The sequence below is a fragment of the Thamnophis sirtalis genome, unplaced genomic scaffold, assembly GCF_051295495.1.
Source record: "Thamnophis sirtalis isolate CommonGarterSnake01/CBP01778 unplaced genomic scaffold, rThaSir2_p1.2 scaffold_1, whole genome shotgun sequence".
Lineage (NCBI taxonomy): Eukaryota > Metazoa > Chordata > Lepidosauria > Squamata > Natricidae > Thamnophis > Thamnophis sirtalis.
Genome location: NW_028261381.1, coordinates 17,583,576 through 17,830,020, shown reverse-complemented (window position 1 = coordinate 17,830,020; position 246,445 = coordinate 17,583,576). Strand labels below are relative to the sequence as shown.

At 39.8% G+C, this 246,445-nt stretch overlaps 4 protein-coding genes and 1 pseudogene across 16 annotated transcripts; 2 read left to right on the top strand and 3 right to left on the bottom strand.

The window, feature by feature from the left end:
• Nucleotides 1-29,074: 29,074 nt before the first annotated feature.
• Nucleotides 29,075-71,575, bottom strand: FRZB (frizzled related protein). 2 transcript variants are annotated; one of them, XM_087708210.1, is made up of 6 exons: nt 70,672-71,570; nt 54,033-54,080; nt 46,489-46,554; nt 45,314-45,518; nt 42,694-42,757; nt 29,075-29,372 (listed from the first exon to the last, which is right to left on the bottom strand). In XM_087708210.1, exons 1-6 carry the CDS (start codon nt 71,171-71,173, stop codon nt 29,262-29,264), a joined length of 996 nt encoding a protein of 331 aa, XP_087564336.1. In that variant the 5' UTR covers nt 71,174-71,570; the 3' UTR covers nt 29,075-29,261. The 2 variants fall into 2 exon arrangements, with proteins under 2 accessions (XP_087564336.1, XP_087564342.1); XM_087708216.1 differs by lacking the exon at nt 54,033-54,080 and having other exon boundaries at nt 70,672-71,575.
• A 7,624-nt stretch (nt 71,576-79,199) lies between these two features.
• On the bottom strand, nt 79,200-150,427 carry NCKAP1 (NCK associated protein 1). Of its 8 annotated transcripts, none has more exons than XM_087708161.1 (32): nt 150,138-150,427; nt 140,725-140,742; nt 138,963-139,073; nt 122,902-122,994; nt 122,661-122,717; nt 120,954-121,096; nt 120,782-120,872; nt 116,641-116,778; nt 113,939-113,987; nt 111,204-111,360; nt 110,107-110,163; nt 109,394-109,490; nt 109,142-109,248; nt 106,076-106,208; nt 104,154-104,235; nt 103,536-103,594; nt 100,872-101,017; nt 99,244-99,376; nt 97,920-98,039; nt 96,287-96,426; nt 94,092-94,223; nt 92,825-93,043; nt 91,360-91,490; nt 89,807-89,904; nt 87,945-88,038; nt 85,369-85,451; nt 85,026-85,106; nt 83,713-83,830; nt 82,697-82,813; nt 82,077-82,186; nt 81,404-81,493; nt 79,200-80,140 (listed from the first exon to the last, which is right to left on the bottom strand). In XM_087708161.1, the coding sequence occupies exons 1-32, from the start codon at nt 150,243-150,245 to the stop codon at nt 80,024-80,026; spliced, it is 3,429 nt and encodes a 1,142-aa protein (XP_087564287.1). In that variant the 5' UTR covers nt 150,246-150,427; the 3' UTR covers nt 79,200-80,023. The 8 variants fall into 8 exon arrangements, with proteins under 8 accessions (XP_087564287.1, XP_087564291.1, XP_087564305.1 ...); XM_087708165.1 differs by having other exon boundaries at nt 122,902-122,988; XM_087708179.1 differs by having other exon boundaries at nt 83,737-83,830; nt 150,138-150,426.
• Nucleotides 150,428-188,119: 37,692 nt separating this feature from the next.
• DUSP19 (dual specificity phosphatase 19) lies at nt 188,120-193,164 on the top strand. The gene is made up of 4 exons (XM_014067379.2): nt 188,120-188,555; nt 189,477-189,523; nt 190,575-190,727; nt 192,668-193,164. Exons 1-4 carry the CDS (start codon nt 188,330-188,332, stop codon nt 192,857-192,859), a joined length of 618 nt encoding a protein of 205 aa, XP_013922854.2. The 5' UTR covers nt 188,120-188,329; the 3' UTR covers nt 192,860-193,164.
• Nucleotides 193,165-194,228: 1,064 nt separating this feature from the next.
• On the top strand, nt 194,229-205,326 carry NUP35 (nucleoporin 35). 5 transcript variants are annotated; one of them, XM_087708114.1, is made up of 10 exons: nt 194,229-194,347; nt 196,587-196,757; nt 197,479-197,606; nt 199,608-199,668; nt 200,189-200,330; nt 201,185-201,254; nt 201,350-201,478; nt 202,814-202,978; nt 203,094-203,163; nt 204,565-205,326. In XM_087708114.1, the coding sequence occupies exons 1-10, from the start codon at nt 194,302-194,304 to the stop codon at nt 204,687-204,689; spliced, it is 1,107 nt and encodes a 368-aa protein (XP_087564240.1). In that variant the 5' UTR covers nt 194,229-194,301; the 3' UTR covers nt 204,690-205,326. The 5 variants fall into 5 exon arrangements, with proteins under 5 accessions (XP_087564240.1, XP_013922851.2, XP_087564260.1 ...); XM_087708122.1 differs by lacking the exon at nt 194,229-194,347 and adding an exon at nt 194,643-194,794; XM_014067376.2 differs by having other exon boundaries at nt 203,094-205,326.
• Nucleotides 205,327-220,138: 14,812 nt separating this feature from the next.
• Nucleotides 220,139-220,308, bottom strand: LOC148049347 (U2 spliceosomal RNA; annotated as a pseudogene).
• Between the last annotated feature and the right edge of the window lie 26,137 nt (nt 220,309-246,445).

The following is a 246,445-nucleotide window of genomic DNA, read 5'->3' as shown; positions in this document are numbered from 1 at the left end:
GGCTGCAGTGGAGAAGTCTTTATTATGTAAAAGGGACTAGCTTGGCCTTAATGGCCCATTAACAGTGGGGATGAGCAGGAAGCTACAGGCAACTATTCTGTCTTTTAAAACATGTTTCTTTCTTTTCATATCCAGAGAAATATTCTGCCTTTTCAATATTTCCTAGGATATTTCATTTTTCTGGGAGAGGGCTGAGTGATAACTTCCTACAGTCCCTCAGCCATCACACATCAGGAGTTGTTTTTTTTTTTTTAGAATATCCACGGAATGATCTCAGAATTAGAAATGGGCTCTTTGGCCTAAACCTAATGCTATAGAAACATTACCTGGATATAATGAATTTAAAATTTCCCGAGGAAGGTTTGATCCTTTTCCTAGAAATCAAAGAACTAACCAAAATGCTACCATAGTTGTTCCAAGGAGCTTTTATACTTCCAGTCAAAGATCATCAGTCACGAAATCCAGGAAGGAAGACTTGTCGCTTCAGCCAAATAAATAAAATACTTATTTGGTGCAGGAAGGCACGCTATTAGAAGCCAAATTCCCAAAGCAGACGGTTTCAGCAGATGCAAGCTTCAGATCAAGCATCTGGGACATCTCCAGAAAAAATAAAGATACTGAACAGAAGAAGAATGTATTACACTTGCCCAACATGTTTTGTAATACTCTGCAAGGCAATGTATGAAATAGCCAGCCTGATGGCGGCAATTAGCAGCATTTGATTCCTTATTGAAACTCCTAACTATATTTGCAAACTTGGACACAAATCTGCTTGTCCTGCAGAGAATACTTAGGCATTGATGTGGCCGGGGCGGGAGGGGGGGGGGACAGAAACAGACCTCTGTCTATTAAAAAGGAAGCAGCCATCTTGGCTGAGATCTCAGACCCTTAAAAAGTTTGGGAGAGAGGGAGGGAGTGTGCTGCCAGTGGCTCAAGTGGAGTTAGAGACACTGGATATGGTGATGGTAGGCTTAGCCATCTCCAGTCCCTTTCCGTTTCACCTTCCCCCTGCGTAGGAGTGAAAAGCAAAGCCAGATGCCCTCCACCCACCCACCCACCCCCACCTTATTTCAAATTTTATGCCCTTGTCCCTAGAAGGAGACTGAATCTTGCATTACCTCTTTTTTTCCAGGTTCACGTGACACAGCTGAGCAGGGGGAAACAGTTTAAACTAAAACAAGCCTGAGGCTATTTGGGGAGAAAACTAATCCTCTCTTATCCTCCTGCTGACTCAGTTTTTGTGTTCTGTTGAAGTGTATTGTGCAAACCTATTAGCCTTGTCACATTCAGTGAAAGCACAATATCCCTTGTAAGGGCAATAAAAGAGGTTTCTGGTAATGTTTAAGGGGGACCAGATTTTTGGGAACAGAGGAAGGAGGCAGATACATAGACACAAGTATAAAGGGGTGAGGCATTGCATATTTGCAATTACACCCTCCGGACCCATTTATTTATTTGGCTGAACACTCTTGCATAGTAGTAAGCCATAATGAGTTTGCTCATCATGCTAAGTCAAAAACAAACTGCAGAATCATAGAATTAAAAGAGACTTTAAAGGCCATCTAGCTCAGGGCAGGGGCTCCTGGCAGCTCTCTGACAGATGACCCATAAGATGTAGAATTCCGACAGACTCTGCCACTTTGCAGTCTAGAAACTCTTGCCTCAAACTTTTTTACATTTTCTTCTGCAGTAATCAAGACCTAAGCCTGGGCTTGTAGCAGACCAGGGGTGGGTTTCAACCGGTTCGCGGCGGTCCCCGCGAACCGGTTGGTCGGCGAATCCAGAAGTAAGTAACTATCGGGAACGGCGAAAGCTCACCCACCCGCCCACGCTCCCTACTGGTCTTTGAAGGCTTCTGCACTTCCACGCAGGCGCATGGCACATACAGCGCCTGCGCGATTCTCCACGAGCAGCTGGAGCATCGCGCAGGCGCTAAGACATATGTGTGAACTGCGCGCGTGCACAAGGACGCCGCCAGCCCCGTTCCAACCATACCGGTTGGAACGGGATGAGCAACCCACCACTGTAGCAGACGTAGTTTTGAATTCTTTTCGGGTAAGAAGGCAGCACTGGGCTCATTCCAGATCACAAGACTGTAATTCCCTTGCAGCACTCATGAGATTATCATCATTAGTTCACTGTCAATAAGCATCAGTAAACTGCAGCTTTTGTCCCTCTTTGGCACTTCCTCTTTGTTCTGCCTCTTCCAACATCCTTGCCAAAAAAAAAAAGCCAATGCAGTCCTAGGCTGCCTCAGCAGAGGAACAGTATCAAGATCATGTGAAGTGTTAGTACCATTATATATTGCTTTGAGAAGACCACACTTGGAATACTGCATCCAGTTCTGGTCCGTGGCACGACAAAACCACGCTCCACTAAAGCGCGCCCGATTAAACCGCGTTGCTGACGTCATCAGCAGGACGACAACAGCCACCGCGGAAAAAAAAGGCCGCTTTAAATAGCGCTTTGAAAGCAAGCCGATTCAAGTTAAGGTAAGGGTTAGGGTTAGGGTTAGGTTTAGGGTTAGGTTTAGGGTTAGGTTAAGGGTTAGGGTTAGGGTTAGGGTTAGGGTTAGGGTTAGGGTTAGGGTTAGGGTTAGGGTTAGGGTTAGGGTTAGGGTTAGGGTTAGGGTTAGGGTTAGGTTAAGGGTTAGGGTTAGGTTTAGGGTTAGGTTAAGGGTTATGATTAGGTTTAGCGTTAGGTTAAGGGTTAGGTTTAGGGTTAGGTTTAGGGTTAGGTTAAGGGTTAGGATTAGGGTTAGGTTTAGGATTAGGTTTAGGGGGGTTAGGTTTAGGGGTTAATTTTAGCTTTAGCGTTTACAGCGTGCTTTTTTCGTCGCGCTGTGATGACGTCAGCTACGCGGTTTCCTCGAGCGCGCTTTAGTCGAACGTGGTTTTGTGGTGGAACCTTCTGGTCGCCATGATACAAAAAAGATGTTGAGACTCTGGGAAAAGTGCAGAGAAGAGCAACAGTGATGATTAGGGGGCTGGCGGCTGAATCATGTGATGAATGATTGTGTATAGTCTAATGAAGAAAAGGACAAGGGATGACATCATAGCAGTCTTCCAATATTTGAGAGGCTGTCACACAGGAGACAGGGACAACCTATTTTCCATATCACCTGAGGGCAAGACAAGAAATAACGAATGGAAACTTAAAGAGAGATCCAACCTAGAATTAAGGAGAAATTTCCTGACAATGAGAAAAATTAGTTATTGAAACACCTTAAGGTCAGGGTTAGAGTAGAAGATTTCCAAAGTCCCTTCCAACTCTGTTATTCTGTATTCTGCCAAGATCTTCTTTGGTTTCCATGTTCACAAATTCAAGCTTGGTCCTGTGGGAAGTTATCATCCAACCCTCTCCCAGAAAAATGAAATATCCTAGGAAATATTGAAAAGGCAGAATATTTTTCTGGATGTGAAAAGAAAGAAACATGTTTTAAAAGACAGAATAGTTGCCTGTAGCTTCCTGCCCATCCCTACTGTTAATGGCCCATCGAGAAGGCCAAGCAAGTCCCTTTTACATAATAAAGACTTCTCCACTGCAGCCCCAGGGGGGATGGGAGTAAAGGCATGATAATATTGCCCCTTTACTCAACTGACCACATGGCATCTGAGAACTCAACTAAACCTGGATTCAAAACACAGCCTAGAGAGTAGCCCCTGCATGGCCCCATGGGAGTCTGACAACCAATCAGAATACATTTCTTACACAGGAACAGGAAACAGAGAGGTGGGACTGAACAAGTTATATAAAGCCTAGCAAGCCCCTCCTTCAGCCCTTCTCTTCTTCTCCACCAACATTGAAGCATGTGATCACCTTTTCTGTTCAGAGCTCAAGCCATGTGGCCCTGTCCACCAATAAACCATCTTTCCAAGCAGCCTCCATGTCTCCACTGTCTTTTTCCCCACTTGGAGCCGAACACAGAAGGACATTTCTTTCATCAGTCCTTCATTTTGATATAAGTATCTATAGTCTAAGAACACTGATGGTAAAACCAAGGGTGGGTTACTGCCAGCATTACTGCCTGTTTGCCACGCAAAATTTTTTGATTCCTGGTGTATATAATTGTTTGTGTTGTGCCCTTCTCATTTTAGTTTTTAACTATTATGTATTTGTTTTCATCCAAATTACAAATTGGAGAAGTCGTATGCCACTCAAAATTGGTTGATTGGAATGACCCATAGGCCTCCAAATAAATAAGAAATCAATCTAAACCAGCAGTGTTCACAGTGTAACACAAAAATGTTCAGAGTGATCCAAGCTTTATCCCAGTGTTGCAATGCAGGTCCTACCTTTTCTATGTCATTATTTTTGCCAAAGCGTGGAAGTTGCTGGAATGAACAGAAAAATCCTATCGTGTCTGAGAGAGATTAAATAGGTATGGTAACTGGTTGACAATGAGTAAAACCAGGGGTGGGTTTCTCACCCCGTTCCAACCGGTTCGGTTGGAACGGGGCTGGCGGCGTCCTCGTGCACGCGTGCGGCATGCGCGTGCACGTGTGCGGTGCACGCATGCGTACTAGCGTCTGTGCGATGCTCCAGCTGCTCCTGGAGGATCGCGCAGGCGCTGTATACGTCCTGCGCATGTGTGGAAGCGCAGAACTCATCAAAACCGGGTAAGGAGTGCGGGCGCGCGGGTGGGCCCTTCGCCGTTCCCGGAAGTTACTTACTTCCGGGTTCGCTGACCAACCGGTTCTCAGGGACCGCCGCGAACCGGTTGAAACCCACCCCTGAGTAAAACCCAATTGACTGTCCCAGTTACATATTATTTTATACGCTGTAAAGCTTTTTCAAACCCCAATGAAAATAAGGCACAAAGTGAAAATTTCATGAAGCCAGTATAGATTTTAAACTGCCAGATGAACTAATAATCGTTGGCAAGGAGAGAAGTTCAGATTATATTTATTTAGTATGATAAGTAAACTGAATCATTGTTAGAAATTTTAAAGCCCAAATATACGCAAGGCAGCCACTTTGGTATAATGGTTAAGGGACTAGGCTAGAATTAGGGAGGCTGTGAATTCTAACCCTGCTTTAGGTATTGATGAAAGAAATGTCCTTCTGGGTTCGGCTCCAAGTTTGGGCTTTTAACAGTCATCTTCCTCAGTTAGCATGCCCAGTGGCAAATGTCATAGGAGCTACAGTTCAAAATGTCAGGAGATCCAAGGTTGCCTATTGCTGGTCCAGAGCCTAAATCCGGGAATGGATTACTAAACTGCCTTTGTGTCCTGTAGCCGGGCCAGGCAGAGGGTTTCCTCTAAAGATGTGTAGTAAGTTATCATCCAACCCTCTCCCAGAAAAATGAAATATCCTAGGAAATATTGAAAAGGCAGAATATTTCTCTGGATATGAAAAGAAAGAAACATGTTTTAAAAGACAGAATAGTTGCCTGTAGCTTCTTGCCCATCCCCACTGTTAATGGGCCATTAAGAAGGCCAAGCTAGTCCACTTTACATAATAAAGACTTCTCCACCAGCTACAGGAAAGCATGATAATATTGGCCCCAACTGACCACATGGCATCTGAGAACTCAACCAAACCTGGATTCAAAACACAAGCCCAGAGAGTTGCCCCTGCATGGGCCCATGGGAGTCTGACAACCAATCAGAATACATTTCTTACACAGGAACAGGAAACAGAGAGGTGAGACTGAACAGGTTATAAAAAAGCCTAGCATGCCCCTCCTTCGACCCTTCTCTTCTTCTCCACCAACATTGAAGCATGTGATCACCTTTTCTGTTCAGGGCTCAAGCCATGTGGTCCTGTCCACCAATAAACCAACTTTCCAAGCAGCCTCCATGTCTCCAGTGTCTTTTTCCCCACTTGGAGCCAAACCCAGAAGGACATTTCTTTCATCAGATGTGCAAAATGCTAAGGTATTTTCTCTTAAAAGGCTGCCTCCCACCCAACCCCCTGGTTCTCTTGCATCTCTTGAACCCACTCCAAAAGACTGTACCACAAACATTGTACCACCATTTGGCTGACACTGTCACAGCGGGAGCTCCAAACTGACAACTGGGATTATTAGTGGCAAGCTGGTTTTGACACCCAGTTTTGAGAGCATAGTAATATCTCAGCATCTGGTGTTTTGATGTCTGGTTTGGTTTCCAGTCAGTCTGTGCAAAAGAAAACAAACTCACAGCTGAACAACTACTTGACATTATTTCAAAGGACTGTAACTTGTTACTGAATAGAACATTAGTCATTCTGGTTAGAACTAAACAATTGAGACCTAATTTCCCTCTCGGGGACAAATAACACCATTTTGGGGAATGGGAAGCGATTTTGTTGAACAAAAATGGCAGGGGAGAATCTGTTTAAATCTTCTTTGCCATCCTAAGCTCATATTGCAGTCCTAGTTCTAATCACCTGGTCTTATGGCTTCTATTTTAATTTACAAAACATTATCAAAATGTGCATGTTTTGCATTTGTTTTAGGATACCTTGCTTAATTTCAACTTCTAAAAAAAGTTTGTTTTCAGGATTCATTGTCCTTCAATTTATTTTCTCCTTTTCATCTCTATTAGAAGGAGCTTTCATATTTTTATAGCCATTTTGTTCTTTCAGCAAACATTTTTATTAGGATTAAGGACAAAAAATGTTGTTAAATCCATGTAGTTGGTAATTGTATTTTTCACTAGTAGTCTTGTCAAGCAGACTATCAAACATTTATTAGAAAATAACATTATACAGAGTCTCATAAAACTTCTCTGGAGGGAGCATTTTTATAGATGTTGAGAATATTTGAGGGTGAAAAGAGATTGTATAGCAGTTTAACTGTTTTCTAAAATCTTGCTAAAATACAACCAAAATAGGGAGAGGCACCTACTGGAGGACAGACTTGGAAACACGTTTAAAATTTACAGAAAAACCTTCTTTATTATGGGCTCTTAGCAAAGATTAAAACTGTTCCAGTATGTTTCGAACATAACCTAAAGCAATGAACTGCTTAATCAGGATGTCCCATTATGTTGCAAGTTGATATCTTAAATGCTCTTGAAGCCAGTAAATCCTACTCATGCCATGTTAGATACATTTTACTGCAATTAATGTGATTTCTGTATGGTTTTAAGTTACCTTTGGGATGGGAATAATTAGAGTCAGCTTGTAGCATTTCACCCCTCTCCCCCCAAGCCTGGCAGCTGTTTGGCTGTTTAGCTTTAAACAAGTTTTTCCTTAGTAGAAAGGTTGGAGGTGATGTCCAGATTATTTTCACTTCCTCCTATCTCCTCTTAGGCTTGGCTTCTTTCAAACAAAGCCTGTAATAACTGGGATGGATGTATTAAAGGAGGGATGGGGTCCAAAGCTAAAGTAAGAAAATATTCCCATCCTTTTGTCCAGTAGATGAATAGATTACAGATCCACAAGAAGACTTAAGTGAGGATCTGTGTTACATGGGAGCCCAAATATTCTCCCAGAGAGTGGTGGAGATAGGAGCAATAACAGAGAGGCCCAGCACATTAGCTCACAATGAAGCATATTTTCTTTCTTGATTTACAACTCTATAATTCTTCAAGTGAACCCTTGATGTCTTAAATCTCCCCACAAGGAACACAACAGGCCAACTTGCCATCTGGATATCTCCACCAAAAATTACGGACAAGACTGTTTCCTATGAAATAGTCCAGACAAGGCAGTTAAAATGGATGTTAATTTTACAACATCTGCAGTGATTTATGTGATTTGTTTAATGACATCATTACAAAAATAAGGCAAATTGGGTAATTCATGGCTATGCATCACTGGCATGATTACGGTAAGTTATTCCACAGATGATGCCGATTGACACAAATGATGTCAATTATCATGATGACATCCTTTCAAATTGAATAGACCTTCTGGAATAGTGGATTACCTCCAAAATGATCCATGAATGAGGTTTCATTGTGGTTTGATTGGGGATAAGCAATTTGTCACTTACAAGGTTATAGATGCTCATATTATTTCCGCTGGGGGGGGAATCATCTTTCCTTATAATAAAATGTTTATCTGTAAGACAACACTAATAAATTCAGTATTACTCCTTTGTCTGCAATAACGCTGTGATTCAATTAGCTTGAACTGTAAATGTTCATGCATTCATATGTTGCCACTTCTCTCTCTTATTTTATAGAATAGAATAGAATAGAATAGAATAGAATTCTTTATTGGCCAAGTGTGATTGGACACACAAGGGATTTGTCTTTGGTGCACATGGTCTCAGTGTACATAAAAAGACAAGATACATTAATCAAGAATCATAAGGTAGATTACTTAATGATAATCCTAGGGTACAAACAAGCAATCAGGAAACAATCAGTATCAATATAAATCGTAAGGATACAAGCAACAAAGTTACAGTTCTGCAGTCATAAGTGGGAGGAGATGGGTGATAGGAACGATGAGAAGACTAATAGTAATAGTAATGCAGCCTTAGTGAATAGTTTGACAATGGTGAGTGTTGCATATTCATGAGTCCTGTTGCATATGTAATGTTAGTTCAGATCCTTGCTCAAGGCTGGCAACAGCCTGCTGCTTCCTGATTGGCCAGGACCCAGCAGGAGCTGTTGCTAGCCGACAAGACCTGTTGATTGGCTGAGGGACTTGTCAGAGAGTTACTGCCAAGTCCCGGCTTCCTATTGGTTAGTTACTTTGTTACTTTGGAATATAAATACCTTGGCGCGGACAGCGCCCTTTTGAATCGCTGTCACCGTTGTTCTAAGTCTGTTAATAAAGAAGTTCTTGTTCGGAGACCCTGGCTGTCGCGTCCCTCATTCGAGTCTTCAATAGTGAGGGAATTATTTGTTTAGCAGAGCGATGGCGTTCTGGAAAAAACTGTTCTTGTGGTGTAATAAAATAATATAAAGTGTTTATATTTTACTAAAATAGTCCACTAGGGGGAGCTATACCACGTGGTAATGGCGGAGGGAAGAATATGTTAATGCTTGAGAGGGGAACAAAGAACTGTAAGAGGAGTGGCTATGAACTGAGCGGGAAAAATGTGATTGTTTGATTGGCCAGAAGGATGCCAAGGGCTAATTGGCTAAAGATTGTATTTCCAAATAAGGTAAAAGATAGGGTAATTATTGTCTCTGATTGGTCTGTAACCACCCTCGTCAGGCTAGCTGACCAGGAGTAGGAGGAGTTAGGGAGGGTATAACTACTGTTTCATTTTCGATTTTGGTGTGGCTCTCCTTTGTGACTCAGGTGAAGTCAGGGTGAGACCCACCAGCACTTTGCAAACTGCTTTCAAATTAACTCTGATTTATTTTTGGAAAATAAAAAGGAACTTTATTTTTCTACTCCGAACCTCGTCTTTGGAATTCTTTAGAAATTCTACAAACAAATTGGGGGCTCGTCCGGGATTCAATCTCTTGCTGGGCTCTAGGGGGGTCTCCCTTGGGTGCACCCTTCTCTGAATTTGAGAAGAGGGGGAACTACCTAGAGAACTGCGGAGCTCTTGGAAGCCCGTAAAAATTGTGCGATAGACGAGTAGTAGGGGGAGTTGAATAAAGGAAAAGAGGTTGAATAAAGAGGAAAAGACGGCTTGGAGATCGACCGGGAAACATCTGTGCACAGAACCCTGAGTGAGTACCTGGTAAAAAGACACCAGAAACACGGCCCAGGGCGGTCACGGTTAGAGTTGTGTGGTGAGAATCAACAACGGGGGGCTGGGAAAAAGTCCTTTTGAGGGGTCCTGGGGGACCTGCAGGACTGAGTGAGTGAAGGGGATATTGTTGAATGTCCGGAGACGGTGACGTGTGAGTTTGGAAGGGTTGTTGAGAGGGACATAGGAACACATACTCGGGAGAAAAGTTAGCCACCAATCGGGAAGATGGGTGGTGGAAGTTCAATTAAACCAAAAATGAAGTGTGTAAAGAAAATGAGAAGGAATCCCAAACTTAAAATCAATCCAAATGGCCCGTTAGGCCAGATATTGGCTGGGTGGGGGTCCCCACCCTATAATCGAGAGGTTTTAAGGCTGGGATTGACTAAAGAGAATATGGTAAATCTGTGCTGTTTTATTTGGTGGGAAGATAATAATATTGAGTGGCCACGAGATGGCGCTGTAAATTATTTTCAATGCCGTAATCTGTATGATTACGTGAAACAAAAACAATGTAAGAACTTAGAGAATGAGTTAGATTATGCTTTATTGTGGAACCCAGATCTTTGGCCTTCGGAAAGAATTTTGATAGCCAAGTCTAAAAATATTGAAGAGATAGAAGAAGATGAGAAGGAGGAGACAAGGAGAGATTTGTTAAAAATTACATCTCCTCCTCAAGTTGCTGCTCCTCCCCCATATAATATGATACATATTCAAAATCCCCCGCATCCAGCCAATGTGTTAAACCCCCCCTTATACCCTGAAATGCCTGGAGGAATAAGCCAGCTGACTCCCAGCCAATGGCTCAGTCCTTCTATGCCAATTTTAAGCCCCCAAATGGTGGAGAGGAACACAAGTAATCCCTTTGAAACATCCAATTTTGTGACCCCACCTATGCCGGTTTTGACCAACTCAGGACCGTGGATTCCAGACAAAAGGGAGGTTTGTAGGGGAAATGAGCTAGCAAACGTGAGGAAAGATTTAACAAGGCAGATGGAGGAAGAGGAACTAATTAGACAGCCTCCTTTGGATTCCACACAAGAAGGAGAACAAATTAAACAATTCCCTTTAAGGGAAACCCCGAACGGAAATGATCCCAATGGGGTTCCGATCATAACATATGTACATGAACCCTTGCGATCATCCGAAGTACGGGCATTTAAGAAAGAAATGAAAAGTTTTGTTGAAGACCCCCTGACCGTAAGCGACCAGTTGGACGCCCTATTAGGACCTAACGTTTACACCTGGGATGAAATGCAAAATATAATGAGAACTTTGTTTAGCCCAGAGGAAAGAAATTTAATTAGGACAGCTGCAATGGCAATTTGGGAAAGGGAGAATCCGGGAGTACAAGGAAATCAAGTCAGAGGGGACATTAAATACCCATTAGCAAGGCCAAATTGGAATAATAATGATGCAGAGGGAAGACAGAATATGATGGATTTGAGATCAATAATCATAAAAGGAATGAAAGAAGCTATTCCACAAGCACAAAACATGACCAAAGCAGTAAATATAAATCAAGGGAAGGATGAGGACCCGGCAACATATTTGCAGCGTCTTAAGGACGGAATGCGTAAATATGCTGGGGTGGATCCGGACAATGCTCTAAATATCCAAGTGGTGAAAATCCAGTTTGTTACCAAAGCCTGGCCGGATATTGCTAAGAAATTACAGAAGAGGGAAAATTGGACCACGGAAGCTATGGAGGTTCTGTTAAGAGAAGCACAAAAGGTTTATGTAAACAGAGAGGAAGAGAAAGTGAAGAGAGATGGACAAAGGGCCAGTAAGATGATGGCAGTTGCAGTAAGGGAAGTGATGCAAGCGGAGAAAAGGGAAGGAGAAAGGAGTTGGGCGCCACGTGGGCGAGGAGGAGGGACTGTTGGATGTAGAGGTAGGTTTGGAATGAGGAATAGGGGTGGAGCCACCAGAGGGATGATGAGAGGAGGGGCAATGGGTGAAAGAGGAACTTGCTTTCATTGCGGCAGGATGGGGCATTTTAAGAGAGAGTGCCCCGCCCTGATCAGAGGGGAACAAATTAATAGGCTGATGGAAGAGGACGAAGATATATACTAGGGAAGTCAGGGGCCCCTCATTAGGAGTTCCCGCCGGGAGCCCTTGATAAATTTGGAGGTGGGAACCCAGGAATATACCTTCTTAGTGGACACTGGAGCATCTCGCACCTCTATGTGTGTGATGCCAAAAGAAGGGAAAATTGATGGTCAAGCAAAAATAAAAGTTAGTGGGGTAAAGGGGGAAGCTTTTAATGTAAAGCAGTTAGAACCAGTGAAAATAAGATATGGGAAAAATGAGATCCGGACTCTAAAATTATTGTATGTGCCTGAAGCAGGAATTAACATCATGGGAAGAGATCTGATGTCTGCCTTGGGAATTACAATAAGCTTTGACAAAAGTGAAACAGTTTATGTTCTAACAGAAGAGAAAGAGCAAAAGATCGACCCTTTAGTTTGGGTGCAACCGGGAAATAGGGGTGGGTTAGAGATAGAGCCTCTAAAGATAAAATTGAAACCCAATAGTGAGATAGTAAGCCAAAAACAGTATAATATTCCGATGGAAGGAAGAAAAGGTCTTCAACCAGTGATAGACCAACTAATAAACGACGGATTATTAGAAGGGACTATGTCACCTTACAATACCCCTATATTGCCTGTGAGAAAACCAGATGGTACTTATAGGATGGTGCAGGACCTGAGACTTTTAAATAAAATAGTAGAAACCAGACATCCGGTAGTCCCAAATCCCTATACTATCTTGAGCAAAATACCTGTAGAACACCGCTGGTTTAGTGTAATAGATTTAAAAGACGCTTTCTGGTCCTGTCCTTTAGACAAAGACAGTAGGGCTCTATTTGCATTCGAATGGGAGAACCCTTTCACTGGGAGGAAACAGCAGTATCAATGGACAGTGTTGCCTCAAGGGTTTACAGAATCTCCAAATTTGTTTGGACAAGTATTAGAACAGACCTTAGAAAAGTTTAAGTTACCAAAAGGAATAAACATGATCCAATATGTAGATGATCTTTTAGTGTCAGGCAAGAAGAAAATAGATACCGAGGAAGGAACAGTGGCTTTATTGAATTTTTTGGCCCAACAGGGTCTGAGAGTAAGTAGAGGGAAACTTCAGTTTGTAGAACCAGAAGTGAAATATTTGGGACATTTAATTAGTCAGGGCTCAAGAAAGATCAGTGCTGAAAGAATTCAAGGGATTATAGAACAACCAAGGCCTAAAACGCAAAAAGAGTTGAGAAAGTTTTTAGGATTAATTGGATATTGTAGGCTATGGATAGAAGATTATGCCAAATGGACCAAAGGATTATATGAACAGTTAACTCAAACAAAACCATTTAAAATTGGGTGGACCAAGGGGTTGGATGAAGACTTTCAGAGACTTAAGCACTTGTTAGTCAGTGCCCCAGTCCTAAGTCTTCCCAATTTAGAGAAACCATTTCACCTTTTTGCGTCAGTGGAAGGAGGGACAGCCCTGGGGATTTTGACACAAAGTTGGGCGGGGCAAAAGAAACCAGTAGCATATCTGTCCGAAAACCTTGACCCTGTAGCTCAAGGATGGCCCACATGTATTCAAGCCATAGCAGCAGTAGCGTTATTAGTAAAGAAGAGTGAGAAAATCACAATGGGAGGGGCGCTAATTGTGAGCAGCCCACACCAAGTGAGAACATTGTTGAGACAGAAAGCTGGGAGGTGGTTGACTGATTCAAGGTTGTTGAAATATGAGGGTATGTTGCTGGATCATGCTGACCTAGTTCTAACAACGGACTCGGCATTGAATCCAGCACAGTTCCTCAATAAAATTAATTCATCAGGAGGGGAAGAAATTGAACATTGGTGTAGTGAAATAGTGGATTTAGAAACAAAAATTAGGCCGGATTTACAGGATACCCCTTTGGAAAAGGGAGAAAGATGGTACATTGATGGTTCTTCACGAGTGGTGGAAGGGAAAAGGCAAAATGGGTACGCTATAATTCAGGAGGGCACGTGGGCTCTTTTGGAAGGGGGGAGGTTGCCAAACCATTGGTCTGCACAGGCAGCTGAATTATATGCCTTGAAGAGAGCTCTCATATTGGGGGAAAAATCAAATTTGACGATTTACACCGACTCTAAGTACGCCTTTGGAGTGGTGCAAACCTTTGGGAAAATCTGGAAGGAGAGGGGGTATGTGACAAGCCAAGGGAAAAACCTGATACATCAACAGTTAATAGAAGAAGTATTATCAGCCCTTGTATTGCCACATAGAGTTGCAGTGGTGCATTTAAGGGCACATCAAAGAGGGGATGAAATAGAGAAACAGGGAAATAGGCTGGCGGACCAGGAGGCTAAAGAAGCAGGCATGAATGAAGTCATTGAACAGATCAAAGTTATGATTCCCCATGTGTATGAAGTGAAAGAAATACCAATTTTTAATGAGAAGGAGGAGAATAAAATTAAACAAATGGGGGGAAAGAAGAATGAAGAGGGGAAATGGTGGTTACCAGATGGGAGACAAATCCTCAATTACCCCCTAATGAGACAAATCTTTGAGAGATTACATGAGGGGAGCCATTGGGGAACTCAAGCTTTGATTGATGAAGTACTAAAGAAATATGCAGGAGTAAAAGTTTATACTGCCGCGCAACAAGTGACCCAAAAATGTATAATTTGTCAGAGGGTAAACCAAAACCAATTAAGGGAAAAACAAAGAGGAGGGAGGCCTTTAGCGCTTTATCCTTTTCAAAATATACAAATAGACTTTACTGAAATGCCACAAGTGGGGAGATATAAATATTTGTTGGTTATTATAGATCATTTAACAGGGTGGGTGGAAGCCTACCCATGTTTTGATGAAACTGCGAGAACTGTTGTCAGATTAATCTTAGAGCATATTATACCAAGATATGGAGTGGTTCAGAGAATCGATAGTGATCAGGGAAGACATTTCACGGGGAAGATTACTCAAGGAATTGCTAATGTATTGGGAATTAAGTGGGACCTGCATAGCCCGTGGCATCCGCCCTCTAGTGGAAAGGTGGAGAATATGAATGGAAAAATTAAAGTGATGCTGACAAAGTTGTATTTGGAGACAGGAATGAATTGGATAAAAGCCTTGCCAATAGCTTTATTTAGAATAAGAACACAACCCAGGAGGGATGTGGGAATCTCACCTTACGAGATGTTATTTGGGATGCCATTAAGAGATGTTGGGATACGAATGGGAGATTTACCTAGTAAAGACAAAGGGTTGATTCAATACTTGCAAACACTGTCCCAGACTTTTGAATTTTTCAGAAAAGCTGGATATTTGATACAGACTCCTCCATTGAGCTTCAAAGTACACTCCATTGAAGTGGGAGACCAGGTGTGGATAAAAACTTGGAAGGACGATTCCCTAAGGCCAAAGTGGGATGGACCATTCCTGGTGCTGCTGACCACGGACACTGCAATCCGGACTGGGGAAAAAGGCTGGACCCACTACACCAGAGTGAAGAGAGCCAATTTGGAAGAACCAGGAACTTGGAGGGCGTTTCAAAAGGAGCCACTGAAGCTGGTGTTAAAAAGGCAACAACTTTCCTAAAAGAAAAGGAAATGAAGATCCGACCTGCGCAAGTTACTGGCCGCCCTTACGTTCAAAGGGTAAAGCAACCACGATGCCCTTTCATCAGAGGACAAGTAGAAGGGTTCTGGGATTATTGGGTTCCATCTATGTCTTGCAAGTATTTTCTATGGCATTTTATAGGGATGATAACAGTGATGGGAATTTTACCTTTAATCATATGGGGGGTATTCATGCATGAAAATAGAGGCAGGAGAGGGATGGTAGAGGAAGTCTATGGAATCCCTTTCCCGCACAATCGCTCAAAAAGATCAATTGTTCCACATTCTGATGGACCAAGGTGCAATCCCGAAGGGATATGTATTTACCCTCACCATATACATGGGGAAGCTAGTACTTGGATAACTTTGACATGTTGGTTACAGAGTATAGAGGCACCATGTTTCATGACATGGAAAGTCTGGCCTGCAAATAAGAAAGCTCCCCGGTATGTGAGAGGTATGTCATATTCTGGAAAGAATAGGTGTCGGTCACGAATAACCATCAAGGTGACTGAACAAACGATAGGATGGTATCAGTGCACCCAGTATCAATCAGAAAGGACTAAAAAATTTATAATGGCAGAAGTAACCTCCAGAGCGAGTATAGGATATCCTCCTTTTAGTGAATGGTTCCTGTCCTTTTTGGAACAGCAGCTAGAGGAAGGAGGCGACGGTTTTAGCCATCTCGAGCAAAGAGCATTAAGATTAGTTAGGACAGGAAGAGAATTGAAGGATGACACCTGTAGGGCCTGTCTACAAAAAACTAAACAAGGTATAAGGGTTTCTATGACCTTAATATACTATACTATGAAGCCAGAATGTAATGAGACCATATTACCAACATGTGTATATAATAATACTCAATACAACCAGTGCCACACTCCCAATGGAATACAGTGCTATGAGCCTAAAGCTGTAGGACCTATCAAGAGTACTGTTACTATTGTAGGATATAAGGGAGGTGGATCTGCAGATAAGGTAACACAGTACAAAAAGGGGGGAAATTCCCTGGTGGGATCCAATACCACTACAGGAACCACAATTGATATTTGCTTTGATGTTTGTGCAGCTATTGAGAAAGGACAAGGGCAGAAGTCCTGGGGAGGGGTTACTTGTGGGTCACATTCTTGGGAACAACAATATATTGTCAACCGCAGATACCTGTGGCAGGAGCCATCTTCAGGATCCACATATGGTGGTTACGAGGGAACTACCTATTGGTATGCCCCTATAAATCATCAAACTGCTAAGGGACCCCCTGGTATAACCTTATTCCAGCCCTCGGTAACTACAGACTGTCTGTCAGGTTCTTGCACACCTCTGTGTCTTCAATTTAATTTAACAGAAATCAATCGCTATTATACTAAAGATGATAAACATCCTACCATTAAATATTTCACTTTGGGACTCGGGGTGGATGGAACAGGAAAAGACCCTTACGGTTGGATTGTCATAAAAACCGAGTTGACTAGGCTAACAAATCAGCCTGTAAAGTTCTTCTGGAGTTATGAAGAAGAGATTGGAAAACTTAACGACCTACCCACGCCTCCGAGGGCAAAGAACATGTTTGTAAATTTGGCTCAGGAAGTAGCTAAAGAACTTATGCTAAAGAATTGCTTTGTATGTGGAGGGACTACGATGGGAGATAGGTGGCCATGGCATGTGCAAGAGGTAAATTATACTGAAATAGCACTATACCAAAGAAACTTCACTTTTAAAAATAATTTCAATGAAACCTGGCAGGTTACATCCCATATAGTAGGTCATATATGTTATACTAGAAATAAGAATAACCAAACCAATCGGAATAAACCCATGGGCTTTTTGAAATGTACTAATGAATGGGAAAATAATATTTGGAGTTCACAAATTAATATGAGTAAACCTGAGAACTCGTTACTGAATGTAACTCAATTACAAGGAATCTGGGACCCAGAGAACGATACCATTGCATGGAATTCACCTGATGGATTGTATTGGATATGCGGTAATTTTGCATATAATATGTTACCTGCGGGTTGGTATGGGTCATGTGTTCTGGGGGCCATTCAACCTTCATTTTTCCTAATTCCTATTGAAAAGAGACAAAGATTGGGAGTCCCTGTATATGATGTTCTCGCACGACGTAGACGCTCAGTGGATCTCTCTAAAGGGATAAAAATAGGTAACTGGAGGGATGATGAGTGGCCCCCTGAGAGAATTATTGCATATTATGATCCTGCAACGTGGGCACAAGATGGATCGTGGGGATATAGAACGCCAATTTACATGATTAACAGAATTATTAGGTTACAAGCAGTATTAGAAGTAATTACAAATGAAACTGCGAAGGCGTTAACAAAACTTGCAAAGGAAAGTGTATTATCAAGAACATATATTATGCAGAATCGCTTAGCCTTAGACTATTTGCTCGCTGCAGAAGGAGGGGTTTGCGGAAAGTTTAACCTTAGCAATTGTTGCATACAAATTGATGATTCCGGAATAGTAATAGAGAAAATCACCCATAAAATGATACAGACAGCTCATGTTCCTGTACAGACCTGGACCGGCCTGCTAGATGAAGGAGGGTTCCTAGGGGACCTTTTCAGAAACTGGAAGCAAGCCTTATTTATGGTTGGTGTAGTTTTAATTGGATTAATGTTGTTGCCATGTCTAATCCCGGTAATAAGAAACTTAGTAATCACAACTGTGAAAAGTATTATGCAGGCCCAACAAACAGAGAAAACAATGATGGTCCTAAAGGAAATTAGTAACCAAATACACTTGTTGGAAAGTATGGACACTCTACACCCTATGAAAAATACTGAAACTGAGAAAGAAAGATTGAAAGAAATAAAAGAAAATATTAAACAAATCACCAAATAAGAAATGGGGGAATTGGTGTAATAAAATAATATAAAGTGTTTATATTTTACTAAAATAGTCCACTAGGGGGAGCTATACCACGTGGTAATGGCGGAGGGAAGAATATGTTAATGCTTGAGAGGGGAACAAAGAACTGTAAGAGGAGTGGCTATGAACTGAGCGGGAAAAATGTGATTGTTTGATTGGCCAGAAGGATGCCAAGGGCTAATTGGCTAAAGATTGTATTTCCAAATAAGGTAAAAGATAGGGTAATTATTGTCTCTGATTGGTCTGTAACCACCCTCGTCAGGCTAGCTGACCAGGAGTAGGAGGAGTTAGGGAGGGTATAACTACTGTTTCATTTTCGATTTTGGTGTGGCTCTCCTTTGTGACTCAGGTGAAGTCAGGGTGAGACCCACCAGCACTTTGCAAACTGCTTTCAAATTAACTCTGATTTATTTTTGGAAAATAAAAAGGAACTTTATTTTTCTACTCCGAACCTCGTCTTTGGAATTCTTTAGAAATTCTACAAACACTTGTGTCTAGTTGTCTTGGTGTGCAGTGCTTTATAGCATCGTTTTGAGGGTAGGGGTTGAAACAATTTATGTCCAGGATATGCAATTTATCTGCATGTGTGTTTTGCTTGTAAAGATGTCAGAAAACTAGAGTTGGGGAAATGGGGTTTCAAATGGTGTTATAGAGAAGCCTCTGTATCATTATTACGTCCTGAATTTGAGGGAAGTCTATTTCCCCAAGGGATGACTTAGAGATGACTTCAACAATTTTAGCAGGGAAAAGTGACTACATAATTTCTCAGCTCATTCGTTCAATATATTTCACACAGCTCGGCAAACACTCACAATATGAAACAGGAATAAGGAGAACCAATACTAATTGATTTTCTTCTTCTGTGGGATATTGAAATGACGGCCATTCTCTACCCACCCCTCTTCCAGCCCATGGCCTTTGACATCTGAAGCCTAAAGGTGATTGTTTGACTTTCTTCCCTATTCATCCTTAGGAGTTCAGCTTGGTGAGAGCGAAGGACTTTTTGGGGAGGATTCTTGGGATTGAAAGCAGTGCCAATGTGGAAAAGATCTTAATTCTGTTTACTGCATGGCCTGGGGAAACCAGCCATTTCAACTGAGGTGAGATATAAACGTGAATAATACATTTCCTTAATCCTTTGTATAATATGCTTACATTAACATGGTTTACCTTGACAAGGATTTTTCTCAGTTAGACTAATGGTGTACCCAACGTGCTAAATTCAAATGAAGTTTGCTACTCTGTGGCTCACTGTTTTGTCTAAATCCAGTCTTTGAATTGCTCTTCATGCTCCATTATTCTTTTGAATGACCTTCATTGTCCTTTGACTGAAGAGAAGAAAGTGAGGCTGAGAACGAATCATACTGCTGAAGCTTCCAACTGAGATCATTCTGGGAAGAAAATCAGCTCATTCAAACTCATAATCCTGATCGGTATATAACTGTTAGATTGTTGAACAACATTTCCCCCCACCCCACCCTAGTATTGGGAGAATACAGAGGTTTCATCAGAGGTGGTATTCAGCAGGTTCTGGAGAACACGTAGTGGAAATCTTGAGTACTTCAGAGAACCGGTAAATACCACCTCTGACTGGCCCCACCCCATCTATTCTCTGCCTCCCAAGTCCCAGCTGATGGGGAGGAAATGGGGATTTTGCAGTAACTTTCCCCTGTCACCCCCACCAAGTAAATTTTTTTGAAATTCACCACTGGGTTTCATGTTTGGTTCACCGACAAATGTGTGCTCGACAAAAGCGCACCAATGAAGCCATGGCGAGAAAACCGTGAGTTTGAAATTGCGCTGACGAATAAGCGCAGAAGCGTGCCGACAATAGCAAGCCGACAGAAGTGCGCTCTAAACCTAACCCTAAACCTAACCCTTAACCTAACCCTGAACCTAACCCTAACCCTAACCCTAACCCTGAACCTAACCCTAACCCTGAACCTAACCCTAACCCTAACCCTAACCCTAACCCTAACCCTAACCCTAAGCCTAAGCCTAAGCCTAAGCCTAAGCCTAAGCCTAAGCCTAACCCTTACCCTTACCCTTACCCTTACCCTTACCCTAACTCTTACCTTAACCGTAATTGCACTTCTGTTGGTCTCTTTTGTCGGCCCGCCTTTGTGGGCGCGCTGTCAACATCGTGGTTTTATCGCCGCGATTTTATCGGCACGCTGTCAGGCGTGCATTTGTCGGGTCACGTCATGTTTCTGTAGGTATCCCTGTTCTGACAACTCATCCAAGCACCTGATCCTATGTAACTGATGGAGCAAAAAGGATCGCCATCTGTAAAATTGACAGCAGGGGAATTGGAGTTGTATGTCTGGCACATAAAAGCCCAAAATCCACCTTTTGAGTGGCTGAAGTAGAAATGGAGTGGATACTGTGTACTATTCCAGAGTTCAGGCAATCTGGAGCAAGAACTGAAGCTCTGAAAATAGTTGCTTGAGTACAAAACCATGAAAGGAAATGATAGTCCAATACTTCTGCCAGAATGGTGGGGGGGGGGTGTCTCTTCTTTTGGCCGGTCTCAGGGGCATTGCTTCACAATTTCAGTTTTTCCTCTTAATGGATTTTTCTCTGGCAAGAGAAAAGATGGAAGAAGAGGTAGAAATGAGGGGAGGACGGACATGAAGGCAGGGTTACCAAAGGCAGCCAGCGTAACAATCTGTAAATAAAGCAGAGGTGTTGCACAATAGCTTTGTGCAGGAATTGCTTTATGGTCCAGCCTGCAGATTCAGGATAATCATGAAAGGGGAACAAATTCTGATCTAGCAAAGCTCATCACCTAATCTGTGTAGCTTTGTGAAATGCAGTTCCATTCAACACCACACATTCTTTGAGGAAGTGGCAAACTCCTATCAATGAAGTCTATTTTATTTTGCTAAAATGGTATTGCCATCAGAATCCAGATGTTAGCAACTGGGCATTGTAACCATTTGGTCCTCTTGTTGTCTTGTAACTGCACTCACTTAGGACATAGTACATATCTTCTACTACATAGGTAGTAGAAGATAATTCTAGCCGTGTCAAGGCTTAAAAGGCTTGCAGAAATGTAGAGTCCTCACATTCAGTGCCTATTCAAAACAACAATAGGTCAGTGTTTTTAGAACAAATGTGCTTGAAAGGAGTAGAACATGCTCCAAATATATGTAACATCCAGATGCTGTGGCTTATGAGATAATATGTATGAGAACTTCCAAGCTTGTGGTTAATCTTTTGTTATTGGAATTTATTTTCTGCACCAAAGCCTGAGGTTTTTCAGCAGATTCTGAAAACATTTGGGACTAATTGGCTATTTTATGATAAAGAGAAACAGATTGTATCAGGGGAAAGTCAAGGACATACCTCCAAAATTATTTTTTTTTAAAAAAACAGGAGAAGGAAAAGCTTCAAGTCTTACAGTGTTTGGGGTTTTCCATTTGCTGGAACAAAGAAAGATCATATCTTACAATGAATATATTGCAATTAGATGATGAGAGAGTGGGAGGACAAGGAGGGGAGAGGTGGGAGAGAGGCAGAGAGGTAACTTTCTATAAAGCAAGTCAGCTATTCTGTGCTTAAATTCTGTGCCTTTTTTTTTTTAACACACCACCTGAAATATAACGCAAAGATGGAAACAACAAATCCTGTTACTTTCTGTGGGAAGCCATGGGAATCACCTTGGAGAAGGCATCTAAAGCTATTAGGACAGCAGTAAATGCAGAAGAAGCCTATGCTAACCTCAAGAAGGCCAGAAAGCCTAAGAAAGAGACTCTGACTTAATGGATAAACATTGGTCATATAATAACTAAAATACGCAAATTGTTATTAAGGTTTGATAAAGAGGATGAACAAGTTACAGCCTATATGGTGAAATGGGATGCAATCTTTGGTTATACATACTGTAAATACGGATATATGGGAGAAATGTGGGAAGGGTGTCAAACTTACCTTGTGTTGTACTTTAAGAGAGAACTTGGATACAATGGTGTACTAATGGTATATGACACCAGCCAAACCATCAGAAATGTAAAAAGGGATATCAAACCAGTGTTGAAAGTATGAAAAGAAAGAAGGATTTCTATCACGTGAGACGGATTTATGAGAAAGCAAAGAAATTCGGTGCAAAGCCATACAATGAAGCAAAAGATGTTGGAAATCAGAATCATGAAACCAGAATTATTCCTAGTCGGTTTTGTGAACATGCAATTAGAAAAGGCTAATTTGGAGGCTTCATACCAACTATGAATGAGCATCGTGAGAAATGTGCACACCAAAATGGCCAAGCTACCCCACACAAATAATACTTACCGTTACCTACTTATCCATATTTCCTCTCATGCTTAGCATGTATTTCTTTCTTCTCTCTTACTTTCTGGTTCTCCTTTGTGAGATGCATTTCTTTATGGCAGTGTTTCTCAACCTTGGCAACTTGAAGATGTCCGGACTTCAACTCCCAGAATTCCCCAGCCAGCATTCGCTGGCTGGGGAATTCTGGGAGTTGGAGTCCAGACATCTTCAAGTTGCCAAGGTTGAGAAACACTGCTTTATGGCATCTGCTTCCTGGTGGTCCTTGGCTACTTTTTAGTATTGGGACTGAACCTCATGAAGTGGGTGGGGAAGTTCTGCATGGAGAAATTGCTGAGACCAAGGTAGTTGTTGAAAACCAAAACATGTTTCCAGGGCACATGAAACAATCATGGATATAAGATACAAATAATGCAGATTCTGATTCCTAGCAGCAATAGCAATTTGACAGTGGAGTCACTTACCAGAGATATGGGGTCATTCATTTTGTTGGTTGTCTTCAAGCAGAGGTTAATCAAACAAATGTTTGCAATGCTTTAATCTGGATTTCTGCACTAAACAGGGAGTGTGAATTAATAGACTTAATATTGCATTCTAGCAGTAGGATTTGAGTTCATTTGAGTTCATTACCTCCACGCGACCAATTAGATCCCATAGATTAGGCCTCCTCCGAGTTCCATCTGCCGGTCAATGCCGACTGGCAACTACGTGGAGGAGAGCCTTCTCGGTGGCAGCTCCGACCCTATGGAACGATCTCCCCGTGGAGATTCGTATCCTCTCCACCCTCCAGACTTTCCGCACAGCCCTTAAAATCTGGCTATCCCGTCAGGCCTGGGGCTAAAGACTGTAACCCACCCGAATGGTATGAATGTTGTGCTTTTAACTATGTATTGTTTTTACGTGTTAAATGTTTGTTTCCCCCCTCCCTTTGAGTTGTAAGCCGCCCTGAGTCCCCCCAGGGAAAAGGGCGGCATATAAATAAACTTTCATAACTCAAATAAACTTTCATTTGCCCATGTCTCCAGTGCATGCATGTCTTAAAAATAAAATTAAAATGTTTTTTGTTCCAAAAAATAAAAAATTACAGGGGAATTGTGATAAGTCAAGCATAATGGCATGCTTTGGGATGAGAACCGCAAAGAAGTTTGGCCTCGTGACAATTTATCCCCAAGGGTACATAGTTATAGGAAACGATCATTCACGACGTAATAGCATCCTGCTAATTAGCCAGAGAAGATGTAATTATGCATTTGCTCCCTGAAATAATAATACCCAGATGCGGAAAGGTATTGATATAATCAGCTGCCTCGATAACCCAATTCATCCCACCGCATGCACATTTTAATGAATTTGCTATATGATAAAACAATTTGCACATTTGCCAGATCGCTTGTCAAAGCATTATTGTCAGACCTATCTGTATTTCTTTGTCATTTCGCAGTATGAGCCGATTTTATTTTTAGCCACACTAGAAATAATCTTTTTGGCTCAAGGCTTGCTGCACTGCTTCATCATGGTGGGGAATGGGTGGGGTGGGGGGTTCTTGGGAGGGATGAATGAAGAATTCTGGGAATGTAGTCCAGGAGAATATATTTCCAGCAGGGCTACCCAAGGCCTGAAGTTCATCCCAGCTGCCCAGCAAAAGCAAGCAGGCATCTACCGTATTTTCACGACCATAAGCCGCACCGGGTTAAAAGCCGCAGTATCAGTTAACGTTAATTTTTCAAACTTTTTTCATACATAAAGCGCACCGGGTTATAAGCCGCACCAACGGAGGGGCGCCCTAAAAAAAAAAAGAAAGGAGCCAAGCCGTTCCAGAGATGTGAAGGGAAGCTCCGGGCGAGAAAGCGGCTTTCAAAGCTCCGTCGAGCCCCGCATGTGGATTTATTTATTATTTGCTCGGGGATCCGGGCCACCTGTTCCTCCGGGGGCAGCCCAAGCCTTTGAGCGGGGAGCGGAGCTTTCTCCCGAAACGGCGCTTCTGCTCCCCTTTGGCACTTAGCTCTGGGAGAAAAATGGAGCGTGACGGACTTTCCAGCGCGTATCAGAAGCTGATCCGGGAGAGCTGGCAGAAAGTGAGCAACAGCCCCCTGGAGCAGAGCGTCGTCCGCGCGGAAGGCTATCCAGTCTTTATAAAGGAGCTGATCTCTTCTCTTCTCTCTCTCTCTTTCTTTCTCTCCCCCCCATCCTCTCTCTCCGGCTCTCCTTTCGTTCTGCTCCCCCCCCACACCGTTTTGCTTACAAAGCAAGAACGATCAAGCGGCGGGGCGTAGAAGCTTGAGGGGGGGAGGGAGAGAGAGACCACGGCCAATGTCGGCTGGCACAGCAACCGGATTTCTGGCTCTGAAGATGCTCTTACGGGCTGCCTCGTTCGCCGCTCCACCCTGAGAGCTTGGTAAAAAAATAATAAGGGGGGGACACCGTTCGTCCCTTCTGCAATACAGAGGCGGGGGGGCGCGGCAGGGGGGGGAATCCTGCCGCTCCTAATCAACTAAGGTCTGGTGGCTTCCAAGCTTGCGTCCCCCCCTTCTATCTCTTTTCAGGCAGGTACTGGATCCATCAGCCCCTCCCAGCCCTCCCCCCCCCCCGCCAGCAGACCCGGTCCGGGAAAGACGGCAGAGAGGAAAAGAGAGAAAGAGAAAGAGGGAGGGAGAAAGAATAGAGAAAGCAGGAGGCTTCCCGCATCCGCGCGATGCTTTGAACCCGAATTGGAGGGGGGGGCGTCCCGAGAGACGCGTTCGCACGACACCTCTAACCCGGATTGGGTGGGGTGGGGGGAGAAAACGGGGCAAGGGTCTGTCTGGTGGGTGGGCTCCGCTGGCAAATAAAACCCTGGGGGAAAATGGGTCGGTTGAACGATGCGTCAATGCAGGGGTGGAGGGAAAGCCTGGGCTGGGGCTAATGGGGGTTGTATTCCTCTACCCCAACTGGCCGGGGGCTGCTGCTGGGGCTGGTAGTCCGGCCAGCCAGCCAGCCAGCCAGCTGCAGGCTTGGCTTTCGATCTGGACTTCCTACCAAGCGGGGGGGGGGGGGGGGGCTCGGAAACGGGCGCTCAGCCCAGCCGTCCTCGTGCTTCAAGTTTGAGCGTCAAATCGGGAGGGAGAGATTTTCGATCTTTTTCCATACATAAAGCGCACCGTGTTATAAGCCGCACTGCTGGTTTTTTATCAAATTTTAGGATTTTCAGTGCGGCTTATAGTCGTGAAAATACGGTATATTGTCCAGTAGCAATATAGGAAGATGCTGGAAGTAAATGAGAACATCAGTGTCAGTGACAAAGGCTCACATTTATATTATGCAGGGGAAGGCTTTTTTTTTTAACCAAGAAAATCAGAAAATATAAACAAAAAAACCCCGGTAAATTATCTGGTTTATCTTAAAATTATCTTTTTAAATGCTGTCTAGAAAAGCCCTGTGGTAAGATGGGTGGCAAATAAATTTAATTTAACAATAGTAAGAAACTTGCGGAGAGCATCCTTAGAGACTACAATGGGTTGTGGGCAGGAACTATATCAATTTGTCTTGTAGTAAAAAGGTATTTGGCCATACCCAATATGTTAATAATTTATGAAAATGCTTGCCACATGCTGCCAAAACTTAAAATGCCAGCAGCGGCCCAAAGGGCTGGCAAATTCTATAGTGAAAAAGAAAGAGAGAGCAAGATTAATGGTGTTATTCATTATTTGAGCTAGGTAGCTGTGTTGCCCCTTTAAAAATCCACCTGAGAAATGGCAAGAGGAAAACATCCAATTCTCTGCCTCTGTACCTGTTCTCCGTCCCATCTGGCAAGAAGGACATTCTAAGGAGAAATATAGGAGGTGACATGGCTAGAATGAATGGCCAGCATTGCTTACTACATCTTTAAGAATGATTATCAGCATCCCTGAAAGAGGTGGCCAATCCTGAGCAAATTACTCTGGTTCAGAAGAGCTCCATCCTAGTTCATCATCTTCATTTAACAACCCCATGATCCCTTACGGGGCGGAGTCTGGGCAACTGAAGGAAACTAGCAGAGTGTTTTAATGGCCAGATGCCCTTCCTGTCGCCAGTGCAGTTTTGTTCAGCAGATATATTCTCAGTGTGCCCAGAGACAGAAATATCTGCCTCTATCTCGATGTAAAAAAGAATGTGGAGACTCTAGAAAGAGTGCAGAGAAGAGCAACAAAGATGATTAGGGGACTGAAGATTAAAACATATGAAGAACGGTTGCAGGAACTGGGTATGTCTAGTTTAATGAAAAGAAGGACAAGGGGAGACATGATAGCAGTCTTCCAATATTTCAGGGGTTGCCACAAAGAAGAGGGAGTCAAGCTATTCTCCAAGGCACCTGAGGGCAGGACAAGAAGCAATGGTTGGAAACTAATCAAAGAGAGAAGCAACATAGAACTGAGGAGAAATTTCCTGACAGTTAGAACAATTAATCAGTGGAACAACTTGCCTCCAGAAGTTGTGGATGCTCCAACACTGAAGGTTTTTAAGAAGATGTTGGATAACCATTTGTCTGAAATGGTGTAAGGTTTTCTGCCTAGGCAGGGGGTTGGACTAAAAGACTAGAAGACCTCCAAGGTCCTTTCCAAACTCTGCTATTGTATTGTATTGTATTGTATTGTATTGTATTGTATTCTATTCTATTCTATTGTATTCTATCTAGGATCGAACTCACAGCCCTCTGATTGTGAGGCAATAGCTCCATCTTTAGGCCATTGCACCACTCCACAGCTCCATCCTCATTGCCCCATGTTAAATGGCTAACATGGAGATGACAAAGTAGGGGAGACACCCATCCTATTAGGAAACAGTGGAGCTAGCAACTTCGTTGTGCGTTGCAAGGTTGCACATAGACCACAGCATTGCCGTCAGTAAAGTTTTATCTTGGCATAATATATTGTTCCACAAGTACAGCACATTTATGCCCTTTAAAAAAAAAGTAACTGGCAACTATGCACTTATAGAAAGTACATTCAGAGCTGTACCCAAGAAAAATAATGTCCATCATTATTGAAAATAAAATCTGCAACTATCTGTATCTGATTCATTTTTAGTCATGCAGAACCATGATGCAATGAGTATGGGGAGCCTTTTCATTATAAAAAAATGTGTTGCTTCTTGACCTTGAGTCATATTTTATAGCCAAAAGGCTATAAAGCTAAAAATGACTAGACAAGTAAAAATTTGGAGGAATGATGTAAACGAAAAAGAAAAGAAAAAAAAATAGAAAAAAGAAGGGAGAATGTTGATCGAAATTAAATATTACATGTCACTTCCTCCTCAGAAAAGATTCCCCCCCCCTCGGGGTTCTTTTTGGGGGTCATATTGAAATATGATGAAAATTATATCTAACCATTACGATTTTGAAGCCTTACATATGCACTCAGTTTAAATTAAATTTCTGAATGAAACCACCACACTATTACATGCCCAAGAAAGACATGCAATTTCTTCTTTTTTTCTAAAATAATTGTTTTATTTCAATTCAGAGAGGGAGAAAGATCGGAATTACAACTTCAAGGTATTGGAAATGCTACAAAAGACTTAAAAGATCTGATCATTAGGATGATCGGTTGGCACTTGAATGGAAATATGCATTGTAAGGTGTTTAAAATGTCCTCTGATTGCAAAGAAGTTGATGCTTTTATTTGTGACTGATAAGGGGGAAGACTCTATGGTTCTCCAGCAGTGTTAGACTCAGACTCCCATTGTCCACAGCCAACATGGTAGGAAGTTTTAGTCCAATAATAGGACCACCCTTTCAGCTTTCTCAGAAGCATTCATCCAGATCCCCAACATTGACCATTAAACATTCCAGTTGCATATAGATAGTGAAATACAATCAAAAGTACAGCCTGAAATGATAAAATACAGATCTACGCTGAGATGCAGCCCTGTATTCCTATTACTCAGCATAGCAACAATGAAAATGAGGGAGAAGTGTTAACAGAGGACAAGTCCGGGATATCTTTGGGATTTAACAATTCTATACAACTTTTCCCAGAAGGATTAAGACTTTCAAAAGTAAATCCTTTGTGCGGTCTTTGTCATGGCTAATGTTTTAAAACAAAGCTTCATATAAGTGGTTTATTGAAGCGGAATTGACATTTATTAGCAAACCTACTCTAAAAGGCTGAATTCTCTTGATATAATTTCTTTGCATAATCTAGGCCACCATAGAGAGTATCAATATGAGTAAGGAGAAGGGGGGAAATTCTTTAAAATTGATCAATTTTTTCACTTGCCAATTGTAAAAAATAGCTTGTGTTTCCCAGATAACAACTTTTAGAACTCATTTGCCTTTTGGAGTTTTATTTCTATTAGAAAATGTCCATTAAAATCTTAATTTTTCTTAATATGTGGGGTCCTGATATTCTTCACATTCACCTCATTCTCCTTTATGACTACAGGGGAATTTGAATTATTCTTAATTATTTTTTAACACAACCTAAGAATTGTGGGATTTGGTGTGTTTGTTTTTTTTTTAATGTCCTTTCAGGCAACTTGTTTATGCATATAAAGAAAAGTATTTGTGGCTTTCTAGACTGAAAGAACAGTATACAAAGAATTATCATGAGCATCCAATGAAATCAACTTGGCCATTCAAGGAAAGAAAAATGTTTGTCAATGTAATTCACAGATAGATGTTTGTGAATATAATATACCTTTCTTTTCCAAGTGTTTGTACTCCTGCACAATGCAAGAGGCAAAAACAAAAACAAAAAACAAGGGAAGGGAAGGGTAAAAAACACTAACATTGGCTACAGAATGAACTCATAGTAAACAATAAAAGGCAACGTGCAATAGTGCAATTTCTCTTTTGCTGCTTCAAGAAGGCAAGTCTTTTAATTTATACAAGTCCATGGATTGGTTTTGGCCTCAACGTATTCTTCATCTCAGTTGCGCCTTTGCCGTGGATTGGTGCTTCTCCCAGATTTGGGAGCAGAATCACTTTGCCCAGGTTCATTTCTGCCTTTGGCAGGATGACGGAGCTTCTGGTCCCAGCGCTGTAAGATTAAAAAGAAAAGGTGAGACTGCCACAAGGGCAGTTCAATTTTCTTCCTAAAGACGTGATTCGGTCATCTTTTAATAAAAAGTGATTAGCCATTTATACCAGAATTATATTTCTATAATATACAATTATGTGCAACGATAGATAAGCCATCATTGGATCTTTCACTTTATTTGTAGTTTAAGGGATTGATATAAAAAATTCAATTTAAGCCACATTCTGGTTTACATAATTCTGTTCTAAGAATCTGTTGTGATGCATATCTATCTATCTATCTATCTATCTATCTATCTATCTATCTATCTATCTATCTATCTATCTATCTATCTATCTATCTATCTATCTATCTATCTATCTATCAAGAGCCAAGGTGGCACAGTGGTTAAATGCAGCACTGCAGGCTACTGCTAGATCAGCAGGTTAGCGGTTCAAATCTCACCGGCTCAGGGTTGACTCAGCCTTCCATCCTTCCGAGGTGGGTAAAATGAGGACCCAGATTGTTGGGGGCAATATGCTGACTCTCTGTAAACCGCTTAGAGAGGCCTGAAAGGCCTATGAAGCGGTATATAAGTCTACTGCTATTGCTATTGCTATTGCTATTGCTATCTATCTATCTATCTATCTATCTATCTATCTATCTATCTATCTATCTATCTACCTACCTACCTACCTACCTACCTACCTACCTACCTACCTACCTACCTACCTATCATCTATCTATCATCTATCTATCATCAATCTATCTATCATCTATCTATCTATCTATCTACCTACCTACCTATCATGTATCTATCTATCTATCTATCTATCTATCTATCTATCTATCTATCTATCTATCTATCTATCTATCTATCTATCTACCTACCTACCTACCTACCTACCTACCTACCTACCTACCTACCTACCTATCATCTATATATCATCAATCTATCTATCATCTATCTATCTATCATCTATCTATCTATCTATCTATCTATCTATCTATCTATCTATCTATCTATCTATCTATCTATCTATCTATCTACCTACCTACCTACCTACCTACCTATCATCTACCTATCATCTACCTATCATCTACCTATCATCTACCTATCTATCTATCTATCTATCTATCTATCTATCTACCTACCTACCTACCTACCTACCTACCTATCATCTACCTATCATCTACCTACCTACCTACCTACCTACCTACCTACCTACCTACCTACCTACCTATCTATCTATCTACCTACCTACCTACCTACCTACCTACCTACCTACCTATCATCTACCTACCTACTTACCTATCATCTATCAGTCTGTCTGTCTGTCTGTCTGTCTGTCTGTCTGTCTGTCTGTCTGTCTATCTATCTATCTATCTATCTATCTACCTACCTACCTACCTACCTACCTACCTACCTACCTACCTACTTACCTATCATCTATCAGTCAGTCAGTCAGTCAGTCAGTCAGTCAGTCTGTCTGTCTGTCTGTCTATCTATCTATCTATCTATCTATCTATCTATCTATCTATCTATCTATCTACCTACCTACCTACCTACCTACCTACCTACTTACCTATCATCTATCAGTCAGTCAGTCAGTCAGTCAGTCAGTCAGTCAGTCTGTCTGTCTGTCTGTCTGTCTATCTATCTATCTATCTATCTATCTATCTATCTATCTATCTATCTATCTATCTATCTATCTATCTATCTATCTATCTATACCTTCCCTACCTACCTACACACACACAAACACACATCCCTATAAATGTTGGTGGGATTGTTGTTTTTTCCTTGGTAGTTTCTTATTTGTTGTTCACTTCTTGATTGATAATCTGAGTTGGAAGTTCCTTGATTAGGGCATTGTTTACTGCTTGTTTGTGTGGTGTTGCTCCTGGTGTTAATCCCTGCTTATCTGGATGTTGATTGCTGGAGAGGAGATCTTCTTAGCTTTTTGTTTCCTTTTTAGGTTTTTTTATTGTCTCTTTTAAATGAAGCGTAAATGTGGTTTATCTTTAATAAACTTCTTTTTTTTTTTTTAAAGATTTTATTGGTAAAAAGAAAATACAACATCCATAACTTGTAACAAACAATACAACTACATTTCGAGATATTCCCATACTATCAAATCATTATAAACATCAAAGGTTAGGTATCTTTCCCTCCCTCTTTTCTTCCCTCCCCCCCTTACTTCCTTCTCCCCTGCCTTCCCTCCTTTCTTTTCTCCTTTCCTCCTTTCCTTCCCCGTCCTTTCTCTCCCTCGGTCCCCCCCTCCTTCTCACATACCTTTCCTCCTTCCCTGCCTCTTTCCCTCCTCCTTCCTTTTCTCTTAATCTCCCTCCTTTCCTCCCTCCTTCCCTCCAACTCTCCTTCTCTCTTTCTTTCCCTCCCTCTTTCCCTCTTTACTACCCTCTTCTCTTCCCTCCCTCCTTCCTTCCCCAGTTTTTCCTCTTTCTCCTCTCCTTCTTTCTTCCCACCTTCTTTCCCTTCTCTTCTTTCTCTTCCTCCTCTTTATCCTTCCCCCCTTCTTCTGCCTTTCCTATTCCTCTCCTTTCTCCTCTCCATCCTGACTTCCCTACTGTCCTCCCTCCCTCCCTTCTAACCTTTATTACATTTGCATGTTTTCCTCTGCTGAGGACAACCTGGTTTTCTTTCCCTTTCCTTGCTTGAAGAGGCAAGGATTATAAGTCCTCTCGCTTCATCTAAAATGAAGTTTGATCGCTAATTTCATGCAGGTAATTATAGCGGATTTCCTATCAGCTTTTTAAAGTTTTCCCAACATTGTAGCGTAACAAAATTGCTACATTTCTCCTTTCGTTTATCTCTCAGTTATTGTATATTGTTCATTTGAGTTATTGGTTTAATCGTATTAGGTTAGTCAGCTATCTCTTTTTATGTCTAGGTCTTCACTGACTCATCAAGCCATTTGTATAGCTTCTCCCAGACTGTATAAAAGTCTGTGTCTTCTTTGTCATTAATTCGCATCGTCAGTCTGTTCATTTCTGCTAGTTCTAAAATTTTATTCATCACCATAGTGTTGGTGGGGGCATTTTCACTCTTCCAGCACTGTGCGTAAACAATCCTTGACGCTGTCAGAATATGGACTAGGAGGTATTGGTCAGATTTGCAAATTTTTTGATCTATTATTCCTAATAAGAAAGTTTCCGGCTTAAGGCATAGTTTAATTGACAGGATTCCATTCAGCCATCCTAGTATTTGCTTCCAATATGCTTTGGCTACCGGACACGTCCACCACATATGGTAGTACGTGCCCAGCACCGTTTTACATTTCCAGCATATGGCCGAAACTTTTGAAGACATTTTCGCCAGTCTTGTCGGTGGAAGATGCCAGCGGTAGAACATTTTATATATATTTTCTTTATAGGCCGTCGACTTTGTCAATTTTAGGTTCCATTCCCAGACTCTTTCCCAGTCGTCTAGGTCTATTGTGTGGCCGATGTTTTGGGCCCAGGTTACCATGACTTCTTTTACTCTTTCTGCTTCCGTTTTTCGAATCAGTAAGCAGTTGTATATTTTTGAAATTAATTTCTCATCTGATCCAATTAAAATTTTATCTAATTCCTGGTTCTTGTTCTGGAAGCCAGGTTGTGCTAGATCGAATTTGTGTTTGTTTTGAATTTGAAGATATGGCCACCAATCGATGTTTATTCCCTTATCAGCCAAATTTTCCCTGGGGTTTAGTTTGTTTTGGTCGTCTAGCAACTGTTGGTAGGTAACAATTTTATCCAAGTTTATCAAATTCGGGTATATCAGGGCTTCCGTCGGAGATATCCATTTAGGTAGTTGCGTGTAATATCTCCTTCTAATTTCGAACCAGTCCTTAATCAGTACCCCCCTTAAATGGTGACTACTAAAATAATTGTGGATTTTATTTCCCTCGCACCATAAGTAGTTATGCCACCCGTATTGCAGGTCGTGGCCCTCTATTGTTAGGATTCTTTTATTAGCTAACATTACCCATTCTTTTATCCACATAGTTGTTGCTGCTTGATGATATGTTTTCCATTCCGGTAATCCCATTCCCCCTTGAGTTCTTTTATCCTGCAGGTGCATATATTTTATTCTGGGCTTTTTACCATTCCATATAAAGTTTCGAATCATTTTGTCCAAATCATTATAGAATTTTTCCCCTAGCTTGACCGGTGCCGTTTGGAATAGGTAGAGGATTTTTGGCAGAACATTCATTTTAATTACTGCGACTCTTCCCATCAGTGATAGTTGTAGTTTTGACCAGGTTTTTAAGTCCTTTTGGGTATTCTGTAACAACTTATCATAGTTGTCTTCTTTTATGGAAGAGCATTTCGCAGACAGCCAGATCCCTAAATACTTAATTTTTTTAGTTACCTTTAATTCCATTGTTTCCTCTAGTTCTCCAATCTGGTTTTTGGGGAAGTTTTTTATAATCATTTTTGTTTTTTCCTTGTTTATTTTTAAACCGGCCACACACCCAAAGTTCTCAATGTCCTTCATCAAATTCGGTCCTGAAAGTAAGGGGTCTTCCACGATAAAGACCATGTCATCCGCGAAGGCCTGTACTTTATATTGTTCTTTTTTTATGGTCAAGCCCCTAATTTCCTGATTTGATCTTATCCGATTTAAAAGGACCTCTAGTGACGTAATAAATAGTAGTGGGGAGAGCGGGCACCCTTGTCTAACACCCTTTCCAATTTGTATCCTCTCCGTTAGTTCCCCATTGACTATAATATTTGCAGATTGCCGTGAATATATAGATTCTATAATCTTAATAAATTTATCGCCAAATTTCATCATTTTTAGTTGAGTGGTTAGAAAGTTCCAATCTAGGTTATCAAAGGCTTTCTGAGCGTCGACAAAGATTAATGCGAGTTGTTTCTCGGATCTTGTTTGATAGAATTCCAGGGTATCAATTATTATTCTTGTATTGTTTCTAATATGTCTTTTTGGGAGAAAGCCGTTTTGATCCGAATGTATACTTTGATTTAATATTATTTTTAGTCTTTCCGCCAATATTGATACAAAGATTTTGTAATCTGCATTTAACAGGGATATGGGTCTATAATTTTGGACCTTGCTACTGTCCGCCTCTTCCTTTGGTATTAGGGTGATGTAAGCTTCCCCCCATGATTTTGGGACCCTACCATTTTGTAATGCCTCATTACATAGTTCTAATAATTTGTCTTCTATGGTATTTTGAAGTTTTTTATATATTTCCGACGGAAGCCCATCCGGCCCAGGTGTTTTATTGTTTTTTTGTTTTTGAATGGCCTTTTTCAGTTCTTCTTGTGTGATTTCTTTATCGAGCATCTCTCTCATCTCCTCCGACAAGACTGGAAGCTTCTGCTTTATAAGGTATTTTCTAATGTCTTGTTCATTAATTTCGTCTTGTTTATATAGTTTCCTATAATAGTTCTGTACTATCTTTTTCTTTTCTCCTATTTCTTGTTTCAAATTCCCCTCCTCGTCATACAGTTGTTTAATAGTTCTTTTGACCTTCTCCTTTCTTATTTTGTGGGCCAACCATCTCCCAGTTTTATTTGCATGTTCAAAATAATTCTGCTTCATTCTCTTAATGTTTTGTGCTATTTCCTCTTGAGAGATCAAATTTATTTGGTGTTTAATTAACTCTCCTTTTTTCCTGTGTCTGCTATTTTCTGGCTCTTTCTGGGTCAGCAGTTCCGTCTCTCTTAATTCTTTGTTCAGTGTATTAAGTTTTTCCCTGTGTATTTTGTTTCTTCTTATTATATAGGCTATGGATATTCCCCTCACAACTGCCTTCATCGTGTCCCAAACATTTTGTATTGAGGTCTGCTCTTTACCGTTTTCTTTAAAGAAGTAGCCCAATTCCTTTTCTATTTGTTGTACAAATTGTTTCTCTTGTAGTATGTTCTGGTTTAATGTCCACCTAGCTTTTATCCTTGCCTTCCCTTTCCATTGCCATAAGACTGGGTGATGATCGGCCCACTTGTTGGTTATTATTTCAATATTTACAGTATCCATGAGTAGCTCCGAGTTTGACCAAACCATGTCGATACGGGACCATGAATTATGTGGATGGGAGTAAAACGTGTACTGTTGCATCTTGTCATTCATTGCTCGCCAGACATCATAAAGATCTAAATCCTTCACCATATTTACATAGGCAGACGGTAGTTTCCTTCTTGTGCTTTTCTTGTGTGTACCCTTATAGTCCATCTTACCGTCTGCTATAGCGTTGAAATCCCCTAGAATACATATATTTTGCCACTCTATTTCATTTATCCTCTTATATAGATTAATATAAAATCTCTCTTGTTTTTGATTTGGGGCATAGATTCCAACTAGTAAAATTTTTTTCCCACCATTAATTATCTCCACCATTAATACCCTACCGTCTTTGTCTGCATATATTAATTTGGGGTTCAACCATTCTTTTATATACATCACAATTCCTCTTTTTCTGGTTTGTGCTGACGAGCAGAATGTTTTACCTAGTTTTGGACAGACCAACAGGTTATTGTATTTTTCTTTAATGTGGGTTTCCTGAAGACAGATTACATCTAACTTTTGTTTCACTAGATCCAACAGTACACGTTTTCTTTTGGAAGTTATGTTAAGACCATTTACATTTGCTGATAGTACATTTGTTTCCCATTCTTCAATTCCCTTACACGTTATTCGCTTTGAGGGCGCCTTTGGATCGTGTCTCGATGGGTGACCTTGCTCTCGAATCTTCTCTGCCATATCTCTCTCGTTCTCTGGCCTCTCCTGGCCCCCGTCCCTCTGGTTGAGTTTCAATTATAGTGTCCTCCTGTCTTAAAAGTCCTTCTTTATTAAATCTCTCATCGTCTGCTAGTAAAAGTTCCTGGAATTCTTGAGCTTTCGCCAAGGTGTCTATTCGGTATTTCTTTTCCCTCCATGTTATCAGCATTCCTTCTGGAAGGAGCCATCTGAACTGGATTCTGTCTCTGTTTAAACGTGTGGAGAGGAAGTTGTATTTCCTTCTCTTCTCTCTGACTCTCCGTGGAGTCTGTTTTAAGATGAGAATTTCTTTACCTTTGTATGTTAGAGAGTCCCCTCTTATTGTACTTAGAATGTCCTCTCTCAGCTGTCTTCTCAACACCCTCACATGGATCTCCCTCGGAAGCCGGTGGCGTCTCGCGAAGCCTGTATTGACTCTATAGGCTTCGTCCAGATCATTAATAACCTCTTTTTTCGGCCTGCCGAGGACTAATCCCAGGATTTCTCCAATCAGCTCCCGGAGGTTTTCATCTTTTGCTTCCTCCACGTTTTGTAGTCTTAAATAATATGCTGATCGCTCTAATTCTAGCTGGAGGATGGCCTCCTCCAGGCTTGAGTTTATAGATTCCAGATTATCCTCTACTTTATCTATCCTTTTTTCCGCTATTTCCGTTCTCCCCTTAACCTTTTGGATTTCCTGCTCATTTTTCAGCAGCGCTGTTTGTATTACTCCTATACGTTCCTCAATTCTTCCCATATTGTTTCTTACTTCATGTATTTCATTCTTTACTCCCTCCAGGCCTTTGGTGAGGCTTTCACCCATCTTCAATATTGTCTCTTGTAGGGAGTCCATTGTTACTACTACCTGGTCTTGTAGGGTTGGGGCTGCCTTATCTCCCGTTTGCCTGCCCTCAGGGGACTTTTCCCTCACCGGGGTAGATAGGGGAGTTTGCTTTTTACTCCCTTTAATTAAAGTTACTGTTTTTGTCGCCATTTGCTTTGATTCAGCTCTTCCCCTATAAGGTGTAAGTCTAGTACCTTCTGAATGCTGTTTGAGTAGTTATACAGAGCCCGGGGTACATACAGGGTAGTTAAGCTGGAGCAGGGCTGTGAAATATAGGCTCAGTTAATTCTATAGTATCTGGGAGAGTCAGGAAGAGAAACGTTTCAGCGTGATACGACAGGGTGCAGGAGAGGCCAGAAAGTATTTAGAACTCACCCATCAATCTCTTCCTGTTGTCAGTGTAGTGTTTTCCTTCTGCTGTCTCTGGCTGTAATATGACACCACGTACTTCAAACCCTTGTGATTAAACTTCTTCTTTCCTTTTTCCCAGGCAGGCAAATCCAGCTGACTGCCTTTCTCTTCTTCGTCTCTTCTTCGTCTCGTCCTCTGTTAATCCTCAAATTTAAATAGTCCAAAGCCTCAATCTTCTTCTGTCTACTACGTCAATCAACTTTCACAAAAGTTTACTGTTTGTATTTGATAGCCGCTGCAGATAAATGCGCCCACACACGTATCTGTATTTATTGCAGTAAAGTTGTTTATCTTTTAGATTTAGGCTTTTAAGTCAGATCTTGTGATTACCGTCATTCGATCCGTTATGTTCCCTGCAACTGTCTTTCCCTTCCTTATTAGTGGCTGGCAGTCACGCCTTCTGGTCGGCCATTAATCAGCCGACCTCCTTTGCACGAACTCTGAGGGAGCCTCTTGCTTCGTGGGGGGAGATCGCCTTTCACCCTCCACTGCACAGAAGTTTCCCCTCTCCAAAGGTCCTCACACCTCGAAGGGACCTTGCCTATTACGGCCACGCTCGTGGAAAGACCGGGCGAACCGAACAGAGAGTCTGTCAGCAGCTCGTTCCAGCGTGACGCCAGACCGGAAGTCTTGATCTTTAATAAACTTCTTGATGGCCGATTCATTTGAGTGCCAACCTTCTGGAAATCCCTTAGCTATTTTGGATTTTGCTTGCTCTAAAAACTAAAGTGAGTTATACAGTTGAAATTAAATCTGTCCATGTGTAATGAGATTAAGGAGTTTAAGAAATTAAGGAGGACACAACGACACGGTCTTTCTTGAACAATATTCTTGATAACTACATTTTCTCTACATTTACATTATACAGTATATTATCCTAATTTTTGCAGCAGACTTTCTCTTAAATTCTCATCCATAACCTCTTTCCTCATTCCACTAAGTTTCCATTTTCATATGTCCCACTAATCCTAACCCTAACCATAATTTTGCACACTTTGGTAGCACACAAAACCATTCCCACACCATCTCCTTAACATATCCATATTTTATTCATTTTATTGGAAGATCTACCTTCTAATAATTTTAGAACAAAATATACTTTCTCCTCATTTATTCCATTCAAGTTTCTTTCAGTTTTCTTCCCCCCCCCCCATGTCCATTTTCCCCAATATCCAATTATGATAATAGCAGATAGCGCTCTCTATGGTATTACTACCTGCATTTTTTTTTTGTGATTTCTACTAGGGAGAGTATATACCTATGTGGCTTCTGTGAAGAGTGGAATCAATTAATTTTATTACTGGAGTGCTTTATTTTATAGGTAATTAATTTTAATAAGTACTTATGAAAAGTTATACATTTAGTTTTTTTAGTCTTGGCCCTCTCCTTTTTTGAAGTATGACTTCTGATAGGAATACAGACGCATACACCCATCTACGCACACATACAAAAGTATGTTGCATGCACAGATATACATATATCTTTCTGAGGGTGGGAGATTAGATTCTTTTTAGGTAAATATTAATATCAATAGCAGGTTTATTAAGCAGAAAAGAAGAGATACACAGAGAGATTTATTATTATTATTATTATTATTAATAATAATAATAATAATTTACTTATTTACTTATTTATTTATTTACTGGATTTGTCAAGGCTGCCCATCTCCAAGAGGTCTCTGAGCTCTTTAGTGTGCAATGCACAGTGAAAACACATCTTTTCAGGTGGCTGTACATTGTACTGGTTTTCCATTCAACCCTATTTGCTTTTATCTTTTTAATGAAAGAATCTCAAAGTTACCTCAGGCCACTTGGGTGCCATCACATACACTTTTGTCTAAAACTGTTAGTAAATGGAAAATCTTGGAGGACTTCATTCATAACCGAGAGCTTTAAGTTGTTAAGCAGTTTTAATGTTGGATGGTTAGATAGTTAGAAGAAGAAAATGCATTTTTTTTTTTGTGGTCACAAAGAAAACCAGATAACGTGAGTAAGATGTTATGGTTCCAGGCCACTTTGACCGAGAAAGTGATCAATACTATTAAACACAGAGTGCAAATGGAAAGTTAGCTCTTATCAAATGATAAATTGAAACAAAGATTTGAACTTTCTGCTGCCTCTTTTTTTAACAAATCATATATAACATGTCAAAATAAGGTTTCGAAACATTTTTTTACTTATGTATGCTATTTTTAGGACAAGATACGTAACTGTCCCTTACATATGACTTCCTTATAAGGCAGAGATGGGGAACAATGACACCTTTATAACTTGTGGACTTCAATCCCCAGAATTCTAGGAGTTAAAGTCTATAAGTTATAATAGGGCCATTTTCCCCCCACCATTTTCTAAGGCATTTCTGTTGCCACGTGTCTCTTGCTACCATACATGAATATGATCGCTAAATATTAAAAAGTGTGTGATTGTTACAAGAATGACAACATTTCATATCAAGGACAATAAGTCCACAGAAGTGGAGTTTTTCAGAAGAATATCAGCCATATTTTATGCTTAGAAAGCATCCTAGTAAGAGATTGGTGCTGTTCACCAGTATATGTGGCTGAAGGCTATATGCTGAAATGAATATGATGGCTACATGTTCAAACACCCATAAATCAGCGTGGGAAAGTGGACTACAACATTTCCTTCTTTCAGCAGTGAGAGTAAGAAATAATCTATGTTGCATAACTGATCAGATTTTAAACCCTGTTATGCAAAGTGAATCTCTGGACATAAGGTTATACACAAAGCTCAAGCAAAACAGCTCGCACCATTGTCCTCCCCACATTGCCAATTTGAAAGGATTTTCCTGGATTCAAAATAACCTTCCATAAACCGAGAAAGAGCAGAAGCATGTTCAAAGCCCAGCATGTTCTCTTCTGGTGTCCCCCTCAGACATGTACTTAAAAGTTCCTGACTTAATACCCTCTTAACCCCCGTTGAGAGGGATTGAGTGGACTATTGTTTTGTGTTTTGGCAGCAGTTTTAAAAAAAAGAAGAAGAGGAGGAATAAAGACAAAGGAAGCCTTAGTGGTAGTGCTGACAAGATCTCCACAGCCTGTAGATATGGCCAATTCTCAACAGAAGGATAAGCAAACTGTGTCAGGGGTATTTGCTTCCTTTTCTGACACTTAACTAATTTTGAAAAGCTTGAATTGGGTTGATGTCCTTGCAGAAGGAAGTTTACAATCAGTGGATATTTCTGTTTTAAAACATAGTAACCAGTGCTTTTACCAGGAAAGAGACAATTCTGAGCAAAATGCCTTCTAGGAACAATTATGCTATGCGGGGTTATAAGTCATTTTACTTCTGAAAAAAAAAATTCATGAGCACAACAGAGGATATGTGGTTCCTGCTCCATCTTCAACTTCAAATCTCCTTGTGAAACCAAGAAGCTGGCCATGTTTGGGAATTGTTTCCACTTTTTTACACAACAACAACTATTCTCGATCAAAATATAATTATTTCTCTGAAATCATCAACATTTAATCCCACTGGTACTACTTTGTATCATACAGATCTTAAACTAGCAGCTTTTTAGACATCAACATGACCTACAGTTCTTCAACAATAGCTTCCAATGTGTTGCCAATATTACAAAATGAACGGTCTACACCCGTTACGGTGAACCTATGGCACACGTGCCCTAAGTGGCAGGCGGAGCCATGTTGCCTGCCCCACATGGGGTTGCCCATTCCTCTTCCGGGTTTCTGGCACGCATGCAGCACGACAATCAGCTGGCCTTTTCTGTGTGTGGAAGTGCCAGAAACTGGAAGAGCTGGTCTTCTGTTTCCGATGTGAGCATGCCAGTTGATCATCACGTCAGCATGCACGCCAGTAACTGGAAGACTAGCTGGCCACTGTGCATACATGTGCCTGAAACCGGAAGTTCATTTTCTGGTGCGCGCATGGGTTGCAGCCCAGGCGTGCGTGCGCACATTCCTTTTTCGGCATTTGGTGGTGAAAAGGTTTGCCATCACTGGCCTACACCGTAGATGGCATCAATGGTATTCAGTAACTGGTATCAACTGCAATTATCTTTGGGTTTTTTTACATTCTGCAATTTTTTAAAAGAATCTAGAAAGTATCTTGTTACTGTTGCTTCATTACTCTTCTATTCTGTCACTGACATTCCATTCTAGCAAATATTGCATTCATCGGTCATAATACATACTTCTTCATGTTTTTCCTGTTCATCTTAACATGGGGTATATCACTAAGCACAGACAATTGATATATAGGTAGTCCTTGACTTACGACCATTTGTTTATTAACCTAGGGCCTTCCCCACCTCCTGAGACAGCTCATGCTCCACATAGTATCCACAATGGGAAGAGTCAGGATTGCATGGATGCCTTGCTTTACAACTACTATAACTTATGACCATAACTCTAGTCTCAATTGTGGCCGTATGTTAAAGGACTACCTGTAAAGAGTTGTGTCGAAAAGAATCCTGAAGGAGAGCAAACCAAAGTCCTGTTCCTAAAATTTAATCATGCTACATGATTATCCATGCTTCCTAACTCATTTTCTATAATGTGTTAAATATTTTTACACCATTCTCTATGATGTAATTCTTCCCCTCTAGTTTGGATTGCCTCAGTTTATATATTCATTTACAGATTTTGGAATTTGTTTTGGCATGGGAGATACTTGGTATAATGAAAAGGAGATTCAGTATTGTAAATGGTAGGAAAAAAATATCCCTCTCTAGAGAAAGGAGTTGCCTGAGGCTGTATTCTCACTTATGCGAGCTGGGCAGTGAAGTCTAATAGTTTGTTTTTCAGCAAACAAACAGAATTCGTCAGCTTGTTTAGAAATAAGCCCCCCCAAAATAACCATATTTTTCGGACTATAAGACGCACTGGACTATAAGATGCACCTAAATTTACAGGAGGAAAACAAGAAAAAAATAGTTTTTGGCCTCTGCGCATGGTGTTTTTGCACTCCCAGGCTCCTTGGAGCACTCTGCAGTGCTTCACATGGCCCGTTTTCACCAAAAATAGGGTCATTTTTACAAAAAAACATGCCCATTTTTGGCCTTTATAGTGCTTTTGGGCACCTGGGAGGCCAAAAACGCGATGCACGGAGGGCTTGGGAGTGAGAAAACAACCCTGTTTTTGGCAAAAACGGCCATGTGGAGCACTGCAGAGTGCTTCTGGTGGCCGGGGAGGGCAAAAACATGACGTGTGGAGGGTGCGGGAGGCCAAAAACGTGTGTATTAGTCTATAAGATGCACCAAAATTTTCACCCACTTTTAGGAGAGAAAAGAGTGCGTCTTATACTCCAAAAAATATGGTATATAGCAACATATATAATCAAGGTCAAATGTGATTAAGCAGTTAATTAAATTTGTCTTACCTTCACTTTTTTACCGAGACGATCCTTCCATTTCTCAGCTATGGAGCCTTCCACTAAGAGTAGTCTTTGCATTTTAAAGAAAAAGAATAACAATGGTTATATTGGAAAAGCAAAATAGCTCAGCTTAAGAAGAAAGAGAAAGCTTTATGTTCAAGCAGCAAATGGAGATCTATTAAGGACCACTACATGGGACCACTTAAGTCCCATAGTAACAGCCTACTTTTCCCAGCTGTAGAAATATTTGTTAATAAAATCTATACTCATGGAAAGAAAGCTAGTTATGGATATATATGTACACGAATCCAAATAGTATGTAATACTACAGTAGTTTAGCTGTATCCTGCCTCAACTATTCTGAATTTTAAAAGATGTAAGAAAAAATGCAAATCTTTGGCGTAATAGACTTTGATAGATTTAAGGCATTCTTAGAAATAGAACAATTTTCATGGGCGACTTTAATTTGGGACTCCAACATAACAAATTACAATAAATGTACCAAAATTTAAGGTGTCACAAGATTGTTTTTGCATAAAATTAAGCAGAAACATCTAAAACAGATCTTTGTAATTAGATAGCCCTTGAACTGATGTAATGTGACAATTTGAAGGACTGGCAGAGCCAGTGAGAGGAGTTAAAGGAAGAATCAGTTTAGAGTCATTGTGGCATAGCCACAAGCTAAATCCATCCCCCTCAACCCCAATGCCTTTGACTAATATCTAGTTCCAACTATTAGTTGAGAAGGTTCCTATAAATAGGCTTTTAGCAATGAAACAGTTAATTTGGACCTTCACATGTGGAACTGGTTTTTTGTGCCTGACACAATTTTAGCCTAGGGAAAAGGATATGAAACGTTTTAAATCAGCTAATATCACATTTATCTCTTGCATTTGAAATTAAATTAACCTCACAACAAAATCTGATGTAATTAGCCAGGCATAGAGATTGACTTGACCAGATTCATACAATCTATGATTCTGAAACTTGAGTTCCAACCAAGATTCCATTTCCCCCCAGAATCTGTCACTCAAGATCTGTTGATAGCCTATTGCACTTGCTCCTTCCCCCCAGGTGTGCTAGAAGTGCAACTTCAAGAATTTCCAACCAGAAAAATGTTAGCTGAGAACACTGAAAGTGCAATACCTTACAGTTTAAAAGGTCACAGAGTAGGGAACTATGACCATTGGTTACAGATGAAATGATTGATCAATTAGGTTGGGTAGTCGACCAAGGACCACAACCAAGGAGGCTGAGATCTGTACAATGGGAGATAATGCACCACACAGGGACAGGACTAGTTTGGGGAGAAAGTGAGGTTTGCTTTTGTGGGGGGAGAGTTATGATATACCTATGTTAAAGTTTCTTTATGGTGGTGGGAAACTGCTAACAATCTTCACTATGTATGGTCACAAGGGGCTGCAAACTCCATAAAACATGGGTTCAGGATAGGGTTCAGGAACTGAGGTTCAGGAACTGTCTGAAGCCAGCATCCAACAAGACAGATGGATTACAACAAGCCAATGAGTGAGTCAGAATTATGGTCTAGACTCTGAAAGCTTTGGCAAGCTTGGTTATTGCAAAATACAAGCTGTCTGCATTAGCTGAATAAAAACCATTTGATCAGATCTGAGAGGTTGTTTTTGGTGCCAATTACCTTCTTCAACAATCCAGGGGTTGTTTTCTATTACTAAATCCTGATTACTAATTCTTATTGCATATGCTTCCAAGAAATGTCTCCATGAAGTAAGATGGGCATCCTTAATTTTGGGCCCCATTGAATAGATGAGAATTTTAAAATCTATCACAAAGCATTATTTTTCAGGGCAACTGGGAATGCATTTGTTAGACGTCTGAATAATGATCACCTACCATTTTTATTTTGCAAGAAAGCCAATGAACTCCAAAAATATCTTGGAAATGAAGATGGAGTATTTTTTTTAAAAAAATCAGATAAACTTTAACTTATATAAACTATAAAGACGGCGAGAGAACCAAGAGGCACAAAGTATGTTCATTTGTTTAATAAAGACATATATAAGCAAGGATCCCATCTGCAGGAAAACTCATGAGACAAGCGCATCTGTTGACTAGCTTCCTCAAAACTATTGCAAGTTTATTCATCAGAGGTACATATTTTTCCCCCTCCAGCTATTCTTCTCTTCTTTTTTAAAATCTCTTTTTCAATCAAAATATTAATCAGCCATAAAATAGCTTGTTTTTGTTGTTGTTGTTGAATGTTGTTGATTTTATTTATATGCCGCCCTTTTCCCTCGAAGGGGACTCAGGGCGGCTCACAACTCAACCAGGGAAGGGGGATACAAACAAAAAATTAAAAACAACACAAAAACAATACATAATTAAAAACACACAGCAGTCATACCAATTCGAGACGGGGGCAACAGTTCTTTAGCCCCAGGCCTGTCAGAACAGCCAGGTTTTAAGGGCTTTGCGGAAGGCCTGGAGGGTGGTGAGGGTTTGAATCTCCACGGGGAGTTCGTTCCAGAAATGTTTTTGATAACATTTAGTCCACAATCAAGATTTAAGATTTCTCTCTTGGTTTCCTAATTTTACTCAGTTAACTGTGTTTTGGTGGAACTAATTAAAGGGAGGAGCCCATTGTTACCTGGAACGTTCCTCGTCTTCATAGCCCATGATGATATATTCTTCGTTAGCATTAAGTGGTGGGCAAAGACAGCCAGAGTTTGTATATAAGTTGACCGTGTCCCTAGGAATGTTCACCAATGAAGATTTTAGAATTTCTTTTACTTCGACTACTGCAGTGACGTCGTGACATTTGGTCTTTACCTCCTTAACTTTAGCCCGAATAACTGAAGAAAAAGAAGAACAAAGGTTAAAATGAGGACATCTAATGTATGTATCTTCCAGAATGTTTTGTTCTTTTCGACCCTGTAGAAAAAGCTATTTTTAAAAAGGTGTGAATTAATAAATCAAAACATAGTAAAAGTGTTGTTGAGGTGGCGCAGTGGTTAAATGCAGCACTGCAGGCTACTTCAGCTGACTGCAGTTCTGCAGCTCGGCTGTTCAAATCTCACCAGCTCAGGGTTGACTCAGCCTTCCATCCTTCCGAAGTGGGTAAAATGAGGACCCGGATTGTTGTTGGGGGCAATATGCTGACTCTGTAAACCGCTTAGAGAGGGCTGAAAGCCCTATGAAGCGGTATATAAGTCTAACTGCTATTGCTATTGCTATTGCTATTTCCATAAAACAATAAGCACTGTCATTAGCACCAGAAGGGTAGTTTAAGAAAATGATAGTCTTATCACTTGATTATTAGTGATGAAGAATAACAACACCTGCCTTCTTGAAATCAATACTCTTGTTTTTTTTCTTTTCTAAAGAAGTTCTTGCATTTGTATCTGATGCTTCTGAAATTTCCCAAATGCATTTCGTTGATCTTGTTCCTTCCAGAAATCTACTTATTCTCAAAGGTTTCAGGTGAAAATGTAGGACTGCCAGGTTCAAATTCTATTGTGGCAACATTTTACAAGTTGACATCTAAGCTAAGCTTCATATCTTTTTGACCTTGGGATAGTCAATCTTTTTGGTAGCCTGAACTACCCAAAATGGTTGTTTTGAGCATGAAACAGGTGAGCAAGGAACCTGAGCCTTTAAAAGTCACTTTCAGCAGACAATTTTTGGTTCCCAACAGCTGCCTGCCTTTGGAGATAGCAAATGGCTGAAGTAGCTACCCAAGAACCCCTTTCTGTGAAATCATTTTTGTTTTCATTTAACCTTCTCTTCCTCAAAAGTTATTTCTTGTCCTCGTGCCACACTTACCATAGTTGTAATTGTTCCGAAGGTAGGTCTTCTGGGTAGCTTTTAAAGGCTTACATTTGCAGCGCTCTAGAAAACAGAATTTCCCTTGGCATTAGAACTACGAAAATGAAAGGTATGTGATTTGGCAATAATCATAAATAAACTGTGTTGACAGAGTAGGAATTGTTTTGTGTCTCACTCAGCCCATTTGTTGACGGAGAAAAAAATAAGTCTATTGCTTTTATACAAAGTCTTGCAGATTTATTAGAAATCTCACTGTCAAAAGGAAGATGTTATAATCATTACAGGCATTTTTTTCTGCATACACTTAGACACAGCATAACATTCAAGTTTGCAACAAGTTATTTTCCCAGGAACATAAAACAAGACAGGATTTGTCTTAAGTCACTGATTCAGAGCAGAAGATTTCTATTGGGGAATGCAGACCACGAAGATTCCTTGGTATGTTTAGACATGATCTGTCCCACCAGCCTACCTCTCCGCCGTGATTTTTTCCAACATCTTCCTCTACTACACAATAACAGCTGCTGTCCCAATGCAAATCCAAATCTACATCAATGATTTTTTTTTGTTATCCTTACAGACAACAAAGGACCAAGGTTCTTTGATACAGTGATCGTTGGAATGTAATGTTCCCAAAAGTCATGAATCATTCATCTAGACTTCTAAAAGAGTTGGCCTCCTCAGGGTGCAATTGGAAAGGCAGTGTTGGCTGGCGACCCCCAGGGGGAGAGCCTTCTCTGTGGGAGTGTCTTCTCTTTGGAATGAGCTGCCCCCAGAGCTTCGCATAACCCCTGACTTCCGGGTCCTTCCGGTGCGCCCTAAAAAGTTGGCTTTTTCAGCAAGCCGGTCTGGCTTGAATAGAATAAAATAAAATTGTCAATTTTAATTTAATCCTAAATTTGATGTTAATTGTCAATTGAAGGTTATTGGATTTCCTATTTAATCTTTTTTAACTTTTGTCATATGTGTTTTTATGTTGTACGCCGCCCTGAGTCCTTTGGGAGAAGGACGGCACGTAAGTCCAATAAAACAACAAAACAAACAAACAACAAAAAACCACCTTACTTCCCTTGGGGGGAAATATATATTTGAGATGCTTAAATAACAGAACAATGCAGAAGTCAACTTTCCATGTCCCTAATGCTCTACGTGCTTTGCTTCAGACAGATCTCTCCTCGTGGATCATTTATTAGACAGCAGAGGTGGAACAGTAGATGACAAAAGTGAATAAGGGCACCTGTACTTTTATTCATGTTACACCTATCCTCCGCGAGCTGCACTGGCTCCCCATTGGTCTCCGGATGCGCTTCAAGGTGCTAGTCGTTACTTTTAAAGCCCTACATGGTATAGGACCTGGCTACCTGAGAGACCGCCTCCTGACATTTACCTCCCAACGACCAATAAGATCGCACAGGTTGGGCCTCCTCCGGGTGCCGTCAACCGGACAATGCCGGCAGGCGGCCCCCCGAGGGAGGGCCTTCTCTGTAGCTGCACCAGCCCTGTGGAACGATCTACCCATAGAGATCTGGGCCCTTACCACTCTCCCGGCCTTCCTAAAGCGATCAAGACCTGGCTGTTCCGGCAGGCCTGGAGCTGTTGATTAACATCCAGCCCCATTTAGACTGAATGGATGGTGTATTAATTTTAATAATTGTATCTCTTTTTAATTTTTAATGCTTTTATCTTGCTTGTGAGCCGCCCAGAGTCCCAATGGGAGTGGGCAAGATACAAATTTTATGAAACTGAAACTGAAACTATTCTGGCAAAAAAAATAAAAAAAAATCCAAATGCTCTCCTCTACTGATAAGAAACCCATAGCAAATAGTGGAATGCTTCTAGGTTACAGCCAGCCTGCAGGTCAATGACTGATTTTAATAACACCTTCAAAGTACACATTGTCTACTGTTTTCAACAGGCTGCTACTAAAGCAAATCTTTCCCGCTCCATCCTTCAACATCTTCCAAACAGACTGTAAATTTTAACATTCGGAAGATCAAACATTCCCCTTTCTGGATTAAGGGGAATGGAAAATAAAGTAAAATGAGCTGACAGAAGTACAGGTAGTCTTCAATTTACAACCACAATCGAGCCCAAGATTTATGTTGCTAAGCGAGAAATTTGTTAAGTGAGTTTTGCCCCCTTTCTCGGCTTTTCTTGCCACATTTGTTAAGTGAAGCACCGCAGTTGTTAAATGAGTAATCCAGTCGTTATGTCAACCTGGTTTCCCCACTGACTTTCAGAAGGTCACAAAGAAGGTCCCAAAGGTCACATGACCCAGGGGCATGGCAACCGTCATAAATGTGTGTCTGCTGTTTAAGCATCCGAACAGCAAGTCATGTGACCATGGGAATGCTGCAACGGTCCTCAGTCTGAAAAATGGTCATAGGTCACTTTTTTCCAGTGCTTTTGCAACTTTGAAATGGTCAGTAAAAGAGGTGGTATTCAGCAGGTTCTGACCAGTTATGGAGAACCGGCAGCGGAAATTTTGAGTCGTTTGCAGAACCGGTAAATACCACCTCTGGCTGGCCCCGCCCCATCTATTCTCTACCTCCTGAGTCCCAGCTGATCGGGAAGGAATGGGGATTTTGCAGTATCCTTCCCCTGCCATGCCCACCAAGCCACGCCCACAGAACGGATAGTAAAAAAAATTTAAACCCCACCACTAGTCACTAAGTGAACTGTTGTACGTCAAGGACTATCTGTACTGGCACTCCTCACTTAGCAACCATTTGTTCAGCAGCCATTCAAAGTTAAGCTGGCACTGAACTTGGTTGCACTGAACAAATGGTTCAGTTAAGCCCAATCCTGGAAATGATAGGCGCTGTAGAGTCCCATGGTCAAGTGATCAAAATACGGGGAACTTAGCAGCCTACCTGGACTTACAGAATTATGAATACAAGAATTAACCACAGGGCCTCTTTAACTCCCCGCCTCCTCGCCACTTATCTCCCATCCATCTCTACCCTTTTGGCTTCCCTGCTACCTGCCTCTTTGCACTCCAATGGCCCTGCCACCCCCAGTTTATGTATGCTGTTTTCTTCCTCCTCCTGCTGATGAATTGGGTTCACCGACAAAAGGACGACCGACAAAAGCGCGCCCGACTAAATCGCAGTGACAAAACCGCGAGTTCTAAAACGTGCTGACGAATGAGCGGTGAATCGCGCCGACAACAGCACGCTGACAGAAGTGCGCTGTAAACCTAAATCTAACCTTAACCCTAACCCTAACCCTAATGCTAACCCTAACCCTAAACCTAACCCTAAACCTAACCCTTACCTTAACTTAAATTGCGCTTCTGTCGACGCGCCGTTGTCGGCACGTTGAAGATGTCGTGGTTTTAGCATCGCGGTTTTGTCGGCGCGCTTTTGTCGGGTCACGGATGAATTGCACCTGGTCTGGTCCTTTCCAAGGCTGGGGAGGACCTTCTTCCTGAGACTACATATACCCTTATCCAAATCGCACAAGGCCTTCTTGCAATGGATTGGGGGAGTTGGGAATGGTTTGGATTGGGTGGCCTTTGCCTAACAACAAGGTGGGATTCAATCAACAACAGCCAACAGGAGTGCGCGGACTGCCGTTGTGAGGCAATGCGGCCATGTGACATGACTGCATTTACATAGTAATGGATATTCTGGTCCCAATTACTGTTGTAACTCAAGGACTGCCTGTAAATTCAGGACAGATCCTCACCCACATAGTCAGCGACAGTATATCTTTAGAACCAAATGTTCCTATCAGTCCCAGCCATCTTCTCAATATGATCTGCATTAATGGGTTTTTTTCCCCCTCAAGAAATGCATTTTTCAACAATGATTTCTTCTGTTCTGACAAGGCAAGATATTACATTGCAAGCTTATGCACTCTGTCCACTTGCTTAATTAAATTGTTAGTTTGCTGCCTGATAATGTGTAAACCACTAAACAGAAAATACAGAAAACACTGCAATAAACATGCATACATGCTTCCAAGACAATGTCATATGTTTTTACATGTCTTGCCTGCCTTTTTCCTCTTGACTTTGCCAGTCAAGATAAGAAATATATCAACAGAGATATGAAAGAATATTTAATTTAGCTTTCACCTGAAAATAAGAAAAGCTTATTTGCCTTCTTAATAATAACAGGAATAAAAATCACAACAGGGCTGTTTGTGTCTTCAACCCAGAAACCATAAGTATTCAAGTGCTACAGATTTTCATATCTATCTGTATGATTCAAAATGTTTTAAGCAACATTCCTTGAAGTATTCCAAGCTCAAAAGGCTTGCAGGATAATCAGAACATCAACAGATGCTTGCAATAAGATTGGAATAAGCTGCTTTGAGCTCAGAGGCATTTTAAATTCAGGACATTTTGCACCTCCAGTGGAATTCTACTTTAAATTAGCTACATTTTCTTAAGCTGCAACTGCAGGAGACCCTCCCCTCCCAATTCTTCAGTCATTGCACTAGTTTCCACTAGACTTCCCAGTCCAATTCAAAATGCTGGTTTTGAGAATGCCTGATCTGATACAATATGATGCTGGGTTTTCTAGGAGCCAAACTAGGGATGAAATCCAGCAGGTTCTGACAGGTTCTGGTAGCGGAAATTTTGAGTAGTTTGGAAAACCGACAAATACCACCTCTGGCTGGTCACAGAGTGGTGTGGGAATGGGGGTTTTACAGTATCCTTCCCCTGCCACACCCACCAAGCCACACCCACAGAACTGGTAGTAAAAAAAAATGAATTTCACCACTGAGACCATCTAGAAAACCTATTCTGGATCTTGCACCCACTCCCATGAAATAGGGGTGGCGGAAGGCCACAAGATAGTGGTAATTCCGGGGACCATGCCATCTCCTTGGCACTTCCCCACCTTCTTGGCTGTTAGTAGGAAAAAAAATAGTTGGCATTTGACAATTTGAAGCCTGCTGGGAGAACAGTGTGACCATAAAGAAAAGCAAGTAAAATGAATGGCTATGGGCCAAAGAATTAGACTAATGTGCAAAAAAGAATCCAATATAAGTGTGTAGGAAATTCTTCCAAACTGGCTGTGATATCTCACCAAAAGTGTTTTGTTTTTTTAAAAAATTCATGCCTAAATCTCCCAAAATGAAGTTGTCTAAAGCTTTGATGGAAAAGATGAGTCCTAAACATCCTAGGGGTTGACAGGTGAGAGGGATAAGGAACAGGAAGGGAAAACCAGTTGCCCTATTTAAGATTTAAGGCACTAGAGCTAGAGAAACAACGGACATTGTAATTTTAAGAATATTATTTTTTTATCGGCATAGTTTCTTTCTTTTAGAATGCAATAACCTACAAACTACAGCAAAGCATTATATTTTAACATAAAAAAGCTGGGAGAAGTTTCTTGAAACACAAACACACATTTTGCGAAAAGGATAAAATATGTTATTTCCAGTCCAGAAAGAACGAGTAATTATTTATACAAAAGAACTTGCCAGTTGTCTTTGTCAGGGATTACTTGATTAGATAATGCCTAAAGACATTATTCACCAGCAAAAAATACACTGTGGGACATTTGCAATGTCTGTTAGAATAATTCAGGTCCAAAACTTCTCTTTGAACAACATCCCACAGCGTCCCTTATCATAATAGAGTATTGAAGATACATAAAAAATGATAATGCTGAAGATTTCCATGTTATTTTAGGGAATGTGAATTGTTTCACATGAAATCCAGTTCCTGCTGTAATTCTTACAATAGCCTGATACAACCTGGCTCCTTCCCAATGTGTTGGGATTATAACTCCCAGAATTCCCAACAAGCATGGCCTTTGGTCGCAACCCTTCACAATTCTGTGCTACAGAACTTGCCTCTGGCACTTCCCATTAACAGGGAACCATGGAACTTGGAAAATAAATTACAGGGAGGTCAGATGATGATTGGGAGTAATAATTGCAGAACATGGCACATTCATACGTGCATTCATGTCCATTACAGGGGGAAACCAAGGATTAACTTTAAGGAATTACTGCATAAATATAAGCCATGTTTGTAGATATATACAGGGATGGGCTTCAAAAATTTCAGCAAGGGGTTCTCTGCCCGGTTGCTGGATGGGCGTGGCCATGGTGGCCGTGGCCTGGTCAGCCTCCTGCACCACAGCAGGGGGGGCATTTTTTCCCCTCCCCGGGCTCCGGAGGCTTTCTTCAAGGCTCTGGGAAGGCAAAAACTGCCTCCCCAGGTTCTGGAGATCCTCTGGAGGCCCAAACTTCCAGTAAGCCTATTTTTCGCCCTCCCCGAGCCTCCCTACATGCCTTGCACTTACCTGCATCCAAAGCAAGCTGTTTGGGGACTCCTCTGAGAGGTGGGGCAGGGGGGGGGTAGTGTCAGCCAGGAGTGGAATTTGGGGGGGTTCTCCGAACTGCACAGAATCTTAGCTAGAGGTTCTCCCAAACCCCTGAGAACCCCCAGCAGCTGAGGTGGCACAGTGGTTAGAGTGCAGCACTGCAGGCCACTTCAGCTGACTGCTATCTGCAGTTCGGCGGTTCAAATCTCACCGGCTCAAGGTTGACTCAGCCTTCCATCCTTCCGAGGTGGGTGAAATGAGGACCCAGACTGTGGGGGCGATATGCTGACTCTGTAAACCGCTTAGAGAGGGCTAAAAGCCCTATGAAGCGGTATATAAGTCTAACTGCTATTGCTATCCCTGAGTATATATTTGATGAGCCACGGTGGCGCAGTGATTACAGTGCTGTACTTTAGGCTACTTCTGCTAATGATCAGCTGACAGCAGTTTGGCAGTTCTCACCAGGGGCAAGATTGACTCAGCTTTCCAGCCTTCTGAGGTGTGTAAAATGAAGACCCAGATTGTTGGGGGCAATATGATGACTCTGTAAACGGCTTAGAGAGGGCTGTAAAAGCACTTGTAAAGCGGTATATAAGTCTAAATAGCTTTTGCTATAGATTTAATTTCTATTACCAGTTTCTACTCTGGTGAACACTCCTGGGAGTTAAAAATTATGTTCTTTATGTATATAACAGATTTACCGACTGGATTCAGTGATCGATAATCCAGGAAAGTCTTATTTTAAAGATTTGAATTTCTTAAAACCAACAGAAAACCATTTTTTTCCTCTATGAAACTTCAATAGCTTCTTTAATTCATTTCCATTTTTTTCTTTTGTAAAATAATGGAGAGACCAAGCCATATATAGAATTATATGGATTCAAGACATAAAGCATATAAAAAGCCAGGATCAACCTTTATTTAAAAAAAAATATCAAAGGGAAACAGTATTTGCAAAATTAACAATCTTCTTGGATACAATATCAGTTGAACAGTTACCACAGAACAGAATCTTATCTAAATATATGTTTCTACTCTGCCATTGTTTTATCCAATTTATCACTTTCCTCCATGCTACAGAACTGGGAGTAATAGGTAAGTGAGAAGGAACTTGTTACTATAAGTATATATATACAATATATATATTGTACCATACAAAACATCCTGACACTATTAGGTTGCTTCTATTCAGTTGAGGCCTGAGGTCAATAAAACAACAAGAGTAAAAAGTTTAGATAAAAATGTACTCACCAGCATTGGTGCCTCTACAGTTCCCATTATTAGAATCCATAGGGAAATCTGGCATGAATTGTTAAATATGCAAACAAGTGTTAGTATTTTTTAATACTGGATTATTCAACACAGCCACAACAAAATGCTTAATTTTTCATCCATTAAAAAAAGACTTCCCCAATTTGGTATCTTTGGAAGAGCTGGCTTGAAACTCTCAGGATCCCCAATATAATATAAATACTGTAAATTCTGGGACTTAATATCATGGAATAAGGAAGACTGTATCATTAGTAAGTGGAACTGAGATTACTCTTGCTTTTTTTAAAACAAAAATCAGGTGGGATGGGGAGTTTTCTCTCAGGAACCCAAGTCAAACTTCCTATGATTAAAAAGAATTTGCCCTACTGGTAGTCCTCAATTTATGACCAGTTGTTTAGCAGCTGTTCAGAGTTACAACCAAGCCAAAAAAGGGGACACACAACCTGGATCCAAAGTTTCAAAAGTCACCCTCCTTTGGTGGTCCTGCATTTATAGCCGTTTGCAACATCCTGAAATCACGTAATCACGTTTACAACACTTTTGCCAAAACTGACACTTACTTCTGTTTTTGGCAAAACCATGTCCATTGGTTAATTTAATGACTCTGGCATTCACGTAATGGTCATAAAACATCATAATACAGGTAGTCCTCCACTTACAACAGTTTAGTGACTGTTCAAAGCAGTGGTAAAATTCGAAATTTTTTACTACCAAGTTCTGTGCACGTAGCTTGGTGGATGTGGCAGGGGAAGGATACTGCAAAATCTCCATTCCCACCCCCACTCTGGGGCCAGCCAGAGGTGGCATTTGCCAGTTCTCCAAACTACTCAAAATTTTCGCTACCGGTTCTCCAGAACCTGTCAGAACCTTCTGAATTTCACCCCTGGTTCAAAGTTATACCACCACTGAAAAATGTGACATGACCTCTTTTTATAGTTACAACCTTCATAACATCCCCATGATCATGTGATCAAAGTTCAGATGCTTGGCAACTGGTTCATATCCCGGGATCATTTGATCGCCTTTTGCGACCTTCTGACAAGCAAAGTCAAGGGGGAAGCCAGATTCATTGAACAACCAAGTTACTAACTTATCAACTGCAGTGATTCACTTAACAACTGTAGCAAGAAAGGTCGTAAAACGGGGCAAGACTCATTTAACAAATGTCTCACTTAACAACAGAAATATTGGGCTTCATTGTGGTCGTAAGTCGGGGACTGCCTGTATTTTATGATTGCCATGACATACGTGATAGTGAAAAGCTGGACTAGAGAACCCAAGAACTGCCCACAATGTTAAAATAAAGACATTAATCTAAATTTGTTGTTACTACTGCTATTCAACGTACAATATCCTCTTCTTTAAGGATCATCCCTAAAAATGCTTTAGATCAATATTTTCATACACTGAAAGACCAAGAACAAAGGATACATAATCTTTAAATATCTATTTCATGAATGAGCCTGAAGCCCCATCTACAATCTTTGGGCACTGAATATGCGTACCTCAGCTCCAACTTTAATAGCAATTCATAAAACAGTGACTAGAGCTATTCTTGTTAACTAGGGGGAGGAGCAAAAAAAAAAAACACATGAAAAAAATATATGCAAAATGTTCTTAACTCACTTGTCCATTAATTCAACAATGCCTGCAATGCATCATTAAACTAGCCACAAACTGATTAAGAAAAATTAAATTATCATTAAGTCTTGTGGCTGTATCAAAATATTAAATCAATACTGTATATCTTTCATAAGGAAGGATGCTATGAAAGGACAGAAGAGAAAGTGGAAATTTCCAATTTCTTCCAGAAATCTTTTTGGATGTATCCTGCCGTGGAAACGCGTCTGTCAACTTAATGCATTGCCTTTTTATAAAAGAAACATTGTTTATGGCAATAACCTCCAGCCCGCAGCTCTCCAGATGTGTAAAGTTTATAATTTATCCTAGCATCCTCAGCCAATTGGATCAATGGTTCATCCTGGGCGGCTATTAATTAGGGTTTAATTCATTAGAAATGTAGTCTCCATAATTGCAATGGTATTCTCTGCTAATTCATGGTTTTTCAATGTTCTTTCTCCACCTTGCCTGGACAAATTCATTCAATATGTTTTGAACTAAACTCCCATTCACACCCAAACACCACGCTTGATAGTATGAGAGCTGTAATTGATATATCTGGACACTTTCAGATAAATGAAAGAAGTATTAAAGCAATAAGGCAGACTAACAGCGTTAAAATATAAGAGCCGTGGTGGCTCAGTAATTAGAATGCTGTACTGCAGGCTACTTCTGCTGACTGCCAGCTGCCAGCAGTTCAAATCTCACCGGCCCAAGGTTGATTCAGCTTTCCATCCTTCTGAGGTTGGTAAAATGGGGACCCAGATTGTTGGGAGCATGATGCTGACTCTGTAAACAGCTTAGAGAAGAGCTGTAAAGCACTGTAAAGCAGTATCTAAGTCTAAGTGCTAGTACCTATTGCTAGTCACTGAGCAAATACCAAGAAGGCACTAGTAAGGCTGCATATTTACGCTTGGAGTTTTATTTTATTTATTGATCAAACCTATATGGCACCTGACTTGTAAGACTCTGGCATCTAAAGCGTCTGGCATCAGTATGGAAGATGTAACTGCCTGCAGCTTGAAAATCCATCTGCTATAGAATCAGATTCCCTCTGCCAAAGAAACAGAGGTGGTTTTTTTTTTCAAAAGGGGAAATTGGCTTCAGACAAAACAAACAGAACTTCAGTGGTAATTCATCTCTTAACTCTAGATTCTAGTCATAATCTTTAAACTGCATTTACAGACCACTTCCTAATATAAGAAGCCAATAAGATCAGGAGGTAGAACCATATATCATCCTTACCTTATTGTATTTATTTTTATTTTTTTCAGGAGATGGAGGGGAGAGTAAAAGTTTGAGCCTTAGCACAGCCCTCTATCCCTGTACCAGTGCAGCTAAAAGGGGCCAAGTGGAAGAAGGCTGCGCCAAAGTATGTATCTGTCAGAACACTGCACACAATTTATTCTTAAATGCGGAAGATTTTGTTTTCTCCATTTATTTCTGTTATGTTCAGGTCATCTGCTCTAATTATTTGTCTGCTGTTTAAGTTCACAGGCCTCTGAACATCTGTGAGCCTTATGATTTGGTGATTTTCCACATTATTAAGTTGCTTTTGTTGGATGGTGCTAAGACAGGATTGGACAATGTTGCTTATATTTGCAGCACGTCTAAAATTGTAGCATGGCTCCCTAACTCCCATTAGGAGATAAAAGAAATAGAAACCACAAAACACATGGTATGTTTTTCTTTGACTTTTGCCAAAAGTAGACTGCAGATACCAAGAACGTGACATCCTCTGCCTGGTTTTTCTGCTTACGCAAGACTCCTGCCATTCAAAGCACACTAGAGTATACTCAATCAGCCCCCACAAAGCCCTTTATCTTCCATATCCTCCTTTCTCCCGAAATAATCTTAACTCTCCAAAAGAGAGAACATCCTGAGCTATATGGAGAAGATTGTTGCTAAAAATTGCCTGCTTCCATGTTTCATTCAGAGAAGCCTTCTATTGGCAGTGGGACAATAGGTGGGAGTAATCCCCAATACACTGGGAGTCTTCCTCAGATAACATTTTCTACCTCTTGTGAGTATAAATACACAGTCCTTGACTTACAATAGCAATAGTACTTATACTTACTGGTATATATCGCTTCACAGTGCTCTTCTCTAAGTGGTTTACAGAATCAGCCTATTGCCCTCAACAGTCTGGGTCCTCATTTTACCCACCTTGGAAGGGTGGAAGGCTGAGTCAACCTTGAGCCAGTGAGAATCAAATTCTAGGCTTTGGGCAGAGCCACCACGACTCTTACACAACCACAGTTGGGACCAGAAAAATGGTTATTAAGTGAGTTAACAAAGTTATGATTTTTTTGCCATAGTTGTTAAAGTGAATTATATCATTGTTAAATGCATCGTGTAGTTGTTAATTCAGGTTCCCACCATTGACTTTGAGTGTTGGAAGTTGGCAGGGAAGGTTGCAAATGGCAATCAAATACCCTTGGGATGCTGCAATCATTGTAAATACATGCTGGTTGCCAAGCAACCATTGTAGGGCTGTTGTAACTTCAAGTGATGGCTAAAAAAATGGTATAAGTTTAGGACTACTTGTATTAGGAGGACCCACCTTTTCTGAAATACCACGTAATCTCCCTAGAATGCATCCAATTGGCTACTGTGTAATGCCGGAACACAGGTCTTCATTGGCCCTTCATCTGTCCTTATGTAGAATGCATTCAGCTCTAAGGCCATGATGTGGCTTTTTAGCACGCTATTATGATTTTCTCAGCAAAACACTGCCAAAATAAAACCTGGCTTCCTAGATTTTTTTGATTTTTTTATCTTTCTTATTGACAATTGTTAAATCTGGGATGTTGCGTTGCTGGCGCTTGTCTGTTTGAATTCTAAAGTCCCAGAGCATTTTAGCTTTATTTTATATTTCTTTGTCTATGTTGTGGTCCCATCAGTTCTTGCTTGCAGGCAAGTGGGTTTTCTTGAAGCTTTTCCAATGCACCATTTGTTGATACTTTTATCATGCCACTGTTTGTAATCAATCTGTGCGATCTTCTTGCTATGGCTAACCAGGTGATGCACTTTTCTTTAGCTTCTTTGCATCTGTTGCTGTCTTCTGAATTCTAGCTTTGTATGCATTTGTTCTAAAAGTTTGGTCTTATGCAGCCAGAATTAGCCCCCTCTGTCTCTTTCTTTAATTTTTCTGCTCTTAGCCATTGCCAGGTCTTGTTATTATCTGCTTTGCCTGCTAGTTTTTGTTTTATTTTAATGTAGTGGCCGTATAATATTTTGTCTTCCCATGTCTCTTTTTGGTTCTTCATTTGGTCTTTCTTGTAGGCCAGTTTGGTCTCTCCAGTACACATAAACCTTCCTGGTATAATAGTTTCATTGCATCTTCTTCACTGTCCTTCGGATATTCTTCCAATGCCTTTTTTTCTTCTTCTTCGTCTTGGGTCTTTGCAACCTTCCAAACCCATCTATTTTCCTTCGTAAGTAGAGTCTTATTATTAACGGTTGGTTGGTTGCTCAGCTCAGTTGGCCAGATGTTTAGACTGGATTTGGCATTTTTATCCACCAATGAAGTCCTTCTCAAGGACCTATGCTAGAGATATGTTGTTTGATGGTGTTAAATATATTGACACAGGATGTAAACTATTTCATTACCTTTTGCAATTGACTGATGGTGACTTTGTCAATGCAGATGGCATTTAAGTGGTATTATTATATTTTTAACCTTTTTATACATATAGCTTAAGGCAGTGGTTCCCAAACTTGGCAACTTTAAGACTTGTGGACTTTAACTCCCAGCTCTGCTGGCTGGCGAATTCTGGGAGTTGAAGTCCACAAGTCTTAAAGTTGCCAAGTTTGGGAACCACTGGCTTAAGGCAATGAACATATCTAATACTCTTGTCTCTTATTTTTCCTATAACAACAACTCTGTTGGATTGGACTAAGAGTCACTGGCTTAAATTCACCCACAATTAGCAAACCAGTTTAGTAGATTATTTTTTCTCCCTGGTTTTCAATAAAACAATTACAGTATATTTTTATATTAAGTAAAGTGAATATATTAAATGAAGTTTTTTGGGGGAGGAGGTTGAGCAAGGATGTTGCAGAAAGGCCAATTCTCTGAGTGAGAAATTTTAAAAAAAGTTCTTAGTAAAATAGTTCTACTGTCTCCACAGACAAAAATATTTGGCATCTGCCTTGGTAGCAGACTGAGAAATGCTTGAAAGAAAAACTGTAAATTGAATCTATTCTAAAATAGAATAAACCTTAAATCAATGATATTTGATCAATCATAAAAGGTCTTCAAATTTTCTGGTTCAATCATGAATATCTTTAATATTGAAGCAGTAGTAGTACTAATAGGGATTTGCAAATTGAAGTTGAAAGAATTTGGGGGGAAAAGTCAACTGTAACTAGAGCTTATACTCAAGTGATTCTCCAAATATTTTAAAGTATTAAATTTACAGCACTGACTTTGCAGAAAATCACTTTCAAATATTACAGTGATATCTCCATGAACTTTTGGTTCTTGGTTAAAAGTATAATCTTTATTGTCATTGTACAAAATAAATACAATGAAATTGGTTGTAACCCAAATAATCAGAAAATGCCAGGTAATAAACTCTGATATTCACTGCATGATGATGATGATAAATATGGTACAATTATTTAAGATTTAAAGCCACATATTTTAATAGCAAATCCCTTCAATGTTCTCTTAAAACAGACCTCCTCTAAATTGATTGGTAATTATACTGATCTTACAAGTAAAATGAGATTATAGGTTACCATTTTCTATAGTGGTTGTCCTTCTTAAGCATTTTTTCAGATGTATTGTTTTAGTTACAAATTGGTTACCGAGACCAAGTAATAACCATTCTCCTATGATGATAGCAATTGTATCAAAAGACAAGAAGTCCATGGAGAGCAGGATAGGATTGAAACATACAAATAGTTTTTAAAAAATATTTCTCTTTTCACAAGCAAGACAAAACTGATTGCTTACGTGGAAAACTGTAGTTCGGCCTCTATTTCATTTCTCTTCTTTTTCTAGGAAATAGCACTGTACAGCTTTTATTTGGGTTGTATAATTGATTTACACCCTGCCTTGCTATCAAAGAGGTAAGCAGGGTGGTGAACGAAATTAAATGTTAATGGAATCCAAAGTAGTATGATCCAAAATGTCATCCGATCAGGTACCTTCTCAGGCTGCTTAAAGGTAAAGGTTCCCCTCGCACAATAAGTGCTAGTTGTTCCCGACTCTAGGGGGAGGTGTTCATCTCCGTTTCAAAGCCGAAGAGCCAGTGCTGTCTGAAGATGTCTCTGTGGTGATGTGATCAGCATGACTAAACACTGAAGGTGCACGGAACACTGTTACCTTCCCAAAAGGTTCCTATTTTTCTACTTGCATTTTTACATGCTTTCGAACTGCTAGGTTGGCAGAAGCTGGGACAAGTAACGGGAGCTCACTCCGTTATGCGGCGCTAGGGAGTTGACCTGCCAACCTGCCGACCTTTCTGATCGACAAGCTCAGCATCTTAGCCACTGAGCCACCGCAACCCTATTCTCTTAATAGGTAGCAAAACTGTTTTGGCAAGGCAGTTTCTATTCCAGAGAATGAACAAGAAGCTGTTTTGAGCTGGGGATTTTGCCCATATGAATGCCTGTCAGTCACCTGTTCATGGCTAAGAAAGATTGTTCAGGATTGGTGGTCAAATTGCTCTCCAAGTTCATACCCTGCCATGCTAAGTGTCTTAAGTAAATCTATTTCAAGGAGCTGAAGAGTTCCAGGGATAATCTTTTCATTTGGGAGAAATGTGCTCATGGACCTTGAATCACCAAAGGCTGGACAAGAAGGTTCCACCACAAAACCGCGGACGACAAAATCGCGGTCGACGAAAGCGCACATTTGACATCATCACAGCGTGATGAAAACATCGCGCTGTGATCGAAAAATGTAAAAATAAAGCGAAAACCTTACCCTAACCCCCCAAAACCTAACCCTAAACCTAACCCTAAACCTAACCCTTAACCTAAGCCTAAATCTAACCCTAAACCTAACCCTAAACCTAACCCTTAACCTAAGCCTAAATCTAACCCTAAACCTAACCCTTAACCTAACGCTAAACCTAACGCTAACCTTTAACGTAACGCTAAACGTAACCCTAATGCTCTAAACCTAACCCTAACCCTTAACCTAACCCTAACCCTAACCCTAAACCTAACCCTTACCTTTATGTGAATCGGCTTGCTTTAATTTTATTTTTATTTCAATTTTTAATTTTTTTCGTCGCGCTGTGATGACGTCAAATGCGCGCTTTCGTCGATCGCGCTTTTGTGGACCACGGTTTTGACGGGTCACGGGACAAGAAGGTTATAGGAGGACAGGACAGGAGACCCTATCTTCCATTATAGGCCCAGTCACACATTTAGTTTCAAACGTGGGAACTCTTGGTTCTCCAGATGTTGAGTGTCAACTCCCAGCAGATTAATCACAGTAAATGGGAAAAGCTGTGCATTATATTGTGGGTGTTGGGAAATGAGATTTAACACAGCTGAAAGCTGCTAAGTGGTGAGAGCTGGCCCACAGCTTTATATGTCATTCAGAAACACTGCAACCTGCCATTAAGCCAATGAGTCAAACCAGTAGATAGCCTATTTCTTAGGCCACATAGACCCTCAGCCTAATTTTATGCACTCTCCTGGTGTACTTTCAGAAGCCCCTGTCCCTTGTCAATCAAGACAAGTGACACTAGAATTGAATCTCAACTCACTTTTGGCTTTGCCTTCCACCCCTTCCTGCCTCAGCTATGTCCATCATTGCCCCAATAGATGTCTCCTGAGAGAAAGCAGCATTGTGGGGGAAGGAAAGTTACTCATTCTGATTCTCAATGATTGGAAGTGATTTTAGACCAGAGTCTTGCCAGAACATAGCAAGAACAGGAGTATGTCTGCACAATAAGTATAGTTTTCTCTCTCTCTCCTGTGGCTGTTATCATGAAGCAAGCTCTTTGACAAATGGAGGGCATTTAAGATGATTCCTCCCTGAATCCTTGTGACCATAACTTAGCAGGACATACCTAAAGCACGTTACAGCTCTAGGGGCTACAAACCCCCACTTCTTTCTGACCACATATGCCTACAGCACATATCCACATGGAGGAGACCAGTGGTGGGATTCAAATAATTTAACAACCGGTTCTCTGCCCTAATGATTTCTTCCAACAATCAGTTCACCAAACTGCTCGGAAAGTTAACAACCGGTTCTCCCGATGTGATGTGAGAACTGGCTGAATCCCACCACTGGAGAAGATGCAAACTCAAGTTGTGGAACAGACTGACGGGTTTGCCGGGGAGGTCCCAGGGACCTGGGCTGTTTAAGCACAAACGTCGGGGCCATGCAAACAGGTGTAATTGATCTACAAATTATACCAGTTTGCATGAACCCAAGGCTTGTGCTAAAACCCCTCCTAAAAACCTACCAGTCCCCCCCACCCCCAATTTGAGTTTGTATCTCCATTTCCCAAAGTTTCAAGTCACTGTTTAGTCTACTTTTAGAGGATGAGGAATTTGTGTTCCTGGTTGGGGAGGGGGGAGAGGAGTGGGAAGAGAGGTGGCTTCGGCCTAGTGGCCAGCATGTTTGTTTAGTTTAAAAAACATCTCAGTACCAAGAATGTCATCATGTTCCCCGTCAGTGAAAGGAAGCGTTCATGGATTCCGCATTGGCTTTATTCAATGAAACTATTGTGCGCTTTCTGGTCCTCCGTAATAGGTAATGTTGAGGCAATCTGACAGAAAACGACTTCTCCGTGGCTCTGAATATGACGGTTTCTTAATAGCTGCGAGTTTTGCCAAGCTGGATTTCAGTGCTGATCTGTTTTGAAGGCACTTTGGGAAGCACCTCCGTGCTTAAGGGAGGTGGACATTTGCAGAGGCTTCAATGTGAGACATTCACCCTCCCCGCCCCCCCCCCCACTCCGCCATTCGAAACCACTTGCCCGCAGAGCTTCCCAGCAGGTATCAAACCCAAGGCAGCTGAAACAACAGTCACCACTCTGTCTGCAGACGGATCTGGGGAGTGAAGGGCTGAAGCTTGAAGACCAGTTGTCAAAATATGAGACAATGAAGAAGGGGACTGGGGTGAGCCTGAGGAGGGAGACGGGCTGCCCCAATTGTCTCAGCTGAGCCAGAAGAGACAGGTTCAGCTCTGAGGTGGAATTAAAAAGGTACAGTTAGGAACACACTGTCCAGGTTGTACGATGTACTTTTAGAAAGCCACAAGAGACAGCAAACCTATCTTCATATATATACCTTCCTTTCTTAGAAAGACTCTTCTAACTCTATTTTTTTTATTTATTTAGTTTGTCACTCATGTGCAAGATGACAGGAATAAGAACACAGGAAATGGGTACAAATAAATGGGGACAGTAGGGCAGGGACATTAGGCACACTGGTGTGTGTGTGTGTGTGTGTGTGTGTGTGTGTGTGTGTGTGTACTGTATTTTTCAGAGTATAAGACGCACCGGAGTATAAGACACACCAAAATTTTGAAGAGGCAAATTTAAAAAAAAAAAAGTTTTTGCACTCTGCAGATCTCCCCAAAATGGCCCATTTTTCTCAAAAATGGCCTGTTTTTTCCTCAAAAAAGGGCATGAATAGCCTTTAGGTTGTAGAGTGGTCCTGGGGGATGGGGCCTCCAAAAAACGAGACCCATTTTTTGTCAAAAAGGAGGCATGCATAGCCTTTAGGAGGCTTTCAGAGTGCTCCTGGGGGCTGGGGGGTAATTGAGGGGGTTATTGAGCAAAAATATGGCTCTTTTTTACTCATTTCTGCCCTCCCCAGCCCCCAGGAGAACTCTGAAAGCCTCCTAAAGGCTATGCACATCCATTTTTGTGAAGGGGGCGGTGTTTTGTAAGGCAAAAAATGCTGTATTCAGTGTATAAGATGCACCCAGATTTTCAGCCTCTTTTTTGAGGGAAAAAGGTGCGTCTTATACTCCGAAAAATATGGTATGTATATAGATACGGTGTGTGTGTGTGTGTGTATGTGTATATATATATGTTTGTGTGTGTGTGTGTGTGTGTGTATGTATGTATGCATAAATGTATATGTATAATACACATATTATATGTGTGTGTGTGTGTGTGTGTGTGTGTGTGTGTGTGTGTGTGTGTGTGTGTGTAGTATTTGTGCTGATAAATAAATAAAGGGATGGTCTCTTGTGATGAGCCGATGGACAGAGAATGGAAGCAGTTAGCTTCCTCCCATAATTGGGGCATACCAGGGGTTGTGACTTAGACACACACACACACACACACACACACAGACACACACACAGACACACACATATAATATTATGCTCTACTGTTTCAATTCATAAACTGGCCTAAATTTTCAAATGAATCTCAACTTTCTGGTGCCCAGAGGATGTCCAGAATAGTTCCCAACCATTCCAAAACCTGGCTTCATGGAAAAGCAAACCTCTGCATTTAACCATGAACTCAATCAAAGAGTGAAACTGAGGACATAGTCAACAAAGCCTGAAATCTGGCAAGTACTTAGCAAGCCAAATGTCAAGCCAATACAGACAACTTCCTTAGTCCCTGTAAAATGGTCACTAGAACACTTTTGGGGCATTTATTCTGTGCATTATGCAGTTTTTCCATCTTAATTCAGAATGCTCTAGCCTTACAAGGGTAATGCTTGTGACTTTTCAAATTCAGCAATTTTCCTCCATTCCTGAATTAGAAAATCCTTTTTAAAAAAACACACACACACAATTTTTAGGTTTCACAAAAATGGTACAGAGGCATATTTGAACTGCCCAGGATTGCTTGATCCTGCTCTAGAGCCAAGCATCCCTGGCAAATTACATGGATAAGTCCCTGCAGTTTTCTTATATAAAAAAACATATAAAAAAAAAGTTTGCCATTGCTTTCTTTCTTGGGATGAGAAAGAATGACTGGTCCATGTTTTACCAATTAACTTCTATGTCTAAGACAGGATTAGAACTTGAATTTCCTCACTCTTCATCCAGCATCTTAACCACTAGAGTCTAGACCCATGATGATGAACCTATGGCATTGCCCCTCTCTTCAGGTATGCAATCCATCGCCCCAGCCCAGCTCTACCGCGCATGAACCTTCCTGCTGGCCAGCTGGTCTTCGTGTCTCTGCCGCGCATGCACAGAGTGCGCTCGCATTGCATTTTGGAGGCTCATGCAGTGCCCCCACACCCCGTTTTGGTTTCCAGGTTGGTGCAGGAGGTCTTCCGCGGGAGGAAACACATGCACAGGCGTGTGGCGCAAGCAGGGAGCACAGGGAGCGGGGAGCATATACATTGCATTATGGGTGTTTCGGCATGCGACGACCAAAAGGTTAGCCATCACCGGTCTAGACCAAGCTGGGCTTTGCTATGCTTATAGATATATCTTTATGCTCAGCTGTCTTATTTGAAAAGTATGCATGCTTTTGCCAGAGCCTCTGTCAACTCATGTGGCTTTCAAGCAATTCCTCATCAGGTTAAGGATGTAGATCCTATAAAGCAGTGGTCTCCAACCTTGGCAACTTTAAGACCTGTGGACTTCAACTCCCAGAGTTCCTCAGCCAGCTTTGCTTTGCTGGCTGAGGAACTCTGGGAGTTGAAGTCCACAAGTCTTAAAGTTGCCAAGGTTGGAGACCACTGCTAGAGAGCCCCAGATGTTGTTGAACATCAACTTCCATTGCCTTTCAAGATGAGAGCTTGTAATTCAGTAATACAGGTAGCCCTTGTTCATTTAGTGACCAAAGTTAACGACGTCAGTGAAAAAAGTGATTGATTTATGACCAATTTTTCACACAACTTTTGTAGCATCCGCATGGAGATGTGATCAAAATTCAGGCAGTTGGCAACTGGCTCACATTTACGACAATTGCAGTGTCCCGGGATCATGTGATCACCTTTTGCAACTCCCTGAACAAGCAAAGCCAATGGGTAAACCAGATTCGCTTAGCAAGCGTGTGACTAACTTAACAACTGCAATGATTTACTGTGTCAAGGAAGGTCATAAACTGAGGCAAAACTCACTTAACAAATGTCTCGCCTAGCAACATAAATTTTGGGCTCAATTGTGGCCGTAAGTTGAGGACTACCTGTATATGAGAGATTATGAGTTTCTCCACCTTTTCAGTAGGGGAAGGGTTTCCACTCATTGGAAATTTTGGGAAATGGCAGGATACACCAGAAACTGCATCGCAGAAACCTTAAGCAAAGCAAACATACTACAGTGCCAGCTAATACAAACAATCTTGGTTTTGAGTATACTTTGCAGTTGAAGGCTTCCATTTAATTTCATTGCTCCAAGACGTAAAGGAATTTTAAGGGTCATCTGCCAATACCACCACCTGGTGAGTTCCACAGCCAAAAGACTATCAGCATAAGAAGGATCTCACCAAAGAGAATTTTCCCCCGCTAAGGGACGTTCTGTATTCTGGATTTCATGACTGCTTGTTATAACCTTGCATCATGGAAATTTAAACATCCTGGAGAAATGCAAGGGGAAGAGTTACACCAATGAGTAGCCAATCCTAAATCACTGATCAAGATTTGCCAATGGAATTTCTCAGATCTGTCATTTAATTGTGGTAGGCTCTACCTATAGCAGACACAGGTCAGTACCCTCCTGGTTTTCTTACTAAGTCTATATGGTAAGTTAATAATTGGTCACAAAAAGCTACCTTTGGATTCCAATACACATTTCTCTTGGGAGTCTCAAACACTCTCATAGCCTCTGAGCACAAATCACCAACTGTTTCCTAATCTTTATTCCATTTTCAAAGGGAATAATATTATGTTGACATGGAAATGGACAAGATGGAGATGGTTTATGGGGATTGGCACACAGATCTGAGACACTTCCACAAGATTAGGTTGCAAACCAAGAATTATATGCATAAACATCCTCTCATAAAAAATTAAGTAACCCATAAATTTGTGTAGTGGAAACCTTTAAAACCTGTTCATTTAACTCTACCATGTAAAGGAAGTTTTATTTCCTTTTTAATAAATGCACTCATGTGCAATATTCTACTTTATACCCTTTGAACAATTATCCATTCATCTTTATTTAAAATGCTTATATTTCCTTTACATTGCTCTGTAATTCCAGGTAGGATGTGTTAACATATTTTTCATGCAATTTAAAATATAATCGATGATGATGGTGATGATGATAATGATGATGATGATGTTTTTTGTGTGTATGTGCTTTTGAGTCATCACTGACTTCCAGCAACTGCCAAGGCTAATCTCTATATTTTTCATGGCAAGATTTTCAGAAGTGATTTGTTCTTGCCTTCTTTTTAGGGCTAAGAGATAGTGACTGGCCCAAGATTACCCAGCTGGTTTCATGACCAAGATGGGACTAGAACTGCATCCTAACTAATGCAGGATTTTCCAACTCTGGCAATTTTAAAACACATGGACTTCAACTCCCAGTTGTCCATGCACCCTAAAATTGCCAAGATTGGAAAACCCTATTTTAATGGAACATACATACATACATACATACATACATACATACATACATACATACATACAAGACAATATCTGTGAAATGGCATGTGTAGCTGAGAATTTTGTGCAGCCACCTGATTTACAAAGTGGCCAAGAGGTATGTGTGCCTTTATTCTAATTCCATTGTGCAGTCACCTCTTCACAGGTATGCAGTTTCCCTGGCTTTAACTAGAATCCAAGGAAAAACAGGTAGAACCCATTCCATCTATGGAACTTCTTCAGAAGGAGAAGTGTGAGTAGCAAGGAAAGCCGCAGAAAGATGGAGAATCTTAAAACAGAATCCAGCCATTTCATTTTTCTGGTATCTTTAGCTCTAGCATTTTCCAGAACCACTGCCAAACTAAATTCAAAAGAAAACATACAAGATCCTAATAATAAATTAGAAAGTTGCAAAACTTTTTGCAAAGAATTAACTTTGGGGAAACTGATTTTAGTGATAGCCACACAGCAAAGGAAAACTAGGATCCTTAGTGAGAGTCACAGCTGGTAATCAGGTGCTGATTTAGAGATTTCTTTTCATAGAAAACTTCAATTGGCTTCAATGTTAAGCAAATATTCAGTTTACATATAAGACCTAAGTCCATCCAACAGAAAAGAAACCTGCATGGGAAAGCAACAGTGTCTACAATTGTGGACAAATTATCAAGTGTCCTAGATTTATTTATTTTCCAGGGGACTTAGAGAAGACAACTCCACTAAAGCTAGTACTATCTTCCCTTCCTTTCCCTTCCCTTCCTAAATACATTTTTGTAACATTTTGAATGAACCAAGAAAAAGCTAACAAACATTTTTAGCTGATCACAAAGAAAGTATTGCCTGAGTCCAAAGACTAAGATTTTTCTTGCAAAATTGCTTTTCTTTTCTTGCTATGCAAGTTTTACAATAACTCAGATGGAGAACAGAATATGAGACATTAGAGGAAGTTGCAGGCTTTTTAAGGGGCTGGGGAAGCTATGATTACGGAATGGAAAGGCAATGAGGGAATCAGGTCAGAAGACCTGGTTTGCTGGAATTGGGGTTTACCAACATCAGATAAAGCAAGTTATCATGGTTACACACTGGAAAATGGGGATACATCCAAGAAAATTAAAGGAACTTAATTGCTTTAATTGCTGGTGGAGCCAACCCTCATTAGGCAGCAACATCTGGGGACCATGGGTTCCTCATCTCTGTTGAGATGGATCAGGCATGATCGATAAGGATTTGAAAAGTAGATTAATCATCATTAAGTTCATTTTCCAAACCAGAGATTTACAAAATAAATTGGTTCCACCACAAATGCGCAAACGACAAAAGCGCGCCTGACTAAACCGCGGTGACAAAACCGCACCGACAAAACCACGCCGACGAATGAGCGCTGAAGCGCGCCGACAACAGCATGCCGACAGAAGCGCGCTGTAACCTAACCCTAAAAATAACCCTAAACCTAACCCTAAACCTAACCCTAAACCTAACCCTAAACCTTAACTTAAATCGCGCTTCTGTCAGCGCGCTGTTGTCGGCGCGCTGTTGTCGGCGCGCTTTTGACATCGCGGTTTTAGCGCCGCGCTTTTGTCGGCGCGCTTTTGATGTTCGCGCTTTTGTCAGGTCACGAATAAATCAGCATCATCTTGGCTACACAAAGGTACAAGGATGGTTAGAGGATTATAAACGACTAGGAAGGAATTGGCTTACTTTTTACACAGATCAAAAAGTTTGATAGGCAAGGTTGGAACTCAAGGGATTGCCCCAGCAAGATATTGCTGCTTAAATTGTGGGCAAATCTAGACAATAAGACCTGGACATATGAAAGAAGTGGGAAAGTTTATGTACAATCAAGGAAAAGATGGGTAATTGAGGAAAGAAGACAAGGATCGACTGACAGTGAATGTGTGGGTGTGTGGGCTAAGGCAGGAAAGGCCAGCAGATTTGAGACAATGGTTGTTTAGTGGAGGAGAAATTCTACAGGTTCTTTTAGGAAGAAGAAACCCTGAGCTATTTATTTCCCCCTTCCCCCCTCCTCCTCAGTGGAGTGGTTCACACGCCTCAACACAGTGATTCTGGTTTCTCCACCTCCCCACCCCAATTTCATTTGTCCAAGGGGCCTCTAGGCCAGGGGCCATCAACCTTTCGGACCTCAGGGACCACTAAATAATTTTAAATCCCGTGGTCCACTAACATGAATTTCTTTTAAAAAGATAAATAGTATTTAGTGCAATATAAAAAAAATGCAAATAATTTTTCTGGAGACCCCCAAAAATTTCCTGTGGATCACCAATGGTCCATGCCGGACCACTGGCTGGTGACCACTGCTCTACCCAAGGTGATGGTGGAGGAGTTTTAAGGAAAATGTGCGATTCTGAACTTGGGAGACTCCAGAAAATATCTAGAAAAGGTCCCAGTTCTAGCCAGGCTTAGAGAGATGGAAGGGAAACGTCAGAAAGGAGTAGAAGGAGCAGGGCCAGGGCTCCCAGGATGGTGGCTGGGGAGGGAACCCAAGGCGACTCACCGGATCCTTCGGCTGTGACGATCGCCTCAGGGGAAATGCAGACCCCTCGGTCGTAGACCGGCAGCTCGTCGCAGGCCAGGCTATCCGGCCAGGCGTGGCCGTACTTGACGAGGACCGGTTCACAACCAGCCCGGGCCCTCTCGCAGACTGACTTGCAAGGCTTGATGGGCTCGTGCTGGAAGTCGAGGGTGCAGATGGGCGCGTACATGGCGCAGAGGAAGAAGAGCAGGTCCGAGCTGCAGTGGATGCCCAGCAAGCCTTCGAACTGCTCCATGGCCAGGATGGCGTTGGCTTGCGTGCTGTGGTGCAGGTGGTTGGGCATCTTGGTCATATTCCAGGGCAGAGACTTGCACAGAGGGATGCGCACCGGCTCGCAAGCCGCGCCCCGCGCCAGAGGCGCCCAGGAAGCCAGCAGCCCAGCCAGGGCAAGCAGCAGAGTGGACGGAGGCAGAAGCAGCAGCATCTTCCCGCAGCCCAGAGGCATCATCCTCTGCTCCCCCATCCCGCTTCGAAAGCCCGCTTTCTTCCCGGAGGCGGCTGGATTTCCTTTCTCCGGCCGCCCAACTGCTCGGGGATCCTCTCTGGGCGACTCCTACAAATAGTCTGGCCGCGGCGGGGGCGTGCCGAGAGCCGGCAGGGCAGCCTCTCTCCCAAACTCTTCGCGCACAGCCCGGGCGGGGAGCGAGGTCGCGATCCGCCCCACTCCCCAACCTCTTCCAGGCTTCCTTTGCGTCCGCTGAAGGGATCCCGCTCGGGCAGAAAGAAAGGGAGCAGCAGCGGGCTAAGGGACGCCGAGGGAAAGGAGTTGCACTGCGGGGGCGGGAGAGGCGCGAAGTCGACAAGTTCCTTGAGGGAGAAAGAGAAGCGCAAGCGCCTGCCGCTGAGCGACCTCAGGGTCCGAGCCCAGGCTTCGCTGGTGGGTGACTGTGGATCGCGCCGCTGCTTTTTCACGCTCTCCCCCCCCCCACCTACCTCCTCCCAGGCCGGAGAGCCCCACCTCCCTTCTCCAGCCGCACCCGCACCCACCCAGCCTTTCCCGGCTCCCTCCCTTTTCCCTGGGAGGCTCGGAGGAGAGACGGGCGACCTGACCTGAGGCTGCCTCGGCTTCCCTCCCGCCCCTTTTCTGTTTATCCATCTGGAAAGCGGCTGCCTCTTTCGCTCGCTTTGCGCCGGTGGTTTTTTTTTGGGGGGGGGGGAGCTTCTGATTCTGCCTGTAAATGAGCCGTTGGGGGGGACAGTCCCCTCCCCGCTCCAGACTGAGATTCGTCCCCCCCCCCCCCCGACCCTTAACTGGCAACTTGGTTTAGGAAAAGCAGCACCTTAATCCTCCCGCTCCTCTCTCTGAACCCAGCCTTAAATTCCTCAGGGAGTTAAGCGGGGGGGGGGGAAGATAACGAGGACTCGGCATTCTTTTCCTTTCTAGTTTTTCTTTTTACCACTTTCTGCTTCTTTTCCCTTCTTTTTCCCCAACAGTAGAAGCGGCTCATAAGAGTTTGCCTTAAAAGTCCCCCCCAAACCTGATTGTGGATCGATTAACGTTGAAAGTTAAAGAAGACTCGAAATATTATAGGACATGGAATCAATGGTTAAGAGACAAGAGGTAGAAATGAGAGGGAAGTTGACGAATGTCAATAATTGTTAAGTTTGGAAAACGAAGATATATAAAACTATGGATATAATATGGAAAAATTGTAAATAAGCGAATGTAGGTAGAAATTTAGTTAAAGCTCTCTTTTTCTTTTGGTGGTATTAATTTCTGTTAATATAGTATTGTTATAGTTATTAGCTTGTATGTTAAGATTTACTATTGATTTTTCTTTGGCTTTGCTTTATTTGTAATTGTTATCCTAACATGGCAGTCTTTTTAATTTTTAAAAAAAGTCCCCCAAACCTGCCCTCTTTTGTCTTTTAATAAAGATCATTTTAGTTTGTCCTGGCTCCCCCCCCCCTCCATCCACAACCCCTCCCCCCAAAATCTTTGGGGAAAACTTTCACTTAGTGGCTAAAGGCAGCTCTTTCCACATGGATCCAGATGCTTTTGATCTTCAGGAACAAATAAAAAGCAGACCTTCTCCCCTTGCTGCCACCTCGGCCCTTCTCTCCCACCCTTGGACCCCCCCCTTCATTTCCTACCGATCTGGGGGGGGGCACGGCAGACACAGGCCAAAGCACACCCTCCCACCAAATAGAAGGTGGAAACCAACCAAGGAGGGCAGCAGAACTCTGCAAAAAGCAGCCTAACAGGAAATCACCTTTGCTCCCTATCCCTCAACTATGCTTTTGTTTTCACCCTCTCCTTTAACTCAACCAAGAGAGATGAAAATGGAAAGGAAACTTGCCTTAGCCACCTCTCCCAGGGCATTCCTGCGCCCCCACTTGGTTAGAAGGAACAGTTACAAAGAATTGTGAATGAGGGTCAGCCCTATCTTGGTCCCGGTGTTTAATCATGGCTTAAGGTGGTTTCCTGTATGGCTGTGGTACAAAAACTGTAAGTTGTACTCAGCCCTCTGCTTTTTCCAGTGGCATTTTTATAATTCTACAATGGGAGCAATTAGGCAATCATCCTCCTGATTGCTTTAGATCAGGGGTGTCAAACTTGATTTCATTGAGGGCCACATCAGGTTTGTGTTTGACCCCTGGGCCAGGGGGGGCGTGGCCAGTGTGTGTGTGTGTGGCCAGCTCTATGTCGCTCGTGTTGGGGCCCCCTGTGGTGGCCTGAGTGCTCTGCCAGTGAAAATGGGCTCCCGTGCTCCGTTCTCAGCTGCGAGGGCCTCCCGCAAACCTCTGCCAGTTCAAATGGAACTCAGGAGAGCTGCACTTGGATTTCACAAGCTCCGTTTTGGGCTGCAATGGCCTCCTGCAAACCTTTGCCAGTGAAAACGGAGCTCGGGAGGGCTGTGTGTAGCCCTCCCGAGCTCTGTTTTCACGAGCAGAGGCATTGCAAGCCAGTCCTTCACTGTTCCCAGGGCACCCCTGCTGGCCAGATCTGGCCCCCGGGCCTTGAGATTGACACCCCTGCTTTAGATTATTTTATGGCTTACTCTTGTTGCTGTACAGTTACCGCAGTTCATGGTTAAAGATGTGCAGGCTGATGCTGTATTTGTACCCATGCACACCCCAAAGCACCAGTTTGAATCCAAAGGGCTGCACAGTCCTAAAAGGTTAATCTTCAAGTTGAACTTGACTTCTGATGGACATGTCCAGGTTGTTTTCTTGGCAACAATAAAGTGGGTTCCCATTTGGAGTGTTTTTCAGATTTCAGAGTTTATAGTTTTCTGGTGCCTCCTATCTAAATACAAATCAGGTCAGACACTGGGTTTTTCAAGATCAGACAAGGTTAGCTAATTGCTACCAGGTTGGGAGGGGAGGGGGCTTTAACATGGGGATGTCATTTAAACTACTCATACAGCAGTAGTCAGAAGAGCATTGGGGGAAATTGGGAAGGGGGGGACAGGACAGGATATCTATGTCAGGAATATAGTCTCATTTTCCTTGGAGTTTGTGTGAAATAAGCTTCGGGTGATATTCCTGCTTTCTAGTAAATTTAGGCAGTCTGTGGCTATTCATTATAGGCAGTTATTGGCCAAACATTGTGAGATGCTCATGTTTTATAACAAGCAATAGCTAGGTACTATCTGCTAAGAAGAATGAGTCCTTTCCTTTACTCACTCACTCCATCTTTTAAAAAGAGCTGCCCGCTATGCTATCCCAACTGCATCAACTATCTTTCAGTCTCTGCCACTTCCCCACCCCTGTAGTCAGATGCCTAATTCTGGGTCCAAAAGGTAGATATTAATTAAGCTTCTGCTCCCCCCTTCCCAGTCCCCAGTTAAGTGTCTCCTTTATAGCTATTTCTTTATTAAATTTCAACAAGCATAAAAAAGCCCAACTGGTAAAAATGGGTGACTAGGCACTTATAAATAGGGAAAGAGGGACACATGAACAGGCAACCATTTACCTTATCTAACGTATGTATTACAAGGATACAATAGCAATAGCAATAGCAGTAGACTTATATACCGCTTCATAGGCCTTTCAGGCCTCTCTAAGCGGTTTACAGAGAGTCAGCATATTGCCCCCAACAATCTGGGTCCTCATTTTACCCACCTCGGAAGGATGGAAGGCTGAGTCAACCCTGAGCCGGTGAGATTTGAACCGCTGAACTGCTGATCTAGCAGTAGCCTGCAGTGCTGCATTTAACCACTGCGCCACCTTGGCTCTTACAGTGCTTGTATAAATGGAGGCATAGAATCAAAATCACGTGAAGTGTTAGTACCATTCTATAAAGCGTAAGGTAAGGCCGCACCTGGAATACGATATCCAGTTTTGCTCACCGCATTACAAAAAAGACGCTGAGATTCAAATTGCATTAGGCGTTTAATGAGCAACTTGCAAAAGGAACAAGGACAGGCTTGCAAGTTCATCGGGCATTTGCTTATGGATGTCATTGTAAAAAAACAATGGCAAAACAGATGGGCTTATTCATGGTTTCGTAATATTGGGAAAAAAATATCTGTGATAAGGTTTCTTAAATGATCACTTCGCAGGTTGATTCATTTAGTATGCAGCTTGAAATCATGAGCCACCAATGAAGATGTGGGTGCTGGTTTTTTTTTAAAACGCAGCTTGAGATTCCAGGATGGCTTTGATTTTTGTTTATTTTTATGTCAGTTATTACTGCCAAGAGCCCATCTTGTTCACATTATAAACATTGTGGGATAATTTTCATAGATTTCTAATAGGAGTTAAAAATGGGATAGCCCTTTGGGTGTAGAAGTGGACATTATGAGACATACACTTACAGGACCAATGAAACCAAACAATATATTGGAAAATATAAAACAATACTAGCATATACTATGACACAATAAAACAGACCAGCATTGATAACTGCTTAATAAATCCTGGGGGTGGGGGGAGGAATTCTGTGCAGCTTTCTAAAATTTGCAGAGCTCTCCAAGGACCCCAGAGCAGGTTGGCTTTCAGTTAAACCATAGATACAAATGAAATTACGGACATTTCATATATAAATATTCATGATACTCTGGTAGGGAAATTTAAAATGGCATCATGTGTAATTTGTTACAGGTGCAACCTTTGTGTAATGTAACTTAAGACAGTCGCAAAAAAATCTCCAAGGCCAAAAAGAAGGTCAAGTTGGAAATGATATGCAGCTGTTGTCAGCCTCCTTTTTCAATGGTACTTTTTTTTAAAAAGGTACACCAAAGATCTGCAGAATGTTTTCCTAGTTACTGTTTTCTGTACTGTGTATTGTATTGCAATAGTTGGAGCAAATAATCTATATTTGAATCTAATGGAAGATGTAATAAATGAAGCCTTTTATATGAAGGGCCAAGAACAATATTTATCTGGAAGATTTTTTGTTTCTATTAACCTTTTCCAATTAAAAAAAAAATATTTGGACTTGTGTCTCTGTATGCAGTGGAATAAAAATTCAGAATGAAATAAACTGGCTATCAAAACCCCAAGGGGGTTAACAATGTGAATCAACTGCATTTGATAAAATATTCTATTTCAATTTTAATTTCCTTGGAACTACTTCTGCAAAAGAAATAAGCTGAAGGTTTCCTTGAACATTGCCAAGGGTCAGTAATTGATCAAATAGTTTTTTCATAGTGATACAGTAAGATGGATTGCAACATCTTTGTTACTGTCATTGTATGCTCAATTGCTTAGGAAGAAAATGCATTGAGTTCAGAAACAAGGTTGTTTTCTGAATAGGTTTAAGTTACAGAAAGTTTAAAGTTCCTGAGCATTCGGACAATGGCACCAGTTACCTAGAGGAGCAACGGCCTGGGGCTTTTGACCAGAAGCCATTTGATCAGGACTGCCTCATTCTGAATCTTCGGTGTTAAATAGTCTTACTTTAAATGATTTGTACGATTCCCGTTTAACCTATAAAGTTCACAGGTTACTCTAAGTTACAATTGGTCAACTTCATATACCATTCAACTACACAATGCTTTATTTATAAGCCACAATGGCTGAATTCACATAATATAGTGAATAACCAAATTCTGACTTGCAAGGGGAGACCCTGTAATGGCCAATAGGAATAAACTTGAGGAACTCTGGATTGTCCACCCCATCAGCTATTGCGGAGATAAAATAATATCAATGCATGACGGAAGTCTTTTCTTTTTGCCAAGTCTTTTCCATTCCTATCAGAATGAGGGGAAGAATGTAGTAGGCTTTCTCAGTTTTATAGGCTATATTTGGGGGGAAACCCAAGACTGCATGGATTGTTGAATCATTGCTTTCATAACGAAGGCACAAAGTTCAGGACGTGTCACAGGGTTTACATATGAATTTATTAATGTGGGGACGGCTACCATTACAGTCACTCCATTATACTATAGAATGCAGTGTGAGCAATTGTAGGGATCACATGTCTGCAAGTTATAAGAATCACCTACCATTTACACCTATGTTTCCAAACTCTGCCCATTGCCTACCTTTCATCCTATACTTCACCTTATCAAACTTCCTCTCCAATCAACCTTTGCCTAGCTGGATACGTACTGGCTTAGTTCCTCATCTCAAAGTCCATGTTTCAGCTGGAAATTGTTTAGCAAGGTTAATTCAGTTCTTACATTGTTCATATTTATTATTCAACCCACAGGGGCATCTGCCTTTCTCTAGACTTCAAAGGTGTTTGTGACTGAATTTAAAAACCCTGGACAATATCTGACTTGTCAGTAGGATGGTAGAGAAATAGGAAATAACATGGAAAAGATGAAAGGAGAAGGGTGCAGATTTGGGGGAAGGCAGCTGTTTTGCATATACCAGTCTCCAGATTCATCTTCAGATACCAGGTAGTCCTCAACGTAGGACACAATTGAGCTCAAAAGTTCTGTTGCTGAGTGAGAAATTTGTTAAGACAGCTGGACACAGAAATGGAGGGCAACTGCAAGGGAAGGGATCCTTGCTTGAAAGTAAAACATGAGTTCTAATAGAAATTTCAAAGGGTTAAGAGCCATAAGGCTGTAAATGGGTTTTCAAAACAAAGCTTGAGATTTATGGGAATGTGCAACACTATAAAGTAGGTTAGTAGCAAAGGGGAGCACACAAACATCATGGTGATTGTTTTGTCACTAGCACCTAACTCAAACTATATAGTTTCCAAAAATAAGCCAATTTGTTTTTCTACCTGGGAGGAAAACCACAAATAACAAAATCACCTGCTGTGTTTTCACACTCTGTCTAATGCAGTATTAGTCCTGGTGGAGTGATAAAAATGAGCAGCTTTAATTAAGGACTCTGATCTTTCTTAATAACACAGTCCATTGTTTCATTACTTGAGCTGGATGAGGTTAACTTAAGACAAGGCTCATCCTTCTATATATCTCATCTTTAATATTTACTCTAGTTTGTAATTAACTCAACTGAGTATCTCTAATCTTTTTTTAAAAAGTACACATATTTGCATCTAAATTGTTGTTAAATGGTTGTTTGTTGTTAAATAGTTCTGTTTGCCAGCCTCTAAGGTATACTTAACTCATTGGTTTACTCTAACCCACAGTATGTACTTTCTATTAGTCTTGCAAAGTCAACATGACTTAAGGACTACGCCAGTGTGCTTCAACACCTCACATTTTCTACACAAGCTTTATCTTGCCTTTAATTATCAGCACCTAACACAATTTTGTTAACAAAATTGTTAATTCAACTTGAGCTTCATTTCCTATATCAGCAAAAGCCATTTTTGTAAGTAGCCAAAATGAATCAAATATGGAACTCAAAAGTATATGAGATGGGTGCCTAGATTTAATTCATAAATATATTTATAAATTTGAATTTTATACTTGCTTTATGTACTTTTTTTCATTTGATTGTTGTGCAGCAGCCAGATTTGATTCTGGAGACATAGGAGGCTATATAAACTTCAAAAAGCTAGGGAACCAGTCCAATTTTATGTGTTGAATTTTAGGAAAAATTCAAGAGCATAGGATTTCAGTAATATAATTCTTGGAATCTCTTAGATCCTTTTACCTATGCTCACACTGAATGGTCAAAATACTGTTGCAAATGTATGTCTGGGTTTGTTTTTTGTTTTGCATTTTTAAAGTGTTGGATTGTTCATGTGTGAACTAATGGTAAAGGATTGGCATAAACAACTGTTGGACTATATTATGATTATTATGCCAGGTATTCAAAAGTAACTGAAAAGTATATAAGCAAAAGTTAGGGGAAGTAGGGAATAGACTTTACGCTTCCTTTAGTTACAGTAAGGAAAATGCAGAGCAACCTGCAACGGTAGGTGTTTTTAATAGATTAAAAATATTCAAAAATTAAATTACTGTTCAATCAATAGTACTGTGATCATAGACTTTAGAGATGACAATAAGGGAAATGCAACTTGTATTGCTCTTTCTTCTGTAGATGTTAGAAACTAAAAATATATTCTATACAAAAATAGAGTTAAACATTAAAGAAATTCCTTGATGAAGATACATTAAAATTGTGTCAGTTCAGTCTAGCTTAGTATAAAATAGCAAAGTCACCAGCACATTTCAGTGTAGTGTTTATTGTATGTAATGGAAGATACACTTGAATTTCAAAAATTTAAAACATATAAAAAGTGGTTAAGGGCTAACATTTTATCAACATTTGATAAATGCATAAGAATGTTTATTATACAGGAGGTTACAATGTAGTGTTAATGCCAATGGGGCACCATGGACATTAGTCTTAAAAAATTTCACTATGTAGGCTTTGTACAAACAAAATCACTTTTTCTCATTTCAGATTGTATGGAGAAGATTGTTTAAGGATAAGCAATCCTATAACTTCTTTTTAAAATATTAGATAGCATCTGTCATTAATCTGAGTGAGTGTTTCAAAAAATAAAGTAAAAATGTTGTAGTTCACAGAAATGCACATCCAGATCTTATTTCTGATAAGAACAATAGGTACAGGTTGTAAATTCTCCCTATATGAAATAATTTACACACAGATGAAAACTAGGAACACTAAAATAATCACTAAATAGAGTTCTTCATGGAGATAAACAAGCCATTATGATTTCTGCATGATCAAATATGAAAAAACCCATAACTTCAGCATTTCTCTTTTGAACAGAATTGAGACTCAAAAAAGAAGAAAAAAAAAGAGGAATAATTTCAGCAAATGTGCAACCTAAAATCAGCCAAGCTTATATTGTAATACAACCATATTAAGAAACCACTGGTCAGAAATACAACTGCATTGGGAAAAAGTTTAGAATCCACAAAACTCTGCCAGGCCATAAAGTAAAAACAGCTCCACAGTTTACAAGTAAAACTGAGGCAACAGATAGACGTGCTTAATTGATCTCCAGATAAGTAGATATTCAGGCAGAGGATGTGACACTTTGCTTGTACACAGCATGGTATGCATTCCGTAGCAAGACGTATGGAAAGCAGGACTCCAGAAGATCCATAGTCAGGAAGGGAGACTCCTGCACAATCTAAGATAAAAGAAGAAATCAGTCACAATATCTGGACAAAGAGTAGAATTCAGGATGCTGGAAAAAATTATCTTCCTATATTTATGGACATCCCTACAGGTCTGCACACACCAAACACACACACAGTTCAGCTAAGGCGTCACTAGAAATTGCATTTTTGGAACAATCTCTTGACAATTCAAACTAGCTAGCTCCCAGTCTGTAAAGGCTGTAAACCAAATAGTTAATTAGCCTGCCCCTTCTGAATGCATTATAAATTACTCTCATTCATTGGGCTGAATGCCGAAAATATTCGTGATGATTCTGTGCACTTCTGTGAGATGAACCAAACAAGTTAGATGCAGAAATCACGTCACATTGCTAGCAGACTTTGACCAATAGGAAAGAATCGCAATGGCTAAACCTACTACTTTTCTTCTTATATTTTCCGAGCGACCACGACATCACAATAATAAAGTTACTTTCAGAAATGCACTTGATAATGGTCTATGTACTGCTGAGAAAATTTAAATGGGAAACTGCTGGAGTAAGAGACAACACAGAAGAGAAAGCAAAGACAGTATATAACCGTGTTGGCGAACCTCTGGCACATGTACTGGAAGTGGCATGCAGAGCAATTTAGCCTGGGATGCCTGGCCTCGCTGGCTCCTCTTCCACATTCCTGTGCACACATGCACTCTGGCCAGCTGGTCTTCAGGCGTGTGGGAGTGGTGAAACCTGGAAGAGCAATGTTCCTGCGTGCATGCGTATACCAGCACCCGAACATCTGGGTTTCCGTCATGCACATGCGCAATGGCCAGCTGTTTGTAGGGCCCGCACCTGCGCCGGAAACCAGAAGTTTGGGTGCTGGAATGCTGCTCTTCCAGGATTTGATGCTCTCGCATGCACCAAGATTCGATGCGCAGATGCGTGCTGGAATGCTGTTGTTCCGGGATTTGATGCTCCCACGTGCACAAAGCAAGGCTGTGTGCTCCAGATTTGATGGTTCTGTGTGCCATTTCCAGTACAGAGTGACATAAAAGGTTAGCCATCACTAGTATATAATATTGTGGGCTCCAGCTGTACTGAACTAACATAACACTCACAAAATCTGCAGCCAGTATATGTCCAATTTGAGACAAAAGTAGGAGGAAGAGGGCTGGAGTAGAAATTGTTTTAATAAGTTGAACTTGTTGAGCAATTATTTTTCTGTGCTCCACAACAATATCTCTCTGCCTACTTGCAAAACAGCTTAAAGGAACAATAGTTAGGATTAAAGCCTACCATGTCAAGAAGTAAATAAACAGATTCTCTGTTCCTTGTAGTGGTTTTGTCTGTCTCCTGGCCAATTTTTAGTAGACTGGAGGAGGCAAGCTGTAAGAATGCACAGATTAGAATTAGAATTCTTTATTGGTCAAGTGTGATTGGACACACACAAGGAATTTGTGCATACGCTCTCCGTGTACATATAAGCAACAAGTGATAAATCATGATCATATAATAAGTGATAAATTATAATCACATGTAACTTGATTAAACTTAAAACAAAATGAATTACAGTATTTTTAAGGCACACTATTTCATTCAGCAATGTCTGATACAAATACTATGTAAGGCTAATTATAATTTGCAATGCTAAAGAATGTAGCAAACATGGGGAATATATAGTAATGAGTAATAAAGAAATGAATGGGACTAATTGAAACACTAATTGCATTGTTTCATTTGAGTGCTCGGATCCCCGGAATAGATTAATTCAAATGAAATATAGTAAGCGAAGCAAAACATGAACATTCACTATAGCAACTATTATTATGTGCAACATCCCCCCTCCAATATTATCAGGGTTGATAACAAACATTGTAAATTAATCCCAGTATAGCTGCAAACTTTGCAAAATACAGATTAATTTCTGGAGCAGGTTATTTTGGAAAAAAATAATAATAATTGTACATACAGCCAAAAATTCTTTGAGACGATCTTCAATGCTTCCCTTGTGAATGGTAAATAAGGCTGCAGCAATCTGATTGATTGCTTTTGCCAGGCAATGGATATTGTTACAGTGACCTAGACAAGAAGACATTTGTATTATTTTATTCTTTTTTTTTTCCACACACACACACATTTCAATACTCTTTGAGATAATGCTCATTACTGTTTTTCACCTTAGAAATACTTCCTCTGCTGCAGGGGTCCCCAACACCCCCCCCCCCCCCGGCCATGGACCAGCATGCCAGAAACTGGGTGGCGCAAACAAATGAAACCCCACCCACAGGATGCAGATAGCACACAAAACCACACCCCCTCCAATCTGTGGAAAAATCTTGCTCCAGAGAAATGGTCCCTGGGGCCCAGAGGTTGGGGGACGCTGCACTACAGCTTAATATTTTCTAATCACCAATCTCTAAAAACCAAGTAGATTGAAGTAAGAGATTTACTTTTTGAAAAGTACCATTGTGAGGTTAAAATGACTTGTTATTCCACACCAAAATGTGACCACCAAGACCATAAATTGAAATCAATCGTTTCAACTGAATAGTTTAATGGATTCTCTCCATGAATTCCCACAAATATTACCTTCAATGGCAGGACTGTATTGAGACATCACATTACTAGCCAAAGTTGGTAAGGAGACTGCCACAAAGACCATCAGAAGGCAAGCAATTTTATATTCCTCCTCTGGACTAATATTTTCTGAAAATGAATTCAAATTAAAACAATAATTTATTGGGGGGGGGAGGAGGTTCCAGAAAGAAACACACCCTAGTTTAATCACCAAAAAGAAAGTTCAAGAAAAAAAAACCAAAGAAAAAAGAATTGCCATGACATTAATAATTTTAAAAAAGGATGCTAGAGCGGAGATCAGCGAAGTATATACCATATATAGTTCGTTAAAAGAAGAGATGAAGTTATTGAGAATTTGAAACTTAGGATAAGTTACGTATAAAATGTTTTTAAGGACCCATAATCATTTCAAATTGGTTCAAATGAAACCACATGACATTTTGTATCCTAGATACGTGCCAAGATAAGTAAACTTAAATCAACTTGGAAACAACAGCCAACGACTTTAATAGCCAGCCATCAACACCCCAATCAAAAACTAAAAAGTCACACACAACCAGGCGCCATATAAATTACCACACACAGAATAGTCCAAAGCACACACTCTGCTAGGAAGAAGTTCCCTGAGGATGGGCTCCAGTACGAGTCCAAAAGCTCAGAAGACTAAATCTCTGGTCCCGGTAACTGAACCAGATTGGATCCTGCAACATTATCCTGGGGCACATATACTTGCCTTCATTTGTGAAACTTAAATCAAGACCAAGCATTTAGTCACCTCCTCCAGCTACATGCATTCAGGTGGGAATATCTTTATGTCAGTTTTTCATTACTTCAATTTTTTTTACACAAATAAAGCATACAAATATAATAGCAATAATCTTGAAATATTTTATGCTGTAAATAGAATGTTGATTGAAAAGGAAAAAAACAAAACCTTTGTGTGCTCTAAAATAAAGGGAGATAAAATCAACAACAGTTGATTTCACAACAGTAAATGGCTGAATGCAGAAATGTCACACAACACTCACTATCCATGTGATTTATAATCTTGCCTGATTTTTGAGAAGAAAGAGCTACAACCAGGGCAGGATCTATTTCACATGGGAGTCCTGCAGCTGATGAGAGCTCATATACATTCATTGCAACCTGAAAAACAAAACACCACTGTAGAATGAAATATGTCACTAGACCATATGAAATTTCATTAGATTAAAAGCATAACTATGGAAAAGTGGAAAAACTAAAATAGCAATAGCAATAGCAGTTAGACTTATATACCGCTTCATAGGGCTTTCAGCCCTCTCTAAGCGGTTTACAGAGTCAGCATATCGCCCCCAACAACAATCCAGGTCCTCATTTCACCCACCTCGGAAGGATGGAAGGCTGAGTCAACCTTGAGCTGGTGAGATTAGAACCGCTGAACTGCAGATAACAGCCAGCTGAAGTGGCCTGCAGTACTGCACCCTAACCACTGCACCACCTGATTTGAAAACTGCTCTCGAGATGCACTAACTGAGAATCTAAGTAACTTCAGCATCTTGGGTTGTTAATGCTTCTTGTCTCACATAGAAGAATGTGATTCTACATGTCTCCTGTCAATCAAATCTGATTTTATTTCAAAGCAAAAGGCTATCATTTTAGAGGATGAATGCTCCTTATCTTAAAAAGAACATTTCAAAATTCGCTGCCCGTGTATGAATCATGCAGCAATGTACGTTTATTAAATAAATAAATAAAATGCCTTTCAAATTCTTTCTCTGTTATGCTACTAGTTACATATTTAGAGCCTCCATGATAGAGAACAATTCCACCCCAGTGCTTGTCAGAAAAAACCAGCTACCAGTGACTATTAAGCTAGATTCTTCCCATCCTATACTTGCTTGCATCTGTCTCTTAGAACTCCTCAGACCAAAATTATTTTAAAATATCCATTTGTTTAAGGAATATTTCAACAACTATAAATTAGAAATTCTTGCTAAATGTAAAAGTAACAATAAATGATTATTCTCTTTCCTCTTTTCTAATCAATCTTAGCTTCGTCTTTCACTCTCTTCCCCTTCACTATTCCATTCTCCCCACTGATGACAATTTATCCCCAATCTTTCCCAAGACATCACTTAATATTTTTGATTAATATAAATAGTTCTTCATTACATGTGTGGAAGATGACAAAACCTGGAATTGTAAATGATCACAAAATCACAATACTATGATTCTTTTCATCATGTTAATCAAAACCACACAGACAGTCCACAGCTACCGTGGTGTATTGCTTTTATGATTTGATATATATTCTTTATTGGAATTAAAGCATCCACTACTCTCAGGAGAAAATTCTTACCTTCATATCGGTCTCTCTTGGAATGTGGTCCTTAAAGTCTTCAATTGAACTCACAAGGAAAGGAATGTGATAGGATAAAACCTAGAATAAGGGAACACAGAAAAATAATTTATTTCTTATATAGTCTCTCTTTTTTCAGCATTTTATGATTTCTGCATATAATTATCCCATGCCATCCTCAATTTATGCATGTCAGCTAAGTGAAGGCTACTGAGACCTTATTTACCTCATTTACAGTTATTAGCACTTAATTACATTTACTTTTGTAATATAGTTTGCTCAATTTACGTTAAGGTAATTGAATGTTTTACAGTAGAGTTACAATGCACCACACAGTACTTACATCCCTAAGAGCTTCTTGTGCAAGTGATCGGAATGATAAAATAACACCAATAATAGTCATCCTCTTCAAAACACTATCAACAGCTGGAAAAAAATGTAAAGTGTGAAACAGAATGGCAATATTTCATTAAGTTATGCTCATAAACAGCATTTTTTTGTCCGTGCTAAGTTCTGTAGGACAGCGTTCCCCCAATCTTTTGGGCACCAGGGTTCTGTGGATAAAGGTTTTTCCATGGCCCAAAGAAGGCGTGGTTTTGCATGCTGCCTGCATCACGTGGATGGGGCTTCACTTATTTACGTGGTCCGGTTGCTGGCATGCCACAGCTCGGTGCTGGTCTACGGATCTGGGGTGGTGGTGTTGGGGGACCCCTGCTGTGGGAGGTGGAGCATGAACCAGGAGGAAAATATTTGCATTTTAAAATCTCATGGACACACCCTCCCGGCCCAAAATCTCCCGCCATAACCAGAATTTCTGGAGGAAGACCCCTGCCTTAAGCTATCAATGGAAATCAACTAGAAAAAGGGACAATCAAGATACAGTCCCATACAGGGAGAACTACAACGGAGAACTTCATTCAAGGTACAGTTCCCAAAGGTTGCTTGTAAACTGGCCGCGAGCAAGATTCCCTCTAAATATCTCAAGCACTAGCTTGATCCGACATCAATTTATGCTCAAGGTCATTTGAGCCTTACCTAACATTACTACCTTGAGCAAGTATGAAAATGAAAAAGGAATAGGTGAATTTCGCAGAAAAGATGTAAAGTATAACTAAAGTATATACTTCAGAGTGAAGTATAGCTCTGCCTTTGCATGTCTTTCAGTGACCAAGAAGCACCATTTCTCACAGGTGAAAGCCTCCAAATTGTTTTCAAAAGTGGTCTACAGCACAAATGCAAGAATTATTTATTCATATCCTCATAAAGAAATGGTGATGGCTAGAAAACCATTTTGCGCTGATAGCCAATGCAGGCATTTGGAATTTGGGAGAACAATACTATTTCTATAAATACCTACCTATAAATACCTGCTTCTAGAAGATGGCTATCTTGTTAGTAGTTCCTGTGTACCACTGCTCATAAGTTAATACTGTCTACACATTGGCGAGGCCCTGCATATCACCTGCATACTGATTGTCCCTGGCTTCAAATCTTCACATGGATTTCATCCAGCCTTTCACATGTATGTTACAGAACACAGAGGACAACATAGATCCCTGCAATACCTCACAACTAGACCAAACAAACCAGGCTCAATAGTACAGTTTCATCATTATCAGAGTGACACCAAATTCTACATAACAAGCAGTTCTAGGAAATTAATGTAATAAATGGATTAAAAAAAAAATCAAGACAGAAAATCAACAGGGCTGCATTCTCTTCTAATAAGGATTATCTACCAATGCAGTTTCAGAACTGAAACCAGGCCTGTATCAGGTACAAATCTACCATAGAAAATATATTTCACTTAACCATATCAAAGTGGAAGGCCAACCTCCATTCTACCATCTCATCCAACAGGAAAATAATTGCTACTGAACAGTAGTAATCCAAAACCCTAGGCAAGGAAATTTGAGAAGAAGGCATGCCACTTCCTTTTTCTTCTTCTGGAAAGAAAAAAAGTCTGCAGGCTCTCGAGATGACCATTTCCATTTGCCCCAATCCAGTTGGCTTTTTGAAAAACTTTTAAAAACTTGGTTATAGACCTGGGCCTGGGGCTCTGAATGTGTTAAGAGCTTTGTTACTTGGCTTTACCATTCGTTGATTAATCATCACGGCTGCTGCCTGTATTTTACTGCTTTTGTGGATGCTTTTATTGTTTTAATTTTTAAAAATTATTTTAACTATACAATTTTAGAATTGTAAGCTGCCCAGAGTCATCTGGTTGAGTTGAAGGCTATAGCAACTGATGAATGGATTGATTAATAAATACAGCTGGATTTATCCAGCTGGATTTAATTAGCTAAGATGATCAAGGGTAGAGCACAAACAGTGGAGTAGCCCCTATATTCTGTTTAAAACTCTGGGTTGCAGAAAATAAAAGTAATCCCATATCATTTAGCAAAACAATGGCCTAATTACTTCAGCTCATACTGCAGCTTTCTCAAACCTAGCCCCCACCAGTCTCTGGCTCTGAATTCTGAATGAAAGGTAACAAACTAGGACGATTAAGTTAAGTCTGTGAAATGCAAATTAGATCGAAGACTGAATGAAAGGGAAAGAATGAAAAAAAATGAATGCTCTTTTTCCAGAAGCTTGTTCAGAATCCACTTTGATGTCATCTTAAAATTCTGTTAAGCTTTTAAAATATTTGTCTTTATACAGTTTTATTTGTGAGTTTCATTCATCTCACGAATTAAATAGGTTGCTGTATCAGCCATATATGACTGTTCATAAATTTAAGCAATTCGTTAATGAAAGTCCTATTATTTTTAATGAGTGTAGCTTGTTAATTTTAAGTTTTTATTTGAAAGTGTTGGTCTATTTTGGCTATTTATTTTTTTGTAACTGCGAAACTTTTATTATCCATTACTTTTACAAATGTGAATATTTACATGTTTTATTGATTAGAATACTTACATGACAATCTTTTGAAGAGAGCTGCCATCTGATCTGGTTTATCAAAACTGGTCCTCATTTGTGTTAGGACTTCAACATTCTCAACCACAAGTTTCTAAGACGAAGCAAGATCTCAGGTCAGGCACAGATCTGAGTATAGTAATAAGTGCATGCTTTAGAACATTTCAGTGAGGCAAGCAGGAAACAGCTCATGAAATCCAGATCTTCCTACTATCTGACCAGAAGAACTATGTCATTACACTATTTTAGCCTAAATACACAGCAAACAGAAAGCTTCGAGTGTAATAATAAAAGCTCTGTCTGCTTCATAAAGCATTTATTGTTCTAATCATCTCACAAAATTGGCCAAAGCTGGTTTGGAATAACTGGATTGCATTCCTCAATCTGGGCTAAGGTGGCCTAAAAAGAAAATAGAGCAGAGCGGAGCAGAGCAAAAAGCACAGAAATGCAGAATAGAGAGCAAAGCAAAATAAAGCAAATTATAAATAACATTCTCTGCATAATGTGCAAAGAAAATTGAAAGCATAACCACAGCAGAACACAATATCCAATACAGTACATCATTGATCCACATCAACATCACTTTTTATAGGTTTTCCTCATGGAAAAGCAACTTACATTTTCTGAGTTTGGTCTGGCTAGAGCTTCAAAACATTCCCTTGTATCATTCCTTCTTCTATTTTGGCAGGATTTTTATAGTAAACTTTTTAGACTAATTTATAAGATATATAATTTGCATTCAAAGAATGAAAGCTATAGCTCTAAGGCTACATACCATATCACTCTGCACGATACTACATCTCAAGGATGAAGTTTCCTGAATCATTACTGGATTCCCTTAAATTAGGTATAGACAACTTTAAACCAGTCACATTTCGGATTTTAACTTCCATCAAGCAGCCAAGGCAAGAAGTTGTGCTTCAAAGTATCAAGGGGGGCATTTGTTAATGCAGAGCTGGCCCAGAAAGACGTGGTGCAGACAATTTGGGGCACATTATGTTATGCCCGTGACACTCTTGTTTTATTGCTGCATTGTTGCAGTGGGTTTTTGGATATAATGCAATCTGCTGGTAAATCACTATAAAACCCTCAATGGGTTCAGGATACTTGCAGTTTTTGTGTTCACCCCATCAGAACAAATAGCACTGACATGCACCAGGTCCTGTCCATAAAGAAATGTGATTTTGTAGGGTTTCAAAGTCATGGCTTCTCTGCCATGGTATCTGCCCTGTGGAACAGAATCACCTCAGACCAGCTGGGCCCTGACCTTTCTGGATTTTCATAAGGGCCAGGATGTTCTCCTAGGCACTAAACCAAGAGGTTAAACCAGTTCCGTTGGTGGATTTGTAGTTTGATCTCTATGGATTGATATTCAATTTTGGGGTCTGATCATTACACATTATTTTTTAAGTTTCTATTTGTTGCATTATGCTGTGTTGACTTTATTACTTGCTGTGTGCCCAGAGTCATCACCATGAGGTAAGTGCTAATACAAATTGTTTAAATAGATAAATAGGGCATATGGCATCTAAAAAAGGGAAAGTTATATGTAATCAGATGTAAAAGAGCTGTCCAGCCAATCCCAGGCATTTATGATCTACGGAGATATGCTGTTTGAGTATAACTGATGGTTAAACCAACAAGTTTGTGCCCTTTAAGAAACTACAAAAATTACAAAACTACAAAACATTTTCAAGTGAAACAAGTTTGCCATTCAGATGAAATGCAGGGGAAAATCCTGATGAATAAGGACAAAAGATGGTACTAATTTAAATCATTTGAGGGATACCTTACTTATTTCAACACAAATGTGACTGTTAAATTATAAAAACAGTATCCATGCAAGATTGTTGAAAAGCTACCTTGAGTTCAGCAACCTGTGAGGAAATATGCCACATAAGACTTTCACTTAAGAACTTCATACCATATGGACCAAGGAGTTCTGATAGGGCTCTCATTTCTAAGGAAGAAAAATCACATTCATTTGTTTTAATATTATCTATCATCTATCTATCTATCATCTATCTATCTATCTATCTATCTATCTATCTATCTATCTATCTATCTATCTATCTATCTATCTATCTATCTATCATCTATCTATCTATCTAAAATCACATTCATTTGTTTTAATATAATCTATCTATCTATCTATCTATCTATCTATCTATCTATCTATCTATCTATCTATCTATCTATCTATCTATCTATCTATCTATGCCAAATACCACTCACTCATCATGAAATCTTCAAAACCGTAAAGCCTACAAACTTGAAATTTGACATGTATGTTCCTCTTGGCATCTAGGTGCTCGCTAAGAAAGGATTTTTCGAAATGACCATCAGATCATTAGTATTTTTATACAGTAATTAACACACTCTGATGCTTAGCAGTTCTACTCCCACCTGAAAAGAACTCTGTTCCAACTGCCAGTTGCCTCATATTCCATTACCTCATTTCAAACTTGCAGATGTTCCACTCCTTCATTCAGGAGCAGTCTGTGGTACCTTACAGTACTAAATGTAGGTACCTCACCACAATGTCTACGCCTTCCACCTACGCAACTGCTTCCGGACTCAAGGCGGCGGGAGCGATATCCCCTTATGTATTTCAATATCCCCTTATGTGCTTCAATCACCGACCACCACTGAGCCAACGGATTGAACCGGATTTCTCCTGCACTGCCCGATCATATAGTTTTGTCATGAAGCATGGGTATCCAGATAGTGCCTCAATATAATGCATGCAGTATATATTACTAATCTGTTCTGTAAGCATCTTAGATATGTACACCATTTCAAGCACCCACAATGGAAAATAATTTGCAATCTATTTGCTGCAGTATAAAAACAAAGCAGGTAAATGGATTGTGAAACTAGCCAGTATGATCTAGTGGTTAGGACACCAGGTTAGAAACTGAGAGATCATGAGTTCGTCTCTCCTTAGGCATGAAAGCCAACTAGATGACCCTTAAGACCAGTCCCTCTCTCTCAGCCCAACCCATCTCACAAGGTTCCTCTTGTTGTGGGGGAAAATCGGAGGAGGAAAGTGTGTTGGATGTATTCATTGCCTTGAGTTATTTTAAAAATAATAAGAGTGGGATATAAACAAATAGAAACACTCCTCACTATAAAAACAAACCTACTCTCAACTGTTGCTTCTTACGCCATCTCCACTCCTTAGCTCCCTTTGATCCATCACATCTGTCAAAGGTGCAACTTTTGAAGACCTTAGAGGGAAGCTTCACTGCGTGAGCTGAATTCTCTTTATTCCTCTCTGCGTTCAACAATACAGCTTTGCTATCTGACCTCCCAATGTAGTATTTATATTTAAGAGTGTTACTTGACAGAATTACCTGACGGAAAAACTTCCAATATTTTCAAACAATGTTACAAACATTTACAGAAAACCTACCTGAGATGTCTGAATATTCTTCTGCATTAAATGTCAGCTCATTTTCGGTAGGCAAGTTGACAAATGCCTTCATCGCAGGGAAATAAGCTATATGGCCATTACTGACTTGCCGTAGCAAAGTTTCCAGATACCTTAACAAAAGGAAATGTATGTTCACAGTAGAAGTCACAGCATATCAACTCTGACAAGATCTATATGAAGTTTTGTCCTTGCTAATATACATAAAACAACCGGATGTATTAAATGCCCATCTTCAGAACATGTAATATTCAGTTAAAAACAATTTGCAATTTCCTTAATTGGAAACTAAAAAAACCTTCACTTTGTGAAATTCAGTAAGCTGATATACTAATTAATATCCCTAGTACAGCCTCTGAAGGTTTGAATGAGGCTAAACTGTCAATTTATTACTTTAAAAAAAACTTTGGCCACTATACAAGAGATTTGGAACACATAATTGGGGTAACCTAGGCTGTCAGACTTCAAGGAATATTATCTGTTTCTGTAAAAATATTATCTTTTTGTAAAAAAAGAATTTAGAATCTACTGGATCACTAAGGAAATAATTTTAAAAGATTATCTTAATGCTTTCTACATAGATGTTATGAGTATACACTTGTCATTCTATATCGGTTAGGAGTTATTGCTATTGTGAACTATGTTTTACTTGGAAAGCAGTCAGAGTTAAAAAAATATTAATGTTTTATTATACTGTCTCTAAAAATGTAGAATCTTTTAATTTATGAAGCTCTTAGGATATACTTTTGGAAAGAAAAGGTAATTATGTATTCCTAAAAGAATACTTGAGTCCTTTGGGATATATATTGGTTTGATAATATCTGGCAACTCTGTCTTTGAATTTGCTTTGAACCAAATCAGAAGCAAAACTGGATACTATTTGGGTTTAATTCAGTTAAAAACTGAATCTTAACGTGGACACTGAAGACAAGAAGTTTTCTTCTTTCCACTTTTTAAAAAAGAAATATTAATTTAGGACTAGATGTAATTCAGGTAGGTGAGGTTTTTATAGTTATTTTAAAAGCTTCCCCTTCCTGGTACAATGTGTTTGAGGGATGCTTAATGTTTTTTTTTTCCCTTTTGAGAGCATGTTTTTTCCTTTCCGTTTTTTTTTCTCACTATACAGTTTCTTTTTAATGTATTCTTTCAAATCACATAGTTTTTTTATTCCATGGTAATGTAGTTCATATAGTTATATTGATACTAAAACCCAGGTTATAAAAAGAAGTATTAATTGCAATGTTTTTAAAGTTTCAAAGTTTTAAACTTGGAAGTTTTTTTTTATAAAAAAAATAAGGTCTCTTGAGATATTCAGTTTCAAGCAGCATAATGAAGCAGGGCACACTGTTCTCTTTCACTTGGGCACTCATTCTCAATCATTTTTTTTAGGTCTGAAAGTCCGTCTCTTACAAAACGTAACAGGGAAAACAGTCATTCAAATTCTTACCAATTTGTGTATAGACTGGTGATGGTTGGCTCCCCGTGGCTATCTAAATGCTGGGTTTGCTGAAGAAGGACATTATTAAACACTCTTGTGATGTCAATCTGTACATAATTTTCTATTGACTGGAGCACTGTCATATAAGCTCTGACACTCGTTAACAATTCTGAAGGTTTTGCAATTTCTTGGGTTGCCTGATTATACATTGTCATCCCAACAATTGACCTTTGTAAAAATGAAAGAAGTTATTATCACATTAGTGTCATGCAGGTGCCAAATAATAATGTAAATGAAAAGTCTTCAGAAAAGCAAAACCTGGCTTTAAACGACTATAACACACAGTTTTTCATATCTTCTGATGTTTTCCTGCTTTTCTAGTACCAATAAAGGATTGGTACTCAGCTCAGGGTTGAAATGAGGAGTTCTTGATGCTCTCTGAGCTTGATTGTTTTCCTGCAGAAGTTTTCTTGCAGAAGTTTCATTATCCAAACTAGTAACATCATCAGTGCTATTAAGAAGTGGGCTTTGCCCTCAGTTTATATTTATAAGTTTATAGAATATAAACTGAGCACAAACCACACTCCTTACTAGCACTGATGATGATACTAGTTTGGATAATGAAATGTCTGCAAGAAAACAACCAAACCTCATGGGTTTCTAATGACACTGATTGCTTCGCCCATGATTGGAATTAAAATGTTTAACAGGCTACAAGTTTCCATACAGAGATGTTGACGCATGCTTTGATCTACCTGACATAACTGAACTGGTAAGATTATGGTAATCAAAAGCAACAGACTCTTGTGTTTGTAAAAACAATAGAGGTGCTTATTGCAAAATGTCAACCAACTAGGATCTTTCTAAGATTCAATGATTCTACTTGTTTTGATATTAGGGACAGGCATATCCCACTATCTAAACTTAAGGTGTTTGTCATGAATACCTGATTGCTATGCTCATAACCTTGGTAATACTATAATCCCTATAAAGTGACAAAAGACAAAGCACAATATAGTTCATGACTGAAAGTAAGCAGTCGCACAACTATAAAGGTGTGTGTCAACTTTATAAAGCAGGGGTGTCAAACTCGTGGTGACATATTGTTGTCACATGACTTTTCCCCCCTTCGCTAAACCGGGGGTGAGAGGGGCCAGTGAGTAACACATCCAGTCCATGGGCCGCGAGTTTGATACCCAGGACCTAATGGAACATACACACAGAAGATTTCAAAGTAGTATTGTTCATGACAGCCAAAGGTAAAGATTGGACTTACTTGGTAAAACGAATTTCCAAGTGAGATGTTAAATACTCCCTTGGGGTAAAGGTGTGTTCCCATACGATCATGTTTGGAACGTAATTGATAGAAAAGCAGAGTTCAGAAAGTGCTGTGTGCAATTTGTCCAGGCTTGAGTAGGTGAAAAGAAAAAAAATATACAAGTCACATACCGTAAGATAAAACTACATAAATCTAAATGCAAATCAACATAAATCCCAATCTGAAGAAAAAGATATAAATAAGAGGGAGGACATATATGCTATTAGAATGCAATTATATAATTCTTTCAGAGTGGTTAAGGCATCAGGCTAGAAACAGGGAAACTATGAGCCCCAGTCTTGCCTTAGGCACAAAACCAGCGGAGTGATCTTCAACCAGTCCCTTTCTCTCAGCTTTAGCAAGGAGGCAAAGTATTTCTAAAAAAGCTTGCCAAGAAAACTGCAGGGACTTTTCCAGGCAGTCTGAAAGAATCAGATGTAACTGAACAGAAGGAAATAGATATTTTTATATTAAGACAAATAGCACAGGGATAAAAGAGATACAATTGGTTTGTTCTATCTTGTGTTGAATGGGAAGGAGAAGGTTAAAATACAGAAACAGGTGTTTGTTGTGCAGATCCAGTATTGATTAGAGTAGCCCTCAAACACACATGAATTCACCATAAGCAAATTTGAGTATCCTTGGCAAATGTGGTTTGCATTCCAATTTGCCTTGCATGGCTCCAATATAGTAGAGTTGAGAAGAACAGTGTTATGATTGTTCTTCTCAAAAGAGGTGGAAGGCGATCAACCACATGGGCTGATCTTGTCCTTTCTCAGCCATCATCTGATGAAAGTAGAAGTCTCCACTGCATCCAAGGTAAAAATTTAATACTAAAACAGAAGACACTGCAGACCAAGATATTGTTGCTTGCGTCTCATCAGAATGTGAGGACATGAAGCACAGTGATTCTTACACAGATTGTAGAATGCTATTACTATTTCCTTGATCTGTACTGTATGCCAGGGGCCTCCAACCCATTAGGCCCATTAGAAACCGGGCAGTGGAGGTAGTGGGTGTATGTGCGCGAACATGTGTGAAGCTACATTTTTGAAAGTGGCACACAGGCATGCACACAAAACTGTCCTCTCTTCCCCGCTCGCGCCAGTCCGCTGAACTGGACAGGGTTGGAGGCCACTACTATATGCCAAGGAAGGTTTTAAGCAGGATTCTCATTGATAAGGTCTAAGAGGTGACAAACTAAATTTGGAACATCCTGTTAAGTTTAACTGAGTGGGGAGCACGCAGACCAATTAGTGTTCTGTAGCAGTAATTGAGGTAAATATGAGAAGCATTTCCTTTGTTGATTCAGAGAAAACATTTGATAAAGTGAATAGAACTGAATTCTGGAATATTTTCTGCAAATATGCAATTGAAAATTGGCTAATTAATGTCGTAACACTAGTATATGACAGAAGAACATGCAAGAGAGTGGAATGTTTAGCAAATGATTCAACACAAAACGGGGGAGAAAGACAAAGATGTGAAATGTTCCCTGGTTTTTAAATATATTTGCGAAGGTGTTTATGATGATGTTATAGATTATGTTGGTTGGCATCATGAATGTCCACATGCTTTTGTAAAACAAAATAGAGTCCCGAATGATGCAGAGAATGGCAGGCAGTAAGTATATGGTGTAAATTAAAGCATGGGCCTGAAAATTAAACTATCAAATTAAGTTATTAAACACCAAGGTAAGTGATAAATGATTATAGACTGAATATAAATGTACATGATCAGTGAAAAAAAAAAAGAGCAATGCTGTGATGGTTTGGTCATATATAAAAGGATAGTGCCTGATTCAAGAGAAAGGTGAGATTGATGGAGTTGATTATATTCTCAAAAAGGAAGGAGTGAATAGGGAATAAAATCATATGTGATGTGGTAGAAACAAGGAAGGCTTCAAGGATAGAAAGCTATGGGGGAGGTATAGTGAATGGTACGATTGCAAAATATATTTAGCTGTATTTCCTCTCCTTTCTCTTATCTTGTGCTTTTAAGTAGTTTAACTATTCCTCCCTCCTTTTTTGCCTTTTGCACAGCACTACTTAGCCCGAAAGGGAAGAGCACGATATTTATGTGTGTATATAAAAGACAGAAGAAAAGTAAAGGCAAATATCTACTTAAATATAAATAATCTCAGAATTACTCACTTGGTCACTACCAGCCTATTTTTTCTCATGCTTTCTACGCCTGGTTTTTCTCTTTCTGGTTCTCCTTTCTTACCCGTCTGTTTCTTTGACTTTTTGTTCACTGCTTGGCTAATGGTTTTGGCACAATGTTTTGGCAGTAACTTAAAAAAGGAGAGGGAAAAAAAATTCAAAACAGGTTACAATTAAAAAAAAAACCTAATTCCATTTGCAATACTGCACTTTGGATCTTCAGTATCATTTTGCCTTTGAGGATTTGAGTAAGACTGTCCCATTTCCAGGATTTTACCCACTTGCAATGCGGTAATGACAACATTTAAAATTGAAAAATGATTTTATTCTAATTTCTGTTTATTCCAATTATGAAAGGCTATGCTGGTTTCTGTTTGAAATAGACTGGGTTATTATGAAAAAGACATCATTAGGAATTTAAATATTATATTATGTAACAATACATAAATTGCTGGGATTGTCTGCCCATCTATCCATCCAATTTTATGTCTCCCCCACTTTAGCCAAGTCGACTTTGAGCAGTTAACAAGGGTGAAAATGTTACAATATGGAACATGATAAACTCAAATATCATATAGTAAAACACATTAAACTGGGGAGTAGGCATGCAACCTTTATTATTCCAGGAGGTTTATCATCCTGGCTCACATCAGAACTAAGGTTTCAGATCTTATAGAATGGGCAGTTACCGTATTTTTCGGAGTATAAGATGCTCTAAAATATAAGACACATCTTAGTTTTTGGGGAGGAAAATAAGAGAAAAAAATTCTGCCTCTCCCTACCAGCATCCATGGTATTCAACTGGCTAGCGTCCTGTCAGTGTGTGAGAGAGTTGAGAGCTGTTTGGAAACAAACAGTATTTGCTGTATGAGCAACAAGGAAGGAGACAGCAAGGAGCCAGGACGTAGCTTGTTCTATACAAAACTGCATGCTGTGCTGATATCTGAAACTAAAACTGAAACTTCTCTCCTCTGCTGAACTACCACATTCGAAAATCTGCTTTTGGTATTGAATATTTACTTAATGTGTTATATTATATATAAAGAGAAGTTATTGAATCCTACTGAATCAGTTACTTGTGTGTGCTTTCTGAATGTGATTGCTGCTGCAAACTCTGATACATCCCTGCAGCAAATAGCGAACAGCTAAGTCAGCTTCTGCACATTATTGCAGCCTGATTCAGCATAAGCAGCTGATTGGCGGGTAGATTGGCCTCCTGGAATACCCCCAATCAGCTGTCCCAGGCTGCAGGGATTGCCACAGACCATCACCTCCTCTGTGTGTTGCGTTTTTGCCTACATTCGGTGTATAAGACGCACCCAAATATTCACCCTCTTTTTTTGGGGGTGTGTGCATCTTATACTCCGAAAATTGGAGATGATCTCACAAATATTCAAGTTTTTTTCTTACTTTATATATTTTTCATTTTATATAGGTGACATTTCACATAGAGTGGAGGAAAAAAACAGGTTTGTGCCCAAAGGTCTTTTCAATGTGAGTGGGGGACAAGGTAAACTATGGAAGACAAAGGTTACAGGCAGGGATAAACAAAGAATGTATAATTATTGCATAGTACCGAGTTTCATTTAGTTACAGTACAAAAATAACAAGATTTAATTCTCACCTGGTCACTTAGGGTACATTGCTCTGTACAAATATCTGTGATAAGATTCCGAGCCTGCTTAGCCATTTCATCCAAAAACATGTTACACAAGGAGAGACTGCGATCACCAATGTGGTGTCTCTATCAAGATAGATAAATCAATTCTCAATTTTTCTATTCTTTTAAAATTAGGAGATCATTAATCCTCATTGAAAATAGCTTTTAAAATTTATTTGAACTAACATCACAGCAAATAGTCTTAATCTTTATAGTTTAGTCACTACATTAAAATATTCGGTTATACACACTGAGCAAAAGGATATAAATCTAATGAATAAAAAAATATATTGAGTACACATGGCTAGACCTCCCTTCAAAAGTATTAACATTGAAGAGATGACATGCATTCTTACTATACCTAGCTAATCTCTTTCCACCCCAGAAATATGCAAACCAGAGATGGGATTCTACCGGTTTGGACCGGTTCAGGCGAACTGGTAGCTCCGATGATCAGCTGGGAGCGAACCAGTTCTCCCCAATGATCTGATGGGCCCACCCACCCGCGCTAATTTCCTACCGTTATCTTCTCAGCTGATTCGCGCAGCAGAGCAAATTGCTGCGTGAATCAGCTGTGTTACTTCTTCGAAGAAACCCGGAAGTGAAGATTTCTTCAAACTGCACATGCACACGCAAATCGCGTGATCACCAAACTGGGAGGATCCCACCACTGATGTGAACGAATATGAATTATTTTATACCACACATTTTTAAAAATCCTTAACTTAGAAGGAATGAAACTAATCAGCTAAGAATTATCTGTCTCTTTTGAAATCTTGCTGAGTTGGGGACGAGACAGAAATGCATTCCTTACTTTCTGACATATTACCTCTAAACCAATTTCCCCCCCTTTCTTCAACATTGCCACAAGAAGACTGTCAGGTTGATCTGATAGGAACCACGTCTTTCTACCTGAACCCGTCTTTGTATCATGTATCAGGTTATGTTCCATGTATTTTAAGTTTCCGCTGTCCAAAGGGTCACTTATAGAGATGTAAATGTTTTAATAAACTAGTTGGCACATTTGAACACTGATTTAAATTTTAATGTATTTATCTATATGTGTGTATTAATGAATTCATACCCATCCCTCTCTGTTTTTTTATTTGTCAAGAATGGAGGAATTTCTAATACCACAGACAATTTTTTGAACTGCGTTCAACCAGATTCATTGTGGCTGATGAAGCAGACACCCTAATCTAGTCTTGCCTTTATATACATAAAAACAGTATGATCCTCCAGCTTCTCTTTCTATTTATGCAAGGGATACTTTAAGTCACAGTATTACCTCTTCTGGGCACAGTTCATGGGTACAGCTCATAAAGTGAGTGCAAAGCAGCGGAAATGCAATTGAATATCTGGACTGGGAGGGCAATTCCAAGCACTGCTGAAACATCTTCTCAAAAGCACGACTGTAAAAACTGTTCAGAATTATGATTCATTTTCATTTTACTTGTAAAAAAGTGTTTTATATCAATAAACAGTATAAAACATGCTACAAAGTGCATACATTTAAAATACCAGAAATAATATCCTATATTCTATTTATCTAAAGACTGAAACACGATATAACATGAGAGCTTCACAAATTATTCTAAGCAGGGGGTTGGACTAGAAGACCTTCAAGATCCCTTCCAACTATGTTATTCTATTCTATTCTATTCTATTCTATCCTTTCCTATCCTATTAAAATTAGAGGAATAAGTATATTTAGGGCAATAATAAATTGCAACAGAATCAATCTCCAGTTCAAATAAGTCATCATGGTTGTCTTGAAAGAAGAAAAAGAGCAGAACAACCTTTTAAAAATTCACCCCAGTGTCAACTGCAGAGGAATGTTTCTAAATGGATTTTGATTATGAAACATAAAAGCAAAATAATGAAAAAGGGTGTACCTGTGTCTTGTTGCCTATTTGGTATAGTGGTTATAAGGCACCAGTCTAGAAATGGGGACACTTGAGTGTTATTCCTGGCTTAGGCACAAAGTCAGCTGGAAGACCTTAGGTCTGTCACTCTCATTCAGCCCTATAACACATCCACTTTTAAAAAATGCTGCCAAGAAAACTGCAAAGGGCAGTTTCCAGGAGTCAAAACTGATTGGATGGCACACACACACACTCCTTTTCGTTGCTGCATTCCACCACCAATTGTCAAACAGATGAATGGCATGGCTGGCAGCAATGATCCAACTCTACACCCATTGCTAGCCTACTTGTCTTTGGTAACATCCCCCTTATGGCCTTCACACAAGATATATTTCTTCCCACCTCAGGTATGCTACTATCAACAAGTATATAAGCAATAGCATGGCAGAGAGGCTAGTTCAGTGAGGCGAACCTTTTCAGCACCGAGTGCCCAAACCGGAACATGTGTGCATGCATATGCCGGCCAGCTGGTCTTTGGGTTTCCGGCATGCGCGCTGGCCAGCTAGTCTTTGTGCGTGCTGGGACCAGGTGGCCGGCACGTGGATGCCTGTTGTTTTGGCCCCCCAAACAGTCCTAAAAACAGCCTGGGTTTGGGCTGCTTTTCAGCGCTCTGGTGCTCACACGTGCCATAGGTTCGCCATCACAGGGCTAGGTGAATCAGATTGTATCAGATTAAACTGATACAATTTAATAAAACCAGTAGCTGTATTCCTACTCTTTTGTCAGTATCAAAGGACTAAAATCCAGATTTAAATGGTTTCCAATCTCTGAATCAAAGTAGCTCATAATATGTACTAATACGTGCATTCTGTAACATCTATTCAAAATTGTTCTATTGAATTAAGTGGGTCCTACACAAGAACAAATTGCAATTTAGTAGCAAGAATGCAATCTAACCATGTTAACAGCAGACATTTTACAGTATTTCATAGTTTGTACTTTTTCTTTAGACAAATATTAAAAGTTCAGAAGTAAATGAAATTTGACGTACCAAAATATAGAAAGATCTGATGTTTCAACCAACATTTCAACCAAAGAGTCTACCATTTTTGTGTGGAAAATTATTGTATTCATCATCTTTCCAAGTTCTCTGTGGTCAGCAAGACTAAGTGAAGCCTTGGACACACTAGTATAAGCCTGTAAATATAAAACAACACAAGGAAAATAAACAAAAGAGGAATCCCAGGCTAAGATCTATTCCTCTGAGAGAATCTGTCACCATTTATATGGAAGTATTTATGTAATAAAACTGAATGAAATATAAAGCAAAATATGTTTTTCTTATATTTTCCTTAACTTGGGACAGGTCACCTTAATCAATCACCATTTGGAAAATTTCAAAATGCTCCTTAACAACGTTGTGTGCATAAACAATCTATTTTTTCCAATGGTAATTATAAATAAGTAAATTGATAAGAGTCATTTGAGAACCTAGGAAGACTATTTTTGCTGTTACTTTTATTTATCAGCTCAATCCAGAATTATGGAAGCTACTTATTTTCCTTATAAAGCATTTATTGCTTCAATATTTTTATAAAGCTGAGTGGGATGAAAGACAAATCAGATCAAAATAGTAATGTGCCAATTAGCAATTAAATAAATGTTACTTAAAACAGTACGTTAAAAAATTCTAGGTTTGTTTACAGCCAAAAACTTAAGTCCAAATGCAGAATTCAATTTTTAAGCATATTCTCCTGCAGTATTTGAAAAAGATATCCAACGTTATATAAAAAGACTAGTATGTTCTTCTAAATCTTGTTCTTTGAACAACTGAGGAAAACCAGACTTACACATTATCTCAAAAGCAACTTACAAGAAAAACTGATTTGGGTTTAACAATGGGATCTTTCTACAAGGATACACTTGGAGTACGTGCAATAAATTCATCAAGAACAAGCCACAAAGCCTCTCTAAAGTGATTTGGCTATACAACTGTTATTACAGATCTCTATTTGTAACACTTTATTTTACATTTCTTCAAATAACCTGGTGTTACCCCATCCTTTTGCTTTAAACAAGGGCCACGTCTAAGTGAGTAATTATGTTTATTTTATGAAAAGGATTGTTCTCCAGATTAAGATGACTATGCATTTTAGAGCTTCTAGAAAATATAATGCCAAAAATAGAAATAGCACATAGACTTATATACCACTCCATAGGGCTTTACAGCCCTCTCTAAGAGGTTTACGGAGTCAGCTTATTGCCCCCAACAATCTGGGTCCTCATTTTACCCATCTTGAAGGATGGAAGGCTGACTCAACTTTGAGCCACTCAGAATTGAACTCCTACAGTACTGCATTCTAACCACTGTGCCATCACGGCTCACATATTCAATACTCCAAAGATTGACATATTGATTTGTAGATGGTTAGACAAGTGACACTAGCCTGCCTCTTTACGTGAACATAAATAAATGGTTCATATACTTATCCAAACAAATGCTTCTTCTGCCCAGATACAGCTAGAAGAAGCAATCACAAATTGGAAGCAGTTCTGTCAATTGACCAGTTTCTACAAGGCCTTGCCAGAATAGCTTGTATTTTCACTGAAACGCTCACACAGAATCAGTGTTTGATTTAACAGCATCCTACTTCCTGACACCGAAGCAGCTTTTTCTTTTTCTTTTAAAAAAAAACAACCTAATTTGAACATTGCTTTTAAAGCCCCTGCAGGATATTGGACTGCCATTAGCTCTTTCCAACATGTACAATAAGAATGAATGAAATCATATAGGAAGTTATGCCAGCACAAATCAATGTAATGCCATCTAACAGCTATAAATATAGGAAGACTGCAACAGAGATAGAGAAAAATAACATTTGCTTGCTTGTCAGCAACAAATTATTGCCTAAGATTAACAAAAGGCCTTTTTGTTTTAAAGGCATGAGTTATTGTAATATAAAACATATCCTATGATTATGAGATGGGAGATGATTAATTAATCAAGGACACATTGATTTGTTTCACCATAAAAGACATGGAACAAAGTATACAGATGTCCATTAAAATCTGGGCATATTTCACCTTTAAACCGAGGTATAATTGGTTGAATCAGATCAATGTTGTATGTTGTATTATAGTTTTTTTTTAAAAGGAATATACTTAAAAATTAACAACTCAAAATCAATGGAATCTTTGAGAAACTACTCTTCCTATCACCAGGCAGTGTCCATGTAGGCAATCTTAGATTTTTATATTTTGTTCTCTAACCATATGAATGGTATAGTATGTTTTATCCTCACATTATGAATATTTATGATTATATGAAACAATAAAGTAGACAACTTCTAAAAACATCTCTATTTAGGAATTATCAGTTCTAGTGTAAAAAATCTATATCTAGGCCTGTTAATGTTAATTTGGATATTATTTTGTTCCAAATAACCAAACACAGATGGCCATATGCAAATTATTCCATTTACCATCCATGCACGAGAACATATAGCAAATATACTTTCTGCTAGCAGAGCAAGATGGCAGCTTTAATCATTTAAGTTCATTTATTATTATTCAGTAAATTCACTTATGCTCAGGAAATATAGATCTAAAAATATGAAATCAAATACTTAAAAATTATTAGTTTAGTTGAAAATGATCTAGAATCTAGAGCAGAAAACAAGCAAAATACTTTAGAACACAAGAAGATAATTCTTACCTGTAATCTAAACCAATCAAGCCTCATTCCTCTGAAGTCAAATACCTCTCCATCTTCAACTGCAGCATAGAAGGAAATGAAAAATCAACTCTGTAACACACTATTAATGCACAATCTTAAAATGTTGCATTTAATATCAGAATTTTTGCTGATTATTTTTAATCCTATGCAAAATGTGTTGGGTGGGGGGAGAGAATTGTTCAAATACACTTATTGTTCAAAATTGTTCAAAGACACCTAATTACTTGGTTAAAACAGCTGCATGAAACAGATATTCTCTATATATTTGTATGTACAACACTGTTCAGAATGATAGAAGGCAGGAATCAGCACTTTCAAGCAAGAATACTTTCACTGTTATAGATGCCCCTGAATAAATAAAAAGATTAGATATACTAACGGTTGCAACCTCACAATGTCATTTGTAAATATTAAGATCTTTCGAGATCTGGACATCTCAAAAGATTTCTACTCTTCTGCCACTCCCTACTGTAAGCTTTTAATGAGGAATGAAGATTATGGAACTCACCTAAACCATATTCCTTTTAAATCCTTTAATTTCATTCTCCCTCCCTCCCTCCCTCCCTCCCTCTCTCTCTCTCTCTCACACACATTTACCTTGTTTCACACTCAAGGAGGTCATAGTGTTTACAAAAGAGGACATAATGATGGATTCATCTTCAGGGCACACTGAAAGATTCTAAATGTATAAAGGGAACAAGTTATAGCATTAGTTAATTCTGTAATCAGCCACTAATTGCAAGTGACCACAAAAGGGAATTCTTATATGTACGCAAAAACACTCTCTCACACACACTCTTTCTCTATATATTAATTATAAAAAGATGCTTGGGAACCTATGTAAGTGTGGATTTAATAAGTCTCTGTAATTGTTTAAAGCAACTTTTTTCCCCCTGGAATTGTTTAGTTGCTTGCTGCTTTAAACTGATGTAGGAAGGTGGTTGTTCATATTAACCCCCCCCCCCCCAAGTTTTCCTTCCCCATTACTTGCATTCCTTCCCATATATATATATATGTGCGTGTGTGTGTGTGTGTGTGTGTGTGCGCGCGCGCGCATTCTAAGTGGTGTTGACAGTATATAAAATCTGATGCATGCCATCTATGTATAAAAGAGGGTGAGTAATAAGGAGAGTACATAATTTTATAGACAGTTATTAAGAAAATAAAATCAGACAGTAAAATTTAATCTGAAAACTGTTCTTAATATTCTTTCATGGCTATCAGGCTAAAATAATTACAAACAAAAATTAACTATATGTTAACACTCCCCCACCCCAATATCTACATAATATAAGCCCAAGAGGTTATTGATGAAAGCAGGAAAACTAGATATTTTAATTAAAGATAGTTGAGAACTTTTTTTGCATATAGTTTTTTTAAAATTTTCCAATAAGTTGAGAACTTTTAAAAGTCAAATTCTGGCATTCAGGGATAGCCAACCTAATAGTTACTATCAAATGTTTTAGACAACTTGTCAACCATGCTAGATAGAGCTGAAATACGTGGAAGCTTAATTCATGGAAGAGAATTTCCTTGTGAGTCTCAAAGTGCCACACAAATGACTGATCGATCTTTCTTTCTTTCTTTCTTTTTTCTTTCTTTCATCTATCATCTATCTATCTATCTATCTATCTATCTATCTATCTATCTATCTATCTATCTATCTATCTATCTATCATCTATCTATCTATCTATCTATCTATCTATCTATCTATCTATCTATCTATCTATCTATCTAATCTATCTATCTTCTGTCTATCTGTATCTCCATTGTATAGTTATAACCTGGTTATCTGCAGGACCATCTCTTTTTTTGGAAGCTATTGAAACATGGAGAAAAGGCTTCTAAAAATGCCACTGATGGCCAATGTTGACTTATATAGTTCTCTTAAAGGGTTGGAGGCTTCTTCAGAGTTCCATGAAACATATTTCCTCTGTTTAGATGCGCAGTCAGGATGGATTCTTTTCCCCAGGTTTTTCTTAATTAAAACGAGTGTTCTTTTTCAACACATGCTTTTAACTTTTTGTCTATAGATTGCAGTTCAATTTCTGTTACCCATCTTGAAGCTCAGCTAAATTCATAAATCAAATAACCAAAGCTTACTAAGTACACTAATACAATAGGGAAGAGAGGTACTAGTTGTTTGCTTTTACTGTTTTCACTTCTGCTGTGATGTCCTCATATGTATTTTCCTTGTTACAAGAACCTTCAACTTTATTACATGCATTTATAGTTTTAAAATATAAGCAGATTGGTAACTATTTTTCCTTCTGAACATCTTAATGACTCTTTGATGAAGGACAAACATTGAGCCCCATCTAGTGGACACTGGAAAAAGGTGATCGATTGTAAGTAAAAATACGGAGACCTTAAAAATGTTTTTTATCACTAGTGCATCTTTTTATAGGAAACATAGGCTTTTACACTGACTTGGAATTTCAAAAAAATAAACACAACAGTATTTAATCCAACTCTTGTAAATTTTATCAAATTTCATGGCAAAATCTTCACCACTCACCTGTACAAGTTCATTTAAAACAACTGCATCAAAACCTGATAGATATTGAACATAATATCTTTGCATCACTGGGCCATATTTTCGTACGTGTGCTCTAAGCTCTTCCATGTAGAAAATCAGTTCTGCTATGTGCCTGAAGGAACAGAATAACACAGGTGATTGACAAGTGGGGAAAAAAACCCGGTAATCTGAGTGGGTGGGAAAAGACCAACAAGCTCAGATGACTTTGCTTTTTCGCTATTAACGTAATGTTGTCACTGAGACAGAATTGTAAAGAGAAAAGAATTAAACCCTGTATCTTATGAAAAGATTACATGGAAGTATCTTTTCATGCAAATGTAGGAGATGTGCAGGCAGAGCTGGTAGGGTGGCGTTAAATGCACCATCAACTTAGAGCCCTTGTGTTGGCACAAGAGATCGTCCAGCCCCCCCCCCTCTGAATTCTGTTGATCTTTAGCACCAATTTAGTGTTGACTATTAGTTGATTATGTTCTTGAGTATACATTTCACTGGTTCATTTATGCTGCAAACTTATAAATGGTCTTGATTTTTTTGCCTGGCAGTGAACACTTTATTACTGAAAAAGCTATATGTTTGTCCCAGCTAAGCCTATATAATTAAGAAGAAAACAAGTACATTAAAAAGAAGTGGAGAGGGGACAAATAGAAGGGATGAATTATCTAGCATCATCACTTGTCCTCCAGATGAATGGGAAGGAAGATGTAAGGGAGCCAAGGAGAGGGAGGCCCCCAGTGATGCTATGGTCTCTTGAGATGTAGGCCCTTTTCATGTGGCCTTTGGAAAACCCCTGTCTAGGATTTATTTCCTTCCAGTTTCAGATATAAAACGTGTGAAAACTGTATAATAAACCTCAAAAAGTAAAGGGCCCCACCCACAAAGAAAGGTGTGATGTGGTTCTACCCATTTGGAACCATTCAGCCTCTTAAAATGCTGCTCTTGAAAACTAAAAGGTTGCCCACTTCTGCTATAGAGAAAAGAAGGGAAGGGTTAAAATGTTCCTATTTTAACAACAGGACAAACAGAGATGGATGTCCAAAACAAAACCTCTATGATAAATAAGGCATTTACTGAACTACTGGCAATCAATTAAAAATGATGGCATACATCCAAGAGCATTGCAGGGACTATTCCCATACAAGGAGTCTTCCCTTTTGAGAGAAGCAATTCTACTGGAAAATATCCTGTCATCAGTGGATAGATCCATAAGGTTCTATCAGCCTAGCCTAAGGGACAATTTCTACTTTGGTTAAGAATTCAAGGATTGGCTTATCCATGGATGGGCTTATTTGTACACACTCACACATTAACTTTATGTATAATGGGTCAGTGAAGTTTTTGTTTGTTGCTGATTCATCAAATATCACAACAGAACAAACCGGTTTTGAGATCTACTGTTTAAAAATTGGCTTACAACACAATGATCCATGTATGTGAATTAATTAGCATAAATATTTTAAATTTCTTTAGGATATTGAGAACATTTTTGAGAGCTTTTAGGTTTAGAGATATTGGAACATTCTTCACACTCTCACCCAATGTGCATTAGTATGCACATAATTTATATTTATCTTATTTATATCTCATATTTATTATTTTTAAGACATTAAATTAATGTTAATTATCACATTATTCTGAAAGATTTATCAGCAGCCGTTTCACCAACATTGTAATAATACAGTAAAAATCTGCTGATGGGAACATGTTTCAGATTCCACTTTAGTTATCTACGTGGTGGTAGCGGAGAAAACAACTGCAACAAAAAACCCCTATTCAATACTTTTATTAATATGACCTTTTATGTCATGTTCACATTAATTAATATTAATATGACTTTTCTTGTCTGTTCACTTTCTATAGACAAATTAATGCTTTTGGGGGAAACAAATTAAAGCCCCTGTCCAGTTTCATTTAACTAATACAATGTTGTTTTCAATTTGCATTTTACCTCTTATTTTTATTTTTCAACTTTCTAAACACTGCTAGTAGTTAATATTTTAAATTAAAGAAGCATTTGTATTGTAATCAAGTTTTTATACAATGCGGTAATGCACTTCTCGATGTAATACTGGTTATGGCGCATATCAGTGGTGGGTTTCAATTTTTTTTAGAACCTATTCTATGGGTGTGGCCTATTTTGTGGGCTTGGCTTGGCGGTCATGTGACTGGGCGGGTATGGCCAACTTGACATCACTCATGCACACTCAGTCACATGACCACCACCCCCAAGCCATGTGGCAAAAATTTATGGGACTCTTGGGGGAGGGGGGGGGGAAGAGAGGGGAAAAACTCCCAAAAATAGAAAACTGGAGGATTAAGGGCCGAAATTAGGGAGATCGGAGAAGGCAGGACAGAGAGGAATCCAGTAGAAAGCTATCACACACTGGGGAAAGAACTTTGGGAGATCGGAGGAGGCAGGTCAGAAGGGAATCCAGGCTCTCTGGAGGGGAACAGAAGGTCTCTCCCAAGATCTGCTTCCCTTACCTTGCGGTGCAGTTCTGGGACACGTTTGGGCAATGGGAGAGGGGGCTTTCTCGCATGCCTTTGGAGAAAGAAAGAAGGTCTGCGAGAAAGCCCCCCCCCACACTGCCCGAACGTTTGAATGAAGGAGGCTGCAGTCTCCTTTGCTCTCGGCTATGCGATCTCCTTTCGTTCTCTGCTGCCCAAATGAGCGGGGGGAGCGAGTCAAGTGTTCCAACCGGTTCTAAATGGCATGGTATATTTGTGGAATCTCTTCTACCGAACCGGTTAGAACCGGCAGGAATCCATCCCTGGCGCATATTCAAATCACCATGTCATATAAACCTTGATATACAACTTTCAATCAACATGCATAACCATGCTTTGATATAATTTCATTTTTACAAGGACCCCTCAGGAGCTATGTTATAGAAAACATTTATTTAATCTATCAAGAGATAAAAGCCATCTAGGGATCACAGTATACAAGTAACACCCAGTATCAAAAAACAAACATAATAAAGAAACAAACATATCATAAGCTGCAAGAAATAGGGCCCCACACAGTTATTTCAGCTATTGCCTTACTTATCTATGAAATCATCCGTGCTTTTCTTAGGCATGTTATCGGCATGTCGAAGCAGCCAAATAATTTCATCACGAGCAAAGGATAGTGCCATAAATACAAACAGGGCCTGAAAAGAAAGAGACATATTTATTAATGCAATTCATTTCTAAAGAAGGTATGCATATCAAATGGAATTATCCAGAATGATAAACCCACATAATTTAGTCATTCTGAAGGAAAATATTTATTTTCCTCTAGCATTATTTATTTACCTTGGGACCTAAAAGTCCTGGCTGATCTGATAGGACAGTGGCTAGCTCTTTTAGTGCAGACCGTAAAAACTTGCGCCGTTCTCTGTGCATTGAACCCCTGTTCAAAAAATATAAACTTTATGATTAACATTAACAATATATTACATTTCAGAAATAAATCTCAAGTTGTTTGGGAATCTCTGGTCTAGTGATAATTCATATAGTTCTGCAGTCTAATTATTTTTTATATTAAAGTCTGTTATTTATAAACATTACTTTTAATGTTTTTTATACAGTTTTAAACAATTCAATCCAGAATTGTTTAACATCTATTTTGTAACTCTGCTCTTAAAGCGTTTTAACAAAAATATACAATTCAAGAACAGATCAACTATGGAAGATAGTGAGCTACAAGATAGAAAACACACACTGGGATTTGACAATCCAGCTGAGGAAGCCCGGGGATAATTGTGTTCAGCCACAAAGAGACATGTTAATATTCTCCCCTTGAAACTAATTCCACAAAAGAAGATACACACACACACACCCCAATAACATTTCTGAATTGTGTAGTTCTGCAGCTGCAAGAAAGGGAGAGGGAAAAACTCTGAATGGCCTTCACTTTGTGAAATGGGATCTAAATCTATTTCTTAACTGATAAAGCTATAAAATTTAGATGAGTATGAATACATAATTAGCAGCCTTCTAAAATTGTTACAATGTAGTATACTTACGCATGTGATACAGCAGCTTCCTTGCACTCTCTTATGTCATTTATACGCTTGTTATAGCTGCAAATATAAATAAGATGTGTAACCATAGTGGTGATATACATTTTCTGTGGCTCTAGTTACAAAAGACAAGAAAATCTTCCTTTACTTAATTTCCTCAAAACCTCAAATTACTTAATATATTTAAATCCAACATAAACACAGAGAAAGATAAAAGGGATTATGTATCTTTTTCTTTGCAGAATCAGAAGGCATAGAATAAGCAGCACAGTTTAAAGTAAGATTTAATTTTAGATGTTAAACAGCTCCAAGTAGTGCCTACTGTTTCTATATGCCTTTGCTTTTTGATTCGTATTTTATCCTAGCAGACAATTCTCTTTTGGGTCTTCTAAGGACATTTATCTTTAAATCTCCAGGCATTACTTCAAGATATATCCAGTCCTTCTTACATAATAGAAACCATGCCTGTCTTACTTTTCAATTTAAGAAACAGTTTGCTGCTTAGAATGACAGGGTGATCTTTAAAAATATAGTCAAAAAACCTTCTGGGGGTGGAGAGGACTAGATAAACATTCTTCTAGATATGATCAATGAAACATTTATGTACTTCAATAACGATCAAATGAAATATGTACTAGTGATTCAACAAGCCTTTAAGTTCAATGCTATGAATACTCTAAATTTAATGTAAAATGAAACCTATTAATGAATGTTGAAACATGCACCTAAGACTTCAATAGATGTAATTCTCTCTGGTCCTAAAGGATAGGGTGGACCAATTACTCTGATCTTCTCGTCTAACTTCATGAATGTTGAATCTGTTAATGCTACCAACAGATATTCCTATTATGGACCCTAATTAAATTTACGTTCTCAAATAACTTTAAAGGCAACCTTGGATTCATCTTAACAAGACTTGACGAGGATTAAACATTATGAAAACATCTGGGTATGGTAAAGCTACAAATGAGTGGGGCGAGGTAGAGGATAATGCTGCTGTTTCTACTAATCTGTTAATGAAGAATTATCTGGACTTTCTCCTATTTTATCATACCACAATCATCATATAATATGCATAATTTTTTTAAAAAACCACATACCCTCTTATGTTTACAAATAAATCTTCAGCAGCCTTATGAATATGAAAAACTTCATCCCGAAAGAGTGCCAAGCAAGAGCTGCTTTGAAGAGCGAGTTTCCAAAGAGTCAAAGCTGTTGTGTCATTATTCAGGATTCCGTGGCACAAAATAAATCCAACTTTAAAATGAGGGGAGGAAAATCAGAGTTATAAAAATAGCAATTACTAAGAACTGAAGCAGAATACTAAGATACAAATCAATTACATTCTACCCACACATACAAAAAATAGATCATGCACACTTTTTATTGCATCCTATTATTATTATTATTATTATTATTATTATTATTATTATTATTATTATTATTATTATCATTATTGTTGTTGTTGTTATTATTTCTTTTCATTTATAAAATATTTTTAACAGTTATTATCAGGGCATATCATTTACAAGAAAGCAAAGAAAGAACAAAAAGAAATATTAACACATATATTAATAACAATAATAATGTAACAGAATAATTTTAACTAGATTTCTCTTTATATTAGCTAATATATTGCATCCAATTAATACATTTTCAACCTTCTTGATCTTAAGATAGTCATTTTAACATCCCTGTACAGTTTAAAATAATCACCAAGCAGTCCTTACTTAATGACCACTCATACAGTGATCATTTGAAATTACAACTCCGAATGAGAGAAAGAGCATCCCCATGGTCATGTGATCACAACGAAGATGCTTGGCAACTGGTTCACAATTAAGACATTGCAGTGTTTTTGTTCATGTGATTATTATTTGCAACCTTCATGGCCAGTTGCTGACAAGTGACCAATGGGGTAGCTGGAAGAAGACTACAAATAGCGATCACATGATTGTAGGCAGCAATTGTAAATTGTCATGGTCATATGACATCATGCCACAGGACCACATTGTTTGGCAATGGAGGTCCTGGTCCCAATTACAATATGTAAGCCAGGACTACCTTTTAGTGTTTTTATTCTTTCAAAATGTTTCTAGTATTTTAAATTATATATATGTATATATTTATTGTAAGCTACCCAGAGTCATTGAGTAAGATGGGTGGCCATAGAAATTGAATGAGAAAATAAATAAATATTTATTCAGAATATACAAAATGACTTTTTATGTCCCTAGAGCCATTCTATCCCTGATCTGAATCTCAATAGTACGGAGTGATTCCCATTGTTTAATGGAACAAAAGGGTATGGGAAGCAACCACATTACCTGTGGTTAATTAAAGCTACATTAGCATGTAATTGAATTAATTTTTTATCATGGCCTTATCCACTTTTAGAGTCTAGCCCTAAAGCAATACTAGATGCTTTTTAAAAAAAAAAAACAACCTACACACCCTTGGTTTAGGAGAAAATGTCATATTCTATTTTATGTTGAAACATAATGTGAAAAACTTTCCTATCTTTACATTCATTATTTTCTTCAAAAGAGGCATTCTTGTTTGGTCTCCAGTAGCAATCAAATCCCTATAAATGCAAACAACTTGTATGGTGTTGTGCACTAGTAAGTGTATTTAAAAAGCCATTTCCTTGCTTTTATATCTAGTGCATCAGAAAATTAAATTCTATGAAAAGGACAATGGTTTTTCAATTGGCCATTCCAAAAATGTTACAGGTAAGGATTAAAAACCTCCATCCTCTGGCCAACCTCAAACAGCCGTACTATCTCCCCAGCAAAACATTCTACCTCTTATAATAGCTGGCTAAGAGGTTCAGGTGTTTCCAGACCTTTCAAAGAGAAAATGTAAGAATAATAAGCACCATTGCTCCCTGCTTTCTCTCACATGGATAAATTGATGATGTCAAGTGACAGGTCTTTTGTGACTTTCTGTTTGTAGTTTCCTCCTGTTAGTCCTTGAGCTGAACTCCTTTCTCAGAGAGGTAGCCATAAAATCCCCCTTTGGTTCCTCAATTTTGACATTAAAAAAAGAATCTTGTCATTTTAAGCTCCCATTGATTTTCAGGGAAGGCATTTAAGCATGTTCTTGATTTTCTTCCCACTATTCTCAATGGAACTCTTTGGGTCATGTCTATAAGAAATGTTAAAAATTGGAAAAATTAAGAGTTCATGCAGCTATTAACACTGCTTGACCTGAACAAAAGAGAAAGGAATTGGAACTAAAGCTTCAAGTATATACTACACACTGTGCCAGCCAGTGTAATTAACAGGATTGTTGTGTGTCTCAATTTTAACTCTCTTGGGCAGTTCTTCAGCAATAGTCTGTAGCTTTTTTATGACCAAGTCCAACTTCCAAATCTGACATGACCAGATTTGAAACCAAGAAACTACTAATTCAAGTTTTGCTCTATATGTATTAGAAAAGAAAGATATATAGTTTGGGCCTGGGTTGTAAGATACACATATTTTAATTTACTAGTATAGTCAACTTAAAATGTTGTGGGAATCGAGAGTCAATTTTTTCTTTCTTCAGTTACCCTCTATCATTCATTTTATGTCACAATAAAAATTAACTACTAGTAATGATCAGTTAAAATTGTCACCTACATTTGAAAAGCCTAAAACATCAGCTGAAGATGAAATGTTGTTTAGCATCATTTTATGCCACTGTACTCAAAAAATATGGTTAATGCTATGAATATATTGGGGCAGAGACTAGAACAACTATTCTGTTCTCTCAACAATTTCTTACACATTGATACTATGACATCACAGTAAAGGACATTAATTGTAAGCACATCAGTTAAATTTAAACTTACAAATTATCCATTTTTCCATTGTATCCAGAGAGAGATATTCACATGGCATCTGTTTAAAAAAGGAAATTTTAATCATCAGTGGAAAACAGCAATCTAGTTAATGTAAGATTCATTTTCACCTAACATCTAGTTACATTTTAAAGAAAAGCATTATTTCTGGAAAATATAATGTACAGACATTTCAGGATTATAAAGTTTATTTTAATATAGATTAAGTTTATTTTTTAATATAGATTAAGTTTATTTTTAATATAGATTTATTTTTTAATATAGATTAAGCTAAAATGGCTTAATCTATATTTTGCTTTAAATGTAATGATTGTTACAATTCCTTAGTTTTGGACTGGTATGATCAAAATATAGTATCAGGACAGTTTAGCTATAATTCTACAAGGCAGTGGGAAGGGAGGAAGATAGTTTAATAGAAGCACACGTTATGATCTAACAATTACATATAAATACACTGAAAGTCTCCTGAGGTAGAATTGTGAAGACCTTTAATAGTTTCTATTCATTTTGAGTTCAGAGACATACTTTCTAACCTGTATTTAAGGATGAGCTAACTCTTCTTTGTGATGATTCTCTTGAGTGCCCCTTGGGAGAATATAATGACTTAATCACCACAATTTTGCCAACTGCGATAGCCCCAGACTAATTCTAATGGATTAGTGCTGTGTGCAGCGAAGCATAACTAAATATACTTATTGCATACATAAACACAGCATGTAGGATATGTGGAATGAAAAAAATTAAGCAAGCACTATTTATGGCCTAACAATTTTGTTATTTACTTTGATTCGGTAATTTAATTTTTTAACATCCATAACAAAGGAATTGCAATTCTACGCTTAATGGCCCAAATGTAATTTGACTTGCAATAAATAAAGAGAATTAGAGATAGAAGCATGTATGAGGAAAGTCGTCTTAATACGGTACTTGCCATTATGATAAGGTTGAATAAAATTCATTCATGATGTAAAAATGTAATGGGAATAGACCTCCCCCACTCATAATAATACAACACAGAGATCCTCTATTAAACTTGAACAGAGACATTCAAAAATAATTCTCATTTACCTAATGATTGCTAAAATATGAAAAATTCACTGCCATCTGTCGCAAAGGTGATATTCCAAAAGACAATTGGATGTTCCTCATATTTTTTAAAAAATCACATCTCATCCAAGAAGCTTCTTCAGTTCTTGGATGAGAAGCAACATGTTTTTTTTAAAAAAAAAACACGCACCAAGGAAGTACAGTTGCCTTTTGGAAAAGCACCTTTGGGGCAACCAGGACATGGAAGATTGAGACTCTCCATAAACATTCACTGGCATCTGATTTGGTGATATTCACTAATTTACATGGTTTTAAAAAGGGATTGGTCAAATTATTTGAGGGCAGGGTTATACATGCCAACTAATGTCGATAGCAGAATCTGATAGGTACAGATACATCCTGACAGTAGAAGGAAATTTTCTCTCCAATGGTCCATTTGGAAGCCTTCAGAATGCTTCTGGTTGGCCTCAATATTTGAATAGACAGTCTTTCAGTTGGTCAGTAGATTGCTTTTTAATTTACATATGGGAAAAATCCACTAACGTAGAAAATTAATTCATGTACACAACTTGGCATTAATAATTTGTTTGTTTAGATTTTGTCCCCTTTTACCACTTTATCGCTTTTGGGGCAGCTGAATATTCCTAGACACCAGACCACTATATTAACTGCGTTAATATAAAATACCATATTTTTCAAACTATAAGACGCACCAGTGTATAGACACATCAAGATTTCGAAGAGGTAAGTAAGGAAAAAAGTTTTTGCCTTCCCTCAACCCCCAGCAGCACTCTGCAGGCTTCAGCAGGGCTGGGGTAAGGCCAAAAAAAAAAAGCCACTCTTTTTGCAAAAAACGGGCCATTTTTAGCAAAAAAACAGGGACATTTTTGCCTTGCCCCAGCCCTGCTGAAGCCTGCAGAGTGCTGCTGGGGGTTGAGGGAAGGCAAAAAACCCTGAGTTTTTCGCAAAAATGGGATGCGAGGGTGGGGCTTTGGGAGGCCAAAAATGCCTGTATTCGGTGTATAACACCAACATTTCCACGCTCTTGGGGGGGGGGGAGATGCCTCTTATACTCTGAAAAATAAGATACCCCCATCAAAATTAAAAGAGCAATGCATACTTCATGATTTAGCATGTCATTATCTCAGCCAGTATTTTAAGCTTTTTAATTAATTAATTACTTCTTCACATTTCTGTGCCACTCAATCTCCCTCAAAGAGAGACTCTGTACAATAAAACACCAAAGAGTATATAGAAAAGTTAAAAATGTTAAGAAGAGGCAACAGATTAAAGTTAGTTAAAAGGATAGGGGAGAGCTTTCAGGGGTCTAAACAGCCTCATGGTTGCGGGCTCCCCTGTGGATGAGTCAGCAGAGGCATGTTTTAACTATTTAAATAAATATAGTTATTTGCCTGAAGCAAATGCATCGCTTAATTTATATTAACCTACATTTAGGCATAATAAATAAACTGAGCAAGACAACTGAATTCAAAGGACAATTAAGGTTCCTGGATGAAAGTTCTCCACTCCTCCCCACTCATCATCAGAGCTGCCACTTCTCTATGGCATGAGGAGGAATCAAAGGAGGAACTGATTTTTGGTTTCAAGGCATAAATATAACACAGATCAATCAAAGAGTGACATACTGTGTCTGACTGTGCAGGATTAAGCATTGTGCTGGGGGCACTGATGAGGCTCAAGAGCTGAGCATTTCTCCACTGATCAGCTGAAAGGTTCCGACGAGGATAAACCATCTGAAGTGAGATTAGAGCATCTGAAAGAGCCTAGAGCACAAATTAATAATAAATCAATATATATATATATATTAAAAACTGATAATAAATAACATTTGAATCCAATATCACAATTCAAACCTCCAATGTCACTCATGTTTAAGAAATTCATAGCAGAACTTGAACATTGACTCCAATTTGCATGGTAAAAGTAGTACTTACACAACTACATGTAAAATACACCCAGCTGTTTTTTAAGTGCCGGTATATCCAGAGAACTGGCAAGCTAAGCCTGCGTCAAAACAGCTGTGATGGGATATATAGTAAATTCACATTCTATCTCTGGCTGAAAGAAAACAATATTACTGATTGCTATTTATTGCAAAGGCTTATACATCAGTCCAAATGTATCTGACTCTAAATGGCTTGCATTTCCATATTCTGTAACAAGACAAAAACAAATAAAACACATTCAATGTATCATCATCACGTCATGTACAAAGAGCCAAAATCCAATTAAAACAGATATTCCTCCTGTGGGAAATCGAGAGACTCACAATACACCAGCCTCTGTAGCCCTCTTAAAAAGTCATACATATTAGCTTTCTAAAATACCAAGTAGGTTGGGACTAATCAGATTTCAATGGGGGGGTGGGGACTGAGACAGCTCACCCCCACAGACCTTGCAATAAGAGAATAATCTGTTCACAAGCCTTCCCTCCAAATCTTATTGAACAAGCATACACCACAGGGAAGGTGTGGTTTTCTAAAAATCAGCTGCTGAATCATGAGGAGTTTTAAAGTACTTTGAATTGCACTACCAGCCAACCCAATGCAACTGTGAAAGAAGAGGCATTCCATGGGTAATCAAGTGGCACCCATAACTGTTGCATTTTGGACTGCCTCTACTACCTAGGTATCTTTAAGGGCATGTAAAGTGCATTGGACTACTGTAATCGAAAAGTAGTCAAGGCACATTAACTATGAGGAGGACATCTTGATTCAGAAAGGCCATAACTGGCATACAAGATGAGAAGATCCTACTTAAATACAACTGCCTCTTGTTCTTCAAGTCAAACCAGGGAATCGAGGAGGAACTTGCAGGTCATGAAAACGATTCAGCACAAGAGATGCTGATCCTATCCAGAACTAAAGATGGAATATACAGATGGATTCTGAACCCAAAGTCATTCCAACTTTTTGGAACTGACCCTGCTTTTCGCCATCCAGACGTTGATAATTCCAAGCCCAAGATCAGAACTTCAGCAAATGTTCCAATTGGCAGGGGGCGACATGGCAAAAAAATTGACTGAGAATCTTATGTCATCTCCATAAAGTAGACCAGACTAAGAAATAGATTTAAGTATAAACTTAAAGCTATTTGTTATTAGAACAGGTATAGTAACAGAAGCTTGAAAATCTGAACGTGTTTCCCTTCATTTCTTTTATCTTAATGTGAATTTCTAAGGGGCAGGGGAGGAAGTGTCTGAGTAATTTTCATAAATCACTTTCTTGGTCTGAGTTCAAAATTTTTTAAATTTGATTGATGCCTTGGCAATGAATCTTCCCCTTGTACCTCAACGACATCATCTGTACCCACTAAACCAGCATACCAACAATTCTTAACTTTCTGTTTATGGATGACTTCTCCCAGTAGCTTTATGTAGATTTTAAAAAGATCGTAACAGTTTCACGTCTTGTGGCATTCCACAACAGAATGCCCTAGGCCTTGACTTCTTCCATCATCAATGACTGGAACTGACCCCTTAGGAAAAAAGATCTCAACCCTCTGTAGAAGGACACCATAATCAATGGTACTGAAGACCACTGAGAAATCAAGCAAAATTGTGAGGGTTGCACGTCCCCTATCCCAACCTTGCCACTGCTCGCTGCCAAGGGAGATTAATGTGGTCTTGAAACCATACCCAAGCATGAAACAGTCCAAAAAGCATCGAAACAATCTGCTTCATCCAGGCTCCTCTGCAATGGGAGGCCTATCTTCTCAACGATCTAAGCAGGTGTTTTGAGCTGTACTGCATTCAATTATTTATGAAAAATGTAGTAAGTAGATAAATAGAGCCAACTGGAGACGTAAGAGTTACATTGCACAGCTGAGATGTAGCAGTAATGTAGCAGTAAACCTATCTGCACATTGGCCTTGTCTATCTGTACCTTCCTTGAGGCTTTCATCAACCAGGAAGGGAAATAATCCAAGGTGCTAGATGCTAAAGTTGATGCCACAGAAAATCTAACCCATTTCCTCAGATCCTGGCTCCAAATCATAACACAGAAGATGTAATTCTGGTCACTTCTATAGTGTTTGTATAGCAGATGTTCAAATTCCAACTAATTTCAATGATTTTATTTCCCAATTCTAAGAGTAGCCCAAGAAATCCTCCTCTATCACAGTCTTTGTGGTTTATTTGAACAGGACAGCTAGGTGGTAATTCATACAATCAGAGTGGAGGCATACTACCATTTTGCCACTGTTACTGCCACAGTATAGGCTTGAGCCTATGTTCTTATCTTATTTGATCAGATTCTCATTGGGTTTTTTTTTGTCAGCATTCCTCTATTCATCTCTCCAGCCACTTCATCTGCTGGAGCTCCTCAGTAAACTCAATATTTCCTCTAGATCAATAGACAAACAGAGGTCGCTCAGGTACAATCCTGTCTAAGGCTGCAGTTGTCTCCATAGTAAATAACCAAGGCCTCTCCACAACTGTGTTCCAGGGCTTCAGTAAATTATTTAAGAGTCCTCTGGAAAGCAGATGGATCCATTAAACATCTCAGGCAGACCAAATGAATAGACCCATTCATTCCTACAAAAGATTGGTAGTACTAATGAACTCCATAGCAATCAAAGAGTAGTTTGTCTATGACAAAGGACAGATGATAATATCTTCCATTCTCGATTCATATTGCATCTGCTCTGAGACACAAACTAAATTAGCAGACAGCCCAACTGCTTCCACTGCTTATGACCTATCCACCACTTGGAGCAATCAGAACCAAATGGTTCATCTACTACTCAATCCTCTGCTCTCTCCAGACCATTAACTCCTCCTTCTTGTACTCCACAACATCTTTGGTTACCTGAACCTGTACAGTACTCCTAGCCAGGGCATGGCATCACACACCTCCCAAATGTGTCCCTTAACATCTCTGCTCCATCACAAATACACTTCCATTTACTTTCATTACCTTTTACTGTTCCTTTTTGCAAAACGACTGCTTGTTTAAAAAAATGCAGCGAGCTTTTAAAATATAGACAAATGGTGACAAATATTAGAAGCTTTAAAAGGCATTTGGTTGCTGGCTAACATGATTATATCATGTTGATATAATCATAAAGAATGAAATTGGTTACTATAAATTCAATCCAAACATACAGCAATCGGAGAATCTTTAACAGAGCTTTGCGGAATGCAGGGAAAGTGAGTTTTATTTCCCTTATGTCTTACAATTCCCTCAGGATTCACTCCATTAACTCTTATTAATTTAAACATTCCTCTTCATATGCTTGTGAATGGTTACCATTGCCATGCATACTTCCATTCAGTAAGAAAGTGACAATTATGAATGTCATATTTTTAGCAGTGTAAAATTCTTCTTTGATAGGACTACTGCAAGCACAATCTAGGATGTGAAAACTCCATGTCCCAAAGTATCATATAGAATTATTTTTATATTTTTGCGAATACTGGAAAATGTGGGAAGCATATATGATACCAAAAGGGACAGTGAATGCTAAAATATTGAATTGAATAATGATTATGAAATGTTGGTTATATTCCAAGACTTAATAAGTGACTGAACATTATTTCACTATAAAATATTTACAAATTCAGAAGTCAGGGGAAAAAACAAAGAAATCACAATAACACAGCAATTTACAGATTTTGCTTACAAGAGACAAATAAACTGTTTTATCTATTTATGCAACTGGATCTAATTATTTTAAAATCATTAAAGAAAATAGTTAGAGACATTATAAAACACTTAACTGAATTTAAAAAAATATATTTCAGCAAGCACAAAAATTCACACATACTTTACTATGTGGTACAAATTCTTCCATCATTTTCTTTAATGGATTCTCATAATCCACAATCATCTGGCCAAGACGTGGGTACTCTCTATCACTGAAAGCAAAAGAAGAATTTAGTGTAAAATACTTGTGCAAAGTGAATGAGGCCCCCAAAGGCCCCCAGTGTACCAGATACCTTGCTCCATGTGTCATTTCATGAGCATAGTTGTACAATCCTATGATGGCTTTCCGTTCTTCAATCCGAGACAGCAATATCATTAATGTTGTGTAGGTTATGATTAAGTCTAGATAGTTCTTTGTTAAATCAAAGTTTACAGTCTGAAATTAAAATACAAAGAGGTCTTTTAAAAAAATTATGCAAAATGTATCAATTCACTGATTAAACAATGCACATGTCATGGTTTCAAATAGCATCCAAAATTAAATCAGAGTTACAATTTATTAAAAGATTTATTAAAAGATGTTGGCACATCTGGGAAAATGCAAATCTGAAAGCTTCCAGGTTTTCCCATCCAGTTGAAAGTTCAAGATACTGCCCCCACCCACAAGTCCATCACATGGTCCAATATTCCACTGCTACGCTGGCAGCTTCCACCCATCCAGTTCCGGCCAGGTGCAGAGACAAAGATGACCTTGGCTTTCTAAGACGAATGTTATTATGGATACCACCCAACTCCATATAATTGCCATGGCTTGCATGACATCACACTTTTTACAGCAGATTACTCATATCACTTTCAAGTTCTTATTCTTCATGCATTTTTCCATGCCCTTTGACTGATGTCTATGACTGATTCAGGCCCAACCCTTTGGAGCTCTCGAATTTGGTCTGATTTATTAACTCGTCCCAGCCAAAATCTTCTATGTGAGCTGATCCAATAAATAATTGTCAAATGTCTTGAAAATACATTTCTGGATTCCAGATGTAAAAGTAGATAATGACAAAATTTAAAGTTCTCTCAGAAGCTGAAAACCTAATTCTTCATCCTCTTCCTGACAAATCAGTGCACTGTTGCATGGAACAGTCAGAGAAGTAGGATTTTTTATTTTTGTGGTAGTTTTTGGAAAATTTAAAAGAAAAACTTGTAAAGATAATTAACCCTATTTATTAAGCCTATTCAGCCAACGGCTTTGTTTTGCCAAAATCCATTAGGAAGCACCACAGTTCAGCAGTTTGTCATCAATGATCATTGCCTGAATTTTTAACAGCTCCTAGAGCTTGTATTGCTTAATTTTAAAACATAAAAATTAAATACCGTGCACATTTAAAGACCCCATATTGAACAGATATTCCTGATCTAGCATTATTTAACAGTAATTTAAGCAGGGATGTCCCAGGGGTGAAATGCTCTGAAGTCTGCTACCGATTCTACTACCTTTGCGTGCATGCGCACTGCAGGCACTAAGAAGTCTTTTCTGAGTCTGCATAGGTAAATAGAACCGGGGGGGGGGGGGAAACAGCTGTGCCGCGTGATATGGATTCACTAGAAAGCAGGACTGAAAGCAGCACAGCTGACTGTTGCACAACTGATTGTCAGAACTTTTTAAAAAACTTTTTAAAAGCATTTTTTACTACCTATTCGATTGAACCGGTAGTAAAAAAATGCTATTTTTTTTTAAAAAAAAGTTCCGACAGTCAGCTATGATAATCACCTGTGCCATGCTATCGTCAGAACTTTTTAAAAAACTTTTTGAAAGCATTTTTTACTACCAGTTTAGGTGAACTGGCCCGAAAAGGTAGCATTTCACCCATGTCATGTCCCATTTTCAATCCTTTATAAGAAACAAGCCCAGCTTGATATAACTGCAACAACACAATCCTGATATTCCCTCGTAATGTTTCTATCTTAATAGTTTAAAAGATTCATTTTTTCAGACTTACAATATCAAAGAAGACTTGGCAAACATCAATAGTATTCAATAGTTCACAGACATGATCCTTTGAAATAAAAAGGAAGAGAAAGGTATGATTGTTTGTTAGCATCTTACAGTAACAAATAATTTATGATAGGCTATATATATCATTCTCAAACCAACATCATAGAGAATGATTTAATCTATACTTAATGGGAACTTTTAGCTACAAGCCACTCAAGGAAGTTAATCTATATTTAGATCTTTACCTTAAATTCCATAACATCAACAAAAGTGAAGTAATATAAAGCCAGATTCTTCAGAATTTCTGATTTCTCTTTTTGCAGCTGAGCTAACTGTTGCTGTAAATTAAAGAAAAATATATATTGAAACATATACACATACTTATATGCATAAGCAATAGTTTAGTTTTGGAAAATCAGGAAATCCTATTGCAAGAAGCATGTGTATCCAATTTTCCATAATTTCTTTTTGCTCATGGTTTTACCGTATAGCTCTAATATGAAATTGTATTTTATAGGAATTTTACAAAAATCAATAAATAGCAGAATACAGTCTTTTCTGCTATAAACTCAGTGGAGTTCTCCCCCTTTGAATACAAACATCTACCATAAGGCTGGCTGTTAGGGAAGCAAGAGGTGGACGGAATAAACATTTTTTGTGTGTGTAACATCTAAATCAACCAGATCACTTCAAAGAAATGTTCAGTATACACTTTAATCATTGGGTGTGGCTTTTTGTTTTTAAGAACAAAGCATTTCCTTAATCCAGAAAGGAAATTTCTTCCAAGATAGCATGAATTGGAATTTGAAAAGGTTAAATATTGATATTTTTTTCCTATCTACTTATGCACAGACCATGGTTAAAGAGCAATGCAAGTCAGGAAAAGGGATGGTGCCATGTGCGTATCTGTTAATCAGTCAGATTGGTTAACATGTCATTCTTGAAATCTCTTGCTGAACTGAAGTGTTAAGTATAGACATTGTATATGTATATAAGCAAGCCATCCACCCATTCCAAATAACAAGTAGCTCTCTGTGATACACAGGTGTGCGCACACATTTCATGAGCAAAAGGTATGCACACACACACACAGAAAGAGAACTCCACTGGGCTCTCTGCAATCTTTTCATGAGAGCTGAAAATGATTCAAACCATATTCAACTATTATTTTTCATTAGTCCTGGTTACTAGGTAATTAGTACCCATTAGTACAGAAACTGTGACATAGGCACAGAAGATCTAAATATGAAATTAAAAGTGTTATGTAGGTTGGTTATACAGATAATTAGCCAAAGCAAAACCATTTATCAGCACAAATCAGCATGATGAAAAGAAGGACAGATTTCTTGATGTGGGAAAGATTGGTGACAAGAGAGTTTACAGGTTTACTACAAAAAAACAATACACTTTTAAAATTCAGAACTTACCAAAAAGAATATCCAGGCAAAGCCACGTTAAGCATGCAAAATAAAATATAGATACAAACATAAAATACGGTAACGGTTCTTTAACCAGGCCAATATAACACAATATACATTGAAACACAAGCAACAAAAGAAACAAAGATGAAAAAGAAGCAAGAGGCTAGCATGTTAAGACATTGGTGAAGATATGGAAGAGCAAAATATGAAAACAAGAATATTCAGTGAACATAAGCTTTCACATAGTATTTTTCAGCAATGTTACCTTTTGGGATGCTACATACATTACACTCTGGGTGCTATGATAAAGGCAGTGATTTCCTTAAAGCCTCATACTGAGTTTCATGAACAATGTCATAGATTTGAAATTGTATCTATAACATGCAATGTTAATTCAGGATGGGAAGCAACAGTATTCTGAGAGAAATGATATGTTCTTTTTGAGAGATAGTGTTAGGTCAATATATGAGGGCAATAGAGTTTTTCAATACGTTCACAAAAGTCAAACATAATGATATCGCTTTTCATCTTTTCATAAACATTCAAGCAATTCTCTATTACTTTCTCCTAAAATACCTTAATTAAATGCAGATAAATTGCACTTGAAAATTATTGACAGGAATCATTTTTGGAAGCATAAATAAGAACGGATGTTGATAGTTGTTACTAGTAGGTTGTTCAGCAGGAAAAAGCTGCAGTCCCACATAAAAGAGTATAGAGCAGGGGTGTCAAATCACAGTGTCACTTTGTCATCACAGGATGTACCATGACTTTTTTCCCTTCGCTAAAACAGAGGTGGGCGTGGCCAGTGCATAGTGCATCCGGCCCACAGACCATGAGTTTGACACCCCTGGTATAGAGGATGCATGGGTACTATGAATGGAGAATGGGGAACACCTGCAGGTCAATAATCATGATCACCTGACCACAGGGATTCTATGATGGCCACAACTTTGTGTACCTATTGTAAGTCCCCTTGTATAGCACCAACATAATTTTGAATGGTTGCTCAACAAATGGTTGCAAGTTGAGGACTATCTCTATTATATACCGTGTTTTCCCGAAAATAAGACAGTGTCTTATTTTCTTTTTACACACAAAATATAGCTTGGGCCTTATTATCAGGGAAGGGTTTATTGCTTTGGGGTTGCCTGGCGGCTTACAAACAGGCTCCCAAAGAGCCGGGCACAGCCTCATGGGCGAATCGCAGCAGTGCAGCACAAGAGCCGTGAAGCTACCACACTCATGCACAGCTACCCGGCAAACCCCCTTTCCAGCTGGGCACAGCACCATTCACTGACCTAGGGGTATTGCCAAGTCGCGTGAGCGCCTATTCGCTGCCGCCCAGCTCCCGCAGCTTGGCGCCTTTGAAATGGCAGTAAATGGTGCTCTGCATGACTGGAGGGGGAGTTGCGCGAGCGGCTGTTCCGCTCTCGCTCATGCGCCTGCCAGCCTCACGATGCATGGCCCAGCTTTCTCCGCAGAGCCAGGTCACCTCTGCTGCCGCATGGCTTTTTTTGCAGCTTCCAAACCAAGTCTTTTAGCAGTGGCCGCTCTGAGCGTACACTCTATGGTTGTTGGCCAGCTGCGGGCAGAGTGTACAACCATTTACTGCCATTTTGAAGGTGCCAAGCCGCGGGAGCCGGGCGGCAGCGAACAGGTGCTCACACGGCTTGGCGATACCCCTAGGTCAGTGAATGGCGCTGTGCCCGGCTGGAAAGGGGGTTTGCAGGGTGGCTGCACATGAGTGTTGTCACTTCATGGCTGCTGTGCTGCGCTGCTGCGACAGCACAACACAGTCCTTCGCCCATGAGGCTGTGCCCGGCTCTTTGGGAGACCGCTCGCAAGAGAGCAGCCACCCGACAACCCCCCTCTTCAGCTGGGGACAGAGCCGCTCACTAACCTAGCGGTATCCCAAAGGCGCTAAGCAACGTGATCACCTTTGCCTCCCCCCCCCCGGTTTCCGCGGCTTGGCACCTTTGGGATACCACTAGGTTGGGAAGTGGTGCTCTGTCTGGCCAGAGGTGGGGGGTTGTCCAGGGGGCTTATTTGCGGGGGAGGGCTTATATTTTTACCCACCAGAAAAATGTGGCATGGCCTTATTATCAGGACATGTTGTAATTTCGGGGAAACACGGTATCTACATAGCTAAGCAATAACAGACCAGTGATATCATCTGAATGTGATCATTCTTAATATTTATATTCTTCATCCCTTTCTAACTGACATTAGTAATCAAGTTCATGATATTCTTTTATCCACTTGGAGTATATCTGATGAGTCAATACGTATAAGCAGCTAATGTGAGATGATTAACTAAAATGGCCCAATATTATCAATATAGCGTTATATCCTAAGAATCAATGTATCTCAAGAGCAGGAACAATTGACAAAGTCATTGATTAAATAAAGATGCATTTTAAAATGTTTATTTTGCAATGCTATTATATTGTTCAACATGTATAATTTGGTTTAGAATAAGTTGACATTTTTCTATTTTCCTCTGTATTAAAAATAATCCTATACTAAAGTGGGCTCAAATTTAAGATATTTAAAACATCTTTTCTTAGCCAATGGATGACCATTGTTTTATGACTTAAGTGTTTCACAGAAAGTACTGGAGATGATTCCAGCTAAAAATAATTTAGAAATACATCTTATGTAAAAGATTTTTCTATCTTTTTAGAAAACCTAGTATAGACCATTAACATAAAATTATAAAATATCAATATATTTGATATTGATGGGACCTTGCCGATTTAGTCTAATCTCTCCAAATGCTTAAATCCACCACTTTTAATAAGAATTAATAACATTTTTCATTTAAAAAATGAAGCAACTTGTGACTAATTTGTGCTAACCAATAATGCACAAAAAAACTGAACAGAAAAAGAATCAATAAAGGAGAATGTGTAGTTCAGGATTGAAAGGAGGATTCTTAGTGCTCTCTAAGGTTAGTTGTTTTCTTACAGACACTTCGTTACCCAAACTAGGTAACGTCATCAGTGCTAGAAAAAGGATCAAATATGAAGGGAGTGGAGAAGGGGAAAAGTAGGCAGAAGAAAAATCAAATTAGAAAGTGGAGAAATCAGGCAGGGGGGGGGGGTTTCATAAATAGAAAGTTTCCGCAAAATTCCCCAATGTCTTCCCAGCTTGAAATGTTGCTAACCACTCAATTCAAGAGCCCCTTTCCATTCTGGTCATGTAAAACCAGAATAGAGTTGCTTTCGAGGGGTTGGACAAAAGTCTTTTAAAAGCCATGTTTTTCTTACTTTTTGTCTCTAGTATTTCTCTTTCAACTCAACTTTCTTGTAATTTGTAATATGAATCTAGCTTTTTTGTGAGGAGCGATTTTGATTTGTGTTTTCACATATGCAATAACAGTACCCGTTTGATCCCTCATTCTAGATCTTCCGATTAATGCTCTACAGGATTAAACAAGAACCTTTTTCTTCTGCAAGTGAGCTTGTACAAAGATTAGTTAAATGGAAATATAATGCTGTTGCAAGTAGCTTTGCTATTCTGCAGCCTATCATTTTTTTTATTTACATTGCATGATCCCATAATTTAGCTTCAGCTGTAAGAAGTATAGCAAACATTTTACATGCCACCAATGAATAATATGCAAAATATCCAGATTCCATTTCTAAAGACACATATTACATTTAAAATGTTCATTTGTTTTCTAGAATCTCTTAAGAAGATCTTAAGAAGACCCACACAGAGCAAAAAAATAATAATACAAATGTGATTTTGTTATTTAGCTCATATGTATTTAATAATTTTTCTTTTCTGACAGTTTAAATACTATCTCTAGCCAGTTTCTGAGAAGTTTCAGGGACAGCAACCTGCTCCTAACATATCACAATCAATACTTAACTATGATATATCAGGAAAAAAACTTTGTAAAATGAAAATAAGGAGGAAACTGTTTAAGAAGATCATATTTTTAGGTTTTAAATGAATTATTATCTATTCCATTCAATGTCTTTAAGTTGGTAAGGATTTGGCAAATTTCTGCTTTTATTTCTGCTAATTTTACTTACTTCTGCTAATTACTTTAATGTTTAGAGTCTATGATTAATAATTTCTAAAATAGCAAGATGTTCATTCTGCAGTTCATTGGGTATAGTTGAGTCTATCTAATGAGTAACAATTCAAGGAAAGTAATGAAAGTATATATATATATTGGCAGTCCATCAATTAAATATTTACTGATTAATTTCTGCAATACTTCTACCAGTTCCTTTTTTATACGCCAAAGAAAGGTTACTATTTTCTGGGATCAACCCTTATGCAAGAGAATTGGTTAGGTCGTGCAAGCAGAGCATTCTGTCAATGTGATTTTATAGTTAGTCACTACTGTAACTATTGCCAGCAGTCTTCTGAACTCTGGAGCTCTGGGAATGGGTGGGTCAGTGATATGCCCTATTTCCTTCCCATATGAAAAGAAAATATTAATAAAATATATCTTTCTCATCCCCCGCCCCTACTTCTTTTAGTAAATCACCACAACTCCAACTCAGAACATCTTAAGCAGAGGTGGGTTCCTACCGGTTCGGACAGGTTCGGCCAAACAAGTAATGGTTTGTCAGCCTGGGTCGCCGGAACCAGCAGCGACCCAGGCCTGCCACACCTCCAAACCTGTTTCCCAGTCGTCGCGGCATGTTTTTTCCCCATTTTAAATGTTCTGTGCATGCGCAGACCTATTTATGAGTAACTGCACACGTGCGCAGAGCACACATTTGGCACCCACACTCTTCGCTCGTGCAAAATTGCATGCATACCAAACTGGCAGTAATGCCGGCAGCAATCCACCCTTATCTTAAGCATGCCACAGTAAAACTGTCAACTTAGTCAAGCTTTATATTTGAAATGGGAGAGAGGAGACCAAAGATTGTTCTCAATTAGTTACTAATTACTAATCAGGAATATTACAAATTAGCAACATGGAGAAAGAAAAGTTACTTATCACCATGATTTTTGCCTTGATTATATAGCCCTGTAAAGAAACAGGGTCAGACTCTACAATGCTGGAAGATACATGAACATCTGAGGCTGCTTGTCTACTTCATGCATAAACCTGTAAATCTTGTCTGTGCAGTGGTTGGCCCTTACAAAGTAGTAATTACCACAGGCATGAAACTACTAGGAGTCAAAATTTAAACTGAGTACATGTAACTGTAACTGCTCTACAGCTTCTAACTGAGATGAGAGAAAACATATTTTTGCATAATCATTTACTAATTTGTAGCCAGTATATGATGGGTTGTTTAACTGATCAAATGCCAATCCACCTGACATTTCATTTGGATGATTCTAAAGTAAGAAACTCATATTTATATTGTTGAATGACGACACCTTAATTTTCATGTTTAAGAATTGCGGGAAGAGTAAAACACCAACACAGAACATTTGAAATGCAATACATTGCCTACTCCTATGATAATTCACATGGCTTGAGTTATGCAAATGTATTTTTTAATATATTTGTGTAATATTTAAATAAATGTTGTATTCCATAGAAGTATAAGTTGTCTTAAGAAAAACTTTTAAGTCTTTTTTACTTTTATTTATTTCTTCATAATCCAATTCACCAAGTGAAATCATGACCATAAAAATCAAACTTGTATCTTTAATATTATAGCGTATTTTCAAAAAATCCTATAGATTTTTTCCTAGGTAAATAAACTTACTGAAGATTTATTTTTCATATTTAGGATCCACCTTTTATCCGGAAGAAACACTCCCTCCTCCAATTTTTCCTAATGACAACAATCTGGTGACATTAGGTAAACCGAGAGATTAAAAGAACCCAAATCATCTGTGAACTTTTGCATTAATGGGTGGATTTGAACCCAAATCTCTTGTCACTATTGTAATTGTTATACTGAATTGTACTCCTGAAAATATAATTACTGTACTACCTAGTGACCTCATACAACTTCATGATATTTTTAAGTCAGAATTTGAAACACGCTTTGCTGTTAAATTTAACATTAGACACTGTAATAATTTCAGATTAAACGATTTTTTTTATTACAGTTTCATATATCCAGTTGCCTCCTTATTTATAAAATAGTACATGGTACAGCTGAGCAAACTCTTCAAAAAAGATGCTATGTAATTTGTGGAAGATTTTATTTTTGAATCATCGAAAAAGCAGAGCTCCCACACCCTCAAAGTCTTGCATGGCCCCTCCATAGAAATATGTTTTCCCAAGTGAAATAGTTATGCATCAAATGTACGGAAAAACAGCTGGGAACTACTTACTAAGCAGTCACATGACCCTGGCAAAGGAAGTAGCTATTAAAACCACTTTAGCGCTCTGCTCTCAAAGGACTAGAGCAGAAAGCTACGGAAAGTATGCTCCAGTCAGCAAATATAAATGGGAGACAATCATTTAGATATGGACCAGTCCCATTTAATAATCTAAGAGATTGAATGGATGCATTGCAGCATCCACCATGAAAAATATAACAGCCACTCAGCATAGTCATGTTTCCTACCCAATCCTAGGCAATTCATTTAAACATTATGTAAATGATTGTCTTGGTGAAATAAAATCTGTTTTTAAAGTGTATTTTAAGATTACTCCTTAAATAACAAGAATGCTTAACTTAATGAGTGAAAAACGGGCTGTTTTTGCCCAATTATGCCCCCCCCAGCCCCCCAGGAGTACTCCATAAGCCTCCTAAAGGCTATGCATGCAATTGTTTTGACAAAAAAAACGAGGCTGTTTCCGCAAAAAAGGGTTTTTTTTTTCTTTTTTGGGGGGGGCACCCCCTAGGAGCACTCTGCAAGCCCCCTAAAGGCTATTTATGCCTTTTTTGGGGGAAAAACCAGGCCCATTTTTGCGAAAAATGGGCCTTTTTTTGGGAGGTTTGCAAAAAATGGCCTCTTCAAAACTTTGGTGCATCTTATACTCCAGTGCGTCTTATATTCCAAAAATATGGTAAATCTAAGTGCTATTAATCTCAAATCTTTCTTACGTCTTATCAGATACATTTTTAGTAATTTGTTGACAACAAGTAGCCAAAATGCAAGAGATTCCTGAGTAATTAAGTGAAACAATACATTTCTGATCAAAATAAAGGTAGACTATACCAATTAAAACTGTTTTATTATCAAAGTTGCAGAAAAACCGTGTGAGGAAAAATTCACTACTAAGAAATGGAATGTAATTTCCCCCCAATCATATTTACAAATCAGATTTTTCAGTGCTACTAGGAGAGTCTACAGGAGAATCAAGGGGCAAAAATAAATTCAGAAGAGAAAATTTCTGGTCATCACCAACAAATTCATTTTGACTGTACTTTTGAAGATGGATAGGCATGGTGTTCGGGGCTCCAAAGGGCTTTTAAAAACTGGCATTTTCATTACAACTTACATTCCAGTTCTAGTTCTTGAAAGTTGGTATTTTGGAAGATACTGTATAATTCCTCTTTCTGTTTGCAGTTTCCCAACACACCCTTGTACTCTGACAATTCCAAACCTCCATCTTGATCGTATTCTGTTTCCCCAAAAATAAATAATTATCAAAATAATTATCCTCCCCGGATAATAAGCCCATTTGGGCTTTTGAGTGCATGTGCTAAAAAAAGTCCTCCCCCAAGAATAAGCCCTCCCTGAAAATATTGCAACGCAGCAGCAGCCATGAGGTGACCACACTTGCCACCTTCTCACCTCAAAAATAATAAGACCTCCCTGAAAATAAGGCCAAGCGCTGATTTCAGGGGACAAAAGAAAATAAGACCCTGTCTTATTTTCAGGGAAACATGGTACCATTCCCTTACCCAAGCCCATGACTAAAACACCTTTAAGTTGTTATGTAGGTAGCCCTCAACTTACAGCTACAATTGAGCTGAAAAATTCTACCGCTAAACAAGGCGGTTGTTAAGTGAGTTAGCATTTTACATGTCTCATTTTATGGCCTTTTTTTACTATAGTGTTAAATGGATAGCTAAAGTTATTAAGTGAATTATGCGGTTGTTTAGCAAATCTGGCTCCCCCCAGTGATTTTGCTTGCCGGTAGGTGGCTGGGAAGGGTACAAATGGTGATAACCATAACCCTGGGACATGCAGGTTTCCAAGCATCCAGATTTTGATCATGTGACCATGGGGATGATGCAATAGTCATAATGGTGAAAACTGGTCATTAGTCACTTCTTTTCAGTGCCATTGTAACTTCGAACAGTCATTAAACAAAGGTATTAAGTCAAGGATTACCTGTATACAAGTGGAATATGCCCTTTAAGCCAACATATTCCAATAGCAATATCAACAGCACTTAGCCTTATATACCACTTCATAGTGCTCCACAGCCCACTCTAAGCAGTTTACAGAGTCAGCCTATTGCCCCCAACAATCTGGGTCCTCATTTTACCCACCTCAGAAGGATGGAAGACTGAGTCAACCTCGAGCCTGGTAAGATTAAAACTGTCAAATTGCAGGCAGTCAGCAGAAGTAGCCCGTAGTACTGCACTCTAACCACTGCGCCACCGTGTAAAATCTAGAATGCTTTATCATCCATTCTCTTAGTGGCCAGATCAAGTGGCTTGTAATGGGAGTGATCAAAAATTTATTTTCAGAATTGACCACTACCCATAGTTGACTGCAATCATTTTTCTTCCAGCAACTGCCCTCTCAATTAGCACTATGCCTCCTGGGTTCTCTTCATTTATGTCCCACAATTTCTCTAATTTGAAAGAGCCTTCTCCAGGCTGCCTGAAAGTACAGAGGAGAAGAGGAGGCAAATCTGTATAATTCTGTATTAACGCTACTCTGAAACAACAACATTTCCGCTATTTTATTCGGAGAAGTGTATTAAGCGCCAATTCATTTAAATAATATTCTGATGTAGTGTTAAGAGTATGGTGTATATATAGCAGCTGTAATTTCCCTCATGCACTATCCCGAAAATAGAATTTGATATCTGAAAAGTGTTTTCGTTTGTTTATTTTTCAGTCTTCCTAGATTAGTTTCACTCCTCTTGAAATAAATGATTGGCTAAAAGAAGTTAGTCTTGCAGTGTCAGTTGTTTCAGATTCAGAATCACCTGTATATGCTTGCCCAATTGTGATAATGTCTTGCTTTCCTGCTCTCTGGGGATGTTTATGCTTTATTTCACTTTTTTTTTTTAATCTTAAAGAGATGTCCAAATGGTGCGTGGGAAGAGGGGCACACAAATCTGTTCAGAAAGTTTTAGCTAGAGACCATAAGACAGCTTCTCCCTGCTGACCAAAGACATGGTGAAAGAGGTTAGGAGCAAAGCCAGACTGACAAATCAGGATCCCCTCAAATGATAGGATCTTAGAACAGAGACAATAGAGACACAATATGCTGGCATTGTTTAGTGCCAACCGAAGGATCAGTAGATAGCATTTTATCCCAACAGCGGACCAAGCCTCATAGAAATATAATAACATTCCCATCATTATTTTTTCATTTGAATTCCAAAAAGGAACAGAAATTCCATCTAATTTATACCTTATAACATATTTTTGTGCATTCAAGATAGGAATACTAAATGACTTGTTTGTATACTTGGGAGATTTTTTTTAAAAAAAACAACAACAAAATTTAAAAGAAATCAGTTCTACTCCAGCCATAGTATTGAATTTAATTAATACACAATTAATGTATCTGTAATACGAAATAAGTGAACAGTTAAAAATTAGTTTAATCTCATTCTAAAAATTACAGGGAGCAAAACAAAAAACAAAACCCTAAACCTAATTAGCTCAAAACTTTAAAACTTCTTTGGTGTAAGAACTTTACTTAATCACTGCATCCAACTGCTATTCTCGAAGCATTGTATGCAATGCAAATCCAGTTTTGGCAACTTTTGCTGACTCTTGAGATTTTGTTCTTGTTGCAACATTTTTGTCTGATGCACAATATTAAGCAGGTAGAACCTGTCTAACACCACCCTAAAATTAGCTTTGAAAAATACTAAAATATAAAGCAAATGTATATGTGTACACACACACACACAAACACAGCCTACATAAAAACTTAAGTTCTGATAGCCAACTATTCCTCTTTCGTTATAAAAAGTAATCATATGACAAGAAGAAAATCCAAACTAAAACTGTGCCTTTCTCTCCCTTGATCTGGAGATTTTCCACCTTAACTCTTGGGTGGGGTTGCATTCCTACACTCAAGACCAGTGCATAATCTGGGGAACAGCTTGGACTCATTGCTCGTGCTCAAATAGCAGTGAAAGGCAAGAAGACCTTTAGTCAGCTATGAATGGTGGCCAATTGCACCCATTTTTAGAAGAGGAACTCTCCAGATCATATAAGCCATAGTCACCCCACAGTTGCAATTCTCTCTACATGAGTGTGTGCTTGAAGACCATTCATGGTACCAACAGTGTTGAATGTATCTTAGTATGCCCATGTGATACCACTGCTTCATGAGCTTCACTTGTTATCTGTGAGGTTCTGGAGTACAATTTGTGGTATTGGCTCTCACCTAAGAAGACACTAATGGATATGACCAATTTATCTGAGGAACCTATCTCTCATGGTTTCTGCTCATCTGGTAAGATTTGCAGGGTTCATATGCTTCGGATCCCCTTGATTAGAAATGACATTTAGGAGGATGTACAAACCAAGACTTGAACAATATGGTGTCTTCTCTGAAATGATATTTCCTGCCTCCAATATCCATATAGTTTCCATCCCAATAATGTTCTGGAAGAAAATTTTCCAATGCCGTGGAATCTTCAGTGCAGGAATGGCCAGCTTTTGAGCAATCAGCCCAAATTCCTGATCTTCTCAGGACCACATGAGACCATGCATCACAAGACAATCCCAATGGAAGATGCATGGCTAGAACCCATCCCCATCCTGCTCAAAGTTGTACAAGGCAAATCCAGATATTTTGTTATCAAATTTCAGCAGCATGATCTCAGACTACAAATGAATTGCTTTGTGTCTATGGAGACCAGACCATCAGTAATTTGCTGTGGGACATAAAAAAAAAATTAGAGAAATGTTCTGAATGAGTCTTGAAGGAAAGTGTGTACCCTCAGACAAATTATGTCTGAGTTTGGGCTCTTCTAAACACCACTTTTCCATTGGGTAATTAATAATCCTTTCATGGGTGGATGATGCTTTCCACTATAAAAGCATACATACAGATCATGCCAAAGTCACTGCATTTGAAAGTTACAGATATTGCTGTGGCTTGCAAAACTACTTACTTGAAATGTTGACAATGTGCAACATTTGAATCAGAATTCATCATTCTTAAAGTACATCTATAGAAATCAATGGGACCTTAGCTTTACATAACTAATATCGTGTTTCCCGAAAATACAACATGTCCTGCTAATAAGCCCAGGCCTGGTTTTTGTCTGGTTTTTGAGGTGGGTGTAAATAAGCACCCTCCCCTGAAAATAAGCCCTAGTGAAAGGGTGCCGTGGCAAGTACAGGAGGAAGCCCTTCCCTTCCCCAGTCACCTCAGCGCTTCTCGGCTGCTTAATCGGATCAGTTGAGCCGATCTGGCTGCCATTCAAAACAGCGAGAAACACGACGGAGCTGTAAGTCTTGGGGAGGACGCATGTCTCCCAGCCCAACTCCTCCCACTCCACCCCAATGCTGCTTCCCTTCCCCACCATCTCTGCTTCCCTTCCCCACCGTCTCTGCTTCCCTTCCCCACCGTCTCTTTAGCGAGACAGGTGGCAGGTGGGGTGGAGGAGAAGTGAGAGGTGTGGAGCAAGACATGGCTTCTCTTGTCATCTCTTCTCATCCCCCTCGCCGGGCATGGCAGGCTTCCTCTGCAGCTTCCCAGCTGTGGCAGAGAGGAGGCAAAATGCTCACTCCTGGGGATGAATCAGATGCTTCACTGGAGAAACTGCCCCACGCCAACCCAGGCTTCCTAAATCTCTCACTCCCCAGATTGTCCCCCTCGCAAAGAAAGCCCAACCCGATGCAGGGCAGTGACAGGACACGTCAGAGCAGTGCCGGCCAGCCAACACAAATAAGACCCCCCCCCCGATAATAAGACCAAGGCCATATTTCGTGGGTCAAAATAAAATAAGACCCTGTCTTATTTTGGGGAAAACACGGTAAGCCTTACTGATTTCCAATGGGCCTTCTCTAATCATAATTGTCGGATGCAACTTATAGCATAAAATACATCTGAAATAAAGTTTTAGATACATAAATATATTAATATCACCAATGGGACCATAAAAAGGAATATAGTTACTGAACTAAATAAACTGCATCAGAAATAGGAAATTTCAAGCAGTCGTGCAAAGTGTTCTGTGCAGAAATCATGCAAACCCATTACCTGCCTCCCCTTTCCACTTCTGAGAAGAAAAACAGATAGGTAAGAACATCTTCCTCCCAATTTTCCATTATTAAGAAATAAAAAATTAACCAACTGAGAGCTTTCTATATATCTATCAGCATTCAGTTAAGATTTTAAATATCTTTAAAGCAGTGTATGCTTATTTTATTGAACAAAATTTGATAATGTAGCAATAACACCACTGAATTAATTGAAACAAATCTAAAGATACAGAAAAACACTGTAAAAGACATCATTTGAGGATATTTTATTCCATCCTGTTCACAATACCAAAAGAACAGAAATACTTTAGTTTTGCGCAATTACCCAAATTGAGACCCGGGATATTGGAAATATGTTATCATTGTAGGAGATGATTCTATTTTACTTATTTATTATATTTCTAACCTACCTTTCAGCATCACCACAAACTGGTTTATAAAACTGCAAAACAATATAAAAACATATCACATATCCCACCCCATCCCCTATTCAGTATCTTTGAAGATGCTCTGCTATCAAAACAAATCAAGAATTTTCAGAAAGTGAATGGATTAATGGATGATGAAGTGGTGGAATTGCCACAGATAATGAACTTGACAGTTTTGATGAAAGCAACGACTTTGACAAATATTATTTCTACTTGAAAATCACTTTGGGGACTTGATGATTAGAATTATATGGGATTATGGAAATAACATAGACAATTGTTAATCTTAGATCAAAAGTTTGATATATTTTACTTTATCTGTATGAAAAAAAATGGAAAGCCTTTTCTATTTTCCTTTTTTTTGCACTTTCACTTTTTTCTGCTCTGACATTTTCGTTTTCAGATCTTGTTTTCTGCTTATCTTTTAACTTAGTATAGTATAGTATAAATCTTTATTACGGTCAAAGACCAGCAATAACATTACTTTTTGTGTTAAAAAGTACTGACATTAAAATATAATTTAAAAAGTACTGATGTTAAAAGTGGATAATAACATACAAGTTCTCAAATTGTTCGGGTCACTCCCTGGTTTACCTGGGTGAAAAGCTGATAAGTATGGGAGTAAATACAATGGTCCAGAAATTGTTAGAGATATGTCCAAATAATTGGTACAAGATGACAACTATATTTCTGTAACCAACTTTTTTCTTGTGGACATTGCAGCAACACAGAATTTTGCCACTGCATACATGGTGGCCGGGTGTGTGTCCTGGAGGAGAAAACCTACATAAAAATTGTCTGCCCTCCTTGGCAATCTCTCTAATAAGGGGAGAATATGTGCAGACCTACAAACTCTGTATAGCTCACAGTGAGATATCTTCAACTTCTCCTTTACCACATATACAAACCTGTTCTGCTATTGGTGTTCTCTTATATCTGCCCTGGAGGAGTGCTGAAGGAAGAATGTTAAATCTGGCTCTGAAGAAAGTTATTCTTTCTTTTGGAGAGATCAGGTCATTTAGATATCTTGCCGATTCCCACACACCGTTTGATTCTGTCCCTACTGTGGAGAGGCAACCTATTTAGTTTTTCTTGGAACTCCATGTCCTTCATTCTATTGATTACTACTTGCTTTGCTTGATCAAAGCCTAGAGACATTAAGAATACTGGTGAGAGCTCATAAGAGCCCAGCTTGTGATCAATTGCCTGTTTCTAGGGGGAGGGGAAGTTGTCAGTCAACAGTAGTGGGGACAGTCGCTCTGGAAAGAAATGCATTTTAAGCCAATGAATGATCATAATCTTCCAGGCTCTTACCTGAATTTGAGGCATGCCTGTCTCAATACTTAACTGGGCATTTGGAGTTCCTTTGGGTGCAGATAAGATGGCTTGCAGGAATTTGGTTTGTATGGTGTCTAGCAAGTCTTTCTTTGCAAGGATTCCTGTTTGTGCCCCATATAGAATTTGTGCCAATGTTTTGGCCTCAAAAAGTTTTAAGGCAGTAGGTACTAACTGACCTCCGCCTGTGTAAAATAAGTGTTTAATTGCATTTGAGGACCTATTGCAATGTATGAGCCAGATGTGTCTTCCATGTCTCTTGCGAGTGGAAAACCACCCCAAGGTATCTAAATGTTCTAACCTGATCTTTTAACTTAAAAATCAATAAAGTTACATAAAAAAAGAATTTTCCTAAAGTGTCATGGCTCATTTTCTACCCCAGGTTATAATGGAATGACTAGTTTAATCAAGAGGCAGGAGCCCATGTGAAACTTTCTTACAAATACATTTATTTCATTCAGTTTTCCTCAACAAACCTTAACAGACTCAAAACGTTCCACTGAAATTCTCTTCTTAAAAACTATTGTAACTGCTTAGTATGGTCATATCCTAAATTAGATAAGCTCCTAACCAAATATAAAAGTTTTAGGACATAGTAATATTCAACACATAATGCTTCTCCTATTATGTCATCAACAAAGTTACAATTATTTAATGTCAGTTTTTCATCTAATATAGTCACTACAAAAAAAGCCAACCTGTGTTATACACTATTTTTTTTGGAAACATCAATAAATCCCTAGTAGTTGCATTAACAGAACTGATTAAAGGAGGAGACATTTAAGAAATTCAATTATTTATGGAATGTACTTACATTATTGTTGCGTGTCTCTACAGCTGGAAATTTTCTGACTATGAATTTAACAGCTGATTCCAGATTTTTATCAACAAGATATGAAGGTTTAGCTTTTGGGTCTCCACAAGCCTATGGAAGAAAATAAAAACAAGAAACTAAAGATATACTCTTTTCACCAAGCATTTATTATAAATAATCTGCAATAAAGAAATAGAAATATCTCTTTGGCTTCATAGTGAAGTGAAAAAAAAAATGAATGAGGATTGTCACAGCTGGACAATGCAATGAGACACAGTACAGAAATGTTCTCCTACTGGGGAAAAATGTGTGGACATTTCAAAGCTGTTAATGCAGAACTGAAAAAGCAATCTTGAAAGAAACTGATATTTTCCTTCTATCAGAAGGTGAAGTAGGTTTATCTTTAATCGCTATCCTGAATTACTGAAGCTTAAACAACTGGCAAAAAATAATCTTCATGGGCTTATTACATTTTTATGTCTCATCTGAATCAAAGAAACAAGCAGCTTAGAGTTAGCGTTGGTCTGCCTACAATTTGAACAATCAACACTAGTGTGCATTTAAATGTACTGTAAATGAAAGCAAAAGTTTTAATGAAGACACATTTAAACTGTGCTTATCGGTTCCACCACAAATCCGTGGTAGACTAAAGCACGCTCGACGAAAGCGCGTACGTGACGTCATCACAGTGCGACAAAAACGGCACGCTGTGAGCGGTAAATTTAAAATTAACGTGAAAACCTTACCCTAACCCCCCCAAACCTAACCCTAAACCTAACCCTAACCCTTAACCTAACCCTAAACCTAACCCTTAACCTAACGCTAAACCTAACGCTAACCCTTAACCTAACCCTAACCCTAACACTTAACGTAACCCTAAACCTAACCCTAACCCTTAACCTAACCCTAACCTTTATGTGAATCGGCTTGCTTTAATTTAATTTTAATTTAATTTATTTTTAATTTTATTTGTCGCGCTGATGACGTCACGTACGCGCTTTAGTGGACCGCGGTTTTGACGGGTCATGGTGCTTATCAAGGTTACCTTTAGGCACAAGTTTTGCACCTGCAGCCACATTCAGTATGCTCTGACCTACAAACACACCACATGCCCCACACAATTATTTCTTTCAGAGAAATCAAATCCTAAATTGGGCTGGGGATCCAGTCGTACTATTCTGAAATATACTGAATAATCAGTATGGTGAGTGGTAGGAACAGTTCTCAATTTGACTAGTACTGATCATTTGCTTCCAGCCTAAAGAATTATGTTAATTTGAGTAACCTTAATTTTATCTAAACTTCTAATCTCCTCAAATTTGTTAACATAGTAAGGTTTCAATGGGTTCTTACGGATTTTTATGATGACCCAGCTGGCCATCACTTTGCATAATGCAGTAATTATCCTTAACTGCTAAAGGTAAACCTTTCCTTAAAAGTACAATTTTCTAGTTTAAAATGAAGTCAATCTGGGAGAAGTGTTACATAGTAAAACTATGCCCAAAGTACAATGAGCAAATTCAAATTAAGAAAATTTGTGCAGTAATTCTAATTTGACGCCAATACCTGTTCGTCAACATAAAATTCTCATGTAATCTGTCTCATGCAAATTGTAACATGCTGCACAATTTATACGATATAGTGAAAAGCCAGGATGGCAAGTTATTATTATTTACAGTTGTGAGTAATAGAGAGAGAGAAATCATGGAAATATGAGGCTGATCTGAAAGCGGGCAGAGGGAAGGTGAAAAAGTTTGCAAACCTTCCATACTTGTCCTTGCTGGGGAAGCATTGTAACGGAAACAACAACAAAAAAGAGAAGATTACACATAAACAAAAGTTGTTTTTTAAAAAAATTCCCATAAACATCATGTTCAGGAATGCATACTAAAACTATTAACAGAGTTAAAGCAAAAAATTGCTACTCACAGTCAACATTTTAACTATCTCCATTTACATATAGGTTATTTAAAAGATGTAAATCAGAATTTTCAATACAAACATGTCTCATGCCACATCCCAAAGTGCCATTCTGAGGGACGAGGAAAGGGAATTGATAAATTGATAGTGCAAGAAACTTTCAAGAACTCTTAGTGAAAATCTTACATACCTGTAATAGAAATAAAGAGCCAAGAACTCGGGGGTGGGGAAATCCCAGTCATTAAAGCAGATGTATAATTGTTATTGAATATAATTTGCCATAAGAGCTTCATGAAGATATTTAATATCAGGTTAAAATTTTATCTAAACAGCTAGTCAATACGCCTGTTTCATACACAGAAGAAAAATGCTACTTGTTTTAAAATCAACTACATGTAGTTCTCGACAACCACAATAAAGTCCAAAATTTATGTTGCTAAGCAAGACAACAGTTAAGTGAATTGTGTCCCATTTTACGATCTTTTGCCCAAAGTGGTTAAGGAAATCATTGCAGTTGTTAAGTAAACCAACCAGTTGTTAAGTAAATCTGGTTTCTCCCATTGATTCTGCTTGTTGGAAGCTGGCTGGGAAGTTTACAAATGGTGATCACATGATCCTGGGATAGTGCAACTGTCATAAACAATGCCAATTACCAAGCATCCGAATTTTGATCATGTAACAATGGGGATGCTGCAACTGTCATATAAAGACCGGTCATAAATCACTTTTTTTAGTACCATTGTAACGTTAACAGTCAATAAACAAATAGTTGTTTATAAGTAGAACGAATACTTTTTTAAAAAATTTAAAACAACTTTTTAACTTAACACAATTTTCAAAATTTTCTGGATGGGAATTTCAGTGGGAACAACGTATTTGAAGGGGACCAAAAGAAAAGTCTAGTCTAATTCCTAAACAGTCACTGATAGAAGACCCTAAACAATTGACTTACTTAAGTCTTTAGCGTCGGTACGGCATCGCCAGTCCCTTCGCTGTAGAGTCGCATGCATCCCGAATCAATGGGATTCAACTCATTTCCCCCCCCCTCTGGAATTTATTATTTAAATTATGTGAAATAGATCAAAAGTAATTTGCAAGATAGAATATGTTACTCTTACTAATTTGGCAGATTTTCTATATCTGAAGGCAAGTGCTTCATTTATACACGAATATGACAGACATTATTGTCTAGAGAGAAAGAGAATAGAATTGACCCTAAACAATTCTATTCTCTTTCTCTCTAGACAATAATGTCTATCATATTCGTGTATAAATGAAGCACTTGCCTTCAGATATAGAAAATCTGCCAAATTAGTAAGAGTAACATATTCTATCTTGCAAATTACTTTTGATCTATTTCACATAATTTAAATAATAAATTCCAGAGAAAAAATGAGTAATCTTATTGCAGATCACTAAATAGTTTAGTCCCTCCTTCTATTTAATATTTTAAACCAGCAAAATATTCAAAACTATGAAATTAAGGTAACACAAAGTTTATTTGAGAAATATCAATTAAGAAATAACCTCTGCCAAAAATATGCATAATTATAATAAGCCATATGTATAATGAACTAGTTTTAATTAAATATTCCTAAATTCTAAAACTAACCTGAACTAAGGATTACAAGATAAAAGATAACAAATTAAAAACTGTTAAAAATATACAATTTTGCAGGGTTTGTACATACTGTACCTATGTCTTGTAATTATTTCCAATTTTAAATTGGATTAATCTTTGATTTTGGACTGATCTCTTTGTTTTATTGATATAGATATTCTTGGATTGAATTTCAGCCACAAAAAGTGTACAAGTTTTCAAATTCTCCAAAACTTCAACTTGATTAATAATGCATGAAGATTCAAAAGCTTGCACTTTTGAAGTCCACTGTGGCATTTCTGATTAACATAATCAAGATACAACCCAGTTGCAGACTTTGGATTTCAAAATCAATTTGGATTTTAAACATTATTTCCAATTGCAGGGTTAAATCACAAGAAAAAAAGATTCTGAAATAATTCAGCTAGACTCCAGAAAACCATATTTCTAGCTACAATTCCTCTATTCAAACTGCTGACTTCCTCTCAACAATAGCGTGAAAACCACTTCTGAAATTCAGGACAGTTGTTGAGGAGAATGTGTTTAAAAATATGTCTGTGGTAAGGCATGTGGTTCTGCTGTGGTTTAAAAAAATCAGAACCAAGAAGCTTGACTTATTCAGCTCCCAGTCACACCTTAAGCATCCTTTGGCAGCCTAACAACAAAAACTATTTGTAGAAAAGGCTTATAGGGCCATAAGACACCTAAGGGTCTTGTGTTATGCCATTAAAACATTGTTTATATATCATGCAAAGAAGCATTTTAATTAACAACTCAGGAAATAGCATTTTAAAACGATCTTTATTACAAAGGCAAATTGCCTCTTCTAGTAAAGTCTGAACCATTACTGTTCTGAAACCAATGTGTTTCATTCTGTAGGGTTAACAATTACTGTGTTTCTTTAGTGCATACAATCAGGCAAAAATGCTGGAACATGAAAACCACAGGAGTGCCTCCTAATAAAGATTTCACACTATCTGCATCCCAAGCATACAGACTGGTACAAACAGCCCTTTCGCAAATATTACTTTTAAAGCTTCAGACACCGTTTTGAATCTAAAAGGCAACTGAGCGTAGCATATTTCAGAGGAAACTGCAACATTACTCCAACCTATTATTCACCAACTTTTCCTAAACTTTTATTGCATTCAGCAGAAGAAAGCCTTAACGACCGCAGTAACACTGAAATTCCAGTATTTTAGTAGCTACTACAGAAGTTACTGTAGCTTTCAGCATATGTTTAAATCAGGACATATTTTTGCATGTTGATCAAGTTTATATATTTATTTATGTCTATATTTATTCCACCTTTAACATTCTTATAAATAACGCAATGCAGTGAATGTACCTAATACTCATTCCTCCTACCCGGTTTCCCCTAAAATGACTCAATCGGAAAATAAGTCCTAGTATGATTTTTCAGGATGCTCGTAATATAAGCCCTACCCCAAAAACAACTCCTTTAAGATCGTCAGTCAGATGGATGTATTACCATATTTCCCCAAACATAAGACCTAACTGGAAAATAAGCCCTTATGCATCTTTTGAAGCAAAAATTAATATAAGACCCAGTCTTATTTTTTGGGAAATACGGTAATAACCCGTCCTCCTCCTCTTTTGTCCTCAACAACTCTGAATTGAGTTGAGCTGAACTGGGTGTGTGGAACTGGACCAAAATCAGGCTGTCATGTCTAAGGCAGGACTAAAATTCAAGGTCTCCCAGTTTCTATCCTGGTGCCTTAATCACTAGACCAATTACACATTGCACTAAGCTATAATATGCTTTATTTAGTTTTGTCTTAACATGTTGCTATGAACTCAGGTATTATGGTACACAAATTATTCTCATTGAATATACGCAAAATGACAGCTTATTAAGTCATGGGTTAGCAAAACCAACTGTGGGATTATATTTTAGAGCGAAAACCTAAAGTGTCCAAAGCAGGCCTAATTAAGGTCTGAGAAATCCATTAACTGAAAGTATCTAACTTTTAGCTTCTTGTAACAAAGCTTTCAGAAATAAACAAGTTTATATTTTTAAAAATGGCTTGAAGAAAATGTTCCTTCCAGGTAGAAGCAACATATATGGTATTGCTGGATCCAAGATTAATACTATATTGAGATAGGTGAACAAAGAGAATGATAATGCAAAAAATATATATTTCTACATTTCACAAATTATTTAATGTATACATACAGATTCAGATTCTACATGAGTTCTAAAAATGTATTATGTACTGCCAACTTCATATTTTAATTCACTTATAGACAGTCCACTAGACTAGATAATATCAATTTGCAAAATAAGTCCCACTAGTAATGTTTCCCATCTGATTGTTATAACTATTAAAAACAGTTAGCAAAATTGCTGAAATAAAGTTCTTAAAATTATGGATTACATGGGACAAAAAGTTGATCTCATTTATACTGTATATAATTCCAAAACAGACTTTTAAATTTTTATTTCTAACATAGTATGATCAGGCTCATCCACAATACTAAGCCATAATAGTGGGTTCACATAACATACTAATAGAAAAAACAAACTACATTTACAATGTATTGTTATTATGCATGTTATTTAAAACCTAAACCATAAGTTATGAATCTACAGAATCATACTTCACCTACTATATACCAGTTGGAGTATTATTCAGAAGCAGGAAATTCAATACCAATTAACAAATTAGGAAATCCCGATTGCCCTGGTTCAGATGTTCTTGAGAACTTTGGCTTCATGCAAGTTAAAATCATTCTCAAGATATCAGAGATGAGAATGTGAAGCATTTATGACACCTATAGTTTAATAAACTATGATTTATGGGGCCTGAGATAATCTAAATACAACCATAGCACTGTTCATCTTTCAGATAAAGTTAATGTAAAAACAGGAAAAACTTTCCTCTTCTACCAAATAAGAAAACACATAGAATTACTAAAGTTCTTCCAATAATTAACTCCAATAATTTATCCAAATATTCTAAATCAGAAATGGAGGATCCTGATCTTAATCTCAACATACCATTTACTGCCCCTTCCCACTCTTAGCTGTTGTTTCAAGTCACTAGTCAACTTTTAAACAACATTTCTATGTCTTTTGCTATCTTTTCTTTTTCCCAAATGAAGGGCAAGTAAATTGAGTTTTGCCTGGTTCTTGAGTGGTCAGAAAGAGATGCTTGCCAAAGCTATGTACAAGTTGTGACTGACATGTCAGGAAATATAGCAACTGTCCCTATCCATTGTCATCACTTGGTCTCAGAAGACAATTTGGTGGAACAATTTGACTCTTGGTCATATCCTGTTTCCTACCATTGACAACACATTTCTAAATAGTTATTCATTTTTTAACGAAAAATATTCTTTTGCTTTTAACAGAATGCTAATAGAAAAGAAAGGTTGCTTCTTCAACTCTTACATTGCCCCAGAAAATAGACAAGCATAGAGAGGGCACTAGATTAAAAAAAAACTGAGGATGTCAGCTGCTTTTGAGTTAACTTAAGTGACGTATCAAAAAAAGAGAAGAAGAGGGAGAAAAAGGATGCATATGTTAACCATGGAAATACTATTTTAGCCATTTTCCAAATTTTATCAGAGAAGTTACACTTTCCAGCAAAAAAATAATTTGGTTTCAAAATACTTAACTTCAGTGGGGATCGACCAACTGTTACCACTGATAGCCTTAACTTCTGCTTTTCTGTTTAAAACAGCCAATTCATCTAACCACAATACCACATATTGCTGACAAACTTTTGTAATTCTACAAAACAAAAATCAGCTTGAATATCATTAGAAGCAAGAACTGTGGCTTCACTTTTCTCCTCTAGTCTAGTAGAAAGTCTAAACAAGTCTCTTGTTTTACACTAAAATTCAAATCTATGACTTTTACCCTCCTAAAAGCCAGAAGCCCAAAACAAATCCTGGTTTTAGATTTTGGTTTTATCAGAAAAGTAAGTAGGGATCACAGAGATTCCAGTTTGAAAGCACATTAATTAATCCATAGATGGTTTCCTGGCTTTGTTACTTCTCTCACTGATTATAATAACAAAGTAAAAATAAATTAGATAGGATACACTTGAACACTTGTTTATTCCTGATAAATGGAAGAAGACTGTCATGGCAAAAGATGATATATGAAAAAAAAAAGATCCCTGAAAAACTCCTTTTATATGCAGATATTTTCCTGAATAAAGGATTTGCAGCAGAATGAAAAATAGCAGCCTGTACTGTTTAGAATCTCATCCATTCTGCTCTACCAGATCACATCAGCCCAAACCAGTGAGAAACAACGGCTTTAATCAGTAGTTCTACAGTTACCATAGTGATGAGTACTGTATAAAATCTAGATACAAAATTGTAATTAGCATTCCTGCAAAGGAAAATTGGCAAAAGTTGAATTGTACCAAGCTCAGCTGTTTATAATGTCTATTATTTTTTTTATTCAACAGCTGGTGAACACAATTGTCTCAACTAAAGTATGATTGGCTAGTTTGAGGCTATTTGAGTAATGGGAACCCCATACTGTAATTTACAATTTGGTGTGTTGTCTAAATCCAGAAAACTGGATTGACTACACCATGGTTCGGTTAATCTGGATGCAAACATCGCAATGGTGGAGAAATGGGTTTTATAATTTTGGTTGAACTGCTTGAAGTTATAGGGGTGATTGCAGAGAGGAGCAAAAGATAATGTCATGATATCTCTTATGCACTATCATTAGATGTTGTTATGTGACTGTTTATATAATTATTTCATTTGAATATCATCAGGCATATTTTCACATTAATATGGTTTGTAATGGATGCCTATGTGAAGTTATTAATCAAAGATAATTGAGGAGAAACTGGGAGATATTCACTCAAGTTTTAAGTTCTAGGGAGTGTTGTAACCACATAGGATGCTATTCCTTTATTAAGGAAAAAAAGCAGACTGTCAAACTTTCACTTTCAATTCAAGCAGTATTTAGGAGCTATATTAGGTAATCCACGCTATCAGTTGACTTGAGACCTAGATATACATGGGTTGCCTATTACTAAAAATGGTGGACAGTGTTCGCCTTCCTCTGCTGAACTGCTGAAGCCGCACAATGCTTTCAGGAGCCGCTGAAGCTGCACGTTTTTAATATACAGCCTGTTTTTAGCAGTTCCAGAAAGCACTACATGGCTTTAGAATTTTGTTGGCTCACGGAAAGACAATGCCATCCACCATTTTTATTAATAGATCATCCATTTGTAAGTACAAGTTCTAACATTCATACAAATTTGACAGCATTATGAATAGGATATCTTCTTAACCCAGGGACTGCCTCTATGTATATTTTATGAACTTGGAGATGCTATAGTATTTAACCAAATCACTATTTTGACAACTAGAGAACTTTTAATATTTGAAAGCTGTTTCATGGATGGGTTTACCATGATTACTAACCCTTCTCAGATTTTTTTTTTGGGGGGGGGATGGTGGTGGTAAGAAACCAGTAGGTTTTTTAAAAAGGCCTTTTTGAGACTAGCTTTTTAGCAGCTTTCATTCTTTCTTATGCTATGTGATCTATGAAGTTACTGTAACAAGTAAAAAATTGGCAGTATTTCCTACCTAATTAAGACTCCTTAGCACATTTTTATGATCCCTTTCCTAAAATGAAACACACATGCTTTTGATTTGTCTTATGTAGACAGTCATTCATAAAGAGAATCTCTGATGGTCCAAGAATAAATTTTAACGAAGGAAGAGTGCTTGATCTGTATGTTCAACTTGACTGTTATATTTCAATGGCTCTGGTTAACAATATAGTAAGGTATCAATTTTTACAGTGCTTTCCTAGAAATATATCCTTTGAAATGTAGAACTGTCTTCCTGATATCTTATTGGAATTATGATCCAGCAATCCATTTTAAATGCTAATACAGGTAGCCCTCGACTTACAACCATTCATTTAGTGACCATTCTAAGTTACGACAGCACTGAAAAAGTAACTTATGACTTTTTCACACCATTGTGGCATCCCCATAGTGACATGATCGAAATTCACTTGGTAGCTGGCATAGATTTATATTTATGGCGATTCTGATAAGTCAAGGCGGAAGCCAGATTCACTTAACCACCATTCACAGCCACAACTGCCCTTAACTGTGGCAAGAAAGGTCGTAAAATGGAGCAAAACTCACTTAACAATTATCTTGCTTTGTAGTGGAAATTTTGAGCTCAATTGTGGTCATAAATGGAGGACTACCTGTAGTATTAAGTGATAATCAGAAATTAGCCAATATCTCACCAGAACATAATTTAGCTTTTTTTTCCAACCCCACTTTTAAAGACTAGAAGTCTTTTAACTAATCTATCAGATAATTCAAGGGCTCTGACAATACAAACATTTACAGGAATAACATCAATAAAGGTGTTATAGTATAACATAGGGGAGGAGGGAATCCACCTAACCATGACCACAATTCTAAGTACTTTCTTATTAAAAGAAAAAAGGTTTTACATCAGTGTTATATCACATAGCAATTTTTACAGCTGAGATGCCCCAATACTTTTACACATATTTTATAGTATTTGTTCACATAATGATGATCTAATATCATCATTCAAATCAGAGCAAAAACCACTTGATTATTTTCCAATTACATTTCAATACTCTTAGCAGGAAACATCTCAGAACACACCACCAGAGCAAACAGAATTACATATTGAATTTTGTAGCATGTTAATGCTGCAAGTTGGTAGTCAAATATCAGCAAATCAATATTTGAAGCACGGTCTGTCAAGAATCTCACTTCTCTTCCTTTCCGATACAGCCCACCGTGCTTCCCCCCTCTGGCTAGCAATCAGGGGAGCTGTTAGTAAATCCTAACATAAAAATGTTTACTAAGCAGTGAATCTACCATCTTTCCAAGGAGCATTTTACGTCAAACAATAACGACACGGGGCAACCAGCAATTAACGTAATACTTTTATTACAATTTGGGCAACCGGAGTAGGAGACTGAGGAGAAAAGTGCAGGTATTACATATCCAGTTTGAGATATCTCCCCTCGTACAGACACGTAGGCGTACACGCAAACGTACATGCATACAAACACACACGGAATACCAGCCACTGCATAGGGCTTCGCAAAACATTCCCTCTCTCCAACATGTATTTTTTTTATCTCTGCTTCCATGGGATAAATCCAGAAGATGCATCCGGCCCGACCCCGGTTTACACCCCTCCCTTTCTCTTCCTCTCCACTCGCTCTTTGCGTAAAGGAAATGGAAATTGAATAATAATTAAAAAAAAAAACCGGGTCGGCTTTCTTATTGCATTCCGGGCCTCCGCCCCGGAGCAAATCATTCCCCACACCTTCCAGGCCTTGCTGAGTAAGAAGCAGCCGTGGGGTTGGGAAGAAAGGCCCGGTGGGTGGGAGCGGGAAAAGAGAGGGACACATAAGAGACTTCGCCCCCGGTGCTACGGCCGTCTCTTTTCCTCCCGCGCCCCTCTCCAAGCAGCCGGGAAATGCTTCCTTGCGCGCGGCCTACAGCTCGCACCTTCCCAAAGCCAGGCCGGGAAATTTCCAACAGCTGGCGGAATAAGCCAGTGTGGAGCGAGCCGCAGGCCCGGCTTGCTCCCCGCACAGCTTCGCCCTCCCTGCCTCCCTCCCCGCAGACGGGCCCGCGCACCTTCTTAATGTTGTAGAGGCGAGTCAGCATGCCGACGCCGCGGTCGTTGAGGATGGTCAGCTTCTCGGCCAGCTTCTGCTGGCTGGGCTGCAGCACCGAGCGCGACATCCTGGGAGAAGAGATTGAGAGGCGGCCGAGGGCTGCGGCTGCTTACGGGGGGAAAGCGGCTCGGCGCTGCCCTGATGGATCCCCCCCCAACCCTCTCTCTCTCCTGCTTCCGCCAACCCCTCGCCCGTCAGGCAGCCCGGGCCGCGCTCACAGCGCCTCCATCGCCCCCGCTCGCTCCGGCCGCCTCCGCCACCGCGCCGTGTTTTTTCCCCCCCAACCCCCCCACCGGCGCTCCTCCCAATCTGGGTCTTCGCTAGGCGTGGCGGCGGCGGCGGCGGCAGCACTAGCAACAGCAGCGGAGGCTCTTTCGCCCGGCCGCTGCCCACAGAGAGGCCGGGCTCCTCCGCTCCACGTGACGCGCCTCTCTGCTGCCCCTCCAGGGTGGGAACCCGGCAAAGGAGCTTCCATTTCGTTGGAAATTCCTTGAGAAGAGGAATAATAATAATAATAAAATAAATAATAATAATAAAATAAATAATAATAATAAAATAAATAATAATAATAAAATAAATAATAATAATAAAATAAATAATAATAATAAAATAAATAATAATAATAAAATAAATAATAATAATAAAATAAATAATAATAATAAAATAAATAATAATAATAAAATAAATAATAATAATAAAATAATAATAATAATAATCGTGCAGACTGATTATAAATTGCGGCACAATTCAGTAGCACAAATGATCCATTGGAATTTGTGCAAAAATTATAATATTAAAACAGCAACAAACTGGTGGGAACATCAGCCTGAAAAAGTCACCGAAAATCAGATGGTCAAGATCTTGTGGGATTTCTGTATACAAATGGACAAAATACTGGCGCATAATACACCAGACATCACACTGGTTGAGAAAAATAAGGTCACAATCATAGACATCGCAATACCAGGTGATAGCAGGGTCGCCGAGAAAGAACATGAAAAAATCGCAAAATACCAGGACTTAAAAATCGAAATTCAACGACTATGGCACAAACCAGCAGTGGTAATTCCAGTGGTAATTGGCACACTGGGTGCTATTGCAAAAGCACTGGAATTACATTTAAAACAGTTAAAAATTGACAAAATCACCATCAGTCAAATGCAAAAAGCCACACTGCTTGGATCTGCACGCATATTACGAAAATACGTTACGACGTCCTAGGCCTCTGGGTGGGGCCCGACTAGTAACCAATGCCAAATCTGGCGAAACAACTGGCCGCTGTGATACAATTGTATAACAATAATAACAATAACAATAATAACAACAACAATAATAATAACAATAACAACAACATAATTCTATTAATTCTATCAGCCAAATACATTCAATGAATTCGCAAGATATTAAAGTCCAAATTGAGTGGAGGAAGCATCATAAAAGCCATAAATACCTGGGCTATGCCTCTGATTCAATACTATGCAGAAATAATTGACCGGACCCAGATGGAGTTGGACAATTTGGACAGAAAAACAAGGAAGCTTATGACAATGAATAAACATTGCACTTGCGAACAGACTGAGGAACAAAATGGTGTTTTCTTCCATCCATCAGCAGTCTCAGAATTAACTAACTGGAATCTCCAGGGATTTGAAGGGGAAATTCATGGCTGAGAGAGGGGGAAATTTATGTCAGAAAAACAATTGTCTTTGAAATGATGGGTAAAATAAAAATTAGCTAAAATATTGCATAGCATTAGTTTTTATTTCCCGGGGTCAGTGGTGGTTTGCTCCCAGTTCAGCCCAGTTTGAAAAAACTGGTAGTAGCGGTGGCGGGAGGCCCCGCCGACCTGTTCAGATGCTTCTGCACATATGCAGAAGCATTGTGTGTGCACCTGAACTGGTAGTAAAAATATTTGCAACCCTGTCTGGGGTCATATGATTACCTCTTACAACTTTCTGACAAGAAAAGTTAGTGGGGAAATGAGATTCACTTAACAACCGTGTGACTAATTTAACAACTGCAATGATTCACTTAACAAATGTGGAAAGAAAGTTCGTAAAATGCGGCAAAACTCCCTTAATAAATTTCTTACTTTTAGGAACATAAATTTTGGGTTCAATGTGGTCGTAAGTGGAGGACCACCTGTATACAAATTTCTAGCCAGCATCATTCCCTATGAAATCTTTCGGCTTCAATAATGTACAACGTGTCTTGAATTTAGGGGGGGGGGGGGGAGAATGTTTACTATCCATAGCCAAAAAAATTATGTTTTAAGAGGGGTGAAAAGTGCAACTCTATTCATTTATTTCATAGGAAAAAGATCCAACAATATTTATAAATCCTTTATCTTTACTAAACAGGAACGTAAACACAATTGTAAGACTGTTCTGGCCAAGACTGATATCCACTTCCTCCCCAAGAGGAATGTGGTGTATGAGGAAATCTGCATCTGTAAGAGAATTCAGAAGCCCAAAGAAGATGTTGCACAACTGGTACTTGTACAAACAGGATAAACACTGGGAGTTTGTCATTAACAAATAAGAATACCTTAAAGACATGTAGGTGCTTGAAATTCTTACCCAGATATTTTCTGAACGAATGCAAATAGTTGACTATTTCTTATTTAGTTATAAAATGATAAATATTTTGGCAGTGCTTCAAATATCTTCAAATTAACTAAAAATATTTTGTTGAGTGTAAACAGCTGAGTGAATAGGAAAACCTTATATCAAAAATGGATTATATTACTGTGTGGCAATTTATAAGGAAAGCAAGCTTAGATTTTATTCAACAAGATCAGTGAAATCTACTCAAACTCTAGTAAGCTAAGTAGAATGAATATTATTAGAAATGTCTCAAAGCAGGTCAATTACTGTAGTATTTGAAGTTGGATTTTGTGTTGAAATGTGATTAAGATGAAGCAATGAAACCATATTTTATAGCCATTGTTTTTTGTAGTACGGGTTTGAAAGCTAAACACAACCTAGTTAGTAATTAGACCACTATGAATTATCAGGAATATTGTCAGGATTGGAAAATTTAAGAAAAAAACTCTTAAAACAGTGGCAAACCATTCCTGCATTACTGCCAACAAAATGATGCATTGATGAAATCAGTAGTAATTGAGCTTGACTTGAAGGATGTTTTACCTTTGGTTTACCTTACTTTAGGCTTCTCTGGTCAACTACAACCAGAAGTATAGATAAGTTAAAGTGAACTCTGGTTCCAGCATCTGGATCTGGAGATGAGGGCATAAGGCACCTCCTTGTTGCGGAAGATGAGTATGAAATGGGCCACAAAGGGAATTAGGCAAAGCAACTATCTAACATGTCAGATCTTGACATAGCTATTATGGATAATTATTTTTATTTTTAAATTTGTAAGCCCAGTATTTCATTTATTTGATGTTAGGAAATCATTGAGTCAGTGGTTGTTGTTTTTTTCATAGGAAGGACTATGTAGGATTAGGAGTATCTGGAGAGTATGCACATATAAGCAAACTCATATTCCATGACTACCAGGGAATAAGACAATGGAAGGAATATTTCATAAAATTGTTCTGTATCTTATCATTTGGAAAAGATGAGCACCTGAATTGCCTAGCTTGGGAGCTTAATAGTGGCCATCTTCCCTTGACAAGATTAGAAAGAAGCCTTAATAAACATGTCCTTTCAAATTTAATCCCACTACATGTATTTCTTTCCAAAAGAGGCTGTAATTGCAGCAACCTGAAGCAGCATTCACAAGTGGGGTAAATCCCAGCTCCCAACCATATCCTCAAACAAATGATTGACAAGCATGCTAAATCCTGTTCAGAGCAAAATAAGAGAAAAAACTCCTGAATCACCTTAAGTATGCTTTAAACTCTCAGCTGTGGATTGGGCAGTAGCACGAAGACTGCATAAAAACAGTTATAAGGATATGTTTGTGCCACAGCTGAGGGTTGTACGAGCCATACTCAAATTTTATTTAACTTAATTTATATGGGCAACTGTGAATATTATTTTGGATTCCCAAGTGCACAGTCAAATTTAAAGAGTACATAGCACAGACTTGGAATAGACATAGGTGAAGAAAACAATTTCCTTGCATTCGTTATGGAATTTTCACCTCAATCTCTAGGATGTCAAGGTGGAATGGCAGGGGATGTCTCCTTATTTTATTCAGATAGCTTTGGATGATTAATTCACAGTCAACCAATGAGTGCCACATCCTAATGATTTGTACCTGGGTTTCTTCTACACCAGCCCAATTTAATCATTAGTCTACTTTTATTCAAAAAAGACATTAATTTCCCAAATAGTTATTGCAGCTAATAATTGGATCCAACATATATAAAGGTAAAGGTTCCCCTCGCACAGATGTGTTCCCGACTCTAGGGGCCAGTGCTCATCTCTGTTTCAAAGCCAAAGATCCAGCACTGTCCGAAGACGTTTCCATGGTCATGTGGACGGCATGACTAAATGCCAAAGGCGCAGAGAACGCTGTTACCTTCCCACCAAGGTGGTCCCTATTTTTCTACTTGCATTTTCAGGTGCTTTCGAACTGCTAAATTGCCAGAAGCTGGGACAAGTAACAGGAGCTCACTCCATTACGTGGCACTAGAGATTTGAACCACTGAACTGCCGACCTTTCTGATCAACAAGCTCAGCGTCTTAGCCACTGAGCCACCGTGTCCCTTCCAACATATATAGATGTACGGACTACATAAGTGTACATATATGAATATGAAGGTTTTCATATTATATCCTGTGTGGTTCTGCCTTAAGAATCAAGTTTCCTGTCAAGGGGGCATTTTCCCAAACGCATTGAGAATATTCCCATAATTCAGCCAACAATGGTTTCCTGCCTTATGGGGATTATAGAATTTGCAATCAATCAATACTGCTGGAAAAACCCCAGCAATAGAAGGAGATTGAAAAGAGGGTTAGCAAACTAAATTAGAGGAGAGTATTTATCAAGAAAGGAGATCTGTGCCTCCCAACTTCAGAATGGGCTGCTGAAGGACTTAGATTTGTTATTATTATTACTACCTCAGCAGCCAAATCCGGGCTGCAAAAATCCCAACCCATCTTGAGTTAAAATTGCTGCTATCGGTTAATCCTCCAGGGTTTTTTTGCAGCCAATAATGGTAGCAATTGTTATTACAGTTCATCACATAGCCATAGATGTTTATAGTGGATTGCCATTTTTATCCACCTATCAAATCCTTCCCAAAGACCTGGGATAGACAGATTTTAATAGTGGTAAAGGTAAAGAGAGAGAGAGAGAAAAAAATGGGGTAATAGCAGTTGCAGGATGTAAGCTGTTTCCAGTTGATGAAAGAAATGTCCTTCTGGGTTCAGCTCCAAAAGGGAAAAAGACACTGGAGACATGGATACTGCTTGGAAAGATGGTTTATTGTTGGACAGGGCCACATGGCTTGAGCCCTGAACAGAAAAGGTGATCACATGCTTCAGTGTTGGTGGAGAAGAAGAGAAGGGCTGAGGGAGGGGCTTGCTAGGCTTTTTATAACCTGTTCAGTCCCACATCTCTGTTTCCTGTTCCTGTGTAAGAAATGTATTCTGATTAGTTGTCGGACTCCCATGGGGCCATGCAGGGGCTACTCTCTAGGCTGTGTTTTGAATCCAGATTTGGTTGAGTTCTCAGATGCCATGTGGTCAGTTGAGTAAAAGGCCAATATTATCATGCCTTTACTCCCATCCCCCCCTGGGGCTGCAGTGGAGAAGTCTTTATTATGTAAAAGGGACTAGCTTGGCCTTCTTAATAGCTCATTAACAGTAGGGATGGGCAGGAAGCTACAGGCAACTATTCTGTCTTTTAAAACATGTTTCTTTCTTTTCATATCCAGAGAAATATTCTGCCTTTTCAATATTTCCTAGGATATTTCATTTTTCTGGGAAAGGGCTGGATGATAACTTCCCACACAGTAAAACTGCCTTTGGAAATTGAGTGGTGGTGATTTTTGTCAATGCCGACTGTATTCATATGGTGCTCCAGATGTTCTGGAATCGCAGCGACTAATTTTAGAGAACTTACATTCACCCACTCTGGTTGACTTGTTGCTTATGTTACAGTAGGATAGACTTGTTTAATTTTTACCATTACATTGTTTATCTCATATTTATATTTGGTCAACTCAAGATGGCACTAAGAGCCAGTTTGGTGTAGCGGTTAAGGAGCTGGCTTACAAAAGAGGAGACGGTGAGTTGTAGTCCCACCTAAAGCAATGGAAGCTGGCTGGGAGACTTTGGGCCAGTCACTTTCTTTCAGCTCAACCCTCCTCACGGGGTGGTTGTTATGGGCAAAACAGGAGGAGAAAAGAGTATTTTACATGTCTGCTGCCTTGAATTACAAATAAAGTAATAAAGGCAGGATAAAAATCTGAATAAATAATTATAATAAAAATGATGGGAGTAACTCTTTTGGACCGACGAATGAGGTCTGTGGAGAAGTGAGCCATAGCTCATCCACATCTCCGTTGGGCCCATATTCATATTGTTGAAAGAAATGTCCTTCTGGGTTCGGCTCCAAGTGGGGAAAAAGACACTGGAGACACGGAGGCTGCTTGGAAAGATGGTTTCAATGGTGGACAGGACCACATGGCTTGAGCTCCTGAACCGAAAAGGGGGATCACATGCTTCAAGATGTTGGGTGAAGAAGAAAAAGGGCGGAGGTGCTTAAAGTCCCTGGTTTTATGCCCTCTCTGGCCTTTGATCTTGATCTTGTATTCTGATTGGTTGTCAGACTCCCATGGGGCCATGCAGGGGCAACTCTCTAGGCTGTGTTTTGAATCCAGGTTTGGTTGAGTTCTCAGATGCCACGTGGCGAGTTGGGTAAAGGGCCAATATTATCATGCCTTAATCCCATCCCCCTGGAGATGAGGGGAAGAAATCTTTATTATGTAAAGGGACTGGCTTGGCCTTCTTAATGGCCCATTGACAAAGTAGATGGGGGCAGGAAGCTGCAGGGAGCTATTCTCTCTTTATAACATGTTTCTTCCTTTTCACATCCAGGGAAATATAATATTCTGCCATTTCAATATTTCCTAGGATATTTCATTTTTCTGGGAGAGGGCTGGGTGATAACTTTCCACAATATTAAAGCCGATCTCTGTTGCTGCTTGTGCATTCGGCGATACAAATGCTGTGCTGCCCATACTACTTTTTCCTAACTGTAGTATGCTTTCTCTCACCCCGAGAACCAACTGCTCTACGTTTCACACTTGTCATTTTTGTTTTAGGTCTGTACTAATCGGATCTAAGGAAGCCCTACTTCTATGGACATAGTTACCCAGGTTAGATAGGCCTGACTCAATATAGGCATTTCACAGGTTTTACTCCTAAAATCAGATGTAATTTGACTTTTGGTTGGTGGATGATGTTGCTGAACGTGACTCCTGGTGATTACATAACTATAATTTTTCTTTGTATGATGCAGAAGCAGTTTGCCATTGCCCAGTGGTGGGATTCAATTTTTTTAACTACCGGTTCTGTGGGCATGGCTTGGTGGGCGTGGTGTGGCTTGGTGGGCGTGACAGGAGAAGGATACTGTAAAATCTCCCTTCCCACCCCACTTCAGAGGAAGGACACTGCAAAATCTTTATTCCCTCTTGATCAGCTGGGACTCGGGAGGCAGAGAATAGATGGACGCAGGGCCAGTCAGAGGTAGTATTTACTGGTTCTCCCAACTAATGAAAATCTCCAGAACTGGTCAGAACCTGATGAATATCACCTCTGCCATTGCTGCTCTTCCAATCCAATCTAATCTTGCATTTGCTGGTGGTCCCTTTCAATCCAATCTAATCTTGCATTTGCTGGTGGTCCCTTCCTTCTCCAAATCTATCTTTTCCTTATTCATCCTGTCCTCTTTTATAAAATGGGAGAAGCACTTGGAGAAAAATAAGGGGCAACTAGGGGAGAAAGAAGGAAGGCGGGGGAATATCTGTGAACATTTGAGCACAAGCCCAACATATACATACATATACATATGCATATGCATATGCATATGCATATGCATATACATATACATATACATATACATATACATATACATATACATATACATATACATATACATATACATATACATATACATATACATATACATATACATATACATATACACATACATATCTGTCTCTGTCTCTATCTCTGTCTTTCTGTCTCCCTTTCCCCCAGCCACATTCTATATTCTATGTGCTATACACTGAAACCCAAGAGTATTTGAAAGAGGCCCTGCATTGTATTAGATTGCTTTTGCTGGAATTATTTTCCCTATATTTTCCTTTGTCCACTAATCTTTCAAGTAGTCCTTGACTTACAACCACAATTGAGCCCAAAATTTATGTTGCTAAGCTAAAACATTTGTTAAGGGAATTTTGTCCCATTTTACAACCTTTCTTGTCACAGTTGTTAAGTGAATCACTGCAGCTTTTAAGTTAGTGACATGGTTGTTAAGTGAATCTGGCTTCCAGACTGACTTTGCTTGTCAGAAGGTCACAAAAGGGGAACACACGATCCGAAGACCTTGCAACCATCATAAATATGAACCAATTGCCAAGCATCTGGACTTGCCAAGCATGTATGACCATGGGGATGCTGCAATGGTCATAAGTGTGAAAAGCAGTCATACGTCTGGACTCTGCAACCCTCATAAATATGAACCAGTTGCCAAACATCTGGATTTTGATTAAGTAACCATGGGGATGCTGCAACGGTTGTAAATGTGAAAAATGGACATACGTCACTTTTTTCCCATGCTGTTATAACTTTGAACAGTCACTAGATGAACTGTTGTAAGTTGAGGACTACATGTATACAAACAAAGATTGATTTTGTTTAGGAGTTTCTCATAAAATTTTCACAACATGCTAGATATATAGGCATGGGCATATAGCTATCCTTGAATTGGCATGTTGGAAGTTAAAACCCACTCCTCTCCTAGAAAATGAAATATTTTAGGAAATATTAAAAATGCAGAATATTTCCCCTAAAAAGAGAAGTAGAAACTCAGAGAGGCAGAAACTCATCCGCCCCCACCTTTGTGAATGGGCCATTAAGGCCTGAGCCAGTCTATTCTACATAACAAAGATCTGCCCCCTTCATGCAGAGCCATTTCATTGCCACCACGTTTCAACCAAACTTAGCACGCAGACAACCTACAAAGCTAGCTATGGCCTCTGACAGCAACCAGTCAGGATACTCTTCCTGTGCCCCAGGAAGTTCAAAGCCCAGGAGAGAGTATAAAACTAAGGGATTCTCAGCATCTCTCCCCATTTTTTCTTCACCCAACATCTTGAAGTATTATGATCCCTTTTCTGCTCAGTACCTCAAGCCATGTGATCGTGTTCAGGATCTCAAGCCATGTGATCCTGTCCACTATTAAACCATCTTTCCAAACAGCCTCCATGTTTCCAGTGTCTTTTTCCCTACTTGGAACGGAACCCAGATGGACATATATTCAAACAGGCACAAGTTTTTTTTTTTAAAAAAAAAAACTTCTGTAATTTGATATTACAGAAATCCAAAGCATCTGCCTTTCTCTTTTCCTGGCGTTGGGCAGAAGGTAGAAGTTGTGCCTGCAAAGTTTAAGAACACCTTGCCTGGGAACCAGTGGTGGATTTCAAAAATTGTTCGAACCTACTCTGTGGGTGTGGCCTCCTTTGTGGGAGTGGTTTGCCGCCCATGTGACCGGATGGGAGTGGCTTGCCGCCCATGTGACTGGATATGAAGATGCCGACAACACTTGTCAGAACCACCTTAAATTACCTCACACATAGCACTGGCATGCATTAGAATATGATGTCAACTTGTTTTTTAAAAGGCATCTTTGGTTTGCGTTAAAACAACTTCAACACACGCAATGTTCTGATTGCACCACAAATGCAGTAGTCACCCTTACCTTTCACAGAGGCACTGAGTTTTATAAATATGACCATGACAGTGTAGAATAATCATATCCAAGGACCAGTGGTGGGTTTCAAATTTTTTTGGAACATCTTCTGTCGGTGTGTTCTGCTTTCCGGGTCCACTGGTGGAACCTCTTCTAACTGGTTCGGTAGATTTGACGAACCGGTTCTACCGAATAGGTGCGAACTGGTAGGAACCCACCTCTGCTGGGAACAATGGGTAGATTCCAGAGAGGCTGGCTTGGTTGATGGGAACATTGAGATGTGCTTATATCTCCTCCTTGCTTCCTCCTTTTCTTCTCTACCTCCCAGAGAAGCAATGGAACAAACTGGGTAGATGAGTGTAGGAATAAGATACAGACAGTGGAAATTCAGGATCAGACAGTACCAAAATAACTTCTGTAGGAGAGAAGAAATGAAAGCACAAACCACACTATTGAAGCAGCTGGAGGATGAACTATTATTTCCTATATTGTATGGAAATGTCTGCGTCTGGCTTTTTTATTCAAAGCTCCCCAGGAAAACCTTAATTGTGGAAATATTTTAAAAACACAAACACACACAAACTATAAATAGTACCCACAGACTCCCCCACCCCACCCCACCCCTCCAAAAGCAGTTTGGATCATTTACTTAAAAGTTTGGAGAATTAACAGGTCTTAAGTTAAAGGTTTCATTTACCTTAATACAGATAGTCCTTGACTTATGACCATGATTGTGAACAGAATTTCTGTGGCTAAGCAAGGCAGCTGTTAAGTGAGCTGCACCGAATTTTCTGAACTTTTTTTTTTTTTTTTTGCCATGGCTGTTAAGTGAATAATGTAGTTGTTAATTAAATCTAGCTTCCTGCATTGAGTTTGCTTGTTGGAAGACAACTGGGAAGGTCGCAAAATAGCAATCACATGACTTTCAGATGCTCCAACCATCATAATTACGTGCCAATTGTAAAGTACCCAAATTATCATGTGACCATGGGAATACTGTGATGGTTGTAAATGCAAGTGTCACATTTGTGTCGCTTTTTTCAGTATCATTGTAACTTTGAATGGTATCTTAAGCAAATGGTTGTAAGTTGAGGACTACCAGTAAGGGCTGTATTCACCCAAATATAAATGATCTGGCACAATGTACTGAGCAAGAAATGATGGGTGCCTAATGAAGTTAGGTTGCACACTACTGCAATGCGCTCTACATGGGGCAGCCCTTGAAGAGTATTCGGAGACTTCAACTCGTCCAGAATGCAGCCGCGCGAGCGATTGTGGGTGCACCTCGGTACACCCACGTTACACCTATCCTCCGTGAGCTGCACTGGCTACCGATCGGTCTCCAGATACGCTTCAAAGTGCTAGTCATAACTTATAAAGCCCTTCATGGTATTGGACCTGGGTACTTGAGAGACCGCCTGCTGCCAATTACCTCCCAAAGACCCGTTAGATCTCACAGGGTCGGCCTCCTCCGGGTTCCGTCTACCAGCCAATGCCATCTGGCTACTACCCGGGGGAGGGCCTTCTCTGTAGCAGCTCCGGCCCTTTGGAATGAACTCCCCACGGAGATCCGGACCCTCACCTCTCTCCAGGCCTTCCGGAAAGCCGTCAAAACCTGGCTGTGCCAGCAGGCCTGGGGTTGATAAGTTCCCCTCCCCTCTCGACTGGTATGGCTGTGTGATTTTCGTGTATTTTAATTATGTGTACTGTGTTTGTTCCCTTTCCCCCCTGAGTTGTTCGCCGCCCTGAGTCCCTCCTAGAGAAGGGCGGCATACAAATAAACCAAATACAAATACAAATACAAATACAAGTTACATGACAGAGAAGAGTGAGATGGTGATGGATATTAGTTATAGTCATCGTCTGTTTCTCTCTACTTTATACATTTATGCATACGTGTGTTGTAGCTTGCCAGCAGTGAGGAGGTTGGGGAGGAACATGGGCCCGTCCTGGAGTCTGGTAAAGACTCTGATGAGGGCTCTGCATCAGAGGCAGGGATGGGACCAGGGTCATATCACAGTTATCAGCTGCCTTCAGAGTCAGACATCAGTGAGGCAGACGAATAGCTAGAGCCTGTTCTCTGTCTGCGCATGCGCAGAGTTGCCAGAAGAATGGAATAGCTAAGGAACATGGATCAATGTGGGAGTAAGGCACAGGTGGACGGTGAATGGCCCCTCCCACAGGGAATAAAAGAGCGAAAGGGGAGGAGTGGTTACAGGAGACAATTAGTTCATTCCTGCATTCTTGCCAAGTATTGCGGCATCTGAAAGATATCGGCTTGGCTACTCTCCAAGCCTGATAAAGGTTGATAATTGTGAACTATTTTGAAAGACTGTGGGAGAGGACTTTGCTGGAGAGGAATTCACTGTAAATTAAATAAAAGGAGTTTATCGGGATGAAGACTTGGCTTCGTGCTACACGGGAAGCCTAGGTCAGAACAACACATGCATGCATGTATGCACCCACCTCTTCTCATACACACACCCAGTCAATCCAGTCCAGTCCAGTCCAATCCAATCCAATCCAATCCATCTCTTCTTGCTCCTTCTCTCCTTCTTGTTTTATTCTCCAGGTTTTCAAATTTGTCTCTTTATCTCTCTTACTCAGTGGTGGGTTTCAAATTTTTTTAGAACCTCTTCTGTAGGTGTGGCCTGCTTTGTGGGAGTGGCTTGCCGGCCATGTGACTGGGTAGGCGTGGCCAACTTGTAAAATGTGGTTAACTCACTTAACAACACTCTTGCTTAGCAACCAATATATTGGCTTATAAACTCTGGCATTTGAAGTACGCAAGTCTTAAAGCTGTCAAGTTACAAGACCCTTGCACCCCTAACCCTTTAGGAAATAAAACCCCAGGGATGTTCAAACTTGACAGCTTTAAGACTTGTGGACTTCAACTCCCAGAATTCCTCCTCTCGCTCTTCATCTTGATGATGTGCGGACAGGTGGGTGGAGGAAGCTGGAACCAGTTCTAAACGGCACTCTAGATTTGTGGAACCTCTTCTATAGAAGAGGTTAGAACTAGCAGGAACCCACCCCTGCTCCTACTCATGCTAAACTCTCATCTGCTTTTCCTCCACACCTCATCAATTCACTGAGTGCCATGCCTCCAGTTGCCATGATTGTTTCAAGGGGGGGGGGACGTGAGAGATGTGGGGAAGAAGCAGGTGTATTTGTGAGCTACTTTTCTATAGCCGTTTGTGGTACTGTGCTCCAAAGTAAAACTATGTGCACCTCTCTACTGGCATTTTTCTAGAAGTTGTTATGGCAGCAGCCGAAGCTGATAAGCAACCTAACAGACACTGCAAGGCAGACAAGAGTTTGTTTTGTAAGTGATTCACATATGAACTAGGAGATCAAAGGAGTGTGCCAAATACAGCCTCACCCTGAAAGCTGCTAAGCTGCTTTAGCAGCTGTTCCCCATTCAGATCTAGAAATTCATATGTGCACCTGCCTGTTGATCTCTTTTCTATTTTCCTAGCAACTGTGGCTGCCATGGCAGAAACAAGAATGTCGGAGTTGGGGAGGGGGACAATAAAAGGGCTGGAGTGTGTTGAATTTTCCTGAGAAATAAAATGTATACTGTAAAAGAATGCATTACCACCCCGGAAAAGCTCTAATTCTGGACAAGGATAGCATTGGGCATGCTGGCCCTGTCTTGTTTTTGTCTGGTTTAAATATTTGACACTTTGAACGTTGACTCTTCCCTAAGATGAATGTTCTTCAACTAGGGTGCTGTCACTGAAAAGTTTCTGATGATGGACTGGAATGAACTGTTGTTGAAAGAAGCAAAAATGGATGCGTTTCAGAGTTTGTTTCTTCCTACACTGTTAAATAGAAGTGAGAGTTAGGTATGTCAGAAGAAATATAAATAATTTGAGTGCAGTGGGAAGGAGGCGCTTAAGGAAAAGGTTTGCTAAACTGGACCCAATAGTAGATAATATAGGTCATTTAGGGTTTGAATGGTTGAGTTCTTGGTGTTCTTGATTGTTTTCCTGCAACCAGTTATTGGATCCTGCATGAATGTACATTGAGTACAAAAAACAATGACCAGTAATGAAGTAAGCTGAAGTGGCTTCTTTGGTCTTCTTTGAGAAGATGAATGAAGATCGAATGACAAAAGAAATGCACAAAGGAAGATGGAGACTGAGAAGATCATGACTGGATTGAGTTGCAAAAATTTTCAGAAGGGATAGAGGAGAAGATTAAAGAACACATTTTAAATCTCTCTAATTTATAATTCAAGCAATTCTCATATTGCAAAAACATATTATTATTACTACTACTAAATAGGATAAGGAAATCTCTATGATTGCAGCAAAATTTTGTACAATCACTATGACAGAAGCTTTTGGAGGTAATAATTTTTTCAGATGAATTTATTTAAAGCATTAATACGCTTTTATTGGGAAGACGTTTCCATATATAGACTATATGTACATATACATATCCATATACAGTACCTATACATATTCATATACATATATATCCATACACACACACATGACTGAGCATTTGAATAAACTAAATGAAAGAACAAAAGTAAAGGAAATAGTGTGTGGATGTGATAAAAGGAAGATACTTTGCATGGAAACAAATGTATGGACTTAATTACTGATGTTTCTGTAAACTTTTATTTTCTGTTTCCTTTTCTTTTTACTATTTCATGTTTTCAATTTCTTTTGGTAAATACTTTCAACTGTGTTTTGCATCATGTTGTTTACTCTTACTGAGCACAGTGCAATGGGTTTGTTTCTGTTATATAGGTATGTGTTCTGACCATCCTTTCTCCGTCCAGAAACAAAAGCCGAAACCCACGTAACTAAAAAGGTTTCTTTTAATCAGTCAAGACTCTCGTTGGCTGCAAGCCACATAAACAAAAAGATAAGTACTCTGGCAGCAAGTCCTACAAAGCTTGGCAGCAATGCACACAAACTCTGGCAGCAATCCAGCCTGCCAAGTTTGTTTCTGGTTAGTCCTTAACGTGAATGTTGACTTCTGCAAAAGAGCGTGGCACAAGCAGTCTCTTTTATAATCAGGAGAGGATCTTAATAAGCATCAACTGAGCGTAATCATCTCTTATGATTACGCAGTTGTTCTTGCCGCCGAGTAGTCCTTCGACGGCATGCATCCCGAAACAACTCACAAGTGTTTTCCTGAACACTCCCTCTGATCCAAGGCTCCAGCGCCACCTGGTGGCCAACCAGTCTCTCCTTGCCCTTCTCGGAACCGGCACCCTGTCCAGGGTCCTCCATCTCCTCCAGGGCCGACTCATAAGACCCCACGCTGTCGGAGTCTGGCAGCAGCTCCAACGGTACCTGCTGGGCCACAACAGGTATGCTTCCGAAGAGAAAGCTATGATAATTTTTCTGCTTTCAAATCCCTTTTTGCCAAAGTAACATCAAATTAAAAGGAGGAAATATGATGTAAAATGTATTACTTGGCCACATTCACAAAATATTTTTTCCCAATTACTTCTAAGGCCACCAAAATTAGAGATTAGGAAAATAATGTATAGGTGGCATCACGTACAAAACCTGTGAACATTGGAGTATCTTGAGTAGAACGGCACAAAGGAGTATTTAAATTTTTTTGAAGATCCAGTAAAGACTGAGTTAGCAGAAGAGTGTATCTGTATGACACTGTCTGCCTTCTTTGCACTTCCCTATTTTGCTTTTATTTTAAGTCACTGCAGATAATGAATGACTTAGCCCTGTGAGGTAGTCCAGACAAGAAGCATACCTGGGGTGTTTGTGTGTGCTAGCTCTAACTTTATTGCTGTGATGTGCAGTCAGGGGAGGCAGGGGAGGCAGGGCCTCACCACTGTCATCATGGAAAGAAAAGAAAATGTAAAAGGAAAAAGGCTGAGGTAGTTGCTGCCAGAGTCACAGTGGATGACTCTGCTTAGTGCTTAACTGTTTAAAAAAGCCTCTAAAAAAGTGCCCTCTACAGGAGGAGGCGGGAGAACCACGTGCCTCATTTAGTCTATCTTTATGATCACTTGAGCAGAGTTAAGCAAGGGTTAAAAGCCGAAAAATTCCTTATGCTGATGAGGCACTTGATTCTCTTGCCTCCTCTTGTAGAGGGCGTTATTTTTAGAGGCTTTTTTTAAACAGTTAAGCAGAGTCATCCATTGGATTTGAATTTGAATTTGAATTTGAATTTATTAAAATTTATAGGCCGCCCTTTTCCCTGAGGGGACTCAGGGCGGCTCACAATCACAAGGGAGGGAAGTGCAACATCAAAAACAAAACAAAATGTGAACAAAGAAAAAAATAGTAAAACGCAACTTTCGTTCAACAATCAAACACTCGGGCGGGTGAATTAGGAACCTATCCCCAGGCCTGCTGGGAGAGCCAGATCTTGAGGGCTGCGCGGAAGGTCTGGACGGTGGTGAGGGTACGGATCTCAGCGGGGAGATCGTTCCACAGGGTCGGAGCTGCAACAGAAAAGGCTCTCCTCCGTGTAGTCGCCAGTCGGCATTGACTGGCAGATGGGATTCGGAGGAGGCCCAGTCTGTGCGATCGAATTGGACGAAGGGAGGTAATCGGCAGGAGGCGGTCTCTCAAGTACCCAGATCCACTACCATGGAGTGCTTTAAAGGTGGTCATCAGTACCCTGAAGCGCACCCGGAGACCAACAGGTAGCCAGTGCAGCTCGCGGAGGACAGGTGTAACGTGGGCGAACCGCGGTGCGCCCACTATCACTCGCGCGGCTGCATTCTGGACTAACTGTAGTCGCCGGATGCACTTCAAGGGCAACCCCATGTAGAGCCCATTGCAGTATTCCAGCCTAGAGATCACAAGGGCTCGAGTGACTGTTGTGAGAGCCTCCCGGTCTAGGTAGGGCCGCAACTGGCGGACCAGGCGAACCTGGGCAAATGCCCCCCTGGTCACAGCTGACAGTTGGTGGTCAAAAGTCAGCTGTGGGTCCAGGAGGACTCCTAAGTTGCGGACCCTATCTGAGGGGTGTAAAATTTGACCCCCCAGCCTAAGTGTTGGTACATTCGCCAAATTATTGGGAGGGAAGCACAACAGCCACTCGGTCTTGTCCGGGTTGAGTACCAGTTTGTTAGCGCTCATCCAGTTCCTAACGGCCTCTAGACCCTGGTTCATCACGTCCACCGCTTCATTGAGTTGGCACGGGGCGGACAGATACAGTTGCGTATCGTCCGCATATTGGTGGTATTTTATCCCGTGCCTCCGAATGATCTCGCCCAGCGGTTTCATGTAATGTTAAATAGTAGGGGGGATAAGACCGAACCCTGTGGCACCCCACATGTTAGGGGCCTCAGGGACGATCTCTGCCCCCCGACCAACACCGACTGCGACCTGTCCGAGAGGTAGGAGGAGAACCACCGTAAAACAGTGCCTCCCACTCCCACCTCCCGCAGTCGTCGCAGAAGGATACCATGGTCGATGGTATCGAAAGCCGCTGAGAGGTCAAGGAGAACCAGGATGGATGCATAGCCTCCATCTCTGGCCCTCCAGAGATCATCGGTCAATGCGACCAAAGCGGTTTCTGTGCTGTAACCAGGTCTGAAGCCGGACTGGAAGGGGTCAAGATAACTAGCTTCCTCCAAGGCCCGTTGAAGCTGGAAGGCCACCACCTTCTCAACAACCTTCCCGATAAAGGGGAGGTTGGAGACAGGACGAAAGTTGTTTAAAATGGCTGGATCCAAGGATGGTTTCTTCAGGAGGGGTCTCACCACCGCCGTTTTAAGTACGGCGGGGAAGTGCCCCTCCCGAAGGGAGGCGGTCACGACCGCCTGGATCCAGCCATGTGTCACCTCCCTGCTGTTGGCAACCAGCCAGGAGGGACACGGGTCCAGAATACAGGTGGAGGCACTTACAGCTCGAATGGCCTTGTCCACATCCCCAGAGGCAACAACCTGGAACTCAACCCAGAGATGATTTGCCAAGCGGTCCTCCTGTGTCTCGGCTGGATCTACTGCGGTGGAGTCCAAGTCCGACCGAAACCGAGCTATTTTGTCCGCCAAGAATTGAGCATAGTCCTCAGCCCTACCCTGCAAGGGGTCTCCCGCGTCCCTCCTGTTAAGGAGGGAGCGGGTTATCCTAAACAGGGCGGCTGGGCGTGACTCGGCGGACGCAACCAAGGCAGAAATGTATGATCTTTTGGCAGTTCTTAATGCTCGAACGTAGTCCTTGGTGCAGGTGGTTAGAAGTGCTCGGTTCGCCTCGGACTTATCGGACCTCCACTGGTGCTCTAGGCATCTCCTCCGGCGTTTCTTCTCCCGGAGCTCCTCGGTAAACCAAGGGGGCCTCCGGGATCCACTGACCCGGAGGGGCCGTAGTGGCGCAATCCGATCAAGAGACTCCGACGCCGCCGAGTGCCAGGCGGCAACCAGAGTCTCCGCCGAACTGTGGGCGAGAGTATCAGGAATGACCCCAAGCTCCGTCTGGAACCTCAATGGGTCCATAAGTCGCCTGGGGCGGAACCACCTGGTCGGTTCCTCCTCCCTACGGTGGGGGTTTGGCCTCCGGAAGTCAAGCCTCAGTAGGCAATGGTCTGACCACGACAGGGGTATGATCTCATTACCCCTCAGACCAAGATCACACATCCACTGCTCCGAGAGGAATACGAGGTCGAGCATGTGACCCGCTGCATGGGTTGGGCCCCGAATTACCTGGGTCAAGCCCATGGCTGTCATGGAAGCCATGAACTCCTGCGCCCCATCAGAGCGTTCACCGAGCGATGGCAAATTGAAGTCCCCCAGAACTATAAGCCTGGGGAACTCAACTGCCAGCTCGGCTACTGACTCGAGGAGCGAGGGGAGGGATGCTGCAACGCAGTTGGGAGGCAGGTACGTTAGCAGCAAACCCACTTGACCCTTGAGGTCCAACTTTATCAGCAGGGACTCACACCCGACAAGCTCCGGAGCAGGGACCCTACGAGGTAACAGAGACTCCCGGATTACAATAGCCACACCGCCACCCCTTCCCTGGGCTCTCGGCTGATGAAGCACCTGAAATCCCTCTGGGCACATCTCTACAAGGGGGACTCCTCCTTCTGTGCCCAGCCAGGTTTCAGTAATACATGCCAGGTCTGCCCTCTCGTCAACAATTAAGTCCCGGACGAGGGGAGCCTTGTGAATAACAGACCTGGCATTTAGCAACAGCAGCCTGAGACCAGGGTCCTGGGTACTCGCGCCATCTGGTCTTGGAGTGGGACTCAAAGGGCCGGAAGGAGGGATCTCTGTAATGTAGCGAACCCTCCTTCCCCGGTAATGGCTAGCCCTAAGGTCCCCGCCGTATCTGCCTCTCCCTGTCACGACCGCAATGCTCCGACCCACTCCCGTGGCCGTAGTCCCCCCAATCACCCCGGTACCCCCCGCCTTCCCTAGCAGGTCCTCCGAGCCAAGCATACTCAAACACTCACACAACCAGTCCCCACGTAATTATTAAAATACACAAATGCAACAGTAATAACAATAAAAGTGGGTCACTCACACACTTACATACAATCCCATATACTCAACATACTAAAGATAGAAGAAAAAGGGAGAGAAAAAAGAAGGAAATAAGAAGAATAAAAGTAGCGCAAAATTGTTAAAGTGCGAGTTCAGGGAGAGCCAAATAGTTCTCAGCAGATGGCTCTGCAACAGACAGATTCTGGGAAAATCCAGAAAGTCCAGAGTAGTTGAAGGAAGCAGGGGGCTTTCTCGCATACTGCAGTACCCCCGCTCATCTAATGGTGGCGCTCTCTGAGGCCAGAAGTCCAGGGTGGTATCAGGTAGCAGTGGCCGTGCCAGATGGAAATGCAGTCCAGAAGCCGCGCTCAAAAAAGAGTCAGATGTCGAACAGCAGAAGGCCCTATAGCAGGCCCTGCAGCAGCAGCAACCAGGTGGGGGGGAGAATTCACCGAAAGGAGGGGCCAAGCCGAAGGGAGCGGGAGGAGGGGGTGCCCAGCCGAGCTGGAATGGCAGTAGATGTGAACAGCCTCCCATTCTCTCCCAGTACTGTTCCTGGCTGATCACCTTCTCCATAGGGCGATGGCTAGCCCGGCGTGAATCTCAATCCCTCACAAGGAGCAGCTGAAATGCCAAAGCTGAAAAGAAAGAAACGTCACCCAGCAGCAGGGGGGGGAGGGCGAGGCTCTCTTAGCCAGCAATTAAAGAGGGCCAAAGCTCCCTCAGGCCAGGATTGTAGATTGGCCTCGTTAAGAAGGCGCCGTTACTGTCTATTGTTCATGTGGCGAGGGGGGGGGCAGCGGGGGGAGCAGCAGAGGAGGGCGGGGGGGGGGGGGTGCCCAGCAGTCGCTCGCCAGAAATTATCAGGCCACTGGAGCAGGCTCCTTCAGCCTCCCTCCAGATGAAAACGCTGCTCTCCCCGATAGAAACGCTGCCTGTTGACTGAGAAACCACCATCCGCGGGGGGGGGGGGGGGGAAACGCCGCCCGAAGGCCGTCCCACGCTGTCCAACACCGCCGAGGCTCGTCCAAGACTGTCTCTGCCTTCCTCGCTCCACGCCAGCTAGAAACGTTGCCTATCAGCTGCCTCTCTCTGCCTCTCTCGGTCCACGCCAGCAAGAAACGCTGCCTGTCAGCTGAAAAGCCACCATCCACCGGGGGGGGGGGGGGGAACGGCGCCCGAAGGCTGTCCCACGTTGTTTAACACCGCCGAGGCTTGTCCCAGGACGCCCAAGAATGTCTTTCCAGCAGGCAGCCCTCCGGACGCTCTGGATTCCTCTCTCCCAAAACCTTCCGTTCGAGAGGTCCAGCGGTCGGTAAAAACACAGACTGGGTATTTTCTTTGGGGACTCTGGCAGTAGCTAACTCAGCCTGACCTCAGGAGCTCTTGCCTTTTTCCTTTTACATTTTTACATTTTCATCATGGCAGACAAGAGCAGAGTTGAAATCCTCTGTGAAACAGCTGGAAAAGGTATGTGGGTCGGAGGGAGGGGGAGGAATTCAAAATTAATGTAATTTGTAAGTAATTGTATTATTGTAAGTAATTTGTGTGTGTGTGTGTGTGTGTGTGTGTGTGTGTTTTACCCACCTCTGCTGGGGTGCGGGCTGGCACTTTATTTTCATGTCGGACATAGCAGCAGGGCTTTTGGACATAGCAAGACGCATCTATGCCAGGCACAGCGGCAGGGCTTTCGGATGCCCCGGCGCTGTGTTCGCCGTAAAGGTGGGATGCCTTTATGGCGGACACAGCGCCGGGGCATCCAAAAGCCCTGCCGCTGTGTCCGGCATAGAGGCATCCCGCCCCTATGGTGGACACAGCGCCGGGGCGTCCGAACAGCCTGCCGCTGTGTCCGGCATAGAGGCATCCCGCCCCTATGGTGGACACAGTGCTGGGGCGTCCGAAAGCACTACCACTGTGTCCGACATAGGGCGGCTTTTGCCTGCTTGCCTCACCATCCATAAACTTCACCGCACGTCACTGCTTTATTGTAAGATTGGCATTAACAGTCTTGTAAGACTGAAAGTATTTCTTCTCTCCTTTTCTTTCAGTCTCTGGGAAACTGGGGAGGGGCCCTTCTGAGACATTTCCCATGCCATCTCCCTTCCGTGAACTGAGACATGATGGTAGTGCAGTCTGTGGCTTTCCCTCCTGTCTCCCAAAGTCATTCTCACATTCCATTGCAACTAATGACTCATCCACAGTACTTCTTTGTCCTACTTTCCATCCCTGCCAGGTCTGAAACTGATTTGTCCCCGCAGCCTGCCCCTAACAGACATTCAGAAATGGACATTCAATGCTACTGTCCATACATCCTCCTCCACATTATACTGTTACGGCAACAACGGGAAGCTTTCCTTGGCAAATTTCCCTGAAATGTGAGCATCACCAACCACAGGAATAGTCAGCCTCAGTTGCCAAACAAAAGAAGTGTTTCAGCATGGGACTTGTGTGCCCGTGGCACTCCATCCAATTAATAAAAAATTGTTGCCTGATCAACCACCAGATGGCAACAAAAAGTTTGTCTTTCCGGATTGCAGTTTTAGCTTGTGCATGGATTTGAGCAATCGATGTGTGGATGTTCCTGGAGCAGAGCTCAAGAAAAGTCTTTTAATGTATGCAAGGGACAAGTTTAGATGTAGGACGTTCTGAGGTGTACTCACAAAATTTCTCCAAAATTATTATTGGCTTATGAACCATGCCAGCCACATGACCACGGAGACGTCTTCGGACAGCGCTAGCTCATCGGTTTTGAAACGGAGATGAGCACCATTAGCGCATATGTGTGAAGGGAACCAGTAAAACTGCAAGGACCCTTCCTAATCACAGGACTCAAGATTGATTTGAAAGCATTCTGCCTTATCTCCATCAGAGATGGAAATAACCTTTGAAAAGCTTTTCAAAACAATGTCCAGGAGAAAAGAACTGAAATCAGGGCTTCCCTGAGTGTAGTGACTACTAGGAAAGGAATTCTGTAGCTGCAGAAGTGAAAGAGTGGAGACCATTTAATTATATGCACCAATTGGGAATAGATAAATTACTTTCAGGGCATCTCTCTCTCTCCCTCTCTCCCTCTCTCCCTCTCTCCCTCCCTCCCTCCCCCCTCTCCCTCCCTCCCTCCCTCCCTCCCTCTCTCTCTCAATTGTTCAACTAATCTGTTGGAAAAGGGAATCAGTTTATTAAGTTTGGTGCAGTGGTTAGGGCACAAGGAGACCCTAACCAGAAGACGTGAGTTCTAGTCTAGTCCTCTCTTAGGTATGAAAGCCAGCTGGGTAATCTTGGTCCAGATACTTTTCTCAGCCCTAGGAAGAAGGCAAGGCCAATCACCACCCAAAAAACTTCCCAAGAAAACTATAGAACAAGACCTTGCAGCTACCAAGAGTAAAAAAAAGAAGTAATCCAAAGACACAAAAACTAATTCAAAGGTCTTTAGAGCAAGTCAGAAAAGCTGCGAGGAGTATTATCTTGATCTGGAGGTGAGACAAAGACATGGAGACATGTAAAAAAAAAAAAAAGAATACTTGTCTCCATTTTTGTGATTCAGATCCTTACAATACATTACATGGGGAACCTGTACCTCTCCAGATGCTGGTAAACTGCACCCCCAAAATCTCAGCCAGCATGGCCAATAATAAAGAAGTGTGGGAAGTTATCATCCAGCCCTCTCCCAGAAAAATGAAATATCCTAGGAAATATTGAAAAGGCAGAATGTTTCTCTGGATATGAAAAGAAAGAAACATGTTTTAAAAGACAGAATAGTTGCCTGTAGCTTCCTGCCCATCCCCACTGTTAATGGGCCATTAAGAAGGCCAAGCTAGTCCCTTTTACATAATAAAGACTTCTCCACTGCAGCCCCAGGGGGGATGGGAGTAAAGGCATGATAATATTGGCACTTTACTCAACTGACCACATGGCATCTGAGAACTCAACTAAACCTGGATTCAAAACTCAGCCCAGAGAGTTGCCCCTGCATGGCCCCATGGGAGTCTGACAACCAATCAGAATACATTTCTTACACAGGAACAGGAAACAGAGAGGTGGGACTGAACAGGTTATAAAAAGCCTAGCAAACCCCTCCCTCGGCCCTTCTCTTCTTCTCCACCAACACTGAAGCATGTGATCATCTTTTCTGTTCAGGGCTCAGGCTATGTGGCCCTGTGCAACAATAAACCATCTTTCCAAGCAGCCTCCATGTCTCCAGTGTCTTTTTCCCCACTTGGAGCTGAACCCAGAAGGACATTTCTTTCATCAGAAGGCTGGCAATTATAGTTCACCAACATTTGGAGGGAACACAAGTGCCCAGTACCTGTAATAACCTTTTTTTTTTGTCTCATCTTTTGAGAATAATCCTATGCAAGTTATTTGAGAGAAAGCTGATACTATATAAATCAGTGGGAAACATCTGGTCCTTTGTATTTCTTCTTCTTTTCAATTCTACCTAACTATTTTTTTCTCATTTTTTCAATCATATATAGCCACAGTACTGCTTCACTCCTCCATATATCTAGTGGTGTGTGTGTGTTTTGTATTTGGGTACTATTTTATGAAGCTGAGTAGGAAGGTAGCAGACTGTACTTCTGCTTCTCTGTACAGTAGTGGGCAAGAAAAAAAGGGGGGGCTCCCTTGGTTACAGTTGCTATGGAAAAGAGACTATAAATTGACATTTCAAATATGACTAAAGTAGTCTTCATTTAATTTAAATTCACTGGAGACTGCTGTCTTGCAGTCACCTTGTGAGGAGCAACTGTCTGGAGTACTTGTGGATGATCTCAAATCCTCTCCCTGTCCGGAAAGGAATGAAGAACCAATCTACTCATCTGTAGAGCACCTGGAAGATTAAATTTAAATCTCACTTTCCCTGAACTCTATCAAATTAAGCTTCTTCCTAGAACTGTAATGGCAAACCCTTGGCACAGGTAGCACGCAGAGCCCTCTCTGCGGGCACACAAGCTGTCACCTCAGCTTAGCTCCACCGCGCATGCATGTGTTCCTTCCCCAGAGCTTCGCATAATCCCTGACCTCCGGTCCTTCCGACGCGCCCTAAAAAGTTGGCTTTTCCAGCAAGCCGGCCTGGCCTGGCCTGAATAGAAAAAAATATAGGATTAATTTGGTTGCTAATTTTAATTTATTTTTTTATTTTTTATTGTAAATATCAATTGGGGTTTTTTTGGATACTTTATTTAATGTCCATTTTAATTTTTGTAATATGTGTTTTCTTTTATGTTGTACGCCACCCTGAGTCCTTGGGAGAATGGCGGCATATAAATCCAATAAACCTAAACCTAACCTAAACCTCCCACCAGCTGGTTTTGGGGTCTTTGCCGCTCATGCGTGGGGGTGGGACGCATGCGGGAGGGTCATGCACGCATACGTGGGGGCAGGGGACTGCGGGGGTGTATGTGGTGTCACACACACATCACATTATGGTGCATGTGCATGTGCTTTCAGCACGCAACAACAAAAGGGCTAGCCATTACTGTCCTACTTGGAAGATGCATTCCAGTGCAGTATGCTTACCCATAATTTTATTTCAGCATCACAATTTTTTTTGACTATTGATTTTCATTGTTCACAGATGTCTCAAATTAAGGTGACCAGACGTCCCGCTTTTGGCGGGACAGTCCCGCTTTCCAATAATTTGTCCCGCATCCCGTGGCATTTTTAAAAAGTCCCGATTTTTGGCAAGTAAATTTTGGCAAGTAAATACATCGTTTGCTGGACACGGACTGCAGTCTCTGTACTCTGCAGAATGGCTGTGGAATCGTGAATGAAACCCCCTCCAGCTAATCGCAAATGGAGAGGAACGCTGTTTGCCCTATTAGTCAATGCTTGCCGGCTTTCCATTGGACTTGGAGGCATCACCGCATAGCCTGGCGTCCATCACGCATTGATGACGTTGACGGCTTTGCTTGGGGGAGTTGTTTGTGACGTGGCAGAAGCGATTTTGCGGCAGGTGGGATCAAATCCACTGATTTATTGTGTTTACATAATTATGCATCACCTGAAAGAAAATCCTTATCATGTTATAATGCATTCCTTCAATACTTTTAGCCAATATAAAATAAATTTACACTGCTAAATGTTGCCAGGTATCAGTTTGTATCAGAGTAGATATAATTACACTTGGGTGTCGTCGTAGTGAGAATCCCATATTTGACAGTGTTTTTGTTTTAGAAAAGCTTGCTGCATTTTGTTTTAACTCACTTTGCACATAGAATAAAAAATGGATGAATGCTGGGTAGTTAAAATGGCTGCAGGTGATAGAGCAGATGGTATTTATAATAATTTGGCTTTTAATTAAGCAAATATAAGATCCTATAAAATATTGAGTTTAAAAAAGCAACGAGAAGTAATGTGGAACAGATTGTCCCCATTGCATAGTTAGACTATTCACACATAGAATTGGATACCCCCACATAATAGATCTTGTTAAAACATGATTGAATAAAATGCCAGCAACGAATTGTGTGAATAGTCTTCTTTATTACATTAAAAAGGAATTACTACGGTGTTTAAAGTTAACTACTTGCTTAAGGGGTTATCTAAATCAGTCTGCATTAAACTCAAAGAAGAATTTATCCTGATTTTCTAATTTTACAATTACATGTTATTTCTTTTGTTATAGAATATTGAAAAAGCTGGATTCTAATATGACTTATGCTCCGGTAACAATATGTGTATAATTGTATAGATGTGTCTCTCTCTTTCCTCCCTTCCTTCCCCTAATGTAGTCTTGGAAGAGTATCTTTGTTGAAACTCAGATGGGAGAGAAATTCTCTCCCATGTAATTTGCACAATGAAGCTGCTGGCCTCCTACAGTTCTGGAGTAGAGCAGATATGTCTTTTTAAAATCAACTTGTGTCTTCTCCCCCCCACTCCCTTTGTCAGTATCATATAATGGGTAGTTTATCTTAAAAATTAAGTAGGACAAAGCCTATACAGTGTGCTCTTTGGAAGGAAGACCACTCCAAAATCTCAGAGTGGTGTTGTGGCCCAGCAGAAACCATTGGAGCTGCCGATGGACTCCGATAGCAAGGAACCCTATGAGTCTGCTATGGAAGATGTGGAGGACCTGAGCAGGGTTCAGACTCAGAGTAGGGACCAGAGAGGCTGGTTGGCCACCAGGAGGCGCCTGAGGCATGGAGCAGTGGGGAAGATCAAAGGGAGTTTGTCCCTGACGCCAGGCAATGTAGGGCGGAGAAACAGAGGCAGCAGTTACTGAGACAGACTCGTAAGAGATAATCAAGCCCAGGTGGTTGTGGCTTGGCCCCCTCCCAAGAGAGTATATAAGAAGAGACTTTGGGAGGAGTCCTTTTGCATGACACAACCGTTTGTAATAATCTGGAGAACTGGCCTGCCTTGTGTTCCCATATCTGTTGGAGTTTGGGTTGCTGCCAACTTCTTGCCAGTGAGTCGTATCTGGGCTTTCAGCCAACAGGATTATAATTGCTGTGAATAAAGAGTGGCAAACAGCTAAGCCTGTCTCTGCGTTCATTACCAGACAGAGGGGGCCCAGAACAGAGTGGTATGCTAGACTGTGAATTTACGGTATATAAAATCTTAGAAAAAAGACAATAGCAAAACATTGCCATATTGTTTCCAAAGTAAATCATGTCCATGGAGAAACCTGATATTGAGATCAACAAAAGGCTGTCTTGGTTTTTTATAATAATAGTAGTAACTAGACAGCCCATGATTCATTGGATCATTTCAGAAATATTTTCTCACCTAACACCTCTGCACACACTCTCTGAACCTCTATCAAACCCTTGTGTGCCCCTTTGTACTCCTCAGCACCCATTCACCCATTCATTGCTCCTAGTTCAGCCCGGATCAGGCAAACCAGTAGTAGTGGTGGCGGGAGGCAACGCCCACCCGCCCGGATGCTTCTTTGCATGCACAGAAGCATTCCACGTGCACAAGCGAGTTAATCAGTAGTAAAAAAAATTGGTAACCCACCACTACTCCAGACCCTCCTGTTCAACTTGTGTCATATCCATGCACACAACCGTTCTGACTTGCATGGCACCTTTCAAGTATCCCCACACAACCCGACACACCATCCTTCACCCATGCAGCAACTTTTGTAAATACTCCCCATGACCCATTTGCAGAATTTCACACTGCTTTAGGGGGAATTTGTCAATCTTTTCACATGGTCCAGATAGAAAACCCAAACTGTGAGTACTACTACCATTATTGTATGATATTTTAGACCGTGAAAACTGCAATTACTGTAAGATTATAGTAACACAGTCTTGGAAGTCTGAAAGTACTTCTCTCCTCCCTTGTTTTTACTTCCCAGAGAACTGAAAAGGGTCTCTTCTGAGACATTTCCTCTACCCCCATTCCTTCTATGGGCTGAGAATGATATATATATTTATCTGGCTACATCTCTTTCTTGTGTCTCCTAAACTTCTGCTCACATCACCTTCCAAATTCAGCCTATAATTTTGTGGGGGAATCAAAATATAATGATTTGTTCTTGGCCCCCTAAGAAGCCGTTATGAAATTCTAAAGGATGCACATTTTTGTATAGGCTAAGGCTGGACTTATGTTTTGGTTCTTATGTTATGGTCTGGTCCAGTGATGGTGAACCTTTTCGGCACTGAAAAGGGAGTACACTCACACGCGTGGGGCACTTTGCGTGCTCGTCTGGGCTGTGACCAGGAAGAGGAGCTGCCCAGGGGACATGTGCACACACAGAAAATAAATTTCTATTTCCCGGCATACACATGCGCGCCAGCCAATAAGTCTTCCAGTTACTGCCACACATGTGCACATGCCAATCAGCTGGCTGGTGCACATGCAAGTCAGGAAGTCTTCCAGTTTCTGGCACTGCCACATGCGCAAGGACCAACTTGTTGTCACGTGCGCATTTGCGCTAGAAACCCAGAAGCAGAACGGGTGATGCTGCATGTGCCAGGCAACATGGCTCCGTGTGCCACTTTGGGTACACATGCCATAGGTTGGCCATCACAGATCTAATCCAAAAAGTCAGGGATTTTCTGGGATAAAAATCTAGATTTGGTTTTATTTTCATGTACATTTCATAGAATGAAAATTAAATACGCTGAAATCTGATTATTCTCCAGGTCTATATTTAATGATTTCCCTAATAGATTAAACAAGATTATTTGAAATAGCTTTTAGCAGTGTTTTATATCAGGTGGTGGTGGGGAAGAGATACAAAAGCATTTGCCAAAGGATTGAGTTATGTAGCAAAACAATGAAGAACCTTGCAACACATTAAAGACTACTATAGTGCATTTATTATCTGCAGAAGTGGATTGAACTCCTCCTAAGTGACAAAGCATACATGATAATAAATTTGTCAGTCTTTAAACAGCCATAAAAACCTTGTTTCTGGAAGCGAGCAATATAACATCTATGGGGTAGAGTGAAGACAAGGGAGGTTGAGTGATTTTTAATCATCATGAGTAGTCATGGATGGTTACGCATACAAATACTAGCAAACTACTGCACAATACTGTAGCTTTCCGATTCAGTCGAATAATCCAAACCTCTTGATTTGATGTTGTTGTAGTGAATTGTTTGGAGAGTTGTTTAAGATGAGGGAAGCCCTATGCACAGGTTTCTTCAGGATAAAAGGGTCTCCAGTGCTGGAACCAGAGGTGGTATTCAGTCAGTTCTCTCCGGTTCGGGTGAACCAGTAGCAGCGGCTGTGGGAGGCTCTGCCCACCCGCCCCGACGTAATGTGCAAGTTTCAAGTTTCGAGTTTCGAGTTTCATTTTATTTATATGCTGCCCTATTCCCAGCGGGACTCAGGGCAGTGCACAAAACCCAAGGAGGGGAAGGGAAACACAAAAACTACACAAAAAGTACAGGGCATATAAAAACAACCAACAGCCATACGATTCGAGAGGGGAAGGGAACTCATCGGTTCCACCACAAAAGCGCGTAGGACAAAATCGCGCTCGACAAAAGCGCGCTGTGATGTCATCACAGCGCGACGAAAAAGATCGAAAAAATGTAAAAATAAAGCTAAAACCTTCCCCTAACCCCCCCAAACCTAACCCTAAACCTAACCCTAACCCTAACTCTTAACCTAACCCTAAACCTAACCCTAAACCTAACCGTTAAAGTAACGAAAAACGTAACGCTAACCCTTATCCTAACCCTAACGCTAACGCTAACGCTCTAAAGCTAACCCTAACCCTTACCCTTACCCTAACCCTAACCCTAACCCTAACCCTTACCTTTATGTGAATCGGCTTGCTTTAATTTAATTTTTATTAATTTTTATTTGAATTTTTCGATCTTTTTCGTCGCGCTGTGATGACGTCAAAGGCGCGATTTTGTCGATCGCGCTTTTGTCGTCCGCGCTTTTGACGGGTCACGAACTCATCGACCCCAGGCCTGCCGACACAGCCAGGTTTTAACGGCTTTTAGGAAGGCCTGGAGAGAGGTGAGGGTCTGAATCTCTGCGGGGAGCTCGTTCCAAAGGGCCGGAGCCGCCACAGAGAAGGCCCTCCCCCGGGTCGTGGCCAGATGACATTGGCTAGTAGACAGAACCCGGGGGAGGCCTAATCTGTGTGATCTAATGGGTCTTTGGGAGGTAATTGGCAGCAGGCAGTCTCTCAAGTACCCAGGTCCAATACCATGAAGGGCTTTATAAGTGACGACTAGCACCTTGAAGCGTATCCGGAGACCAATCAGTAACCAGTGCAGCTCGCGGAGGATAGGTGTAACGTGGGTGTACCGAGGTGCACCCACAATCGCTCGCGCGGCTGCATTCTGGACGAGCTGAAGTCTCCGAATGCTCTTCAAGGGCTGCCCCATGTAGAGTGCAAGCACTGTCCATGCACAGAAGCTGGTGCACATGTGCAGACACGGCATGTGGGCTCACATTTGCAAACCAGTAGGGAAGGTAAGTGACGCCCACCATTGGCTGGAACCTAAATAGTTCTAGCTTTTTTTTTTTTTGCTTTTTTAAATAAATTAATAATAATAGATATTACTAATATTATATTCTCAACACTTAGATGATTAGGAAATGCCATGTTTTTTTAATTTCCCCAATGTCTCAGACATAGAAAAATATATGACCGCTCAAAAACAAATGAATTATTTTTATGAAGATTCCTGCAAACGGTTTTTACATTGTTATTTTTCCAATAATAATGTTATTAATATTTATTTAATTTCTGAGCAGTTGAGAAACTCCCAAGATTTTTCTGCCTTTTTTACCCCAGTGGCATTTCTGTAAGGTAAGATTTGGTCACATACAATACATTTACTTGAGAGTTCGAAACAACAGGCTCAAAATTCCCATCCAATAAGTAGGAGATCCAATAGCGCCATGCTATTTGCTATTGTGAGCAAATTACTTCTTCTTTTTCAGATTCAGTTCTCTTGCAGAGAATCCCTGCTGCTTATCTACGGATGGAAATAAGGTTTCAATACCTTGCACTGTTAGAGTACCAAAAGCAATTAGAAAGCCTTCAAGAATAGCACTTTGGCTAAACCTTGTGTTTTCTTATTGCACAGCTGGGAATCCCCGACTCAAACTTTTGTCACATAAACTACAAATGTAGTTTATGAAGAAGAAGAAACCATCCTTGGATCCAGCTGCCCTTAACAACTATCGCCCGGTCTCCAACCTCCCCTTTTTGGGGAAGGTTGTTGAGAAGGTGGTGGCCTTTCAGCTCCAACGGTCCTTGGAGGAAGCAAACTATCTAGACCCCTTCCAGTCAGGCTTCAGACCCGGTTACAGCACAGAAACCGCTTTGGTCGCATTGATGGATGATCTTTGGAGGGCCAGAGATGAAGGACATCCCTCCATCCTGGTCCTCCTTGACCTCTCAGCGGCTTTCGATACCATCGACCATGGTATCCTTCTGCGACGACTGCGGGAGGTGGGAGTGGGAGGCACCGTATTACGGTGGTTCTCCTCCTACCTCTCGGACAGGTCGCAGTCGGTGTTAGTGGGAGGGCAGAGATCGTCCCCAAAGCCCCTAAAATATGGGGTGCCGCAGGGTTCGGTCTTATCCCCCCTACTATTCAACATCTACATGAAACCGCTGGGGGAGATCATCCGCAGGCACGGGATCAGATACCATCAATATGCGGACGATACTCAATTGTATCTGTCCGCCCCGTGCCAAATCAATGAAGCGGTGGACGTGATGGACCGGGGGCTTGAAGCCGTTATGGACTGGATGAGGATTAACAAGCTTGTGCTCAACCCGGAAAAGACCGAGTGGCTGTTGTGTTTTCCTCCCAAAGATTTGACCAATAATCCAACACTCAGGCTGGGGGGTCAAATTTTACACCCCTCAGAGAGGGTTCGCAACTTGGGAGTCCTCCTGGATCCACAGCTGTCATTCGACCACCATATAGCGGCTGTGACCAGGGGGGCATTCGCCCAGGTACGCCTGGTGCGCCAGTTGCGACCCTACCTGAATCGGGAGGCCCTCACAACAGTCACTCGGGCCCTTGTGACCTCTAGGCTGGAATACTGCAACGTGCTCTACATGGGGCTGCCCTTGAGGAGCATCCGGCGACTTCAGTTAGTGCAGAACGCAGCCGCGCGAGTGATTGCGGGTGTACCTCGATTCACCCGCATTACACCTATCCTCCGCGAGCTGCGCTGGCTACCTGTCGATCTCCGGATGCGCTTCAAGGTGCTATTGATCACCCATAAAGCCCTACATGGCAGTGGATTTGGATACTTGAGAGACCGCCTTCTGCCAATTACCTCCCTACGACCTATAAGATCTCATAGATTAGGCCTCCTCCGTATTCCATCGGCCAGCCAGTGTCGGCTGGCAACCACAAGGAGGAGGGCCTTCTCAGCAGTGGCCCCGACCCTTTGGAACGAGCTCCCCGTAGAGATTCGTACTCTCTCCACCGTCCAGGCCTTCCGCATAGCCTTGAAGAACTGGCTCGCCCGTCAGGCCTGGGGATAAGGACTGTTACCCCGCCCGAATGTAGTATGCATGTTGTTTGCTATTTTATTATGTGTTGTAATCTCAATGTTGTATTCCCCCCTCCCTTGGTTTTCTGTGAGCCGCCCTGAGTCCCCTCAGGGAAAAGGGCGGCCTACAAATACAAATAAAACCATAAAAACCATAAAACCATTTGCTATCCACTCTGGGGGAAGTTAGCCTTTGGAACAGAGAAAATATCAGAGATGGATGTTGTGAAAGGAGCGTCAATAAAGGTGATACTATAGTAGATTCATTGAAATTTTGGGTTTGGTTTCAGCACTATAAAAATGACAGCAGCCTCTCCCAATATTACTTAATATTACTAATATTATTAGTGCCCCAATGATGAAGGCTTTTATGTCCCTGACATAACCTGACAGTCCCTTTGTTTGCAGACCAAGCCTTCAGCATTTCTTGAAAGGAGATTTGTTAAATGCCCTGTTGAACAATGTTTCTCTCCTTGTCGTGTTTGTCAAGAAAAGGACATTAAGTATACCGCTCCTTTAATTAGAACAAGATCAGGCTATAGTCATGATGGCGAACCTATGGCATACATGCCACAGGTGGCACGCGGAACCATTTGTTAGGGGATGCGAGGTATGGTCCTGTTACCTCCAGTGCACATGCGTGCGCTGGCCAACTGACTTTGGCCTTCATTTTTGGCCACTCCCCTTTTGCTCCTCTTTTATTCCCTATGGGAAGGGCCATTCACCATCCACCTGTGGCCTTACTCCCAAATTGACCCTTGTTCCTTAGCTTTTCCCTTTGTCTGGCAACTGTGTGCATGCGCACACTGGGAATAGGCTCCAGCTCTTTTTCTGCCTCACTGATGTCTGACTCCGAAGGCAGCCGATAACGGTGAGATGGACCTGGCCCCATCTCTGCCTTCGATGCAGAGCCCTCATCAGAGCCTTCCCCAGGCCTGGTCTATGTTCCTCCCCAACCTCCTCATTGTCCGAATCTGCTGCCAGTTCTGCTGGTGGGACACAACAAGTACTCAAGTTGCTAACTTGGTTTTGTAGTCATTTAAACTTTGAACAAAATATCGAAGTTCATATTCACAGGCTGGCTGTTTTTGTTTTAATCTCTTTATATCCAAGACAATTTGTATTATTTCATTGTTATTTCAGTTTATTGAATTTTATGCAATTTTTCCTTATTACAAAAACCTTCAGACATTCCTAAATGACTTTCCCTTGACTGTGATCTTTCTGTAGCAAGGTCCAATTAGCTATATTTTTTTTTAACAAAGCTCTCCAAAATGAATTTACTCTCCCCATCTTCAAAAAGTAAAGCCATAAAATACCAACCCAGATTCCACAGGCTATGCCTTCTCTTTCCCTTCTCACCCAGCCTGTGTGCTCTGATAGCAGAGCAGCTGTGTTGCGTTTACAACAGACAAATAGATGTTCACGGGAGCGGGTACAAAAACCACTTATTTTAATTTTCCTGTGTGTTGCTGTCCTATGTCCACTGATCTAAATGAAACATAAACAAGGCACTGCTGAAAATGTTAACTATTGTACTGAATGAACTTCTATAAAGTATTTTTTTAAAGCAGTTGTAGCCAAGGTAGGATAACCCTTGGAGACATTGTGCTGGCTTCCTGGAATGCACAAATGTAATTCATCCCCTTTTCATGAAATATAAGCTATCCTAGTATTGCTAAAAATATACTATTTGTCATGTCTTAAGGGCAGTGGTGAAATCCACTTACCTTTGCTACTGATTCAGTAGCAATGTGAGTGCGCATAGAATGTCAAAATGATGTCCGGGCAGGTGGGCGGAGCCTGCTAAAATAAGCGAACAGAAAGGAGGGGAGAATCTGCTGTGCCATGTGATTTAGATTAGCTAGAAAGCAGGAAATCCTTTATAGCTAATATAAAGCATGTGTCACAGCTGATCGTTGGAAAAACCAGTTCACCCAAACCAGTTTTCCCCCTTTAATATTTTAAAGGGGGAAAACTTCTTTGGTAATTTCCCCCTATAATATTTTAAAGGGGGAAATTATCAAAGAAGTTTCTTCTTCACTTCCCAGACGTGATTGAGGAGGTGGAAAAAGAATGATTTATGATTGGGCTTTCAGGCTTGATTTGGTTCCTTGCTTGTGTTGAATGTAGTTTCTTCTGATGTAGGAACGTGATCTCTTCAGATCAAATCTCCATAATAGAAAACAAACAGATAACATTTGTCTAGCTTTCAGGTTCTGTAGAAAAGTATCAAATGTTCCCTGCTGGCAAACCTACTACAAACTAAAAAACAAAATAAAAATCAATCAACAGTTAAATAGAGTTATCTATATGAAACACTTCCCGATAAGGCTTTAATGCCCAATTGTCTTTTCTTATTCATTATTTTTCACTCTTTCTCTAGGTCTTTTTTCTTACCATAAAAAATCCTTCAAGTGTTACTTGGAGCCTTTTTATTGGAAAGCAATTTTATGGTCTTTCAAATTCCTACTGCATATAATCTCATAGATCAATGTCATCTTTTATTTTTTACCAGTTGTCTCCAAAGTAAAACTTATGTATTTAGGAATCTCAGTGATTTTCCCCCCCTCTTCCAGTGGACTTGTTACAGTCTGGAATTCATTTTAAGCAGTGATACCCAGAACTAAATACATGTACAGTAAAGTAACTGCTAACCATTCATCTTTTGAAATCTTTATATGTCACTTAAAATGGAGTCTATGTCTGTCTGTCTGTGTCTGTCTGTCTGTCTCTCTATCATCTATCTATCTATCTATCTATCTATCTATCTATCTATCTATCTATCTATCTATCTATCTATCTATCTATCTATCTATCTATCATCATTCTATCTATCTATAAATGGCTATGTGTATGTTCCAGCATAACTCTGGAATGCCTTGAGCAATTTCAACCAAACTTGGTATACAGACAACTTACTGTCTGGAAACAAATACTGTAGGGGTAAGAAACCCAGTTTTTCCCAATCTACAATCTGTCCAATCAAGTCTCCTTTTAAAAGCAAAACATACATCTATTGGCAGCTTGATTTACTGCACCAGGTAGATTACAAATGGCTAAACAAATGTCTTTGCTTAGAACTGAGTATCTTGTATTCATATTGTTATTATGAGTGTTCTGGAGAGAAATGAGGCACTGGAGTCCAATGACATAAATAGAAATAAATTTCTAAACAATTCTTATACAATCAAATTCAAGAAATATTTGTTTTTCTTTAGTTTTGATTGCCATTTTTTAAACTTATCTGGTCTTGTATCCTGTAGACCTAACTAATTACCTGTTCTACACCAAGTATATTTTATGCTGCAAACATTATGTATATTGTCATGGTTATAAGCACTGTCTTCCTTTTCAGGGTTATTTAAGTGTGTTTTGTCTCCCTTAAATATGTACTCCATTTTGTAGTTTGTGTATTTTTTACTTGACACAAAGAATTAAAAGTGAGGAAATGATTTACATTGAAAGTGAAATGATGGAATATTGGAAGGCATATATTAGAGATTTCAATAGGAATAGGGAAAAGTTGAAGAAAGGAATTGAATTAAATGCTGTTCAATGTCTGCATCCAAGAAAAAAAGAAGAGGAGGAGGCCATAAATGTGGCAATATTAAAACATGAAAAAGCTGCCAGTACTGATGGCATAACTGATGAAATGTTGAATTACATATAGAAGTTAGTTTACTTTTAATGTGAGAGTTATGTGTGTGTGTGTGTGAAGAGTATATTGAGAAAGATGCCTAAAAAGCAAAGGCAGCAAAAACTATACAGAAAATAGTTTAAGTGTGCCTACGAGTGTGTTCGGCAGAATTCTGATTAAGAGAGAGAAAAAAGAAGCTATGATGAGCAAAATTTGAGAACTGCGTTGTGGCTATATAACAAGCACTGGGTGTGTGGGCTGAATTTTTGCTCTTCAGAAGATAAGTGAAAGAATAGATGAAAGCAGTGATAGTGATGATGATATATAGATTGTCAGCACTGAAAGAAACATAAATAGATGTGTATTGGAATGTGTTATATACAACTGAATGCTGGGTCAAGACAAGTCTAAACTTAAGTGAATGCAGTAGGAATGTGGGTCTTAGAGGTATAGTAGTGGCCAAAATTGTGGAAGCCTTTTGGGAAAAGTGTATTTTTGAGGTGATGGCTACACTACGTTTTTGGAGTAGTACCATGAAGTTATATATCAATGGAAAGATAATTTAATCAGGAATGTAATGCAGCAAGGTTTGTTCAATTATCTGTATTCTATGAAAAGTTATAGCCAGCAACAAAACCCAGTTAATAGAAGCAATCATTCAGTCTTGGTTTCACATTATAATAGCTGCAGAAATAAAAGACTTGGTTCACTCCAAGTAAGGCCGTAATTCATGCTAAAGGTTACCCAATTAAGTATTAACACGTGATAATTTTTGTATATCTTATTTTTTCCATGTGTTTCACTTTTCTACTTTATAACTGCTATTCTAATAGCAAATCCTTCATAAAAGGTATTGCATTACATTCTTGATTAAATTATCTTTCCATTGATGTATATGGTACAATTTTAAAAAAGTGGTGTTATTAGCTATCAAACCTCAAAAAACTTTACACTTTTCCCAAAAGATTTCCACAATTTTGGCCACTACTGTATATATAGCAGGAAGTTTTCCACACTACAATAATTGCATCTGTTGGTATTGCAGTTTGGGCAAAGGCATGGTCTGGTTCTTCATTCAGTGACATCAAGGAAGAAAGTCCAGTTGGCTGGCCAAGCCAGAGGAAAAAGAGGAGCTCTTGCCATTGGCACTCGCTGGTGCCAAATTTAGAGAACACCCCTGGATGTATGGTTGCATAAAGGATAAAAAGAAAAACAAAACAGACCCCTCACATCCTGGACATAAACTGTTTCAATTCCTACCCTCAAAATACCCTATAGGGCATTGCACACCAAAACAACTAGAAACAAGAATAGTTTTCTCCTGAATGCCATCACTCTGCTAAACAAATAATTCCCTTAACACTGTTGAACTATTTACTAAATCTGCACTACTATGAATCTTCCCATCGTTCCTGTCATCCATCTCCTTCCACTTATGATTGTATGACTGTAACTTTGTTGCTTGCATCCTTACGATTTATATTGATTGTTTCCTAATATGATTCGATGGCTTATTTGTACCCTATGACTATCATTAAGTGTTGTACTTTATGATTGACAAATGTATCTTTTCTTTTATGTATACTGAGAACATATGTACCAAAGACAAATTCCTTGTGTGTCCAATCACACTTGGCCAATACAGAATCCTATTCTATTCTATTCTATTCTATTCTATTCTATTCTATTCTATTCTATTCTATTCTATTCTATTCTATTCTATCCTATCCCATTCCATTCAGAATTCTAAAAAGTATGGTGAAATGTAGGGCATGTCAGATTAAGCTACATTTTCTTTTATTTTTTTCTTCTTCTCTTGCATCTCTTTGTTTTCTCATCATTTCTTTTGCCTCATGGCACTTTAAGGCAAATAGATATTACATACAAAACAATATAAAAGTGAGCGTGGAGCAGAGCATGCGTGCATCTGTAAGCTGTTTCAGCAACCCCGGAGATGTCGTGCTACTTAACAGAAAAAAGAGCTCTTAACCAATCCAGAAAGACTTCTGTGTAGCCAATCCAAAACTCTTTTACACTGTTGTCTGAGAAAAAAAAGGAAGCCTAACAGGCAAGGCTCCCCTGCTGCTTGCCAATTGTGCTTGAAGGCTCTCTGAGGAGGGATATGTGTGTGCGTTTAGGCAAAGCTGAAAGACTGGAAACGGATCTGCTCCCCCAAAAGAAGAAGAAATCAAACGCAAAGAAGCTTCTCCTTGGCTTTGCTTCTGCCCGCTTGAGGGCTTCTTTTCTCATGTAATGCACTCACTCACCCAAGAAATCAAATCCTTCTCCAGGACTAATTTGAAAAAGCAATGCACCCGAGTCACAACTTTATCTGGGAAGAGACTTATTGAGACCTGGAGGGATGCCCAGATGCAAGTGGTGGAAGTGGCTGATTGTAAGGAGGGGGGTGCCTGTGGTTATGTGCAGGACCTGAGCCTGGATCTTCAAATTGGGGCAATTAAGCCGTGGCTCTTGCTGGGTATGTAGTTTTTAGCCAAAGCAGCATTAATAGTTAAGCATACCTATGTGCACTGGAAAACTATGGGTGTGTATGCATGGCTGTGCATGGTTATGCACCATGGCTGTGCATGGTGAAGTGTGTGCGTGTTTGTGTATATACTGGGATAAGAGACTATATGTTGGCACCAGGTTTTTGTTGTTGTTGTTGTTGTGTTTTTTTTGTCATTGATCTTAATTTTATTTTATTTTGAAATTTTTATTAATTTCATATATACATTCACAATTATATGATCTCATAACTGTTATTAATAATATGTATTTATAACAATTTTCCCCCTACAGTTGACAATATACTTGAAATTGCTTTCTTACCATCCCATAACTCCATCTTATCTTACAACATTCCTATTTCTTCTTCCTTCCTTCCCTCCTTTCTTCTCTCCTACTCCCCTTCCTTCCCTCCTTCCTTGTTGTTTTTAATATGCTTAGTTTTATAGCTTTATTAAGATTTTTAGGTTCTTGCTTTTGACTGGGAGCCACTCAGAGTTGGTTATAAATGGGTAGCTACTGCTGTGGGATCATAATGGTAATAGTGTATAATACAACAACAACAACAACAACAACAACGAGTGATTCTGTTAATGTACTACTCTCAATACATAAGATTAACTCCAGAAATGAAATCTGTAGATCTTCAATTGGAAATAATTGGCATAGCTAACTCAAACTGGACCCATTCTATAAAAGGGTTTTTCCACACCCCCCCTTCTTGGCTGCACCTGTGTCTTGTATGTATGTAGAATGTACATATATGTAGTATACATGCATGCATGTGTGTAATAATAATTTACTTCATTTCATCAGAATGATATACAGTATTTGGTCTTGTCTGCATGTAATGATTTCCCAAACTTGGTGGGATAACATTTGTCTTTCACAGGTTCCCAGGATGCTGCTCATGACCTGGAAATAATGAAAAAATATAAGGTAATGTATGAGTTTTTTAAAAAAAAGCAGTTGCAGCTAACAGTACAGCTCTGGTAATAGAAAATTGACTACATTTGGGTAAATCTTTGGAGCTTTTTTGCCCTTAGCCTCTCACAAAGCCTCATCAAGTTCTTGCAGAACCTGGAGTTTTATGGAACATAGTTTTAGAAACTCTGGTTTACTGGTTTTGTATTGAAATATACATCATCACAATCTTGCTATTGGTTTCATGACAGAAGATAATTGCGTGTTTGCCATTCAGAACATGAAGTTTATAAAAGCAAGTGTATTCTGAATGTGACAATAACATTCCTTCTAACTGATTGGTTGCAGACAAAAGCATGTTGGCTTTCAAGACAGTCTGTAGGTTAGAGCAGTGCCCCCCCACCCCCAATACCTTTTGGGCACCAAGGACCAGTTCCGGGGAGATATTTTTTTTTGTTGGCTGGAAGGTTTCAGGTGCTGCCTGCATCTCGTGGATGGGGTTTCACTTGTTTGTGTGGACCAGTTTCTGGCATGCCGTGAACTGGCGCTGGTCCACAGATTGGGGGTTGGGGACTCCTGGATTAGAGACCCCAACTTGCTTAGGATAACATGAGCATGCTTATGGTCATATTATGGTCATATTATGCCCAACTAAATCAATATTATTTTCTTACTGTTAGCTAAGGATGGTAATGATATCTACATCTTATTTATGCTGCTAAAATATGTGAAAGCCTCTATTGACCAAATTCATGATGAATACCATAAATTTTGGTGAAACACAGACACACACACACGGTAATCATTGTAGTATGCAAAAGTTGTGACTTGGAACGTAAGAGGATAAATTATCATGAACTAATGAATGAAATGAAGTAGAAAAAAATGTATGTATGAGAGAGAGAGGGAGAGAGAGGGAGAGGGAGAGAGAGAGAGAGAGAGAGAGAGGGAGAGAGGGAATGAGAATTTAAGAGATGTGAATGTAGGTGCCTCTGACCTTGTGACTGATGAATGGAATTCTTTTGAAAGTGCTATCTTGATTGTATGTATGTCTTTTCTGTTTTAGGTTACCCATGTTCTAAATGTAGCTTATGGAGTTGAAAATGCCTTCCCCGATGACTTGACATATAAAACTATCCCTATTCTTGACCTGCCTGAGACTGACATCACCTCCTATTTTCCTCAATGTTTTGAATTTATTGAGCAAATCAAGTTAAAGGTAAATAATTGTTGCAAGGAATGATGCTTGGCTCTGTGTGTGCGTGTGTATTAAACTCATCCATTTTTTGCACTGATCAGTTAGTAGTCTTTTAAGACACAACCATACTAAGATCAGTTAAAGTATCTTAAGGTTGGAACTGCCTATTTATTCTCATCCTTATTTGAATGAAAGCTTAAACTTCAACGTAAATAAATAAATGTAAACCAGGTGCTATATGTAGCCACATATAAACATATGTATCTCCCGAGCAGGGAGATGATCATCTTTCAAAATGGTCTCCAAGATAATAATTTAAGTGTAAAGTTTAATAATGTATGTTAAGTTTTGCAGATCCAAAAGATGTGTAGTGTGATTGTGTACTGGAAATTAACACTGAATGAGGACTCTTGGAATGCTTTTAACTCTGTACTGAACTGAATAGGAAATATTTAGATTTCATACATATGACTAGGATTTTGTCTTGCATATACAGTAGAGTCTGTCAAAAATAAATTAGAAAAATCATACAGTGCTTCTATACCTAAATGTGCATATAAGTAATCTGATATCTGATCTATTTCATATAACTTCACTTGATGCTATAACCTGTTAGTATTTTGACATTTTCAAACCTGGTTGCAAGTGGTTCTGAGTTTCGTCATGGTCATTATTTACACAGTCTGAAAGAAAGGAAGATAACTTTGCTCCATTACCCTTTGTCTTACTTTAAAAAGAAGAATGTGGTGCATTATTAACAAGTTACCTGAAACGTGTCTTCATTTCATGCTCTCCTGAAGGTTTCTAGTTACCGTTTCCACTTCATTTCTAAATTAGATTGTCCATTCTAAGATCCTGGTGTTACGGTTCTGCCTCAGAAGTTTTAATTTTTCAGTTAGCTTTGTGAACTCAAGATTGCTTTTACAATCTTTCTTTCTTTCCTGCTATTTCTGGTACTTCATAATACATTTTTTTTTAATTGCATAGACAAAAACATTCAATATTTTATTGAAGGCATCCTGCCAGGCAAAGCAGGACAAATGAATAAAGTATGAGATCACAAATTGCTTCATTAACGCAAACATTTAATGGAATGCATTTTCTATACTCCCATGCATGACTTAGGCTTTTGAGATCAAAATTCTCAATTATAGGAGTTTACGACTACCAAATTATCTTTTTGTACAGGGTTGTTGTTGTTTCCATAGCTATATAGATTTAAGGGAAGGATCACAAAACTTGCATTATGTAATCTTAATGATAACTTTAATTCTTAGAGCCTTAATTTATCTTAAAGGTAATCCTAATCCTATTTGACCCCCATGCTTATGTTCTCAAATCCCCAATTACTTCTAATGTATACCAGAAAAAAACAGAATTACCCATTCTGATTTCAAATTACATATTGTTACATTCAGCAAGTGTACATTTAATTTTTTTGATTATTGAAACATTCCATCCTAATAAAATGAATCTTTGGTAATTGATTAAGTCCACCATGGCAGATCAGACCATCATCAGAAATGTGCTTGCTGGCATGAACAGATGGCTTGTCTGTCATAACACAGCCATACCATCAGTCTTTAGCTATCATAAATCTCATATTTCTGCTGGTGTGCTGAAAATCATGAAATCTTTGCTGCTAAGGGAGGGAAAAATAAACTGTAGAAGATCCTGGTCATCAATCTGAAAAGAGAAGCATTGATTCTAATTTACCTTTTAGTTGTACTTCAGAAAGGGAGAACATTGACTAAATACTGAGGTGGGGAAAGATTGGATCTAGCAAAATCTATGTAGTCCACAGGGATTATGGTAAAAATAAATGTATGAAAAAGAGTATGCATATTCTTAATTATACTTCTGAGGACTTTGTAGAAAGCTCGCTTAAAATGCCTTGGTAGTGTGGCTCCATTTTGATGGAAAATGAAAGCTTAAATGTGTCTTTCCTTTCTTTTTCAAAGGATGGTGTTGTGCTTGTTCATTGTAATGCAGGAGTTTCACGGGCAGCAGCAATTATCATAGGGTTCCTAATGTACTCAGAAGGACTCAATTTTGCCATGGCTTTTTCTGTGGTAAAAAATGCACGACCTGCTATTTGTCCAAATTCTGGCTTCATGGAGCAGCTTCAGAAATACTGTCAATTCAATCATTAAAAATCGAAACTCAACTTCTTCAACGATGAAGAATGAATTTTATGGTTGTGTTTTAATGAGAAAAATTGACTTTTTTAAAAAATATATCACGGTGTTAATAACAGTTGTACACCATTAAGCTCTATATCATTGAAGACTCATCCTCGTTCTTACACGTAATGTTGAATTAATCTCAGATGCATTTTGCTCTTTTTATTTTAATCTTAATAAATATAACTATTACTGTGGACTTAAGCTTCTTTGATTTAGTAATTATCTGTTACTTGCAACTATGTTTTACCAATTAAAAAGTTTAGGATATCTAATCCAGTGGTGAAATTCAATTTTTTTTACTACCGGTTCTGTGGGTGTGGCTTGGTGGGTGTGGCAGGGGAAAGATACTTAAAAATCTCCATTCCCTCCCCACTCCTGGGGCCAGCCAGAGATGGTATTTGCCGGTTCTCCAAACTACTCAAAATTTCCGCTACCAGTTCTCCAGAACCTGTCAGAACCTGCTGAATGTCACCCCTGATCTAATCGTATTAACTCACAAAGGTACATCTGGTTTGTTAGGTTACACTGGAATCAGCCCAGGCCTGGGGCTGTTGACCTTATTATGTAGGGTCCAGCCCCAATTTGAATGTCTGCGTGTTGGAGAATTTTAATCTTTATTTTTATTTTATTTTGTTTGTTTTTCTTTTCTTGTTTTGTGTAAGCCGCCCCGAGTCCTCCGGGATTGGGCGGCCTATAAATCTAATAAAATTAAATTAAATGTCATGTAATACATACACACACATGGTATACATACACACATACACACACTATTTTGAAAACCTAGCAGAGTTGGGAATTCACAAGGTTGTTGCTATAGGTCTCACGTAATAAAACACTATTTCTTATTATTTTAGAGCAGGAGGTATTGACGATGCAATTTATGTTTTAAATAACTTAAATTCCTTATTTTTCCTGCACATGGAGCTGGGAAAAGTAAAAAGCTTTTATCCCGCCTCTCATCTTCCACAGAAGAGTTGCTGTCATTAAGAAAAAAAATCGCAGCTTTCAAACAGCTTTTAACTTCTAACCACCCATAAATAAGGATCACTCCCTCAGACAGCTCTCCCCCCCCCCCCTCGGTTGCACCGGGCCAGGAGTCAAAGCCGGAAATCGAACCAGGCAAATAAAACCCAGGCGGAAACGTCCCCAACACTTTCGTTTCTCCGCGCATTCCAGAAGGGAAACGACCATAGAGCCGCAAACCTATAAGGAGAGGCCGCCAGCCTCAACTTTATGGTCCGCTCTTGTGAGGGAAGTGGCGTCTGCCTGTTCCCCCTCAACGCGGGCAAGAGCGGCACTTCCGCCTCATTTGAAAGTGACGGGCTGAGGGGGGGAAAAAAAAAAGGAAAAAAGAGGCGGCTGCTGTGCACGCGGCCGGTCTGGCAGTGGCTGCTGCTTTCCCGGCGTGGATGGCTGCCTTCGCCATGGAGCTACCGCTGTCTTCCCCTTCTCTGGGTGAGCCTACGCCTCGGGTTAAGAGCGAAGAAGCCTAATGAAATTAATTTAAATTACATTAAGCGGACTTGCTGAGGAAGGCGGGAAGGGGAGAGAGACGTATTTGTTGCCGGTCGTTTCTCTCTCTCTCTGCCTCACGTCAAGGGCTCGTCCATTTGGGACCCGGTGACGGGGCGGGGGGGATTCTAGAACGCCCCTGAGTCTCGCGGGGAGGGGAAGGAGGGGGGGGGGAGTCCCCGATTGTGACGTCACTTGCACCTTAGACCTGCATTGCGAAATCCCGGAAATATTGCCAGGGCGTCTGAGAAAGAAGGAAAAAGCAGGTCGTTTGTTTACCGCTTGGTCGAGGAAGCGGGGGGGGGGGGGAAGCAAATGAGCCCCCCCAGTACGGGTTCAAACGCGTCCAAAACACGGCCCGGGAAGCTGTTTTTAAACCTGTTGACTCAGGTACGTTGTAAAGAGTCGCCGAACGTCTCTTTGCTCTAAAAAAGTTACTGTGGGTCGTGGTGAGAAATTTGCTCTTACGACTGCTATAATCGTCCCTTGTGTGTTGGGGGGGGGGGAGTTGTTCTAGGGGGATAAAGTAACTTGATTCAAATATTTGCATTTGCAACCAGTGCAGGTAGGTAGTCCCCGAGTTATGACCACATTTACAATAGAATAGAATAAAATAACAGAGTTGGAAGGGACCTTAGAGGTGTTTTAGTCCAACCCCCTGCTTACACCGGAAATCAGTGGTGGGTTGCTCCCGGTTCGGCCGATAGTGGTGGTGGGAGGCCCCGCCTACCTGCCCAGACACTTCTGTGCATGCGCAGAAGCTTCTGCGCATCAGCGTGAGCGAGCCAAACCGGTAGTAAAAATATTTGCAACCTACCATTGCAGGAAACCCTACACCATTTCAGACAAATGGCTCTCCAACATCTTCTTAAAAACTTCCGGTGTTGGAGCATTCACAACTTCTGGAGACAAGTTGTTTCACTGATTAATTGTTCTGACTGTCAGGAAATTTCTCCTCAGTTCTAAGTTGCTTCTCTCCTTCATTAGTTTCCACCCATTGCTTCTTGTTCTACCCTCAGGTTCTTTGGAGAATAGCTTGACTCCCTCTTCTTTGTGGCAACCCCTGAGATATCAAAACGCTGTTATCATATCTCCCCTAGTCCTTCTTTTAATTAAACTAGACATTAAACTAGACATTTACATTGAGCTCCATATTTTGAGCCCCACATTTATGTTAACGAAACGTTTGTACAGTGGGGTTTGCCCCATGTTACAAACTTTCTTCTCACAGTTGTGAAGTGAATTGTTGCAGTTGTTACGTTGGTGCATGGTTGTTCGGTCAACCTGATTTCCCTGTTGACTTTGCTCTCGGGAAGGTCGCAAAAGCTGATCGCATCACCCCGGGACACTGCAACCGTCATAAATGTGTACCAGCGGCCAAGCGTTTGAATTTTGATTGTGTGACATTGAGGATGCTTGCCGTAAGTGTGAAAAATTATCATAAGTTACTTTTCATTTTGGTGTTGTAACTTTGAACAGTCACTGAATGAACTGTTGTAAGTCGAGGAATCCCTTTATGGTGTTTGCAAAGAAGGTAATGCTTACAGGGCAGTTGTATTCAATGGGGAAGCCATATCTTGGTTTGTTTTGTTTTAAGGCAGGTGTGTCAAACTCATGTCACGATGGCGTCATATGACATATCTGGGCTTCCCCCCCTTTGTTAAACCAGCTGTGGCCAGTGCATGAAACATCTGGCCCGTGTGCCATGAGTTTGACAGCCCCGTTTTAAGGTTTCAAAATTAACAACCAGCTACAGATAGTTTTCGAGTTGCAACCACAATTGAGTCTGAAATTTATGTTGCTAAGTGAAACATTTCTTGAGTTATCTTGCCACAGTTGTTAAGTGAATCATTGATTGGTTAAGTTAGTAACATGCTTGTTAAGTGAATCTGGATTCCGCATTGCTTTGCTTGTCAGAAGATCGCAAGAGCTGATTACAGGGCCCCGGACTCTGCAACTCTCATAAATATGAGTCAGTTGCCAAGGGTCTAAATTTTGATCATGTGACCATGGGGATGTTGCAAAGGTTGTAAGTGTGAAAAATGGTCGTAAGTCACTTTTTCCAGTGCTGTTGTAACTTTGAACGGTCACTAAATGAACTGTTGTAAGTCGAGAACTGTACTGTAGTATCTTTGGTAGAGACTGAATGTAATTCTTCTGTGAACCACCTTTTGTAACACAGGTGCTGAGCCAATGGCATTAGGATCCCCTTCTTCACCCAAACCAGGTGCTGGTGCTCAATTTCTCCCTGGATTTCTGATGGGTGATTTGCCAACTCCAGTGACGCCACAGCCTCGCTCTTTAAGTGGTCCTTCAGTTGGTGTAATGGAAATGAGGACACCAATGCTTGCTGGTAAGCTGGTTCTGAATTAAAATACTTTTCTAGTAGCCCCAAATAGCAAAAATTCACCAAGAATATCCTAGTATTGGGGGTGTTTGTTACTTGGGATAAGAGAAGTGGCTACTGGTGTTTGCTATTTTTTTAATAAAAACATTAGGAAGCAAGCTAATTTTGGCAGGGCAAAAGAGCACTTGTGTTTATTGCATTGTAAGTATTTTCTAGGGTGAATCACTCGAAATAAACGTTTTGACTCTGCAGCTTGACTGGTATTCATGTTACTGAATTTCCAAAACACTGCATTTAAAAAATCATATATATGTATGCATATATAAAATGCTCTTCTTCCCTGAGAAAAAAACTTAGGATTTATAATCACAACTGCAATTTCCACAATTGTAATTAAGACACCCCCCCCCCCCTTAAGAGAATGGATTTGTTTTGGAGCATAATGATACTGTCCATATTGTGCAAGTTGTTCTTGATTTATGACTGTTTGCTTAATGACTGTTTGAAATGACAATAGACCTTCCTATAACTACTTATGCGACTGTGATTTGCAATGTTTTTTTGTCAGTTTCCAGCCTTTGATTTTTGACAAGGTTCAGAAATAGTTACACAGATTTATTAATGTACAAGATTTTTTTTATTCATGATAATCACTTTAATCAGAAAAAAAGATAATGATTACAGAAAAATCCATGCTAACTGGTTCTAATATTATATGTTTATTTAGGTGGATCTCCTCCACAGCCAGTAATGCCATCACACAAAGATAAAGGTGGTGCTCCTCCAGTGAGAAGTATCTACGATGAAGTAGCTAGCCCAGGTCTTGGATCAACACCTTTGACTTCAAGAAGGCCTGTAAGTAATTCCCCTGAAGCTGCAAAGCGATACTGAGATTTGCAAGTGATAAATAATCATATTTTTCAGTGATGAGAAATGGCTGAGCTTTATTCAATGATCATTGGGTGCCTGCTTTGCAAGAAAGAGGGACTCTGAACCATAGAATGACATTTTGATGAGAAATCCAAAAGACCTGATTTATGGTCACATGTGGAATAAGTGAAATAAGTGTTTAAACAAAGGAAAACATATTTTTCTATTGTAAGGCAAAGCTGCTAAGTATTTCATTAGTGAAAGGATGGAATGTTGAGATAATTGTATGCATGCTTGATTAGAATTGTGGTTTTTCAGTGGTTTTTCTCCTGCTGCTTCCTGGATGAACTTTTAGGAGAGGTCTTTATTTCATTTTTTCTCTTTGTTGATAGGATTAAAAAGGCTTTCTTGGCATTGAAAACATAGTCGTGTTTACCTCTAGGCGAGATGTGTGGCATATGTTTAATAAATGTTTGAGTTGTGCATTAGTCTGGGCCTGGCCAGTTTATGTATGCAAGTGGTGGTGGGGAGCAGGAACAGCAGAAGAAATTGAAAAAGCCGTCTTCAAAGGTGGGAAAAGGGAGGGGGAAGAGTTTGTAGCTTTATTTTATAACTCCTTTATAAAGACTTCTTACAATGGGGTTAACCTTTCTGGAATGTGAACTGAGCATCCAAACAATTGTGATACTTTGCCATATTTAATAAGAAACAAGGAAAAGAAGTAAAATTATCTTCCTTCATAGTTCTGGGTTGCAATCTATAACTTTCATTGCCTAGTGTAAGAAGTGAGGCTAAATCAGTCATCCTCTTTCTTAGTGAATCCCATTTGGCTGTAACAGGGGTGTCAAACTCTCGGTGTCACATTTTCCTCACTTGACATATCGTGACTTTTTTCCCTTTGTTAAAAGGGGTGGTGGGGGTGGTCCGTGTGTGACGCATCTACGGCGTAGGTTTGACATCCCCGGGCTATATTAATACATAGCAATGGCACATCATTGTTCCGCAGAAATTATAGCAAAACTGAGTGTATTTGATGAAATTGTACAATTATAATTATAACAATTATCCTTGTTATCAATCTTACTTCAGTGTTAATCACATGTAAATATTTTTATAACTACACTAGGTAGTGAAAAATGCACGTATTGTTTTGAGAGCTGCTGTATTTCTCTAATGCATAAAGAAATGTGAAATGTTTTTGTGATTCACTGAATGTTGGAAAAAGACATAGAACTAATGGAAGAACTTGCTATATTGAGCCCAAAGGTATCATCCTCAGAAAACATTCCTATATGCAGCCAAAGAACCCAGTTTGGATTTGAATGCATCAACATTAAGTTCATGGGAGTATTTAATATTACACAAATAAAAATGCTTGCCTTTGGAAGGTAAAGGGTTGAAGGAAGAACATGATACGTTGCTGGCTATTATAGGCTTTGCTGATCTTGTATATGCCACAGTATGTTAAAAATATTGTACATTTGGCTATGTGTAATATTTTTATGCAATTAGTATTTTCAGAGACCCATGCCTGATAGCTGATAAGTGGCTATATACATTTATATTGGAATCTCTATGTTTCTGGAAAATTATTTGTACTAGTTGACATTTCAGTAAACATTTCATTCCATACCAATGACTTCATCTGATTCTACAGTTCATTGAATTATCACCTATTTTAAGTCAATACTGCCCCAAATTACTCAGTTTTGTCTTCTGTTATTGCTAGTAGAGACGTGTGGCGCTTTAACTGTGATCAAGTCCCAAAGAAAATGCCAACTGCATATGAGATCCTATAAAATAATAATCCCTACATAGCATATTCTGCTGTATAGTTCAATTTTAGGATTATATTTGTTTTTAGCAACATGTAAGTGTATTTTGAGTTGAATTATGCTGGCTAATTTTAAAATAAAACATTCTGCTTAAAGAGTTTATTTTCTGGCTTTTAAAACAATTTCTAACTAACATTGTACTTTCGTGCAGGCTACTTTTTCTGTAATACAGAGTCCAAATGTTGGGTCTTTGCCAATAACTCCTGGAACAGGTACGACATTATTTTCTCCTCATTATATTTAATTAAGAATTTATCTGCAAGGCAATCTTCAAGAGTATCTGATCTGTTTAATTTGTATATGGTTCATACAATTTCTGGGCTGATACATAATTCCTATTGAAATTATACCGACCCGACTTTCACTAGATTTTTAAAATTCCTGTCCTACTTTATGTCTGACACTGATATCAATCTTCCGCTTTTAAGTTACTTCGTTTGCTTTCCATTATATTTATGTAAAATGCTGGCAATCAGGATAAAAAGTTTATTATAAACCTTATAAATCTTAAGTATTGACAATAGTAACATTTTACTGGCCTTGAGACGCCACGTTATTGTCACCATTTCTCTTTCTTCGGTATAAAATTAGGTGAATTTGGTAAACATGAATTCAAAAATTAACCAGTAAAATAGTTTCATGAGCTGTGCCTATCTTTTATTTTAGCTTGGAGTAACTAGTTCATTCTTTAACTATGAGGTCTTATAAGGACTTTTCATTATATTTTGACAGGAGCAAGTATGTTTAGTCCAGCAAGTCTTGCACAACCTAGAAAAACTACCATGTCACCAGCTCAGCTAGATCCATTCTATACTCAAGGAGATGCTTTGACATCAGAAGATCAACTTGATGACACCTGGGTAACAGTATTTGGGTCAGTGATTGGCAGTTCCATATGATAAACAGGAGGAAAGTTGGCTACCATGGTTTAATCAGCATAGTTTTTGCATTAGGGATGTTGATTCTGTGGGAGAATAGAATGACTTTTTATAAAATGCGAGAGAGATTACTTGAGGTTGCAATATACATATGGAATTTTTTAAAAGCTGAATAAGGTGAGCTTAGATTTTCATAAATATGATAATTGGTAAAGCAGTTTACATAATGAAACAAGGGAATAATCAAATTCCTGAACAGATTTATTTGGAGTTGTCGTTAAAACATTTAATTCTTCCTTTGTGCATTGAAATATTGAGGTTTGGACACAGAAGTAGTGTTGGCTGCTGTATTAGGGAGCAGCCATTAATTAGCAAGAAAGAAAGCAGATGGAGTTTTTAGACTGAAGGATAAAAACAAGCAGGGTAAGGTTAATCCCTTAGTTTCTATTGAGGAGAAAAAGTAAGCAGTTACTTTGAAGGCAGAAGCATTAAACTGCTCTCTTTTTATGTGTGTGGTTTAGTTTGCCCATCTATAAAAATATTCCCCATGAGGTGATGCTGTTCCCCCAAACTACTCCCTTGATTGTAAATTAAGATAGCATTTTCCACCTAGACTTACTTGCTAGCCCATTATATGTAGCATATTATTTGCAAGGTGAAGCTAACTTTGCAAATGATACGCTATAAAGTGGGCTAGCAAGTAAGGAGCTACTCAGAGATTGTCAATGACTTGGGCATAATGTATTTGTATGCACTTCTGAGACTCTTCTCAGTGATCTAACGTTGAGGTCGACTGAACAGAATTTATGATTTCAAATAGTGATACAAGTCTTTTCTACTGATATTACAGATTTCCACAAGCATCTGCTTCATATATCCTGCTACAGTTTGCCCAGTATGGAAACATACTAAAACATGTGGTGAGGCTAGATCTGTAGTGTTTGCTTTCCTTTCTTTTAATGGCCATTCTTAGTTTGGCTTTGACATTTTATTCTTCCTCATTGTCTATATATAGATGTCTAATACGGGAAATTGGATGCATATTCGATATCAGTCAAAGTTACAGGCTCGGAAAGCCCTGAGCAAAGACGGAAGAATTTTTGGAGAATCTATCATGATTGGAGTTAAACCTTGTATTGATAAAGTGAGTTGTTTTATAAGGTGGTGTGAGCAAGGGAAATAGCACAAAATAGGGTGGAGAATGCAGAGTCATAATCGATCTTTGGTGGTAAATGTGATTAACAGTACAGGTAGTCCTTGACTTACAACAGTTCATTTAGTGACTGTTCAAAGGTAGAACAGCACTGAAAAAAGTGAGTTATGATCATTTTTTTCACACTTGCAACCATTGCAGAATCCCCATGGTCACATTTCCGAAATTTCAGAGGCTTGGGAACTGACTCATATTTATGACGGTTGCAGTGTCCCTGAGTCACGTGATCATGTTTTGTAACCTTCTAGCAAGCAGACTAAATGGGGAAGCCAGATTCACTTAATGACTGTATTACTAACTTAACAACTGCACTGATTCATTTAGCAACTGTGACAAGCAAGGTGGTAAAATGGGGCAAAACTTACTTTAAAAATGTCTCGCTTAGCGACAGGAATGTTGGACTCAGTTGGGGTCATAGGTCGAGGACTACCTATACTGCACCTCTTAAATCAGGAGAAAAAGCTAAAAGAAATATTGTTAAGAAATGCAAATAATATAATTATTTCATTTTATTGCAGGTTGTATGGGTAGCATTTAATTTATTAGAAAATTAATAAGGAAGTAAATAACAAATGTGAACGTAACACCAAAATTGTTTCTAGTCCAAGGACATTACTCTTTTCATCCAGCTTAGTTCAGAATATTAAACATTTATTGTTATTTTAAATCAAGTTTTTCAATGATGCCTAATTTAAAATCTATCCTAAGGTGCAGGTGGTCGACCTGGGGAACCAAATGGTCAATTTGTGACTTTTTTAGTGCTCTCATGGAATTAGAGTTGGAGGGAGATATTTGGGCTCCAGGGGACTGTCCCCTCTGGGTGCAGGAATTCAAATTAAAGTAAGCATATAGCAGGAGTGTCAAACTCGATCTCATTGAGAGCCACATTGTGTTTTACCTTGGAGGGGAGGGGGCGGTGTGTGTGTGTGTGTGTTGCTGGGGTGGGTGTGGCCACCTCGACATCACTCATCAAGGCTCCCTTTTCGGCCATGAAGGGCCTCCTGCAGCTCAGTGGCAAGAGACCCTGTGGGCCATCCTACACTGTTTCCAGGACGGCCCCACTGGCCAGATCTAAGCACCCCACGGGCTGTTTCTGGCCCATGGGCTTTGAGTTTGACACCACTAGCATATAGGATGGCTCTTCATCCTTTACTTTAACTTACTTAGTGAAGCAGAGATTAATGCATTCCTTCATCTTCCAACATTTTTTAAGCTTTAATATTGGTTAGAGGCATCTCTTAATATATTCCTTGATCTTACTTGTAGAATGTGATGGAAAATATAGATAGAGGCACTGTATCATCCCCAACTTCAGTCTTCACACCTCCAATGAAATCGTTTGCTGCCCAAGCACAGCCTTTAAGCACACAAAGGATTTCCACCATGAGACCTCTAGCTACTGCCTATAAAGCATCAAGTAGCGATTACCAGGTATTTTTGCATTAACATAATGAAGAAATTCTAGTCACTATTTTTGAATAAAAGGTATTGGCCTTGGTCAAAAAGTTATGAAACAGCTACTTATTTAAATTTGTCTCTCTTATAGGTAATTTCTGACAGACAGACTCCAAGGAAAGATGAAAGCATTGTGTCCAAAGCTCTGGAATACATATTTGGTTGGTAGTTGAGAAAAAAAAAAAATAGAGTAAGCTTGGTTAGATCATATAAAAGACTGCCTGCACTTCTGGTTAGTTATATAACCATTTGTGATAGTATCAGTTCTGCCTTCTAAAACTTTGGCACAGTTACTTGCACTTTAATCCACAGCTGGGTTTATACTTGACTCATGTTAAAACGGTTGCAATCAATGTTAAACTTATTTCTATAGTAATTGCATGATACAACCTAAAATGGACAGGTATACAATATGAGGGTTTTTTTTCCAATACATGCTAATACCTTCCATAATTTTCCAGTTGCATGACTTTCTACTTCAGGAAATACGGTATTTCTTGCTGCAAGATAAATTCATGGATATTATTATACAAAACAACTGGGATAGATTTTGTCAATTTTAAATTTGAAAGCTGTTCTAAATGTAACCAGTCTTTAAAGGAACTTTGGACAAATTGCTTCTAATTTGGAAGATGTACTTTTTAAAAACTAAATAAAAATTGTGGTGCTATCATTTGTTTTTTGAGCTGATGGTGGCTTTTGTAAACTATTCAAATATACTATCAATGTATACAAATACCACTGTCAGTATTGTTATGTGGCTTTCTGTGCATTGGGACACGTTTAATTGCACAGATATTTTAAAATTTAAATGCTTTTACCTGATAACAAATGCATGAAGTGCTTTATCTAGGGCTTATTTGGAAGCTTAAATTTAGTTCTGATAATTCCTCTTCTAAATATTATGGAACATTGGTTCAATATCCAGTTTTACATTTCCCATCCTATAGTAGATTTACTTTCAATGTCACTAAAATATACACCAGGAGTTATCTCATCTTTTTGAAGTAGATTTTGGAGGGATAATAGAATAAGTTTTGCTGATGTTGTTCTGTGGGTGAGAAGATACAGGATGCCACCCCAAATTATCTGAATGCTACTGTTATAATTAAATATGCCTTCATTACATTTGGTAGTTGGTATGAATTGTTTATATCTATTCTTGCCTTTCAAACTAATTAAATACATCCTGCTGAATGTTGAACTTACCACCACTATTTAGTATAAAATACGCAGTATTAAGTCTCTTTTATACCTCCCCATTATACCATTTGTAGAATTCTCAAAACTTTGTATCAGTGCACCATGTGCAGGTCACTGACAACTTATAACTACTTCCTCTTCTGCAATTTTCAACCATACTCTATTTTCAATGGATTAGTCAGACTCTAGGTGTGGAATAGATAAATATGACAAATCATAGCACAGATCCCTTTGGTTAAATGGCTGCCTTTGTAGCAGATTTTTAGTATTCTCATAGTATTTTTTAAGCGCAAACACTGATTTACTATATTTATATCCACTTTTTGTCTAGAAAGTTTTTATCCTTTATATTCTTGCAGCAATAATACTTGGAGATAGATTGGATAGATTGCCCAAAGTCATCCCAAGGATTCCCTGGACAGATTGGAATTATGCTTGGGTCTCCATGCTTCCAGTCCAGTATTGTATCCGCTGCACACATTGAGTCCTGTTTGATGCTGCTGAGATGGAATTCATTAGTAAACATGAGCTTCAGAACGCTATTCAGTAGATAGAAGGCAGCTATTGAAAGAGGAAGCAAAAAGGATCTAAACATAATTTCAGAAAATGTTTCTTTCCTGGTTTTATACTGTTCGTTTTCATCACTAATATATGCTTCCAAGATGATAGGATCATGTTCTTTTTTTGTACGATATAACTATATTTTAAAAAATATTGTAAATCTCTTTTAAAAATGAATTTGTTCTTCAGAGAGACAGACACCAACACACTTCATGTATGGACATTTCTGCCAAAATAAAACATGCTAACCAAAATAAATGGTACCTTATTCTTGGGTTTTATTTACCACTTTAGATACAATTTTTTTATAGCTGATAACTAGGACACATTTTGGAATTAGATCCAGTTCATTGGTAAGATTAATGTATTCGATGGTGAATGACACTAGAATGAGAAGTTATTTTGATCTTGGGCAAAAATTACTGTAATAGCTTTAGCTCTTGAGAAAATTGTGAAAATGGATGTTGTATTTTATCTTTGTAAATATTTTTTTTCTGTTTGCTTTTTGAAAGGCATCACATTGATTTCAATATTTAAAACGTTAATAAAGCTCTACACTGTAGTAAGATATTTTGCATAGTTAATGAACCATTTTCTGGAGCTGTAACTTCTTTGACACTTTTACTAGCAGTTTTTGAAATGTGTTGCTGCTATTAAAAGTTTCTTTCATTTCTGAATAAATGAGATGCTGCTACATGGTGAGAACCAAGATGTTATGTACTAAATTTTCCGCTCTGCGTATCTGTATCTGTCAAAGATATGCATCACTTGTAAGTGAAATTGTTTTCTGGTTGTTGTGTCTTATCTATAGTATGTACCAATGAAGTAGACTTTCGTTTCTCCTGAAGGTTCACAACCTGCTGTAAAATTTTTTAGGGGACCTTGTAGAGCTGATTTATTGTATGTATATTACTTACAATATTTCTAAAATAAGGAGAGCGATGAGGAGAGATTGATTTCCAGAGGCATCGAGTGTAAGTAGCCATGCATACAGAGGTGTGCAACTGCCAGAGTGACTTATGTTTTCCAATTTGAGTGTGGGCTCAAATAGGATCGTTTCCTCCCCCCTCCCCCTACCATTCAGTCTCATGGATTGTGATTGTCATTATGGCTAGAATTTCACAAAGGTAAGGATATCAGCAAATGCTTTTAGCAATTTAGCAAAAAGAATTTCTATTGAGAGAGATCTTTCTGAAACTTCAATTAATATTGTATTGTGAGAAACAAATGATTAAGATAAACTTCTGAAAAGTACCATATTTTTCAGAGTATAAGACGCACCCTTTTCCCTCAAAAAAAGAGGCTGAAAATCTGCTTGGCGGAGTGTCACGCAGGCACTGTACACTCTGCGCGGAAGCCCCAATTGGCTCAAATACAGGTAAAGGCGGGAGGGTGGATGGGCCCCTGGAATGGTACCTGGTGCTCTCAGCAGGCACTGGTACGCCCATACCGCGGCGTACCGGTTGTATCCCACCACTGATATGGCCTGTAGATGACACATGTTCATGATTGTAAGAACAAGTCAATTGAAGGAAGATGAACGGTTATTTTTTGTTCCACTTGCAACTTTTTTCCAGGTAGCTTCACTAAAGCTATGATAACACATTTTGGGATGTGACTGCCTTTGAGTCAGTGCTGACTCCTGGCAATTGCCTGGAGAAATTCCCAAAATTTCTTGGCAATGTGTTTTTTTTTTTTTAAGTGTTGGCTTCATGACTAAGGTGAGGCTAGAACCCCCAGACTCCTGGTATCCAGTCATCTTAACCACTCCACCAATATTGCAGTAAAACATTTTATTCAGTTGAAAATTACCGTTAAAGGTGCAGAAACAATTGTTTGCTTTGATTCTTCTGATTAAACCAAGGAAGGGCCGCTTAAGCATTACAGACTAGACAAACTGTATGGACTGGTACTCGCATAAGGAAATATGTTTGCAAAAATACCTTCGATTATGAAGCCATAGCCCAAGCATCAAAATAACTTGTAGCAGTGGACCAATGGGTTGAGTCTGATTCACAATTCCTCTTAGTCTTCCTAGCAGCTCAGCTTGTATGCTTCTTTATCATAGTGTCTGTTTGCCTCTGCCTATGTGACCCATTTCCAAAGAAACACATCCAATCTTTTAAAGCCCTATGGGACTTAAATAAAATCTGGAAGCATTGATGTAAATAAGGAAGGTGCTGGAGGTTTGCCCTTTTGTTTTCCCCATGGTTTTTAAAAAAAAATAAAGACAGGTGAGTGATATCCAAAAGAATATATAACCTTGTAGGAGCTGTGTTTGTCTATGGAAGTGAGAATTCAGAGGAATCTGGTGGCACCATTTCTGATTAACAAATGTTACTAAAACGTCTAAGCTTTAATGAGTTATACCTCACTCATTTCATCAGACGTAGAGTAGCTCACTCCTTTCAACTCTTTAGGCTTCTTCCTGTTCCCAATGCAATCCGTATTTTTATTTTGTAATCCTTGTGCTATAATGGTTCCACCACAAAACCGCGGTAGACAAAAGCGCGCTCGACGAAAGCGCGTACGTGACGTCATCACAGCGCGATGAAAACATCGCACTGTGAGCGGTAAATTTAAAATTAAAGCGAAAACCTTACCCTAACCCCCCCAAACCTAACCCTAAATCTAACCCTAAACCTAACCCTTAACCTAACGCTAAACCTAACGCTAACCCTTAACCTAACGCTAAACCTAACCCTAACGCTTAACGTAACCCTAAACCTAACCCTTAACCTAACCCTAAACCTAAACCTAACCCTTACCTTTATGCGAATTGGCTTGCTTTAATTTTATTTTAATTTCAATTTAATTTATTTTTAATTTTTTTCGTCACGCTGCTGATGACGTCAGGTACGCGCTTTCGTCGAGCGCGCTTTTGTCTACCGCGGTTTGGACGGGTCACGGCTATAATATGTAGAATACTGTTTTTTTTGTGTGTGTTTCATGTAAAACTTGAATTTTAAGCTGTTCCGTGGGCAAAACCTTATTTGAAAAGGCTATTGAAATAAGGGGAGGCTTATGTTATTAAATACATCTGACTGCCACCTTGTGGCATCCATCTGAAGCTTTCCCACAACATCAGCATCTTAACGTCACTTAATCCATCTACCCATGAATGTATTATGTTCACATTCTAAATAAATTAACAATATTTACCAGGAGTCATTAAAAAGAACAAAAACAAAACAGGTGGATTGACAGCTGGCGTGAATGTGACTTTACTTTCATAAAAACATCTGAAGCTCTGATTGTGGTGCTTTTCAACAAGATGTTTCTGTTGTACTCTGCGAGCCTGTTAATCTGGAGAAGGCAGATCTAACGTGAGATCTCTTACTTAAAAAGATGGTCTTGGATAGCCGCCTGCTGGTAATTATCTTTCACATCTTTCAACAAGGGTATTTTTCATTTGTAGATATGGGGTTGCCCTTGATGAAGTTTATAGTTTTAATGTGTGCTACCGTATAGAGGCTCAGGAGAAAGGGAGTTGTTTTCCTGCCCCTGCTCATGCTGGGATTTGTTCCCAGCCATCATTTTGAAGTTTGCATATGATGGTTAAACAAAGAACTGAAAAGTAGTTCTGGCAGATTTTAACTCCCAGTGGGTATGTACTTTTCTTGGTATATTGTCATTGCCTTTGTTCCAGGATATGTTTTCAATTTGTTAGACTCTAACCTTATAAACCTGTAACTTCTTGGTGTCTCTCCTCCCTTTCACACCCAGGTCCAGATCTCCCTCCCCCTCTCCCCTCTCTCTGTATAATAATTTTTGATGCAATATAAGAAGATAGTGGTCATCTATAAACTGTACGGGATACAGGGCTAGGTAATTTGGGACTGCCTTACTTCAATTATATCTGCAGGCCTCCTCAAATCCAATAGGGCAGGCATGATTTAGGTCCTATCTTTGAAACTATGCCATCTAGTGCAGCAGTCCCCAAATTTTCCAGCTGGGGGTGGGGGGGGCATGTGAGTGGCAAGCATATGTGTTTACAACTGTGGTGAGTTCCTACCGGTTTGGCCTGGTTTGGCTGAAGCGATAGTGGTTTGGCGGCCTGGGTTGCTGGAACCGGCAGTGACCCAGGCCTGTCATGTCCCCGAACCGGTTCTCCAGGTAGCGCCATGGGTGCCGCTATCTTGTTTTTTGCTTATGTGCATGCGCAGAATAATTTTTATTGCACTGGGCATATGCATGCAGTGCGCATCAAGCATGTGTGAAGCATGTGCGCACCGCACGCACATGAGCGAATGAACCGGCAGTAGTGCCTGCCGGAACCCACCCACATTGCTCCATTTGAGCAGCGGGCGCACACGCCTTCCCCTTGCACAAGCACCCTCAGGTGCCAGTGCCCTCCGCTCATGGCAAATGAGCTTTGCTTGCCTGCTTGCCCATCTCTCCTGCAGCCCAGTTTCGAACAAGCCACCGCCCAGGGGTTGGGGACCCCTGATATAGTGGAATCCAGGAAGTATGCCCGCCCTGTGAAACAACACGTATTACTCTGTTCCCAGCCTAGCAAATTTGGGCCCAAGGTTCTACAGGTCCTTTTGGGTTTGAAAGCACTGACTCCATCAATAGGAGTGTTTAAGACTTAATTCCAAGGCAGCATAATAAAACCACATAATTACGGTAGCAATCAAAGAATATTCAAGAAGCCTGGAGAATGTAACACAGCACATGACAGCAATTAAAAATATACAAGAACACAGTAAGACAATGAAAGACCTTATGCTCCTTCTGCCAGTCAGGGAGCCTTAGAGAAATGACAGCAGGCAGACCCCTGCTTTGAAGCAAACAAGCACACTGTCATTAGATATGCATCAAAGCTTTATCCCATGGAGTTTCTCTGAGTATATAGACTTTGAACCATAATTAAGCACACCTGTTTTTCAGTGGTCTCATTGAATTTTACCAAGGGCGCAGAGGGTGAGTTATGTCAGAATACTTTCTGCCAATAGGGAGATGATCAAGGTTCAAGATTGAGGATTCCTGTCAAGAAAGACCATTAAAGCTAAGAAGTCTTCCTTTATAATGGGTAATAATGAGACCATCCCAAAGTTAAGGACTATCTGTTTCTCAAGGTTAATTGGATTGAAGATGAGAAAGACCATCCTACTTAACACAGGTATTTCATCAAGGACAAAACAATGAATACGACCAGAGGTAGGTTTCATAGAAGTTTACCACCGGTGTGTCTGTGTGTGCGCGCGCGTGGGTTCGAAAATGTGGCTAAATAGGACGGCATAGAGCTGGGGCAGGTGGGCGGGCCCATCTGCAGGTTGCCACTACCGGTTCGCCTGAATTGGTCTGAACCGGCTGAATACTACCTCTGAATATGACCCTTTTGCTGAATTCTGCACTACAGTACTGAATTATTACAAAATCATATAGAGAAAAAAGTATACATAACTAATAAATTTATCTTTGGCAATCTTCTAGTGGAACCTCCGGCACTGAACAGCATCCTTGTTGAGATCTGGGCGGGATTGGCCCTGTTGGAGTTGGTCTTTTTCCTAAGGGCTTGGGGCCAGGCTATTAATACAGCCTTACACATAATGGTTTGATTGTGTTGTAATTATTAGGGGGCTGGGCTTTGTTGTAACGTTACTTTATTTCTTAATTTTATGCTTGCATTGTGAGCCTACCAGATTGACAAGACTGAGATGGTCAGTTTGAATAAATAAATGAATACATCAATTCCATGAAATAGCAAGATTATTCCTGTCTCTTTTAAAGAAATTCCATCCATCAGTCATGCTTCTTGAAGGTCTTGGTACAGAAGTGGACAGTACCCCTTTTTGGTATAGTCTGAATACAAATTAGGTGCAGCTTTACCACATTATCTGGTTGTGAAGAGTAATTTCTATTACAGCTTTTTCTTTTTTAATCCTCTGAGCTCTAAAATAAAAATTGAGGGGGAAAATTAGTTCCAAGGCTGATTTTTCACATGTGATGGAATCCATCAAAGATCAATGTCCCTTTTGACACTTAGCAATTATTTTGTCCCTCCTACTTTACCTTTCAAAGAAATTATCCTGAAGATATTAAGGTTGTTTGGACAGAAACACAGCAGAGTTTTTAGCAGAAGCTATTTTTGCACACCACATAGTGGCAAGAAGCCTCAGAAAATATTTTACAAATGTCATTTTATGAAGCAAAGCAAAGCAAAAGAAGAAAAACATCTGCTTTAAATATCTCTGAAAAAGATTTGGGGTTCTCTGGCAAGGTAGATGCCAGCTACTAATCTTTGCAACTTTTCATAGAAATTGATTTGATTTGCACTTTTAGATCCCAGGAGTAGATAAGAACATCAGCATTTTGCAATTCACATGTTGTGATTTGATTCTTGTTTACCCTCACCAAATATACAAATGTATTACCCGATTGGAAATACATTTCAAAAATATGCATTTAAGTATTTATTTTTAAAAAAGATTAAATGCCTTGGGCTAGAAAAATGCTAATCAGTATGTTCCTAAAATATGCATCCCTCCCCCCTCTCAATTTATATACTTTCTTATCCAATTTAAATTTAGAAGAACGATTATCTGATAAAGAAAAAAAAATTCCAGCTTGTTTAGCTTCTTTATTTGGAAAAGGAATACATTCATATTCTTCCTTCTGAACGGCTTGGAAACTGCATCATTCTGCATGTCTGATTTTCATCATTGGCACTTTCTGAATAGTTACGCCCTGCTTCTTTTAGGCCAGCAGGATATTTAAATAACTTTCTCCAAACACCCAAGAGCACTAACATTAGCACGTGAATAGCTATTCACCAGAGCATATTAAAAAAAAAAAACACCTTTAAGAGATTAAATTGTGCCCTTGCAGAGAAGGACTCTTTGAATCTATAGTTCATATTCTGTTAGACGGCACTTTCTACAAGGACACAAGGGCCCACTTCCCAATCTCCGAATGTAATGAGGTTGGTAGACAATTCTGATTTACAGATAGGTCTTGACTTATGACCATTTGCTTAATGATTGTTCAAAGTTATGATGGCCTTGAAAAAAGTGACTTATGACTTGTACTCACAATGACAATGATTGCACCACCCCTGCAGTCAATGATCGCAATTTGGGCACATGGCAACCAGTGGTGGGTCCAGGATCCTGGTGCAACTGGTACGGTGCAACGGGGCCTGGCGTCCACCACATGCACATGTGCATCCGTTCTTACCTCCCCAACACCTCTGCAATGTTCCAGCTGCTCGGCGGAGCATCGCGCAGGTGCCGTACACTCCATGCACATGTGTGGAAGTGCTGAAGAGCTCAAATACAGGTGAGGAGCTCGGGCGGGTGGGTGGGCCCTCCGGAGCACCGTACTGGAATGGTACCCGGTGCTCCCGGCAGGCACCGTACTGGGGCGTGCCACCTGCAACCCACCACTGATGGCAACTGACTCACATATACCCCTTACTGCATTCTGCGGGCACATGGTTATGATTTGTGATCTTTTTTGCTTACTTCCAGCAAAAATTCCCATTGGGAAAGCTGGATTTGCTTATCAATGCATAATTCAGTTAATGAGTGAGTGATTGACTTAACAACTGCACGATTGGCTTAATGACCTCTGTAAAAATTGTCATAAAATTGGGACCAACTCAATTTTAATGACTTATGACAGAAATTCACATCCCAATTATACAGTTGCTTCTCACTGGCCACAGTGACTAGGACATTTGTCCTTTGTTCACTGCAGCAAAATTTTGTCTTACTTTGTGAAACCCAACATGCCTTAAATTGCCTCAATTACAGTTTTTAAGTGTCTATTTTATTTTACCTGAAGTAGAAACTGTTTATTGTAACTTGGAGAATTCTGGTCAGAGACTCTAAGGAAGAACTGCAGCCACCAGAACCCAGGAATCAACAACTTTTCAGGTGTCAAGGACCATGCACAAATTTATCCAATATCCTGGCTGCAAAGAACAGTTCGTAAATTAATGTTAATATATGTTATGTATATAAAATGGCCTAGATCTTGGGTACAAAAACATATATTGTAAGATTTGGCTATCTTGTGATTGTCAGGGTTTCGACGGATGCCCTAATTAATTCATGAGCCTCGAGCCAAGTTTCAAAAGAAATCCAGTTATTTATTAGGAGCAACATGTCAGCACTTCCCCCAGGGGAATCAGCTCCGCCCCATGTGATTTATGGCCCAACCATGACCCTGTTTTTCCCCTCCTCCCAGGTGTGTCATAAATCACATTCTCCAATGGATTGTTTTCATGGGCTGTAGAAAACACGCCTCTCCAACTGGCTCTGGTAACCTGGGATACAATCTGGAGAAAGGTATGCGTGGAATGTGCTTCTGGTTGTGGCAGTTCCTCCCTCCTGCCTATGGCAACTTGAGAGCAGGCCAGGAATGCTTTGCGAGTTGACAGTGATATTTTTGTCATTTTAAATCACTGTTTTTAATTTCCATGCTCAGTAGATGCTACTTTATGGTACCAGGTATCTCTCTGGACATGGACTGTTGATCCCAGCTTTGACATTCATGATTTTACAGAACTGAGTCTAAGAAAGTTTGCTGTGAAATCAGCCAGATGCTGAGTTCAAGAACTCTGGAACTTCCAAGCACATAGATAGACAACACTGGCTTATATTTCAATAGACTAAAAGGGCCATTTCACCTCTGTCATAGCAGCCCTGTAATAGACTATTGATTCCAAGCACCATTTTCTATTTCTTTGTAATTGAATTGTGCACATAAACATAAGAATCTGCAGGATGAGGACAATAAAGGGAAAGTGGCATTGTGGGATCAGATTTATGACGGCTATACTGGAACACAGTGAAGTAAACATTAATTTTCTCATTGTCTTCTGAATGGCTATGATTAAAAAGCAAATTTGTGTACACTTTAAATGATATGTGATTTCACTCCCTAATCTTAAATTAGACACCATACAATTATTTAAACATTCAATTCCCCCTTTTTAATGGCATTCATATATACCTGCTTCTTCTTCTTTCAGATCGCATCGATTTTTCCTGCAAGCACTATTTTCATTTAAGTAAAGGAAACATCAACATCTCTTTCCTCCCCCCCCCGCTTTTTCTTTTCTTTATTTCCTGTACAGCAAGTGAATTGTTTGCAGTAAAAGAAAGCGGGGCTGCAGCATTTATTCTAAAAGTGAAGCCAAGGTTGATTCCAGAATCCTTTTGCATTTTTATTTACCAGCCTCCTCAAAACCGTGCTGAATTCTGTGATAGTCAAGATTGATTAAAATCATGTGTGTAAGAGGTGAGACACAAAAGACATTGGCGGGAAATGAGATACCTAAGGGACACTAAAGGATTGTGCACTTGATGTGTCATTTAAATGGAAGAAAGTTTAGTAAATGACCTTGTAAGTACACATAATGCAGGTAATCTGCTGGTATAGATGTAGACAAGATGCTCAGCCCAAGGCCTGTTCACCATATGCAGCAGAGAAGGTCTCATTCTTCTCTGCTGTAACACTAACAGTATTACAGCGGTGGAAGAGATCTTGGAGGTATTTGTGCTCCAAATTGTTGTTTTCCCATTGCCACTGGTGATGTTGGAGGTGATGCATCCAGGTAGGGTGTTATACTTATTTCATTTAGAGTGCTATAAAAATGGTATCTACAGTCATCTTCCCTTCCCTTCCCAGAGCAGAGAAATGGACATATTACATTACAGAATCTTTAGTACTGTTTGAGCTTGGTTATTTGCTTGTAGACGCTTCATTACTTGACTAGCAATATCATCAGTGCTAGTGAGTGTGGGGTTTACTCCACCAGGATTGATAGAGTGTCATTACACCATGACTTGAAATACCATGTTACATTACAGTCAGTGGTGGGATTCCAAATCTTTTCCTACCAGTTCTATGGAAGCGTACTTTCTACGTGTCCCAGAACACAAAAGTCTGCCCTTGGTGTCAGTGCTGCTGAGCTGAACTGCTTTTTAGATCAGCTGATACACAGCAATCTGCTCTGCCGTGCGAATCAGCTGAGGTAAAAAACAAGGGAATATAGGACAGGGAATAACGGGGGCAGTATTTGCCGGTTCTCCGAACTACTCAAAATTTCCCCTAATGGTTCGCCCGAACTGGTCCAAATCGGCTGAATACCTCCTCTAATTACAGTCATATGAAAAAGAAAGTACACCCTCTTTCAGTTCTATGGTTTTATGTATCAGGACATACCGTACGTATGGAAGAAGTAAGGGTGCATTTAGTTTTCACATATGGCTTCTCCATTTTGTGCTTTTTGGGGGGCTAAAAGAAATATCATTTCTTTTCTTTTGTAAAAGGAAAGAAATAAATGATGACATGGTGTAACAGGTCGTGTGTTGTTGTTCATCTGAAGTTTCACTTTTAAGAACTGCTAAGGAACAGATGATTTTTACTATGTCCTGAATGATATGTAAAACCACAGAATTCAAAAGAGGGTCTACTTTCTTTTTCACATGACTGTATGTCATGTCTCAGTATATGGTTTTTTTTTTTTTTTTTTTACAAAACTCCCTAGTATTGAAAAGGAACAGGGTGTTCTTTATTTTTATGTTGTATTTATCTTGGGTGTTCTTTATTCTGAGAATTGAAGAAGCTTCTTGGATGAGAAGTGAAACGTTTTAGTTCCAAAGGTTTTATTTCTTTTAAAAAACACTAATATTTCATCATTCGTCAATCATTAAAACATTGAAGTACAATTTTTTTTGTATGCCCCTCCCTCCCTCCACCCCCCCAACCCTCCTCCTCCTCCCCCCCGACTTCCCAGAACCCGTACACGGTATGGATTTTTAACTAACACAGTCTAAAATATATTGAGAAAAAAAGAAATAAAGAAATTAATGACATTCTACATTGACCTTAGCTTCTTCTTACTGAACTAACTTTAAACAATTTAAATCATTTCTGATCTTAAGCATAGGCTAACTGGAATTTCTTGGTCCCGTATTTATTTTGTATATAGTCAATCCATTTTTTCCAGTCTCGTTTATATCTCTCATTTGAGTGATCTTTAAGATATGCAGATATTTTAGCCATCTCGGCTAAGTTTGTGACTTTCAATGTCCATACTTGGATTGTAGGCAAGTTTTCCTTCTTCCAGTATTGCGCCACCAACAGTCTTGCTGCAGTTATTAGGTGCAGAATCAAGTTAGTCTCTACCACTGTAAAGTCAGTACATATACCTAGTAAAAATAACTGAGGAGTAAACTTTATCCTTCTTTTAAAAATATTTTGCATAACCCACCATATTTTTATCCAGAATGCCTTAACCTTTTGGCAGGTCCACCATATATGATAATATGTAGCATCGAGAGAACCACACCTCCAACATTTAGGCTGTACATTCGGATACGTAGAAGCCAACTTTTTGGGATCTAAATGCCATCTATAGAACATCTTGTAAAAATTTTCTCTCAGATTTTGAGCTTGTGTAAATTTCAAAACGTTTCACAAGAAGTGAAATGTTTTGAAAGAAAAAAAAATGTTCAGTTGCCTTTTGGGGAAAAAAGCAGCGTTGGGACAACTATGACCTGGATGATTGATAATCCTCATAGACATTTATCCTGGATGGCATTTGTAGTTACACTGACCACCAGGAGGCACCACGGGATCAATTTTTTTTCTTTGAATTCAGTGCAATTCCCAGCCAAATGTCTGAATAACATCTGGCTCCCTGCATTTGGAGAGTCCCAATAAGGCTGAAAACAATCAAATGGTGACTCATGTCGGCCAGTGTTACTTCCTTTTATTACATGTACAATATCAAGCTTTACCCCCTGTCTTTCTTTCAGATGCTTGAGAGAGAGTGTGTGTGTCATTCGGTTTCATTTTCAATAAGCCAGTAAACTAGATGAGGTCAGGATATAATGTCAAGACAAAATCCAGCTAGAAAACCAAGGAGTCTACGAAATACCCTGCAAAATCTGCCCTGCCATATAGATAGGATAAACGAATGGGAGAATAAATTGCATGCATTGCAGAACCCAAGAACAGAGTAAGAAAAAAAGAAAGAACTTCCTCCCTTTTCCAGCACCTTAAAGCTACAAGACATGAAATTAATTTTGAAGGAACCAGGTTAATCTCCAAAACTGAACACTTCAACAGGAGAATAATTATGGAAGCTATTGAAATAGAGTAACACCCCCACAACATGAATAAAGTGACGATAGCTCTCGCCTACCAAACATCTGGAAACCAGCCCTAGTCAACAAACGAGCCCCACCCACCACCCAGGCCGTTACAACACGAAACAACAATGGACACACAGCCAGCACCAATCAGCACCAATCTACCAATCATGATAAAATCACACGACCAATCATTCCACTTACTGAAACAAAGCCAGCACTCCATACCCCCCCCACCAAGATTTATAGAAAGGCGGCAGCTTCAATCACATTTTAAGCCCAAAACCCAGCCTGAAGATGGCAAGTGAGACCTCGCTGAAATGTTGCCAAGACAATCTCAATCTTACATGGGAAAAGATCCGAATACAACAAGACAGCATGCATTCATACATACATACATACATACATACATACATACATACATACATACATACATACATACATACCAGGGGTGGGTTTCAGGTGGTTCGTGGCGGTCCCCGCGAACTGGTTGGTCGGCGAACCTGGAAGTAAGTAACTTCCGGGAACGCCGAAGGATCCACCCACCCGCCCGCGTTTCTTACCCGGTTTTGACGAGTTCTGCGCTTCCACGCATGCGCAGAACGCATACAGCGCCTGCGTGATCCTCCAGGAGCAGCTGGAGCATCACACAGGCGCTAGTACGCATGCATGCACTGCGCGCGTGTACGAGGACGCCGCCGGCCCTGTTCCAACCGAACCGGTTGGAACGGGGCGAGAAACCCACCCCTGATACATACATACATACACATACACACACACACAGTGTATGTGTGTGTGTGATGTCAAAGCACCTGGTATGCTAGATATATAATTTCAGATTTTATATTTCAGATTTTATAATTTCATCTCTTGTGTTTTATGGAAATGTGGTGTGAATGCGCCATACGCTGATGACAGAAATAAAACTGGATTTCTTTGAAAAGAGCAACTAGGGAGGCCTCAGATGTTCCAATTTGATTTCTTTTACTCAACCTCCATCATACGATCTTGGCTAGGACCCTATCAGACTCTATGCTAGTGGATACCTACAATTCCCACTTGGCCAGAATAAAGGTTTCAGGGTAGAATTTGAATTATACTCTGGCATAAGAATGGCTCACATTCATCAGAGAGGCAAAGTGCCAGTGGCCGACTTGAGGCAGCAGCTGTGCTCTTATGGCCTTCGTTACATGTGTTTCCAAGGCCCAAGAAAATATCCTCTCCCCCCTTCTTGTTTCATACTGCTCAGATAATATAACTGATTTGTTTTACTTTGGAAAAGAGAAAAGGGCCTGAGGGAAGATTTAAAAGGATAACATCATTTAATCAGAGGTGGTATTCAGCCGGTTCGGACCGGTTCGCCCAAACTGGTAGTGGAAATCAAGTGGGTGGGTGCCCACCAGTGGTGGGTTGCTAATCCCGTTCCAACCGAACCGGCGGCGTCCTCGTGCATGTGCACAGTTCACGCATGCGTCTTAGCGCCTGCGCGATGCTCCAGCTGCTCGTGGAGAATCGCGCAGGCGCTGTATGTGCCATCCAGCTGCTCGCGGAGAATCGTGCAGGCACTGTATATGCCAGGTGCCTGTGTGGAAGCGCAGAAGTCTTCAAAGACCGGTAAGGAGCGCAGGCGGGCGGGTGGGCCCTTCGCCGTTCCCAGAAGTTTTTTACTTCCAGGTTCGCCGACCAACCGGTTCGTGGAGACCGCCGCGAACCGGTTGAAACCCAACCCTGGAGCCCACCCACTCCAGCTCTTTAGGCATATTTAAGCACATTTTCAAGTCGCGTGATCAAAGCTTATGCACGGAAAGCTGAGTGTGTGGACCTGTGTGTGCTCACGTTTGCAAACTGGTAGAGAAAGCAAGTGAATACCACCCCTGCATCTAATGAATATTTGAACTTGCTGGTTATTTCAAAATAAAGTGGATGGGTAGAAAGGCAACTTCAAAAAAAAAAAAAAAAAAAAACCCTGCCCATATCTTATGATATAAGAACTTTTGAGAGTCCTCAGGAGCTATAAAAGAAGTTCTGGTTGACTTCATATGGGCGGTAGATAAAGGGCTCTCCATCCCTGTACTAAGGACTAACTGGTTGAATCAGGCCTCAGTAAAACAATGGAATAAATAACTGGTCAGGCATTGAGGAAAATACAATATATATTATTTTAAACAAAAACAATATATTATGTCCTTATTGTAATTCTGGAAATAAATGAACTATTACAGTGGATCAGCATGAGGGAGTTAGCGGTTATCCTTGCCAAGTATGCAAGATTGTTTGTGTTTTTTCTCTCCTTTGCAACAGGAAGGGATTTGCTTCACACAAACTATCCCAAAATAGCAATTCTGTAAGAGAAATCTGTCAGTCTTCAGTTGATGTTAACTGTTCCTCATCAAAGCCCACTTGGAAAAGTGGTATTTGAATCAAAAATCCCCACAAGTGCTTATTGGAAAGTGGTATTGTTAGCTCTCGCTGGATGGAACTTTAGATATGATGCAGGAAGCCATTGATTTAATCTTCTCTTCCATGTTGTTGATATTCTTCTGTAGTTCAAATCAGCTCCACCTATGAGAATCATTTTGATCGGGAGAGTGGCATAAAAAGAATTAGTTGGAAAGAGAAGCGGGGAATGGCTGTAAAATAAAGACGCCGTCCATTTTGATCGTGAGGGAAGAGCATGCAGAGGGAGAAGCAAGTCCGTGGGACTAGCTCAAGGTCCCTGCCATTTTGGTCCTTTATCACGCCCATCTTTCCCTTCATATCTCCAATTTTTGGAAGAAAATGAAAATTAAAGAGATGACAAGACTGAACATCGACATCTTAGGAATCAGTGAACTAAAAGGGACAGGAATGGGTGAATTTAATTCAGGTGACCATCAGTTCCCACGTGACCCAACAACTGTGTGATCGACAAAATAGCGCCGACAAAATAGCGCCAATTACAACACGACATCCTAATCGCGACGACAACTTCGCGTTGATAAAACCGCGATGACAAAAGCGCGATGATGACAACTGCACACCATGTAAAAGTAGTAGAAATTTATTATGTCAATAAATAATTTAAAAACTCAAAAAAAAAAAAAAGAATTAGTTCACTCATCTCTCTCTTCCTTTTAAAATCTTGGTCCAATCTTAATTCTCTCTCCCCCTTCTCTGTGTCTTCTTTAAAATCTATCTTCTAGTTTTTCCCCTTGGCGGCTCTTTAGAAACAACAGTAACAACTGTTAGTTTTACCATGACCTTGAGTTCATAATTTAATGTCTTAGCCAGTCATCTCTAGTGTGGTTTCTTCCAGCAAAACTGGTCTTCAACAAGCTGGGTTGTAGGAGGGCAACTGGTTAATTTATTTGATTGTTTTCTATATTGGCTTCTACCTAGCTTGCTCATAAGATACTACACTTGATCTTAGCCAAAAGGCCGAGAAGCTCATAAGATATTTTCATGACTGAGGTCTGAGCTGATGGATGCTTGACCTTGACCTTGATGTTTCCTGAACTTCTTTCAGACAAAATCTCAATAGTTTTCTCCTATGGAGAGAAAGAGAGGAAAGTATGCCCGATATGGGATACCTTATTTCCCCCAAAATAGGACGGAGTCTTATATTTTGGGGGGGCTCCAAAATAAGCACTAGGGCTTATTTTTGGGAGATGTCTTATTTTTTTTCATGTACAGGAGACCCACTTCTTCTGCTTGCTCATGGCCACAATGGACCAGGAGACTGCGTAGCACACTAGTGTCACCACCAGGAGGCGGGGGTAGAATTGCCCCGTGTGCCCTACACAGGCTTACCTCATGGCCTCGCAGTCAAACCATTGACACCACAACATCTGCCTCATCTTGTGGCAGTGGCTCCAGCAGCTTCACCCAGCAGGACCCTGAGTGGTTGCTGGACAAATTCTGCTTGCTCTTGGCCGCAAGAGAGCAGGCAAGTTGAGAGACGATGGGATGGAGTGGATGAAGGGCCGTGGGAGAATTGTCTTCACATCCCTCAGCTTTCCCACAGCCTGCACATCACATCATGATCTCTTGCATTCCCCCTGCACCTCTGCCTCTGCCTGCTGCCAGTGCTATCGCATAAAGATAAGCCTCCTGCAGCCGGCCGCCCACTCTGGCCCACCGACTCTTGGTTTTCCTGCATCCCATGCAGCGTGGCCAGATTGCATGCCTCCCCTGTCTTTGCCTTTGCCTGCTGATTGCACAAGTAATCAACTCACCTGCACTGCACAGGCTGCGGTTGCTGCTGGACACTGTTGACCTCCCACGTCCTCGCTGCCTTTGTTGCTGGCCATGCCTCCTACTGATGCTGACCTTAAATAGGGCTTATTTTTGGGATAAGGCTTATATTAGGAGCACACTAAAATCAGTCTAGGTCTTATTTTGGGGGTAGATCTTATTTTCAGGGAAACAGAACATATATCCGTGATGGTGAACCTATGGCACGTGTGCCAGAGGCGGCATGCAGAGCCCTCTCTGTGGGTACGCACTCCATCGCCAGCAGCTCTTCTGGTTTCCGGCATGCCGGTCAGCTGGTCTTCGCGGGCACCGGAGCACCAGAAAACAGCCTGAAAGTGGCCCAAAAATGGTAAAAAGAAAACCCAGGCCGTTTTCCAGGCTTTCGGGCTGTTTTTAAAGCCAAAAACGGCCTGAAAATGGCCACAAAATGCCCTGAAAATGACCCCAAAAGAGCTGAAAATCTACCAAAAAACACGCATGCGCATGCCAGCCGGCTGGTCTTTGGGTTTCCAAAGCTCCAGTGCACACGTGTGCATCAGGGGTGGGTTTCTTGGCCCGTTCCAACCGGTTAGGTTGGAACGGGGCCGGCGGCGTCCTTGTGTACGTGCGCAGCGCACGCATGCGTACTAGCATCTGTGCAATGCTCCAGCTGCTCCTGGAGGATCGCGCAGGCGCTGTATGCATCCTGCGCATGCGTGGAAGCGCAGAACTCATCAAAACCAGGTAAGGAATGCGGGCGGGCGGGTGGGCCCTTCGCCGTTCCCGGAAGTTACTTACTTCCCGGTTCGCCGACCAACCGGTTCGCGGGGACCGCCGCGAACCAGTTGAAACCCACCCCTGGTGTGCATGCTCGTTCCGGTTGGAGCACTCGGTGCCGAAAAGGTTTGTCATCACTGCTATATAGGATTTACCTAAATAACTATCTACCCAGAGACCTTATGATGGAAATCACTTTAAAAATATCCCCATAGTTTAACAGTGGTAGGTGTGGATTTTTTTTGCTACCAACTTTTTTTTTAATTGATTTGCACCTTCCCTCCCTCCACCAAAAATCTGTGGTAATATCCACATGAGGTTCTTTAAGGACAGTTTGGAAGAAGATCTGATGTTGATTCGTTCTCTTTTAACAAAGGTCTTTTTGAACAAAAACTTTAGGATCCTTATTCTAAGAGTCAATCATACTTCATTACTCCTAAAATCTGGAAACTGAATGCCACTGGCATGAGAATGCATTAGCTGATTTTCTGCAGTGCTGTCTATTTTGATATAATGCTGATGCTGTTATTTTTTGCAATATATTCCAACTGGCATGGGAGTTGAAGGCATAATTTTCATTACACGCTGCTACACCAGATAGCAAAAAGCAACAACCCTGATTAATCCTTGGATCTCACCCAATGGTGCAGCAAACTAATGTGGTTTTCAAAATGAAAATGAGGGCTGCCTCATTCATTCAGAAGTGCAGTTAAGTAAAAGCCACAAAATAAATATGAGGGTCCTTTATTATTCATTGTTCCGGTAGGATTTTTCTATTCTTTTCTTTTTTACCTTTAAATTAAAATGTTTGTGAACTCTGAGGAAGGACCTTTCTTATTAATATTGCTTTGTATATTGGAAAAGCTGTAAACTGAAGAACAAATTGGGCCTTATTTTTATTCTGAGGTGATGCATTGTCTTGGCAGCAGCAAACAATAACAATAAATGAAATTTCCCCAAGAGAAGTTGTCCACAGAACCTGAGCAGGCTAGTTTTGTAAAACAAAGAAAGTTCTAGTCAGCAGATTTCAGCTGCCCTTGGACTCTTCCTCGTGGCTGAGGTAAACTATTAAATCCACCATCTTTGGGCAGAAAATTATGTCAGCATAAATTCTGCCATCTCAAATGCAATCTTTATTTACCAGGCAAGCAAATGGTGCCATCCTTATAGTTATTTGAGCCAAGTTTATTTATTAAATTTTTATGCCACTCATCTCCCCTCCGTGCAAGCAAAGTGCACTCACATTTACGAACCAGTAGGGAAAGTAAGCGAATACCACCCCTCATATAGTGTCATTAAAGCCAGAATGCAGTACGATATACATTATGGTCTTGCTTAAAAAACTGTGAAAACTGCAGTGGCATGACATGATCCTAGGAGCATTGTTGTCAAGTGGGAGAAATCAGGAAATCGAGGCAGTTCAAATGAATATAAAGGTTGATCACAAGCTGAAGGTCTCTACAAGAATCTGAACTACTAACAGTCAAAAGCAAATTGGCAGTAGATAAAAGTCGATGGAATTCAAAGTGGGCTGAACTTAGATCTCTTCTGGGTGTGAAGGAACTTGAGATTGATGACATGTTTGACCCCTCCTTCAGACTCAGCCTGGTCATCTTCTACATCTGCCAATTGTTCCTCTGATGGTAACAGTACTAGCAGCACTAGCAGAAGAATGCAGCAATATTTTCTGGTTAAAATCAACCACTTCCCCCCTATGTTATCTGGTCATTCCACATGCTCCAGTAGGTTGGATACACTTGAGATCTTTTCCATGAAACAGTACCACTGATGGGATCCAGGAGGCATAGCTCTTCTGTGGTAGCACCTGTCCTCTGGAATGATCTCTCCTGTTTCCTGAGCAGTGACGTGTGGTGAGGTTTATGGCTGATGAAGCAGCAATTTTTTTAGACTTGTGGACTTCAACTCCCAGAATTCCACAGCCAGGCATGCTCAGTTCCGATTTAAAGCGACAGCATTTGTTTTTCTCCTTTGCTAAATAAGTTTCCTTCTTTTTATTCTTTTTCTTCTCCCTTCCCCTCCTTCCTCCCTCTCTCCCTCCCTCCCCCTCTCTCAAACACACACACACACACACACAAAGTTGCACCAGGAGGATGAAGTTTGAATTCCTCCCCCTCCCTCCGACCCACACGTACCTTTTCCAGCTGTTTCAGAGAGGATTTCAACTCTACTCTTGCCTCTCATCATGAAAAGAAAAAAAAATGTAAAAGGAAAAGGCAAGAGCTGAGGTCAGGCTGAGCTAGTTGCTGCCAGAGTCACCATGGATGACTCTGCTTAACTGCTTAAAAAAGCCTCTAAAAAAGCACCCGCTACAGGAGGAGGCAGGAGAACGACGTGCCTCATCTATGGCAGGAATTTTTCAGCTTTTAACCCTTGTTTAACTCTGCTCGAGTGATCATAAAACGCCTAAAGTCAGACTAGATGAGGCACGTCATTCTCCTGCCGCCTCCTGTAGAGGGCACTTTTTTAGAGGCTTTTTTAAACAGTTAAGCACTAAGCAGAGTCATCCATGGTGACTCTGGCAGCAACTAGCTCAGCCTGACCTCAGCTCTTGCCTTTTTCCTATTAAATTTTTTTTCTTTTCATGATGACAGTGGTGAGGCTCTGCCTCCCCTGCCTCCCCTGACTGCACGTCCCTGTTCCTGAGATATAACTGGCTCCAACCCTATTGGCTTTCAGAAAAGCAGATAAAAACTAAGCATTTTCTTTAGATTTTTTGTGGGGAAGATAAGAGGATTGATATTTTCTCATTTGGAGAGGAAGGCAAATTGCCTCCTAATGTATTGGACTTTGAACTAAAATTGTTTTGTTTTGGACTTGTTGTATGCTTCCTGGGAAGCGAGCAGATATTATATGCATATGGGCATATGTACTGTATATATGTATATGTACATACGTATACATATATACATATCTATATAATATCTGCTGTCTTTAGCTACACCCCCTTTCCCTCCAAAACAATTTAGCCTGTAACAAGAATTACATTGGCTCCATAAGAAGGGATTGGTTGCTTAGCCTATGGTTTGTCAGCCTAGAGAGGTAGCAATGCAATTCAACTCCAGTTACAATCATTGTGGGTGACACTTCTAGTTATCCATGCCTACCTTTTGTTGCATTTGCTGCCACTGGGTGTAGAGGCTGGTGTTGATATTTAGAACTTAATGCCACCATTTCCTAAAAGTGGTTCTAGGTAAGGCAGTTCAAGTTTTCTATATCTTAAAAGACTTTTGTTGTTGGTGATGTTGGTGTGTCCTTCTTTCTCTGGTCCAGTGGTGGGATTCAAATATTATTTTACTACCGGTTCTGTGGGCGTAACTTGGTGGGCATGTCTTGGTGGGCATGGCAGAGGAAGAATACTGCAAAATCCCCATTCCCTCCTCACTCCAGGGAAAGGTTACTGCAAAATCCCCATTCCCTCCTGATCAGCTGGGACTCGGGAGGCAGATAATAGATGGGGGCAGGGCAAGTCAGAGGTGATATTTTCCGGTTCTTCAAACTACTCAAAATGTCTTCTACCGGTTCTCCATAACTGGTCAGAACCTGCTGAATATCACCTCAGCTCTGGTCCCCCCCTCTGTCCTTCCCCCACTCTCTTTCTCTCTCCTGCTGTCTGAATAGCTATTTATTGGAATGTATGACAGTTTAAATGGCTCTTGTCAGCAGCTGCTCACTTAGGAAAGGGGCAAGCTTTGCTTATGGTGCCATAATGAAAACCTATCTCTGAAGAAAATTCTTTTACAATATGAAGCAACATTTCTAATGTGTAGTAGGCAAAAGGTTGAAAACTATTCAAATAAATGCATCCAATAGATCTGTGTGGGATGCAATGCTGAACTTCTCTTCCATTTAGTCTTTGAAGTACATTTTTTCTCTTAGTTTCATGTAATAATTTGCTACAGATAGTCCTTGACTTATGATCACGATTGAGCCCAAACTTTCTGTTGCTAAGCGAGGCATTTGTTAAGTGAGCTTCGTCCCATCTTACAATTTTTCTTTCCATTGTTGTTAAGTGAATCACTGCCATTAAGTTAGTGACACGGTTGTTAAGTGAATCAGGTTGCAAAAGGTGATCACATCACCCTGGGGTACCGCAACCATCAAAAATATGAGCCAGTTGCCAAGCATGATCCTGTGACCATGGGAATGCTGCAATGCAATGGTCATAAGTGTGAAAGATGGTTATAAGCCACATTTTCAATCTCTTTGTAACTTCAAATGGTCACTAAATGCATTGGTGTTAGCCTTTGAACTATATATTGCCTTTTTACACAGAAACAGCTGCATTAGTTTGAAGTTGCAAAAGTAAAAGTAGTAGGTCTTGAAAGATGAGTCAGAAATGGATTATAGTTTTAACTTCTGTGGATAACAGACCTCTTCATCAGAAGCAAAGTGCATGATCCTGAAAAAGAAGTTATATAAATTACGTCTTGAAAACACAGCCAAAGGCAATTACCAAAATACAGCATCGATTTATAAGAGAGTAGTTAGAAACGATACAGACTTCCTTGCACGGATGGGCCAATATCAAGTTTTTTTCCACTTATAAGTAAAGGTGGATGTGGGAGATTAGAGGCCTCTGCTTTAGCTAGCATGACCTCATTGACTCTGGCATTTAATCAAAATCAACCCAAAGCAGCATAAAAGAAAAAGCAAGTGGATAAAAAGTATGATTAGAAACTGAAATGGGTTTCTTGTCTTTAAAATCCAGAGCTCGGTGGGGTTCAGCAGAATTTGGTTGCCAAAGCCCTCCGGTTTCGGCAATCTCTAGACATGTTTTTACCTTGGTTCCTGTTGTACTGCCAGTGGCCCGTAGAGCTGGCATCAGATTCGGACAGGGGAGGAACATGGGCCAGTCTTGGAGTCTGGGGAAAGCTCTGATGAAGGCTTGTGTTGGAGGCAGAAAAGAGACCAGAGCCTTATGCCAGTTATCGGCTGCCTTCAGAGTCAGACACCACTGAGTCAGATGAACAGCTGAAGCTTGTCCCCAGTGTGCGCATGTGCAGAGTTGCCAGACGAAGGGAACAGCTAAAGAACAGAGGTCAACTTGGGAGTAAGGCCACAGGTGGACGATGAATGGACCTCCCAAAAAGAGGAGCGAAAGGGGAGTGGAATTTGCAGGAGACAATTAGTTCGCTTAATTGGTTCGTGACTCTCCGAGGCTCCTTGCCAAATTTTGCAGATATCGGTCTGGCAGCTCTCCAAGCCGAATAAGGTCTGTAAATCCTCCCTTGAAAGACTTTGCTGGATATGAATGAGCAGAGTTTACAGTAACTTAATAAAAGATTTTTGTCAGGAAAAGGAGTTGCTTCATGTTTTGGGGAAGCCAAAGTCAGAACAGTTCCAAGTGTTGGGGGATAAATTCTCAAACATTCATTCTCTCAATAATGTCACCCTCTTCCTTAGGAGTCATTTTCTCATTGCCATCTACTAGCATTCAAATGTTGTTGGTCAGGGATGAAATGCTACTGGTTTGCCCGAACTGGTAGTAAAAATGCTTTTAAAAAGTTAAAAAAAGGTTCCAACGATCGTGCGGCACAGCTGATTGTCACAGCTGATTGTTGGAACCTTTTTTTAACCTTTTAAAAGCATTTTTTTTACTGCCTAGTCAACTATTCGCCCGAACCGGTAATAAAAATGTTTTAAAAAAGAAGGTTCCGACAATTGCACGGCACAGCTGATTGTCACAGCTGATTGTGTGAGATTATGTGTGAGTCAGTTGTGTAGCTTTTGTGTTATTTTTATGTAAAGTGTGATAGTTTGTTTTTGAGCTCTCTTCGACCCTGTGAGGTTTCTTCTTGTTGCACCAAGCCACACCCACTTGATCACATGACCACCAAGCCACACCCACCCGATCACATGACCACCAAGCCGGGCCCACCAAGCCATGCCACAGGACCGGTAGAGAAAATTTTTGAATTTCACCACTGTTGTGGGTGATAGTAACTCCTGCAATTCCTCCTCCTGAGTGAGGTGTTAATACAACCTTTCAAGCTGGCCGCCCTTAAATTGTGTGGGCTGGCTTCCAGAATGCATGCTGCCAGAGGAATTCTGGGAGTTGAAGTCTACATATCTGGCTGACATCTAGGTTTCTGTGTTCCGCTTGGTATAATCCACTTGAACTTATATCAATAACATTTTGCAATGGATGCTGGTAAGTATATGTTGCCGAACATGCACCAAAGTCTTATTTCCATTGCTATGATATATCTGTTTCCACTGCTGAGTGTTGCTTTCCCTTCTTATCTTTTAAAATCTTACACATGCTTGACATTGCCAGCTCAAACTGGCAAATTGAATAGGATAGCAATTTTCAAACACATCCAGCAAGGTGTCAATACCTCACCATTTATTTTTAAAATGAGCAACTTTATTTCTTTATTTCCATACACGTGTTTCCATTTTCAAAGAGTAAGGAATATAAGGGTTGAAACGTCTCAAGTTTTATTGACACTGGAAAAGAACAACAAACATTGTTGCATCAGAATGAACCAGTGCCAAGTTTGGAGTGCCTGAAATAATAAGAAAAAATAATTCAAACAAACGAGCACCTGCCAAATGACGCCCCAGATCTAAACAACTGTTGATAAGAAAGACAAAAAAAGAGGGTTCCTGATCCATTGCATACCTGAAAACAGCAGAGGAGAAGAGAAAGAATGAGACAATCACCAAATATAAAGACCTGCAAATAGAATGACAATGGCAAAATAAAGATAGTACTACTAATAATAGTGACCCTGGGTGCAATCTCAAAACATCTGGACCAGCATCTGAACACCATTAGAATTGGCAAAATCATCACCAGTCAATTGCAGGAGGCAAGTTTACTCACCTGCAGAGGTGGGTTCCTACCAGTTCGCACCTATTCGGTAGAACTGGTTCGTCAAATCTACCAAACCGCTTAGAAGAGGTTCTACCAGTGGAGCCGGAAAGCAGGCCACACCTACAGAAGAGGTTCCAAATTTTTTTGAAACCCATCCTTGGATATGATTATTCTACACTATCATGCTCATATTTATAAAACTCAGTGCCTCTGTGAAAGGTAAGGATGACTACTGCGTTTGTGGTGCAATCAGAACATTGCGTGTGTTGAAGTTGTTTTAACGCAAACCAAAGATGCCTTTAAAAAACAAGTTTACATCCTATTCTTATGCATGCCAGTGCTGTGTGTGAGGTAATTTAAGGTGGTTCTGACAAGAGTCGTCGGCATCATCATATCCGGTCACATGGGTGGCAAGCCACTCCCATCCGGTCACATGGGCGGCAAGCCACTCCCACAAAGGAGGCCACACCCATAGAGTAGGATTGAACAATTTTTGAAACCCACCACTGCTCACCTGCTACAATGATGCCTTTAACACAATCAAACAACATTTGTCTATCTCAGGTCCTTGGGAAGGATTTGGTAGCTAGACAAAAAATGCCAAAACCACTCTAAACATTTAGCTGACTGTGAGACCAACCATAATAATAATAAATATGGAATGGCTGAGTAGAGGAAAAGGGAGATAGAGAGATAGATAAAGTGGGAGAGGGAGAGGGAGAGGGAGAGGGAGAGGGAGAGGGAGAGGGAGAGGGAGAGGGAGAGGGAGGAGGAGGAGGAGGAGGAGGAAGAGGAGGAGGAGGAGGAGGAGGAGAAGAAGAAGAAGGAAGAAAAGAAGAAGAAGAAGAAGAAGAAGAAGAAGAAGAAGAAGAAGAAGAAGAAGAAGAAGAAGAAGAAGAAGAAGAAGAAGAAGAAGAAGAAACAACAACTTATTTCATGTCTGGAGATTGTGTCCTGCTTCCCACTGAAACGTGTTCTTAGTGATTGAAAGAACATACAAGGAGCAAATGTTCAAACAGCATTTTGATTTTTTTAAAAACCTCCTTCCCTCCATGGATGCCACTTTCAACAATTTGAATACTCTTATGTGCTTAGTATTAACTTGTCTGGTACATATTCTTGGATCAAATTTTTGGTGATATAAGTAGGTTTCTGACCATACGTAATGAATGAATAGGTTCCAGGTAACACTAGTCCAAATATTTACTGCTTTAAAAAGAATAAGGGACTGACAGTGCTGCAATTATCACTTTCTCTGTATCAGTTATGATTAGCCTCTTTGTGTTGATCTCACTGTGCCAGGGTGCTTTTGATATCTTTCTGCTAGGTAATTAACTAACGATATTGCAAGTAAGCCTTAATTTTGTCCCAAACAAGTCCTGTCCAGAAAAGGTCAAACTTTGCAAATGAGCCCTGGATTTTCCTGAAGCTAGTGATGAAGATCTCCTCTGGAGTCACCAAGCTTGCTAACAACTGTTGCCAAACTTTTTAGTACCCCATACATCCATGATTAATGGCAGCAAAGCATAGCATCCCACAAAAGCATGATTATGGTTATTCTTCAGGGTTATGCCAAGTGTGACATCTCAGAAAAACAAGAGAAAAAGTAAAAATAATAGTTTTGTCTTAAACAATTTCTGACAAAGTTTCTCTTTAAGCTGAGCTGGAACACTTTCTGCAGGTTCATCTCAACTTGCTATTTTTGTGTTGTCCTTTTCTCATTCCTGTCTTAATAGATGTCCAGAAAAAATATTTTTAAAAAATATTGTTGTAAAGACCTTGAAGATATATAGTTGAAACTTGGCAAGCTTAATGTCCTATAAAGAATGAAGCATTCCTATTATTTTCATCTTATTCTGCTAAAAATAAAGCAGTGGCAGGCTTTTAAATGATTCCCTATTATGTCTTGTGGATTAATCTTCTCTCCCCTCACACCATTTCAATTCTGAAGCTGCTTGAATCAGATAACTTTGTCCTTGAATCTCAAAGGACAAATTCAGCTTGGATCATGTCCTCCTTGAAACTTCAATTTTTCACTAGAATTGAAGTACTCTTGATTTTCCTAGGTCTTGAAGGTACCAGTGTGGCCATTTACCTCCTCCCCAAATTTGCAAATCATCTGCCAGGTCTTCTGGGGGATGTCTACAGAAGCAGAGTTGATGACTGCAGCAAAGACTAAACAACTAATGAATACACCAGTTCCTTGTAACTTCTCCAGACAAAGAGAGGGCAGGAGTTGCCTATGTGAACTGTAATGAACTGGCCCTCCAAGGCAATCACAGAACAGTGGCTTTCTATGGTTTTTGTGCCAGTGGTGGGATTCAATTTTTTTAAACTATCAGTTCTGTGGGCGTGGCTTGGTGGGCATGGCATGGCTTGGTGGGTGTGGCTTGGTGGACGTGGCATGGGAAGGATATTGTAAAATCTCCATTCCCTCCCCACTCCAGGGGAAGGTTACTGCAAAATCCCCATTTCCTCCTGATCAGCTGGGACTTGGGAGGCAGAGAATAGATGGGGATGGGGACAGTCAGAGGTGGTATTTACTGGTTCTCCGAACTATTCAAATTTTCTGCTGCCGGTTCTCCAGAACTGGTTAGAACCTTCTGAATACCACCTCTGGTTTGTGCACCATGAGATGAAGGGATTAACCATCTTTCTCATAACAGCAACAGAACCTTTGAAAGAACACTAAGTTCACAAATCTCAACTTTCTAATCAGTTTTTGATATAATCTTCATTTTAAAACTATTAGAGACCTTCATCGTGACAAGTCTGAAAAGTCATTGGAAATTTTATCTTCAACTCTGGACAAAAGAAAAAATCGCCTGTAAACTGAAGAACTTAAATAATTTGAAATGAACAGCAAAAAGTGATTGAGATTTTGATCTAAGAAAGTTATAAACCAATTGAGGGTCCAGATAAATTTGGAATATTAATTTTTTTATTAAAAGTTTTTGGAATTAATTATAAAAAATAAGCTTCTCTTGGGAAACAGACTTATTTTTTCTGTCCTGGCTAATAACATTAAAAGAGATTTTTGAAGATCTCTTTTTACCAGAAATTGGTAATTACGATATCAACACTGCAGTAATAATAATATGTGCTTTTATGGATAGACTTGTTCAAAAATTGTTCATGAAAGAATGACAGATTTTGAACAAATTTTATCTGACAGGCAAAAAGTACTGAAAGTGGAACTACAAGATGTTGCTTTGGAAAGAGTATACTACTGGATATACAAAAAAAAATGGTAAAAGTTTTAGGAATTAAATGAAAAATATCAATGATATATCAATAAAATTACCCGGACAATATTTTCTTATTGAATTTACAAAAGGCTTATAAAAGCCTTGAAGAAATTTCAATGGGTTATCGAGGAATTGAAGAGAAATAAAATTGTATGATAATATTTACTGAATTAAAGATTTAAACTGTTTGAAATAAAAGGAAGGAATATAAAGTTGGCTTATCTGATCATGGTTAAAATGAGACTTTTTTTTTTTGCCAAGTGTTCTGCCAACACTTTATGGACTATGTGCTGATACCAGGATTGAAATGTTGATGTTTAATGGATTTAATTGTAGACAAGGAATGAGATGAGATGAATAGATATCTGCTTATAACTTTTTAGGGGTGAAGAGTTGCTAAATTTCTTCATATGTCTGGTGATGAAGGTAGGTAGTAAGTTCTTCATATATTTATTATTTATTTATTCTTTCTTTTCTTCTTTTTCCTGTACTTTTGTATTTTTTCCTATTTTTTCTTTTCTTTAAGTTTAGTTTGTATTAGTTTGTATTATTGCTATCAAAATAATTCATCAAAATTATATTAAAAATAAACACCATTTATGATTGACACATGTTTCCAGAATAGGAGTCATCTGAGAATAGTGAGTCATCTCACTTTGGCAAATTCCATGTTTCAGTGAGAATTTAATTAATTAATTAAAACATTACGAAGCATTTTTTCATAATTTCATCTTTTACAGCTGTCCACTTGCACGTAACTTATAAAAATGCTTCTTATCCTTCTATATCCCTCTTGTCTTTTTCATGGTTCTATTTCCTCCAATTTCTAACTCTCCTTAAATATATTTTTTACCTCCACTTCTCTTGCCTATTTGAGTGCCTACCACCTCTGTTCTTCCAGTTTTTTGAGTCCTTTCTTTTATTCTGCTTCACTGGTGAGTCATCTTCTCCTGCCTGTTATTTTTTCTTTCCTTCCTCTTCTCACCTTCTCTTTCTAGGCCTTTCATTATGAGAAAATTAAATGAACCTCCTAGCTTTTGTCAGTAAAAAAGATGTCAACATCCATTGGCTTTTTAGATTGTGTCCTCTAACTTTTTCCATACTTAAAACATAATCCTGATCACTTCCCATAAGAGATCACTTGATCTCAGCGGTTCCACCACAAAATCGCGGAGGACAAAATCGCGCTCGACGAAAGCGCGCATTTGACGTCATCACAGCGTGACGAAAACATCGCGTTGTGATAGAAAAAATGTAAAAATAAAGCTAAAACCTTACCCTAACCCCCCCAAACCTAACCCTAACCCTAACCCTAACCCTAACCCTAACCCTAACCCTAACGCTAAACCTAACGCTAACCCTTAACCTAATGCTAAACCTAACGCTAACGCTCTAAACCTAACCCTAACCCTTAACCTAACCCTAACCCTAACCCTAAACCTAACCCTTACCTTTATGTGAATCGGCTTGCTTTAATTTTAATTTTATTTCAATTTTTAATTTTTTTCGTCGCGCTGTGATGACGCCACATGCGCGCTTTTGTCAAGCGCGATTTTGTCCTCCGCGCTTTTGATGGGTCACGGATCTCAGCTCCCCTGAAAGGGATGATGAAGCATTTTTTTTCATACTTTGTTGTTGATACAGAGGTAACCTGCTTGTTTAAATAATTTTGCTTTTCAAAAACACGTAGGATTGGTATAACATTCTATACATTCAGAGTGTTTTATCAACTCTATTTTCCCTCATATTTCAAATCTCAGGTGTAACCTGTAATGTTTCAAAATAATAAAGATTGCCTTTCTTAACATATTTAGCAATAGCCATTTTAAAAGGCCCTCGTTTTAAATTTCTTGGCAATTATAACTTAACCATGGTGCCTAATTGGCTATGGAACAAAGTTTAGTAGCTGTCTTTATTATCTCGCAGACCAAAAAGGTATGACAACAAGTCTTTCTTTAGCAACTAATCTTTAAAAAGCAGGATGGAAACATTGCTACTGTAATGGAATTCTCTGACTCTGGGAATGAGAATGGATGTTTTCAAAACAACATAGAACAAGAACAGATGGACTTTCCAATTTTATAAATAGGTAGCCAACTCTCTCTCAAATCAAGATTGTTAGAAGGAAGATGAAAGATATCAAGGAAGACCTACCTCAGCCCACTTGCTGATAAAAAGGGAGCTTAAGCATACTTACAACCAGTTCTTAAGGTTTTGTAACCTTTGTTAAAATTGTAGGCACCTTTTCCTTACAATAAACCTGGCTAATAATGCTTTGTAAGAATCTATTTTTTTTTTATTACTCATAGGAGACCTGCAATATTTTTATAGAAATACTTGATCGGGTGAATTATATAAGGAGAAATGAAGTCTTAGGTTATAGAAGTGTGGAGAGCGCCCCCCTCCCCAAAAATGAAATATTTTACGGAATATTAAAAGAAGCAGATTTCCTCAAAGAAGAAATGGAGAAACATGTTGTTAAACACAGAAAGCAGCCGCATTCTCCCTGCCATAGGAAAACAGCCACAAGCAGAAGAAACTGGTCATTTGGAATGGAGATTTTGTATCCATTCAGAAAGACTGGGCCAGTCTATTCATAAACAAAGTGCCTTCAGCCCCAAGTTTCCACAAAAGGCTGGAGCTGATGGGATTTTTTAAAAAATAGAAAAACAAAGACTCCTAAAAGCTACAATCCCGCACTCAAATTCTTAGGACAGAACATGACCTTTAGACATAATAGGATTTACCCACCATCATTAGAATAGCAAAAGACACAAGGCTCACAAGATTGAACAACCCCCTGGAGCATCTCAATCAACCAAGCCCAGAATCCTATAAAAATCCACCCATTCAACCAGCTAATTGGTCAGCCACCCCCAGAAACATGATGCTGTCACTGAAGTTTCTGGAAATCAAATAAACAGAGGCCTTCTTTTCTTGTAGCCAGCCTCCATTTTATTTCCAGCGTCCTTCTCCCAGCTTCAAACCAGACTGGATTTTTCTTCCAACAGAAGATAGGCACTATTATGGTTCACATTTATTTGAGATTTATTTTATCAAATATGGGCAGCAAAAATCCACAGGACTACTAAATGACAGCAAAGAGGGAGTTTTTTATGGCTTTTTGCTGCCATCCAATGGTTTTCTACATTTTTTCATAACAGTGTGAATGATTGATGCAAAGTCACACAGAGAACTTCAGGGGTGAATGGAGACTTGGATGTAGGTCTCCCCATCCTAATCAGCTGTTGACACTTATACAGAATAATGCAGGAAGCAGAATAGTTAAAATAGTGTTTGTTCATTCCCTCAACAGCATCATATTAGAGTTATAATGATTGCCGTAATGTATACAAATTTATTAGCTTACTTAATAAGCATTCATATTTTTCTTTTGCTATTACAGATTACTTCTAATTACTCTCCATTTTAAATTTTAAAAAGCAGGCTGGGTTTTCTTTTCAGATTGGCTTTTCATATGTGTTGTCCATTAATTTTCAACAGAATACATTATTAATGCCTTTGTGACTATGGTTCTATAATAATGGTACAAAAGCGCTCAATGAATGAACAAATAATAAATAAAAATGTATATGGGGTGATTTTACATTATTTTATGTCTTGATATTATTTAATTATGTTTTAAAGGCAGAAAAAGAAGTAGAAGCAGAAAAAAAGGACCACATCATTTTATTTTATTAAATTAAATTCGATAGCATATTTGTTCATAAGAAAATGCCTTCTTTTTTATGGATAGTTTCAAAACGAATGTGTCTTTTAGTGCTAGGAATGATTTAATAACAGATTGGACTGACAGAATATTTCCAAAATGCTTTAGATTTTTTCCTGTGAAAAAATAAGATATTTTTAATCTGCCATATAGAGGAAAGAAGGACCATTGCCTCTCTCCTTTTTAAAAGAAAAAGAATCTGCTGGAACTTTGAAAAAGCAAAGAAATTATCTTTTGGCCACGGTAGTCCAATTTGGGTTCACAAACAAAAGGGCGAATGACAAAAGCGTGCCCGACTAAACCGCAGTGACAAAACTGAGTTCTAAAGCGTGCCAACGAATGAGCACTGAAGCGCGGCGACAATAGTGCGGTGACAGAAGCACGCTGTAACCCTAACCCTAACCCTAACCCTAACCCTAACCCTAACCCTAACCCTAAACCTAACCCTAAACCTAAACCTAACCCTTACCTTAACTTAAATTGCGCTTCTGTTATCGCACTGTTGTCGCCGTGCTGTTGTCGCCGCGTTGATGACGTCGCGTTGATGATATTGTGGTTTTAGAGCCGCGGTTTTGTCGGCACGCTTTTGTTGTGCGCGCATTTGTCGGGTCATGTCCAATTTGCTCTTCTGGTGAGAAAGAATTGGGCTAATAAAAAATTGACGGCACAATGAAAAATTTTTTTGTCACAGGCAAAACGGATATAAAATATGAGGCTAGGGTTTTTATAGAGGCAAGGATCAGAAAGCTTGGATTTAATATAAAGATTCCTGAAATAAATGAAAGAGGAACTTTCCCTGAGTTTAGCATTCAATGTCATGAATATAAAGTTAAGGAGAAAGATAATTTCTTTTAAAAAATTCAAAGCCAAGAAATGCAAAGTTAAGCTATTTTAAAAAAACGTATCTATAAACTGAAGTTCTACTTTTTCTATGAAGAAAATGGATTTTTTCCCTTTCTTTTACTGATGCAGTTGGCCAAACCAAGAAACTGATAAGAGTATATCCAATTGTTGGCTTTTTCTTCAAAAATAAGCCAATTATATACAGGAATGTTCCTGGTAGGAACTAATGTGCTGACATTTGTCTTGCAATTTCTCCAGCATTTTCTTCTCCCATGAAAGGGACTTTTGCATATCTATCTTAGTGTCAGAATGCTTGAGGATTTATTTTCAATTTCTTGAATGCTGGAGTTTTGGATGCTTTTGGATTTGGTTGCTGGCAATGCTGTAGGCAATGTCTGTTTATGGAGCAGAATTATCCTTAGAGGCATTTTCAATTTCTCTTGGTGATTTATAAAATATTCTTTATTTGGGGGAGACAGAAGAGGATGCTGTAATTGCTAAAGTGGCTCCCTCAACACATCTTTTCATTTGTCTAAAGCCTTCTTGGCTGCCCACCTATTCTAAGCTGAAGGCTCTTCCTTGTGTCTCCCTAGCTGCAGCATAATTAGGCCATGGTACCCATTTTTTTCTGGAAAGCCTTCATGAAACTATCTTCCTTTTATCCCCAGCCAAAAGCTGCCACAGTTTAAGGTAATTTTTAACTGTACTGGAATTAAAATAGTGCAGTCCTTCTAATTCCAATGTGTTTTTTTCTTGTTGTAGTAGTAGTAGATACAATTCAGCATGTTTGATTTACAAGGTGCTTGCTAATGTGGTCAGAGATAGAATCTGCCCAGGTCTCTGATAGCTACTTTAGGCTAGTGTTAGCATCTTCTCCCTTCTGAGAACTTTCATCCAGGGCAATATAGCTTGGACTGCAGGAGGAACCAAACACCTGTCTTTGCAGACATATATGGCTATGCTTCTGACCATTACTTCCATCACATTTGTCAGATGTCACAAGAGCTGACTTACCACTCTTTTAAAAGAATGGTAGAGATATTTCAAAATGACTTGCACTGTTTTCATGAGTTTAACATTCTTCGGAGAGTGCTGGTCCAGAGGTGGTATTCAGCAGGTTCTAACCTGTCCTGAAGAACCAGTAACAGAAATTTTGAGTACTTCAGAGAGACAGGAGCTGACGTTGCAACGGTACGCCATGTGATCTCGGAGCTCCGAGATCGCAGTCGATTTTTTTTTGCCGCTGGACGGTCCTTTTGGACATAAACCATCCCAAAGAGATGGTGACAGGGAAGAGTACATCTTGTTGATCTCAGGGACACTGCAAAGTCCCCGATTGATCCAAGAGAATCTCTTCTTGCCGGTGACAAAAGCGCAGCCAAAAGCTGCTGAGGTTGAGACAGCTCCGCAACGGGAGGAAAGCGGAAAGAGAAAGTGTGTCCATCTGGTGAGGAAATTTGATTGTTATAAAAGAGTCTTCCCCCAAAAAAATCAAAGCTAAATTAAACTTGCAAAGAAAAGAAAATAAGCAGCGAAATTAAGCTATATTGGACAGTGTGTTATCCTTTTTTTTTTTTTGGATGGAAGTTTTGCAAATATTGGGTGAAAGTATTGGGTTTTCTTCTTCAATTTCTTTTTTTACCTATGGATTAAATCTTTTTCTTTATTTTTATAATATTGGTTTGGATGGTTTTTTTTCTCTTTATTTTGCTCCATTTAAGAATTTTGTTTCTTTTAAGCTTGGAATATAAAGAAGATATAAAAGGAATATAAAGAGGGTAGTAACATCAGAGGGAAAAGAAGTTATACTGCCACTTGGAGGTTGAAAGTTGAGTCCTGGAAATATTGCTTTCTCTTTTTTCTCTTTGATCATTTTGATTTTGCACTTCAAAGGCTTCAGTTTTACAGAAGAGATAAGGAGAAGAGCATGGGTTGTTTATACAGGTGCTCTTTGGATGCTTCTTTGGCAGCTGGAGAGAAGTGAAAACAAAACCTTGTTTTGAAACTAGAGTGGCAGTGTTGGAAGAATGGCACAACACCAAAAAGAAACCATAACATTACAACAGATTATGTTTGAAATTCAAAAATTATTAGAAACAACAGAGAGAATTGAGAAGAGATTGGAAAATATAGATTGTAATGCAGCAAAATTCGATGGAAAAATTTAAGATATCCAGCAAGTGGAAAAAGTAGAGGTTAGAGTCCTAAAAACCCAAGGGAAAAATGAACAAAGAGGCAAGATAATTGTGGATACTGACAGTGAACTGAGTGTGGTTGGAGATGGAAAGAGTGGAACATGGAAAGGGAAGATAGATGGAAAGGAGCTCTACCCCAGATTTCAAGGTATAGAAGAAGAAAAAAGAGAAGAATTGATGGATTCAAGGAGAGATACTTTGACAAAATCACTACTGATAACCAAAGATAAGCTAATTAAAGAAGCTGATGGAGGGTCTCAAGATTTTACAAGATATGTAAAAAGCAATAAGTTGCGAAGAGAAGTCCACACAAATTTGATTAAGGAAATAATCAGAAGACTAATTCCACAAATGGCAAAAGACATAAGACTGCACTATTACTGGAAAGACACAGGTTGAGATATGAAAACTAATAAGAAAATATTAGTCAAATTTAGTTAAAATTAGAGCATTGTTAAAAATGAAGTTATAATGGATATTGTTAGATAAATAATTTATAATGATAGCAATGTACACATATGTATTGGTTTGATAAGAGGAAATTTGGTATAAATTCTAAATGGTGATCATTTAGTTAAACTAAGACAAAAAAAATATGAAATGATGACGGATATTGTTAAATAAATGATTGATAATGATAATAATGTAATATTTGTATTGACATGATAAAAGGGATATATATATATATATATATATATATATATATATATATATATATATATATATATATATATATATATATATATATATATATATATATATACACACATATATATAACCTCAGAAAACAAACAAATATATATATCACTAGGCTAGAAAAGTGAGTCACTTCAAGGGTAGGATCTGTGGAAAATTTTTTGGAATCAACATTTTTCTTGTACAGTACAAAGTCACAGAATGTGGTCCAAATTACATAGACAATGGAAGGATCCATTTAATTTTCTATTGTATAATTATATGACCCTGCATGGTCCTCGGCTTATTTTTGCTCTACTTTCTTCATACCAGCCAAAGAAACAAACTCTATTCCCATATGCCACATTCCAGTCTAGGCATTGTTGTCATGTATTCATTCTAGAAATGGCACTTTTTGATGCTATGTCATCATTCTGTTAAACTTAACCCGGTAAAGCTGAGTGTTCTTTAGCAGAAAGGTGAAAATAAGGGCTTACACTAAGAGAAGGATAAACTTGTTTGGTGCCCTGGATAATTCAGTTCTCCAGAAACCAAGAGACACGTACAGTTGAAAGTGAAGAATTGTGAAGAAAAGTGAATTTGTGAAACTCCATTTCTGAGAAACGATACAATACAGCAGAGAAAACAATAGGGGGTGATTTATAGTTTAAAAATGATGAATTAGCTGACCAGTAGAGACAATGAGAACAAGAAATGTAAAAGGAGTAAAATGTAGAAGAAATACATTGTTTGGCTGAAAGGGTTAGCAATGGAAGGTTCCCACAATCCAAAGGGGGAAGGAGGAATAAAAAATCAGCAAACTTGTGAGACCACAGTAACCTCATAGTAATCGTATAACCGTAGCCAAGGTGGTGCAGGTGTTAGAGTGCAGTACTGCAGGCTACTTCAGCTGACTGCTAGCTGCAGTTCAGCAGTTCAAATCTCACCAGGCTCAAGGTTGACTTAGCCTTCCATCCTTCTGAGGTGGGTAAAATGAGGACCCAGATTGTTGGGGGCAATAGGCTGACTTTGTAAACTGCTTAGAGAGGGCTGTAAAGCACTGTGAAGAGGTATATAAGTCTAAGTGCTATTGCTATTGCTCTAGGAAATTCTAGTGTGGGGACCAATATCCAGAATATCTCCTGGCCAAAAAGGTTGCTTAACTCTTTTCTACTGTACGTTGGACATTTTTGGAACATTTTTTTTAGCCAGGGAGACAGAAGCACGGTGGCTTGAGTGGCAGGTGATTAGAATCTCACGTTTGAGATGCAAGAGCTGACATGGGATGGAGTTGAGCTCTCAGCCTTCATCCCAGCTCCTGCTGGGGACATGAAAGAAGCCCACAACTGAGTGTCTCCAGGACAACAGTCATCATCATCATTTCATCATTTAATAGATTTATAGGCTGCCCAATCCCGAAGGACTCCGTGATACCGTGATAGTGATACCACCTGTTAATCCTTTCAATCTGGACGAAGGTGACAAGCATACCTAATACTCCTGCCCCCTGTTTTAACTATGCCAACCATCCTGTCAGGTGAGTTGGACTGAAAAACAGAGATTAACCCAAAGTTACTCTGCCAGCTTTCCTGCCTAAGGGAGGCCTAGAATTCACCATCTCTTTTGTAGGGTCTTGTGGAAATTGAGTGACTTTGATTCACTCATTCTCTTTCTACCTTACCTCCTTTGCAAGTGATAAGGAGAAAATAAAGTAGGGCCCTTTGCTCTTTAATGAGGAAAATGGGAAAATATGGAGGGCAGGGGGAGAAGAGAAACCTTCCTGGAGAATCTGCAAAAATTATTAATAGCCGGTAATGAAAAATTGATGGGAATACTGAGTGAAAAAGTAGTGAAAAGTGAGCAGGTTAAAATATTGTGAAATTTCTAGACACAAACTAATACAATCTTACCTAATACAACAGATATAACTGGCTGAAAAAAAAAGAAAGTGTGGATAATTGACTTGGCAATACCAGAAGATAGTAGAAGAGAAGACCAAGAATTGGAGAAGATCACAGAGAATCAAGATCTGAAAATCGAAATGGAAAAATTATGGCATAAATGGCATAATTTATGCTATTTGCGACATTAAAAAATGTGGTAGTCCCAGTGGTTATGGACATGTACCATACCAATATTGGACAACACTTGTAAAATGTGCCTGGACAAAATTTCCATCTGTTAATTGCAGAAATGCACACTGCCTGGATTAACATATTACAGTTCCATACATTATGGCATCCTAGGTCAGGGGTAGTCAACCTTTTTATACCTACTACTTACTTTTGTATCTCTGTTAGTAGAAAAATTTTCTAATCACCCACCGGTTCCATATTAATGGTGATTTATAAAGTAGGGAAATAACTTTACTTTATAAAATTTATAAAGCAGAGTTATAGTAAACCCCTACCGCCCACCATGAAAGCTGGAACGCCCACTAGTGGGCGGTAGGGACCAGGTTGACTACCACTGTCCTAGGTTCTTGAGAAGAGCTCAATAGGTATGAAGACCAACATCGGTTAAAGAACTGGCTGCTATGAGAACATATTTTGGAGTAAACAACAAGAGCAACAGCTACCAAAATAATTTGAAGCATTTGAGGCTTAGATAGGGTCTTAATATGGAGGTGTTTTCTTCCCCTAACTTCTATTGACCAATATGTCAATATTCTCCAGTATTGCTTGAAGGCCAGTGATGCAAGTATTCCCTTTGCAGAAGCCATGTTATTCCATCTCCAGCAAAATCTCATATTCTTAAGGAACAAAATTACATGGATTGGGTCCCTGGAATGTGAACTTTTTAATGAAGTCTGTACTTTGGCACTTCCATTCCTGAAAGTATTTGATGTCAGGATGTTCATTTACTTTCATTTGACCATTTCACATTTGAATTATTTAAAACCTTGTGATATAATAGTGCCTGGCTTTGATGATATTTACTTTCAAATGGTTCTAAAGCCAAATTTCTGGTTACCTGTATAGATGTTTTGCTAATCAAAAGGCAAAACCTATTCTCAGTACATTTGATTTGAATGCATGTGCACTTTCTCAGCTTCCCATCCCTCTTCTTTTGAGGACTGAGTTTTTCTAGTCTCTGCATGCTTGATTTCTCACTTCTGATGTACCTGTGATTGACTTTTAGATATTTATTTATTTAAATATTTATCAGCAAGCTTTTGGCAGTTTGATTTAATGTTACATTTTGTTTTGTACATTTGGTCTTTTATTTTCTTGCTTAGTTCCCAAAACCTGTATCTATTAAACACCAAGACAAGAAGGTTCTATTAAAAGTATAAAGCCATATTCAAAGGATAGAGTCTGCTGCATGCTCCAAGTAAGCAAAAAAAGGGCATTTGATGATTTTGGATTCTTGCAGTTGAAGCTTCTGTGTGCAATTGTTGTCCATGACTTGCTGACTGGGTTCACACATTGTGCTAAGTTATGGTATGTTTAACAGGCCAAACTGGCGTGCTTCATATATATGCTAAAGCTTACCAATCTCAGTGACTTTTACCAAGCCAAAGCATATGAAGATGGAGTACAACATACATACCATTCAGTGGTGGGATTCATTTTTTTTTTACTACCTGTTCTGTGGGTGTGGCTTGGTGGGCATGCCATGGCTTGGTGGGCGTGGCAGGGAAGGATACTGCAAAATCCTCATTTCCTCCCGATCAGCTGGGACTCAGGAGGCACAGAATAGATGGGGGTGGGGCCAGTCAGAGATGGTATTTACCGGTCCTCTGAACTACTCAAAATTTCTGCTACCGCTTCTCCAGAACTGGTCAGAACCTGCTGAATATGACCTCTGATATCATTGTATTCTTAGTTGTCATGTTCCATTTCTAACCTCCTTTTATCTTTTCCTGCATTTTCTATTGTCAGAAAAAAACAAGGAAGAAAAACAGAATAGCTGCATAATAAATATATTTTTACTGATAGTCATTGATACACTTTCTCCTGGCACCTATTTCTGTGAGCTTTCATATCAGTTGCTCTATGCACATATCTCATGTAATCACATATTGTTGATTCATTTATCTGATGTGTTCTTTTCCTTATAGTGCTTGAGAAGCTGGAGAATTGTACATCCTATATCTGTTATTTTTATTCCCGTCTCTAGGTAACTTGTACATACTGTCACTGAAACTTGCCTGTTAAAGGACAGTTTAAACATTGGAAGAGTTATTTACTATTCTATTTCTTGTCTTAATTTGAAAAAAAGGCAAGCATCTTTTCAATACACACTAAAAATACAGTTCTGGCAAATATATGGGGCCCAACATAATGAACAAGACATGGTTACCACCAGTGGTAGAATTCAATTTTTTTTACTTCTGGTTCTATAGATATGGCATAGCTTGGTGGGCGTGGCATGGTGGGCGTGGCATGGTGGGCATGGCAGAGGAAAGTTACTGCAAAATCCCCATTTCCTCCCAATCAGCTGTGATTCCGGAGGCAGAGAATACTGTAAATGGGGGCAGGGCCAGTCAGAGGTGGTATTTTCCAGTTCTCTGAACTACTCAAAATTTCCGCTACTGGTTCTCCAGAACTGGTCAGAACCTGCTGAATACCACCTCTGGTTACCACTGTTACTACAGATACATAAAATAGCCACTGAAAAAAAAGCCTTCAACAACAGTGCAGCATAAACAACAAGAGATAAACGTTTAAATAGTTAAAGTAATTAAAATAACAGACAAAACTGAAAACAATAGCCAAAATGATTTGTAGTGGTAATATCCTTGCTTAATCCTGTACAATATGGGTGGGGTGAGGTGAGTGGGTGGGTGTGAGAGGAAATGTGTGGAAAAAAAATTCAAGATGGCAGCTTTGATATTTTTGGCTGTTTTCCTGTGGTCAACCCTGGCTGAATCTTTGCATTTCTTGACCAAGTAACTGGCTGGTTCTTAGCAGTCACCCTTAACTTGGCAAAGATGCCAAGGCTGCAATTCCCTGAATCCTTACCCAATGTAAGAGATGCTAAGTGTTGTAGTGCAGCACATCTAGAGTAGCGCTAACATGTATTTTTGGGATTGTTACCTCAGCACATGAAATTTGTTTTCCCTGGCAACATGGCCCATTCCAGTTACATCAGGATTCCTTTGAGTAGACAGGAGAAAGGGGAATAGTTTATTCAAGGTCCATTCCAAATCTTTTATTCTGTTATTTTGCTTTTCCTGAAACAGGGTTCATTTTTCTCCCAGCTGGTTCTTCTGGATAAACTCTTCACGGTATAAAGCTCTTGGCAGCCCAGGATGACATGGCATTGATAATAGCCCTATCTTGCTTGGCCTGGGAGAAGGACTATTGCTTGAGTCAATAGCAAAATTAACACAAGGTTCACAGGGTCAATATATTATGAAACAAGGTGTCAACAGCTCTTTGTCAGTTGCTCTTTCGGTTATAATGGCAGGTGCTGCTTGTGTTCCTGTTTGCTTTCTCAGATGAATAATGTGACGTTGCCTCAGGATAACAGAAGCACAGCTGTATCCCAGAGTCTTTCTAGTTAGCATAGCAGGAGAGCATGGCATCTTTGCCCCCTGCAGTGGCTGAGTTCTTGACATTCATAACATATCCACTCCTCAACTAGACACACGGTCTTTGTCACCTGAAGTAAAAAAGTAACCATGATGACAAGCCCTAGGTTTTGCATTTGTCTTCTTTAAATGTCTCTAGAAAAGTGGATTCCATGAATTATTTGAATACATTCTTTCTTTAGCGTTTTATAAGAGGCAGTGGAAAATATATTTTCCCTTGCAGTACCCAAATGAATTATGCAATATTTACTTGAAGATAGGAGCTAACATTTGGCAAATATGTTTAGGATTGCAGTCTAACATTTTAATCTGAAGTAAAGGGGCTTTATCCCCTCCTCTCTGTGGCAGCCCCTCAAATATTGGAAGACTGCTATCATGTTTCCCCTGGTCCTTCTCTTCACTAGACTAGCCATGCCCAGTTCCTGCAACCATTCTTAATATACTTCAAAAACAATCTTTTTCAGGGTCTTTTGTAACTTCAAATGGTCACTGGTGACTGCCATATTTTTCGGAGTACAAGATGCACTGGAGTGTAAGACGCACCAAGGTTGTGAAAAGGCACATTAAAAAAAAGTTTTTGCACTCTGCAAACCTCCCCCAAATGGTCGGCTTTTCGTGAAAACAGCCCCCCTTTTTTTCTCCAAAAAAGGGCTTGAATAGCCCTTTGGAGGCTTGTAGAGTGTTCCTGGGGGTGGTGGGGTGGTGGGAAAAAATGAGCAAAGTTTTTCGTCAAAGAAAAAGAATATTAGGAAGCTTATATAGTGCTCCTGGGGCTGGGGGGAGGAATTGAGCAAAAACCGGCCCATTTTTGGCTCATTTCTGCTCTCCCCAGCCCCCAGGAGCTCTCTGAAAGCCTCCTACAAGCTATGCACAATCATTTTGGTGAAGGGGGTGGGGTTTCAGGAGGCAAAAATGCTGTATTCAGTGTATAAGATGCACCCAGATTTTCAGCCTCTTTTTTGAGGGAAAAAAGGTGCATCTTATTCTCCGAAAAATACAGTAGTAATATGTCAGGGATTTCCTGTATGAGTTTTTTCTTGCTACAAAATTTCCATGGACCCAGAGAGTTAGAATGAAAGAGCAACCTTTTCTTTGTTGCTTTTGTTATTATAGCATCGGAGTTATGACACTGTAGTTCCAAAAGGAGAAAAAAAGGCAAAAAAAAGAAGTCTGCATTCGTGTTGAAAGAGATAATATGGGAAGAGAAGGAATGTGGACGTTTCCCCTTTTTGTCACATAGAAAATAACAATTCAGAAGCAATTTCGGCAGAAGCCCTGCGGTCTGTGTTTAAGGTGTGGGGAAGGCACAGGTTGTGTACACTAAAATATTCTAGACTATTTAAACGTGCTATTGAACTTTCTCAGTTTTCAACTTTTCAACTCATTTCATCACATTATTTTAAAGAACCTCCCATGCAGTATTGTAGTAGAATCCTTGGGTTAACATAGATTCCATTCCACTGCAATGGAATGCAGTGTTTACAGAGAAATATGCAGATGGAGGTT

What these genes read in the sequence shown, in the direction of transcription:
- DUSP19 (XM_014067379.2), top strand. Translation starts at nt 188,330, where the DNA reads ATGCACTCACTCACCCAAGAAATCAAATCCTTCTCCAGGACTAATTTG. An exon ending in AAATAATGAAAAAATATAAG is followed by an intron (nt 189,524 to 190,574) that starts GTAATGTATGAG and finishes TTTCTGTTTTAG; the next exon opens with GTTACCCATGTTCTAAATGT. An exon ending in TTGAGCAAATCAAGTTAAAG is followed by an intron (nt 190,728 to 192,667) that starts GTAAATAATTGT and finishes TCTTTTTCAAAG; the next exon opens with GATGGTGTTGTGCTTGTTCA.
- NCKAP1 (XM_087708161.1), bottom strand. Translation starts at nt 150,245, where the DNA reads ATGTCGCGCTCGGTGCTGCAGCCCAGCCAGCAGAAGCTGGCCGAGAAG. An exon ending in CACAGGTTGCTGAACTCAAG is followed by an intron (nt 88,039 to 89,806) that starts GTAGCTTTTCAA and finishes GCTTCGTCTTAG; the next exon opens with AAACTTGTGGTTGAGAATGT. An exon ending in CACAAGAAGCTCTTAGGGAT is followed by an intron (nt 85,107 to 85,368) that starts GTAAGTACTGTG and finishes CCCTTATTCTAG; the next exon opens with GTTTTATCCTATCACATTCC.
- NUP35 (XM_087708114.1), top strand. Translation starts at nt 194,302, where the DNA reads ATGGCTGCCTTCGCCATGGAGCTACCGCTGTCTTCCCCTTCTCTGG. An exon ending in GCCAATAACTCCTGGAACAG is followed by an intron (nt 199,669 to 200,188) that starts GTACGACATTAT and finishes ATATTTTGACAG; the next exon opens with GAGCAAGTATGTTTAGTCCA. An exon ending in ACCTGGGTAACAGTATTTGG is followed by an intron (nt 200,331 to 201,184) that starts GTCAGTGATTGG and finishes CTGATATTACAG; the next exon opens with ATTTCCACAAGCATCTGCTT.
- FRZB (XM_087708210.1), bottom strand. Translation starts at nt 71,173, where the DNA reads ATGGGGGAGCAGAGGATGATGCCTCTGGGCTGCGGGAAGATGCTGCTG. An exon ending in CGTCACAGCCGAAGGATCCG is followed by an intron (nt 54,081 to 70,671) that starts GTGAGTCGCCTT and finishes AATTCATGCCAG; the next exon opens with ATTTCCCTATGGATTCTAAT. An exon ending in GTCTCGGTAAAAAAGTGAAG is followed by an intron (nt 29,373 to 42,693) that starts GTAAGACAAATT and finishes TTAATCTTACAG; the next exon opens with CGCTGGGACCAGAAGCTCCG.